The following is a 282,733-nucleotide window of genomic DNA, read 5'->3' as shown; positions in this document are numbered from 1 at the left end:
AGAGTGCACATGTGCATGGGGTAGGGGAAGAGAGAGACAGGAAGGAGAGAGAGAATTCCAGGCAGGCTGCTCACTGACTCATCCCCTTTAAAAACTGTATTTCAGGGGCACCTGGGTGGCTCAGTCAGTTGAGCGTCCGACTCCTGTTTGTGGCTCAGCTCATAATCCCACGGTCGTGGGATGGACCCCCTCATCGGGAGATGGGTGTGCAGCCTGCTTATGATTCTCTCTCCCTCTCCCTCTGCCCTTCCCCCATTTGTGCGAATGAGCTCTCAAAAAATTTAAAAAAATAAAAATAAAACACACCAAAAAACCTGTATGTGATTCCTTGTAACCCCTAGTGTAACTACCCCTAGGGAAAACCAACTAAACCAACAAACAGTTGCACACCAGTGAGAATGCCAATAAAAAGGATTTACCAACTGTGTTTGTCCAGCTTAGGGATGACTAAAGCTGACTCAGCTCAGGCCCTGAGGAAGTACTGATTTTCTTTGTAGAATCAAAACCTCTAATCAGCTGAAGACCTTCTGTGCTGTTTTAGAAAAGTGGTGTGTGCGTTATCAGCTCTGTTTACCGAACTTGACAAGCCTCGACTGGATCACACGCACAAGGAAGCCGCCGCCCAGCCTTGCCTCCCAGTTCTGGGTACAGACCCTGAGTACCCAGCGGTGTGGGCCACCCCTGCCCCTTCGCACAGAGCCTCTCCACGGCCGTGCCTGCGGTTTCCCAGGGCAGGGAGACCCTTGGCAACGGGGCTGACTGCCTGTCTTTCAACAAGCTCTCAGGTGGAGTACTCCGTTCCCCACAGTGTTTTCATTCACAAACAGGCTTGCCAATGGCCCCGAGGCAATGAAAAACATACGCCCCACACCCTGAACACATGTAATTATTTTAGTCCCCCTCCCCCGCCTCTAAACCGGGAAATTCTAATGGCAACGGGAGAGAACAGTGGGGGCCGGCTGGGGTGAAATGGCTCTCATCAGCAGTGAATCCTTCGGAGCCTGCCATTTTCCAGACTAGTATCTTCCCGGCGGTGGGCTTAACCTCAGGCGGGTAGGAATGAGCACGGATCGCGGGGTGCCCTCTTGTGGGGAAGTGCATCGAGGTCGGGGGGGCCACCTACCTACATCCTGGTCACCGCTGACCAGGAACTTGAGGATATTGTTCATGGCGCCCATGTAGAAGATGAGCCGTAGCTGTGTGATGCACATGGTGACCAGGCTGAGCAGCAGGATGGGGCTGAACACGCTGTGCATGAAGGAGGGGGCCGCTGCGGGGAGAAGACCAGGGGTGCTCAGGAGAACCGACGTGCCTACCCGCCCCGCCCCCGGCCCACAGCCTACCCACCGTCCAGGGGAAGCCTGATTTGCTGACCAGATCACTCTATGCTGGAGGCAGGGATGGGCCCGGGGGAGGTTAAATGTGTGGGTGCTGGACTTGGGTCACCCAGGTGTGTGAAGTGAGTTGGAAGAATCCCTTCCCCATTCTGGGCCTCAGTGTGCTCATCTGTCAGCCCGGGTGCAGGGTGCCGCCTGCCCTCTGGGGATCAAGTGGGAATTAAGTGAGATGGCACCCACGAAGCCCTCAGTTGCTGCTGGCCCCGGCGAAGGGGTTTCCGGGATGGGTTGGCCGCCTCCTCCCCGCCGCCGAGGTGCGGGTTTGGGTGCAGACAGCCCCGCCGACGTCCTAGGCAGGCCCTGAAGGTGAGGTCACGAGGCGGGTACCTGCGGTGTCTGGCTGGCACTTCACCTCCAGGTCGATGGTGGACAGGCACAGCTTATGGCCCTCCTGCAGTGCCGCTTGCTCCTTGCTGCTCCTCATGGAGCTGCCCACGCTGAGGCGGCGCCCCACCGTGGTCACCTGCTTGTAGAACTGCTTCCCTGTGATCTTGTGGTCAAAGCCCAGCCAGCTGAACTTGATCTTCACCCTGGAGGCCACAGGAGAGTGTCCATCGGTGCTGCCCGGGACCCTGGCCAGGGCGGGGGTGGGGCGGACGGCACATCCACTTACGAGTAGTCCATGTCCTCCGGCCCTGGGAAAGGCTCCAGGGGCCAGTTCAAGAAGCAGTTGAGGAAAACCAATCCGGAGCAGCCGGCCCAGACCACGAGGATGATGATGAAGGAGGCACCAAAGTCGTAGATGACCTGACAGGCACAATGGGGTAGGCGCAGGGCCAGGGGGCAGAGTTAGCAGAGGGAAGCCACGGCAGGTGGCGGGCAGGGGGCATCTGTCAGCCCTGCTCTTCCTGCGCTGAGCTGCGTAAGGAGGCACGGCCCCGCCAGCCTGGGTGTCTGGTCGTCAGAGGCCCCGCATCCCAGCAATCCCAGCTTGCCCTGGCACGTCGTTAACCCCCTGTGCCTCCAACTTGGACCACATGTCACCTCCCTGGAGAGGCCTTCCCTGACTGCTTCCGTCACTGTCACCTCACAAGTTCACAGTGAACAGCCCTGGCTGAGATTACTGACTTCTTGATTACTTTCCTAGTCTGTTACTAGTCCAGCTCCTTGAGAACGGGAACCTGCTAGCCTTGTTCATGGATGTGCCTTGAAGGGTGCACGTGGCAGGTGCCCCAAGACACCCAACAAGCAGATGGATGTCTCACTTTGCTCCTGTCTGAAATGGGCATAACACTGTCCTGTAGCCTCAAGGAGCTGCAGATGTGATCCCCCAGAGTGCTCAGTACAGGGCCTGGCAGGTGGGAAGCCTGCTGAGCAAGCATATTAGCCGTTGTTGTCACTGTTACCATTTATTTCCAGCACAAGAGTTGCCAGAATCCTGGCAGACAGCTGCCCAGCTCCCCAGGGAGGGGACCAGTGGTTAGACAGCAAGAAGAGGTAGAGGAGGAACTTGTAGACTTCTCCACACTCCGGAAGGGTGAGACCGCCTAGGAGGCCACAGCATGGCTCGCTCCACACCCTCCAGGTACCTTGATTCCCCGGTGGCCAGCCCGCGTCTACGACTCCTCCTCCTTATCCATGGCCTCCCCGCCATGTATCGCAGGAAAGGGGTTTTGATTTGGTGCTGAGACCACAGGTGGGACAAGCCCCTTTTGAAGACTTGGCAGGGGCAACAGTATTTGGAGCGGGTGCCGGGGCTGACAGACTGTGAGGTGTTTGCTTCCTCCTGACCCTGTGTGACTTCCATGGGCTCAGAATCCTGCCTGGGAGGGAAACAGCTGAACCAACTTAGCCAAGAGCAGCGCTCTGGCTAATGAGGAGTAACAGCCCAACAACAACAGACCTGGGGGTGGGGTGACCTGGGACAAACCCACCCATCCCTCTTCTCTACCCCAGCCCAGAAATGCAAAGGCGGCCTGCGGTAACACCCTGTGTGATATGCTTGAATTTTCCGTCTCCCATGGCTCAGTGGTTTTCTTTTCTTACTCTTGTGGTGGCCAGGTGCATCCTCCCAGGTGTGGGTGGTGGGGAGGGGCGAACCCCAGAACCCACAATTACTTCCCTCTTCAGAGGAGGCTGAAAGAGCCTTGGGAGAGGGCTCTGCTCAGACATTAGGACAAGAGGGTGAGGCTGGTCACACCCTCACCTTGATTCCTGGGAAGGTGACTGCTGAGGAGGCATAGGATCCAATCATCAAGGCAATAAACGTGGACCGAAGGTCACCAAACATGTTGGGTAGCTGAAAGACAAGAAGCAAGGGAGACCTGCTGAGGGAATGGGCAGCGGACTGGTGGGGGAGGCGTGGGGGAAGGAATCAAGGTATCCTCAGGTTCCATTTCTTATCAGCTCTCCTTCCTGTGTCATTGAGGGGGTGGTGTGGGGAGTGGGTAATTACGGCTTTTCATCTGGGACTTAGTTTGATAAGGGGAGGGGAGATTAATGCAGAACTCGGAGACCGGGTCAGACTCTGAGCTGTTGGACTTCCTGGCTGGTGGGTGTCCCTCCTCTTTGCTCATGCCAGGGGCCTCTGCGTCTTTGCAGGGTTTCATTGAGATGCCAGCGAGCAAAGTCGGGAGCCTCAGGCATCCCTCAAAGGGAGCAAGCCTGTTAAAAATAAGAATCTATTTGGGGATGAGAGTGTCACTGTATACATAAAAATATCAGTGTCCCAGAAGGACCAGATGTCAGCAAAAGCTGCTTTTGGTTCTAAGACAGTAAGCTTCTGGAAGGTGCCAATCTGAATTCTACAGTTCCTCAGGGCTGACAGGGGAGCCAGCCTAGTCTGGGATTCCTGCTTCTGGTTTTTAAGTGCAAGGAGAGCCCTCCCTCTCCATCTCACATTTTACCCCAGTGATGGGCATCGGAGGAGACCGATGGCAAGAAAGACTCAGTCTCTTGTCCCAGCGAGGTCGCTCACACATCTCCTATCAGCTCATTCTGGGCCTACCACCACAACTTCAAAGCTAAGACCCACCCAGCCCGCGATTCTACACAAATCCAGGCACAGTAAATGTGACAACACAGTCACCGAGGCAAACAGACCTAGGGCAAAGTACATCCTCCCAAACAGCCAGTTTGTATCTCCTCTCCCTTGCCTCCAAAGAGACGGAACTGCCATGCTGTGAAGCTCTCCTGTCCCACGTCCACAGTGTCCAGAGCATCAAGATCACTCTCTGTGTAGCTATCCAACCTGCTTCACTGAATTCAGGCTGTTCATATGGACCTAATCTATGACCCCCTCTCCCATTTGTCCGGAATCACATTGGGGTTTTCTTAAACACGGAACACTGCTGCCTGGGAGCCAATCCATTGTTGCTGAGTGCAGGCAGTTTGAACTGGCCTTTCCTGCCCCTCATCATTTCTGCCTGTTTTGCCCACAATTAAAAATGAGGAAGGGACATCACCAAAATTAAAAGCTTTTGTGCTTCAAAGGGCATCATCAAGGGGCTCCTGGGTGGCTCAGCTGGTTGAGCACGCGCCTTCGGCTCAGGTCATGATCTCACGGTTTGTGAGTTCGGGCCCTGCGTCGGGCTCTGTGCTGACAGCTCAGAGCCTGGAGCCTGCTTCGGATGTTGTGTCTCCCTCTCTCTCTGCCCGTTCCCTGCTTGCACTCTGTGTCTCTCTCTCAAAAATCAATAAACATTAAAAAAATTAAAAAAAAAAAAAAGGCACCACGAAGAAAGGGAAAAGACAATGCACAAAAGAGAGAAAACATCTGCAAATCATACATCTGATAAGGGACATGTGTCTATACACTATGTATATATAAAAGACTCCTAAAATTCAATAATAAAAAAATAACCTATTTTTTATTTATTTATTTATTATTTTTTAATTTTATTTTATTTTTTAACGTTTATTTATTTTTGAGACAGAGAGAGACAGAGCATGAACGGGGGAGGGTCAGAGAGAGGGAGACACAGAATCTGAAACAGGCTCCAGGCTCTGAGCTGTCAGCACAGAGCCCGACGCAGGGCTCGAACTCACGGACCGCGAGATCATGACCTGAGCCGAAGTCGGCCGCTTAACTGACTGAGCCATCCAGGCGCCCCTAACCTATTTTTTAAATGGGCAGAAGATCTGAACAGACATTTCTCCAAAGAAGATCTACAAATGGCCAATAAGCATATGAAAATCCACTCAGTATTATTCATCTTAGGGAAATGCAAGTTGAAACCACAATGAGATATCGCTTCATGCCCCCTAGGGTGGCTATAGTAAAAAATCAAATAATAACAAATGTTGATGATATATATAGGAAATCAGAACCCCGATCCACTGCTAGTGGAAATATAAGATGGTACACAGGCACTTTGGATAAGTCTGGCAGTTGCTCAAACAGTTAAACACAGAGTTACCATATGACTTAGAAACTTCACTCCTAGGTATATACCAAAAGAAATGAAAACAAAATGGACTCACAAAATTGTGGCAGCATTCAAAAAAAAAAAAAAAAAAAAAAAAATTGGGAGGCACCTGAGTGGCTCAGTCAGTTAAGTGTCCGACTTCGGCTCAGGTCATGATCTTGCAGTCCATGAGTTCGAGCCCCGTGCCGGGCTCTGTGCTGACATAGCTCAGAGCCTGGAGCCTGCTTTGGATTCTGTGTCCCCCTCCCCCCTCCCCCTCCCCCACTCGTGCTCTGTCTCACTCTGTCTTTCAAAAATAAATAAATGTTAAAAAAAAATTGTGGCAGCATTCTTCACAATAACAAAGAAGGGCAAACAAGGCCAATGTCCATCAGTAGATGAATGGGTAAACAAAATGTGGTCTATTTATGCAATGGAATGTTATTGAGCCACAAGAGGAAATCAAGTACTGATACCTACTACAACATGGATGAACCCTGAGAATATTATGAGAGATGAAAAAAACAAGTTACAAAAGACCGCATATCGTATGACTCCATTTACACGAAATGTCTAGAATGGGCAGATCCATAGAGACAAAAAATAGATTAGTGGTTGCCCAGGACTGGGGTAGAGGAAGCTGGGAGTGAATAGGGAGGAAATGCCAATGGGTACAGGGTTTCTATTTGGGGTGATATAATTGATTACAGTGATGGCTGCACAACTCTGAATGTACTAAAAACACTCGATTGTACACTTTAGGTGAATTGTATGGTATGTAAATTTGTCTCAACATCACTGTTAAAAAATACATGAGTAAGATACATAAGATGATTTGGGGTCCCAGGATTAAAAAGGAAAATGAATAAATCTATAGTGTATGGCCAATAAGCCATTCTATGGCATAGGGCCAAGGTGGCCATCTAGGCTCCCCTAAGAATTCCAAGCACACAAAGAGCTCTTCTTCCAGCCTTGACATAGAGTGGACCCTCTGTCCACTCAGGCTTCTCAGATAGGATCAAAGGGGGATAGAGAGCATATTGAAATTCCCCCCAGCAGGAAACAGAGGCAATGTGAACGCTCATGTGTGCCCGGGAACACCTAGGTGACTACTAAAAGTGCCTAATCTTACTCTTTGCACACCTGCTTCCCAGGTATGCTGCGGTTCAGAGGACATGCCTCTGTTCCTGAGCTCACATATTCGGGCTGCTCTGTGCTGGCTCACCCAGCAAGGCAACCTTGCAGCGGAGGCATTTCTGGGGTCATATCCGCCCCAGGGAGAATCCAAAGATTTGTTCTGCTTATATGGAAGGAAGGAACTGTTCCAACCTGGGATGCCACTCCAGCCATGGGAAATAAAGGAAGAAAGGGATCAAAGAGGCCTTGGAACTGAACCAGAAGAGCGCATGGAGGCCAAGCGCCCGGTACAGGAAAGGCTACTTGGTACAAAGTCAAGCCAGAAAAACACTCTTGTTGCCTGTAGTCACCTTGAAGCACAAAAAGGTATCTCCCAACTTTTCAACAGGGCTGGGAACACTCTTAAAAAGGAGACAGCTTGCTAGCTAGCCTTTTTCCTTCTTAAGCTCAAGTTTGCCTTAATCCTAACCTAGGCTAGAGGCCAACAGAACAATGGACTCGGGCTAGCATACACCCCTGGCCTGATCTTCTGGAGTCTTCTCCCCAGAAAATATCCAGCCAGGGCAGGGAAGAACAGGAAGCTGAGAAAGAGGACTGACTTCCCATCTGCCCATGGATGAGGCCCTTGCCCTCATACCTAGACAAGGACAGTGGCTTTTTAGCTGTCCAACTTCTCCCTGCCTAGAACACTCTTAGCGACACCAAGAAAATTTGCCCCAACATGTTATTTTGGTCAGTAGGGCGATTCTTAGGGGGAGTATAGCCTCAGGTCAAACTGTACTACACAGTGTTCTCACCAACACCTATATCCTTTATTTTAAATTAGGGTTATTTTTTTCTGATTACAAAAGTAATGTATGTTCATTGTAAAACATTTGGAACAAAGTATACATAAAGAAAGCTTAAAATAAAAATCCCCCTGATATACCCATTAACTATTTTTTATATATTTCCCATTAACCTTTGTCTTATAAATAACTTATAAATAGCTTTTAAACAAAACTGGGATCATATGCTACATGTCGTTCTACAATTTTTCCCTTTTACTTGATATATTATGTTTTCTTTCCTTTTAAGTTTATTTAAGATTTTTAATTTTTTTGTTATTATTTTTTTAATTTTTAAGTAATCTCTACACCCAACATGGGGCTCGAACTCACAACTCTGAGATCAAAAATTGCGTGCTCCACTGACTGAGCCAGCCAGGCACCCCTATAAACGCTTTCTAACTTAGTATTCACCTTCAACATAATTTGTAATGACTGTCTGGTATTTCCTTATCTGGATGGTCTATAATTTATGCAACCACTTCTCTGATGTTGGAATTCAAGTCCTTTTTAATTAACATTCTTAAAGATAAGCCTATGTGCACATAGCTATTATTCCCTTAAGGTAAATTCCCAAAAGTAGAATCATTAGGCAAAAGGGAATACACATTCTTAAGTTTTTGTGATATCCTGTGCCAAACTGCCCTCCAGAAAGTTACACCAATTGATAACTCCCACCAGAAGTACAGTAGAGTGTCTATTTCACTGTATCCACTCTGGCATTTCGTGTTATTTTTAATATTTGCCACTTTACCAACATCCTTGTTTTAAAATCCATTTCTTTGTGTATATGGATGAAATGAATGAGTAATATTTGCTTCAAAATAGTCTGGATGGTGGGTAGAGACAGGAACAAAGCAAGGCTGGTTGTGAGTTGATAATTGTTGAAGTTCAAGATGGGCACATGGGATCATTATACTATTCTAATACCATGTATATATTTAAATTTTTCCATGACTAAAAAATGAAACTAAAAAATTTACATTTATTGGTTACTAATGACTTTCAACATTTTCTATAATTTTTAAAATCAGCCATTTGTATTCCTCACTTGTCCTTTTCTCCTATGAGGATGTTAATCTTTTTATATTGATTTCATATAGGCTCTTTATATATTAAAGACAGTTACGGTTTGTCCATAGAGTGCAGGTATATTTTCCTAGTTTGTCATTTAACTTCTTAGTTACTTTACCTTCTTCTTAGTTCATGGTGTTCTTTTGATCAACAGAAGTATTTAAATAGGTAGTCAAAGTGTGTGTCAGCTTTTAGGGCCTACGTAGAATTTCTGTCAGATGAAATCTCTCTGAAAGAACATCAAGGGTGACCTTGACCAATGAACCCCAAACTACAAACATCCTGACAATGTCAATGTGTGGTCACAAAAGAATAGCAAGCACAGGAGAAGAGAGGGTTTCCCTAAGGACGCTAATTATTTTTTAAGTGTTAATACTAATTGTGTTTTTCCTTTAAGCCACTTCCTTCCCTTCCTCCTAAAGCTGTCATGCCTGCCAGGAGATTTTCCCCATTTGCCATGCCCAGAAGCAGCTTGATTAGATGATTTTTCTTATTATTAAGTAATAATATATAATAATATGGCATAATTATATTAGCATAATAGCATATAATAATAAGACAATAGCATTATCATAATAATAGCAACCATTTTTAATACCTACTGTAGGTATTATCTTAAAAACCCTCAAAACAACCTTCCAAGGTAGGTTCCAAGGGTCACTTTTTACACTCACTTGTTGGGTATAAAACTCTAGGATTAGAAAAGTCGAGGGACACCCTCAAACTGGTAAGGGTCAAATTTGGGATTCAAAGCAGGTCAAGCTTCCGTGCATAGCCACTGGACTACTCTGCCTCTTGGAAATCTGAGTTTGGTCCCCAGGGCAATTACCATCACCTCTCAAGCTTCTATTTGCTCCTTATTAAGCACTCTGTCTGCTCTCCCCACTAGAGTTTTTTTTACGTCCCTTCCAATGCTCCTTTTGGACCTACCTGCCCCTTCCCTCCTCTTGACCTCCCCGTGGTCCAGGGCCACACCTTCAAGTAGACTTGCACTTGCCCTTGGACTTTCTCCTATTTCCTCCTCATGTCTGTCTCCTCCCATTCTGGTCTCCTCCCTCCCACCCTCTCCCTCCTTCTGGCTCCAAATGACCTCATCTGCACATAATGGCTACTCAGAAGCCCTGATGATGGAGTGATGGCTGGGCACTGAGCAGAGTGCCTTAGTGCGGGCCTCAAGCGCTAGGTGGAGAGGGAAGAACGAGCTCTTCTGCCAAGTAGGAAGCTGGAGCCAGGCTACGATGACAGACGACAGGGGAAAACACTCAGCAGGAGGGGTTTCCTGATTCTGGATTCACAACTGCACTCACATGGGGGGAAGGCAGGCCCCCTCCCCACGCTCTGGGTGCTTCCCGTAGCCACTTCTGCTGTCTCTGCAAGGGCTGGGGCTGGAATAGCTCGCGGGGCAGAACCCACGGCCTAGCTCACTCTAGCTCACTCGGGGATACCAGTGGTGACTCATTCTCAGCCCCGTGGCTGCACTGTAAACAGGCCCTGGCTCTGTGACCTTCCCAGAGGGGAAAACAGCAGCTGCAGGCAGCCCTCCCCTGGAGTTCTGGCCACAGAACATGGCTACTGGACAAGAGGACCCAGAGCCCTAGGCTCCGTGATGGTGAGGACTGGCTAGCGTCCTTGCAGGACCTTAAGATGCCTCTCTACTCAGGGGCCCCAAAGACAGGCCTTGGCTGGCAGGCAGGGACAGAAGGACCACCGTATAGCCCCTCGAACTGACTTTCCAAATCCATGGTCCCCCAAGCCCACCAGCTAAGGGTGCACCCTGGCCCTCAGGGAAAAGACACAAGGCCCCTTCCAGAGGTGGCTGGTGTACACACCCAGAGCCCTGTACAACTTGTATAGGCCGGGATCCAGGTACCAGTCTGGACAAGCAGACTCAGCAAAGCTAGGCTATTTCCTAACCCCAAACAACCGGGCAGCTCCAAGCACACACTGCCAGGAAAAGGTCCTTGTGGTCACCTTTCCGCTTCACTGCTGTAGGGGTGGGGAGGAGGAGTTCCACTCCCGAAACCACCTCATTTGCCTTCCCAGCCAGGGCCAGCCCTGCCGATGCCTCCACTACACCTTCTGTTCACCCCCGAACATGTCACATGGTGAACAAATTCATAAGGCAGAACTCTCGGATGGGTGAATTTTTCCCAGGTCGGTGGCGATCAGCTGGTTAGTGGGCTCTCAAGGCCCGGGATAGAAGCTAAAAGACAGCTGGCTCCAGGCACTGAAAGTCCTGCTCACCTGGCACTTTGGCCTCCCAAAGTGGGCTCCCAGAGAGCTGGCTGGGGTGCTGTGGGGATTTTCTCCTGGTGGTAGAAATGGGCCAGCTGAGCAGCAACGCCGAATTCCCATCCCCCCACCAGGGGGCACATGCTTCACTGCTGTGCCCGATTCCTTTGCCTCACCTCTTCTTGGTATTTAAAGAGGGATATTTATTCTGTTCTCCTCAAACTCTAGTCCCAACTCCCATGGGATCATTTCTTCCTCAGATTTAAAGTCAGACTTCAATGAATCAAATAGGAAAAGCCCACAGAGAAATTTTTCATTAAGGAGCCTGACAACAGTTTGGAACCACTTTGCTGCAAGGTTTCCAGCTCAGAACCCACTCCCGCCGACAGGGACAGGGGGCAGAGTAATGAAGTGGAAAAGATATGTTCACAATGTTGGTCGCATCTGCTCCCATCTCTAAGCAACCCCGGGCCCTGGATCGCAGGGTGGCAACCCAAAGATGCAGCCTCAGCCGCCGGCCGGTATTTACACTCCAGCCAATGAAGCGAGTTAAAGGGTTGTACAAACGCTAGACATTGGGCAAACAGACCAAAGTGTTCTGTCCAGATGTCCAGCGGGAAGGCTGGGCTCTGCACCTCGGGGAGTGCTCTGTTCCCATGGAATGACCTCACCCTCCCCTGAGGATGTCACGAGGTTCAGGCCCTCTGCTGTGGGGACCCAGGAAAGTCAGTTCTGGTTGTCGGCAGCCCACGGGCATGGGATTTCAGTCTTGCCCTTTGGAGCCTCCGCTCTGGAAGGAAGGATCACCCAGGAGTACAGGCCTCTCAGGCACTATTGACCATCTCGCCCTGGCCTGTGGGGAAAAGGCATTTTGCCAACTTTGGGGCCTCTTCTCCACCAATAGGGTGACCGCTCACAGCCCCTGGTCATTTTTATTTACACCACAGCCCATACTACACAAAACTTCTTAGAACTCAGAAAGTCCCCAAATTAGCATTTCTATGGCAACACATTCCCCCAAATTCCCAGGTTATCACAGAGTGATTATCCACGGCCCCAAAGAAGTGATAGGAGATTTGATTTAGGAAGTTCCTAAAGGCGACCCTAAAGACTCCTTTGTCCCCCAAATTAGAACATGGGTGGGAGACAAAACAGAAAGTGCCGTTGTGCTGCTAGCTTGGCATCTTTGGGGGGCAATCTTGGCAGTTCTGCTTTTTAAAGGCCTGGGCTGTGTCAGAAAGAGATTGAGCTCTGCTCAGCAGAAGCCTCGGCCAGCCCTAAAACATTGCCCAAGAGCTCTGGCTCTGTCCTCACTGACCTGCTTCTCATTCCCCTTTTGGGGTCTATTCTGGAAAGGACAGCCACAAGAGCCCCCATCTGAGACCACATGGGACAAGAGAATGCCCACTGAGATCCCTCGGGCCAGGGGCAGTGGTGGAGGCGGGGAATGACTTAGAAAGTGCTTAGGGAGTTGGCCCATGTACCTAGGAGGGGGATCAGTAGGATGGGGGTGAGGGGATGAGGGGGTGAGGGCAGCACCTGCCTTCTGACAAGGAATAGTAACTGAGCAGCTTCTTGGCGCCCTGCACCAAAGCTTGTAAAGCGCCCGACAGTATATATTTTAGGTTTTGCAGGCCATATAGTCTCTGTACAACTCCCTCACTCTGCCCCTACAGCACAAAGGCAGCCACGGACAATAGTAAACAAGTGGGCACAGCTATGTTCCAATAAAAACTTTGTTTACAATCTGCACCCCACACTGTAGAGGCCTCTTTTAGGCAGCAGGCTTGAGCAATGGAAACCTGAGTAAGGGAAAAGGGCGCACGGTGACCACTGGGCTGAGTACAAACAGGCCCATTAGGTGACCCACCTCAAAATAGCCATAACTCCCAGCTGACCAATGGGCCACTTACAACTGGGCACAGGTGCCGAAGAAGGAGCATACATTCCCATAACTCCTCACTCCCCACCTTAACTACAGCCCCCCACCACTGCCTCCTGGCAGATGTCTCTCCTTGGCTGTTCACCCACCGCTCCCTTGCAGTGTATTCAATAAACTCCCATCTCCTTTGTTCTGCCTTGGGTGAATTCTTTCACTGCCCTCGCCTCCGGCTTCCACCTGGCCTCTACCTGATCGGTTGCCCCACACCCACCAGTGGTCTGGATTTGGCCTAGGGGCAGCAGTGTGCTAACCCCTGCTCTAGACACAAGAATGGAGACCTTAGGAGACAAGCCACCAGCCTCCCTTAAACAGACAGCTGCTAACCAAACGCTTTAAGTAACAATCAGATGGTTTTCTTGCCTGGTCACTATGTATCCTATGTACCTTTGACCTCCCAGTGGGCGGGTGAGGAGCCAATGGGAGTGCTCCCGCTACAGTGCTTTTGGACTGTGAGTGCTTTTGGTCTGTGTTAACACACAGACCTGTTAGAGGCTGATGAGGGCAACAGACCCTCCCGCAGAGAAGCGCACACACAATTTGCTTGCATACAACTTTAAGGGGGTGTACAGTCCTCCTTAAGTTTATTCATGATCACCCAGAGGCCTCAAAACCCTAGGGGAAGATCCCTTGCTCACTCCAAAAAGAGAGCTAATTTTTTTTATATACAAAAGAGCTCTTACAAAACACTTAAAAAAGATCAACAACCCTGTAGAAAAACAGACAAATCGCACAAAGAAGCAATTCACAGAATACAAAAGACCACAAAAAAAGAGGTGGAAAGATGTTCTGCCTCGTAAACAATTAAAGGCAAATTAAAAAAAATCATGGTATATCATTTTCACCAGATCAGACTGGCTAATGTTTAAAAGACTAATAACAGGGCACAGGAAGGGGTGTGGAGAAAGGGCCACTCTTACTCCTGGTGGTCCACCAGAACCAGTATGGGGAAGACCAGCAATCCCACTTCTGGGAGTTTATTTTACAGAAATATACGTACGGGGGTGTGCACCTTAGCATCATCATAAATCAGGAAGACTGGGGACCTGGGGCGCCTGGGTGGCTCTGTCGGTTAAGCATCCGACTTTGGCTCAGGTCATGATCTCGCGGTTTGTGAGTTTGAGCCCCGCGTCGGGCTCTGTGCTGACAGCTCGGAGCCTGGAGCCTGCTTCGGATTCTGTGTCTCCCTCTCGAGCTCTGTCTCTCTCCCTCTCTCTCTCTCTCTCTCAAAAATAAATAACAACATTAAAAAAAAAAAAAAGTTTAGAAATACTGGGGACCAACCCAAGTGTCCATTAGCAGGAAACTGGTTAAATAAATCATGGTACATCTATATTACACAATAATATAGCACTATTTCACAATGAGTAGATCTCTAAAGTTTAAAACAATAAGGCAGATTTCTAAGTGCCAGCAGAAAAACATGTGAAAGATATATTAACTGAAAAAGGCAAGCTGTACCAGCCTTTTTAAAAAAATAACACGGGTATATACAGATTTGTTTGTTTATCTATAAGAGAGCGCGTGCGCAAGCAGGGGAGGGGCAGAGACAGAGAGAGAATCTCAAGCAGGCTCCATGCTCAGTGCTGAGCCGGAGGCAGGACTCGATCGCACAACTCTGGGATCATGATCTGAGCCAAAACAGAGTTGGATGCTCAACCAGTTGAGCCACCCAGGCACAGATTTTTTTAAAATACTGAAAAGATATAGTCTAAGCTGATGAAGGTGTACTTAGAGAATTTTACAGTATATATTTCCAAAATATTGACTTAAAAAAATTTTTTTTAATGTTTATTTTTTTTTTGGGGGGGGGGGGAGATTGAGCACAAGTGGGGGAGGGGCAGAAAGAGAGGAAGACACAGGATCCGAAGCAGGCTCCAGGCTCCAAGCTGTCAGCACAGAGCCTGACTCAGGGCTTGAACTCACGAACCACGAGATCATGACCTGAGCCAAAGTCGATGCTCAACCAACTGAACCATCCAGGTGCCCTTAAAATATTGACTTGTTAACATAAAAACATTTTTGTTTATAATCATAAAAAACATTCAGAAAATAAATCCTTATAAGCCTACTAGCCTCCCCTAAATGTTCCTTGATAACAACCACAAGCTCATTTTAAAGGTTTTTCTTTTTTTTTTGTTTTAAGTAATCTCTACCCCCAACCTGGGGCTCAAACTAATGACCCCGAGATCAAGAGTCACATGCTCTACCAACTGAGCCAGCCAGGTGCCCCTAAAGGCTTTCTTAAAGGTGATTCATGGTGTGGTCGTCTTTATCCATGTGTCTTATGCTTGATTACAATAGAGCACCCTTCTCTGTCTCAGAGCATAAACTACTGATGTTCAAGGCCCATCTTTTGTTTTTATCCCAAAACTCAGAACTGCCATAACATAGGCACAGCCTGACTTAAGTAATGGAGATGATGCCAGGTTTTTAATTTTCATGTTGATAAAAAAAAGTTGGTCATTTTCACTCTGTCAAAGAACAAACAGAACCATGACTCTTGTTTCACAATTTACACAACTTAGTGGGACTTGTGTACTTTGGACACTTTTGATATATTTCTTATAGTTTTGGTATCTATTTTCCCCTGAGAATTTGAGAGAAAGAGGGATATATCCATTAAAAACAAAAAAATCTACCTGGTTAAAAAAAAACAGAAATAAAAATGCACAAAAGAGTACAGAGTAAATCTCCCTCCTGTCACAGACGGCAAGGCAAGCAGAGTTCCCAGATTTGTGCCTGTCACCCACACCCGAGTTGTCACCCACACCCTGAGCATCCCACATACACAGCCCTGTGCTGTGCCCTTCTCACACAACACAGATCTCTCTGAACTCCCCATTTCCATGTGCCTCCACCAGACGGTTACCCCTTCCCACCAGGACAAAGTTAATAAGGCAAAGTGAACAGGATAGGCCCTGGGCTGGGCCTGGCCATGGGCTCACAGCCTGCAGGTAGAGGGGTCATGGAGATGCCAGCTACCTATTTAAGCTCCTTCCAAGAAGACCAGCAGTCCCAGGGCCCCTCAATAGCATGACTCGACTCACTAGTAGAAAGGGAAATCAGAAACCAGAGTGCCCTGCGAATGGCAACAGTAGATATTACATCATATAAGTTTTTCAAGGGGAAACTAAGGCAAGCCAGACTTTGCTGTCGGGTGGAAATCTCTCTGAGAAACGTAGTATTCTCACTTCTTTCCCATCACCCAGCTCTGAAGGGCAAGCCTGCAGAAAGCTCCCTTCGTCTTCCTGGGGAAGACATTTTTGGCCTTCTTTGACTCTCTTTCTTTCAACCTGGACCTTCCTGCAACCACTCTCACCTCAAAAAGAAACACATTCTGTGGTGTTCTACTGCTATAGGTAAGGTAGGTGCTCAAGCATCCCAAGAAAACATCTCCCTCCTCAGGTCGGCTCGCTGTGCCCTGGCATGTAGAAAACCAAGAAGAGACGCAGCCGGGTACTCCCCTGAGCTTTCCATTCCAGTCTGGACAAAGGCAATGGTGAAGGGCGAGGAGATTCCAAGGGAGGATTGTTTCTAGAGTGCACTATTAGCCAGAGTTGCCATGGAAAAGGAGAGGAAAGAAAGTGGGCAGCAGCTTTTTTCCCTCCTGCTCCTGTCTTCTCTGGGTACGTGGCTAGTGAGGTGGCTTCCTGGGTACCTAAGCCAAGATCAAAAGGCAGGGGATGGGCTCACTCCGAGAGCCGTGCTCTGCTGCCTTGGGGCCCGCCTCCGGAACCTCCCAGCCCGGGAGGCCATGACTGGCTTTGCTGCTAGGCCGCTTCATCACCAGCAGCCTCTCCTGCTTGGGATGTCCAGGCGCAGGTAGGCCAACGGAAAGCAGGGCAACTGAAGCCAACAAAAGCTGCCTCAGATTCACAAGGAGATGACCAAACGAGAGAGCTTTAAAAAATCAATACTTACTGTTAACGAGGTGAAAGTCATGCACATCCCACCAAAGCCATTCAGAGACAGGGCGATGAAGATGAGCACAGACAGAGCTGGAAGGAAACAGAAGGCTCATCAGCCGGGAACCACGGCTGAGCTTCAGGGAGGCCTGGCCCGCTGCCTCGCAGAGAGCAAGCAGAATGGACGACGGGCCATCGGGGGCTAGCGCCAGACACCCGGGGAGGGGGAGCTGGAACAGCCTCTTCCTCCTCACCACCCTCCTCTTTGATTTTACAGGACTTGGACTCCTGCTAAAGGTCTGACGCCACCCCCTCCTTTCTCCATTAACCTTAGAGCAAGCCAGAGGCCCAAAGAAGCTGCTTCACCGAAACCAAAAATACGGGTCTTCAAAAATCAGTAGATGAGCCCAGCTAAGATTTTGATGAAACCCAAGTTCTATTTTGGTGTTTGTTCTGAAAGTCTTTGAAGCAACAGCTCCACCTAAACAGGGTTGGGGACCAGTTGGATTCTAAGCCATTTTTTAAAAATGTAGGCTCTATGCCCAACATGAGGCTTGAACTCACTACCTGAGATCAAGAGTTGCACGCTCTTCTGACTGAGCCAGTCAGGTGTCCCAGCTTCTTTTTTTTTTTTTTTAATTTTTTTTTTTTAATTGAGAGAAAGACAGGCAGAGTGCGAGCAGGGGAGGGGCAGAGAGAGAGGGAGACACAGAATCCAAAGCAGGCTCCAGGATCTGAGCTGTCAGCACCCAGCCTGAAGCAGGGCTCGAACCCAAGAACCATGAGATGGTGACTTGAGCCAAAGTCGGACGCTTAACCGACCGAGCCACCCAGGCGCCCCCTAGATGCCCCAGCTTTTAAGCCAACTTCACAGTGCTGGCCTAGGCTGCCTCAGGGGACTCAGCTCCCAACTTCTGGACACACCCCTCAGCTAGCCTGGTTCTTAGAACTTGTCTGGGGTTGGCATCAATGAGGCCATCAGGGACTGGCTTGGCTTGTGATGAGATGGGAGCACGGTACACCCCAGGAGCTTCTCTCAGACGTCTGTCTGGGGGACTGCTGTCTTACCCAGCCACCCGTTTGAGATAAGTAACTGCGTGAAGGCCTAACAGGCATCCCCTCTAATTTGAGCAGTAAGGCCTGGCATGGCTTCCTAGAGCAGATGGACCTGTGAGCACCTCTGGGCACTCTCTCCCCAGTCCCTGACCAAAGAGTAGAGGAAAAGCATACTCACAGTTTGGGTTACTTGCTCCATATGCAATCAGCAAGCAGGAGACAGCAAAGCAGGCACTAAAACCAAGCAGAAATAGTACGTTATTTATTATTGTTGTAAATAGTGTTATTTGGAAGTATTTACTGTAGGTCAGATGTTTTCAGAAAATGCATATACATTCTCTCATTTAATTTAACATTTCTAAGGAGTATAATTGGCTCCGTTTTACTCATGAAGAAAACTAAACAAAAAGAAAGAAATAAACAAACTACATTCTCAAAAGTCTCATAGCTAGGAGGTGTCTTAAACTGCAATTCAAGGCCCGAAGGCAGATCTGGTAAATACCACTGTCCCCTGTGCCTTCCCCTCCCATCCTCAGACTGGAGAGGCCAAAGCTCTGAAGTGAGAGAGAGCACAATCCATTCTCCAGGTTCCTCTGCCCGTTGCGCCAGGGGAGGAACAGAACCGCACTGAGCATGAGGGAGATAATGGCAGTTTCTGAGTCCTGGCTGCCTGGCTCCATCCTGGGGACAGAGGCCTCTCAAGCTCCAAAGAATGAGTGAAACTGATCCCCTACCCATGCCCTTCACGGTCACAGGCCTCACCCGTTGCAAACCACTGCCCTGCATGTGATCGTTGTCAGTGGTCCTGGTCTGGGGAGGATGCTGGCCTGAGAGGGCTAGCTTCTTGGTGGACTGACCCTGAGTCTGGCAGACTGGAGCTTTACGGACCATATCAGGAAGTGCACAAGATGAACCACTGCGGTGCTGGGGGGTGATGGAAACAGGAGGACTTCTGCTTTATCGCTTTTTTTTTTTTTTTTTCAAAATTTTTTTAAATTTCAATTTTAGCTAGCTAACATACAGTGCAATACTGGTTTCAGGACTGGAATTCAGTGATTTTTTTTTTTTTTTTTTGCAATTTTTAAAAAAAGAAACTATTTTATTATTTTTAATCTTAGCCACTTTAATTGACACTTTTTGTACATGCATCATAAAGCACATAAAACATTAAAAATGGCATATGTGTATATAATTGATAATTCCATGCTTATATTGGACGTACACGTTCAAAATCTTTTTTTCTAATGGGAGAGGCCAAAAAGATGGTAGAAACCAGTGTTCTTAATGATAAGCAACTCCAAACCTTCCCAGGCGGGCCTGGGGCCCTGATCCTTTTTTATGCAGTACTGGCATGTCTCAAGGATCACAGGACCTACTGATTTGGTGGTGGAATGAGTAGGAAGCCCACTCCGGGTGGGCATTTAGGGAGGTCCACCGTGCATCTGATAGCAGGTACAAGGATTCCCTACAGTGGGGACCTCAGCCCCAGGAGTCCCACCTGCCCACCCCCAACTCCTGCACTGACCTGCCCAGCAGCCTGAGCTTCCTCGGGCCATACTTGTCCATGACGATGCCTAGAGGTAGGGTGATGGCGCTGAGCAGGAAGGAGCCTACGGTGAAGGCTAAATTTAGCATCTCATCCTGGGCCTTGCAGCTGAGCCAGCCATTCATCCAGCTGACCTCCTCGTGCTCCAGCTCTTCCGTGTCCCCCACTGTGCCGTTGGTGACATTCTCTGTGTGTGCAGAAGGAGGGAAACTTGACCACAGGGTTGAGGCCAGGATTCCCAAAGATCAGAGGGCAAACGCACATTCAGACCCCACTGGAAATGTCAGGGCTGGCTCTGGCTCCCCCACAGCAGGTGTAGCTGTCCATCTGGCCCAAGCCCCCTGGAGCGATAAGGTGGAGGCCCTGGTCTTTTGTGGAGGGCACAAACCCTTTGGAGAATCCAACGGAGGAGGCTCTACTCCTGCTCCTCAGAAAATGCATGTGAAGTCTTGTCCACAGTTTGAGGAGTTTTATGTGTCCCTTGAAACACACAAGCCCCAGCTTGGGAGTCCCATTCTAGAGTAACCTATGCTCTGGAAGAATAGGCCTCAGGACCCAGTGTAGGCTGTGGGGCCGCAGGTGGGCTAAAACCTCCTCAGCAGCTCTGTCCCTGGAAACGGACAGCAGCCAGTATGTAGGCGGTCGATCCTAGATCACTTGGCAAGCACAGGCTGCTGGTCTCACCGCAACACTCCGGTTCTCCTCGGTCAACCAAAGGGAAGAGTGAGCGGGTCTCCTTTACTGCTAAGTACAGGAGACTTCTCATACCTACACCTGCTACCTCCCCCGGGTATTTTCACAGCATCGACCACCACACATACTGTGTCACAGAATCCCTGGGAAAGGTTTTTTTTATTTTTTCAATTAAAAAAAACATATGTGTTAATGTTTATTCATTTTTGAGAGACAGAGAAAGACAGAGAGTGAGCAGAGGAGGGTCAGAGAGAGAGGGAGACACAGAATCTAAAGCAGGCTCCATGCTCTGAGCTGTCGGCACAGAGCCTGATGCGGGGCTCAAACCCCCAAACCGTGAGATGATGACCTGAGCCGAAGTCGAACGCTTAACTGACTGAGCCACCCAGGCACCCCAGGAAAGATTTTTTTTTTAATTTTTTTTTTTATATATTTATTTATTTCTGAGACAGAGACAGAGCATGAGCAGGGGAGGGACAGAGAGAGAGGGAGACACAGAATCAGAAGCAGGCTCCAGGCTCTGAGCTGTCAGCACAGAGCCCAACGCGGGACTCGAACTCACAAACCGTGAGATCATGACCTGAGCCGAAGTCGGTCGCTCAACCGACTGAGCCACCCAGGCACCCCAGGAAAGATTTTTTTAAAACAGTCCCAAGTTACTTGCTTTCACTCGTTGAGGTTCACCTTTCTTATTTTTCTTGCTGGGGTCAAGTGTTGCTGTCCCCTGTGGCCACAATCTTGAGCTGCAATCTCAGCCCTTAACCGCCTCTCCAAAATCCACCCAGCACCAAGACAACAAAAACTAGGGAGGAAGAAGCAATGGAGCAGCTGAGGGCTGGAGGGTGGAGTGCAGGCCGGAAGGCGGCACAAAAGCCCTCCCTCCCTGACTGCTAGTTAAGAGATGCTGACTAATCCCACGAGGAGCAGCCTCTGATTAGCTGCGAGGTCACACCGGGAGAGTCAAGGAAACACCTCTCTCCAGATAACTGCCTGACTCCGGATTGCGGCCCTCTGGCGCCAGGGCTATAAAGCTGAGGGCTGCAAAGGCCTGCCCAGGCCTCTCAGGGCTGCCCCAGAGTCACGGAAAAGGATGCACTTAAGGTGAATCATGCTATATGCCAACCTCCTAACCAACAAGCCCTGCTGGGGGCACACTGGTTGAGGGTGAGGTGCTACAACCTGGCCTCTGGGTTCCAATTTTGTGTCTCTACTTCCTACTTGTATAACCTCAGAAAACTGACTTAATCTCACTCTATCTCAGTTTCTTTATGTGTAAAATGGCATAACGTAATAGCAGTATCTACCCCCTAGAGTCTGTCCGGGAGATAAATGAGAAAATCCAGATAACGCTCTGGGGCTCACATGGCCGTAGAAAGTACTCAATGAACAATAGTTATGAGTTATTATTATTACTATCATGGGAGTCCTGGGAGGGTGCACCTGGGTGGCGGCAGAGCCAGACAAAGTAACTGGGTGCAGGGTCCCATAACTGTGTGCGCGTAGCATGAATGTGCATCTAGTCGCCTGTTAGGCTGGGGGCCGTGTCCCCAGCACCTCACCCAGATCCTGGTATACGGTAGCTATTTACTGAATGAATGAAAACAACGGAATCAGATCACAACAGCCAAAAGGCCCCAGAGAGAAGAAAGGAACTAGGACATACGGAACCATGAAAATAGAGGGGACGTACGGAGATGACAGGCACATTGCTAACCTCCTAAAGCCACAGAAACAAGACCCAGCACGCCAGATTCTCCCCCCACCCCCAATCTCTGCCACTTCCAGTTTTCCAAAAGAGGCCCCACCACGTTGACAGCCCAAACACAGGACAAACAGGATCATCTGAGTCCATCAGCATCCGGGTCAGAACCACCACACACCCTGCCTTAGCCAGCGGGCCCGAGCCGCTCATCCACTGTGGGATAGCCTCTGCAGAGCCGGGGCTGCCTCACAGGCTGGCACTGGTTTCTGGTGACAGCTCAGCCAGCAGCAACAGGAAGCGGGAGGACGGGGGTTCCCACGTTGGTGTGCAGATAGGGGCAAAGCAGCACACGTGTGACAGGCTGGATGGGTGCAGAAGGCCCCTCAGGGCCCAGGATCATTGGCTGGCGAACCCTGATTGCGGCCATGCAGGGTCTGGAGCCCATGACGGCACTGAAGGACACAAAATGGCCTGGATGGCTCAGTCGGCTGAGCGTCCGACTTCGGCTCAGGTCGTGACCTCACAGTTCAGTTAGTGAGTTCAAACTCCGCATCGGGCTCGCTGCTGGCAGAGCCCTCTTCAGATCCTCTGTCCCGTCTCTCTCTGACCCTCCCCTGATCACACATGTGCGCGCCCTCTCTCTCTCTCACAAATAAATAAACATTAAAAATAAATAAATAAATAAATGACACAAAATAACTCAGGACTCGGGAGCACGGCAGGATCTGCTGCTACCGGCAGGGAGCCAGAGCTGGACCGGGAACTGATGGAGCCAGGCAGCACCATCTCTGGGTAGAGGCCCCAGGGTGTCCACCCTCAGTTTCCCCAGAGCTGGACTCCTAAATCCATGATGATACTCACCAACAGAGAGAAGATAAATCCCAAGGCAATGTACCCAAAGCAGTCTCCCTGATTTGCCATAAGTGGGGATGTCCACGGAAACATCTCGAATTATTTAGAGATAGCGAGACAGAGAAGCTCATAAGGAGAAAGGCAACACCAGGGGGAAGGATATCTGTCCCCCGTCTTTCATCTTATAGTCACTGCACACAGGAGCAGGGACCTTACACACCTTGGGCCACCGGCTTTCTCTCCTTAAAAAATTCCCTGCCAACAGGGCTGCCTGGCCCTCTGCCCTCCTGCCTCTAGGCAGGGATGTCCAGCAACAGATCAGCCTGGGGTGGGGGGTCCCAGTGGCCTCTCTTCGTCTGCTCATGAAGCAATTTAAAAGTGTCCCTTGCTCCTAGAGGGGGCTAAATCTTCGGTGAGCCCACAAGCTTTGTTGGCAGTAAACAGTCCACGTGAATAGTCACAGATCCAGGAGATGCCCAAACACAGCCACACCCAAGCTGTTCCTCTCCCTCTGCTCTCACCTGGGCCACCGTGGGCCAGGAAAGACACAAACAGATAAGCACAGAGGAAGTGTCAAGCCCTGGGGTGCCCCTCTGCTCCCAGCCTAGAGCTCAGGCCTCACTCCAAACCGGCCTGCTCTGCACCTCACTTGCACCTGTTTATCAAACAGATGTCTGTCTCTGCAGTGGGCGGCCAGGGTGGCCTGGCCCAGCCCAGCCGGGAAAGGTGAATCAAGAGGACAGGCAAGGAATTGGTGTGGCCCGAGTGTGCTGAGAAAATAGCTTCGAGGCTGCTTAGGGGCAGGGAAGAGAGAACAATGCCTGCACTGTTCAGCCCTCCTCCCAGAAGACTCGCACACAATCTGCACAGTGAAAGTAGGGGACAAAAGGGGGTGCTATGACCCCACTCAGGTTCCCCTGACATCTCTGGGTCAAAGAGGGAGCTCCCCCCGCCCCAGAGAAACAAAGGGAATGAGGAACAGAACAGCTGGCTGCATGATGCTTAAGGGAGCGAGGGACACGGGGCTGGAGACCCCTCCAAATTTCTGAGCAGCCCCCTTCTCTGACTGGCTGTTCACTGGGCCCTCCACCCAGGATGCAGGCCCCTGGACCTCCCTGCTGATGGTCCCTGCCCCAGGATCTCCTGTCTGTCTCCCAAATCCTTAGTCTATCCGGCAACAGGAAGCAGCATCTCAGTCCAACAGGGGGATGTAGGTGAGAGGTCAGTCTCAGACACAGAGCAAACAAAAGGCAGGACACAGACAGTCAGAGGGCCATCGTGGGGAGGCCAGGGCCTAGCCCCTTGCTGCGGTCCCGGACTGCCTGTGTATGCTGGCTGCTGTATTCAGTGGTATTCGTTCTGTTTCACTCAGTGCCCTCTCACCCCCACCCAGACGCCACACGAGGCCACCAGCAAGTTGCTTGCCCAAGGTCTCCCAGACAGTACATTATGGGGAAGCTGAACTTGAATCCAGGCTGCCAGACCCCAAAGTTCCTGCTTTTAACCTTCAGGCTGTGCTGATGCTGTACCACCTGAGTTAGAGGCATTTCAGAGAAAATATGCTGAGGGAATGGAGACAGCCCAAGGCTGTCACAGTGTCGGGGACAGCACCAGGTGGCTCTTAATGACACCTAGTGTGAATGGGACCGTCCCCAAGATCCTCCCTGAAAGACAACCCAAGCTGAACAGAACCTTAATGCAACACCACGACGGCAGGTGGGGCCAGCGGATGTGGGGGAGGGAAACTGGGTCACGAAATGGACAGGAGGAAGGCAGGGGTGGTAGGAAGGGACGCTGAGGGTGCCAGCTCCTTTCTGTGATGCATCCTGAGGCCGAGGGCACCAGCCTTTAGACCTTACCCGTTGCTACAGAATACTTTTTTTTTTTTTTAATCCAAAATACACTGGGTGGGGGTGGGAGGGATGGAAACAGTCACATTCACAGCAATACAAGTAAAAGGGTGGGTTTTCAAAAGCTATCAAAGGCCAGCAGCCTTTGAGTGAGGCAGAGACCGTTAAAAGAGGGTCTCTAAGCAACAGGGAATGTCTCTTGTCCACATCTACAGCTTCAGCCCACCTGCAGGGGACCAGTCCTGGCTCTGCTTCCCTGCTGTGACAGCACCACCTCTGCCCCTTCAGGGCCCAGCTTTGTTTCGTGAGGGGTTCGGCTCCCCTGCCACCACAGGCAGAGAGACTGCAGTGGTCAAGAGCACAGAACTGGGATCTGCCTCGGTATCCACGGAGGAGCTGCACTGAGACTTCCTCAGGCAGAGGCCGCGGCTCCACCGCCCCCTCCCCCCCCCACCCCACGCCCAGAATGTGGCAAGACCTCAACAATTTTTAAGAATCTAATAGGTGAACGTGATGGTCACCCTCTTCTGCCTCTGTCCCTTCTTCCTGCCTTGAGAATAAAATCCAACTTCCCGGGGCGCCTGGGTGGCTCAGTCGGTTGAGCGTCCGACTTCGGCTCAGGTCAGAATCTCACGGTTCATGGGTTTGAGCTCCACATCAGGCTCTGTGCTGACAGCTCAGAGCCTGGAGCCTGCTTAGGATTCTGTGTCTCCCCCTCTCTCTCTGTCCCTCCCCTGCTCATGCTCTGTCTCTGTCTCAAAAATAAAATATAAAAACATTAAAAAAAATTTTTTTTAAATAATTAATTAATTAAATAAAATCCAACTTCCCCAAGTGGCCTCCTAGGCCCAATGGGCCTTGGCTCCTTCCCACTCTCCTTGCCCCCTCCTCTCCCAACTCACCCCTCTTGGCCCTCTAAACATCAGAGAGGCCCTGACACCCAAGTTGAAGCAGGTGCCCTCTGTGGCTCTCCTTCCTGGCACCTTGCTCTCCACTGGAGTTCTGACCCCCTCTTGGAATTATATGGTCTGTGTGTTTAATGCTGGCAGACTACAGACTCCCTCGGGACTGCTCTACACCCCCAGCACAGCACCTCAATTAAATGTTTACTGAGCGTGGAGGTTAGATGAAGAGGAGATTAACAGCCCCCTGATCTGACCCTGTCCAAGAGGGCCATCAGATGACAGAGAGAACGAAGAAAGAGGTCAAGAGTGGGTAGGTACGACAGCCATCCGGAGGCCAGAAGGATCCGGTTCTGGAAAAGCCCTGTTCTTCCTGGGCTGGGAAGCCAGTCAGCTTCCTATCCACACCAGGAGGCAAAGCCCAAAGGCCCACCCCCAGTCCTTATCAATCCTGTCTGGTGGGCAAGGCAAAAAGAGCTGAGAGGCAACAGAGAAACGCTCATTTTCTTTCCTTCTCCCACCTCACTATGCTGGAACCCAACACCGTGTCTGTGGTGAGATTCTGGCTGGAGTCCCAAGAACCTTTCAACAGGTTCAGGCAAATTTTCTTTAGAGAACAAACCAAATCAAAGGTCCTAAAAGCAACCAAAAGCTGACAAATTTGCATCTCAATCAGATGTAGACCAGTATGTTTTTCACAGTCTAATTCAATAAATGGCCCAAACGCTTCTCTGTAGTTCAGCCACCTACCAAGTTTGAAAATATTAGGCCTAAGCAGAAACCTTGACCCTAAATCCTCCAGACACTCCCAGTTAGGCATGGAGGAGACTCCTGGCCCCCAAGGGCAACAGGCTACTTGGACTCCAAGAAGCAAGGAGCAGCGAGGCCAGAGATAAGCTAAGTGGAACCGGCAGGCCTGTCCGTCAAGGATGCTGGGTCAGCAGGTTTGCCAGGTAGGCAGAAAAAACAAAATCAAAGGCAGGAGCAAAGGCACGGGATAAGAAGTTGATGTTCAACCTACAACCTGACCCTTCACCTTCACTTTGCTTTATAGAAGGGACGGGTCAAGCCTCTCTAGGGCTTAAACACCAACTCAGCACTGTGTCGGCACAATCTCCAGGACTCCTCCCATTTTAACGAAGGAAGAAGCCAAGGTCGAGGCAGGAATGAAATGACCAGCCTCGATGCTGCCAATACCATAAAATAATTAAGCAGTGGACAATCTGGGGGATAAAACCCTAGAATCGGACCTTCCACAAGAGGTCCAAAAAAAAAAAAAAAAAATCGACCACAACAGTCCCTCAGTCTGGACGAGACGCTAAAAGCTTCATCTGGGGATGATGATGTTTCTTGCTGTTCTTAAAACCCTCGCTGTACCTTGAAAGAATCCATCAAAGAGGCAAGCAGGAAGGGTCATGATCTAAAGCAGGAGGGCGGGGGAGGAGCCAAACACTCCAACCTGCTCCTTCCAGATAGTCCTTAATCTGCTAACATCTCTTGGGCAAAGCAGAAAGCTCGTTCAAGGAACAAGGTCTGAATGACTCTCCCATCTCCCAAGATTTCTTGCTGATGTGGGGAAAGTTCTGCCAAGAACCTTTAGGCTATTGGAAATATTTCTGAGTAGCTAAAGGCTAAAGGTTATAAATGACATACTCTCTGTCCTCTCTCCCAGGTGGCCTCTACATCTCCTCCATTTCTCCTGCTCTAAACTTGTCCCGCAAAGCTTGCCTAGAGACTGAAACACTTGGGGATCTCCTGGGACTGTCAGGAGAGGGAAACAAGGAGGTTTCTACATGGGGTTCCAGGCAGCGTGAGCTGGTCCAAAGTTTTCTCTCCCCCCCAATTTAGAACTCTAGGAAGAAAAGGCATGCCAGCGGTGTGATTCAGAGGGACAGACTTAAGCTATCTCCCTCTAAGGGGACTCGCACAGGGGTTGGCTGACAAAGGACCTGGGAAGAGATATTCCGGAGTTCAACTATTAGATAGCCCCTGTTGGGGACAACAGGAGGGCAGAGGGAAACATTTCCTATCAAGGTTACCTAAGAAAGGGGATCCAGGGTAGAGGTGGGGACTTGGGTCCCACTTCTTGGCTTAATCTACTGGCCTATAGCAATTAGGATCCTTAAACGGGGTCAGGGGGCATGTGAGGGTAGGAGTGGGGGTTACACTCCTTGTAGACAAGCATCCTCAACCTGCGTCAGCAACACCAATGATGCAGCAAAGGGAGAGGACAGAACTAGTGTTATATCCTTAAATACTCCCCTTGCCTTCCCCTACCATGATAGGCAGATAGAAGGCCACAGAGACATTCTCATGGCCTGTGGGAGAAATGTCCTTTGGAAAATCATAAAGCAGCAAAAACAGACAAGAAATTGTAGCTGACATGCCCTTAAGAGACTCCATAATGGCCTAAAAAACATCTAGATTCTAGATGAAACTTCGATGGGGTGGAGGCCAAGCCACTTCCTCTCTCTCTTGCTGCACCCCAACCATTGAGTCAGGAGTTCCTCTTTCTCACAGTCAGAGAGCAACATATTTAGTTCAAGTCAAGTGATACGCCAGACACGAGGAGGAGAGAAATCCAGCAAGGTTCCTAGGTGGCAGAAAGAACATCCCGGACCTGGAGGTTCTGGAACTACCAGAGTCCTCAACTGTGTGGCCTTGGACAAGTCAGCAGATCTGTCTGAGCCTCAGTTTCTTCACCCACAAAACAGGGACAATGATATGTACCCAGCTGAGCTGGCTGACGATCAAATGGGGCTTCTGCTAAATGGGAGGCGCTGCGCAGCGAGGCGGTATTGCGGGCCGGGTCCTCACTGCCATCTCGCCCTCTCCCAAAGCTCCCACTCCGGGAACCACCCCGAGCCCGAGACGCCCGTCTCACCTGGCTCAGTACACAGGTATGAGTAGAAGCCCTCCGACTTGAGCATGATGAGCAGAGAGCCCCAGCCCAGGAGGACTGCCGAGAAGAGGAGGTTTTCCAACACGGCTGTGCAGGCCATCCACCAGCGGCGCCGATGGGCAGTGGCCAGGGTGGGCGCCATGGCGCGGCGCGGCGGCCCTGCTCCGGCTCTGCAGCCACCTGCACACAGACCCCAGTCAGCGTCAGCGTCAGCGCCCGGCCCTGCCCAGCCTGTGTGGCCAACCCGGGCCGCTGCCGCAGCGCGCGCAGCTTGTCACCCCTCCGCGGCCCGGACCGTGGGTGCGCACAGCGAAGGAAGCCCCAGCCCTGCCTGGGTCCCAGGCCAACCTGTCCGCGGCTGGCTCGTACGTCTGCCCTCAGCTACGGGACAGCGGCCCCGGCCAGGCAGGGAGACCTCTCCCTTGGCTCATCCCGAGGAAACCTGAAGCATGAAAACAGGAGGGACTAACGCATGCTCAGGGACGTGGAATTAATCCTGGCTCTCCGCAGGACTGACATAGCTTGGGGACTGTCAGGGGAGGCACCTTCGGGTCCGGATACCTGGGCAGGGCCATACCTGAGGACTGCCACTCCCTGGGACCCTGACAGGCGCCCTCCCGCCCGCACTCGAGACCCTTCCCCAGAGCTGGTTCCTTCAACCACAAGATCAGCGCAGGGAATCCGGAACGGCCCGCCCCCGGCCCGCTCATAGGCTGGACGGCTAGGAACTGCTGCGCCATTGGCCGCTGTCTAGGTCGCTAGGCGCTGCGGCCACGCGAACCCCGCATGGGAGAGGCGAAGCCGGTTCAAACCGGCGGCGCGAGCCACCTGCACGACCCCCATTCCGGCTGCTTCCGCGCCATTTAGTCTGTTCCCATGGAAGCGGACCCCCCTCCCTCCATCTCCGAGCTGCCTCCTCCATTCGTCATCTCTTCCCTGGCAGACCTTCATCCAATCTGTTTCCTCTCATAGTTATACATCTTCTCCCTATGCCCCTATTCGTGCGCTTTCTGTCCCCCTAGCACCTTCTCCCAGATCCCCAAGATCCAGCTCACCCGGCTTCTACTGGCGTGTATCGGGCCCGGCCGGCGCCTTTTCTGCCTCCTTTTATTCCAGAGCTTTTATTTCGACCCCAAGACGAAAACACTGTCGCACGCTGATTGGCTGAGTGGGGGCTGGAAACAGGCATTGGCCAATCAGCAGCTACCCGCCCGCCCGGCGGCGAGCAGAAGCCGGTTCCGGCCGGACTTGAGAGACAAACAAGAGAGCTGGGGGGGTGGGGGGGGTTGCCGGGGGCAGCGGTGGGTTGCCTCTACCGCTACTGCTGCCTTAAACTGGAGTAACAGCCGGGCTGGGAATTCCCCGGGGCATTGCCCCAGCGTCTCTCTAGAGCCTTACTCCGAAGCTCTGACCCTGGGTTCGGTCCCCTCTGTGGATGTTCTGGTGGACTGCATGCCTGCCTCCCTCGCACACCCAGCTGGGCTCTTACACTCCGTTCTACTCCAGCCCGCTACATAGTCCCCAGCTTCCCCTCTGTCCTGGGCGCCACGTCCCGATGCCCTGGCTCCGTGTGGGTCGTTCGCTCCTGCCGTCTCCATTGCCTCTCCCACGCAACGCTGCCATCCCCGGCTGCCTCGGGCTTTGTGTTCTGATTTCTCGCTCTCCTGTCCCCAGTGTTCTCCATCCAGGCGCTGTCTGCACATCCCGGATCCCCGGACTCCTGTGCAGGCGTGCTATGCCTCTTCCCTGCTCTCCTGATTCATCGACCCTTCTGGGTGCCATCTGCCCGATCCCTAGAATATGCTCTTGGGGGATCCCTAGGTGGGAGTTTGGGGCTTGTCTATACCCTAGGACGGTTTTCTCCCATCCACTGATCCCTCGCCCACCCGTTCCTGCTGTCCTTGGTCCCCTTGGGGACCCCTACCCAGAGTTGCCCATCCCATCCCCATTGTCCTGCGCCGCCACCACCCCCTTACGCCCCATTCCCGGACGTCTCCTTTAAGGGCCCTCTCTGGTGACGGGCCCTCTCTGGTGACGCGGCGGGCAGCGCCTCGGGGAAAGCGCGTGGAGTGGGGAGGACTCTGGGCTTTCAGTCTGATCAGAGCTGGACCTGTCCCCAGGACTGCTAGGGCAGGGGGATGGAGCCCCGGCACTGGGGAGGTTCAGCAGCCCAGATGAGTTTTCCGGATCGGAGTTGCCAGCCCGATCTCTGAGGACCCTCGGGCTCCCCCAGATTCAGCTTGGTCTCCCTCGGCTCGCTTTGGGAGCTGGCTTATTCCAGGGCTCTGGGAGCCTCAACAGCCTCCCCTTTCATGTCCTTGAATCCGAGTGCGCCCCCTGCCGCCATGAACCCACCGCTGGCAACCTTGCTCACACCACGCCTGGCGCTGTGGGCTTGGGGGAGATACTGGCTGGTTACCTATCAGGCTACCCACCCTCACAGAATCTCACCCACTCACTCCTCACGTGCGACTGTCATTTGATAAACTTCAGTCCTTCTCTCCTACTTCCACCTGCCTAAGGGACGTCTTCAGGCAGCTGTTCGATAGACATCTCTGAACTGTTTCAAAAACCATCAAAAATGATTCACCCTCTACCCCCAAAACTGTCCCTCCCATTCTTTCTCAGATAATAGCACCACTACCATAAAACCATCTTTTCAACAAATATTTATTGGGCAACTGCTGTTATTCTCCCTCTCCTTCACCCCATCCCCACCCCACCAATACAGCCGTATCTCCTAAATATTTATCATCTGTGTACTGGCACAAGAACAGACACTCAGATCAATGGAATAGAATAGAGAACCCAGAAATGGACCCACAAACGTATGGCCAACTAATCTTTGACAAAGCAGGAAAGAATATCCAATGGAATAAAGGCAGTCTCTTCAGCAAGTGGTGCTGGGAAAACTGGACAGCGACATGCAGAAAAATGAACCTGGATCACTTTCTTACACCATATACAAAAATAAAAAATGTAAGACAGAAAGCCATCAAAATCCTCAAGGAGAAAGCAGGCAAAAACCCCTTTGATCTTGGCTGCAGCAACTTCTTAACACATCTCCAGAGGCAAGGGAAACGAAAGTAAAAATGAACTACTGGGACCTCATCAAAATGAAAAGCTTCTGCACAGCAAAGGAAACAATCAGCAAAACTAAAAGGCAACCGACAGAATGGGAGAAGATATTTGCAAATGACATATCAGATAAAGGGTTAGTATCCAAAATATACAAAGAACTTATCAAAATCAACACCCAAAACCCAAATAATCCAGTGAAGAAATGGGCAAAAGACATGAATAGACACTTCTCCAAAGAAGACATCCAGATGGCCAACCGACACATGAAAACATGCTCAACATCACTCATCCTCAGGGAAATACAAATCGAAACCACAATGAGATACCACCTCACACCTGTCAGAATGGCTAACTTTAACAACTCAGGCAACAACAAATGTTGGCGAGGATGTGGAGAAAAAGGATCTCTTTTGCGTTGTTGGTGGGAGTGCAAGCTGGTGCAGCCACTCTGGAAAACAGTATGGAGGTTCCTCAAGAAACTAAAAATAGATCTACCCCATGACCCAGCAATTGCACTACTAGGCATTTATCCACAGGATACAGGTGTGCTGTTTTGAAGGGACACATGCACCCCCATGTTTATAGCAGCACCATCAACAATAGCCAAAGTGTGGAAAGAGCCCAAATGTCCATCGATGGATGACTGGATAAAGAAGATGTGGTATACATATACGATGGAGTATTACTCGGCAATCAAAAAGGATGAAATCTTGCCATTTGCAACTACGTGGATGGAACTGGAGGGTATTATGCTAAGTGAAATTAATCAGTCAGAGAAAGACAAAGATCTTATGACTTCACTCATATGAGGACTTTAAGGGACAAAACAGATGAACCTAAGGGAAGGGAAACAAAAATAATATAAAAACAGGGAGGGGGACAAAACCTAAGAGACTTAAATATGGAGAACAGAGGGTTACTGGAGGGGTTATGGGAGGGGGGATGGGCTAAAAGGGTAAGGGGCACTAAGGAATCTACTCCTGAAATCATTGCTTCACTATATGCTAATTTGGATGTAAATTTTAAAAAATAAAAAATAAAGTTAAAAAAATAAATATTTATATATGATATTTGAAAAAAAAAAAAAATCATCTGTGTCCGAAGGATTGCAACTGCTGTTCATCCAGCCTCCAATCTCAGCCCCTCAAATCCATTTCTTTACCCAACCCCATCCCAGTGAGCTGTGGGAAATGTAAATCTAACTTTAGTAAATGTGACTTCTGCTAAAATCCTTCAGAAACTCTACCATTTGTCCTGTAGGGTAAAGTTCAAGTTCTTTAGCCTGACCCACAGACTCCTCCCCACCAGTCTTCCACCCCCTAGAGGCCAGTTGATGCTTCAATCACAGGGAATTGCTTGTAGTTCCTGCACGTGCTGTTCTCTCACCACCTCTGGCCCTCAAACATACCCTCTTCTTGGATAGCACCTCCTTCAGGAAGCCTTCCCTAACCACTCCCAAAAATATTCACTATCTTAGTCTACTGACTGCACTGTTTTATAACCATCAGCTCATCTGTTTGTCTCTCCCTTTCCCCACTGACTATGAACTATTTAGGTCTTACTCAACTTCAAATCACCACCCCCCTTAACACGGAAGCATGAAGCAGATGCACAATACTGTGACTGAGTGAAAACGTGAACAAATGAAAAGGGTCGGAAGGTACATGCTTCTAGGGACAAAGGATTCAAAGCTGGGAGAATGATGGTAATGACTATAATAATTACCCTTCATTGAGAATTAAAAATTTACTAGATGCTTTAGTTTGTGGCATTTAATCCCCTCTGTAACTCTGGGAGATGGCCATTAACCCCATTCCAAAGTCACAAAACAAGTATATCAGAACTGAGATTTGAATCCATAGCTATTTGAATGAAATTCTGGGTTTGTTTGTTTTTTTTTTCAGTCTTTTTAATGTTTATTTATTTATTTATTTAAAAAAAATTTTTTTTTACGTTTATTTTTGAGACAGAGAGAGACAGAGCATGAACGGGGGAGGGGCAGAGAGAGAGGGAGACACAGAATCGGAAGCAGGCTCCAGGCTCTGAGCCATCAGCCCAGAGCCCGACGCGGGGCTCGAACTCACGGACCACGAGATCGTGACCTGAGCTGATGTCGGACGCTTAACCGACTGAGCCACCCAGGCACCCCAATGTTTATTTATTTTTGAGAGAGAGAGTGCGAGCTTACAGAGGGGGAAGGGCAGAGAGAGAGAGAGACAGAGGATCCTCCCTGACAGGAGACAGCCTGTTACGGGACTTGATCATGACCTGAGCCAAAGTCAGACACTCAACCGACTGAGCCACCCAGGTGCCCCTTTTTCCAGTCTTTTTATCAAGGATGTTAAAACTCCAAAACCAGCACTGCTGGCAAATCATAAAGAAATAAAATCACTTAAAGTACTAGAAGAAAATGCAGATGATTGTTTCACTAGTTTTAGGGTAGAGAAGACCTTTCCACTAAAAATGACATGAAACTCATAAGACAAAAAGACTGTCTAAGTTAAAATTTTAAATTTCTAGGGCACTGGGGCACTTGGGTGGCTCAGTCAGTTGAACAGCTGATTTCGGCTCAGGTCATGATCTCTTGGTTCACAAGTTTGAGCCTTGGATCGGGCTTTGTGCTGACAGCTCAGAGCCTTGAGCCTGCATCAGATTCTGTCTCCCTCTCTCTCTGCCCTTCCCTGCTTGCATTCTGCTCTCTCTCTCTAAAATAAACATTAAAAAAAAATTTTTTTTTAATTTCTGGGGTGCCTGGGTGGCTAAGTTGATTAAGCATCCAACTTTGGCTCAGGTCATGATTTCACAGCCCCACATCGTGCTCTGTGCTGACAGCTCAGAGCCTGGATCCTGCTTTGGATTCTGTGTGTGTGTGTGTCTCTCTCTCTGCCCCTCCCCTGCTCGTGTTCTGTCTCTATTTCTCAAAAATAAATAAACGTTAAAAAATTTTTTTTAAGGGGGCGCCTGGGTGGCTCAGTCGGCTAAGCGTCCGACTTCAGCTCAGGTCACGATCTCGCGGTCCGTGGGTTCGGGCCCCGCGTCGGGCTCTGGGCTGATGGTTCAGAGCCTGGAGCCTGCTTCCGATTCTGTGTCTCCCTCTCTCTGCCCCTCCCCTGTTCATGCTCTGTCTCTGTCTCAAAAATAAATAAACGTTAAAAAAAAAAAAATTTTTTTTTTAAACTTTAAATTTCTACAGAGGGAAAAAAAAAAAACTATAAACACCATTAACCGACCAATCACAAATTGGGCAAAGAATTCATATCCTTAATACACATAAAGGCAATTATAAATCAGTGAGGAAAAGAGAAACACCTCACCTGAAAACTGAGGAAAGAGGGGCACCCAGGTGGCTCAGTAGGTTAGGCATCTGACATCAGCTCAGGTCATGATCCCACTGTTTGTGGGTTCAGGCCCCTAATCAGGCTCTCTGCTGTCAGAGCCTGGAGCCTGGTTTGAATCCCCTGTCTCCCTCTCTCTCTGCCCCTGCCCCACTCACACTCTCTCCCTCAAAAATAAACATCTAAAAAAATATGGGGCGCCTGGGTGGCTCAGTCAGTTGAGCGTCCGACTTCGGCTCAGGTCATGATTTCACAGTCTGTGAGTTCGATCCCTGCATCAGGCTCTGTGCTGACAGCTCGGAGCCTGGAGCCTGCTTCAGATTCTGTGTCTCCCTCTCTCTGCCCCTCGCCTGTTCATGCTCTGTCTCAAAAATAAAAACATTAAAAAAATAAAATAATAAAATAAAATAGTGGAAAGAATATAATCAGATAGCTCATAGGAAAAAATACAAGTAATTATTAAAGATACAAGAAGCAGCTCAACCTTAGAATAATCATAGAAATTTACATTTTAATGATATAATTTTTGATGGCTAAAAAGACAAATGCAAAAAAAAACTTTTATCTGTACAAAGATGTTAACTTTTTAAGAAGCTTTAGCATGTTATCACGTTATTATTTTTATTGTGCTAAAATAATGAGACACCTGGGAATGTAAGCTGGTGCAGCCACTCTGGAAAACAGTATGGAGTTTCCTCGAAAAACTAAAAATAGAACTACACTACGACCCAGCAATTGCACTACCAGGCATTTATCCAAGGGATACAGGTGTGCTATTTCGAAGGGACACGTGCACCCCCATGTTTATAGCAGCACTGTCAACAATAGCCAAAGTATGGAAAGAGCCCAAATGTCCGTCGATGGATGGATGGATAAAGAAAAAGTGGTATATATATACAATGGAGTTGTTACTCGACAATCAAAAAGAATGAAATCTTGCCATTTGCAACTACGTGGATGGAACTGGAGGGTATTATGCTAAGTGAAATTAGTCAGTCAGAGAAAGACAAATATCATATGACTTCCTTCATATGAGGATTTTAAGAGACAAAACAGATGAACATAAGGGAAGGGAAACAAAAATAATACAAAAACAGGGAGGGGGACAAAACAGAAGAGACTCATAAATATGGAGAACAAACTGAGGGTTATTAGAGGGGGTGTGGGAGGGGGAATGGGGTAAATGGGTAAGGGGCATTAAGGAAACTACTCCTGAAATCATTGTTGGAGTATATGCTAATTTGGATGTAAATTTAAAAAAATAAAATTAATAATAATAATAATAATAATAATAATGAGACACCATTTCAACCTATTAGACTGGGTGTGGGAACACAGTTCCTATCATCATTTGCGAGAATGCAAAACCACATAACTTTTTTGGACGGTAATTTGGAGTAAGTACCCAAATGGTTACTTTTTTTTTTTAATGTTTATTCATTTTTACGAGAGAGAGAGAGAGAGAGAGAGAGAGAGAGAGAGAGAACAAGGCGGGGAAGGGCAGAGAGAGAAGGAGACACAGAATCGGAAGCAGGCTCCAGGCTCTGAGTTGTCAGCACAGAGCCCGACAAGGGGCCGGAACTCACAAGCTGTGAAATCACAACCTGAGCCAAAGTCGGACGCCTAAGTGACTGAGCCACCCAGGCACCCCAGTACTCAATTGTTTAATGTTCTTACCCTATAACCCAGCAATTCTACCTGTAGGAATCTCTTCTACAGAAAAAACTTCCATGAGTGCAAAAAGAAATACGGACAAAGTTGTACACCGAATCATTTATTGTATCAAAACAATTAGAAATGACCCAACTTCCCATGGGTAGGGGATGGTTTAAATAACCTGTGTTAGTTCCACATGATGGAATCCCATGCAGCCATTTTTAAATAAAAAGAGGTAGCTTTATAATTACTGACATCAGAAGATATCTAGAGCATATTTAAGTAAAAAACCAAATTCTACAACGATATGTGCACAGGAAAACCTCTAAAAGGAAGGATCTAAGCTGTCTGCAAGATTCTCTGAGCTCTGGGATGGAAGAGGGAGCTGCTGTTTCTGTCCTGACTCGGTAATTCAAGTATGTGAGAAAAGAATTCAGAACCAAAAGGCATTCAATGACAAGTAAGTCTGGCCCCTCCCCTGTCCCTCAGACTCCTCTGGGGAAAGGGGGAATCTCCTTTCTACTCTATACATATCTGTAATGTTAGTACTTTTTTATTTTTAACAACATTGTTTTTTTATATTTTTTTTGTAAAAAAAAATTAAATCTAGGGAGAAAAGTAAAAAGAATGTTCACTATAGAACATTTACAAATTATACAGAAGTTTACGACGGAAGAAAATAAATATCAGCCACTATCTCACCTCCCAGAAAAAAAATGCCACTTGATGCTGTTCCCCGAATCTTTTCTATGCATATACAAAAAAAAAAAAAAAAGAGTTTGCAAAACAATCACAAAACACACACAAAACGGAAGGATTCTAAACATGTATCGTGAAGGAAAAGGAAATGAAATTTATAAGAAGAAAATGTACTTTTTTACACTTAACAGTAAAGCATAAACAGTCTCCCATATTTCCCATATTAAATCTTCTTGCACAACATGATTTTTCATGGTTGTTTAGGAAAGTATCATAAGCAATCTTGCTTTAGCCAGTCTTCTATCATTGAATATTTAGGTTGTTTCCCATTTCAGAAAAATGTTCTCCAAATGAAGAAAAGAATAGCCTTTGGGGGCAAACAGAGTCCAGGACAACAGAGAAAAAGTCCCCACGGTCATCTCTTTCCCCTTCCTGACCACACCCAATGGGGGTCGCTGCCCAGGCCTTCGAGACCACTCCCAGAGCACTGCCAGGGCCCAGAGCCAACTGGCCTCCAACTCTGACGTTTCCCCACGAAAGGGCAGAGGCTCTGGTATGTCTTTCCTGGCCCTGGGATCTTTTTCCAGCAAAACACAATCTGAGCCAGGGGCAGTTCGTATGCCTACCCTCCATCCATAGTCTTCCTTCTCCCCCAATTCAAGGTTCTCAGGGTGCTGGTGGCCCAGAGATGGGTGCAACATTCTCATACTGGGGCTCCTCCTGCCCCTCCTCATCAGACAGCTTCTGGGGATCCTGTTCCTGGGGGCCACCCTCAGGGGTCAGCTCCTGGGCCCTCCCCGAGTTCTTGGTGCCATCACCTAGTCCCCCGGCCACTTCCTCTGGTCCAGTTCCCGCAGACTCTAAGGCCCTAGTGAGCTCATGGTTCGGGGCTAAGTTGGGGCTCTGACTGGCAGTGCCGGAGGCCAGCCCGGGGCTGTCCTTATTTCGACTCAGGGCCCGGCGTGGCGGCTTGGGGATGGCACTCTTGACCTTGGGCTCTGCCTGGCCTTTCTGGAAGCTACCAAAACGACGGAGAACAGACCGGACGGGGCCCTCAGATACCTGGGGTGTCCCTGCCAGCATGTAGATCGTGGTCACGGAGCCTGAGCCCTCTGAGACACTGCCTTCAATGGCTTCCACACGCTCAGCCACTGTCCGGCCACCAAGTGGGAGCCGGCGGCGGCCAATGGCTGGATCCCTGGGGCTGGCAGCACCAGGAAGGGTCTCATCCGTTTCTGCTTTCTCCGGGCCCGAGGACTCCTCAGCCTCCTGGCTTTCCGGACTCAGCGGGGCCCCACGGGAGACCCTCTTGGGCTTTCGGAGAGGACTGGAGAGCTCCCCTGAGCTTTGGCGACTCTGTGGTGCAAACTTGGTGCCTTCAGCAAAGGAGACTGATGGCCGCTTGGCCCGTGCGAGGCTGGAAGTGCGTGGGATAGGGAATGGTGTGGAGGCGTCCTCAGGGGGAGGGATGGGACCTCCAGCCAGGCTGGCCTCTGGAAACTCTCCGTGGGCCACAGTGGCCATCCCTGGCAGAGGAGACAGAAGAGCTTGGCCAAAACTGGGCTGGCCACCCCAGTCCGTCCTGTTTACTCAGTTTAGCATCTGCTGGGGATCCTCATCAGTGGGGCAAGGAAGAGGGCGAGGGTACAGAGACAGGAGAAGAGCCTACTCCTTCTACACACTTTTCTCCCCACCCCTTCCCACTTTGAACTAATGCCACACTCTAACCAAGCTAACATTCTTTCAGTGCCACACAGTCATGTCCCTCTCACCTTGGACCTTCACGTGCATTGTTCCGTCCTCCTGAAACACCATTCCCGTCCCTCCTCAACTTGCACTTTGTTGACTCCTGACTCCCGAGTCTAGCAGGCTCAGTTCCAATATCACGAACACGGCGACATCTTCCCTGCCCCTAATCACCCCTGACATGGCTGGATTATGAGTCCCTACGTGTATGTCCCCCCATCAAAGTGTGCATCACCCGGTCCTACACGTGTCTGATTCCTGCCCACCACACTAGAAGGTTGGTGAGGATGGGAATCCGTGTTGTTCTTTACTATCTCCCCCAGCCAGCAACAGTGACCTGCACTTGAATGGGCAGCTGATACACGTTTGCTGAAGGAATAAAGAAGTAGTGGGCAGGGCTGCTCGGGGCCAAGCGGGCTGTTGAGGGGTTGGTTACCTTCTTGGGGTGGCACGCAGTAGGCAGGGCCCTCGTCCTCCTCGCCAGACTCAGGATCAGAAGAGAAGGAGTCGTCCGAGGCCCAGCCGGCGGAGGGCGGCTCAATGAAGCTGTGATTGAAGGGGATCTCCGGGTCGTGGTGTGAGACTGCAGGGGGCTCTGGGTCAGGCACGGAGCTCCATGGAAGACCTTGTCCCGTCCCAGCCCCTGACTTGCAGCACCCACACTCACCTGTCACCCAGGGAAGCTTGTGGCTGCTGAGGGAACCACAGGGTAGCGCTGAGCCCAGGCTGGTCAGCGCCCCCCAGACCTGCATCTTCACCCTGGACACGGTGGCTTCATCTTTTGCTGGCCTGAGGGGAAAGGAGGGCAGTCAGTGCACAAGACCACCGGTTGGGGCAGCGTGGGGGCAGGAGAGAACGATGTGAGAGAGGCAGGCCGACACAGCGACTGTCTACCTCGGCGGTGCCCTTTGACGACAGAGTAAAACCCAAACCATTGAGCCTGAGATTTGGGCCTGTCAGAGAGGGCAGCATAGCTCAAACAGAACTGGGTAGCAACTCTGGTTCCGGCTTTCCCCTCTCCGGGCCTCAGTTTCCTCATCTGTAAAGTGGGGACAACTCCTAGCTCTGAGACTCTTTTTCAGGACCCAGTATAGCTCCAGGCACCTGCTGAGGTTCCCCAAAATGCAGCTTTGTGTTATCATCTGGCTGAGTCACCAGCTCAGCTATGTTTCTGGAAGTGGCACCACCTCCAGGAAGCCTGTCCTTGACCCCATCCCCAAGCTGCTTCATTGTTACCAACCCTCTGACGGCCTTTGTCATTCCCGGCCTCAGGTGAGTGGCTTCTTCCCCACCCCCAGGGGAGGGGCTATTGGGTCTGCTCATCTGTGAATCCCCCATAGCACAGAGGAGGACGTGCTCAAGGCTCAGTGCACGAAGTAATAAGAGAGCACCAGACAGAGAATCCAGAACAACAGAGCAGGGGCTTTGTGCGTGCTAGTGACAGGCTGGGTCACCTTGGGCCTCCATGTCCTCCTCTGTGAATTGAGAACGCTAATCCTCCTGCCCCCACATTCCCTGCTTTAAACCTTGCTGCTGTGAGTCTCCAAGGGATTTTGTAAAGGAACAAAGCCCTGTGCAAGCAACATTCCCCTGCAGCAGGCCCCCGCAAGCCCAAATCCTTCCTATTATCTCCTTTTCTCAGGAAGCTACTCTGCTAAACCACTGCTCAGACTTCTGTTGAACTCTGCTTCTGTTGAACTTCTGTTTATCTCTGCTAAACCACTGCTCAGACTTCTGTACTCTCCTTCGAGGGTGGTGGAGGGTGTTGAGGCCTCCTCTCTTCCCCTCCTTGCCCAGAGCTGCCCTGCTGCTTCTGCCTTCCCCTCATTCCCCCTCTGGTCCCTAAACCCTCGGCCTCCTGCTGCAGGTTTGAGATTTGCCATCCTGGTGCCCAGCGCCCACTGCGCACACGCATGCAACTCGGACACTCGCAGGGAAGGCGGGCAGCCGACCTGGTGTCTCCAGGCCATGGCCACTGCCAACTACCTCATGCCCTCTAAATGCGCGACAAGACCAGCCCTTCCCCGCCGCTGAAAGGAAACCAGATGCTACCTTGCTCCCACCCTGTGGCCTGAGCTGGGGGTGGGGAAGGGGTGAGCCGGCATTCACCTGTCCTTGGGGTCCAACCGGGCGGCCCAGCAGCAGCAGGCACAGAAGGCGATGCCCAGGAGCAGCAGCAGCAGAGGCACAAGGATGCCCGCGATGAGGGCGGCATCCTGACCGTGAGGCCCTGGGGAGAGCGGGGGATGGCCGAAAGTTCAGGGCTTTCCTGTCTTCCACACATCGCATCTCATCTCCAGCTCTGAGTTGCCTCCCCCCCGGAATGTTCCACCTGTGGGTCCCTCCCCTTCTTCTGAGAGAGACAGGCTCTGCTCAGCCTGGAGGCCCTCTCCCCAAGGCAGCCTCTCTGCTACCCTGTCCCCTCTTCATGGCCCATGTCCCACAAGCTCTTGCTCCCAACTGTCACGCCTGATACACATCCCGGTGTCCAGACCTGCCTGCTCACGGATGCCAGCCCTGGATGCGAGCCTGGTGTCTCAGCAGACAAGGGCCGAATCATATCTTCAGGGGTCTCCAGAGCATCCATACAGATTTCAAGTATAGGGAATGTCTCTGAAGTGAGCCCAGCCTCCCTGGCAAGTGATACGTCCCTGAAGCCATATAAAGGGCCCATTTTCCCTGGTCACTGCACCCCACACCCGCCTTTTCAGCTTACCCAGCTGGCAGGCCCCAGAGACAGGGTGGCAGGATCCCTCTGGGCATTCACAGGGAATAGAGCAGTTGTTGCCATGGAAGCCAGATGGGCATGAAGTGTTGCAGCTATGGGGTGACAAGAGAAACAGGCTGAAGGCTTGGTGAGAAGGGATAGGGGTGGGCAGGGGACAGGGGAAGGTGGATTTCTGGGCACTGCTCCCCAACCCCTGCCAAGCAGACTTCCCTGGAGGATGCCCAAGCAGACTCCTCCGACCTCTGAGGACATTCTAAGTACCCCTGGCCATGTCTGGGAGAATCCCCTAGCCCCTAAGCCCATCTTCCAGAGAGGCCACCCCACAAACTGTCCCTTGGTCCCCAGCCCCCCAGGGTATACCCCAGAGTATAGGGCAAGATCCACCCCTCATGATGCTCGTCCCTAGCCCATCCAACACTAATGTGAAATAAGCAAGATGCCAACGGCATCCAGAGAAACGTCCTCAGGGTCTGGAGGTCTGAGTCCGGCCCTGCCCCAAACTCTCTGGGCCTTGGTCCTCTCTTCTATGAGATGAGGTCTCTTCCATCTGATACTACATTCTGTCCTAGAGGCGGAAAACCTGACATTGGAGACATTGACCTTGATTATGTTTCACCACATGAAGGCCTCACGGGAACAACAATGGAGTTGGGAGTCCCACCCCTAAATAACTTCCCCGGCCTAGTTCCACAGCCAGGTCTTTGAGATTAAGATTAGATCACTCTGACCCTTCTTCAGAAGGTGCAGACCTCACAACAGGAGGACAACTTCTTCATTAAGAGCTTGCTGGGTGGGTATCCGGGAGGCAGGCGGAGAAGCCCCGAGAAGGGAAGTTTAGGAAACAGATTGCACTGACGCCTGACCGAGGCCCGTGCCTCCCTGCCAGGGCCCCAGTTCTCACCTGGGTCCCCAGTAGCCAACGTCACAGACACATTCCCCAGTCACAGCATCACAGGCCCCCTGAACACAGGTGGGGCAGGTAGAGGTGCAGCCTTCCCCAAAGGTGCCAAGCGGGCAGGGGTCTTCACATCTGAGGTGAGGCGAGACTCGGAAGAGGAGGGCAGGGCAGGTCTGGCAGGGCAGACCCCCCCCCCAAAAAAAAAAGGTGCTACCCGTCTTCCCCCATGCTTCTGGACTCAGGGCCCCAACTGTCTATGCCTCAGCAATGAAGCTCAGGTGTTAACAGGGCCTTGAACCTGGGGCCAAATCCCATAGGTGACAAGATTACAGATCCCTGGAGGGGGAAGAGAGCAGGATACCTGAGCGGTGAGGGAGCTGGAAGAGAAGCCTGCCCGGGGCCTCATCAGCACCCCTCTCTCTTCCGTCAGTCTTGGCCAGGAGGCAGGCCCCCAGTGGGGGAGGGGCCAGCTATCCCAGGGCTGGAATGAGGACCCTGAAGGAGGGGGGCCCCCCACCCCGAGCAGGCTGGCCCCCTCACCTGGGCCCCAGCCACCCAGGGTCACAGCGCTGACAGTGCCCAGTGTCTGCCTGACAGGCCTCCCCAAGCCGGCAGTGGGGGCACTGCTTCCGGCAGCTCTCGCCAAAGGTGCCGGGTGGGCAGGGCTGGTGGCACTGGGTTCCATTCCAGCCCGGCTCGCAGGACTCACAGCTGCCTGTATCTGCAGAGCATGGCTTGTTCTGCTTGCAGTGGCCGCAGCTGGGAAGAGAAGGAGTCATGGGAGCACTGAGGAGCCCATGGATGGAATGCCCACCCAGGCCTCCAGGGACACTGGAGAGCATCCAGGACACTCAGGCAGGTCTCAGCCTCAGTTTCCCCACGTTGTACAACAAAAAGGCCGGACAGATGATCTCCGTAGGATTCCAGCCCTCTCCTTCCAACTTCCCATTCCAGGACCCATCCTTCCCAGGGTCCCAGGATTAGCCCAGGCAGAGCAGCCAAGATACCTTGTCCAACCTTCTCCCTCCTATCTTTTCTCCTCTCTTCCTCCTACCCACGCCATCTCTGAGGTCTGGTATGAATGTGACTCTTCTATCTCATAACATAAAGATCCATAAAAATTAAAACATGTCTGTTTTCATCACTATAATTTCAAGTTTATCTTATGTTTGAAAAAAAAATGCTGGGGCACCTGGGTGGCTCAGGGAGTTAAGTCTCAGACTCTTGATCTCAGCTCAGGTCATGATCTCACAGTTTGTGAGTTCGAGCCCCCCATCGGGGTCTGGGCTGACAGTGCAGAGCCTGCTTGGGAGTCTCTCTCCCCTCTCTCTCTGCCCCTATTCCTCTCTCTCTCTCTCTCTCTCTCTCTCTCAAAATAAATAACTTAATAAATATATTAAAAAATGCTTTCCCCAGTTTTTTGGAGATATAACTGACACTATACAACTTAAAAAAAATTTTTTTTTAATGTTTATTTATTTTTGAGACAGAGAGAGACAGAGCATGAACGGGGGAGGGTCAGAGAGAGGGAGACACAGGACCTGAAATAGGCTCCAGGTTCTGAGCTGTCAGCACAAAGCCCGATGCGGGGCTCGAACTCACGGACCGCGAGATCACGACCTGAGCCGAAGTCGGACACTTTACCGACTGAGCCACCCAGGCGCCCCAACGGTGTGCAACTTTAAAGTGCACAGCATAATGACTTGACTTACATATAGTGTGAAATGATTACCACAGTAGGTTTAGTTAATATCCCTCATCTCATATAGGTACAAAAAAAGGGAAAACAATGGCTTTTTTCTTTGTGATGCAAACTCTTAGGATCTACTCTCTTAGCAACTTTTCCAACAAGGTTTACCTTATTCTAATTTCTTATTGATTCTTAACAGTTTCTTGACAAGGTTCCCCCCAGATAATTATTTGGAGTCATATGCTTGGATCAGACTCATTTGTTCATAAAATCAACTTAGCAGACCAGCATCAAAAAAAGAAAAATAAAAACATTACAGTATATATACACATATGTGTGTATCTATACACACATATATGTATCTATACACACATATGTAATATATATTATATATATGAAGCAAAGATAAGTATATGTTGTTAAGCTTTTACCACAGGGGGGTGTGAATGAGATAGGGGGGATGTAACACGCATTTCTTTTTGTTGTTGTTTTGCTCGTTTTATTTGTTTTTGAGTAAGCGCCATCCCCAGCGCCCAACATGGGGCTTGAACTCACAACCCCCAGATCAAGAGCCAAATGCTCTACCTACGAGCCGGCCAGGCACTCCTAAAACCCATTTCTTATTGTGGGTGGGGCCGCCCAAAGTTTGAAAGCCACGAGGTCTAAAAGGGACCCTGCACTCGTTTCGTCACGTGGTTCATCTTTTATCTGCTTCTAAGTAGAGCTTGCTGGTACTCCTATTGTCCGTTTAACAGTAACCGGACGTAGGGTGGGCGAGGCCGGACCTAGGGGCGTCGGGGGTCTTTTTCCCCCTTTCATCCCGTCCCTGTATGTTTTTGCCGAGGGCACCGCGCGACGCTCCCCCTGCGCCCCCGCCCCTGCCGGGCCCATCCCCTTTCTCTCCCGTTCCCTTCAGTTCCTTCGCCCGCCCTCCCCGCGCTCTGTCCTCACCCCCACCGCCGGCGGCCCGTCCCTCTGCCCGGCTCCTGCGTGAGCCGCGTCAGCACCCGCCCCCCGCACGCCCGCCCCGCAGCCTAGCCGCAGCCCCGCGGCCCCCGCTCACCTGTCGCGGCAGTGCGGCCCGTAGCTGCCGGCGGGGCAGGGCAGCTCGCAGCGCGCGCCGCGGAAGCCGGGCGGGCAGGCGCACAGGCCGGAGACGGCGTTGCAGCGGCCGCGCACGCACTCGCACTCATACCGGCACTCGGGACCCCACCGGCCCGGCCGGCAGACGCAGCGGCCGGTCTCCTGCGCGCACGGCGAGCCGTGGCAGGCGCAGCGGAAGCTGCAGCGGCGGCCCCACCAGCCCGGCTCGCAGCGGCAGGAGCCGTTGGTCTGATCGCAGCGCGCCACCGCCGGGTTGCACTGGCACGGACGGCGGCAAGTGGGTGACCACCAGCCGGGCTCGCAGCGGCACGCGCCCGTCGCGGCGTCGCAACGCCCGTGGGGGCTGCAGTCGCACTGGAACTCGCAACGGCTGCCCCAGCGTTCCGCCTGGCAGTGGCACACGCCCGTGGCCGGCTCGCACTGGCCGTGCGGGTGGCAGGCGCAGGTCTCACGGCAATCTGGGCCCCAGTACTGACTCGGGCAGCCTGCAGGAGTCGGGTGGGGAACATAAAGGGGTCAGTGGGCTCAGGGCCAGGCACGGATCTCCGCCCCGCGCGCCCTTCCACAAGGAAGAGAGGCGCCAGGCCCACCCTCCAAGAGCCGGAGACAGACCCTTGAACATCTGGCAGCCTAACCTCTTGGGGCACAGCTCACTTCCTGCCTCAGACTCACGAACTACAGAAAGCCTTTGGAGTGGCCCAGACTCCCACTTCATACTCCAGAACACACTTAAAGTTCCTGAGTGGGAAAGGTTTGCCCAGAGTCACACAGCAGTAGGATTTCATTCACGTCCCTTCCTCTCTCTCATGCCCATCCCCCCTCCCGCCACCCCCACCCCACTAGAGATGACAGAGCGTCCCAGTGTCCACCCCTGCCTGGATACTGACCATGAGGGTCACAAGAGAAGCCACATTTCCCCCCTTGCGTCTCCTCTCAGCCCTGATTCCTGGTGGCTGCTCTCTGGCCATCCTGCCCACCAGGACAGGGCAGAGCCCTGCCGGATATCTCCTTCCACCCTCCACACATGTATAAAGTGCACACGAGGGAGACGGAGAACGTGTCCATTTTGTGATCAACAGGGATAACCACCATCTTTTTTGAGAAGTTGTGGATGGTGAAGGGCCCAGAACTGAAAGTGTGGGTAGGGCTTTGTGGATATGGGTAAAAACCAGATGACTCAGGGCATCTTCCAGGAATGCGTCACTTCCTGACTGTGGGCCTCAATTTCCTCAGTGAGGCTTGGAGGGATTCTGGCTCTGCCGTTTTAAGATCACATTTCTACCCGCTTTGCCTCCCCACTCCCCTCCCTGGTTCTGCCTGGCAACTTCACCCTCCAGATGAAACTCAGGACTCACGGGAGTTGCACTGGGCCCCAAAGAATCCAGGTTTGCAACGACAGAGGCCTGGTTTCACGCACACTTCATCTTCCCGGCAAGCATCCAGCCCCTCACAGATGGCTGAAAAACACCCCACCCAGGTGGGAAGGACGGTGGCATGGCACCACCAGGGGACACTCTGCCCCTCTCACTGGCTCCCAGCGCCCTGCCCCGTCAAGAGCCATTCCCTCAGGGCAGGGTAGGGGGGGGCTGTCAGGATGGACCCTAGCTCTAGGGCTCAGAAGGGGAAATAGGAGGCCCCAAGAGGGGAGGCAGGAAGGGTCACTGGACTATGTTCTCCTTTCTTCTCAGGTGGGGATCCGTTCTGGCTACTCACGGATAGTGCATTCTTGGTCTTTCTGCCTCCAGCCTGGGCAGCACTGGAGCTCAGCAGAGGGGCTGTGGGGCAGAGAGGGGTCAGCCGGGGGACAGACAGACTGGCTCCGCGGGTGGATCACTGTCTCTGGCTGAGATGTGGGAGGCTGCCTCAGCCCCATCAGGCAGGCCTAGCCAAGAGTCACAGCCACAGTGTCCCCAATTCCTTCCCTTTCCTTCCCTGGCCTTCCCACCTTCTGTCTTGACTACCCACCACCTTCTAGGCTGTCCCCAAGCCCCCCTCCCTTCAGCCCATGACCTCTTCCCTCATGTCCTCCTTCCCTGCAATGCCGCAATACCAGTTCAGGCACCCCCCCGCCCCCATCAGATTCCTACAAAGACCCACCTGCCGGCCGTGCAGACATGCCGCCCGTTGGGGTCCAGGTTGGACCCCTGGGTCCCCTGTGTCCAGAGCAGCAACAGTGAGACCAGCAGCCTCAGCCCCATGGCGGCCAGTCCAGCGGGAGGGCTTGGGTTAGTCTGGCCCCCACGGCTCCCAACCCCCTCCCTGCTTCCTTCCAAGGCCTTTCCTGAGGAAACCAGTGCCGAGAGGCGGGCTGCCATGAGGCACCTCCCTGAGAGGGCGGGCGGGTGGGTGCTGGGAAGACCAGACGCCAGAGAAATGAAAAGGAAAGCCGAGGGCAAAGGCTGAGTCGGGGCTTTAAGGGGCTGGTCTCAGTGTGGAGGGGGCAGGAAGATGAAGCTGCAAATCCCAGGGTACTGGGGACAGGCGAGGGTGTGGGGTGCGAGTGGGAGCCACATCTTTCCATTAGGTCATGCTACCCAACTGAGGCCCTAGCTGGGTGACTCCTCCCCACCCACTAACAACCAACAAGACCCTGTGAGGAAACCTCAGCCTGCCTTTGGTCCTGGCAGAGTCAGGCGGGGGCAGACCAGTCACACACAGACATGAAGCAGTTTCTGGGTATCGTGGGCAGTGGCTTTATTACATTGGCTTAGGCCGTTCGCATAGACCCTTGGGAGGTAGGTAGCCTGCTCTCCATTTTACGAATGGGAAAACGGAGACTCAGGGAGGAAGCGCTTTCATGTGACCCCGGAGGCTTGGCACAGAGATACAGGGAAGGAAGGTAGGCTGAGCTCTTCATCATCCCCTGGCTCAGGCCAGGATCGCGAAAGAGCCTGGGGAGGGCTGAGAAGGAGGAAGCCCTGTCCTCATTTGAGGCCACACATCTACCCATAGCCAGATTCCAAAGTCAGGTCTCTGGGGCAGCTGAGACAAAGATGTTCATCGAGTGCAGAGCACGGCTGGTCAGGAGTTGAGGACTGTGGGGCTGCCCACAGGCTCCAAGTGGGGTGGCTGTGGGGTCTCCTCTTCTCCCCCTAGCTTACTGGGGGCCATGCTGCTGGTCTGGGCTTCAGGGGCCTCTGTTTCACCCCGATAGGACAGGCCAAAGCTGGGGGGAGAATCAAGAGGCAAGCTGAGCTTGGATGCCAGAGAGGTCAACGATATGGGCTGAGGGCAGGGGCTGGTGAGAAAAGGAATACAACAGGAAGAAAGGGCAGTGTGAGGTATTGAGGGGGCAAAGGGGCCGGGACCAGGGCCAATGTGGGGCGGCATGCTCAGAGCTCAGGGCAGCAAAACGAATATCAGTGGAGCAGGATAGGGGGAAAGAACAAAGGTGGGGCCCCTCCTTCACCCCCACAACCTTTCCCCTTCCTCTTCTCCCAACATACAAACTCTGTATTCGGGACTCAGTGGGTGGAGGGTGGGCTCCCTTATCACTGGAGAGTAGGAGCCATGAGCTGTCTTCATCGTCACTGAGGCAAAGAGGAGAGAGGAGATGCAGGGGTCATTAATCAAGGCCCTAGGGGACACCAGGAGTCCAGCTATGTTCAGGCCTCTGCACAGCGCCCAGGAATGGCCAAGGGAGGACAGAGTGACCCTGGGCCCCTCAAGGCTGGAGAGAAGGTGGTGCTGGGGAGATAAAGGACATCTTGAGGCTTTTACTTTACAGCCTGACGGCCGGCCCTGACATAGCTGGAACTACAGTCTGAAACTTCTGAGAACAAACAGATCCAGCCAAGACAGGAAACTGAAAAATTCATGTGAAGAAGCAGCATTACCAGGTTTCTTTGCCAGGAGGTACAGTGAGCACGGCACGTGGGTGCAGTGCAATCCAGAGAGAAGGGTGGCAGGCTAGGGTGTACCCAGGCCAGAATGGAAGGCCCAACAGGACAGGCTGGACGGCAGGTCCAGGGGGTGACCAGGCCAGAGTGGTAGGTTCAGCAGAACAGACAGGACAGCAGGCTCAGGGGGTAACCAGGCCAGGTTAGCAGGTTTAAGCTGTAACTAGGTGACAGGCTCAGGGAGTAAGGCTAAGGTGGTAAGCTCAAGGGGTGACTAGGCTGGGTTAGAGCATGACCAGGCTGAGACATCAGGCTCAACAGAAAGAGGAAGGGAGAGCTGGCTCAGTGGGAATGGAGGCAGGGACTTACCTGCTCTCTGTTTCCTCTGGAATCCCTAACATCTTGGCCTTGATCTTCTTCCGCTGCTTCTTGACAGCCACCTTCATGGCTTCAACCAGAAGCCCAGGGACCCGGTGGTCCGTGAGCAGCTCCCTGCAGAGGAGGGAGAGGGGCCGAGTAAGCAGTGGGAATGCCAACAGTAGGTCTCATCCCAAGTACCTGTGCATGTTGCCCCCCCCTTTTTAAAACACTCCGCCTTGCTAACACCCCTCAGACCTTAGCTTAGTTGTTGCCCTTTCCTAGGAGTACTTCTTTGACCACTGCTGTGACTCTTTGTACCACCTCCTCCCTCATTTGGAAGAAGTTCCTGGAGGGCAGGTGCTGTGTCCTCCCAGTGTCCCGCACAGTGCCTGGCACATGTCACTGTGGATATATCAGTGAGCCAAAAAATGAAGCTGGTGACTTGAGACTTGGGAACGGGTGTGAGTGGAGCGCCCCCATCCCCAGCTTCCCAGACCCCGCCCACCGCCCACCGCCCTCACCTCTGGAAGTAGGCCAACTCCTCCTTCAGCAGGAACACGTTGGCTTTGAGTTCATTCCTCTCCTGAAGGATCTGCTCAAGTTCCTCTCGACTGAAGCTGCACTGTCCTACCTTGGAGGGGCGCCCTGGCTGAAGGACGGGTTTGGTCGATGGGGTACCTCTGCTGGCGTTCCCCTGCCCCCCCGGGGCCATCCCAGGAATGCTAGAGCAAGTGACTGGCAGGGAGACTTGGGAGGCGAGGGCGCTGCAACAGATGACAGACCAGTGCTCTGGCTGAGAGTGAGAGCAGAGGCCGGCTGGGAGGGGGGGGCGCACACTTGTATGCCACCTTCCAATTTCCCGGTGGACCTGCTAACGCCGCACAGCAAACCTTTCCCGAGTGCCCACCAAGTACCTGACCTGCGAATACTACGACGGGCACTCACCGGGTCCTCAGGGGTCCCTGGGGCTCCCGCCTCAGCGGTTGCCCGCTCGGGCTCCTGCCTCTGCTCGTACCCGGCCCCCCTGGCCTGGTCCTGCGCCGGCTCCTGAGCCAGCTCCACTGCCCCCTGGCGCTGTAGCTCCCGCTCGCCCTCGCGGTCCCTCGCGGCACGCAGCTGGGTTTGCACCGCTGCCAGTTTGTGCCGCAGCTCTGAATTCACCAGCAGGAGGCGCTGCAGCTGCTCCTGCAGCTGGGGGCGGGGCAAAAGAGAAGGTAGGCGGGGTGTCGGTGGGCGAGGTGGAGAGCCCCGCCCCTCGCCCCTCGCCCCGCCCCGCCCTCACCGCCTCCGTCTCCTGGCTGCGCTGCTGCAGGTCGCGGTTGTGCGCCCGGAGCTCGTCTCGCTGGCGGTCGGTCACCTCCTTGAGCTGCCGCAGAAGAGCGCGCTCCTCTGAGGAAGGGGCGAACTTAGCAGCGGCTTGGGGTGGGGGCCCTGAGCCGGCCCACCCCACACCCTGGTCGTGCCCGCACTCACCGTGTGGCCCAGAGTGCAGCTGTCTGCGGAGGTGCTCGTTCTCCTCGCGCAGCCGCCGCAGCTCTAGTTCGGCCTGCTGCGCTGACACCTGCAGCTGGGGAGTCCAGGCTGTGAGGGCTACGCTCCCACCAGCCCTGCGGGTGGCGAGGGGAGGGGGCGGTGACTCACTGAGTCCGGGTCGGGCCCCACGGCAGCCTTTTCCAGGAGCTCCAGCGCCCGAACCACGAGCGGCACTAGCCTGGCCGCCGCCTCCGGCCCGAAGCGGCGCGCCAGCTCCTTCAGCTCCGTGCCCAGGGCCCCTGCTAGATGGTACACGAGCTCCGCGGCCGTCCCTGACCCGGCGGCCACTCGAGGCCCGCAGCCAGGCACCCCGGGTATCGTCCCCCTGGGCTCCATGGTTCCACAAGGCCAAAGGCTGCGACACCCCCCTCCAACCCTAACTAGGGCAGGAAAAAGCCAAACAGTTTCGGCCCAGGAAGCAGTTTAGGGCAGTAGAGGGCGGGGAAGAGGCGACAGAGGAGGAGCGATTAAGGGAAAAGGCGTGGGGAAGGAGGTAGTGCACTGGGTCCCCTGGGCCCTGTCCCCCAAGGTCACAGGAAGCAGGACTGCCTGCTTCCAGCCAGGCGTCCCAGGGCTGAGGCTCAGGGCTCTAAGTGGTCACTTTCGTCAATCCCTCCCCACAGCCTCCAGTCCAGGCTCCACCCCAGTGTCTGGTGTCATGAGGCTCCACTTGGCAGCCAAGCACTACAGGCAAGAGGTGAGAGGTAGGAGGGTTGTCCCTGGTCTCAGAGACAGTCATCTGTGAAGCCGCGTGCCTATTTCCCCAACCAGGAGTGACACAAAGCTTAAGGGGCTAGGCTGGGCACCACAGTTGGAGGGGCAAATCCACAAGCTTCCAGACTCAGAAAATGGCAGCAACTGTTCCAAAGGATGTTGAATAGGAGTGATTTGGAGACAGAGAGAGAGAGAGAGAGAGAGAGAGAGAGAACGAATACGAGCGCACACACATGCAAGAGCAGGGATAGGCAGAAAGAGAAAAAGAGAATCTTAAGCAGGTCCAGACCCAGCGCAGAGAGCTTGATCTCACAGCTATGAGATCATGACCTGAGCCAAAATCAAGAGTCGGGACACTTAACTGACTGAGTCACCCAGGTGCCCCGGTTTGCAAATATTTTGAAGGGATGTTGACAAATGTGGTCAAGCAGTAAGGGTGTGAAAGCCCAACCCCACCTCCGTTCCCGGAATCTAAGGGATACTTACTTGGTCCCACAGCCCATGAAAAGGAGGCTCATGCCCCTTTAAGGTTGAGGCCAGCATGGTGCTATGAACAAGTCCAGCCTCCCTACATCCAGAATTTGAGCTCAGGAGGAAAACAACAACAACTCAAAAACTCTTATTTATACAAAATTTATTATTACACTTTACTCAGGACTACAAGCCACCAGAGATCAATAACACAAGAAGCACAAAGACAGGAAAATGGGGCCAAGCTGCTGAATGTCACCAGCTTGTCTTTGGGGGTAGAAGACTCCAGCCTGTGGAGCGTCTGAAGCAGGGGGAGGTGAGGATACAACTAGGCATAGAGGTCCTCTCGATCCGCGGAGTAGACCTCGCCCTCTTGCAGGAGAGCGAAGTTGAGGAAGTGGGAAGGTCTGTGCACCTCGTGGTAGAACTCTTTGGGGTTTGCCAGCTGCAACTCATACTTCATGTTGGGATCATGCCGCACACCTTGGGGTAGAAGGAATGGTCTAGTGTTAACAAGGTGCACCTACCTGCCTCACCCAGCCTGGACCCTGGCCACCTCCAAACCAGAGTCAAGCCCCAAGTGCTAAGGGGGATGGCCTACCCCAGCCCCACTTCCCCATGCTGAACTTACCCATAAAGTTGTAGTTCCATGAGGACTGGGCAGGGACCATAAAAAAGCCAAGGAAGCGGTCTGACAGCAGCATCTGGACCCTTTCATAATGCGAGGGTAGATAGCCCTTGGGATTGTTGCCCTTGTCTGTGTTCTGGCGACCCCATTCATAGCCACTGGGGGTCAGCTTATAGGCTGTCAGTGTGCAGGAGCCTGGTGTGAAACTGACAGAGCGATGAAGACAGAGTCAGAGCTCAGGCCACCGTTCTGGGCCCTGTGCTGCAATGCCTGCCGCACCCCATTTCCTCCCAAAGGGGCCCAAGTCTACCTGCAGGTGATGATAATGGTCTTCTCACCATCCCAAGATGGGTTGTCAGCCATGATCTTAGCATGGGTGGTGACATCCTGGGGTGACAGCTGGGGGGACTCATTGGGCTGAGTGTGGATCCATCCTAAGGGTTCCATTTCCTATAGGCAAAGAGAGGTGAAAAGTTATCTGGAGCCTCATCTGCAGACGGGAATCACCCCATGAGAACAACATGGCTGCCTTCCTTCCACCACTCTCACAGAAGAAAGCTCCCATTCTCCCACACCCCCACTGACCTTGAGGTACTCATGCTGGGGCAGTTGGCCAGGCAGATGCACGGTTTGGTGAGTGCCCCACTGCGGTACCATCACGATGCAGCGGATCTCCTTCACCTGGGGGTTATCCGGTGGGCTGACCCCATACAGGTATCCTGCAATCTGGAAACAAAGGGGTCAAGAACCAAAACGATTCTTAGTACCATTCCAGACTCTGGGCTATCAGCCCTGTGTTTCATTCCCTTCCCCAAGAACAAAGGAGAGCTTCTTAAAACGTGGTCAGAATCTCTTGCATCACAGTAGCCTAGGGTGCTTGTTCGAAATGTTAAACATGGCCCTCATCTCGGACTTATCACATCAGAACCTCAAGTGGGGTCCAAGAATCTGCATTGCTCACACACTCCCCAATTGATTAAGCAGTATCCATAAATAAATGAGCACAGCAACACACAGCTCATGAATTTTCACAAGATGAACACATCTTTAAGTCCACCACTAGGTGGTATTTTGAATTTTACACGGCCATCGACAAAGAGGACCTGTGTCCTATAAACCCACCCACAATCTTCTATTAACAATCTTCTCAAATTCACCAACCTGAGGCCACAAATTGGGTATTGTATACAATATGAATTACCTGATTACTAGTAAGGCTAAACATCTTTTCAAGGTAGTTTGTTTATTTTTGAGAGAGAAACGGAGTGTGAGCATAAGCAGGGAAGAGGCAGAGAGAAAGGGAGAGAGAGAGAGAAAATCCCAAGCAGGCTCCGCACTGTCAGTACAGAGCCCGACATGGGGCTCAAACTCACAAACTGTGAGATCATGACCTGAGCTGAAATCGAGACTGAGCCACCCAGGCACCCCCCTAATCATCTTTTCATATGACATTTGCCATTTGTAGTTCCATTTCTGAACTACCTTCATATTCTTTGCCTATTCTTCTGGTTATTTTTTTATTTTATTAATTTTTATTTTAGACAGAGAAGCTCCGTACTGAGTGTGGAGCCCCATGCAGGGCTCAATCTCACAACCCTGGGATCATGACCTGAGCTGTAATCAAGAGTTGGATGCTCAACTGACTGAGCCACCCATGCGCCCCTACAATTACTTTTAAAAATCAACTTCCCTGTTCTAGATTCTAATCCACCTTATTTTAGAATTATGCAAAATTTTCTTCCTGTTTTTAGTGTGTCTTTTGCAGCACCCTTTGTCACACACAAGCTATTGATTTTGATTACGGTTTGGTGTCCTTTTTAAAAAATTTTTAATGTTTGGTTTTGAGACAGACAGTGAGCAGGGGAGGGACAGAGACAGAGAGAGACACAGAAGCCAAAGCAGGCTCCAGGCTCCAAGCTGTCAGCACAGAGCCTGATACAGCGCTTAAACCCATGAACCATGAGATCATGACCTGAGCCAAAGTTAGATGCTCAACCAACTTGAGCCACCCAGGTGCCCCATGGTTTTGTATCTTAAGAAGGCTATCTTGGGGCTGCCTGGGTGGCTCCGTTGGTTAAGCGTCTGACTCTTAGTTTTAGCTGAGGTCATGATCTTATGGTTTCTTGAGTTCGAGCCCCACGTTGGGCTCTGGGCTTGGGATCCTTTCTCTCTCTGCCCCTCCCCAATTCAGGCTGTCTTTGTCTCTCTCAAAATAAATAAATAAACTTTTAAAAAAAAAGGCGATCTCAGCATTACAATAATAGATATTTTCTTCTAATACTCTACAGCTTAGTATTTTATATTCAGGTCTTTACTCTACCTGCATTTTTTAAGTGCTGTGAGGCAGTGTTCTGACTGTTCCAATGCCACAGAGCATCCTTAATCCTACAGATCTGATACACATTTATTATGTACACAGGAATCCCTTTCTGACTATATGCTATACTCTTCCAAAAACTTTTGGAACTCTTAACTGCCATAGCTTTATAACGTTTTAATATTTGGTGGGAGCCAAAACCCTCCTTGCCGTTTCGGCCACTCTTATGTACCTTGCGTTCCAGGCAGTCTCAGGTGAGTTTTAGGCATGTAAAATGCCAGGCACACACTATGGCTTAGTTGAGCACACTTACTCACTTGGGCCCGCAGGTCAGATATGCAGATGAACTTCTTAAGCACATTCTTGGGAAGGATATAGGTATAACCAGTCTCCTTGATGTCATCAGATGAAACATAGATATGATTGGTCCTCAGGTGAAGGTTGGCAGCAGAGATGGCCCTACAAATGGTGAGGAATGTAAGCATTTCTCAGGCCGAGCACCACAGGCAGCATCAGTAGGCTTTGCCACCCCTACCTCTTCCCCTTACAGTACCTAACCCGCCATTCAGTCTTAGAGGAGAAAGTCTGCGTCTCATAGTTGCTGGTGGTAGAAGTAATGATCTCATCACCATGCTTGTTGACAGTACGAGTCTGTGTTGCTGTCAGCTGCGACTGTTCCTTGGTCTGCTTCTCGATCTCTGCTATCTGCTGCCGCTGCTGTGATGGTGCTGAGATCTCCATACCCAGGATGATGTCTCGAATTTCCGATTGTGTCAGTGATGCCACGTTCACGCTGCGGGGACAGCATGGGTCACACCACAAGATCCCTTCCCTTGGTCATATGCCTCAATGGCAAGAGTGTAACTTGGTAAGACAAGGGACTCCATACCCTTACCCCAGACAATCCTAAGTGTATAGTGGAGATGTCCCAATACCGGTTAAGATTTATCACAGCCCAGGATGGCCCTGAGCATGTACACCCTTTCAGCAACACTCAAACCTGCTCAGTAGCCATACCTCCCTCTTTTCCTTGACAAGAAGTGCCCTGGTTTATAGAACAATTCTCAAAAACAGAAACCCTTAGAACACGTTCTCAATCATTGCTGGTACTGTCAGTCACCTCAGTCATCCTGGGTCGGGGGGGGGGGGGGGGGGTACCTGGACATCTATGGACATTTTTCTTCTTGGTTGCCAAAATGACAGGAAGAGGGAAGGAAGGGGTGTGTGTGCTGTTAGCAGTGGTACCTGGGGATGTGGATGTTAAAACTGCCTGTAACATGAACGGTAAAGAAATGCCCTGCTCAAAATGGCAACATGAAACAATGCCCAAGAATCAGATGGAAACCCTGAAACACTGACATTTTCTACATTATCTGAAGACACTATCTTTTTTCTGTAGGCATCTATCTCCAGGACAATTCCTTGAGAAATTTCTGAGCCTTAAATGTTTCAAAAAACCCAGAAACCACATACCGAACCATTCATTTCACCCTTTTAGGATGTCTCCCACCCACCAGCGCTCACTTGTTTTTCTTGCCATAGTCGGCCAAGATCAGATCTTTGAGCTGCACTTCCACCTTGATCCACTCCTCGTCAGTCAGAGTGGGCCAGATATGGTGTGGCTCTGTAATAGTCGTCTTGTCTGGCTTCAGGATCACCTTCGCCCGGTCATTGTTCACGTGCAGGGCACGCAGAATCAAGATGAGGCGGGAGAAAGCCTGAGAAGAGGTATGGCAACAAAGGGCGGGGGGGTCAGACACTGAGGTCCTCCCTGTTTCCTCGATTCTGTTCTTTCAGGGAACCCAGAAATTGATTTCAAACTCTAAGGTAGAGCCTCCACCGCTCTCCCAGTCAACTTTTTATGCAGAGCACAGAATTGCTGTCTCATCCACAGGCTGAAGATGTGAAAATGGCCCCATAGGGGACCTGGGGAAAACTTAAGGAAGGCACAGGATTGTCTTATGACCCCCAACCCACTCCTCTTAGAGTGACCTTCTTTGTCAGGCAGTTTCATACCGTATAAGATGAGATAGTCTTGAGCCAGTCATCATAGAGATTAAAAAGAACCATCTGGGGTTCAGTGGCTTTAAGGATGAGGTCCCCAAACTTTTCCACCTTGAGACAAGCCTGGAAAGGGAGCTGGAGCTCCGATCCTTTGATCACAATATTGGGGAAGTCCAGCAAGTGCACCTGAGACAAGATCAAGTCCAAGATTAGAAATAGCCTATACGTCTCAGCCCTCCTTTCTTCTACCTCATCCACCTCTCACCTCCAATGGGTCCAGCATGCCCTTCCTAGTGACAATGATCTGCTTGGGCTGCTCCTCCACAGGCAGAGATCGGATCAGGGCAGCCACTTCCTCAGCCGTCTTCCACTTGGCCAGCTAAAAAGGAAGAGGGGAGGAAGTGGAAATTGAGTGTCTATCACCACAGGTCAACTAGAACAAAACAGCCTAGGTCTTGAGATAATCAACCTATGTTTCTGTTGCACACCGCTACTGAATGTTAGGTACTTTGGAGGTGCAAAAGAAGTGTCAGATGGCTTTGCCCAAAAGGGTTTTTCAACCTAGCTGGCCAGACAAAACTCACACAAGATATACCACAAGCCGGTATTTGATTATATAATACCAAGTGTCTGGGACAAAATAAATTAAGGCTAAAACTGATAAAAAGCTATACAAAGAAACAGGTCCTAAGGGATAAGAAAGACTTGATTAACAGAGTAAAGGGGAGAGATCATTCTAGAAAGAAAGATACATGAGCAAAGCCACAGAAGTGGAAATGGATGTCAGAGTTTGGGGATACTAGGAGGAAGCAGGTTTTATTTATTTTTTTATTTTTTATTAAAAAAAAATTTTTTTAAATGTTTTATTTATTTTTGAGAGAGAGAGAGAGAGACAGAGCATGAGCAGGGGAGGGGCAGAGAGGGAGACACAGAATCCGAAACAGGCTCCAGGCTCTGAGCTGTCAGCACAGAGCCCGACGCGGGGCTTGAACTCACAGACCGCGAGATCATGACCTGAGCTGAAGTCGTACGCTCAACCAACTGAGCCACCCAGGTGCCCCAGGAAGCAGGTTTTAAAGGAAGAGAAACCATGGGTGGACAGGTGGTAGCTCAGCCAAATTATCAAGTGTCTAGGAAGCCAGAAAAGAGTTAATTCAGCAAAAAAAGAGTTAGATAGATAGAGGTAGAGATTTGGCAAAAATGAGGTCTTAAGCATACTTGGTTCCCTTTAGAAAGATGATTCTTGGTAGTCTTGTTCAAGGTAGGTTAGAGATGGGAGATGCAAGAAACAGAGAGAACAACTGGTAGGTAATGAAGGACCTCACATACTGCTGGGCCCCCTGTAGAGTACTCCCCAAGTTAAGTAATTTGGAGCAAAGGTTCAAATGAGACACAATCTCTCACAGAGAGAAACAGGAGGATGTGCCCTGGCTCCCTGCTCCCCAGAGAAAAAGGGGCAGCAAGGTTCCACAGCCTGTCTACCTTTTAACCAGCTCACCTGCCCCAGACGCTTCTGTCCAGCCCACACAGATGTGTGGATTATCTTGAGGAACAGCTGCCCTGTGCGTGGATTGAAGATGAAGATGGCCCCATTGATAGGTTTGGTTGTCAAATTCCCTTCAAAGGTCTAAAGAATGAGATCATCAGTTAGTGTGGCCTAGACACAACCACCCTACCTTCCCATATGCACACATTTGCCTCATCACCCTCTCACAGGCATATATAGTCCCACATCCCTAGGTTGTTTCTAATTCTCACCTTGTGAATAGTCACTCTGTAGACATTAGTGTCATCCACAAACCAGATAATTTGGTTGGAGAAGAGCTCACCATAGTTCTGAGAGGACAGATAGGGCTCAGTGGGCTCAGATGAATAGAGCTGCAGCCCCTTGCGGATCCGTTCACGTAACACATACAAGGCAGGGTTTGCCTTCATGATCTTGGCCATGGCCTGCTGTATGAGAGGCTTGCTGCCTGGGAACCAGTTTCCATAGGCACTATGAGAATAGAAGAGGCAAGAAGAGTGAAGACCAGGCTGACAAGTGTCTGCCCATGTACACAGAGGCAAGAAGAAAAGGTCAATGACCCAGAAGAGGAAAGGGCCACACAGGCAAACTAAAAAAACGTGTACATTAAAGTATGGGGCCGACTGGGGTGCCTGGCTGGTGCAGTCAGTAGAACATGTGACTCTTGATCTCAGAGTTGTTGAGTTTGAGCTCCAGACTGGCCACAGAGTTTACTTAAAAAAAAAAAATTTAAAAATAAAGTATGGGGCTGACATTACATACATGCTTCTGAACACCAACTTACCTATGCAGGTTATAGGCCAGGTCAATGGCAATGAGCACACCAGTGGGTGAAGGATAGATACTCATGTTGTCTGTGGTGTAGTCCAGGAACTTGGCCCGGGCATAGCGTTCAATGTCATGGGAGTCATAGTCCCCCCAGCGCAACTGGATATCAATCCAATACTTCTGAGTGGTGGTACTGTCCATCACATCCCTGAGGGTGGAGAGAGGTTAGGAATCCAGGCGTTAGGAAGCCACTGACACAACCAATGTCCAACAACTACATGAACTCTCAATCGCTACATCTAACTCTCAAAAAAGAAAGGAAAGTTTCCAAAGTAGCACAGGTAGAACAGTAAGCAAGCTTCTTGGATAACAAGGGCTGGGTTATAATGCACTTACTTGGAGTCTGCCAGCAATGAGGGCCGGGAGACATTCCACTTATAGGAGGCAAAAAGCAGGATATCTGCACAGGAAGAATTCATCTTATAGGACTTTCGGGGGTGAATTGTCTCCTTTTGTACTGTCTCAATTTCTAGTGCATCCAGTTCCTGATCAAATACCTGAAGGCAAAGGTAGAAAGGTTATGACTGCTTATGGGAGCCCACTCAGAACGAGACTTGTAGGAGTCCAGGTAATGTGGCACCTGGCACCACAATGCAGGTCTCCTCCTTGGTGCTTCCAGGGTGGACTTCCCATACCAAGAGTGAGCTTTTTCATTTCTTTTCCTTTCTTTCTTTCTTTTTTTTTAAAAGTAGGCGTCATATCCAGCATGGAGCGCAATGCAGGGCTTGCACTCATGACTCTGAAATCATGACCTGAGATCAAGAGTCCTTAACTGACTGAGCCATCCAGGCACCCCAAATACAGTTTTCCTTTTTTTCTTTTCTCTTTAAGTAGGCTCCGTACCCAGCACAGAGCCCAAGGTGGAGCTTGAACTCACAACCGTGACTCAAGACCTGGGCCAAGACCAAGAGTCAAATGTTTAACTGACTGAGCCCGAGCTGACCTGACTTCTCATGGTACCCTCTCCCCTCACTTCTGGCCTACCTGACACAAGTCCATCACAATGCTCTCATGGATCTTCTGCCATAAGTGAGCTCGGAAGATCTGGATGAGAGAGATCTTCAGTGTGGGGATCTTGCCATGCATGAAGATACCTGTCAGGTCCAGCTGCACCTGAAAGCCTACATATACCTGACGGGAAAAAGAGACTGAAAGTGAACCCAGACATCAAGACACTTGTTTTCAGGATACAATGAAGGAAACAGAAACTCTTGTTTTTAGCTTCCTGTCTTCCAGGTCTAGCAATCACACTCACATTGGCTCGGTTGATGGTCGGGGACCACCAGAGGGTGAATCTACGATTGGGAATCTGGTTCAATCCCGATCGCTGAGCATTGGTTAGCTTCTTCCACTTCATAGACTCCTCAAAACCACTGGCCTTCTCCCTGGGGAAAAGAGACCAGGTAAAGTGATACCCTGCCATCTCCCAGAGCACTGGTCTCTGGTAAACGCCACAGAACACAAAGGCACAATAGAGATGAGCTCAGAGGGTTATGACAGGTAAGGGGAGAAGAGAATCCTCACCAGAAAAGCCCCTCCCAGGTAGGGAAGTAAGTGCCCTTGAAGAGTGTGTGTTCCAGAATGCCTTCCACACCGCCCAGGGCCTGGATCATGTCTGTACGGTAGTTGTTCAGGTTCCAGAGCTTCCCATCATGCCGCTGATGTGTCCACCAGAAAGGGTTCTGCTTCAAGACCTAGATGGCAAAGCAAGCACCATCAAGCTTCTGGGAGCCTACTGCCCCAGCCAGATTCCTGGCACAGCCGTGGGTTCCTCTAATGCAGGGGAAATCTCTGTACTATCCCCTCCATGTACCTGGTACTGCTTAAAGTCAGTTCGAACACGCCAGCCTTTATCATACGCCAACGTGTGCCGGTCCTTCTGGAAAAGGGTGTTGATTCGAGGAATGCCACGATCCCATGAATCCTCTAGATCTTCTAAGGTCAGTCGTCTGTCAAAAAAACACTGAAGTCAAATATGTGCTCACACAAAGTTTATTTAGCATTCCTTCCTGGCCAAGGACCGATGGGTCAGATGTAGAACCTACTTCCCTGGTCTCCATTAAAACACAGCACGCTCTGTTCCTGACCTCCACGCAAGGCTGCACACCCCTGACAGGACTGCTATGCCTTCCTGGATGTGTACCTGTTCTGAGCAATGGCCTCTTGTCTCTTCAGTGCATACTCAGCCCAGACCCTCTGAGAATCAATGAACTCGCTCTCCCATGGTTGTATGTAGCGGTACAAGTTGGGAATCAGCTGGTCTTCTTCATGGCTCATTCCTGAACGAAAGTGTGTGATACCTACATCTGTCTGCTTGGACCACCTGTTTGGGGGCACAACCAAGATTAGAGAAAAAAATAAAACCTAAAAGTAAAGAAACATCCCCTTCCCTCAGGATCTAGAAGGTTTTCAAGCAAGTCCTACCTGAGGTCAGACTGGGGGATGAGTACATGGCCCATTGAGAGCATGCCAAGTCCACCCAACTCCTTAGGGGTATAGAACACAACAGGAGGGAAACGACTCGGCATCTTGGAATTGAGGCCAATCTTGATACGTGTCTGGATCTTGTTCTCACACTTCACTAGCAAGTCCAGGAGCTCCTGGGTGTTCACTACAGCTTCCCGAAAATATGTCATAAGGCCAATAAGAGCAGTGTTCCACTTATTCACAATCTGAAAACAGTGGGGAGAAGGTAAATTATAGGTGAGCCATGGGAGGGGACAAGTGGTGGGGACTACTTGGTCCAGCTGATTACACTCTCCTAGTTCTCAAGGAAGACTTGAGCTCAGTGTCATTAGGGAAGTATACACAAGTCAAAACCACTGTGAGAATCTGTTTAACACCCACAGGAATGGCTACAGAACAATGACAACTGTTAGCAAGAATGTGAAGAAAATGGAACACTCCTCTACTATTGCTGGTGGGAATGTGTACTGGTGCAATCACTTTGAAAAACAACCTGGTAGCTTAAAAGGTTAAACAGAATTACTGTGTGATCCAGTAATTCTACTCTTGAGTATATAACCAAGAGAAATGAAAACATCTGCACAAAAATCTGTACCAAATGTTCATGAAAACATTATTCGTAACAGCCAAAAAGTAGAAAAAACTCAAATGTCCACCAACTGACAAAGATAAACAAAATACGGTATATCCATATAACAGAATATTATTCACCTGTGAAAAGGATTCTTCAAGTATTAATACATGCCACAATGTAGATGAATCTTGAAAACATGTTAGGTGAAAGAAACCAGACCAAAAAAGGTCACATATTGTACAATTCCACTTGTATGAAATATCCAGAACAGGCAAATCCATATAGACAGAAAGTACACTCATGCTTGCCAGGAGCTGAATGGTGGGGAGCAATGGGGAGCAAATGACTGCTAATGGATACAGGGTTTCTTTCTGGGGTAATGAAAATATTCTAGAATTAGACAGTGGGGACAGGTGCACAATTTTATGAATATACCGAAAACCAAAGAATTGTACATTTCATTATTTTAATTTTTATTAAAAAAATTTTTAACGTTTATTTATTTTTGAGAGAGAGGGTGTGTGAACAAGAGAGGGCCACAAAGCAAAGAGGGAGACAGAGGATCTGAAGCAGACTTCGTCCTGTGAGCACAAAAGCCCAACGTGGGGCTCAAACTCATGAACTTTGAGATCCTGACCTGAGCCGAAGTCAAGAGTCAGACGCTTAACCGACTGAGCCACCAGGTGTCCCGGAACTGTACTTTTTTTTTTTTTTACAATGTGAATTTCATCTCAATAAAAAAATCAACTAAGGCAATATAAACACTCAAGAGCAAATATAGTAAGTAATCCTGGGGTGGGTGGGGGAGAAAAAGGGATGAGAAAAACTACTAAAAATTAATAGAGGGAATAAAAACTAATGGGGCCACAGAAATTGCCTTCTACTATAAACAACTAGAAAACTGAACAAAAGATATAAAACAGTATCTTCAGACAACTGACAAATAGACAACATAGGCCTAAGGGCCATGACCCTTGAGGAAAAGGAAACAAATGAAGTAAACTCCACGACTGTCCCCCACAACTTACTGCCGAGTTTCTAAGCTGCAGCATACACATAGAGGAGTAACAGAAACAGGGCCCAATAGTCTCGCTCAATTGAAGAGATCAAGATTAGAATTCAGGAGGCCAAGGCAGCTACAATTTGTGGGGCAGAGGTACTGGAGAGAAGCAAGGTCTCCAAAAGAGATTTCTGGAGATCCATGAAGGGATTCCCCATGATTTTGGATGAGTACCAATGTGTATGGAGTAAAACTCCAAGAACACCCGAGATCAGAAAGCTGAGCAAGTCCCACGGGTCATATAAGGTTGGCAGCAGTTTGTGTTCCCACCAGCCAACTAGAGAGAACCTGTAATACATGGGAATTGGGTAGAGTCCCCAGAAGGTTATCAACCCAGCAGCAGAGGTTCATTAGCCCCAGAACAAAGGGTGCTATAGAGTTGCCATAACTACACTTAAAAGCAAGCCTTAAAAGGACCAAACTAACCCACAAGTTACTGAACTGCACACCAGAACACAACTCAATGCTCTTTAACAAAACATAACAAAACCTAGAAATAATGTAAAATTCAAAATTTCTAGCATGTAATAAAAATGATCATTCATGCAAAAAGAATGAATTATCCATAACCAGAAGAAAAATCAATCAATAGAAACAGACCTAGCAATAACACAGGTGATGAAATTAGTAACCAAGGACTATAAAACAGCATTTAAAAAATCTTATAATTACACTGGAGTATATAAAGGAAAATATGAACATAATAAGGAGAGAAGATACTAAACACCTCGATGGAACTTTCCAGAGATGAAAATTATAATATCTGAAATAAAAAAAATACACCGATGGAATGACTCTGTAAAACTGCAAAAGAAAACAATGATTTACATTAACAGAAATTAGACAAAATAAACACTTTCCCAGACAGACAAAAGCAGAATGCCTTCACTGCCAATAGATCATTACTATAAGAAATGTTAAAGGAAATTCTTTAAGCACCATGAAAACAACACCAGATGGAAATCTGGATCTACATCAAGTAACAGAGAATACCAGAAAAAGTATGTGAGTAAAATGTAAAAGATATTTTTGCTCATTTTGTAGTTTCTGTAAAAAAATAAAGTCTGTTTAGAACAAAATTAGCAACAAAGTAGTGTATTTATAATACAGGTAAAGTTAAAACATATGACAAAAATACTACAAAGAATGAAGGGAAAATGGAAGTGTAATGTGTGGTTCTTACACTATACGTAAAGTGATCTTAGAAGACTAATGGTGACAGTAGACCATGGTAAGTCAGTGATGTACAGAGCAACCAATTAAAAAAAAAAGAAAAAGAAAAAGTGTAGGGGCGCCTGGCTGGCTCAGTCATTACAGCATGCAACCCCTGGTCTCGGGGTTGTAAGTTTGAGCTTCATGTTGGGTGTAGAGATTCCTTAAAAATAAATCTTAAAAAAAAAAAAAAAATGTAGTTACTAAGCAAAGAGTGAAATAAACAAGCCCACTCAGGGTGCCTGGCTGGCTCAGATGGTGGAGCATGAAGCATGCCACTCTTGACCTTAGGGTTAGGAGTTCAAGCCCTACGTTGGGTGTAGAGATTACTTAAGAAAAACAAAATCTGGGGTGCCTGGGTGGCTCAGTCAGTTGGGCATCCGACTGCGGCTCAGGTCACGATCTCACGTTTGTGAGTTCGAGCCCCACGTCAGGCTCTGTGCTGATAGGTTGGAGCCTGGAGCATGCTTCAGGTTCTGTGTATCCCTCTCTCTCTGCCCTTCCCCCGCTCGTACTCTCTCTCTCTCAAAAATGAATAAATGTAAAAAATATGTATTTTTTTTTTAAATAAAAAAAAGCTTAAAGATGAAAAAAGACACCCATGCAAACACAAAGTCTGAGTAGCACTACTATCAGACAAAGTAGACTTTAGGACAGAAAATATTACCATGAATTAAGAAGAATATTTCATAATGATAAGAAAGTCAATTAAGAAGATATAATAATTCTTGGGGCACCTGGATGGCTCCGTCAGTTAAGCATCCAACTCTTGGTTTTGGCTCAGGTCATCATCTCATGGTTTGTGGGTTTGAGCCCAACAGTGGGCTCTGCGCTGACAGTGTGGAGACAGCTTGGGATTCTCTCTCTCCCCCTCTTCCCCCCCACCCCCACCAAAATGTTTGAAGAATGTTAAAAAAAATATGTATATGTATATATGTTAACCCTAAATACATTTCATACCTAATTACAGAGCTTCTAAACTGTTTATATAAAGTAAAAACAGGTGGATGTTGAAGCAGAAAACTCAAAAATAATCATGAACACTACATATTCCTTTCAGGGGTATCAACAGAGTTGCTTGTATGTACAGAAGTATCTATGTGTTTCCACTGTAAGGCCCAATTCTGATTTCAGCTGTCTCTTTAGGTACATGACAACACTCCATCTGGCACACTCCCCTGGTCATCATTTGTATGCAGGTTCAATGTTCCTTGGACAAAAGGTCTGTCAGTTTGCATTTTGATATCAATGCAATGGCTCCCCTCTCCCCTAAGCCTAATATCTTAGATGAATTCCTTGTTGGTTTTCCATCTGCAAGCCAATACATTTTGCCCACCTTTCAATTATGTTCAACAAAACGTCCTGATCATTTGCCTTTTTATACAATTACAACCTATGTGAGTAATTTTGTTCTAAGTATTTTAAGAATTCCAGATTTCTGAACTTCAGAAATTCTTCATGCTCAAAAAATATACAATTTTCTTGAAAAATATCACGTGGCTTTATGCTAAAAGTTTGGATGTCTCTAATAAAGTTAACTGTGTCTCTGAATAACCCCTTCCACAAACAAAACAAAAAAACTCCAACCACAAAAAAAATGGACCTGAAAGAGGAAATAAATAAATCCGCAATTATAGTTGGAGATTTCCAAGACTCTTCTCTCAGTAATTGACAGTAGACAAAAAAGTCATTACAAATATACAAAGACTTGAACAACACAATCATTCAACCTACTGGACCTAACTAACATTTATAAAACACTCTACCCAAAAGCAGAATACAGATTCTTTTCAAGTTCACAACCATAAAACAAGTATTAAGACATCTGGAAAAATGAAGACCATAAAAAGTATGTTTTCTGACTATAACAATTACTAGCAACTAATAACAAAAATATCTGGAAAGCCCTCAAATATTTTAAAATTAAACAGCATACTTCTATTTTTTTTTTTAAGTTTTTAATGTTTGTTTATTTTTGAGAGAGAGACAGAGCACAAGCAGGGGAAGGGCAGAGGGAGAGGGAGACAGAATCTGAAGGAAGCTCCAGGCTCTGAGCTGTCAGCACAGAGCCCCACACGGGGTTCAAAACCACAAACCACAAGATCATGACCTGAGCTCAAGACAGACACTTAACTAACTGAGCCACCCAGGCACCCCTCAACAGCATACTTCTAAATAACATATGGGTAAAATAAAAACTCTCAAGGGAAATTAGAAAATATTTTTAACTGAATGAAAATAACCCAACTTAATCAAAATTTGAGGGATGCAGCTTGAAGTAGTACTAAGAGGGAAATTTACAGCAGTGAATGCTTATATTTAAAAAGATCCCAAATTGATCTAACTTTTTACCTTAAACCAGAAAACTTTAAAGCAAATTACACCCAACAAAAGGAAAAATACTATAAGAGCATTTTGAAAACAAACAGGACAGAGAAAAATCAATGAAACCAAAGCTGGTTCTTTAAGATTAAAAAAAAAAAAAAAAAAAAAAAAAAAGGCAAACTACAAAATACCAAATGATATAATCAAGATTTTAAGGTAAGGACTATGTTTTCTAGACAATTACTGAAGTGCAAGATCACACTGGCTGGAGTAACCATGGAAATTAGTCTCGAGCAAACAGCCGTCTTCAGATAGGCAAGATAAAAGGGACTTTCTAGAGTTAGGTAACAGCGTGAACCAAATCACAAAAGCTACACTGAGCATCTAGCTTGTACTCAAGATGAACCAACGAAGACAACAGACGAACAGAAAGGAAGGCCATGGGCCAGAATGGGCTGGATCTGGGAGTAAAGTCAAACAGACTTGAGTAGGACAACTGTGAGGCTCAGTAAGCTCTTTGACTGTAATTGGCTCTAGGAACTGCCAGCTGCATGGTTTTTATCACAAAACACACCAGTTGTATTCTGCAGTTACCAGTGCTTTATTCCTGGAGGGGAGTAAGTCTGAATTCCCAAGAAGTACTACAGTCCTTTACGAATAACAGGAGTATTCTACATTCCTTTACAATAGCAGGTCCCTGGGCGGCTCAGTCGGTTAAGCATCCAACTCTTGATTTCAGCTCAGGTAATAATCTCACAGTTTGTGAGCTGGAGCCCCATGTCACACTCCACACTTGGAGCTTGGAATTCAATCTCCGCCCCCCAATCCCTGTTCTCTTTCTCTCTCAAAATCAGTAAATAAAACATAAAAAACAAACAAAAAAGCCTTAAAAAAAAAAAAAAAAAAAAAGAATAGCCAGAGTTGCTGGGGATTCAGGGAGGCAGGAAAGAAAATGCATCAGTGACTACATGTGCTAGGTACCAAGGTTAAGAACTTTACACTCATTATGCCTTTAAGTCTTCATAAAAGAAACAAATTCAACTTCTACAACTTGCTCAACACACCTCATGACCCGAAACGAATGTGGAAAAATAAAAACTGATGTTAGGACAACAGGATTCTAGATATTTTCTAGGTCTTGTTAGTATTTTTACGGTAGCAAAAACACTCTGTATGTTTTAATAATCGATTATGTCATTATACATTTATCCAAACCCACAGAATATATATCACCAAGATGGAACCCGAAAGTATACTATGGCTTTTGGATGATCATGATGCGTTAGTGTAGGTTTATTCTTGGTAAAAAACATACCACTCTGGTGCGTGATGTTAATAGGGGAAGCTTGCATGTACGGGGACAGGGAGTTCATGAAAAGTCTGTCCCTCCCTCTCAATTTCACTATAAAACTAAAATTGTTTTAGTTTAAAAAATTTTTTTTAATTTAACATTTATTTATTTTTGAGAGAGACAGAGGCATGGAGAGAGGGAGACATAGATTCTGAAGCAGGCTCCAGGCTCCGAGCTGTCAGCACAGAGCCCAACATGGGGCTCAAACTCATGAATCGTGAGATCATGACCCGAGTCGAAGTCAGACACTTTACTGACTGAGCCACCCAGGTGCCCTTTTTTGAATTGTTTTAAAAAATTAAGTCTCAAAATAAATAATGTGAAATAGAAGTCAGAACGAAACTCAAAAAAAAAGAACAGAGAAATACATCTCCTGCCAGGCAAAGATGTTCTCTTGAGGTCTTTGCCTCAGGCTTTAGACTTCAAGTCATCCGGACATGGTGAAAGGGACACCTTGGTGAGGCAAACAGGGCCTGCCGTGTTGGGAAGGCAGTGAAAGAGGCAGGAAGGCAGCAGTAAGGCCCTTCGGAACCTGAAGCTAAGTAGGCTGCACCTTGTAAGTCAGACTATCTATGCCCATCTCTGTTTTCCCGGTTATGCCTGGCCCTTATGAAAGCCCTGCTTAAATGTTCTAGCCTTATTTTCTAGCTCCCACTGGGACCGAAGAGAAGGGTCCCTGCCTGCACGCTTGGGCTAGTGTGCTGCACACACCCGAAAGCAAGGATGGTGAGAGCACCTAAAGTGGCAGTGGTGGCAATGACTGCAAGAGTCCAATTTTAGAGGACAAGAACAGGGCCACAAGGTCCAGCCACCTCTCACCCTAATGGATACTTCCCTTCTATTATCAACCTTGGAAGTGTTACAAGAACTATTTTACCTTAACACACCTCAGGAAACAAATTCCAATATTCTACTACCTGATCAAAACCCGGATCCCTCTACTTGATGAGAGCAAACATTTACTGAACAATTTACTGAATAATTTAACTTATTACATTTGCTATTTCATTCTCACAATAAGCCCTCAAAGCTAGGTAATACATCAGTATTCCTGTTTTTTGTTTTTTCTTTCACATTTATTTATTTTTGAGAGACAGAGCACAAGGCGGGGAGGAGCAGAGATAGAAGGAGACACAGAATCCAAAGCAGGGTCCAGGCTCTAAACTATCAGCACAGAGCCCGATGCGGGGCTCAAACCCACAAACTGTGAGATCATGGCCTGAGCTGAAGTCGGACGCTTAACTGACTGAGCCACCCAGGTGCCCCAGTATTCTTGGTTTAATTTACTTTTTTGAAATGTTATTTAAACCCAAGTTAACATATAGTATAATAATGGTTTCAGGACAATTTAGTGATTCATCACTTACACAGAACACCCAGTGCCCACCCCCATTTAGCACATCTCCCCACCCAACACCCCTCCAAAATTCTCAGTTTGTTCTCTGTTTTTTAGAGTCTCTTATGGTTTGCCTCCCATTTTTTTTAAAAAGTGTATTTACTTACGTAATCTCTACACCCAACATGGGACTCAAACTCACAACCCCGAGATCAAGAATTCCATGTTCTACCGAGCCAGCCAGGCACCCCATCATTGGTATCCCCATTCTATAGAGAGAACTGAGGCCCAAAGTGGGTGACTTATCCAAGATCTCAACTAGTCATGTGACAGAGCTATGATCTGAACTCCAATCTGACTTCTAACCACTATAGTAAATCGCCTCCCTAATCTGACATTACTCAGGCTCTCACCTCTCACACATCTACTCCCTTGATCCCTACAACTCAAGACCACTGGCCTCTTCTAGTCTCTTCCTACTCACTCCCCGCTACCCCCAATAATCCAGGATCCCAATAGGGGCCAGCACTCTTGATTCTCCTGCATTCAATCCCTTACCACTCCACAAGAGTCCTACAGCAAAACCCCAAAACCTGAACTACCAATAGAATATATCCACTTTGCCCATCCTGTCACTGAGTAGCTGAGTGCTTCTGGGAAGAACTCACACTCACAGCTGTCTTCTATTTTCTTGAAACCCACCTGGAGCACACAGTTTCTTCAAAAACTGTATCACACCCTCACCACTGTGACCAACCCAGGCAAAGCTGAAAAATTCAGTATTTGTTATAACTTCCCACTCAACCTTACATTCACATATATCCAGACCTCTTTTCTTTTAGGTTTAGAGGAGGGTTCCCTCTGCTTCCCCTTTACTCTGCCCCCACTCAACTCTGGGGAACGCTGCTCCATCACTTACTACACTGGTCTACTGCACCCTGAACTGCTCCTGGCTCCTTCTTAATCAGAACATTCTTCACTCAACACCATTTAAAAATACTGCCTTGACCTATATCTCCCTCTAGGTGGCATCTCATGCCCTTCCTCTTTTTCTAGCTCTGGCAATTTGACGGTCCTTGCTGTCTCCACTCCCCCACTTCCCATAAAGCCTCACCCACTGCAATCTGGCTTCTATCCCCACTATTTCTGAAACAGCTCTTGCTAAGGTCACCAATGACGTCCTGACTGCCAAATCCAATGGATACTTTTCAGGCCTTATCTAACTGAAAGACTCTTAGGCAACTGACACTGTTAAATGCCCGCCCCAATTCCTGACATCCTTGGCTCCCATGACCCAGCACTCTCCCAGTCTGGCCATGCTGTTGCTCAGTGTATCCTATGGTTCCAAACCTGTCCCTCTGCTCTTCTCATTCCTTACCCTGTGAAATCTTGCTCGCTCTTGAGTTTTAAACCACCTCCTAAACCACCAGACTCCTAAACCTACATCTTCAACCCAGATATCTTCTCCAAGCTTCAGACTGCAAAATATCTCCACTTGGACATCCTACAGGAGCCTCGAAGTTATCCCTGACTGCTCTCATTTTCTCACTTCATTTCTCTCTCTGAAGCTTCAAGCTCAAAGTATTTTACAGCAAATCTAAGAGATTATCAATTTAATAGGCATCACTAGGGTGGAAAAAACACACACGTGTGTGTGTATACATTTGTATATATACATACATATACATATATACACACACATACACACACACTCATCTTGGAATTGAAAACAGAGGATATAAGAAGTGCCTGCCAAACAGCTCCATCTGGATATTCTTAGGAACCTCAAACTTTTTACATCCTGAACGAAATCCATTTATCTTCCCTCCTAAACCTGCTCTTCTTCCTGTACTCTTCCAGTTGGCAGTGCCGATATCCACCTAGTCAGCCATGCCAAAAACTGAGTGTTATTTTCCTTTCCCTCTGGCGTCCCACCAAAATGAGGCTGCTGATTTCACCTGCTAACTACTTCTCAGATCTACTCCTGTCTCCTCACTGCTCTCATCTCTATCATCAGGACTTCAGCAGAAATCCCCAAACTTGATCTCCCACCCAATTTCTCTAAACCCATCTTCCCCACAGCTACAAGAGTGAAGGACCTAACACAGAAAGCTGGGAAAATCATTCCCATGCTTAAGAACCTCATAGGATTCTTTAAACACCTGGAAGGCTCAGTTGGTTAAGCATCTGACTCTTGATTTTGGCTCAAGTCATGATCTCACAGTTCATGAGATCGAGCCCCACATCAGGCTCTGTGCTGACAGCACAGAACCACTTGAGATTCTCTCCCCCCTTCTCTCTCAGCCCCTCTCCCGCTCACACGGGTGCAAGTGCTCTCTTTCAAAATAAATAAACATTAAAAAAAAAAAAAAAAACCCTCACAGGATTCTTAACAAGCCATGCAATCCCCTCCATGATCTGGCTCTTGATCTGTCTCGCCCCCATCTCCTAACAGTCCCTACTCCATAACTATACTCCAGTAAACCCTGAATTTGCACAGCTCCACACATTTCATGCTAGTTACCTCTCCATACCTAAGGCTGAAGGAAGGCCCTCCCTCATCTACCTCATCACACATTACTTCTTTCAGGAAGACTCTCCTCTCCTTCTCCCAGACTGGGCTAGTCATTAACTTGAGTGTTCTCACAGATTCCCAAATAACACCATAGCTTTATAAACACTACATCCTAGTATAGTTCTCTTGTCTATGGATCTTGTCTCTCCAACTAGGTAGGTGAGCTCGAAGGTACATGCAGTGTGCACAGAGCCTTGAACGCAGTAGTTATCAATAAACACCAATGGAATGAATGAGTTACGGAATTCTTGTTACCTGACCCTTAGAGAGACCTGAAAAGGTAAACTCTCCCCTTGTACTATACTCAAAATGTGTAAGAAATTTTAAGAAATACTAAGGGGCTCATGGTTGACCTAGCCAGAAGAGCATGCGACTCTTGATCTCAAGGTGAACAGTCTGAGCCCCAAGTTGGGTATAGAGACTACTTACATAAAACATAAAAACTAAGATACAGAAATGTATCCTTAAAAGCGCTGTTTGGAGCACAGCCTAGTAAGAACCTGAATTTCTCTTTTTGGCATTATTGATGTTCTTGAGAGCATCAGCCAAGACATTATGTGCACCTTTACGACACCAAGGAAAGACAGCAGGAAGAACAAGGTGACGTTGTAAACCTCGCAGAAGCTTAGGTATGCACTGTTAACAAATCTCCAGATTATTTTTTCTTAACTCCAGCTGCCTTCAGGTGGGTGTCTGGAAGCAACTGAAGGGGAAAATGAATACTAGTTATACTTGCTTTTTAACATACACAGTTACTGGTTAAAAAATGAGCTATATGAATAGACAATAAGCCCCCTGGGAAGATGTAAAAAACGTCAAGTTTTGTCCCAATTAAAGAATCCCACTTCTACTCTTACCTTAACTCAGTCATCACACGGACAATCCCTACAGGGTATTCTCAGAAAGGAACTGAGTTGATCTGACACTCTAAGGTTCTATATCATAAAGCATAGAAACTGGTACACTGAGCCAAGCTGGGAAAAAAGGAGAGCAAACCAAGGGAAGAGTTCAAAAGGATAGGAGATGGATAGAGGACGTGAAGGAGGTTGGGGCTGACTGACTTATATACCTTGGTGAAGGTGGTGGAGCCAGAGGCCATCAGAATCTGACGCACGCGGTTGTGGAAACGCTGCATTGACTCATCATCCACTCGCAGGAAACACTGAGCTGTCCGCTCTTTAGTAACCTAAATCACAAGGTCGAGGTTAATTTGTCTCTGATACTGTTACGGGAGCAAGGACCAACTCTGACACCACAACCCCTCACTAAGCCCTACCACCCAACAAAGCTCAAATGACTGATAACGAAAAGGTGTGATGTTCCTCACCCTATGTATCCCGAAGGTACGGGGGTGAAAATGCTACTTCTAGCCCCTTTCCGGACTGTACCTCATTCTGTAGGTTCCAGACCCCATCCTTGTGAGTGAACTCCTCATAGCTGGTGCGGCATTTAGGCAGGATGCGGCACTCAAAGCCACACATGTTGAACAGCAGGTTGGGGTTGTCCTTACTGTACACAGATACGAAGCTGTTCTCCCACTGAACTGTAGTCACTGATCGTGGCAGACGGTTCTTGATGTCCCAGAACACTGCCCGACCCCTGCTCACAGGGAACATATGGTCACATTAGTTTCCTGGAACTTGAAGGAATTTCCCTCAGAAGGCCAGACTGACAATATCCTAACAGAGTACACTCCTCCCACACAGGACACAAAGTCATAAATTCCCTGTTTTCTGGGTCCCTCAGACCAATGTCCTTCCAGCTTCCACAGCCCCCAACTTAAACTCACAAGTTGACATCGTGCTTCATGAGGCGCATGCGGGCATCTCGGGGCCAGCACTTCTTGTTATTATAGCCAACGATATTTTCATTGTTGGGATCAGGATGCTCTGTCAGGTAACGCTGGATCAGGTCCCGAGCCTCATCTGCTGTGAACCTATACCAGCAAGATGCGTGGCTGAGACCCAAATAAACTGGAACCTCATGAGACCTACAGCTTTGTAGAGCCCACCTCCAACCCCCACCCTACTCACGGGACTTCATTCCATTTTAGAGCCCCGATCCAGCAGCAGGAACCTTAGTTCCTCAACTAAGGAACAAAAGCTGTGTCCAGAGGCTGGGCATATGTCTTGATGCCCTGCAAAGATAAGACTCCAGGCAAGGTCCTCACCTGAAGAAAATATGTATGCGATCGATGTATCTGCAGAAGAGACGGATGGGGTGGGCAGCCTCGGTGGCTATATCCTGGAAACTGAGAAAGTCATTTGGCATCTGAGGGGGCCCAGCCATCTCACTGGCCCGATGTAATCCCAACACAAGCAAATCCATCACCAGGCCATAGTACTGCACAATGAATGAGGCAAACTGCAGGCCTCTGATGATCCCGTAAGAATTTGTATGGTTCATGTCCTAGAAAGAAAAGATTTACAAACTCTTGGCAATTCTTAACCCAAGGCCATGTCTGAAGCCTCTCTGGGGGCTTATCCTCTTTTGTCCTCCCTTCAGCAAATCCTACCTCAGGGAGCCAGACACACCCCTTCCCCAATTCCTTGCTACCCTGCCCCTAAGACATACCTTATAGTTGATGACCACGTTGTTCTTGGCAGTCATGTAGTCGGCTATGTTGTGGTCTACGATGAGTCGCAGCAGCCTATTAAGCAGGGTCAAGTCGATCTTTTCATACATCTTCTCAAAGCGCGATTCCAGCATGACATTGCACTCACCCTCACTTGTCTCCCACACATCCTGCAGATTATTGATGCCTGAGAAGTAGTCAAGACAGGTGTCCAGCAGGTTAGAAATTCCCATCCCGTGGTAGCTACCACAGTCCATAACCTCATCACACTGCCCTCCATTCACACGTGTGGACTGATAGGAGTGCCAGCGGTGCTCAGTTTCACGTCAATACTATTTCCTTGGCACTACGCAGCAAGAGTCAGCTACACTGCCTGGATGAGAACTTTAATGCAGAACTTAATTCACCTCAAATCAACCCAGCTCACCTCAATTCCCAAGGGCAAACCCAGAAAAACTTTACCTTGGCACCACTTGTAAACAAGCAGAGGGGGTGGTTCTGTGTCAGCAGGCTTGATCCACGGTGGGAAAAGGCGGCGCTTGTCAGCTTCATACCACAGGTACTGGTCCAGGTAGGCGTCAGTGATCTTCTCCAGTGGCTCCACATCATAAACCGGCACCAAGTGGCTATAGAGATCCATGAACTCAATGCCCACCTGCAGAACAGGGAAGCTGGCTTACACGGATCCACCAATCACTTACTACTACTCTTGGTAGCGACCCACTACTCTTGGTGCCATGAACGAACAGCAATAGACAACCTGGGGGGGGGGGGTGGGAAGCATCTTACTCACTTCTTTAAAGGCTCTCTGAGTGAGGAGGTGACGTTTGATGCGGGACAATGCCTCATGGGGGTTGTCATAGGCTTGCTCGATCAGACCTAGCTCCTCCCTCTGAGACTGGTTTAACCGAGACTTCACACTGATAAGGAAACAGGAAAGATGAATGGAAAAACCAAGAAGGAAACCAAAACCAGAAACCACGGAAGCTAAACCTTCTTTCTTTGGACTGTGACAATGATGCTGTCCTTCCTGCTCTCACCTTCCCAAAGGAATCCACTCTCTACTCTTTACCTGTACGCTTCTTTGAGCCGCTCCAAGGCCAAGATGAGCAACTTGGTATCATGCTTGTAGGAGAGTGGGGGGAACGGGATGGGTGAGAACCTCCGGCTCTCCAGCCAGTGCACAGTGGTGGTATACACTGCCACCGCCTCCTCTGCTGTGATGTACGGCCCATCCTGCAAAGGAGACATGATAATTAGCCCCCCAGTGTAGCCTAATCCCCACAGGACAAGGCATAGTCCCAATTCTGCGGTCTATTCTCCTGCCCACTCCCCACGCCCAGCCCAGCCTAAGCTGCCCAACCTTCAGGTAGTTGTGCTGCCGCTCCTGTTCTGCCTTCAGGTAGAGCCGAGTGAGGCGGCCCAGGTTCTTTTTGCAAACAGTCTTGTCCACAGTGGCTCCACGGCGGATCCGTTCTCGGTTGTAGTGGGCAGTGTTAGTCCACCAATCAGCCTTGGCCTTCACATATCGAAGGATCATATTCTCTATGGGTGTTGGCAGCCCAGGTACCTGAAAGTGCAAAAGGCACAGTGAGAAAGTGACAGGAGCCACAAAGCTCCCAAAGGGAGTCTGAGAATGATAATCTTTTTTTTTTTTTTTTAACATTTATTTATTTTTGAGACAGAAAGAGTGTGAGCGGGCGAGGGGCAAAGAGAAGGGAAGACACAGAAACTGAAGCAGGCTCCAGGCTCTGAGCTGTCAGCACAGAGCCTGAGGCAGGACTTGAACACACAGACTGTGAGATCATGACCTAAGCTGATGTCAGACACTCAACCAACTAAGCAACCCAGGCACCGCCCCCCCCCAAAGTTTTTTTTTTTCTTTTAAAAGAGAGAAAGAGACAGACAGACAGAGAGTGGAAGAGGGAGACAGAGAAGCCCAATGCAGGGCTCCATCCCACAACCCTGGTTCATGACTGGAGCTGAAATCAAGAGTCGGATGCTCAATCGAGCTCACCAGGTGTCCCTGGGAGCGGTAACCCTAACCCTAAGAAAATGACGTTCCTGCCTTCTCAGAGTTGGGGTGACAACCCACCTTCCAGGGAATGTTGGCCTTCCAGCAGCGCCAGGCTTCACTGAGGTGCTGCAGGATCGTCCGGGCCTTGTTCTGTTTAATTCCCTCAGGCATCATGTCCAGAATGTCATGCATCACAGCTGCCCGAAGCTCAAGGTCAAAATGTGACTCCACTCGCTGCTTTGTTACAGTCTTTGCCACCCCCTTAGAGTGTCGGCCTAGAAGTGAATTGATTAAAGGCAAGATTCATTGCTCTCAGTGAGTCTCTACCATCATGTCCCCTCATTAACCATGGGTACACTGAAATCAACAAGTATAAACAAAGTGTCCACACACCCAGCACATGCAAAAAAGACAAGCTACCTCAGATAGTCACAACAATGCTTCTGAGGAATTTCCATCCTACAAATCCAAGATAGCCTCAAGGCCCCGGAGAGAAGCCCAAGAAACACAGTGCCAAGTCAGAATCACTGAAGAGCGGGACTTAGAGGCAATCCAGCAGGAAGGGATTCTCAGTCTCAAACAAGGGGAGGGGACAGAATGGGAACATATGATCTACCCTTGAAGGGATTTAAAAAAAAAAAAAAAAAAAAAAAATGTTGGACACAGAGAAAACCACTCACCTTCAAACTGTCGGGCCAGGAGGTTGCCTAGCCACCGCTCCAACAAAGGGGTGATGCCACGCATGAAAAACAGCCAGACCCGCCAGCCTGCAGCCCAGAAGCCACAGCCAGGGCCCTTCCCTACAGGGCCCTGTGGCCCCAAGCAGAAATCAAGAAAGTAAGTTAGCAATTCTTTTAGAGAGCAATTGAAAACTGGGCACAGGTAGGGTCATGGGAAACATATCAAAGACAATAAAAGGAAAAGAAGCAAAACTCCTGGACTTCAACATCTAAAATAGAATAGGTGAGAAATTCTAAGGTACAAACCAGTAACTGAAATTCCCTATTGAAAGGTGGACTTTTAGGGGAAGTGTTAAAGTACACACAGTGAGGGCAAGTAAGGACATACTTAAGGCCTCTCTCCAAACAGGTCCCTGGAAAAAGCCCTGACTAGACATAAAAATTAAAATGGATCGGAGAAAGTAAGTGCGTGAGGGCAGGGTCCCACCGTGTTGAAGCGGTAATAGATGAGATGTTTCAGGTCCTTGCACATGCGAATCTGCCGCATCAGCTTGTACTTGTAGCGGTACATGCCCGTCAGCTGCCCCACATGGGCAAAGATATACTGCAACCCATCTGCCAGCTGCAACACAATTACCCCATCAGGCTTTAAGCTAGAGTCAGTTCCATGATGAGATCAGGCTTCACTGAGCTTCCCCCCTGGGGCAGGGATCAAGGATACCTAGCCTCACCTGGAAGGCATCCACATTGCCCAAACGATACTGCACATGACTGTCTACCACCAGCTTAGTTAAACGCAGAACTTCTCGACAGAGATGGAAAGCATTCCCAAAACGAGATTTCTTTCTTTCCTGGAGAAGATACCAAAAATAGAAAAAACATTAATTAGCAATGGTCCAAACTAGATGTACTCCTTCCCCAGAGGACAGAGCAAAACGAGTAACATCCCTCAAACCCAGAAGACCCTTAAGGTGAAATGCAGACACCTTGGTGGTGAGGGTCTTGACAGGCTTAAGATTGAAGTTGTAATCCAGGTGCAGATAGTTGAGGTTTTTACGGTGAATGAGAAGGTTGAGCATGTTGTAGCCCTGGCGGCAAACCTGTAGCCCCACCTCCACCCAGTCCAGCTTCGTGGACTGAAAGAATTTGGTGGCTTTGAAGGAACGGAACAGGTATCTGGGGTGGGAATAAGAGGGAGAGTGAGAGTTAGCTCCTGATTATGTTTGGAACAAAAGAAGTCTGAGCAATGACCCTCAGGCACCTTACCTCTTCTTTTGGGCTTTAGGGGGCCGGTGCTTCAGGGCATTCAGCACATAGTACTTAAGCAGTTTCTGGTAGGAGACTCTCACTTTCACAGGCTGCCCAGCAGGACAATGCTCTCGATACCTGGGAAAACAAGCCAAGCAGAGTTAGCCCATCTCTCCTTCCAGTCCCTCTGGTAAAGGCTGCAATCCCACCCAGTTGTAGTGTTCTCTCCAATACATCCATTACCATCTCCCCAGATAGAAACCTTACCAGTTCTTGACAAGGGGGATATCCAGGGCCCGGCGGGTGCGACCAGAGCGTAGGTTGAAGGGCCGTGGGGCCCAGAGGAGGGCAATGCCATTGGCTGTATTGTCTGTGTAGAGGGGTGTGTCCTTCAGGAAGGGCTCCACAAACTCTGGGAGCTCAAACTCCTCATCATCATCAGGCAACGGTTCCTGGCTCTGAAACGAGAATGCCCAAGGGTTCAGCTCCCACTGAACTTGGAAGAGAATTGGGATGAGAAGAAAACTCTCTGGGGCCAAGCACAGTGGCTACATCTGCCATGGAAACTAGGCTGCCAGACAAGAAAAGCCCTAAAGAGCCAGGGCAAAGGGGGCCAAGGGAGCAGAGAACAAGCTAGGGCCAATCAGGAAAGCAAGCATCACTCCTCACACCCCAAATGGCTCATCACCAAGGGCCTCCCAAGGAGCCCCAGTACCTTACACAATGCAATCACCTCCTGCCCAAGCTCCAAAACCTGAGCTGGGGGAAGGAGGTCTGTTAACACTATGGAACATGGGTAAACATCAAAAACATTATTTCAAGTATAAAAGGTCAATCACAAAAGATCACATACTGGAAGATTCCATTTATATGAAATCTCCAAAATAGGCAAATCTACAGAAAGATTAGTAGGTGCCTAGGCAAGGGAGGTTCAACAGAAATAGAGTGACTACTAATGGTGCAGGAATTTCTGGGATGATGAAAATGTCCTAAAATTGTCTGTACAGATGGCTGAACTACTCAGAATACACTAAAAACCACTGAATTGTACACTTTAAATAGGTGAGTTACATGGTATGTGAACTCTATCTTAATAAAAGGATTCCAAAAAAAGCCATAATGCAAACGGACCAGAAGAGACTATACAGAAAGCCCCAATCACAGAAACACAAATTAAACACCAATAACTTGGTTTGAGCCAAGTGCCAAAGTGTCAAATCAGCTTCAAGCTCAAGGGGAACACTAAAGCAGATGACAGACATGTCTCCCTCTAGCTGATTTCCATCTAGTAACACTTAAGCCACAGTCATGAAATTTCTCTTGCAAGAACTAAGGTCAAATGTTCCCTCTTCTCACCTTGACAGAGTGCCTATGAGAAATTGGGTTGATTAAAGGATCAAAGTAGAAAGCTGGCAGATCAGGATCTTCAGTTTTGATGAACACAACGTTAGGAGTATGGTACCTAAAATGGAAGAACAATCAGCTCAAGTTCTCCTGACTCTCCAGCCTTCTCTTTTCCCCAACATGTATTCTAGCTCTCACCAGGTGAGGTGGACATGGTGTGGAAGATTGTTGTACAGATACGGGAAAGCAATCTTGTATTCAGTGCGGATAGGCTGCCGGATGATGATCTTGTTAATATCATTGAATTCATTCCAGTCTTCATCCCTAGGGTACAAAATCAAGGATGAGCAGACCAGCTGGGGAATTTGGAAACTACAAACGTTTCTCAAGGATCAAGATTAGATCTTATTCAACCCATCAACCCAAAGTGCCTAAAATCCCCACTCTCTTCAACTTACTGGAGGTTGATGTCTCGAACAAGAGGTTCAAATTTGGGGCCTCCAGGAATGGCCATATTGAGTGCCTTGGAGGTAAAGAAGGCCTTCAAATCAAACAGATAGAAATAGTTGTCATCTACTAAGTCTGTCAGGAGCTGATTGGCCAGGCGATAAAGAGTGGACATCATGGGCAGTGTGAACTGCCAGCGCTGGTAAGTGGAGCCATTCACATACCTAGGAAAAAAAGGCCTCTGTCAGTTAGGTATACCAGCTAGCCAAGCCATTCTACCTATTGCTCTCCCAGGACTCCTGGAATTCCAAAACTCTCACAGGAGCAGTAACTTAACCATCACTCACTTCCGGCTGTCCCTCAGTGGCTGGTGGTCATAGAACCAATCCAATACAGGGGCATCCTCTTCAGGGTCCAGCTCTAGCTGAATGGCCTCCAGTGGCTCGACATCTAGGATGTTGTCAGCATAATCCAAAGGTGGCTCTTCATCATCAAAAGGGGGGAAACGCATCCTCTTGAAATGCCTCCTGTCTCTTTTTTCACGGCGCATCATAATCCACATTGACCTACAAGCCAAAAATGTCATACTATGGTTTCTGTTCACTGTCCCCAAACCACCCTCCCCCCATTCCAGCCCTTCTTACCCCCACTGGGAGATGTAGACAGGCTCAATGACCCAGGGAATCTCATTGACAAAAGAAATGGCTCCAGTGATGTGGTACAGCACAGGCACATCTCGAATCTGCTCCCAAGGCATAGGCATGTTCTCCAGGAGTTTCAGTACTGCATGGGGCATATACTTTAGGGCACTGCAACATTAGGGAGAAAGACGATTGCAAGTGACAAGGTGTTCTGCTACCTGTGCCATGCAGAGAAGCCACATGCTATCAGAGTACAGCATTCCACAGAAAAGCCTGCCTTACAGTCCAAACTCCCAAACTTAGCACACAGGCCTTCCTTGACCAGGAGCCCTGCCTCCTCCTCTCCAATTGTGCCACTCTTCCTCTTAAACTTCACAGTCCTACAGTATTGGGTTTCTTTTCCTCTAGAGATAGTTTTCGGGCTGTCACACATTCTACGTTCTCTGTACCTTCCCATAAATAATAATAAGAGGCGCCTGAGTGGCTCAGTTGAGCGTCCAACTCTTGATTTCAGCTCAGATCATGATCCTAGGGTCACTGGATTGAGCCCCATGTCAGGCTCTGTGCTGAGATTCTCTCTCTCTACCCCTTTCCCCCGCTTGCAGTCTATTGCTCCCAAATTAAAAACATAAATAAAAGAAACCAATATTAAATAAAATTAGTCATCTTAAAAAAATAATAAAATATTTGTCGTACTTTATTGTAACCATCTGTCTCATATCGGCCATGCCACTAGACTAGAAGATCCAGAAAGGCCATTACTTCCTATGCACTGCTCTATCCCTAGCACACTTCTCAAAAAATACTTTTTATAGATAAACAAAACATATGGCCCTCTTTTTTTTAGATGGCCACCTTAGACCATTAAGTGGCTAACATTTTTGTGTCCAAATAGAAAGGAGATTTGCTAAGACACTTATACCTGTAATTACTCAGCTTGGGAGCAGAGAAAAACAAGAGTATAGAGGTTTCAGGAGTTAAATATCCTGAACCTCAGGATTCTGGTCATTGAGGAGTTACTAACAATAAGAAAGCAGTGTCCTGTTCTGGGTTTCAACCCCTTCAAATATAGGGACATCTTAACATAGCTTCAACAGGACGAATTAGAGGCAGATCAAGAAAAGAAATCAGGGCAATCAAGGGAATAACTGCAAGAGGCGCCTGGGTGGCTCAGTTGGTTAAGCGTCCGACTTTGGCTCAGGTCATGATCTCGCGGTCTGTGGGTTCGAGCCCCGCGTCTCAGAGCCTGGAGCCTGTTTCAGATTCTGTGTCTCCCTCTTTCTCTGACCCTCCCCTGTTCATGCTCTCTCTCTCTGTCTCAAAAATAAATAAATGTTAAAAAAAATTTTTTTTAAGAGAATAACTGCAAGATCTGAAAATTATCACAGAATCCTAGTTTTCTCCCTTTGCTTATAACCACCAAGATGGGCTGTCATTGAGGATTCCTGTCCCCAAATGAGAGCTGCTATCCAGGACTACAACCTATGGGACAGGAACAAAGGAGAGGGGCCAAACTGTAAATGACATAATTCCAAGAGGTTCCTTACCCCAAGTAGACCCTTTTGTCATGGCGGAACTTCCTGTTGGTCATGTCTCCATGGTCTCGAATGATCTTCCTAACGTGTTCTGGGGGCATGTCTTCCTTCTGAGCATCCACAAATCCAAACTTCCGCTTTTCTGCATAGCGCTTGGCCTGTAATTGCTGCCATTTTCGGGCTACAAAGACAACTCAGTTTAAAGACCTACACACCCTCAGCCTAATCATCCCCACCTCTTGCCCCAGGGTAAGCTCCTGTCAGGATGTATGAAGAAGGGGCAGGCATACAGTAGATGCACTCCTTGCCAATTCTCTTACCTCACTCTGCTTTATTTTTTCCTTTATCTCCTTCATCACATTTATGACTGTCTGACATTCCTGTTACACATGTTTAAGTTTTTTATTGTCTACCTCACTCATTGCAACTTAACCCTTATCAGAGTAGGGCTTTTTTTTTTTCATTGCAATTGTATCCCCATTGGATCAGTGCCTGCAAATAACAGATACCTTTAACTACCCTATTAGATTAAAAAACAAATGGGGTTATAAGTGAGCTGACACCTCATGCCGAGTTAACAAAACGGGGAAAAGAAGCAAACCCGCTGCGCGCACGCGCACACCCGCCCTAAGCCTCCCGGCCCGCAGGCGCCGTTCCCGCACGCGTTCTTCACCTTTCTCCTGCAGCTTCTCCTCCGACATGTAGTCTGGCAACGGGGCTAGAGGGCCGGGCACCGGGTTACCCGGCCCTCGGTAAGGAAATACTCCGGCCATTCCCGGAGGATCTGGGGGGGGCAAAGAAAGAAAAACTGTATAGAGCAATAGGGCCCGGGCCCAGCAGGAACGCGTCAACACCCCCGACCTGCAGTTCCTCCTTGCTCAGAGTATGCCCAGCCCGGCCCAGCCCAACCCTCAGGCCTTTCAGCCCGACCCCCTCACACCTCCCGCAACACAGCCCTTAAAGCCCGCCACGAACCCCCAAAGGCCCCCACACAGGTAGCCGCTTTCTTCGCAACACAATGGCGGCAAGCCTACGTCCGCTGTGCGTTCCCAACGCCGGGAAGTACGCAACTCTCGTTCAGCAGTCGACCCAATAGGCGCCCAAGTGCCCAGACGGATTAGAGAGCTCACCAATTAGAGTTGCACATAGGACCAGAGGGGGCGGTCCATAGGCGGAAATATTAAAACGCAAGAGGGTGTGGTCGGGTAGGCGCAAGCCCCGCCTCCCTCCTTTTTCGGGCTGCTTTTGGGACCTGGGGTATACGGATCTAGACTTTAATCTGCGATTGGGGTCCATCAGACTACGACAGACCTTAGTTTTGAAAAATAAATTTGTAACAATCTGCACGTTATACTGTGTCTAGTTTCATAAATGTAGGTTTGAGGTCCGCTAGCTCGGAGTCCATCCTTCTTTTGTTCATGCATGCATTCATTCACTAAGCCATCTATTGAGTGCTCAATATGTATCAGAGGTTGGAAACAGCAGGGGGGAGGGGAAGCCAACCTCATGGAACTCACAGGGTAGCGGCCAAAGGATCCAGGATCTTACAATGCAATGTGATGGGAATTCAGGGGCAGGACATTTTAACCCTGCCAGTGAAGTCAAGGAGTTAGTCAATGCACCTAGAACAATAAAGAGGCCATGGAGATCAACACTGCTGGGTGACCTTTCCCCTCCTTCTCCTTTCTTTCTTTCTCTCTCTCTCTCTCTCTCTGTCTCTGGCAATGATCACACTGTGTAATATAGTGTATTATATACCACTGAGTATATACTGGACATAAATGCTTCTTGATTCCCTCAGGCTCTGCCTATGTCTTGCTACTTGGATTGCTCTCCATCTCCTGCCATCCTGGTTTCACTTTCTATCTCTCTTATTGCATCCTAACAACCTTAAATCTGACTTAGTCAACAGGTAAGTTTGTTTGAACTCACACAGTTTACTGTGGAGTATGCAGAGGAATTGTAACCCATACAACCTCTCAAACTGGTTGAAAATGTAGGACTCAAAGGTGAAATGATTAGAGAAAAATGCAAAGGAGAGTCCAGACAAGTAAAGATTAGTAAAGATTTGATGGAAATGGGTAGATGTGAGGGATTTGATGGGGGTAAAGAAAGAGGAAGGAGAAAGAAATCCCAGGTGGTGGAAACTGCTAGAGTTGAAGTTTAGAAAGGGGAACCAGGGGCGCCTGGGTGGCTTGGTCGGTTGAGCGTCCGACTTCGGCTCAGGTCATGATCTCACGGCCTGTGAGTTCGAGCCCCACGTCGGGCTCTGTGCTGACTGCTCAGAGCCTGCAGCCTGTTTCAGATTCCGTGTCTCCCTCTCTCTCTGCCCCTCCCCTGTTCATGCTCTGTCTCTCTCTGTCTCAAAAATAAATAAAAACGTTGAAAAAAAAATTTAAAAGAAAGGGGAACCAATAGGGGTGCCTGGTGGCTCAGTCGGTTAAGCATCTGGCTCTTGGCTTTGGCTCAGGTCATGATCTCACAGTTTGTGGGTTTGAGACCCACATCAGGCTCTGCCTGCTTGCGATTCTCTCTCTTTCTGCCTCTCCCCAGATAATGTGCACTCGCTCTCTCTCTCTCAAAATAAATAAATAAACTTTAAAAAAAAAAAAGAGGAACCAATATGGCATGCTCTGAAAACAGCCAATCAATCTGGCAGCAGTAGAAATTCCACTCTTGTCATTATTATGTTCATCATTGTCATTGTTGTGGAGTCCTTCCACCTGCATAAGGTTGGGTGGGAGGTATTGTTCTAAACCCTGGTAATATCCTAGTGTTATGGAAACTGGTCTGGATCACCTGACAGAAGAACCAAGTGGCACTTGGAGAGGTTAGAAGGCAGGAGGCTTATTTTACACCGGTGGGCTCAGAGGAGATCATTCTCCAGAGGTCTGAGCCCAGAACATCAATAGAGGGGACAAGTTATAATCTGTTACTTCTGCATTCCTCATTAGTAGTAATTTGGAGCCTGAGGCAAGCAGGGTGGAAGAAGAACCCAGAAGGGAAGTCTTCAGGCAGGGACTGAAATTCCCTTATCAGTACTGTCAGCCATCATATAACAGACTTTTCCCAATCACTAGTATTGTCTATAGTTTTGTCAATAGTACCAATGTCAACTTCTGGTTTCAGTTGTTCTGCTATTGTCATGTAAGAAGTTTGCTACTGGGTGAAAGGTAGCAAGCTACTGGGAATTCCCTGTACTATTTCTTTATTAAAAAAAAAAAAAAGATTTTATTTTTACGTAATCTACATCCAACTGGGGCTTAAACTAATAACCTCAAGATCAAGAGTCATGTTCTCCATCAACTGACCAAGCCAGGAGCCCCTGTACTATTTCTTTAAAAAAAATTTTTTTTAAACATTTATTTATTTTTGAGACAGAGAGAGACACAGCATGAACGGGGGAGGGGCAGAGAGAGAGGGAAACACAGAATCAGAAGCAGGCTCCAGGCTCTGAGCCATCAGCCCAGAGCCCGACGCAGAGCTCGAACTCGCGGACTGCCAGATCGTGACCTGAGCCGAAGTCGGACACTTAACCGACTGAGCCACCCAGGTGCCCCCCCTGTACTATTTCTAAACAGCATTATTAAGATATAATTTGCATTCCATAAAGTTCACCTCTTGAAAGTGTACAATCCAATGACTTTGGGCATATTTATAGAGTCATGAAATTATCATTACTATCTAGTTCCAGAACATTTTCATCATCCCCAAAACAAACCTCATAGCCATTAGCACTCACTGCCCATTTCCTCCTACCTCCTACCCCTCAGCCCTAGGCAACCACTAATTTATTTTCTGTGTCTATAGTTTTTTGCCTGATCTAGACATTTCTCATCATTAGTATCATAGAATAGTGATCCTTTGTGACTGGCTTCTTTTACTTAGCATGTTTTTGAGGTTCGTCCTCAAAATATACACATACATACATACACACACACATATGTATACCTATACATACATATACATATATACAAAATCTTCTTTGGAGAAATGTCTATTCAGATCCTTTGCCCATATTGAAATTGAGTTGTCTTTTTATTATTGTGTTCTGGAAGTTCTTTATCCTAGATATAAGTCCTTTACATGATTTGCAAAAATTTTCTTTCATTCTTAGGGTTATCTTTTCATTTTCTTCATGGTGTTCTTTGAAGAACAAAGGTTTTTAATTTGGATAAAGTTCAACTTATCAAATCTTCTATTGCTTATGATTTTGGCATCAAATCTTGGAGAAATTATTGCCTAATTAGGGGCACATGTGTGGCCCAGTCAGTTAAACATCAGACTCTTGATTTTGGTTCATGTCATGATCTCACGATTCATGAGTTCAAGCTCTGAGTTGGGCTCCTCACTGACAGCGCATTGTCTCACTCCACAGAGCCTGCTTAGGATTCTCTCTGTCCCTCTCTCTCTGCCCCTCCCCTCTCCAGTGCATGCTCTCACACGGGTATATGTGAGCTCACGTGCGTGCTCTCTCGCTCTCTAAATAAACCTAAAAAAACCTGAACAATATTGAAAAAAAAATGAAAGAAATTATTGCCTAATCCAACTCACAAACATGAACTCCTATGTTTTTTCCTAAGAGTTGTATAGTTTTAGCTCTTACATGTAGGTCTACGATTCACACTGAGTCACTGAGTTCATTTTTACGTGTGGTGAGAGATAGGAGTCCAAATGCATTCTTTTGCATGTGGATATCCAGTTGTCCCAGGACCATTTGTTAAAAAGACTATTCTTTCCCCTTTGAATTGTCTTGGCTCCCTTGACAAAAATCGGTTGACCATTTGTTCGTTCCTTGACTCTCAGTTTTATTCCATTGATCTATCTGTTTCTCTTTATGCGCTCTCTGTGCTATTTTTGCAAATTTCATGTGAGCCTAACATTATTTTTTAAGTTAATAAATAAATAAGCGACTTTAATCCTCAAAAGAACCTTACAAGATAGATGTTATTATTATCCCTATTTTAATGATGAGAAACCCAAGCTCAGAATGGTCGAGTAATCTGTCTTGGGTTACATGGCTAATTACATGAAGTATGTGTAGGTTCTAACAACTTTATATGCATTAGTTCACCTGATTGTCACAATAATCCAACAGGGTAGTTACTCTTATTAGCCTCATTTGTAGATAAAGAAACTGACAACTTGCTCACAGACAGTAAATAATGTCCCCAGAGAGAGTAAATAATGAAGCCTCCGTCTCACCCTAAGCGACTGGATCCAGAGCTTACAGGCTTTTTGTTTGTTTGTTTTTTAAGTAAACTCTACCCGCAACATGGGGCTCAAACTCTCGACCCTGAGATTAAGAGTTGCACGCTCTACCGACTGAACCAGCCAGGTGCCCAGGGGGCTTATGTTCTTGACCATACAGCTACATCAACTTCTATGGTCATGCCAAGAAGCATACTGTTGGATGGGAAAATTTGGGCTAAGTTGTAGCTGGTCTTGAATTCCAGAGCTCAGGCAGCACTTGGACTTTTTACCAATGATTCGATCTATTTGCCAATGTTTTCCAAGCTTTTTCTTTTAAAGCTGGAAAACATTTGTGCAAATTAAGTAATTTACACTAAGTGGGCAAGAGGCATTAGGAGGATGCTTGTTGGGATGAATACAGGGTACATCCTTACATGTAATTGATGAATCACGAAATTCTATTTCTAAAAACATTAAAAAATAAAAATAAAATATTAAAAAAAGAAATAATTTACAAATGAAGAAACTTTAAGACTTAAAGAATTAAGAACTTCTCTTAAGTTCTCTTCACTGGTCAAACATAGCTTGAGTTAGTCTGATGGAGCTCAGTTGAGTAGCAAAGTGACAAAGCCGGGAACAGATCTGAAGGGACAATATTGGCTGCCATTATTATGGACCCATTCATTGCAGCCAAACCAGTCTCCTCATTGTTTAAGGAGTTTAAAACTGGACTTGAAGGTGACTGTGGGTCATATAAATGAAGGAGTCCTCTGGCTAGAAATACACAAGTGTGAAGTCTAGGAGCTCAGACCAGACAGACCAAAGCTGATAGATAGTAAAGCCATGAAAAGAATAACAGAAAAGCAGATGAGAAAGCCTGGACACACGGTCTGGAACAGGAGGATGCCAGAAAAAGCTGGGGAAGTAATAGCTGGAAAGATTGGGAGAGGCCCACAGGAAGGAAGAGCTTCAAGAAAAGGAAGCCCTCTACCATGTTAGATGATGCAAGTAGAGGAAGACTAAGAAAAGTCATGATCTTGGCAAGAAAGAATTCTCTGACCTCGGAGAGCAGTTTCAGAAAAATTATGGGACAATAAGGTTGCCGGTTGCCAAGGAGGTTCCTACGGAGACAAATAGGGGGGAATCTACGGTTCATTTGAAAATTTGGGCATAAAAGAAAGACAAGAATTTGGACTGTAGCAAGAGGGTTAAGAAAAACCGAGATAAAGGGCTCCTGGGTGGCTCAGTTGGTTAAGCGTCTGACTTCGGCTCAGGTCATGATCTCGCGGTCTGTGAGTTCGAGTCCCGCGTCGGGCTCTGTGCTGCCAGCTCAGAGCCTGGAGCCTGCTTCAGATTCTGTGTTTCCCTCTCTCTCTGACCCTTCCCTGTTCATGCTCTGTCTCTCTTTGTCTCAAAAATAAATAAGCGTTTAAAAAAGAGGGAGAGAGAGAAACTGAGATAAGAGGCAAGGTAGATTAAAATCATAGAATTGGCAGAGACATCAGAGATCATCTTGTCCAAACTCCTATTCAATCCAGTAAGTCTTTCCAAAGCATACCTGCCCTTAAAGATTTATTTCTACAAAAGTTGAATACACACCTCCAGGTGCTGGCTTTGCCAGGGTGCCAGGGTACAGAAGACAGCCAACCAGACCCAGGCCGTGCCTGCTCAGAGCTTGCCTGCGGATATTAAACAGCTAGTTATACGATGAATGTTTGTAGTTTCAGTTTTTACAAAGTTATATAGTCTCATAGAATCTGTGACAAAGAACAGCTGCCTATGCTTCCCCTGCCCATTTCTCCTTTCCCAGCTATCAATTTTAGCTGATTAATTTGGCATTTATTCTCATATCTCCAAACAAGTGTGTATTGCTACTTTTTGACTTTTTGCTTTTATTTTTTTTAAGTCTATTTAATCATTTTGAGGGGCGCCTGGGTGACTCAGTCGGTTAAGCATCTGACTTTGGCTCAGGTCATGATCTCATGACTCGTGAGTTCGAGCCCCGGGTCAGGCTCTGTGCTGACGGCTCAGAGCCTGGAGCCTGCTTCGGATTCTGTGTCTCCCTCTCTCTCTGTTCCTCTTCAGCTCACTCTCTATCTCTCTCTCAAAAAAAAAAAAAATTTTTTTTTAAGTTTTTAAATTTATTTTGACATAGAGAGAACCAGTGGGGAAGCGGCAGAGACGGGAACAGAGAATCCAAAGCAGGCTCTGCACTGACAGCAGAGAGTCTGATGTGGGGCTGAAACTCATGTACCATGAGATCATGACCTGAGCCAAAGTCACACACTTAACCAACTGAGCCACCCAGGTGCCCCAATTTTATTTTATTTTTTTAGAGAGAGAGAGAGAGCACGTGCATGCACCAGTAGGGGGAGGGGCAGAGGGAAAGGGAGAGAGAATCTTAAGAGAATCTTAACACCCAACGCAGATCCCAAAGCAGGGCTTGATCCCACAACCCTGAGATCATGACTTGAGCCAAAACCAAGAATCGGTTGCTCAACCAACTGAGCCACTTGACTTTTTGCTTTTAGAGATTATCCACTCACTTCCCACTGTAGAAAATGGAGATCCAACTCCCCCTAGCCTCCCATACATATGCATGCCCTTCCCACCACCTCATCCTCCCCGCCTGCTTATATTATAATTTTGGCAACATTAACAAGCAAGCTTATGTAATTGTGCATGCAATATCAATAGCACTACATAGCATGTAGTCTGTGTTAGACCCTTGTCTAAGCACACTGCACATGTCAATTCATTTAATTCTCATGATAATCCTATTACTGTCATTCCATTGCACAGATGAAGATACTGGGACTCAGAAAAATAGGGGGGAATCTATACCTCCCCTGAACCTTCCCTGTAAGTTATTACCCCTCCTATCCCCCCGTTTAGTGCACTCACCTCCAGCTGCCATTTGTGTGTCTATCATCAGTAATTTACACACGGTTTTAATGTAAAACAAAACAAAATAAAAATAAAACCCACCAAACAAGAAAACTTTATTGTGCCTGTCTGTGCAAATGGTACCCATGGATCTGCGGCTCATTCATGTAATAAAGTGTGATTGCATTTCCTTTCCTAAGCAACTGTTCATTTTGTCTATAATTGACAGATGCATTTGCTCAATTTTCTATAGATTCTCGCAATGTTTCCCCTGGCTCCTCATTAGTTTTTAAATCTCTTCCCAAATATTCAGACATATAAGATAGTCTCCCAAAAAAGTATCTTCTGGAGATTTATGACCCGCTGTAGAATGCACCTGTTTCCCTCTCTACTGGCTTACCATACAGCTCTCTTCCTAGGATCCCCATTCAACATTATCCTGCGAAGTCCGTTCTTCTCTTTTATGTTGAATCTCCTGTTTTCATTATCCGTGTATTCTTCTTTCTTGTTTAACTCCCTCTTTTTGGTGGAGTGTATCTTCCAGTAGCTTTTTCTGAATGGTGCATGGAAAATAAATTTTGGAGGACAACCTTATCACCCAATTGGTAGTTTGGCTTGGTATCAAATCCTAGTTTGAAATAATTTTCCTTCAGATTTTTGGTGACATCACTCCATTACTGTTTAGTTCCCATGTGCTGTTTAGATGTCCAAAGTCTTTTTTTTTTTTAATGTTTATTTGTTGGGAAGCCTGGGTGGCTCCATTGGTCGAGTGTCTGACTTCAGCTCAGGTCAGGATCTAGCAGTTCATGAGTTTGATCCCTACATTGGGCTCCGTTTCTGTCAGCTCACAGCCCACTTCATAACCTCTGTCCCTCTCTCTCTCTGTCCCTCCCCTGCTCACGCTCTCTCTGTCTCAAAAATAAATAAATATTAAAAAATTAAAATAAAATGTTTACTTATTTATTTTGAGGGAGAGAGTACGCAGATGCATGAGACAGGGAGGGGCAGAGGGAGAGGGAGAAAAAGAATCCATGCTGAGCATGGAGCCCAACACAGGGTTTGGTCTCATGAATGGTGAAATGATCTGAGCTGAAATCAAGAGTCGGACAGTCAACAGACTGAGCCACCCAGCCTGGTGTTTGTATATAACTTTTCCCTCCCCACTGGAACATTAATCTCAATGTCCTGAAATTTACCTATAATGTTGCTTGATGTGAATCTATTTTCTTTCACTGGTCCACGGACCCATCAGTATGTAGTACCTGCAACACGTGTTCTTTGGTTTTGAGGAATTTTCTTTTATTACTTCATTGATGATTGTCTTTCTTTCCTCAGTTCTCTCTTTCTGGGATTCCCATTATTATTACTATTTCTCTTTTAATTATAGAATTAGAGAGCGAGAGAGCATGAGTGGGGGAGAGGAGCAGAGGGAGGGAGAGAGAGAGAATCTTTTTTAAGAATCTTTTGAGAGACAGCAAGAATAAGTGAGGGGCAGAGAGAGAGAGGGAGAGAGGGAGGGAGAGAGAGAGAATTCCATGCAAGCTCCACACTCCCAGCGCAGGGCTCAAAGTGGGGCTCAAACTCACAAACCATGAGATCATGACCTGAGCCGAAGTCAGATGCTTAACTGACTGCGCTACCCAGGCACCCTAAGAGAGAGAGAATCTTAAGCAGGCTCTACACTCAGCACGGAACCTAACGTGGGGTTCAATCCCATGACCCTGGGATCGTGACCTGAACCAAAATCAAGTGTCAGATGCTCAACTGACGGAGCCACTCAGGCGCCCCTATTATTTTTTTAAGTAAACTCGATGCCCAACATGGGATTTGAACTCATGACCTTGAGATCAAGAGTCACAGGCTCTACTGACTGAGCCAGCCAGGCGCCGCTTTCCATTATTTTGATGTTGGATCTCCTGGACTGGTCCCATGATTGTCTCATCTTTTCTGTCCTAATTCTGGGAGATTCACTCAACTTTATCTTCCAACTCCTCCATAAATTTTTCATTTCCAGTATCACATTTTTTTAAGTTTATTTATTTATTTTAAGAGAGAGAGAGAGAGAGGAGTTTATTTATTTATTTTATAATTTATTTAATATATATTTAAATATATATTAATATTATTAACATTATTAAATATATAATATAAGTTTATTTATTTATTTATTTTAAGAGAGAGAGAGAATAGGGGAGAGGAAGATAGAGGGAGACACGGAATCCGAAACAGAGAGCCTGATGCGGGGCTCAGACTCCTGAACCATGAGATCGTGACCTGAGCCGAGATCAAGAGTTAGAAGCCCAAACAACTGTGCCACCCAGGAGCCCCTCCGGTGTCACAGTTTTAATTTCAAAATATTCTTTTTGGTTTTCTCTGAATGCTTTTCTTTCTTTCTTTTTTGCTAGTATGTTCTTATGTCTTGGTTGCAATATATTCTCTTGTCTATCTGAGGAAAACAATTAAGAGCTTTTCTGAAGTTTTATTCTCCATGCAGTCTTTGCTTTTTGCGTGTTTTCCCTTTCCTTTTTCTACATGTATCATGTTAGAGGCTTTCCTCAAATGAGCACGATCGGTTCTTCAATTAAACTTGTAATAAGTGCTTCCAGTGAAAAGTACAGAGAGATTTGACCTAATTATAGGGGAGGGTCATGGAACTTTCCTCGGAAAAAGACATGTTGGAAATGAGCACTGAAAAGTAAGAATGTAAAAAAAAAAGAGAGAGAGAGAGGGAGAGAGAGAGAGAGAGAAAGAAAGAAAAGAGAGTGTATAAGATACAGAGGGTGCAGCAGGAGGGCAGCCAGAAAGACAGGAGCAGGGGATAATGGGAAGCCTACCAGGCATTGGCCATTGTGCAAGGTCCTGAGAAAGAAGCATGAGACAAAGAGTCAAACAGAAAGTCCCAAGAGTCCAGAGAGTAGACAAGGGGAGATTATGCAGAACACGATAGGACAGCCTCTGAGTCATGCCTTTATCTTTATGTATGTATGTATGTATGTATGTATGTTTATTTCTTTTTTGAGGGAGGGGGAGGGGCAGAAAGAGAAGGAGACACAGTATCCGAAGCAGGCTCCAGGCTCCAAGCTGTCAGCACAGAGCCCGACCATGGGCTTGCACTCACAAATCATGAGATCATGACCTGAGCTCACAAAGTCGGACACTTAACTGACTGAGCCACCCAGGTGCCCGGAGTCATGCCTTTATCTTAAAAAGAAGGAGGAGCACCTGGATGGTATGAAGCAGGGGAATGACAGGATCAGCTCTGCATTTTAACAATCCCAGGCTGGCTGCTACGTGGAGGATAGTTATGAAGTCATCGTCATGTCACCCAGGCTAGAGATGGCGGTGACTTTGACCAGGGTGGGAAAGCAGGAAATAAAAAGGAATGAATGGATGTGGGATCCATGCCCAACTGAGTGATAATCAGATACGTATGTATGGGGTGGACATGGGGTGGCATGCTTGAGGACGATTTTAAATTCCTGACTTCTACAGTGAGTTGATGGCGGTGCCATGCACGGGGAGACTGGGAGACTGGGAGAACACTGGGAAGGATGCAGGTCTGGGAAGAAAGATCCCGAGTTAGGTTCTGGACAACCCCTCGGATGTCAGAATGCAACAATCCCAACCTCCCGGTACATCGTTTGTTTATTCTCAGTCTCACGGTGATCTGTTTCTACAGTTCTTACCCCTGGTCTCCCTCCGCCGGATGATTCTTTCTTTCCCAATTTCCCACTTTAACAAAATCCTGGTTGCAGGCTTCCCCTAGCCTGCGAGAGATATGGCTTGTTTACTCAATGTTATACTTTATAAGTTCTTGTTGAAAGGAGAAATAAAGAAACAGTGAAGCATGCCATTGATTGTTGGAGCCACAGAATAAAATGGCACATCTCCAGGGCACCTGGGTGGCTCAGTCGGTTAGGCACCTGACTCTTGGTTTAGGGTCATGATCTCATGGTTCATGGTTTCAAGCCCCACATCAGGTCCCACACCAACAGCACGGAGCCTGCTTGGGATTCTCTCTCTTCCTCTCTCTCTGCCCCTCCCCCACCCAATCATTTCTTTTTCTCTCTCTCTTTCTCAAAATAAATAAAATAAACTTTAAAAACGATGGCAGGGGCGCCTGGGTGGCGCAGTCGGTTAAGCGTCTGACTTCAGCCAGGTCACGATCTCGCGGTCCGTGAGTTTGAGCCCCGCGTCGGGCTCTGGGCTGATGGCTCGGAGCCTGGAGCCTGTTTCCGACTCTGTGTCTCCCTCTCTCTCTGCCCCTCCCCCGTTCATGCTCTGTCTCTCTCTGTCCCAAAAATAAAAAAAAAAATAAAAACGATGGCAATCCTCCTGGATGGTAAAACCGACAATTTCACTTGACATTTTGTAAAAATTTTTAAAATCACGGACCATAACCCCTAAGTAATTGCAAATGGTATTTTATATTAAAACGGATATGAATAGACCTTGAAGCAGGATGCAAAGTTCACCTGAATGTCTAAAATTTAATACACGTCAAGGCAGTGCTGCTGTAGCTGCCCTCCCTGGGCAGTGCCCCCTGTGTCCCTGCCCCCCGTTTCTGTCATCTCCCTGGCTCCTCACCGTTGTTTGCTGTCCGGGAATCCTTTGGACTTTGTGAAGAGTTAGGGTTAGGGAACAACAGCAGAGTAGCAGCAGGAATTTGTGGCAGCCCAGTGCTTCAGGCCCCTCGGTCCTCCTGCAGCCATGCCCCAACCTGAGATCTGTGGCACACACCGCGTCAGTCTCTCAGCTCCCAGGATTGCACAATGCCAACCAGTGAAGTTCAAGGAGGCGAAGGGGTCCTTTGGAAGGTCAGATACTACCCCAGAGTGGGGAGTTGGGGGGTGGGCGGTGGTAGGCAGGGAGCCGTTTGCAGGGACCCTCCCGTAGCACTGCACAAACGAATTCCCATTCTTCTCCCCGCCCCCCAAAGGTCACGTGGCCTGCATCCTCAGTTGAACTCACTCGGTCTAAGAATCACTTCCGCGATAATAAGGGTTATTTGCATAAGGTCTGCTATGCAGACTTTATTAAATCTTTTATTCAACCTCCGGTGTGATAAGAGTGTCTCTGGTGATTAGGAGTCATTCTCCCCTTCCTGATAAAAGATGTGGGGGGTGGGCGCCGGGCGGGGTGGACACCTTCACACCTTCACAAAGGGAAATTTACAGGGCGCCTGGGTGGCTCAGTCGGTTGGGCGTCTGACTTTGGCTCAGGTCATGATCTCGCGGTCCGTGGGTTCGAGCCCCGCGTCCGGCTCGGTGCTGACAGCTCAGAGCCTGGAGCCTGTTTCGGATTCTGTGTGTCTCTCTCTCTCTGACCCTCCCCCGTCTCAAAAATAAATAAATTAAAAAAAAAAAAAAAAAGGGAAATTTACATTCTGCCTCTAGGCAGAGATGGAGAGGACAGAGAACTTTTCCTGTATCTGTTTCTCAATTGACTTCAGCTCAGAATAATCCTTATGGCACAATGGCGTGTCTAATAACCTTTCACCTGTGTCAAACCTACACATTCCTGCAGAATGTTCCTGCAGAAGATGTGGCAAGAAGGGCGGTTTCCCACCCGGTTAGAGGTGGGGAAAGAATATGCTCACACCATGGAGTTAAGTGGTGTCCTTATTTGCAGGGGAAAGCTGAAATGGACCTCTGAGAGGCAGTTGCTACATTCCTGAAAAGCACAGGGATCAATACCTGGTGAATATAAAAGTCTGGCTTTCAAACCGAAGCATTCTGACTTAGAAACAGCCACTCCAGAGGCAATTTATCTGATCTGATAGATCTTCAGTTGTCAGCTGCCTCCTATCTTTTTACCTTGATGTTTCTCCCTTCCTCGGCCTTTCTATAAAGAAAAAGACAACATAGTGTGTAACAACGAGGCCTGAACCAAAGCAGAGACCTGGATTCTAAGTCTGGCCGTGCCACAAACCGGCTGGGTGTACTTGGATGGGTCACTTAACTTTTCTAGGTTTCAATTTCCTGCAAATCGAAGTAGGAAGACTGAATAGTCTTGAAGGTGATGTATTAACAAAGACTCACTGTTACGAGTGAAAAAACAAAACAAAACTCAATTCATACTCACTTAAGCAAATCAGGAGTTTTTTGGCTTGTGTAACTGAATTGTCCAGGAGAAAAGTTCTGGCTTCAGGCAGAGCTTGATCTAGACACTCAGATGATGTTAGAGATCTCCACCTCTGACCCCTCTTTTTTGTGGTGCCTTCATGTTCAGGGATGCTCCCTCACATCCTACTGGCTTAGCAATGTTAGCACACATAGTGCATGTAGCTAAAAGGTCGAGCAGAAGTCAAGGTGCTGAGGCTCATAAGCTCTGCTTATGTGTTAAGCATTCATTTCAGGGAAAGAGGATATGGTGTTTTGATGGGCTAGGCTTAGGTCACATGCCCATTGAGAGGGGAGTGAGAGAGGAGGGTTTTCTAAGGAAAATCTCTACACTGCTAGGCAGGCAAAAATAGCAGATGTTGACCACAGGTGGGATCATAGAAAAAAAATGGGTTCGAGTCCAGACCCTGCCACTAGCTAGCTAGTTAAACCTGAGCAAATTATTCAACCTCTCTGAGCCTTTGTTTTCTCAACTAAATAATGGGATTCATCTCTGTTGAGTGGGGTTAGATAGGATAAAGCATAAAAGGTGACTGATGACATGACGTGGTGGAGGCATGGCAAATGTTTAGTTTGGGAAGGTGTGACTTTAAGTTAGTGATTCTAATAAACATTTCAATGTAAGTGCAACTCTTTAAAGAATAACTTCCCCTGGGGTGCCTGGGTGGCTCAGTCTGTTCAGCATCTGACTTCCGATCAGGTCGTGATCTTGCAGTTCTTGGGTTCAAGCTCCCTTGTCAGGCTCTGTGCTGACAGCTCAGAGCCTGAAGCCTGCTTCAAATTCTGTCTCCCTCTCTCTCTGCCCCTCCCCCACTCGTGCTCTTTCTCTCTCTTAAAAATAAACATAAAAAAAAAAGAGTAACTTCCCTTATATAATTTCCTGTCTAGTGAGGGCTCCTAATTTTCAGCCTGAGAAATCCAGATTTTATATACGATAAAGCCTTGACAATTCAGTTATAGAGATTTCTGTTAATTTTCTTGTTAACTCAAGATTAATCTGGCTAAAAGATTCTTTTGGTTTCAAACCTTGGCATTGACAAATCACTCTAAATTGTCTGATTCCATTCTCTTGCTCTAAGCCCATTCTATTGAATAAATTGGGGGTTTTTTTAAATTTTTTTTTTTTAACGTTTATTTATTTTTGAGACAGAGCAGGAACAGGGGAGGGTCAGAGAGAGAGGGAGACACAGAATCTGAAACAGGCTCCAGGCTCTGAGCTGTCAGCACAGAGCCCGATGCGGGGCCTGAACGCACGGACTGCGAGATCATGACCTGAGCCAAAGTCGGATGCTCAACCGACTGAGCGACCCAGGCGCCCCGGGGTTGTTTTTTTTTTTTTAACATTTATTTATTTTTGCGAGGCAGAGAGAGAGAGACAGAGAGACAGAGCACGAGTGGGGGAGGGGCAGAGGGAGGGAGACATAGAATCCGAAGCAGGCGCCAGGCTCTGAGCTCTCAGCACAGAGCCCAATGCAGGGCTCAAACTCACCAACCGTGAGATCACGACCTGAGCCCAAGTCGACGCTTAGCAGAGTGAGCCATCCAGGTGCTCTGGGTTTGCTTCTTGACAGTAGAGGATCTTCCAACACTTTAGGGCTTTGTAGGTCAAAAAGTTGGTGCCAAGACGAGACCTTCCCAAGGCAAAGCTTCCACAGTCCAGCATTTCATTATAAATCAGACCGCCATTGGAACCAAGAAAACATGACTCAAAGAAACCGCATTCATAAAAGACTGCAATTATGTGCATAGCAATTTATTAATTTATGATCAGGATAGTGTTTCAAGACTATAAAATATCAATGTCTCCCATCCCGGAAGCCACTCCCTTGTGCCAGAGGACAAATAATTCATCAGCCAATAGCTTGGTAGGCATGGAGTCAGTCTTGAGGGCCACTTCACTAGGCCATGGTGAGGTCTGACAGGTCACTGCCACGGTGACCCAACTCATTGTACCAAATGCAGCATTTGCCAACCTCTGCATTTTTGAGTTTCTCTTTTCTAGGGACCCAACTGACCATGCCTCTCCAATTCCCATCATCTATATCTGGTCCACACCATCTATAACTGGTCTCTACTTAATTAAGATATCTACTTAATCAATTACAATCATAATGCAGTCTTGCCTTCCTGAAGTTTCACTGGGTCACTGTGATGAAAATTTGTCTGATCCCAAATTCTTCAGGTGTTTGCTTATGTCCTACCCCTACCTAGTAGCTAATCTTACCCTTCCTGTACAAGTTTTACTAGTTAACCCACAGGAACAGCTATATTTCCATAATGGTCAAGGTCTTGGCATCTCTCACAAGATACTATCAATTAGTCACTTGAGGGGTACTCGCTTGAACCATAAACTTGTGTCGGCGGCACAAGAAAACATGCAGGGCTTGGAACAAATCAATATTGACCTCAACACATACTTAGAGAACGGATTTCTTCCGTGAGTTTGTCACATTTCTTTTGCTTTGAAAACTCAAGATAGTGTTTTTGTTAATGAAGGTATTCAGATAAGATGGCGAATTGAGTTTTGAAGATACTACTTCTATCAAGGACAACCTCTCTGACACAACTCTGTTTTGTTTCTCTGTCTCAACTTCTATACCTTTGCCTCTCTGGCTTTTGTCTGATTACATTTGATGTCTCTGCTCTTATTGTCTGCCTGTGTTTGCTTCCAACTGAGGCAATTTCTTCTCAGCCTCTATGTGTTGTTCTTTCCCTTTGTGCTTTTTGGAAATTTTTAAGATTTTCAAATTTTGGGGGTGCCTGGGTGGCTCAGTCAGTTAGGCGTCCAACTCTTGATTTTGGCTCAGGTCACGATCTTGTGGTTCGTGAGTTTGAGCTGCTGACAGTGCAGAGCCTGCTTAGGAGCCTCTCTTTCCCTCTCTCTGTTTGTCCCCCAAATAAATAAATACATACATAAACTTAGAGATGTAAATACATAAACTTTTTTTTTTTTTAATTTTTTTTTTTTTCAACGTTTTTTATTTATTTTTGGGACAGAGAGAGACAGAGCATGAACGGGGGAGGGGCAGAGAGAGAGGGAGACACAGAATCGGAAACAGGCTCCAGGCTCTGAGCCATCAGCCCAGAGCCCGACGCGGGGCTCAAACTCACGGACCGCGAGATCGTGACCTGGCTGAAGTCAGACGCTTAACCGACTGCGCCACCCAGGCGCCCCGTAAATACATAAACTTTTTAAAAAAAGATGTTTTAATTTTGTAAAGTAATCTCTAGTCCCAACATGGGGTTCAAACTCTCAACCCCGAGGGGCACCTGGATGACTCTGTCAGGTAAGCATCCAAGTTTGGCTCAGGTCATGATCTCGCGATTTGGGAGTTCGAGCCCTGCGTAGGGCTCTGTGCTGACAGCTCAGAACCTGGAGCCTGCTTCAGATTCTGTGTCTCCCTCTCCCTCTCTGCTCCTCCCCTGCTTGTGCTCTGTCCCTCTCTCTCAAAATAAATAAACATTAAAAAAACCCCAAAAAACAAAAACCTCTTGGCCCTGAGGTCAAGGGTTGAATCCTCTTCCAACAGAGCCAGCCAGGTGCCCCGCCCACTTTGTGCTTTAATGATCTCTGATGGGTATCTGTCACTATCCCTCCTTCCTTTTTTCCCTATCTCTATTCTTTCTTTCTTTCTTTCTTTCTTTCTTTCTTTCTTTCTTTCTTTCTTTCTTCATCTGTTCCCTCCTCCTTGATTTTTCCTTTGGATGTTTTGTTGGTTTGGTTTGGGGCATTTTTGTTTGTTTTAGATTTTATTTATTTTTTAATTTTTTTTAAATTTACTTTTGAGAGGGGGGAGAGAGAGAGAGAGAGAGAGAGAGCAAGTGGGGTAGGGGCAGAGAGAGGGGGACAAAGAATCCAAAGCAGGCTGTGTGCTGACAGCAGAGACCCTGATGTGGGGCTCAAACCCACAAACCCTGGGACCACGACCTGAACTGAAGTTGGACGCTTAACCAACTGAGCCACCCAGGCACGCCTAGATTTTTTTTTTTTTTTAAGTAATATCTACACCCAGCGTGGGGCTCGAACTCACAACTCTGAGATCACGCATCCTCCATCAACTGAGCCAGCCAGGTGCCCCTTCCTTTGGATGTTTATTTACTCAGTCTGCTCCCCTCTCCACCCACCCCTCCCCCTTCTTTCACCCTCTGTGGTTCTCCTCAGTCCCTTTGCCTATTCTTCTATGTCAATTTACATCCCTGATTCTTATTTTTCCTCATCTTCCTACCAGTCTCTGCCTAACAGTTCCTGGCAGTCTCTGGCTTTGTGTTATACAGTGTAGCCGTTTGTCCTTTGTCTTTCTGTCCCCAACGCCACATATTTCCTACTTTCTTTTTCTGCCAGTGAATCTTCCCATTGAGTGCCTCTCCACCTTCTGTTCTTTTGCTTCTCAGCTCCCCTGACGAATCCCCCTCAGCCTCTATCTCCACCTCTCTCTTCTCTCGCTCTGCTAACCTCTCTAAAGGCTTCTGTTACCTCCATCTCTCCTGAGTCGGGTCGTTCCTCCTTGTCACTCACTCTATTTCTCTGTCTAAACCATCTGTGCCTTGCACCCTTGGGGGCCCTTCCTGTCAGCTTTTATACTGATTTTCCTCGTCCTTGTCCTCTTTGCTTATGACCATTTTACCAGTTCTGTGACTGCTTCCTGTCAGCAACCATGAGGGTCTTTCTCAACGTTTCCGCCAAAGATTCCCTGTCTTGCCTTCCATCTGTCTTCACCTCTGTCTCTTCCATACAGGTGATCCTTTTATTTGTCCCTTGATCTATGTATGTCCACTTCTCCTATCCCTTTTGTCTTTCTCTAGCTCAGCTTTGGGGCAGGATTTTTTTGTTTGAATTTTCCTGTCTCTTGCTTCTGCTCATGTATTTTTTTCTGTGGATGATTAAGGGTCATCTCTTTCTGTCCATTGCTTTGTAGAATAGTAAACTTAATCCCCTCTACACTTCCCATAACCTGGCTGTTCTGCCTGAAGAAAAGAGATTTTGTGTGGTGAAAAACAAAAGCGCAGCAGAAGTGTTAGGGGAGAAAGGAGAGGGAGAGCTCGCAAAGGAATCCTGGAAGGGAGTCAGATACACCTTAGTCCCTCTGCAGCCAAGTGGAAGCCTTCCCTCATCTACTTCTGCCTCTGCCCTCATTCTTCCATGAAAGACAGGGCCTGGGAAAACCCTATAGTCGGCACCCAGATCAGGTGTTTGAGTCCCTGCCGTGGCTCTGGGCTTTAGTGCTGTCCTAAGAAGACAGACCTGGTGGGCACCTGGGTGGCTCAGTCAGTTAAGCATCTGACTTTGGCTCAGGTCATGATCTCGCGGTTCTTGAGTTCGAGCCCTGTGTGGGGCTCTGTGGGGACAGCTCACAGCCAGGAGCCTGCGTTGGATTCTGTGTCTCCCTCTCTCTCTGCTCCTCCCCTGCTCACACTCTCTTTCTCTCAAAACTAAATAAACATTTAAAAAAATTAAAAAAGAAGAATCTGCATTTTCTTTGAAAAGATCAGAAGATACTAAGAAAATTTAAAAGGAAGATGCTGGACTTTTTAAAAATTATGAAGGCAGGGGCACCTGGTGGCTCAGTGCGTTGAGCATCTAATTCTTGATTTTGGCTCAGGTCATGATCCTAGGGTCGTGAGATTGAGCCCTGAGTTGGGCTCTACACTGAGTACAGAGCCTGCTTAAGATTCTCTCTCTCTCTCTCTCTCTCTCTCTCTCTCTCTCTCTCTCTCTCTCTCTCTTTCTCTCTCTCAGTGCCTGGGTGGCTCAGTCAGCTAAGCGTCGGACTCTTGGATTTCAGCTCTGCTTGTGATCTCACGGTTTGTGAGATGGAGGCTTACATCAGGCTCTGTGCTGGCAGCACGGAACCTGCTTGAGATCCTCTCTCTCTCCTTCTCTCTCTGCCCCTCCCCTGCTTGCATGCACTCTCTCAAAATACAGAAACATTACAAAAATATTCTCTCTCTGTGCCCCTCCCCCACACTCTCTCTCTCTCTTAAGAAAAAAATTTTTTTAAAGCAGTAGAACTAACATTAAGTACAAACACAGTAGTGTGGCTTTGAGAACCAGAAATATCAGCAGCAATTGTAGTGGCCCAGTTCTTCTGTCTCTTGGTGACTATTATGTCCACCCCCACTGGCTACTGATAGCACCTGTGTGGCCTCCTCCCATTGCTAGAATTTGGTCACAGTTGAGGTCTTTCTTCCTCTGACCCCACCCCCTCTATGCCAGATCTCTCTGATCCTAACAGGACCTCACCTTTCTTCACCTGTTCCCATGCTAAAGCAAAGGATTTCATTGGTAGTTTCATTTAGCTTCATGCCTCCTGCCACCTCTTATTGGTAGAACTGGCTGTACCTCTTGAGTTAGTCTGCTGGACGAAGCGGTCATCTGATGATGGGATTCAGTGAACAATAGCCCAGGATCCCGGTTTCCCACCCATCATGAGCATCAGCATTTCTTCTTAGATCATAGGAATGGGGAGGGGTGTGAGTTAGCCGGAAAAGGAATTGAGATACTGAAAATTCCTTTCGGTCCTTACCCCATCGAGGGACAGTGCACTGTAGACCACCATGTCCTTGTCCTGGCCATGTCTCCCCCAGGACTGGCCGGAGAGGAGCCTGACGCTTCTCTCTAGTCTTTCAGGCTGAGAATGGAACCATCCCTGGTGACAAGCTCACCATCACAACATCTCCTTGTGTCCCTGGTTTCCTTGTGCCCAGGGATGGGCGGGTGGTGCCGAGACCGTAGGACATCACTGACCAAAATACGGACACCCAGTATGACGCTCATGGCACCCACAGTCACCAATCCAGTTCCACCAAGGATGACCAGAGCAGGAGGCACCTGGTGTTGCTGCCGGATCAGCCACAGACTTATCCACCCCAGAGGCACCAGGCGGAAGAGGGCCAGGGTGGCCAGGGTGGCCCAGCTGGCCATGCTGAAGGCCAGGGATGGGGCCTGGTGGGAAAGCAGCAGCAATTTTCGTAGGTGCAGGCAGGCAGAGTTCAGCTCCAGGAGCAAAGACACCATAGAGAGGCCTACATAGTGGCTGGACAGAATGGCGGTGCTGAGGCAGCTCACTACCTAGGGAACAGGGGTCAGAGGTCAGAGGACCTTCCAGGAACTGCTGACCATCATTGCCAACATCTCAGTCCCTAAGACAGGGGCTCCTAAGCATTTTGTGGTATGCTATCAAAAACCTGCCCTTTAGGCTTACCCGTACGTTGGGGGCCTAAATGGCATTAAAATAACTCTTCCATAATAACCCTCGGCCCAGAGGTTGTCTCCCCTGGGGCAGCAGCAGCGTCTGCACAGTATACCCCCACCCCGCCCCGATTTCCAATCCTGGGTTTTGATGCCCCATCCCCACTCCCTGTACTGGGACTCCCCCTTCTCAGAAAATCTCCCTATTCAACATTTCTGCAATCTATGAGCCACCTGAGGGAATCCAAGCTACCTAGGCAGTGCTCAGACTCCAGCTGTGGCTAGCAGTCAATCCTCTCCCCCCAAACCAGCCCAAAGTTGGGAGGATCAAGCCCCAACAGGGTCAGAGACTCTGGAAAGTCACTGGACAGAAACCTGAAGAGAGATTGGGGGCCCCCACCCCGAGCATACCACCCTTTCTGTCTCCCTTTCCCCAAGTCTCACCACCAAATGATGACAGAGAAGTTCCCAGGCCTGGCCCAAGGTCTGGTTGTACAGCATGTCAGCTCCATCCGCCAAGAAATAACCTATGGGCATGGTATGAGGGGGAGGACCATTAGGCCTCCCCAAGTTGTTGTACCTCCTGGAGAGGAATCTTCATCCCCTCCTTTTTCCAGGTCTTTAGTTTCCTTCAGCAAAGCTGCCAGAAACATTTGACCCCTGGGGACCTGGAATTACCATCGGAAGGTTGTTCCCCACCAAGCCTGCCCAACCTTCCCTGCAGACTCACCCACGGACACAGCCACCAGCACCAGGGCCCAGAACGGGTGGCCGTGAATCGGGTCGGCAGCCATCTGAGGGTACAGCGAGAGCCTGTAGGAGATGGGGGACCATAGTCGGCATCGTGCAGACTCAGACCCCATTCTCCCGCTGTGCACGCTCACCCACCCATTCACAGCCCCCACCCAGTGTCAGACTTTCAAGGTCCCGCTTCGAGGGAGTGAAGCCTACTTGGAAAGAAAAGAAAAGGAAAGAGAAGAGAAGAGAAGAGAAGAGAAGAGAAGAAGGAGAAGAAAAAGGAAAAGGAAAAGGAAAAGGAAAAGGAAAAGGAAAAGGAAAAGGAAAAGGAAAAAGGGTTGTGTAAGGTCCTGCTTCGATTCTTGAAGGTGCCCGTATGGGTCTTTTAATCTCAACTTTCGACCGCTCCCCCTCACCCCGGTGCCTCCCGAACCTCTAAGCCCCGCACCCGAGCAGCGCCCCGACCCCTGTGAGCAGGCTGTGCACCAGGGAGACACAGATGTTCCGCCACTTCCAACGGTCCTGGGCAGCAGATCCCGGCGTGGGCAGCAGCTGCAGCGCCCAGTGCAGCCCCCGGAAGGCGGCGAAGGAGGCGCCGGTCACAAGGAGCCCCCACATGGCCTGGCAGGTCCGATTTAGTCCCTTGGGCGCCGGCGCTCTCAGCTGGGACGCACCCAATGTCAGCTGCGGGGGCTGCGAGTTGGTTTTCGCGCAAGAACGGGTCTTTGACTTCCCCAGCCCACCGCGCCTTTGGAATCCGCTTTAACTTTTCTAGGCTTCGACCACGCCCCCATCACTCGGCTAGGTGGTGATTGGAGCAGCCGGGGAGCCACGCCCCGGAGCTACAGCCAACAGATCCTGTCCCGCCCTAGGGTGGGTGGCGGGTTGGGGGCTCCTGGGGACCACGCCTTGCAACGGAGCTCAGGGGGACTTCCAGGCTGTCGACAGGGTTCTTCCCCAACTCCTGTGTCCCAAACCCTTCGGAACTCCCGAAATAGGTCGCTAAACTCACCTGACACCCCCAGAGGCCCCGCCCCATTGTCTTTCACCTCCTCTTCCCTATACTAACCTTTCACCTGCTGGTCATCCCACTCTTGGCACGCTCACCGACCTGAGGGTAGAGGCCAGCGCACACCCACTCCCACTTGCTTAAACATCACCGCACTGCCCCACATCACCCCCAACCCGTCTCAGCTGTGGGGGTACCTCATTTCCTTCGAGCCACCCTTTCCACTTTGCGAGGTTTCCAGACCTTTAACACATCATGGCAACCCTATTAATCCCAATAGTCCTGTCCCCTTACACAGTGCCTTCAAATGGAACAACAGCTCCCATTTTGGAGAAGCGACCCGCTGGGGACTCCTCCCCCCAACCGCTTTTGGGGGCCCTACAGACGACCCTTGCTATTAGGAGGGGAGGGAAAAAGAGACCACTTAGCGCTCAAGTCTTGAAAAGCACCCCTCCCCCCAGGGCTTGGTACAAGTTAGGTGAATAGAATTCTCTCTTCCAATCTGAGGTGGCAAGGAGAGGTCACGCAGGGTCACCTCCAGGTTGGGGCAGAATCAAAGAGAAAATCAAAGACTGATAGGATTCTAGAACCTTTCAGCCTGGAGATAAAATCTTCCCCGACGCCCCCACCTTCCATCTCCTGAAGAGTGACAGGTTTTTACTGTTTTCCTTACTCCACACCACACCTCTTCAGCTGGCTGAAAGCCAGCAATTCAGAGAGCTGTTTCTCGTAGGTGGAGAGGGTAGATTCCAGCTACTTACTCCTGGAGAATGAAGTTCTTCACATTCTCACAACCCCTTTTCTTCACCAAAACCCCGTTTCGTCCAAAGGGTTAGGGGCATCCCTTCATTCCTCCACACCCACCTCTCCAAGTTTTTAAAACAATTACACTGATTCTTTCAAATTTTATTTATTATATGAGAACCATACACAATGTAGAAAATTTTAAAATAGAAAAGCCAAAGAGGAAAATCACAATGATTTTGTTCCACCATCCAAAGATAATCACTATCATTAACATTTAAGAGTTATGTCCTTAGTCTTTATCTGTTTTATATATACAAGAATATACCCATATTAAAAAAAATTGAGATCACATAATAGACACTATTTTCATAACCTTTTTAATATTCAAAGAGCATTTTTCTTTCCAGTCAAATGTTCTTCTACATGACTTCTAATGGCTGTGCAGTACTCCACCATCTGGATGGATATACAATGATTTACTTAAGCAATCCCCCATTGCAAATTTTCATTACAGCAAAGAAGAAGTGAATTCCCAATCAGACAACTGCTTCTCATTTTTTCTATTGCAATGCTGGGGTGAGCATCTTGTAACTGAATCTTTAATGGTTTTCTTAGGATAAATTCCCAAGTGTAGAATCACTAGGTCAAAGGCGATGGACACTTTTAGAGTGTTTGACACATACTACCAAACTGACATCCAGGAAGGCTATACCAATTCGCACCCCCATATGCAAGGTATGGGAGTGTTATTTTAGTGCTCCTTTGCCGATACTGGGTCTTCCTTTTTTTATTTTTTAAAATATAGTTTGCCGAGGGAAAAATGCTTTCAGCTATGCTTGTCTTTCTTTAATTACTAATGAAGCACACATTGTTTTTCATGGTTTTATCCATTTGAATTTCTTCTATGAATTCCCTACATATGTCCTTTCACAGCTGGTTCTTGCTCCTTGAGGCTGCTTTATATCACTCTATAGGGTAGGGAGTAGAAGTAAGAGGATGAAGCGACAGGACATTTTAACACAGTCTCATATCTCAGGGAGGTAGTGACACTGGAGAGAAATAGTGAATGAAGCCAGTGGCCGGGAGCTTGTTCTTGATGGAGGCTGGCCGTCCTCCCTCCTCCTGGGGTGCTCCTGGCCTTTATGGGTCCCCTCTGCGGGGTGCCCAGACAGGACCCTGTGCTCTCCGGGCCTGGTCCTTCACTGGTCTTCTGCCTGCCTCTGTGTTCCCAGGCTGCTCTTCCTCATCTCTGCTCCATGACGGGTGAGGATGGCAGAGCCACAGACCCAGGGCTGGAGGGAGACACTGTGGCCAGTGAAGCGGAGAGGGGAAGAAAGGACGGAAGCAATGTCCAGGGACAGAACAATCTTTGTTGCAGCCTATGAGTGGACCCAGTCTACCCACCCCCTCCGCCGCAGTCCCACACACATCCAGCCTAGGCTGCAGAAGGGTGGGTTCAATGATCTACTCTCCCCTAAATCTCTCTCATAAATGGAGAAAAGGACCCAGCTACCTGTACATCTTGTGCCCCACAGCGGGACAGCTTTCTGCAGCCCCTGAATTTGCCCACCTTCAGGCAGGGAGGCTGGGCCACGGTTGAACCACACCAGAGCCTGAGCCCCAAGAGTTACACGGCATCAGGAGCCAGGGGTGCTAGGTTTACACAGCTTGATTCCCCAGAGGGGGTCACATCTCACAACCCATCTCGCCTGGTTGCTGGAGAGAATTTCCTGCCTCGTAAGCCTGAGCTGAGTCTCACAAATTATCCTGGAAGGTAAAGTGAGAGAAGAAACAGAGGAACAGCAGTTGGAACCCCATCAGGGGCTGCAGTTCTGTTTTGGGTGGCAGAGGAAACCTGGGGCCACCTTTGCATGGTGGGAAGTCAATGTAGAGACTGAGCTCCTCCAGCCCCTAGCCCTGGTCTAACTCTAGCCCCCTCCCTCTAATCCTCCCCCCACCCCCAGCTCCTGGGGTTGTGTTGGTTAGGGATGGGGGGAGGGGCAACAGCTTATATGAAAAGCTGTTTTGTTCCCACCCACAGGGAGAGGAGAGCCCGGGCTCTGAGTCTGCACAGTAGGCTTCTGATTCCCTCCTGCACATTCAACTGTATGATTCTGCATCTCACAGGTGTTGAAGCTGAGACAAGAGGCCCAAGGGTCCCACATATAGGTGATTTATCCCTGTAACTGGAGTCCAGGCCAGTCTGAGGAAATACAGGGAAAGCTAAGAGCATGGGGTTGACTACTCAGACGGGAGTTTCAGTATGAGCTCTTCCCTGAAGATGAAATTTACTTTGGACCTCACCTGGAAAGGCAGTAGGAAAGAAAGGGAGACAGGAAGGAGGGTCAAGAAAGACATCTGAGTACAGGTGTTGCCAGTTTTCTTTGCTCCCATTGTCTTCCCTTTGTCACACACTCATGTAGACCAACTAACCTTGGGTAGTCACAGCCATCTAGTCCCCAACCCAACGAGGGTCTCTAATCTACAACTGTTCTCTCTTGCTGGGCCAATCTGGCTGAAGGGTCTCCAACTGAACAAGGTTCCCTTTTCCAAAAGGCATCACCACTCCCGCTGTTCTGACCTTCCCAGCCCCAGTTCCGTCACCTTCCAGATGAGGGGGAAAGCAGCTCCTTCTCCTCTTCCTCCTCCTCCTTGAAGCCAGGGGCAGAGGGCAACAGTTCTTCAACTGGCAGCTTTAGCTGGGTCAGGACATAAAGCTTGCCACTGAAGAACTACTGCGGCTCAGCCAGTTGAGGATGTGGGAGGGACAGGCTCCTAAAAGGAAAGGGAAGAAAAATGGGAAGGATCTGAGCAGGGCCATGTCACAGGGACACTGTCCCACTGGCATCAAAGTCCAGCTCCAACAGATGCTCAACCTTGTAACAAAGGGTTCTTGGCTTTGACTTGGGCCTGCAGGAGCGGTTAACTTCAGTGAGAAGCAAGAGGCAGCTCTAAACATACCTCCTTGCACCTCTTTCCAGAACTGAAGGCTGTAGAGACCCAGGCCTGCTCTCACCCCACCCCCCACCCCTTGCCTCAGCTACCCACGGAGGGCCCCTCCTCTTCAGCATTCAGAGAGGGCAGGACTTAGAACCTTGGACACGTCCCACCAATCTCCCAGGTACTTGGTGAGAAGTTGTACCTTAGGTCCAAAAATGTGAGTTCAGTGCTCAGCCCAACTGACTTGTTCCCAAAGAGTTCAGCTAGAAGAGTTTTGGGGGCCTACATCTGGGGAAGAGTAAGGAAGTGTTTGGAAGGCCAGCAGAGGCTCCAGGGACTGTGAGGAGAGGACAGGGGACCAAAGGCTGGAGGGGAGGGAGGTATGGGCAGGGTGGATGGGCAGCTTCCCCAAGACTCTCAAATGCCAGGCATTCCGCTTGCGCATTCCGGGTACATCTGGTATGAATTCCAGGCTGTCTGCCGGCCCCTCCATGTCTGAACTTTGTTCCAAGTTCCAAGCCCCGCCCCCACAGTTCCAACGCATGAATCAGCAGGAAAAGCCGGGCCCTGCAGCATGGCCCAGGGAGGGGGCTGGGGGCGTGGCAGGCTAGAGGGCTGTGAGCTGGGGAGGGCGGGTCTGTGCTGACACTCAGTCCAAGGGCATGGCCCATGCCAGTGTGAGCGGCCAAGGCGGTCTTGCTTTCAGACTTCTATACTCAGAGGATAAGAAAGACTAGGGTGGGGGTGGGAGGTTTTCAAATTACAAAACCCTCTTGGGAGACATGAACTTTGTGGTATCTTCCTTCCCCCAGGTGACCAGTCCAACTCCTTCCCACTCTCCTCTGTCTGAGCCAGCTCTGTTCAGCCCATAGGACTCAGCGGCTGCTCAGAGTCTGTGCCAAGCAGGTGCCCTTGGCTGCAGGGCGGGGTGGGCCCAGGGCACTGACCCTCTGACCAGCTGCTCCATCAACCCTTTGGCACCCTGACAATTCCTAGCCCAGTCTGACAGCCAGGATGACAGGCCAAATGAGTTGGAGGCTGTAACTAGGGCCGGAGGGAGGTGGGGGCGATAGCCTAGCGAGAGGCCATAGGGAGGGGCCAAGAGTTGGCCGAGAGGTGGGGAGAGAGGGAGCCCAGTGATGACTAACCCAGGCGCCCCACCCAGTCAGCCGGCTTCCCAGGCGGTCAGGGCCAGGCCTGGGCTAGGGGCCCCACAACCGGACATGCTGGGGGGAGGTGCAGAGGTGACCTTCTCTGGGCCCAAGACGGCCAGTTAGGCTGGGGAGGGGGGGTTAGAGTTTCCAGGTCCTCCTCCAGCCCGCTTCCCCCACCAACCGCGGTGAAACCCTAACCTTTGGGTTGCATAAGGCCCCCGCACCGCCGCCCCCTACTCCTCTCCCCTCCCCCCTTACATAACATCCCCTGGAGGGAACGAGAGGAGGGGCCGGCCCGCCCAGAGACCCCTTCCCTGCCAGGGCGCTCAATTGGCCCTGACCCACTGACTGCCAGTAAAGGAAAACTACCTCCTCACTACCCGCCGCGTCCAAACCCTCCGCAAGCTAGAAGGCCAGTTCTCATATCCTTTGACCAGGGGGCGCCCAGGTTAGCTGCCCCCAGCCCTCCAGCCCCTCGTCTCCCTTTTAGCCACTCTGCAAAACCTTCCGCCACTACTGCTGTCCTGGCTCCTTCTTTAAACCTCCTGCCACACTACTCCAGTCAGTTCAGGCCCCTCTGCCCCAAAGCTCCCCTACCCCCGCCGCCCCCTCTCCCCTCCCCCGGAAGGGCAGGGTGTGGCCACCAGGACCCTACTTTCCCCCGTTACCCTGTTAGCACGGTTCCCTCCTGTGCGGCGGAGACCCCAGCTCACACCCACCTGGTGCTGGGTGGGGGGGCTGCTGAGGGTAGGGGAGCAAATCAGTGCGTCCGTCCCCCACGGCCGGCGGCGCTGTGTCTTCCCTGCGCCCAGCACACACCGGCTCCAGGCTCCGATCAGCTGGCGGCGTCGTGACGCACAAGCTGCGATTGCACCGCCCAGGGCCAATCACCGCCCACTGCTGGGCAGCGTGACCACACCCACTCTGGGGCGCCAGCACTTCGCCCAGGTCCCGCCCCTCCGGCCGTCTTAGCTCTGATTGGCAAGGAGGCCACCCCTTTGCCTGGGTGAGCTGCGCTAGGCCACGCCCACCAACTCACGAGCTCACCAATAGGTGAAAGGGTGTGGCTGAGCCATAAGCCTAAGGCAGCTTGCTTTGAGGAGCGCTACGTCAAACCAGAGTCCTAAAGAGCAAAAGGAAGTAAAGGCGTGTGTGTTTGCGTTGCACCCTGGTCAATGTAGTTCTCGGTCTGGCACCTCGTTCCCAGAATCCAGCGCGCTCTGTGAGTTGGCATTTTTAAACTCCTCTCCGAATCCATCCTGGCGAAGTCCTTAAAGGGCTACAGCCCCTCCTTTTTTGGGCCGTGCGTGCTTGTTTTACACTACCCCAAAATGGATTCGCTGACCTCTGCGTATGAGGCGATAGTTCTTTAGGGAAAGGTGGAGCAGGCGAAGCAGGAGTGGGTAGAACTGAAGGTGGAAATCAGCCTCCCGGGCAGCAGACTCTTCCTTTGGATGAGGACTCTTGAGGGCTTTTGGGGGAGGGAAAACTGTCCACCTCTCCTGGTCCCAGCTTTCACTGGAGAGATCTAGTCCTCCTCTCCTGGCGGGCTCTTACTAACCAGGAGATTTTTCTTGTAGAGTAGGTCTCGTCCCAGTCGCATAGAGGCAGAGCCTCTCAAGCAGCAGCTTCCTAACAAAAGATTCATAGTACAGTCCTCACTTGAGGGTAGAAGCAAGACTGGTGGTGGGAAACTAGGGGATGGGTCTTGCCAGAGTGTCAACTGGTAAGTAACCCCATCCTCCGCCTAATACCCCTATTCTGTCCCGCCCTCCAGAAGCCTTTCACTGACTCGGGCCTACTTAGGAAGAGATTTCAAAGGTAGAGACCAATGGGGAGGCTGCCCCTTTCCCCAGGGGCCAATCAGAGCCTAGGGGGGCGGGGGATGGGCAAAACGAAGAGGAACCCAATGACTTGGCAAAAGCTGCTAAACCGCTTTTTTAAAGGGCCAAGTCTGGGACGCATCGCAATTTATCACCCCCACCCCCGCCCCGTTCCAAAAAAGAGGAACGTGTAGACAGGATCCGTGACTTTTCCATAGACTCCCAGTTGAGTATGAGGATACCGAAAAGGATCAGCCTGGGGTGAGAGACAGTTCCTCTGTATCAAATACAGGCTCCACCAAGTAATTGCTGTGGTTCCTAGGAACTCCAGAATTCCCAGCCTGTGTTCAGAACAATGTGCCTTTAAGGAAACTTCCTGCCTTCCACCCCAGTAACAGCTGATTGCTGGAAAGTGTGACCTCAGGGGACGAATCAGCTGTTACCACATCCTCCTCCTGGCCTGCCCTCCTCCATCCCCTTATCCCCACCCCACCCCCCACTCTACCTCCGCCCCAACCCTCCTGGGTCTTCAGGAAAGACAGGAGATGGAACCCCAAATATGGGGGACCTGCTTGTATGTTCTTTCCTCTTTCACTCCAAGACTATCTCCCCCCCTCCAACCCCCCATCTGCTGTTCAGCTCTTCAGAGGTTTGAGCTTGGAACGAGCGGTATTTCCTGTCTGCACAGCCAGTTCACACTCAGCTCATACCCGCCTTCCCAGGTCTAGAAGGAGGCCAGTATTGGGGAGGCTCAGAATGGTGGCTGGCTGGGTGTGTGGGTGCTCCAGGAATGGTACTGGGAAAGGTCCAGCGAAGCTGCAAACCAAACCTAGAGGAGAGGAATAGCCATGGAAAGAACGCTTCCTGGGGCCAGAAACCTGCTCCGCAGGCCATTTGCCCCCTACTCCCTACTCAAGTTGCCTTATTCCTTCCCACACTGGGACTAGCTAATGGGACTCTCTTGGCTTCACCCATTCACTCCACTTATAACTTAGATGCCACCTGGCCCTTTTTTTATTTACACTCTCACCCTCCACAGCAGGCGTGCTAATGTGGAGCCTCCCAGAGACTGCAAGTGGAATGCACTGATCCCAGAAACCAGAGGCTTTGGCTGGGAAGTCCTGCAGGAAGACCCAGGTAAATATTTTTACCCCAGCCCTGAGCAGGGAGTCAGGGTCATTCCAGGACAAGCTTAGTGTTAAGTCCCAGGACTGACTTGGCAAGGTTGGGAGAAACTGAGCAGGGCCTTGGCCAAGCTTGGAAGAAAGAGGAACCTCACCAGCTGCCCCCATTATCCATTATCCTTACAGTGGAAGTCTCATTCCCTTCTTATCCAAGACCCTCGGAGTAGGCCCATGTCCATTTTGTTCTGCTAACTCTCCATTCCCCCTCACCCCTCCCACCCCATTGGGCAAAAGCACAGGCTTTGAGTCCAGGGTTTCTCAACCTCAGCAGTATTGACATTTTGGGCTAGATAATTTCTTGTTGTGGGGGCTGTCGTTTGTAGCATATTTTAGCAGCATCCCTGGTCCACTAGATGGAATTAGCAACACCCCCACCCTGCAGTTATGACAACCGTGAATGTCTCAGGACATTACCAGATGTCCCCTGGGGGCCAAAATCTCCCCCAGTTGAGAACTACCGAAATCAACAAACTTGGATTCAAATTCCAGCTCTTACCAGCTCTGAACTTGAAGATGCTCAACATCTCTGCACCTCAATTTCCTCATCCACAAAATAGAGTGAATAATAAATTCAGAGTTTATTGTAGGGATCAAAAAAGGATTATGTTGTTTTTATTAAAAATTTTTAAAATGTTTATTTTTGAGAGAGAGAGAGAGAGAGAGAGCACATGAGGGGGGAGGAGCAGAAAGAGAGGAGACAGAGGATCTGAAGCAGGCTCTGTGTTGACAGCAGAGAGCCCAGTGAGGGGCTCGAACTCATGAATGGTGAGATCATGACCTGAGCTGAAGTCAAATGCTTAAACCTACTGAACCACCCAGGTGCCCCGAAAAGGATTATGTTCGAAAACACCTAGCACAGTACCTGGCCCACTGGCCCACAGTTGGCACACTAAATGTTAGCTTCCTTCACTTTTCTCCCTGCCAGATCAGCAAAAACTAACCTCACTCAGCATGGGCTGACTGCCGGGGCAGCTGCAACTTCCCTCTTTGACTATCCAAGCCATGACCTCCAGGAAACTCAATATTGAAGTTGGCGAAAGGGAGTGGCTAATTTGGTCCCAGATTCTCCAAAGCCCAAGGGTGCTTGGGTTGGGATTCCAGGGAAATTTGGGAATTGAGCTGTTACAGAGCATTGTATCAAAATGTGGCCTGCAGATTGCCTGCATCAGAATTAACTGGGGTGCTTGTTAACAATTCGGGTCCCTGGGTCTCATTCCGGACTACTGAATCAGAAGTACATCATAAAGTTTGAAAACCACTGTTTTAGGCCTCAGGTTGGGGAAGGTGTCAGTGCCCCAGAAATCTTAGTGCCCAGCATTGTAAGGACATCCTATTCAAAGGAAGAAAAGAATTCTTAAGGTTAGTTACACTCAAGGTCATCGTTGTATTGCAAGCCAAAACCACTAGAGGGCAGGACATACACGAACTTACAGAAAGAAAAAGTAGTGCCTATTCAGACTAGGTAAACAAACCCGAGCAAAGACCAGGTGGACCCAATTTTATTGGTACTAAGAAGCAGGCACTACCCACTGACCATCAAAACCCGTTCTCTGGCCTCAGGTACTCAGACCAAACTTCGGGATGCGAGACTGTCAAAGAACGCCTAATTTCTCAGGTGAAAAAATAAAACTTCATGGCCAAGGAGCACAGTGAACATTGGTTTTAGAATGAGATAGTTTGGGTTTGAAATTTGGCTCTACCAACTCTTAGCAGTGTGACCTTGGGCAAGTTGCTTAAGGTAGTCAGCTTCCTCATCCTAAATGGTTATAAAAATAACTCCTTAAACAAAACAAGATATGCAAAGTGTTAGCAGGGTGCCTGGCTCCTAATCAGTGCTCCATGAATGATGGTTGTAAGTTATAACTGCCCAAGGCCATGTGAACAAGCACATCCGGGGCTCCCACTGTGTCTTCAAGAGGATGCAGATGGAATCAGATGATAGCTGAACCATTTGTTTCCTCTCTAATTAGGACTGTAGTTTTTCTTTTTTTTTTTTAATTAAAAAACTGTTTTTAAGTTTTATTTATTTACTTTTGAAAGAGAGAGAGAGCATGAGCAAGGGAGAGGCAGAGAGAGGGAGAGAGAGAATCCCAAGCAGACTCAGTGCAGCACAGAGCCCAATGTGGGGCTCGAACCCATGAACCATGAGATCATGACCCGAGCCGAAATGGAGATGGATGCTTAACCGCCTGAGCCACCCAGGAGCCCCGGGACAGTAGTTTTTCTTGAGTGCCTTTATGGATTCCTCCCTCTACACCAAACTCCTACTTGAGGCAAAATCTGCTAGGAGTGAGACTCAAAAAAACAGAGCCAGTGGTTTTGCTACAATGTCTTCAAATGGGTCAGAACCAAGACCCCCCGGATAGTTTTGGCACCAGCTGTCTGGTTTCTGCTCCCTGTCCTGTGCTGCACCGTTCCCCTAGCCAAGGTAGCAATTGCAAGGCTCTGACCACAGCAGGCAGGCTCTGGCACCTCAGAGGCAGATCTTCAACGGGAAGTCTTGGGGGTAACCTTTCCTCCCAAGAACTACAGGCCTCTGGGCCTGGGCCACTTTTCTCCCTCTCAGATGGCTCAGAATTTGAAAGAGAGAAAGAAAGAGCCCTGAGAGGGCTGGCGGGGGTGGGGGGGGGGGGGTACTGTAGGACAGAAAGTGTGTGCACCAGCTTCTAAGTTGCCATTCTGCCACTTGGGCAAGTCTCTTTGGCGGCTCTTGGTTATGACTTGTGAAATATAAAGAGTATTAACTGTCTTCTGTATTTTAGGGGTGTTGTAAAAGCCAAATGGAATGCTACTGATTAAATGTATTGGAAAATTAAAAGCTCCTTCTCTTGGTAGGCAGCATGGAGGCGCTGAAGGGACTTAATGTCAAAAGCCCGGCTCTGCCATCGGTTTCTTATCTGTAAAACCAGAGGGGCGGTGGTATCAGCCCGCTAAAGGCTGGGATCTCCGGCAAAATCCTTCCTAAATCCACGTCCTGGTGCGTGCAGGAGGAAGCAGGGAGGGAAATCTCATGGGCTGTTCAGCATCCCCCTCTCCTGCACCCCGAGAGAGCGAAGCCACAACTGCACTGGGAGGGAGGGCACCGAGGCCTGCCAGGCGGTGGCGCCGGCGGGAGGCGCGGTCCGACCGGCCCATTTGAGCCACGTGCGGTTGTTTCCGTGCCGGGGCGATCACGTGAGCCAAGTCAGCTGACCGGTCACGGCAGAGCCAGGCTCGGGCGCCCCACAGCCCCTGCCCGGCTGTGCCCGGAGCGCAGGACCCTGCAGTGGGGTAAGAGCGTCCCCGCCCTCCCCTCCTCTGTCCCCGGCCCCTCCGCCCCCGCCTCTGCCTCAGCCCGGGTCCCTCGCCCGTCCCTACCCGCCCGGCCTGGCACCCCGGAAGCCGTCGCGGGAAGGGCCGTGGCCGGGCTCAGCCCCGCGCTGCCCCCAGGCGGCCAGGAGGGGATGGCCCGGGGAGCAGGGGGCGGGAAGTCGCTCTTACCAACGGGGCCGAAGGCTGGTCCCCGCCCCCAAGCCCCGACATGGAGGAGCTGCTCCAGAGCGTGGAGAGGGACCTGAACATCGATGCCCGGCAGCTGGCTGCGGCCCCGGGGGGCACCCACGTGGTGGCCTTAGTGCCCGCGCGCTGGCTGGCCAGCCTCCGCGAGCGCCGGCTGCCCCTGGGACCCTGCCCCCGGGCAGAGGGCCTGAGCGAGGCGGAAGTGAGGACTCTTCTGCAACGCTCCGTGCAGAAGCTGCCCCCCGGCTGGACGCGCGTGGAGGTGCACGGGCTGCGGAAGCGGAGGCTGTCCTACCCGCTCCGTGGCGGCTTGCCTTTCGAGGAAGGGTCCAGCAGCCCTGAGACCCTCACTCGCTTCATGCAGGATGTGGCTGCCCAGAATTATCGCAACCTGTGGCGCCATGCTTATCGTACTTATGGGCAGCCGTATAGTCATAGCCCTGCCCCTTCAGCTGTCCCTGCCCTGGACTTAGTACGACAGGCTCTGCAAAGGGTCTATGGTTGTTCCTTCCTGTCAGTGGGTGAATTTACCCAGTGCCCATCATATACAAGAGATGGTCCCTGTCCCCCTCGGGGCAGTTTGGCCTGTCCCAGTCTTTTGCGAGCTGAGGCCCTGCTGGAGTCGCCAGAGATGCTGTACGTGGTGCACCCTTATGTGCAGTTTTCCCTGCACGATGTGGTCACCTTCAGCCCTGCCAAGCTGACCAACAGCCAAGCCAAGGTGCTCTTCATTCTCTTCCGTGTGCTGAGGGCTATGGATGCCTGTCACCGCCAGGGACTGGCCTGCGGGGCCCTAACTTTGCACCACATCGCTGTGGATGAGAAGCTTTGCAGCGAGCTCCGGCTGGACCTGAGTGCTTACGAGAGGCCCAGGGAGGAAGAGAATGAGGAGACCCCTGTATCGAGGGCTGGGCCAGGCACTGAACTTGGAGAGGAGGGAGGTGGGGGGGCTGGGTGTCCCACCTGCCGGGAGGAACTTAGAGGCCTTGTGTTGGATTGGGTCCATGGCCGCATCAGCAACTTTCACTACCTCATGCAGCTAAATAGGCTGGCAGGTCGGCGGCAGGGGGATCCCAACTACCACCCAGTGCTGCCCTGGGTGGTGGACTTCACCACACCCCACGGGCGCTTTCGAGACCTGCGCAAGTCCAAGTTCCGCCTCAACAAGGGGGATAAGCAGCTGGACTTCACATACGAGATGACGCGGCAGGCATTTGTAGCAGGTGGTGCGGGTGGCGGGGAGCCACCTCACGTTCCTCACCACATCTCGGACGTGCTTTCCGACATCACATATTATGTGTACAAGGCTCGGAGGACACCCCGGTCGGTGCTCTGTGGACATGTGCGGGCGCAGTGGGAGCCCCATGAGTATCCCGCCAGCATGGAACGTATGCAGAACTGGACACCCGACGAGTGCATTCCTGAGTTCTACACCGATCCCTCTATCTTCTGTTCCATCCACCCTGACATGCCTGACCTAGATGTGCCAGCCTGGTGTGGCTCCAGTCAGGAGTTCGTGTCTGCACACCGGGCACTGTTGGAGAGCCGAGAGGTGTCCCAGGACCTGCACCACTGGATTGACCTCACATTTGGCTACAAACTCCAGGGCAAGGAGGCTGTGAAAGAGAAGAATGTGTGCCTGCACCTGGTGGATGCCCACACACACCTGACCAGCTATGGCGTGGTGCAGCTCTTCGATCAGCCACACCCCCAACGCCTGGCTGGGGCTCCTGCCCTGGCCCCTGAGCCTCCACTCATCCCCAGAGTGTTGTTCCAGACCATCCAGGAGAGCATAGGCCGGGAGGACTTACCAGGACAGCTTACAAATGGGGTGGGCAGGCTGGTTTTGGAGGCCACTCCCTGTGAGGCTGGCTGGGCCAGGGAGAGGCCCGTGGCAGGGGAAGATGACTTGGAACAGGCCACAGAAGCTCTGGATTCTATCTCCCTCGCAGGGAAAGCAGGTGACCAGCTGGGCTCTTCCTCATCTTCCTCCAGTCAAGCTTCCCCAGGCCTCTTGTCTTTCTCAGTGGCCTCGGCCTCTCGAGCAGGCCGCAGGAACAAAGCTGCTGGGGCCGACCCTGGGGAAGGTGAGGAGGGGAAGATTCTTCTTCCCGAGGGTTTCAATCCTGTGCAGGCTCTGGAAGGGCTGGAGAAACTAGGCAACTTCCTGACCAAAGGCCTAGGGGGCCAATTGGAGGTGCCTGAGCATGCCCAGGTCCAGCCACCCGTGCAGCTGCAGGACCTCTTCCATCGGGACATGCAGGCGCTGGGTGTCCTGTTGGCTGAGATGGTGTTTGCCACCAGGGTCCGGACACTGCAGCCTGACGCGCCTTTGTGGGTACGCTTCGAGGCCGTTCGGGGCCTCTGCACACGCCACCCCAAGGAGATCCCCGTGTCTCTACAGCCCGTGCTGGACATGCTCCTGCAGCTCAGTGGACCCGAAGGCCCTGTGACAGCAGGGAGGGGCAAGCTGGCCCCACTCTTTGAGTACAGGCCCATCTCCCGGGGATTGCCTCCACCCTGTCCGGCCCAGCTCCTCAGCCCCTTCAGCTCCGTGGTTCCCTTCCCTCCGTACTTCCCGGCGCTGCACAAGTTCATCCTCCTGTATCAGGCGAGACGCGTGGAGGACGAGGCCCAGGGGCGGGAGCTGGTGTTTGCTCTGTGGCAGCAACTGGGTGCGGTGCTGAGTGACATCACCCCGGAGGGCCTGGAGATCCTGCTGCCCTTCGTGCTGTCACTCATGTCTGAGGAGCACACGGCTGTGTACACAGCCTGGTACCTATTTGAACCTGTCGCTAAGGCCCTGGGCCCCAAAAATGCCAATAAGTACCTACTGAAGCCTCTCATTGGTGCCTATGAGAGCCCCTGCCGGTTACACGGCCGCTTCTACTTGTACACTGACTGCTTTGTGGCCCAGCTGATGGTGCGGCTGGGCCTGCAGGCCTTTCTCATCCACCTGCTGCCCCACGTCCTCCAGGTGCTGGCTGGTGTGGAGGCCTCCCAGGAGGAAAGCAAGGGCCTGGTGGGGGCCACTGAGGATGAGGAGAGTGAGCTCCCAGGGGCTAGGCCCAGCCCCTGTGCTTTTGGGGAGGAAATTCAGATGGATGGTGAGCCTGCTGCTTCCTCGGGCCTGGGGCTCCCGGACTACACGTCTGGTGTCAGCTTCCATGACCAGGCCTACCTCCCTGAGACCGAAGACTTCCAAGCTGGGCTCTATGTGGCTGAGTCCCCACAGCCCCAGGAAGCTGAGGCTGTGAGCCTAGGCCGGCTGAGCGATAAGAGCAGCACCAGTGAGACCTCCCTGGGCGAGGAACGGGCTGCAGATGAGGGGGGTGCTCCTGTGGACAAGAGCAGCCTCAGGTCAGGTGACAGCAGCCAGGACTTGAAGCAAAGCGAAGGCTCAGAGGAGGAAGAGGAGGAGGAGGAAGGCTGTGTGGTGTTGGAGGAGGAGGAGGGAGAGGGGGAGCAAGACGACATCACCAGGGCGTCTGAGCTCACTCTCTCTGACACGGTGCTGTCCATGGATACTGTCGTGGCCCGTGGTGGCGACACAGATGGGGAGGAAGAGGAGGAACCACTAACTGAGCAGTCGGAGGGCAAAGAACAGAAGATCCTTCTTGGTGAGTTCTCAGGCCTCGAGGTGTTGTAAAACAGTCCTCTGGTTTGTTTTGTCTTTTTATCTTATCGTATTATTTATTTATTTGCATAATGTCTACACCCAAACGTGGGACTTAAACTCATGACCCTGAGATCAAGTCGCATGTTCTCACTGAGCCAGCCAGGTGCCTCAGGGTTCTGTTTTGTCTTTTGATTCCAATATAGTTAACATACAGTGTTCCATTAGTTTCAGGGGTACAATGTAGTGATTCAACAATTCTGTACATTGCTCAGTGCTCGTCACAGCAAGTGCACTTTAATCCCCATCACCTATTTCACTCATTTCCCCATCCACCTCCCCTCTGGTAATCGTCAGTTCTCTATAGGTAAGAGTCTGTTTCTTGGTTTCTTCCTCTCACTCTTTTTCTCTCCCCCTTTTTCCTTGCTTGTTTGTTTTGTTTCTTAAATTCCACACATGAGTGAAATCATGTGGAATTTGTCTCTGACTTGTTTTGCGTAGCATAATACTCTCTAGCGCCGTCCATGTTGTTGCAAATGGCGAGATACCATTCGTTTTTATGGCTGAGTAATATTCCGTTGTACATGTGTACCACATCTTCTTTATCCATTCATCTGTTGATGGACACTTGGGCTGCACATAGTTTGGCTCTTGTAAATAATGCTGCAGTAAATATAGGGGTGTGTGTGTCCCTTGGAAATAGTGTTTACATATTTTGGGAGTAACTACCAGTAGTCCAATTACTGGATCAGAGGGTGGTTTTATTTTTAACTTTTTGAAGTACCTCCCAAGCACCTTCCACAGTGGTTGCACCAGTTTGCATTCCCTCCAGCACTGCACATTTCTCCACATCTTCGCCAACACTTAACTGTTTTTTGTGTTGTTGATTTTAGCCATTCTGACGGGTGTGAGGTGGTATCTCATTGTAGTTTTGATTTGCATTTCCCTGATGATGAGTGATGTGGAGCATCTTTTCATGTGTCTGTTGGCCATCTGGATGTCTTCTTTGGAGAGATGTCTGTTCATGTCTTCTGCCTTTTTTTAAATTGGATTATTTGGTTTTTTTGGCTGTTGAGTTGTATCAGTTCTTAATATATTTTGGATACTAAGCCTTTATCGGATATGTCATTTGCAAATATCTTCTCCCATTCAGAAGGTTGCCTTTTAGTTTTGTTGATCATTTCCTTAGCTATGCAGAACCTTTTTATTTTGATGTAGTCCCAAAAGTTTATTTTTGCCTTTGTTTCCCTTGCCTCAGGAGACATAGCTAGAAAGATGTTGCTATGGCTGATGTCAGAAAAATACTGCCTATGCTCTCTTCTAGGATTTTTATGGTTTCAGGTCTCATGTTTAGGACTTTAATCCATTTTGAGTTTCTTTTTGCGTATGGTGTAAGAAAGTGGTCCAGTATGATTCTTTTGCATGTAGCTGTCCAGTTTTTCCAATACCATTTGCTGAAGAGACTTTTTCCAGTTGTATATTCTTTCTTTTGTCAAAGATTAATTGACCATGTAATTGTGGGCTTTTTTTCTGGGTTTTCTGTTCTGTTCCATTGATGTGCTTATTTTTGTGCCAGTACCATACTGTTTTGATTACTACAGCTTTGTAATTAATATAACTTGAGGTATGGAATTGTGATACCTCCACTTTTTCTTTTTCAAGATTGCTTTGGCTATTCAGGGTCTTTTGTGGTTCCATACAAATTTTAGGATTGTTTGTTCTAATTCTGTGAAGAATGCTGTTGGTATTTTGATAGGGGTTGCATTAAATGTGTAGATTGTTTTGGCTAGTATAGACATTCCAACAATATCCATTCTTCCAATCCATGGAAGAACCTTCCATCCCTTTGTGTCATCTTCAATTTCTTTTATCCATGTTTTATAGTTTTCAGGGTACAGGTTTTTCACCTCTTTGTTTCATTTTATTCCTGGGTATTTTACTGTTTTTGGTGCAATTGTAAATGGGATTGTTTTCTTAATTTCTCTTTTTGCTGTTTAATTCTTAGTGTATAGAAATGCAACAGATTTCTGTACATTGATTTTGTATCCTGTGACTTCACTGAATTCATGTGTCCGTTCTAGTAGTTTTTTGGCGGAGTCTTTAGGGTTTTCTATAAATAGTATCATGTCATCGGCAAATAATGGAAGTTTTACTTCCTTTACCAGTTTGGATGATTTTTATTTCTTTTTGTTGTCTGATTGCTGTGGCTAAGACTTCCAGTGGTGAGAGTGGAAATATTTGTCTTGTTTCTGACCTTGGGGAAAAGCTCCTAGTTCTTCCCCATTGAGGATGACATTTGCTGTGGGTTTTTCATATATGGCCTTTATTATATTGAGGTATGTTTCCTCTGGACCTACTTTGTTGAGGGTTTTATGAATGCACATTGTACTTTGTCAGGTGCTTTTTATGCATCTGTTGGAATGATCATATGGCTTTTATCCTTTCTTTTATTGATGTGATGTATCATGATGATTGATTTGTGACTATTGAACCACCCTTGCATCCCAAGGAGTAAATCCCACTTGATCACGGTGAATGATTTTCTTAATGTATTGTTGGATTCAGTTGGCTAGCATTTTGTTGAGGATATTGCATCTATGTGCAACAGAGATAATGGCCTGTTGTTCTCTTTGTGTCTTTATCTGGTTTTGGTATCAGGATAACGCTGCCTCATAGAATGAATTTGGAAGTTGTCCTTCCTCTTTTATTTTTTGGAATAGTTTCAGAAGAATAGGTATTAGCTTTTCGTCACTCTGGCTTTCATTCAACATTTCTGAGTACCTAGTCTTTGCTAAGCAGTGGGTGCAGCAGATTCACACACAGCACAGATGTGGGCCTGCCCTCCTGGAGCTCACCTGTAGCCGAGGAGATGCCACACTGTAGACAGTGTCATGTAAATGTCATGTTAGTGCTGTAAAGAACAGGACTGGCTGCTATGAGGGAATATCAATGGGGCTTAGATCAAGTTTTCAGGGTCCCATGAACGTAGGGCTGGTTGAGGTCCAATGAATAGGAGATAGCAAGCAAAATGGTAGGGTTTACAGTGGGAAGAGCATACCAGGCAGTGGGAACAGCATGTGTGAGGCTCTAAGGTTGTCATGGTTCCATTGAAGAATCAGGGACTGAATTCTGCTCCTGAACCCAATATTGTACTGTATTTTTTAAAAAAAATTTTTAACGTTTATTTATTATTGAGAGACAGAGAGACACAGAGCATGAGCAGAGGAGGGGTAGAGAGAGGGGGAGACATAGAATCTGAAGCAGACTCTGGGCTCTGAGCTGTCAGCACAGAGCCCGACGCGGGGCTCAAACTCACAGACTGCGAGATCATGACCTGAGCCGAAGTCGGTCGCTTAACCAACTGAGCCACCCAGGCGGCCTTATCGTACTGTATTTTAACTAACTAGAATTTAAATAAAAGTTTGAAGGAAAAAAAAGAATCAGTGCAAACCTAGGAAGTTTAGACAGAGAGAGTGGAAGGAAGAAGAAGGAACACAGGCCGTAGGGTGAGGGAGCCAGGGCCTGGCCAGGCCTCATTTAGCAGCTTAGGAAGATTCGCTGAAAGGATAACCTTCCTGCAAGGTGTGCTGAAGGAGAGGAGCCTGGAGTAGCCCCAAAGCCAGGGCCACGTGGGGGCAGTCCCAAAGCCACAGGCCACCTCTGCCACTGCTAAATAGAGGATGGTGGTGTGGGGCACCCGGCTTTGACTGGGCCCCTCGGCAGGTCTGCAGCCAGGATAGGCCAGGAGAGGTGCCCTGGGGTGGGGTGGGAGGCGTGGCAAGTCACCATTATCTGATGAGCTCAGGGCCCGTTCCTGCCCTGCAGATACAGCCTGCAAGATGGTCCGCTGGCTATCTGCCAAGCTTGGTCCCACAGTGGCCTCTCGCTACGTGGCCCGGAACCTGCTCCGCCTGCTGACATCTTGTTACGTTGGTAAGGCCTGTGGTTGGTGCTGGAGATGGGGCTTCGTCCCAGCCCCTCTGTCTATCTTCAGCCCCCTGCAGGGGATCCTTCCTACTTCCACCTCCCAGGCAGGTCCTGGGACCCCATCTGTAAGCTACTTCCTTCCTTGGGTAGGGCGTGGGGTGGCCCCCAGGCTAGGGTGACGAGGATTGGCTACCACAGTTCCTGGAAGGCCGCCCTGCCTCCTGCCTGCTGTTAGCTACTCAAGGCTGCTGGTTCTTCCTCGGCAGGGCCCACTCGGCAACAGTTCACCGTGAGCAGTGGTGAGAGTCCCCCGCTGAGTGCTGGCAACATCTATCAGAAGAGACCGGTGCTGGGTGATATAGTGTCGGGGCCCGTGCTCAGCTGCCTCCTCCACATTGCTCATCTGTATGGGGAGCCTGTCCTCACCTACCAGTACCTGCCCTACATCAGCTACCTGGTCAGTTACTGACTGGCAGTCCCAGGGGAGGTCAAGGAGCTTGAGGGTGGACCTGGGATCCCTGGGGGCCCCACGGGGTCCGTGGACAGCCTGGCCCTCACCTTCTCTATGGCCCTAGGTGGCCCCAGGTGGCACCTCAGGCCCCAGTCGACTGAACAGCCGTAAGGAGGCGGGGCTGCTGGCTGCGGTGACTCTGACCCAGAAGATCATCGTGTACCTCTCGGACACCACCCTCATGGACATCCTGCCCCGAATCAGCCACGAGGTCTTGCTGCCCGTGCTCAGCTTCCTCACTTCCCTCGTCACTGGGTAGGCTCCTGCCCCACCCCTGTGGGAGTGGGAGTAGCTCAGCTGAGGGAGCTACCCAGGAGGGGCTGGGAAGCTTGGGGACGAGACCGGACTGGGTGTCAGGAGTCTTGGTTATCAGGATTCCTGGTTCTGATCCAGCTGTGTGACCCTGAACAAGCCACATCTTCTTTCTGTGCTTCCGGTTCCTCTCGTCTGGTTTGGATCAAATTTGTCTTGTAGTTCTTTTCACTTAAAGCTTTTCATAGATTCTGGGCAAGTCCCGCAGAGTTGTGGAGAGGTGGGGGGTGCTGGAGCTCATGAACTCTCTTTCCAGGTTCCCGAGTGGGGCCCAGGCCCGGACTGTCCTGTGCGTGAAAACCATCAGCCTCATTGCCCTCATATGCCTGCGCATTGGGCAGGAGATGGTCCAGCAGCACCTGAGTGAACCTGTGGCCACCTTCTTTCAAGTCTTCTCTCAGCTGCATGAGCTTCGGCACCAGGTAGGCAGACCTGCCCCCCTTACCTGGCTGGGTTGGGCTGGGCAGGGGCCGTGAACTCGGCTGACTCCCTGGGCCTCCCTGCCCACAGGAGCTGAAGCTGGATCCCGTGGGCCGCAGTGAGGGCCAGCTGCCAGAGGTGGCCTTCTCCGATGGGCGGCAGCGGCTGGTGGACCCTACCCTGCTGGACGAGCTGCAGAAGGTGTTCACCTTGGAGATGGCGTACACAATCTACGTGCCCTTCTCCTGCCTGTTGGGTACTGCCCCATCACGTTCCCTCGCAAAGCCTCTGTGGCCATGTCTTTTCTCTGGGGAGGGCCCCATGCTCCCCTTGCCCCCAGAATCAGTAACGAGCATTCAGTGTTCTGGGTCAGAGCAAAGGGATTTGGCCTTGGACCTCAGAGTTCCAAGGTGCTGTATAAACAGGGACTGAGCATTAGCCAGCAAGGAGGCACAGGAGCTGGCCTAGAGTATCCCTGGGGACGGCAGGGCCACCAGGCTGACGTACTGACATCTCCCGGAGTTGTCTGAGAGGAATTAGCTGCCCACCATTTCTGTAGCCTCCCGTATGGGCCCGGCACTGCCGAGCAATTATGTGTGTCATCATCTTAAATAGGATGGGCAGCCCTGTGGTTAGATATGTCATCGTCCCTCTACTGAAATCTAAGCCCTGGGAGGGAAAGCACCCCCTGGCTTTTACCATTCTATTTCTGATGCCCTGCGTAACACCCGGCACACATAGAAGATGTTCGTGTGAATGGATCTACCTTTTTCTGTGGAAGAAAATAGGCTCGGAGATGAAGAGTTACTTGCCCAGAGTTGCACAGCCAGGACCTGCCCTGTTTTCTGTGGTTCCCAAGCCTTGGATGGGTGGTGGCAGCGGCCCTCCATCTTCCCTAATCTGAGGACCTCTCCCACTCCCATCCAGGTGACATCATCCGGAAAATCATCCCCAACCACGAGCTGGTTGGGGAGCTGGCGGGGCTGTATTTGGAGACCATCAGTCCGAGCAGTCGCAGCCCTGCCGGCGTGGAGCCCACGGTGCCCAGCGCCGGCCCTGAGTGGGACCCCCAGAGTGGGGGCTGCTCCCGGGACGACGGCCACTCGGGGACCTTTGGGAGCGTGCTGGTCGGGAACCGCATCCAGATTCCCGATGACTCTCAGCCTGAGAGCCCCGGCTTGCTGGGCCCCATCCCTGGCGCTGGCAGTGGGGGCCCCAGCAGCGAGGAGGACAACGCGCTGAAGCGGGAGCTGCCGCGGAGCGCCCACGGGCTAAGCGGGAACTGGCTGGCGTACTGGCAGTACGAGATCGGCGTGAGCCAGCAGGATGCCCACTTCCACTTCCATCAGATCCGCCTGCAGAGCTTCCCGGGCCACTCGGGGGCTGTCAAGTGCGTGGCGCCCCTGAGCAGTGAGGACTTCTTCCTGAGTGGCAGCAAGGACCGCACGGTGCGCCTCTGGCCACTCTACAACTCTGGGGATGGCACCAGCGAGATGGCCCCACGCCTCGTCTACGCCCAGCACCGCAAGAGCGTCTTCTTTGTGGGCCAGCTCGAGGCCCCGCAGTATGTGGTGAGCTGTGACGGGGCTGTGCACGTCTGGGACCCCTTCACAGGTGAGCGGGCCCAGGTGAGGCCTGTTCTGTTGCTGCCATGCCGTGCCCTGCCAGGCCAGGCCTCTGGGTGCGGGGACCCAGGGTTGGGCGGTTGGGGTGTCTTGGTGTATGGTGTGGGACAACCCAGCGAGGCTGCACAGAGGAGCAGTTAGACCTGAGTTGGAATCCATTAGCCTTAAGTTTGAATTGGTTCTGCCAACTTATTTGTGGAGTTACCTTGCTCAAGTCACTTTGATGCTGGAAGCGTTAGTGCTCCCCATCTGCAAAATGGGAATCAGAACTGGTTTAGAAGATAATGCACATAGGGGTTTGGCTTAACACATAACATGTCATACAAGTTTGGCAGAGAGTTGCTTGATGATTTTTTGGCATCGTGTTAGGGAGAAATAAGGTTAATAAGGTTTTTAAAGGGGGAGGGGATGGAGTAGCATCGAGGTAGACCGAGGAGAGGTAGCATTTGGTCAGGGGGTGCTGTGTGAAGAGTTTGGGGACAGGAGCCTGGCCTGGTCATGGATGCAGGAAGGTGGGGGGGGTCAAAAAATCATCGTTAGTATTTTCTTAGGTCCCCTGGGAGATAAGAGGCAGTTACAGGGTATGTCAGGGAGATAGGAAGGGTTGGGGTTCTTCCATCTGCTACTGGGACCCTAGATCCACTGTGCCTTTCCTTCCCAGGGAAGACCCTTCGCGTAATAGAGCCATGGGACAGCCGGGTGCCCCTGACTGCTGTGGCTGTCATGCCTGCCCCCCATACCAGCATCACCATGGCCAGCTCTGACTCGACCCTGCGCTTTGTGGACTGCAGGAAGCCCGGCCTGCAGGTCAGGGGCGTTCGGTTCCCTGAGCCCTGGCTTGGATGCCCAGCAGGGAGGAAAGACCCTGAAGAGAGAAGCAGGGTGTAGTTTCTCTTTGGAGACAAATCACCCACAGCAGCAAATGCTGGGGGGTGGGACTCTGATCTGGGATGAAGGGGTGCCCTCCCCTCGATGGGGGATAGAGGCTCAGGCCTTTCAGCCGTGTGGGCTTGGGGTGAACAGGACCTCAGGGAGAAACGGGTTGGAGTGGGTGGCAGTGCTTTAGCTCATCTCCCTCTGTCTGCAGCATGAGTTCCGCCTGGGTGGCGGGCTGAACCCGGGGCTTGTCCGCTCCTTGGCCGTCAGCCCCAGTGGCCGTAGCGTCGTGGCTGGCTTCTCCTCGGGCTTCATGGTGCTCCTGGACACCCGTACAGGCCTGGTTTTGCGTGGCTGGCCAGCCCATGAGGGGGACATCCTGCAGATCAAGGTGACTGACGTGGTCCCCTTTCCCTCCTCACTGCCCAGCCCAGCCCCTGCTCCAGGCCCTCTTAGGGCCCACCCAGGACCGGCTCCCTCGTACATGCCCCATGGCTGATGAGCGGAGAGGGTTAGGAGCCAGCTCTTCTGCAGGGGGCCCTGGCGGCAGGCAGGCCACGGGGGCGGGAACCAGGGGGCGAGCTGACCCTGCTGTTCCCTGGGGATGTTCTAATGAGTAACCCTTGTCCATATTTGTCTTGCTTGGAGGATCAGGGGTCAGGTCCTGTCCGTGACCCAGTCAGGTTAAATAAAGCTCAGCTGGGAGGGTGTTTACTGCCCCCGACCACTGAGCAGAGTCCATGGCCCGTGCTGGGCTGCCCTGGTGGGGGTAGGGACACCCGGGCATGGGGATCCTGCCCCTACCCCCGCCCATTCTCAGTCACAGACCTTGGGGAACTGCCCAGGGAGGGACCAGGAGGAGGAACAGGACTGTATGTGGGAGGATTTTTCCAGGCAACTGGCACTCCCTCCCTATCCTGACTGGAGCCAGGGGACATGCACTGCCAATACTAAGGGCAGGCTGCCCCCAACTCTGTCCGGGGCCCCAGGGCTTCAGGCACCTCTAAGTTCTGACTTTCCAAGGAAGGCTTTGGGGTCAACCTGGGTATTACCTGGCAATGCCACTTACTGGCTCTGTGACCTTGGTAGGATTACTTAACTTTTCTTAGCCTCATGTTTTTTCTCTATAAAATGGGAACAACAGCATCTACGTCATAGAGTTGTTATAAAAATTAAATGTGGTAATATGGCATGCCTAACAAAATGCCTAGATACAGTAAGTGCTCAAATGATAGTGATGACTAGGTTAAAGACACTTTAACATATTAACTAGTGTTAATGTAATGTGGCGGGGGTGGGCAGCTGGTCCCCTGCCCAGGATCCCCTGTCTTCCTGGGAGATAAGCTGCGAGTAAACAGAAGACCTTGGAGCTCAGTGGGCACATGGGAGGGCCCAGGCCCTGCTGAGGCTCTCTTCTCCCTGAGCAGGCGGTGGAGGGCAGTGTCCTGGTCAGCTCCTCCTCTGACCACTCCTTGACTGTGTGGAAGGAGCTGGAACAGAAGCCCACGCACCACTACAAATCAGCATCTGACCCCATCCACACCTTCGACCTGTACGGCAGCGAGGTGGTCACCGGCACCGTGGCCAACAAGATCGGCGTCTGCTCCCTGCTTGAGCCGCCCTCCCAGGCCACCACGAAGCTCAGCTCTGAGAACTTCCGAGGCACGCTCACCAGCCTGGCCTTGCTGCCCACTAAACGCCACCTCTTGCTGGGCTCGGACAATGGGGTCATCCGCCTCCTGGCCTAGGCCAAGGTGGGGCTGGCCAATGAGGGTGGGCAGACATCCCCAGGGAGTCCATCCCTTACCCTTGTCTCCCCAGCAGCTCCCTCTGGGCAGGCCTCAGGCCCCACACTCTGTGCCCACATGGCCTGCCAGCCACAGTGAGGCAGGGGTCCAGGTTCCTGAACCGCCAGAGCCACCAGTGCTGCCAGAAGGGATCTCATTTGTGGCTTGGGGAGATGCTGCCCCGAGTCAGCAGGAAGCAAGAGAGGGAGCACAGGAAAGCATCGCTGCCCTCTCTTCTCCCAAGCTCTGCCCCCTGGGTCCACATGGGGACAGGGAAGCTCTGAGAAGGGGAAGGGAGACTGGCCCTGTCCAGCCAGTGTCCAGCCAAGGACGCCCCCCCACCCACCTCCCCTTGTGAGCCCTCTGTGCCCCTATCTCACAAGGGCAGGGAAGCCGCTCCAGTCCAGGACACTGATGGTGCTTGGACTCCAGCCTCTAAGGAGGGCTGGTCCTGGTCCAGGAGTTAGGGGCCTTGGGGTGGGGTTTAAGTGTCCACCCAGCCAGGCCCTGCCCAGTATGGGACCAGTAGGGGAAGAAAGAGGGCAGGACCAGGGGAGGGAAGATGGACTGGTCCAGCTGGTGCCTGCCAGGAGTGACCCCATGCCTTGCCTGCCCATCCCTAACCACAGTGTTTGTGCCTTGAACTGAAGAGGCAGCCCCTGGGCCCAGAACCCTTGGGGAGTGGTCCAACACCCTGAGAGAAGGGGCAGGAATGATCTCTGCATCTCAGGTCTCTCCCAGGGGACAGGAAGACCCAGGCATCCCCGGACCCTCACATTCTGGAGCAGAGATGAGGTCTGAGCCTGGGCCCTTACTGCCTCTTCACTATTTGCAATAGATGTAAATATGACCAATAAATCTTTTGGAAGAGCCATGGAACTGAGTGAGGCTTTTCTTGATGATGGTTATCAGGGTGGGGAAAAATTGAGACCCAGCAGCTTCCAGGGCAGTGAGGAGAGTGAGAAGTAGGGCGGGAGGAAGGTGGGAGACAGCCTGATCATTGCTCTTGGGCACCACGGGGTACAGGGCTTCTGGTTCATGCAGCCCCAGGTCAGTTTCCTGAACCCTCAGCTTGGGGGAAGGTAAGGAGGCTTTGATCTTGCTGAGGGAGGATGCTGGCAGAGGCCATGGCCCTGTCTCTTCTCTCCACCCCTTCCAAACCCAGACTGAAGGCAGCCAATCAGGATCCTGGGCTTGTAGGGATTGGGGATGGGCATCTTATCTTGGGTTCCCCACATAGGCTCCCATAGCTTCCCCTTCCTTACCCTTAGGACGGGGGAGAGAAAAGGACATTGGAAGTGAGAAGCTGGAGGTGGCTCTGAGCCCAGCTGTGTCCTTGGGCATGTCGCATAGACTCTCTGAGCCTCACTAAAATGGGGATGAACCCCCACCTCATGGGGTTGGGGGGAGGCCCTTCCTGGATCTGCCCTACAGATGAGGACAGTCTCCTCAACCGTTTCCTGAACCTCCTTTCTTCAGACTCAGGTGGGACTCAAATCCATGAGGGCTCCAGGTAGCTATCTCAGGGTTAGATGCCCTGGTGGGAATGGGGCTTCCGGCCCCAATATCAATGTTTAACCGGATGTGCAGGTCAATATTTACCAGAAGAGAAAGCAATTTGAACCAGGGTTGGCTGAGAGCAAAGGTCCTCCTGGTGGGAGGGGAGGGCTCAGCTGGGCTGGCTGGAGCCTGGGCAGAGTGTGGGGAGCACCCAAGTGGGGCCAGAGGGACAGTGTGTGCAGCAGCGAGGAGCCTGCAGAGGTACGAGGGGAGGGGTGGCTCGGCCTGCTCTTTGGGCAGGAGAGGAGGTAAGAGCTGCCTACCTGGCTGAGGGGGTCTGGGGTGAATTTATTCAGGTTTCTTATTTCCCAGCCTCCTGGGTGATGAAGACCCAAGGTGGGGGTTCTGGCAGGAGTCTCCCTGGGACTTCAAAAACTAGAGGTCCTTTCTTGCCAGGAAGTTTCAAAAGCCCAGGTTGGAGATCAGAGCCCTGGCCAAGGGTCCTTGTGCGTGATGGGGGGTGGGGCCAGGGGTGATAGAAGGACTGGTCCTGAGATGGGGGTGGGGTTGGAGTGTGTGGGACCCGCTCTGGGACAGATCTAGACCTGCCCATCCCCACCCGCCAGCCTGGCTTCCCGGAGCTGACCTGGACAGAGTGGGGGGCGAGGCCTGTGCTTCCCGTAAGTCCAAAGGTGGCTCTGTTGGGAGCCATTCATTGGGCTCAGTTGCTGGGTCAACAACGTGGCTCTCCAGCCCATCTCACCAACGCTGCTGAGACCTCAGGGCCTCACGGGCCTGTCCACGTTGGTGGTCAAGACCAGACGAGCCAGAAAAGGTGGGCCACTGGACAGCAGGTTGGATAGGAGCTCTGGGAAAGGGGCCCCAGTATGGAGGAGGCTTCGGGGCAGGCTTCCCAGAAGAGGGGCCCTGGGCTAGGCCGACAGCAGCCATGTGACTGAGTGCCAGGCATTGTAATCAGGACTCACAAAGACGGTCTTATTTTGGTCCTCACAATAAACAGTGGGAGGAGGTAGGGACTTCTGCTACCATTTGACAAGAAAAGGCAAAGCCCAGAGGGGTAAGGGAGATCTATCTCGGGTCCTCTGAGAAGAGGCAGGATGTGGATTCTAAACCAGGGCTGACTCACAACATGGGGCCTTGAAGAATGAGGACTGCTCTTGTTTCGATATTTCCCCTATAAACCTGAACATTTTCAGTGCACGAAATGGGAAAAACCGGAAAGTAAGAAGGGGTTAAAAGCAATTAGGGGGAGCTCCCCACCCCTGAGAGATGGAAACCAGGGCGAGTGTGTTTTCGGGTGGGTGTGCAGGCGCTTGCTGGGTTGACCCTCAGCGTAGAGGCTCAGGAGTTGCCAGGCCAGGCAACGTGTGGGTGGGATCCCGCGCGGGAACGTGGGCGAGCTGGGGACGCAGGCTCCCTGTCCCGCACAGGAACATGGCGCTGCTGCTCCGGGGGCTCCTGCTGCTCGGCTTGTCCTGCCTGCAAGGCCCCTGCCTGGTGGTGAGCCTGGGCCTCGGTCAGGGTGGGGCGGGGAGGCAGGGGGGGCCACGCCGGGGGTCGGGTGTGTGTGTGTGTGTGGGGGGGGTCTGGGCGGGAAGAGGAGGGGGCTGAGTCGAGGGAGGCTTTGGCTCTGAGGGCGTTCCCTCTCCTCTCCTCATCCCTTTCTCGACAGTTCTCCGCGGCGAGTGCCATGGAGCCCTTGGACCAGCAGGTACTGGGGAGTGAGGGGCGAGAGGGGGAGGAAGGCCTTGAGGGGCCTCACCTGTGGCTCTTGCAGGGTGGGGGACGTGTGGGAAGGGTCCCGCTCCATTCGCTTCCTCCCTTCTTCAGCTAATGAGCGGGCCGGCCCAGGAGAAGCTGCCCCCGCTTATCCTCCTCAAGTTGGGCAACCAGGTACAACCAGGTGGGGCTGGGGGAAGAGTGGGCGGGGTCCGAGGGAGGAGGGCCAATCAGCAGGGGCGAGGGACCCGGGGGCGTGGTCATGAGGCTGAGACCTAAAGGGAGAGGGTGGGAGGGAGGGACGAAAGGAAAGGACGGGGTCCCCAGAAGGCTATTGCCCACGTGACTCTCCCTCTCTTGTCAGGACTGGGACGAAGCCCTGCTGTTCCCAGGCACAGGGCTTATGAAAGGGATCTTGCAACACAGAGCAGACCCCTTGGCCCTACTGACCCTCTGATCTGTCCCTGTAGGAGCCCAGTGGCCATTTTGCCCTGAAGAAGGCCCCAAGAGACTGCAAGGGAGCCCCAACCCCGGAGGAGACCCGCAAGTTGGCCCAGGCCATGATGGCCTTCACCACAGATCTGTTCTCCCTGGTGGCCCAAAGGGGCACCAGCCCCAACCTCATCCTGTCGCCTCTGAGTGTGGCCCTGGCATTGTCTCACCTGGCACTAGGTACTGTGACCTTTCCAGGCCAGCAGAGCTGGGAGGCCAGTAGGAACTCCATACTCCAGAGTTTACTAGTGGGTGCTTCTTCCATCAGGGTCACTTGGATGTTTGGTAAAAATGCAGATTCCTTGGCACACCTCCAGTCTCTGTGAATCAGATTCCCAGGGATTGGGCCTAAGGATATGCTTCTGGTGATTTTTATGCAAGGGTTTGAGAGCTACGATGTCTTCACTGGACTGGATGCTCTCATGGTGGGAAACTGAGGTTCAGAGAGGGAAAACAACTTGGATGAGGTGAGGTCACCCAGACCGCCAGCAGCAGAGATGAAAGTAAAACTTAGGGAGTACTGTCATTCAGACCAGTTTAGTGGATATGGGAGGAGAATGTGATGCCGTGGGCGTGCTCACCATGGGGGTTTAACAGGGGCTAGAGTGGGCAGCAAGCAGGGCGGGAAAGAACCCCGGCCCTGGGCCACAGCTGATGTGGTCCTCTCCAGGGGCTCAGAACCAAACGCTGCAGAAGTTACTACAGGTGCTGCACGCAGACTCAGGGCCCTGCCTCCCCCACCTGCTGAGCCACCTTTGCCAGGACCTGGGCCCTGGGGCATTCCGACTGGCTGCTAGAATGTACCTGCAGAAAGGTAGGTGCTGGTGGTTTGGAGCTCCCTAGGTAGTGCCCTGGGCTGAACGGGGTTGATGGAGATGGGCTTGGCCTAGGTTAGGGTTAGGAACAGCTTGTGGCCCCTCCTGTGTAGGATTTCCCATCAAAGAAGACTTCCTGGAACAATCAGAACAGCTCTTTGGCGCAAAGCCCGTGAGCCTGACAGGAAGGAAGAGGGATGATCTGGTGAACATCAACCAATGGGTGAAGGAGGCCACAGAGGGGAAGATTGAGGATTTCCTTTCAGAGCTGCCAGATGACACAGTGTTGCTTCTCCTCAATGCCATCCACTTCCAGGGTGCGTTTGTCCTCTCCTCGGGTCCCCCACCCCTCAGCTGGTACCCCTGCCCTGTAGGCTGAGCTGGGCTGCGAAACCTTTGTCCTCAGGGTTTTTCTCCTCAGGGCTGGGCCAGGAGGCAGGGAGATCTCTGGGTTGTGGCTTGGGGGAGGGTGGGAAACAGGTGATGGTTTGCCAAAGAGGGGGCCAGGAACTGGATAGGGCTGTTGTGCCCTCGCAGGAAACTGAGTCTGAAAGGATCGGCCAGGTGGGGGTGGGGGGGCAGGTGGGACGCTCCTGGGAGCATGGCAGGGCATGGGAAGAATGCAAGTCCAGATTTCCAAAATGCTACAGGGAAGACACCTTAGATCAGCTGGGTATGCACTGGCACAGTGTCCCTTGGGGGTTTGACTCTACCTTTTGTCCCTTGAACGGGTTCTGGGTGGAATAGGGAAGAGGCTGGTGGTGTCCCAGTCTATGTGGCCCCTGCCCTCTGCTGGATATAGGTTTCTGGAGGAGCAAGTTCGACCCGAGCCTCACCCAGAGAGACAGTTTCCACCTGAATGAGGAGTTCACGGTGCCAGTGGACATGATGCAAGCCCGCACGTATCCCCTGCGCTGGTTCCTGCTGGAGCAGCCTGAGATACAGGTCACCTTTGATCACCCACCCAGGCTGGGCCTGACTGCTGGGAGGCGGGGAAAGGAGGGGGCGGGGCTGTGGAGCAGGCACAGGGGTAGAGGGAGCTGTGGCCCATCTTCCTTGCAGTCCTGTCGCTGAGACAGGCGGCTCTGGAAGGTCTCACTGTGCCCCGACCCAGTGGGGACTGAGGTTCCAGTCTCTTCGAAGTTCATTAATTTGGCAAAAGTATGTGGGGGCATGTGCTGCATGCCAGATCCTGTTCTAGGCTCCGGGAGCACAAGGGGGATCTGGTCCCCGCTCTCGGGAGGGAAGACACAGAGTACACGAACAAACATAGTTTCAGAGAGTGGTGAGTGCTGCGAAGGAAAAAAAAAAAGTGATTGATCGGTGGCTGGGGAAGATATTTTAGATACAGTGGTCAGGGAGCGTTCTTTGAGGAGGGACCTTGGGTCGAAACCCAGGTGATCTTTGGTGATAAGGGTTTATTACAAAGGCCCATGGGTTGTTGGGCAGCACAGGGGCCACTCAACAGCTGTAGAGCCACTCGGCCTCAGCATCCCCAAGCCTGGGCGATGTGACCTGGCTGTCACAGTGCTCCTTAAGAGAAAGGAGGGTCTGGTTGGAATGGATTTGTCAGTATCCTGCTGGAACATTCTGATCGCATGGAGTGCAATGCCAAGCTGTCTCAGGTGAGGCCTCCCTTGCTTCTGGCCCAAATGTGGTCCTCTTGGCTTGAGCGTGGATCCCAGGGCCCGTGAGCTGTGGCAGAGACGGCAGTGTTGGTTAGTTTCACAAGACGGCCCGGCACAGACCTCAGCTGCTTCTGTTAGCCCTCCTGAGAGGGGCTGTGGGCCTGTGGTTGAGGCGGACCCTTGGAGCAGCGTCCCGCTTCTCCCTTCCACCCTGACAGGTAGACCGTCTTGTTCACCTCCCCACCTGTGCCCTTTGTGCTGTTCCTGCTCTCTAGGCTGTGTCCTGCCCCTCCTCCTTTACCCTCTGCCTCTGTTCCTGGCCCTCGGGCCTCCTCTTCCTCATGCACTCTGCAGGTAGGCCCTGGGCAGCCAGAGGTGGGGCTGCCCCCGCCCCCCCACCAGGGCTCCTGCTCCCTGGCTGCTCTGCCTGGAGCCTGAGGGGGTCACAGCTGCCAGGGGCCATCGAGCCCAGTGCTTTCCACACTTGCGTAGCTGCAGAAACCCCACTGACATGAAATCTTACCTCAAACCACATACACACCCGGGCAGTCACTGTTGAAGGTTGGGGGGTGGGGAGGGAACCACCCTTTGCGGTGGCTCCTCTACAGAACCCAGGGTGGTTTGGACATGAACAACGCAGGCCATTGTACACATGGAGAAACTGAGAGGCCGACACGGGGGCCTTTCTCAACCCAAGTCACTGGTAGCAGGTGAAGAGAGAGAAAGTCACCATTTATTGAGCACTGCCTGTGTGCTGATACTCTGTTAGAAGCTTTAAATGTTTATTTATGTTTGAGGAAGAGAGTGCTAGCAGGGGAGGGGCAGAGACAGAGGGGGACAGGGATCCGAAGTGGGCTCTGCGCGGACAGCAGAGAGCCCGATGCGGGGCTTGAACTCACAAACCGTGAGATCATGACCTGAGCCCAAGTCGGACGCCTAACTGATTGAGCCACCCAAGTGCCCCTCTGCTAGAAGCTTTAAAAGGCTCTCTCTCTCTCCTCTCTGTGTGTGTCACACATCACCCTGCAATGTGGGCAGGTAGTATTATTCCACTTCACAAGTGAGGAAATGGAGGCTCAGGGAGGCCGAACACAACCTGAGAAGAATAGCCTGGAACCCCTGGTCCATCTGTCTCAGCAGCATGTGCTGGCCCAGACCCCATCGGGTCTGGGCGCTTACTGGTCCTCACGTTGTCGCCTTTCCTTTTCCGTAGGTGGCTCATTTCCCCTTTAAGAACAACATGAGCTTTGTGGTCATTATGCCGACCCACTTTGAGTGGAACGTGTCCCAGGTGCTGGCCAACCTGAGCTGGGACATCCTGCACCAGCCCTTACTGCGAGAGAAACCCACCAAGGTCCAGCTGCCTAAGCTGCATCTGAAATACCAGCTGGACCTGGTGGCCACCCTCAGCCAGCTGGGTAAGGAGGCTGGGCATGGGACAGCTCCCCCAGGTCAGGCTAGGGCATGGGACAGCCCCCCTTAAGTCAGGCTAGGGCATGGGACAGCCAGAGTGGGTGAGGAGGAACCCCCACCCCCACCCCAAGCTGGCAGTGGGGCACCCTAGCTTTGGGTCCCAGCCTTTTCTGGGGCTTCGGGAGGCAAGAGCATTTCCTAAGAGCCCCTGGACCATCTGTCCTGGGGTGGGCTGGGGTGGCCCAGGGAATGAGGACCTGTTCCATCCAAGACTGAGCATTGCAGAGAATCCCCGCTAGAGAGCCTGGGTGGCATGTGAGCCTTTCTGGCTGTCCTGCAAGGGGCACTGTACTAGGCACTGGGAGCCCACCGTGTACCAAGAGCTCCGTCAGATGGAGTGGACAGATAAGGAATCAGGTACTTACAATTCAGTATGAGTGAAAAGAGGGAGGGGCTTCTCTCCAGTTCACTGGATTTGGGGGCAGGGGATCAGGGAGGGCTTCCTGGAGGAAGGGACTTTTAAGCTGATACTTGGAGGTTAAATAAGAGTTAACCGGGGACCTGTGGGTTGGAGGTGTTCCCTGGCCAGGATGACAGACACCCTCCGGGGTGCCCAGGCGGCCTGGGGGGCAGCAGGCAGCTCTGAGCAGCAATCCCCTGCCCTGGGCAGGCCTGCAGGAACTGTTCCAGGCCCCAGACCTACGCGGGATCTCTGACCAGAGGCTGGTGGTGTCCAGCGTGCAGCATCAGTCCACTCTGGAGCTCAGCGAGGCTGGCGTGGAGGCGGCCGCGGCAACCGGCACTGCCATGTCCCGCATGTCTCTCTCCTCCTTCATCGTGAACCGCCCCTTTGTCTTCTTCATCCTCGAGGACACAACAAGCATGCCCCTCTTCGTGGGCAGCGTGAGGAACCCCAACCCCAGCGCGCAGTGGGAGCGCAAGGAACAGCAGGATTCCCCGGACGACAGGGACTCCTTCCTGAACCAGAAAGCCTTCCCCCGTGGAGACAAGCCCTTTGGCCCTGACTTGAAACTTGCGCCCCCCTCAGAGGAGGATTACCCCCAGCCTAATAGCCCCAAGTGAGAGGCCAGCTGCCAGCATCCTGAGTCCCTGCCTGGACCAACTTCTCAACTCCTGAGACTCTTTCCAAACAGCTTCGTGGATTAGGGCAGGGGTCTGGGTGGGCGGTCTGGGAGCGGAGAGGAGTTGTTTTCTCCCCGCTCCTCTCCTCTCTCGGGGAGTTTGGGGTGGGTGGGGCCAGGATGTGGGCGGGCGCCAGGGAATCATGGGCCTGGATCCCACATCATTTCTTCCAAAGCGGCTAGGAGGCTGTCCCTGTTTGGGGCTTGGGCAGAGGGGCAGGTAGAGAGATCCACTTTTGTCAGGAAGGGAGAGAGGTTATTCCCTAAGTTGGCGGTGGCACTTCCACATTTGTTTACCAGAGGGGGGGTGGGGACAGGAGGGAATGGATGCCTTGGCTGGGGAGAGAACTGACAGACCCTGGGGGTGGAGCCTTGTCCCACTGTGTGTGGGTGGGAGTTGAGCCTTCCAGTCCCTGCTTCGCTCTTAACCTCCCCAAGGCCCTCAGCCCTCCGCCCACCCTGATGTTGTGTCACCTCAGTCCCCCCACCGCTCCTTGGACATACCCACATTGCCAGGACTCTCCTTCCCTCCGCTCCCTCCTCTACCCAGGTGTCTCAGGGGCTGCAGTGGGAGAGGAGGGGGATAGTTCCCTAAGGCTCTTTTGTAAAGTTTTTGTAATGATTTTTATGCCACGCGAATAAAGAATGAATGGCCCTGGCTGCTTTGCTGTCACTATTCTGGGCGTGAGTGGGAGCAGGAGGGCGGAGGAAGGTGGGAGGAGGCCACAGGCTGCACTGAGCACCCGGCTGGTGCCTGAGGGCAGGCAGCCCTCTCTGCCACGTTTGTCCTCTGACCACTCGCCCGCCCTTCTCCGCGCAGTCCCCTCTGACCTCGCCAGCCGTCTCCAGGGCCGCCTCCACGCCAGCCTGGCTCTGCTCTCAGCCTCTTCCCCTCTAGGGACCTCCAGCAGCTGGCAACAAGGGCGGCTCAGAAATAGCGCCGGCCTCCCAGTTTGGGAGAACTGGCAATTAGGGAGCTTCTGGAGTTTCTAATTACATGCGGGTCCTTCTGCCAGGAGCAGGCGCCCGCCAGCCGGGGGGCAGGCTGCAGGAAGCGCTGGCTCCAGCTGGAGGCTGTCAGCGCCCCAGATCTGGGGGGAGTGATTGGGCGCACCGCGGCACCGGCACCCGGCTGGGGGCAGCGCGGGTGTCCACGTGGGTGGGCCCTTGTCTGTGAGCCCAGGGTGTCTGTGCAGTGGCCGCCTGCAACCCTGAAGAACACTGGTTAAGAGCAAGTGCCTGGGGTAGACTCTTGCTTCTAACAAACCGGCAGTGTGGGGAGACAGGTAGTAAATAAAACAAGTGAAATAGATGGTGTGTCAGAGGCTGACAAGGGCTATGGGGAGAAAGGAAGCAGGGAAGGCCTCCCCTATAGGTGGTGTGGGAGCAGAGACTGGAAGCAGGGGAGGGCAGGCACCATGGAAATCTTGGGGAGGAGCTTCCCCGGCAGAGGAGGAGCAAGGGCAGAAGTGGGAGCATGCTCAGAAGGTTCAGGATGAGCAGGAGATCCATAAGGCTGGGGCGGGGTGGGGGTGGGGAGGGGTCAGAGGGGAACTGGAGACCGATGGCGTTAAGGCTTTAAGGTCGATGGCGTTAAGGCTTTAAGGTCGCTGTAGAGAGTGTTGTTTTTATCTTTGGAGTAAGAAGTAATTGGAAAGTTAAATCAGCAGTCTACCAACTTAATTTCACCTTCTAAATCCTTCTCTGCTCTCTCCTCCTCTCCATTCTGGCTTTAGCCACGGTTTGGATCTGGTCATCACTCCCACGGGTCACCTGCCCTCACCTCCTAGGTTCTCCCTGCTGCTGGTCTGACTGTATCCCCCTACACGTCCTTGTCAGAGCCTGTGTGTCCAGCAGTGAGTCAAGCTCTGGGGAGACAGCAGTGAGCCAGCAGACAAGATCCCTACCCACCGGAGCCTAAATCCGGTGGTGGAGTGATCTAGACAATAAACAAGTGAAAATCTGGTGTTGAAATATGGTATGCAAAGTGCACAAGTCTCAACTGTACATGAGCTTAATGAATTTTCTCATGAACCCAATACCCCTGTGCAACCAGCACCTGCATCAAGAAATGGTACTCACTCTCCTGACATCCAGGAACAGATTCGTCTTTCCTGGTTTTGAACTTCATATGAAGGAATTATAGGGTCTGCTCTGTTGGGTCTAGCTTCTTTTGTTCAACCTTCTGTTTGTGACATTCGTCTGTGTTGTTGTGGATGGCAATAATCCACTCACTGTGGAAGGCTTTTAAGTGAGGGGTGCCGTGGTCTGATGTTGAGTTCTAGAAAGCTCTCTTTGCCTGCTGTGGGGAGAACGGAATGTAGAGGGACAAGCGTGGGTTAGCAGGCAAGAGACACAGGGGGTGCGGGTATTTTGCAGATAGATGCTGTAGATTCTGTGGATAGATTGTATGGGACATGATGGAAAGGAAAGGCTCAATGATGGTGGGGTTCATAGTTCAGATTCCTGGATTTCTGTTTTGAGAAAATGGGTTTCACGGAGATGGGAATCAGAGTAAGGGACAGATTTTAGCATAGATCGGAGGTTTCTCCCTTTCCTTCTTTCCTTCCTTCCTTCTTTCTTTCTTTCCTTTTTTTTTTTTTAATTTATTTTTAAGTAATCTCTACACCTGACGTGTGGCTTGAACCCACAACCCCGCAATCAAGAGTTGCACACTCCACCGACTGAGCCAGCCAGGCGCCCGACTGGAGATTTCTAGTTTGAACATGTTGGGACTGAACTACCACATTAATGTAGACTAACATCGTCTACCGGGGACAGTTCAGGTTATGTCTGTGGTTCTACTTTTGTTCTGAGGAGTGTTTGGATGGTAAATTATATGTTCATCCTACCTACTCGGCATCCAAGTGGATTTGTCAAATAGGCTATTGGGTATCTTGGTCAGGAATACACACTTGGAAGTATCTGGGAGCATACAGATGCATTGAAAGTCACGGAACTAGGGGAAATCACCTAAGAGGAGATGTCGATGGTGAGGAAAAGGGGTCCCTGGATCGAGCCAGCTAAGGAGACAGAAAAGATGCAGTGTGTGAGGCAGGGGTGGCAGGGGGTTGGTGGGGAGTGGAGTGGCAAATGGGGGTGTGTGGAGAGGCAGAGTTTCAAGAAGGAGGAACCATCTGCTCTGCTGCCTGTTGTCAAGGGAAGAGACGTCACTTTGGTGGTCAACATGAAGGTCACCCGTGAACTTGGCTACAGCTGTTTTGAAAGAGAGGTGGGCACAGAAGCAAGTTTGAAACTGAGGAGGGAATGGAGTGGGGCACCTCTCACGGTAATCGGAGGAGAGAGAAATCTTTCTTCGTGAGTTATCATGAAATCATTGGGACAGACAAAAGGTGTAATGAATTGCATAATGCCATTAAAATATTCTCAATATAGCGACAGCTTTACAAGTCCTTCCACGATCCCTCCTCTACTCCCATAACTGTCATCCTGAATTTGGTTTCTATTATTTTCATGTATTTCTTTTACTGTGATCACACGAATTTTTTTTTATCCTTGGGCAGTATATAGTGTGTGTTTTTAAGCCTTATGTAACTGTGTCGTGCAGTTTGCATGTTTCTGCAACTTGTATCACTTCACCCTCTGAGACAGGTCTGTGTTGATACAAATGACTTCCCTTCACTTTCTCAGGGCTGGAAGACTTTTCCATCTCTAGTCTCCTGTTGATGGACATGCATCTAGTTTTTTTTTTTTTTTTTTTTAATTTTTTTCTTTAACGTTTATTTATTTTTGAGAGACAGAGACAGAGCACAAGCAGGGGAAGGGCAGAGAGAGAGGGAGACACAGAATCCGAAGCAGGCTCCAGGCTCTGAGCTGTCAGCACAGAGCTGGTTCGGGGCTGGAACCCATGAACCTTGAGATCATGATCTGAGCCACCTAGGCATCCCATTAGTTTGTTTCTTTTTGTCACTATAAATAGTCCTGCTATAACATTCTTGACCATACATACTTCCTTGTGCACACATGTGGAATCTTGCCAACTTGCATGTTTAGGATTGGAATTGCTGAGTTGCAGATTGGGTCTCCCCATCTTTAACTGCCAGGGCTGCCCCCTATGGTTATGCACAGCTTTGCCATTTGTTGCCACATTGTTCTTAGAAGTGGTTGTATCAATTTACATTCTCACATTCTCAGCTGCAGGGCATTAAGAGATCCTGGTTGTCCACATCCTCACCAACACTGGGTCTTGTCAGATGTTTAAATTTTGCTGATCTGGGGGCGCCTGGGTGGCTCAGTCGGTTAAGCGGCCGACTTCGGCTCAGGTCACGATCTCGCGGTCCGTGAGTTCGAGCCCCGCGTCGGGCTCTGTGCTGACAGCTCGGAGCCTGGAGCCTGTTTCAGATTCTGTGTCTCCCTCTCTCTGACCCTCCCCTGTTCATGCTCTGTCTCTCCCTGTCTCAAAAATAAATAAATATATAAATAAATCGTTAAAAAAAATAAATTTTGCTGATCTGATGATGAGTGTGAAACACACTCATCAAATTACGGTTTCAATTTGCATTCCCCTGATTACTGGTGAGAATAAACCATCTTTTTCATCAGTTTAGTGGCCACTTTGGATTCTCCCGTGAATTACTTGGGTCTATGGTTCTGTTGAGTTTTTAATTTTTTGTATTAATATGTAGCTGTCTCTATATTACCGTTAGTAATCTTTTGGGCTTTTTTTTTTTTTTTTTTTGGTTTTTTGTCAGTTACCTGTGTAACAATTATGTTCTCCCAGTGTGAGCCTTTTGTTTTCATTTTGTTTTATGGTATCTTCTCATGTTTTCAGTTTTAGTGTTAAATTTACCAATCTTTTATAATTTGTTCTTCTTTTGGTGTCTTGTTTAAAAAAAAATCCTTTCTACCCAGAGATCACAAAGAGATCCATTCATACCTTTCCCTTTTTTTTTTTTTTAAAGTTTATTTATTTATTTTGAGAGAGAGAGAGAGAGAAAGACAGTGCACGAGCAGGGGAGGGTCAGAGAGAGAGGGAGAGAGAGAGAATCCCAAGTAGGTTCCACACTGTCAGTACAGAGCCTGATGCAGGGCTCAAACTCACAAACCATAAGATCATGACCTGAGCCGAAGTCGGACACTTAACAAGACAAGCCACCCAGGCGACCCTGTATTTGCTTTTGAAAGCATTAAAAGTATGTCTGAAAGGATACATAGGAAAGAGATTAACAGAGGTTTCCAGGGAGTGGAATGAGGTGACTGGAGATCAGATCACTGTGTACCTTTTGTTGCTTTTGGGTTTTGAAACTTGTGAAAAAAATGCTAATTTTTCTTTAATGTTTACTTATTTTTGACAAAGAGAGCATGAGCAGGGGAGGGGCAGAGAGAGAAGGAAACAGAAGATCTGAAACTGGCTCTGTGTTGGCATCAGAGAGCCTGATGCAGGGCTCGAACACATGAACCGTGAGATCATGACATGAGCTGAAGTCAGACACTTAACCAACTAATGCCTATTCTTAATTAAAAAAATTTTTTTAAATGTTTATTTATTTTTGAGAGTGGCAGGGGTGGGGGGGAGCAGAGAGAGAGGGAGACACAGAATCTGGAGCAGGCTCCAGGCGCTGAGTTGTGAGCACAGGGCCCGATGCAGCGCTCGAACTCACAGACCCGTGAAATCATGACCTGAGCCGAAGTCGAATGCTCAATTGACTGAGCCACCCAGGTGCCCCCTATTCTTAAATAATTTAAATAAAAAATCATTAAGAAAGTTTCTTCAGGGGCGCCTGGGTGGCTCAGTCAGTGGAGTGTCCGACTCCAGCTCAGGTCATGATCTCGTGGTCCGTGAGTTCGAGCCCTGCGTCGGGCTCTGTGCTGACAGCTCAGAGCCTGGAGCCTGCTTCAGATTCTGTGTCCCCCCTCTCTCTCTGCCCCTCCCCTGCTCATGCTCTCTCTCTGTCAAAAATAAAATAAATATTAAAAAAATTTTTTTTAAAAAAAGAAAGTTTCTTCAAAAACAGAAATTGTTTTTCACATTTAATCCCTAATGTAGCTAGAGCTACTTTTTGTGAATGGTGTGAGATAGGGATCCAGTTTTAACTTGTCCACATGGATACTTGCACCCTTCCTGCGTTTCCATGCTTAGCTCCTTCTTATTCACCCTTTAAGACAGCTTAGATTCATATATTCCAACCACATTGCCACAATACCCTTCAGAACAGTGCTGTCCGATAGAAATACAATGCAAACTACATACGTAATTTAAGATTTTATAGTAGCCACATTAAAAAAGAAATTGGTGAAATTAATTTTAGTAATATATTGCATTTAACCCAATACATATAATCAGTGTAAAAACTACTGAGATACTTTACAGTATTTTTTTTCATACGAAATATCCACAATCTGCTGTGTATATTACACTTATAGGATATCAGACTAGCCACATTTCAAGTGCTCTGTGGCCACATGGTTAGTGACTATTGTACTGGACGGCGGGGTTGTAGAGCCTGCTATCACAGAATGTGCCACGTTATGGTGGAATAATCTGTTCTCGTACCAGCCTCTTACTATTAGCCAGTAAGTTTCTGGAGTGTGGCACTGAGCCTTATTCATCTATATCCTTCTCCTCCTCTGCATACCTAGCCAGCGACTTGCATAGAGGTACTCAACTTTTTTTGTTGAAAGGCTTGAACTCTGACTGTTGAGAGAGTTTTCTTACATAAAGCTGAACCCATTGGAAAGTTCTACCCAGGGGCTCTAGTTCTGCTCCCTGGAGCCTCACAGGAGGTGATGGTGTTTTCTGGAATTTTCTCTTCCTCCAGCTAAATATTCCAGGGCGTTCCCTGTTCCTTCCCTGATCTCTTCTCTGGAATTTTCTCTTCCTCCAGCTAAATATTCCAGGCGTTCCCCGTTCCTTCCCTGATCTCTTCTCCGGATGACCACTGGGCTCTCAGCCAGCACTCATACCTGCCTGGAAAGCGTTTTGTTACGTTATTTCCCATGTCAGTATTTTAGGTTCACAACCACATTGCAAGGTCCTAAACATCCCAGCTGAGCAGGGCCCAGGTGTTCCCCCATCTAGAGGACCTGTATTGTGCCTAGCAGGTGCCCAGCACACTCTTGGCCTCCCCTCAGGACTAACGGTTCTAGCACAGCCCAGTTCTTCCTCTGGTCAGATATTTCCCCCACTGCCCTTTCGGATCTTTAGAAATCACAGAATTCCAGGGCTGAAAAAGCAGAGACATCCCAGTTCCATTTCTCCATTTTTCAGCCAAGGCAAGGCAGGAGCTGGGAGAGTTGTCTTGCCCCAAATCGCAGCTAGTGCCAGAGCCAAGGACCAGGAAAAACCTAGAGTCCTAGCACTGGGCAGGGTTGTTTTTTTTTTTTTTTTTTTCCCCTCTCTGCTCCAGCCTGCCTCCCGGGCCTCCTCCTGCAAGTCTCTTCCTTCCTCAGGCGTGTCTCCCACCCGAGTTGGCCAGGGTGCCCTCTGGGGGTGGGACCGCAGGCAGGAGGAAGGCCAGGGTCCCAGAGGACGGTCTGGTGGAGTCGGTGTGGGAATGTGTGCGTGCGTGTTGGGGGTGTGTGGTGGAAGGGCAGCAGTGGGTTAAAGTTAACACCAGGCAGTGATGCAATCACAGAATCCAAACTGAGTGCAGGTCGCTTTAAGAAAGGAGTAGCTGTAATCTGAAGCTTGCTGGGCGCTGGGTCGGGAGGCGGCTGCAATAGCTCTTGTGCTTGCTGGAGCCCCTCGGTGTGCAGAGGCTGGCACGGAGCTGCGGTGCACCCACAGGTAAAGCAGCTCCCTGGCTGGTGCGAGTGTCAGGGGAAGACTGGAGAGGCTCCCCGGGGTTGAGACAGGCAGGGAGCAGAAAAGAGGGGTGCGAGGGAGAGGAGGTGGGGAGCCAAGAGCTCCTGCAGCTTGGGCACCGGGGTGAGAGGATAAGAGAGGGCAGAGGGGGTTGGGGGCAGAAGGCCAGGGCCCAGTTATCCCCAAACCCTACTGCACCACTGGAAGAAGAGGCTGGAAAGACTTTTGAATGAAGTGGGTGGGAAGCAATGGAGGAGGGCGGTAGTGGGAAGAAACAGGGCTCAGCTGCTGGGCCGGGTCTGAGCAGCACCTCCAAGGGGCTCCGCAGACCTAAGGGAAGGAGGCTGTCCCGGACCACTGCTTCCCTCAGGGTATTTACGAGGCAGACCCCCCCCCCCCCTCCAGCCCAGCCTTGGCTTGGGCTCAGCTCCCTGCTGCTTTTTCAAAATCAATTGGTGCCGATTTCAGAGGCAACTTCCTACACTGCCAAGCAGCTGACCTGTTGAGCCCTACAGAAGACTGGGACGAGGGACGGCTGGGTCCTTCTATCCAGTCGCCATCCTTCCTCTTTGGCCAAATTAGCTTCCAGTAAAGGCTGGGATGGGAGACCAGTGGGGCTTTGGCCTCTCGCAAACAATGACCACTCTTTAGTCCAGCCAGCGTATGGGGTCTGGAGAGATTGGCTGCCCGCATCCTTTCTGCTCTCTGGGGTACACCACAGCAAGGAGCGGGTCTGGGCCAAACAAAAGCCGCAGGCTTCCCAGAAATCCCATCACTGTCTGGCCCATGCCTGTCACCAGGAGTTCAGGGTGGGAGGGGAAGGGGGCCAGACAGTTCTGCTTCTAGGGCTGGCCCTTCTGGGGCGTGGGGAGGTGAAACTCATGGGCACTGTGGCCCCACTCATTCAGGCTCCCAGGCTTCAGAAGGAAGGCTTCCCGGGGACTGGCAGGGTCCCCATGGGTGGAATGGGCCTGGAGGGGACCCTCGGAACCTCTCTCCCAGGAGAGAGGGTGGTGCCCTTCCCTGTGCTGCCCAGGAGGTCCACTGCCATGTGGCTTTAGGCTGTGTGGTGCTGGAAGGAGGAGGGATGGTGTTTGTCTCACAGCTGGATTTAATCTGAAACACATGTATTGGCTCAAATTTATCCTCCCAGCTTGAAGGCAAGATCACAAAATCCCAGTTCCTTGTGTCTCTTGATTTGAGTAAATGTGGCAGCAAGGAAGGCCTGACCTTGGCCCAACGGGGAGCGTATCTACCTCCTCCCCATGCCCTCCCCTTCCTGGTATGACAGGAGTCTGGCTTGGATACTGCCCTTTGGACAGGATGGCATCATTGTCCCTGTGCCCCTGGCCAGGCAGCGGCTGCCTGCCCTCAGCCCACAGAACAATCACCTTGGAGAGGGCAGTGAGTGGGCTCAGAGGGCCCCCCAACCCCACGCAGACTCTTTCTCCCTGCTCTCTCAGTGCCCTTGTAGGGGGCTCTCAATAATCTCTCCTCTTCCCTCATCCCCAGGGCTTGAGATAGAAGATTCAGAGGTGCCATTAATAGTACATGTCCCAGCGACTGGCTCTGGGCCAGCTGGGGACCCATGTGCCTTTCACTGCCAGGGTCCCTCACTTCTCTTCAGCCCACCCACATGGGGACAGTGATCACATGACTCCGGGGCTTAGGCTGACTCTGTAGGGACTCCTGTGGGGAAGGTCTGACCTTCAAGTGCATTTGAACTGTAAACTTAGCTTCCTTAGACACTATGCCAGGATGCCCCCCACCTCCCCCGGCCAGAGGGACTAGAGCTAACGGCTTATCCTTTAGCCTTGCTGCCTGTGAATCTCCTGGAATTTTGGGTCTCTGATAAACCAGTCTGCTGAGGCTCAGGCGAGAAGGCTTTGCCAGCTCTGGGGTGGGGCTGGCGGGTGGAGAGAGCAGCTGTGAGCCTGGATGGTGTTAAAGGTTTCAATCTGGTACCACGGAAAGCTTTTCCTGTTGCCTCAACGGAAGATTTCTCCCTGAGCGCCAGCCGCAGCTGTATAGGAGGGCAGCTGGCTGTGGGGCTCACCCTGGGACGCAGCTCCCTATCAGAGTTTGGGAAGACAGCCAGGCTCGCTCCCACCCGCAGTCCAGCCATGAGCTGGGCAGACTCTGGAGGCGGCGTCTTTCATTGCTTTTCATCTCTACGGTGTTGTCTGGTGGATTATCTGGCTTGATTCTAAGGACTTTGGCCAAAAATCACACACCGCACTCCCGACTTTCCTATTTGTTCTGAGAAGTCAGGAAAGTATGTGTGTTGTGCGTGTGGGAGGGTATTTCTGGGTATATGAGAGGATGACAAGGAAAGTGCTCAAGACCCTTGGCCTGTGCGTGTGTCAGGGAGGTGAGGGGCAGGGAAGGCAGATTATAAATGGTTGACTTGGCAGTGTGGACAGAGGGAGGTCACGGACCAACCAAAGGTCCTAGCTTCTGAGGCCTTCCCCCACTTTTTATTTTTTATTAAAAAATTTTTTTAATGTTTATTTATTTTTGAGAGAGAGACCCAGACAGAGAGTGCAAGGGGAAGGGACAGAGAGAGAGGGAGACACAGAATCTGAAGCAAGCTCCAGACTCCGAGCGGTCAGCACAGAGCCCGACGCAGGGCTTGAAACCATAAACGGTGAGATCATGACCTGAGCTGAAGTCGACACCTAACCAACTGAGCCACCCAGGCGCCCCCCTTCTCCCACTTTTTAAAGAGGGCCTCTTAGAAGATCCTACCCGTGAAGCCCCCTTAGCTGCCTTCCGCCCCTCCCACCCCACACCTAGACTCCCAGGGGTGAGCTCACGGATGCAGCAAGTGCAGGAGGGTGAGGGATGGTGGCACGCATACAGCTCTGGACCCAGATTTCCCGTTTCCCTCATGGTCCAGGGGCCAGAGAGAGTGGGTCCAGGGGAGGCCACTGCTGGGGAGGTGAATGGACTTGGGGGGCCCTACTAAGAAACCGGTTGTTTAACCTGAAGCAAAGAAAGCCCTGAGGGTGTAAGAGCTATTTTTGAGCTGGTGGCTGGAAGAGGACCTGTCTCCCTAGGATGGAGGGGCGCCCTGGGGTTCCGGGTGTAGGGAGACCCACTTCAGCTCAGGGATTGCTGGAGAGCTCACCTGCCTTTGCCCTGTTCAGGTCTATGGAGACATTATCCAATTTAATCATCATCACAATAGGTAAGAACTATTTGATCTCCATTTCACAAGAGAAGACACTGTGATTTAGAGAGGTGTTAAGACAAACTGAGATTTGTACCCAGCTGTCTGACCCTAGGGCCAGTGCTCCTAACTAGGAGACTAAGAGCTCTCAACAGAGAACTGGGAAGGGAATGAGTCCCTTATGCGGCCACGGGTTCTAGACCAGAGGAATTCAAGGGGAGAGTCTGAGAACTTCCCTGGGGAAAGCAGGGGCTCAACCAGATGCCTCCATTCTCTGTATTCTGTCATTCTACATATGGGACCTCGGTTCTGCTCCCTTCTGACATTACCCCAAATCCTATGTAATGAGCTGGCCGGGTGCCTCCAGGGAAATGCCTTGCTGTGCATTTGTGCTAAGCCATATCCACACAGAGGGGCCCACGACTCGATCTCCATGGCCCTGGAGCTTTGGGTCCAAAGGTAGGTCTCCTGACACAGCGGAGGAAAGCGCAGGTTCACCCTGGGACGGCAGGTAGGCCGTGAGGCAGGTGGAGGAGAGGGGAGGTGATGAGAGGGAGGGACCGTCAGGTTGAGGGGCCACTTCCAGCCTGGGGAAGTCAGAGGCGAGGTGGCTGGTCCTATCGAGCTCCTGGTCCCTGTCCAGGGTGGCTGGTGGAGCAGGGCAGTGGGTGAGGGAAACAGCTCACTGCCCCTTGCTTTCTTGCAGGCCCCGGGATGCAGGCCCTCATGCTACTCCTCTGGGCTGGAGCCCTCCTCGGGCCAGGCAGCTGCCAGGACAATGCGGGCAGCCTGGAGGTCAGTGGGGGTGGGGTGAGGTGGGGACATCAGCAATCCCAGCCCCTCCTTAGCAGGCAGCATGGGAGACGGGACAGACACCCAGGTTCTAGGCCAGGCTCTGGCCTTTACATATAGACATCAGCAAAACAGACAGAAAGCATCTTGCCCTGCCTTTCAGAGAACCTAGCGGAGACAGAAATAAGATCCCAGAAGGCGAAAGGTGAAGGCAGTCTAACAAACCCCAGGGACCAGGGTGGTCCCTTTGGTGAAGGCCTTTTCTCGTTACCTTGTGGGACTGTGGGTCTCACTGACTGGGTGAGTTCCTGGATATTTGTGCAGATACCGACCAGGGTGCGGCAGAGATATGAGTGTGGAAGGCCTGAGACTGCAAAGGCAGATGCTGAGAAGCTAATACTGCGTGACAGTGAGGGACCAGGGCTGCACGGGCATAATGACCGAAGCCCTGGACTTCATTGTGAGTTCTGAGTTTGAGTTCTGGCTCTACCTCTCATTTAGCTTGGTTACCTTTTTCGTTCGTTTGTTCTTTCTTTCTCTCTAAAAATTTTTTTTAATATTTATTTGTTTTTGGGAGACAGAATGCAAGCAGGGGAGGGGCAGAGAGAGAGGGAGACACAGAATCCAAAGCAGGCTCCAAGCTCTGAGCTGTCGGCACAGAGCCCGACGTGGGGCTCGAACCCGTGAAGCACGGCATCATGACCTCACTGAAATCAGATGCTTAACCCACTGAGCCTCCCAGGTGCCCCTAGCTTGGTTACCTTAGACAAGTCACTGTCACCTGAGTCTGTCTCTTTCTTATTGATAAAGTGGGTTTAAAAACACCTACCCTTACAGGGCCATTGTGGTCAGTCACTCACTTTCTACCTACTGAATACCTGCTCTGTAGGGGCTGGGGATGGGCGGAAACATCAAAGACTCAGTTCTTGCCTTCAAGGCACTCGGTCTTTTGAGGCATGGAATACATCAATAAGCAAGAAATAAAGTACCTCAAATGAAAAGAACTAGCACAGAGCCCAATACATGGTAGGTGGTTCATATGTAAGTGGTAGCTGACTCTGTAAAAAGTTCAGAAAACCAAAAAGCGCCTTCACTTTGGGGCAACGAGGGAAAGTCTGTGGTGGAGGAGATGATATGTGATCAAGGCCGTGAAAGGCAAGGAGGGTCCAGGTAGAGACCTGGGAGCAGTAAGCAAGGGGGGGACAGACAGGTAGCTTTTGCTCTGGCCTGAGAACAGAGTTCCTTGGAAGGCAGGAGGCTCTTCTTTCTCTCTTTTTTAAAATTATTATAGGCCTGAGGCTCACAGGTCACCAGTGTTTATATGTGGTCAACTGATTTCCATTTGGCGCTGTCTGTCCCCAGCAGAGAGCTCCTGCATGATCAGGGAGCACAGACACATTCCAAAGTTAGGCTACATGAACGGTCCTCAGGCGGGATGGCTGTAAGGGGCCAGAATGACAATCCCACTCAAAGCAACGAGACCAGTCATCCACGGCTCGTCTCTAATGGCCCTTTTTACTCAAATCCAGGACTCCCCAGCTCCTGACACCACAGGGGTGCCGGTGGAGGAGGAGGACCCCTTCTTCAAGGTCCCCGTGAACAAGCTGGCAGCGGCCATCTCCAACTTCGGCTATGATCTGTACCGTGTGAGGTCCAGCCTGAGCCCCACTGCCAATGTGCTGCTGTCTCCACTCAGCGTGGCCACTGCTCTCTCTGCCCTGTCACTGGGTGAGTTCTCAGACGCAGACGGCCCCAGAATCCTCTGCGTGTACATGCCTAAGTCCTAGAGACTCTTCCCCTCAGGAAGGGGCGAAGAGGTGCTTGAGAGACTGGCCCCGCTGGGGTCCCCTGCATGTGCACGTACAATCCCTGCCTCGCTCCCCGGAGGCGCTGAGCACTGCTGACTCAGGGGTGAGGCCTCGGGACCACTCATAGACAGGGTGACTTCAACACTCATTCATTCCTTCAAGAAGCTTCTGCATACCAGCCGTCCGGCTAGATTATGGGGGTTCAACCGCACACAAGCAGGCGTGGTCTCTGCCCGCCCTCGGCTCACAGCTGAGTTCATATTAGCTGAGCTAATGAGTCTCTATTAGCTAAGACTAATAAACAGGTAACCACAAAATGTTCTGGTAACAGCTGTGATGGAGATGCACAGGGGCTTGTACCCCTCAGTCCTACCCTTATTGCGCTCTCTAGGCCTGATGACCTTAGCCTGCATTAGAAAAAAACATTTTTCTTCCATTGCCTTCAAATTTCTTGCCAGTCTAAGATGTTTACAGTATGAGCAGTAAAAGACTAGAGTGTGGTGGCCTGTCCTGGGATCTGGCCTGATCTGGGCCCCGGTGGGCAGTTAGTGAGGCTCCCACCCATGTCTCTCTGGCAGGAGCAGAACAGAGGACAGAATCCACCATTCACCGGGCTCTCTACTATGACCTGATCAGCAACCCGGACATCCACGGCACCTATAAGGAGCTCCTTGCTGCCGTCACTGCCCCCCAGAAGAACTTCAAGAGTGCTTCCCGGATCATCTTTGAGAGGAGTGAGTCACCTTGCTAGCTAGGGATGCCCGAGGAATATGGAGCTCTCTCCTCCACATGGGGGCTTCATTCTAAACACCAGATCACATCTGCCGAGGCTGGGCCTGGCACTGGTGGGCAGGAAGGGGCCCGTGAGCTCAAAGAGGATCAGAAAGAGGAAGTGGCCTGAGGGAGACAGCGGGAGGGTTGGGGGAGGGCGGTAACGCAAAGAGAAATGGCAATGAGAGAAATTCGTTGTTCCCTGTCCAGCGCCTGGGGAAGCTGGCACAAAGTCCCGGCAAGTCACGGGAAGTCACTAGGCAGGAAGTCGGGGCCTGCTGAGTGGTAAACCAGAACCTGAGCCTGGCATGCTCTCAAACAGCGGGTGCCGGTTAGCTCTCAGAGCACATTCTCTCTCCATGTCTCCCCAGAGCTGCGGATAAAATCCAGCTTTGTCGCGCCACTGGAAAAGTCCTACGGCACCAGGCCCAGAATCCTGACCGGCAACTCTCGCTTGGACCTTCAGGAAGTTAACAACTGGGTGCAGGCCCAGATGAAAGGGAAAATTGCTAGGTCCACACGGGAGATACCCAGTGAAATCAGCATTCTCCTTCTCGGTGTGGCTTACTTCAAGGGTGAGGGCTCCTCCACCTCTTGTTTGGCCAAGGGTGGATGGTGGGTGTCCGAGGGGCTGGGGAAGGGCGGGACGTCAGAGATGGAGCTCAGCATGAACCCAGAGGCGAACAGCCAGAGGATGACCCGGGAAACACCCTTGCCTGAGAGCTCTGTGCTCGTCACCTAATCCCAGGCAAATGTGGGGAGTGCCTACAAAGCGAAGAGGCTTATGCAGAAAGACGAGCCCAGACAAGAGAGCGCTACCACTCTTGTGCCTGTTTGGGGCGGGCACCGTTAGATTTGGGCTGGAGTCACAGGAGGGTCAAAGCCCAGCTCGGCCTTTCCCGGCTGCAGAGCCCTGCGCAGGCCTCACAGCCTTCCCGGGCCTATTCCCTCACCTCTAACATGTGATGACACACGTCAGAGGCCCTCTGTCTGTATCGTCTCCTATCTTCACATCGACCAGTGCACTGTGCCCAGGACACGGCAAGTATTCGACAAACCGTTGTTCACCATGCGAGGCTGGCCCCATTCAGATAAGACTTGGGTGGGATTTGGACAACCTCCGATGCTTTACAACCAACTCTCGGGCAGTAGCAACAGTGGACCCCTAACCTTGAGAAAAGCCCTCCTTGAAGCACTGATCTCCAGAAGGTCACGTCAGACTAAGGGAGCTTGGTTATCACATCGCTGTACTGGCAAGTGCCTTCACCCCTCTGGGCTTCGGCGCTTTTTCAGATGTGAGTGGGTGATGCTGAGGTCCCTTACAGCTCTGACCTCCTTCGATGCTGTCTCCCAGATACCTCACTGCAGAAGTAGATACCAGTTTACTTTTCCCCCTGGGCTATCACAGGAGGATATTATTGTATAATCCAGACCATCAAATCACTAAAATCAATGTATTTCTTTCCTCCTGAGTCTATATACGGAAGGTGTTCAGATCCTAGACATATTGTGGTCCAGCCTGCACATTCTGGAGCGGTTGCTTTAGCCAGGCAGCTTCCCACAATATGCTTTGGTCTCACACCATGGTCCCAATGCCTGTCTGGTCTCCCGGGGCTCAGGGCACCCCATTTGTCTCATTCCAGGGCAGTGGGTAACAAAGTTTGACCCCAGAAAGACTTCCCTTGAAGATTTCCATTTGGATGAGGAGAGGACCGTGAGAGTCCCCATGATGTCAGACCCCAAGGCCATTTTACGCTACGGCTTGGACTCTGATCTCAGTTGCAAGGTCTGTAGGGGGTAGGGTGAGTGGTGGGTGCCGGGGGGACTGAGACAGGCAGGATGGTATAGTGGAAATAAGATGACCTTTGAGATGTGATAGCTGTCTAAATTCTGTGGGACTTTCAGCAAGTCAACAGCTTCTCTGAGCCTTTCTTCTTAAAATGAAGAAGGACAGGTATTGAAACTTATCCTCTCAGGGTTTGTTGTAAGGTTGAATAGATAATGGGAGGGCCGCCTGGCTGACTCAGTAGGTAAAGCTGTCGACTCTTGATCTCAGGGTCGTGAGTTGAGCCTCACGTTGGGCATGGAGTCTACTTTAAAAAAAAAAAAAAAAAAAAAAAAAAAAAAAGAGAAGATAATGTGAAATGGGCCAAGAGTGGACAACTCAAATGTTGGTGTTTTCTTGTCTTTTTCCTCCCATCTTCCTCTCTCTTTCTCCTTTCCTCTCTTTGGGGAGATCTTTTATTTCTAGAATTCAAAGCAAAACTTTAAAAAACTGTCACAAACTCAGGCGCCTAGGTGGCTCAGTTGGTTAAGTGCCCCACTTCAGCTCAGGTCATGATCTTGCACCCTGTTGAGTTTGAGCCCCGCATCGAGCTCTGTGCTGACGGCTCAGAGCCTGGAGCCTGCTTCAGATTCTCTCCCTCTACCCCTTCCGTGCTCTCTCTCTCTCTCTCAAAAGTAACTAAACATTAAAAAATTAAAAAACAAACTGCCACAAACTCTGAATTGCTGGCATTCTAAATCTTTCACATATACCAGACATCTTTTAATTCTAAATCAGTAGTTCTTAAACCTTTTTCTTTGGGTATCTGACAGAACGCCCAAAACACTGGAGAGAAAAGCCACGTATACCCATGCACACATTTCTGTATGTGGTTTCAGGGGCTGTTAGGACTCCTGATGCTGTTTGTCCCATGGACCTTAGGTTCACAACCTCTGCTCAAAAGACTCATTTTATTACTGCTTCTGTGTTGCTGTGCTCAACGCCCCCACCTTCTAGTCCAGGGCTCTGTACATAACAGATGATCAGTAACTATTGGCAGACAATCCTCAGGAGAAAATACGGACCTGGGATTCAATCCTAGCTCCTTAGAACCACAGGAGAAAATTCTTTCAGCCCATAACTTTAGTTGGTATTAGGCTGAGGTAAGAAAAGACAAGAGTCTACTCTTTGGAAGGAACCAGAGTAGATATCTTGCTGCCAGAAAGCAGTGGCTTAGAGGGACAATTGTTAAATAGATTAGGGGCCGGGGAAGGCATGGCCAGGGACCCAAACAGGAGAGGAGAAGGCAGCCTGGAGTGTGTGTCTAGCCCTGGGCTCTTGGGCTCCAAAGCACTAACCCCTGTGCTCCTTCTCTGTTGTTGCAGATTGCCCAGCTGCCCTTGACCGGCAGCATGAGCATCATCTTTTTCCTGCCTTTGAAAGTAACCCAGAACCTGACCATGATAGAAGAGAGCCTCACCTCCGAATTCATTCATGACATAGACCGAGAGCTGAAGACTATTCAAGCCGTCCTGACCATCCCCAAGCTGAAGCTGAGTTATGAAGGCGAAGTCACTAAGTCCCTGCAGGAGATGAGTATGTCTGCAAGACCCCCTTGCTCTTGGGGTGCATGGGGTTGAGCCTTGGAGCCTTCCACCTTGATAAGCAGAACTCAAGGGCTCCATGGCCCTTGAGTAGGGAAGCCAGGGATGACTGGGGAAGACTGAACTGCCTTCCTTATCAGACACATTCCTCAGCCCCAGAAGCATGCATCTTTTAATAGAACACTGCGTCTCAAGACAGGTCTGTTGAGCTGGTTTCTAATCTTAAACTCGCTTGCTGTGTGCTCTTGGGCAAGTCACTTACTCCCTACCCAGCCCAGAGGTCTGTGTACATACCTCACAGAATGTCCAAAGCGGTGTTCTACTCCCAGCTTGCCTGCCTTCTTGAGAATCAGGACTTAAGAATCAGGAGCATATTCTTCCTCGGGGTGTTGGGTAAGGCAGGGTTTTAACGGAAATCTCTCTCAATCTCTGCAGAACTACAATCCTTGTTTGATTCGCCAGACTTTACCAAGATCACAGGCAAACCTATTAAACTTACTCAAGTGGAACATCGAGGTGGCTTCGAGTGGAATGAGGATGGGGCCAGCACTGCCCCCAGCACAGGGCTCCAGCCTGCCCGCCTCACCTTTCCCCTGGACTATCACCTTAACCAACCTTTCATTTTCGTACTGAGAGACACAGACACAGGGGCCCTTCTCTTCATAGGCAAAATTCTGGACCCCAGGGGCATTTAATGCTCCAGTTTCAAGTTCAAATATCGCAGAAGAAGAAAAGCCTAGGGGGTGGCTGATTACATATTACACGAAGGCTGCCCCTATCATGTTTCAATGTATACTTTGCAATAAACGTGCTTTATCCTTAACTATTGTTGCCCTGTTCCTCCTATTTTGAGCTATGTTAAGTTTAATATTAAGATAAATAGCCCTTTAGTAATTTTCTGGTACTATAGTTATAGCCTGGGTCTGTCTAAACTCTGCAGAAAGTCACCATTAAAAAAAAAATTTTTTTTTAATGTTTACTTATTTTTGAGAGAAAGAGAGAGCAAGCAAGCAGGGGAGGTGCAGAGAGAGAGGGAGACACAGAATCCAAAGAGGCTCCAGGCTCTGAGCTGTCAGCACAGAGCCCAATGCAGGGCTCAAACCCATGAATCATGAGATCATGACCTGAGCTGAAGTCGAACGCCTAACTGACTGGGCCACCCAGGCGCCCCAGAAGTCACAGTTTATAAGAGTATAACTTATACTCAGTGGGGCATGCTCTTAAATAAACCAAACTTTAGGTTTTAATGCAAACACAGATAGTCCCCAGTCAAGCTAGTATCACCTGACAACACAGGATAACACAGACAGATAAGGGAGGTAATTTGTAACTTCAGGAAATATTTCATAAAGCATTTAAAGAGAGCTCCCAAGTACACCTAAAATGGGACCTGATATGTGAAAAATTCTAAATGTATTCTTTTTCGGGGGGTATGTCTATTTTACACAGTATAACAGGACCTTTTTTTAGGAACATGAGACATGTCAAGTGTTTGGAACAGAATACAGAACTGTCTTCAGGACTAAATTTTCAAGAAGAAAAATTTATCTCTATGAAACAAACAAACAAACAAACAACAACAAAAACCTAACTGGCCACTGTCTTGCCACAGTGAATTAGTAGAAAGAATTTGGATAAATGAGATTCTGCCCGACCTTCATTCAAATGTTTGAATGCAAACTGTGTTCTAAACACTCAGTTTCCTGGGGTGCCTGGGTGGCTCAATTAGTTAAGTGTCCAACTTCAGCTTAGGTCACGATCTCATGGTTCATGAGTTCAAGACCTGCATCGGGCTCTGTGCTGACAGCTCAGAGGCTGGAGCCTGCTTCAGATTCTGTGTCTCCCTCTCTCTCTGACTCTTGCCCACTCATGTTCTGTCTCTCTCTCTCTCTAAAATAAATAAACATTAAAAAAATTAAAAAAAAATTTAAACACTCAGCTTCCTGAAAAGCTACTGCCAGACATCTTCAGGGCTAATCGTTTCCTGATTATAATGCTGAGGCAAGCAATGGACACTTCCTGGTCATGGCCAGGGTGGGCAAGCTCTCAAAGCACTGTGGACCTGACATTCTTTTCCACTAACTCATCGAAACCACTTGGTCACCGATGGTGCTAGATAGCAACCAGGGCTCAGAACAGAGTCTCCTAGCCTCCCGAACAGGATGGAATCTAGACTATTGCTACCTATCCAGGTAGAAAAGAGCCATCATCCCTACCTTTTGTCCCTCAAGTTTGAAGCCACAAGCAGCAACGCCTGTACCCTCAGCATCATTTGAAGCCCCCCCCCCCAATGCCTCAGTACATATGCAGTCTGTATTTACCAGCTTGGGGAGGTCTGGTAGAAAGGAGTCTCTTTTCAGGCTTGCTAATAAACACAACTGAGAACGGAGGCGCGCATGTCATTACTATAAGCTCGATTTTATTAGTGTTTGGTCAGTGAGTCTGCCATGAGCATAGAATGAGAGGCAGATAATAAGGACAGGAAGAAACTGATCAACAGTAAAGTGGCCCCATATTTATTTCTCTATTCACAATTTACACTGTACCGGTTTTAACAAACGATTCGAGAAAGCTAGATATCATACATGAAATGGTGACTCTAGATAGAGGTAAGGAGCCTCGGTGATTTCTTGGTTTATAATTATTTTTCAATTACAATACAACTACCAACTACCAAGAGCTTAAGTTCCCACTGGAGTGGTACATAACATTTCATTACTACTAGAAACCATAGGAATGTTCCAGGGAAACAGACTATCAGCACTTAGTGAGGTGGAGTCTAGCCAAAACCCCAGGCTAACTTCCAGATGCCTGCAGATGAGCTAAAATCCTTTTAAAGGGCTCAGACTCTCCAGACACTAGTTTTCAGTCTTTTCTGGGAACTGGGAGTTTTTATGGGAGGGTAGTTAACTATCGGAAGAAAACATTTGGACCCTGCACAGAAGGCCCTGCAGGGATGGGTGGTAAGTCCAATAAGCAAGATTTCATCTTTTGTAGCTCCTGGATCTCATCATTCCAAGGGCCATAGTGCACCATCAGAACCTTTTCTGCCTTTTGTATTGTATTCAGCGCCTCTGGTATTGCAAACCTGAACCACGGGAGGTAAAAGGAGTAAATCCACCCATTCAACCAAGCAAACTTTAATCAAGGGTCTACTCGCACCCTGTGAAAAATACAAAGTTATAGAAGGTCAATTTGTCCTCAAGGATCTTACAGTCTGGAGGGGTTGGCGAGAGACTTTCACGAACACACGGCAAGGCAGAGATTGAAAACAAAGTTATCAGAAAAAGCATGAAGGTTCCAAGGTCCTGAGAAATGGGAAAATCTCAAAGTGTTAATCTGGTGTTTATGCCACGGTTTACTCAGGAGCCTTCGTCTCCAGGTAACCAAGTCCATCCCTGACCTGCCTCTGCAGCCCTGTTCTCTCTTTCTCTCTCTCTCTGACCAAATAAATGGGTGACCTCTGTGTCTTGGGTATCAGATCCACAAACCATTCGTAATCTTAGGATCAAGCTTCAAACACTGCCTCAGCCAGGGTGCACTGATGGCAGCTTTAGCAAGGCTGGAAGTAAGTATTCCATCTAGAAACAGGGCCTCCCAGTGATCTCAGCCGCAAAGGTAGATGACATCAACCCTACTGTTCCTTCTGTGAAACCTCCAAAGCAGGGTTTCTCGACCTTGACACTATCGGCATTTTGGGCCGGACAATTCTTAGCTGTGGTAACAGCATCTCTGGTCTCTACCCTGAATCGTGACAACCAACTGTCTCCAGACATTGCCAGACATCTCCCGGGGGCAAAATTACTCCTGGTTGAGAAGAGCTGCTTTAAGAGGAACAGGATACGGAGGAGGAAGAGCTCCTGGACTTGAAGTTGCGAGAGTGAGGGCAGTGAGAGAGGTGTGAGGAACCCAAGGACTGAGAAGAGGCGCCACATGCAGGTGGCGGGACTGCTTGGCAACTTCTCCCTCGGAATCTCCTTTCAGAGCTAAGAGCTTTCCCCATATCTCTCAGGAGGAGATTCTAAAGCTTCCACTTTTCCATAAAACAGAAGGAAAGGATCTCTCCTAAAGGGGAAACGAAGAAGTTTCAACATGCACCACAGAAAAAAGGTAAAGGACAGAAGAACCTAATGAAAGACAGGGAGTGGCCTGGAAAGTGTCAGGAAAAAAGAGAAAGACTTACCCGTTGAAGAAGAGTTGGGCCAGTTTGAAGAGCTCATGGCCCATTTCGACACTGGACGGCCCATGGCGAACCTCAACCACTCGGAGACTCTTCTGTAGATGGGTAGCTGACTTTTGCCAGTCCCCTGCAGAGACACAAAAATCTGGTTCCAGGAGAGAATCACAGTCAACTGTGGATGAATGTTTTCAGGGTGTGGAAAGCTCAGTAGGAGGGAGAACAGCTTTAGCCGAAGGCTAAGAGGTAGGCTAGGGTCATGACCAAACACACAAGGCAAACTTGTTCCTCAGAGCAGAAAATGAAGACACAAGTCATACCTAAGGCGGCATAGGCCTGGGCCAGGTCATCCTCCATTTCTCCCACCAGACTGTGTTCTCCTGACAGGAAGCTCTGGGCGTCACGCTGGCACCCCAACAATAGCTGAATGGCTCGCTCTATCAATGCAAAGGAAAGTGGCCTCATTACCACACAAACCCAGTCCTGGAAATGTGAACCCAGCTCTTAAGTTCCATATTGGCTGGGTTGAATGTGGAAACCCTACTTTGTCTCCTTGGGTTGTGACCAACCCACGATGTTTGTTCCAGTAAAGCTGTTGTTCTCTTATGTTTTCTCTTTCGATAGAAAAAGGTGCTAGGTGAGGCCTCTCCCCATTTACTCTGGGTTTCCAACTTCAGTGGCCTAGATTCCACTTAGGACCATGATTTCTCTTGACACTGAAATCTAGGTTAAAGGTCAGCTTTCACAAAGTTCAGTAAATAAATTCCTATGACATCAAGTTCGAAGGCAGAGTTTGCAAGGGTGATGTGGAATTCTACAACTGTCTCTCTGAAGAAAGCAGGATACTTCCATCCATTGGACACACGCTCCACTACTCTCTACAAGAGATGAGGCTCTGATGAGAGCAAAGAATCTCTTTAGAAAATTAAGTCATTAGGCCCTGGAATTAAAAATAAATCCACTGAACTTCTGGATATGCACAAAGATCATCGGTGTCAGAGATAACCCTTTAGTTATCATGGGGGTATTTTAACTTAGCTCTCTGATGCACAAGAGAACAACAGCTTAACTCCTCTGGCCCTTTTTCAAGGACACCACACAAATTCAGCTGGTTAGGGTTTGGTCTCATTGGCCTGCATAGCCATCTTGTGGCTGGCATGGGGATAATTAAATGTAATTCTTCCATCATCACTGAGTCTCCTTGAGTCCAAGGTGATCTCAGAATGAATAAAAAGGACGGGGCTGGAGGACCAAAGCAGGGAGCTAGTCTCACCTGGTTTATCATTTCTGAGAAGCTTCCGGGCCATCCCAACCTGCTGCTGAAGGTCCTGTAACCGAGAGATGAGGTGATCTCTGCTGACTGACTCCGTACAGGACGTGCTGCCACAGATCAGTACATCGTCTCCCTGTGGAAGTCAGTTTTGTCTTCATTCCTGTACCACGGTCGGTTAGCAACATTGCATGTGCCTTACATTATAGGGTCACTCCACAGCTTCTGACCCCAAAGAGATGCCGGCAATAATACACCATGACCAAAGCCTGACTCACTTCGGTTTGACAGCAGCAACTCTACTGAAAGCAGTAGATGATCCCACCCTAAGATTTAATTTTTGCAACCAAAATTAAACTGGTATTACAATTCACAGTTTCTTTCCATCTCTAGACTCCTTTCTTATCTCTCTTTAGGGTCAGAGCTTTGGATGACAGACACATTCCTAGTGGTTACGAAAAGGCCATATGAGTACAGAGTTGTTGGGGGCATCTGGGTGGCTCAGCTGGTTAAGCATCGGACTCTCGATCTCAGCTGAAGTCTTGATCTCAGGGTTGTGAGTTCAAGCCCCATGTGGGGCTCAGTGCTGGGCATGAAGCCTATTTTTTTTTTTTAAAGGGGGTGTCTGAGTGGTTCAGTCAGTTGAGTGTCTGACTCTTGATTTTGGCTTAGGTCATGTTCCAACAACCCAGGGTCATGGGATGAATCAAGCCCTGCACTGGGCTCTGCGCTGAGTGTGGAGTCTGCTTGGGATTCTCTTTCTCTCCCTCTGCCCCTCTCCCCGGCTCTTTCTCTCTCAAATTAAAAAATAAAATAAAAAGAGTACAGAGTTGTTGAATCACTTTGTTGTGCATCTGAAATTAACGTGACATTGTGTGTCAACTATACTTCAATTTAAAAAAAGCAAAAGCCATAAGAAAACCAAAGGAAGAGGTGCCAGGCGAGGCCTCCCCACATTTGACCTTGGGTTTGTAACTTCAGCTTTCCAACACAACCAGCTCTACATTACACTTATGGTTCCCCTAAGAATACTGTGTCCTCTGGCAGAGGAGAAAATCTCTGAGGTGAACATTTGCTGGTTTTTTAATGCCAGTATCGGCGCCCCTGGGTGGCTTAGTCGGTTAAGCGTCCGACTTCAGCTCAGGTCATGATCTCGCGGTTCATGGGTTCGAGCCCCGCGTTGGGCTCTGTGCTGACAGCTCAGGGCTTGGAGTCTGCTTTAGATCTGTCTCCCTCTCTCTCTCTGCCCCTCCCCTGCTCGTGCTCTGTCTCTGTCTCTCTCTCTCTCTCTCGCTCAAAAATAAACATTAATTTTTTTTAATTAAAAAAAAATAAATGCCAGTATCTACACCCTCATTTGGCAATAGCAACGTGATTTCTCCTGAGGATCCTCTCCTACCCTCCCCCACTCAGGACCCCGTGGCTGAGGGGGTGGTCATGTGGCTCCAATCTGACCCATTCCTCTGGGCCAAATGGCTGGAGGAAAACTATGTGACTGATTTTCCACCAGCCACAGGGATCGGGCCAATGAAATGAAGCACAATTTTGGCCTATACTGCTGTGAGAGGAGCGCATTTTTTTAATCCTCCCGGACCAGGAGGATGTGAGGCTGGAACTGCCGGTAGCTATCTCGCCACCACCACCAGAGGGAAGTCTGTCCGAGGATCGCCTCGCTGAGAAAGTGGAGCTGAGGGAAGGAGGGAGGGAGAGAGAGAAATCGGTCTCGGTGACATTATCTGAGTCCCTGGATCCAGTTGTTATCTGAAGTGCCCCCATCCTGGGACCTTTTAGTGATTTATTGAGCAAATACATGCCCAGTCTTTTTTTCCCCCCTTCCCTCTCCCTCACACCAGTTTAGGTGGGATTTTCTGTTATTTGCAAGAGACAGATTACTAAATCCAACGTTTCCTGTGGTTCCTGTGGAGGGGTAACCAGTGTGCGGGGAAGATGAGCTGAAGGGGAAGAGACTTGCTTTCAGCCTCCCCTGAGAAGCCTCCAGGCTTCTCCTGAAGATTTATGGCCTCTGGGCTGGATGACTGACCTCCAGCCAAAGTAGAGAAGCAAGAAGAGAGATTTACCTGCATGAGCGCCCCGCAGCTCCTACAGCAGAACGCCTCCCACCGGGGCCCTGTGGCGGCTGAGTGCTTCTCGTTCTGACAAGCTGCGCAACTGCAGTCAAAGAAATACTGTGATCTCAGCTTCTGTTGCCTTTCGGCAGCACGCATCCTGCTCTGGTGAGGCCCTGCAGAGAGACCACATGTGGCCAATAGTGAAGGCAAGAGGGAGTCAAGCACTAAACTTAAAAAACTTCAGTTTAGGGGCGTCTGAGTGGCTCAGTCGGTTAAGCATCTGACTCTTGATCTCGGCTCAGGTCATGATCTCATGGGTTTGTGAGTTCAAGCGCCGCACTGGGCTCTGCACTGACAGTGCAGCACGGAGCCTGCTTGGGATTCTGTCTCTCCCTCTCTCTGCCCCTTTCCTGCTTGCACTCTCTCGTTCTCTCAAAATAAATGAACAAACTTTAAAATAAAATAAAAATGCAAAAAAAAACCCAAAAAACCCTTCAGCTTAGCAGAGGATCTGGTCAATTATTCATCATGTGCCAGGTGCCTTTTACTCAAACATTTGTGGAACTAGATATAGAAATAAGCTTCTGGGGTGCCTGGGTGGCTCAGTCAGTGGAGTGTCTGACTTCAGCTCAGGTCATGATCTCACAGTTCGTGGGTTCGAGCCCCGAGTCGGGCTCTGTGTGGAAAGCTCAGACAGAGCCTGGAGCCTGCTTCAGATTCTTTCTCCTCTCTCTGTCCCTCCCCCGCTTGCATGCATTCTGTCTCTCAAAAATAAATAAATGTTAAAAAATATTTAATTAAAAAAAGAAAGAAAGAAAGAAGCTTCCAAGTTGGAAGGATAGGAAGGAAAAAAACCCAAAAAGTTATTCTGAGCCCATTTTTGGCAGAGGAAGTTTATGGGATTAAGCAGTGAGATACGTAATAGCTTAGACACAACAGGGCCAAGGAAGGAGGCCAGGAGGCCTTTTCTTTTTCTGGCCCAAGTATGCACTGCCTTCACCTGTCCATTGGTTTGCCCATTCTGATTCACCCTGTTCTTTCCTGCCAGAGAAACGTGGACAGTGGCGAGGCAGGGAGGGCTCACCATAGCAGTGGAGGATCTCTTGCCCTTTTTCAATCTGCTGTGATGCCCGAACGGTGGCGACGGTGCTAATGAAGGACACGCTGGTGTTGGGGCTGCAGGAATGGTTCAGGAGGCTGATGACAGGGAAGATGCCCGTGGCAAGGCGGACCTGCCTGCTGTTGGTCACACTGTTCTCTTTAGATCCTGAAAGAGCAAGAGGAAAGGAAAAATGTGTCAGGACAGTAGTCTTGGCCTCACTGTCGATTCCTCAGAAGATGAGCTGGGCAACTGGGCCTGAAGCCCCGTCTGAGTCATAGTTCCATAGCCGGATCTGATACATATCAGATGAAACATGACTCACAGCAAACTCTCGTCCTCAGGAAGCAAAGCAAACGAACACATGAAAAGTCCACTGAATCCCGGAACCCAACCATTGCGTCTCGATACCAGAAAAATCCAAAGATTAGAACTTATGTTTTTTTTTAATGTTTATTTTTGACAGAGAGAGAGGGAGAGACAGAGCATGAGCAGGGGAGGGGCAGAGAGAGGGGGAGACACAGAATCTGAAGCAGGCTCCAGGCTCCGAGCTGTCAGCACAGAGTGCGATGCGGGGCTCAAACTCACAGACCGCAAGATCATGACCTGAGCCGAAGTCAGACGCTCAACTGACTGAGCCACCCAGGCGCCCCCAAAGATTAGAACTTATTAAAAAAAAAAAAAAGAAGAATAAAAAAGGAATTATCAGCCGGGAGCCTTCTAGGTAGACAGTTTCATAATGTTCACCAGGACACAGAAACCAGAGTGCCTGGTGAGGTGATTTCCCAAAGACTTTTATAGTCGATGCCGCTTTTGTTTAACCGGTCTCTGGTTAGTTAATAGAACAAGTCACCCGATCACTATCCCAAACTAGACAGGCTGATAATATATTTTAAAAAATCATGTTCCTTATGCTTACCTATTCGTTCTGCCCTCTGTCCCAACTTTATGGGAAATCAGTCATTGAAAAAAAAACCTCTCTGGAAAAGCTCTAATTCAAGACAGCCACATGTCCCACACGATCTCTTCTTTGAAACACAATTAGCCAGCAATTTAACTACGTGATTGAAAATTAGGAAGGAAGGGAAAGGCCTCTAAGCAGGGAGGCTAGTTCTGCACCAAAGCTCGCGACTGATACTCATAGATGAGTTCTTTATGGTCTCATGTGGTCCTATTTGCTCTTGTTTTAGCCACATTTTTGGCTGCCTTAGTTATTCAGTTTCTCAGCCCACAGCAGCCCAGAAACAGAGAACTAATAAGAGGCAGGTTTTATGACAATGGCAAAGGAGACAGGTGACAGACAGGAGAGGGAGGTAGAAAACTTATATAAGAATAACAGCCCGAGGGCAAACAAAAACACTAGTACCATTCAAGTTTTACTACCGGTGTAACACTTCCCTTAACCAGAGGTTCCTAGACCGACGGCGTACCTACATGGGTTTTGTAATGGCCATGCACGGCTCGGGAATATGTGTGCAAAGGCAGATAACCCTGGGCATCCAGAAAGGCTTAAATTGTGTTCAGTGGCCTTGGTGTAAGCGTGAGGAAATCGTATTCCCAACGAAACCGGCTGAAATATGAAAGCTGCCGGTACTTCAAGGGAAACCTTCAGTTTTCTGGAAACCTGAAAAACCATCGGCTAATTGCGGTATCATGGCCTATGCCAGGAATCCCAACACACCAGTTGCCGAAGAAATGAAGCGGTCTAGGTGCAAATGTGATGAATAAAGAAAATATCATGATCCATCATGTGAAAATGTCTTAGAAAGGAAAACGTTAAATATAGGAATAATGTTGTCTCTCTGCAGACAATCCTATTATCTGTTGCTATGGAGGGCAAGAAAAGAACAAGTAAATAAAATTCGCAGGGAATCCAAATGACTCAATTTTAGTCACCAGTTCTACAAATTGTATTGAAATCTTTCATCAGAGCTTGTCTTCAGTATTTAGCAGATTTTAGTTTCCCTTCCTTTTCCCCCTGGCCAATGCCTACCTTCTGGTGTATGTGCTAATGAGCAGTAAAAATGCTAAAGGGTAGGCAGCGAGAAGGAGCAGTACAGGGCACGAACAGTTTGTTTTCTGAATAATCAGCCTCTGCATAATTAAAAGTTGACTTGCATTCCCAACTACTGATAACTGGCAGGCTATATTAGCACAGTTGTTAAAATTTTCCCAGAAAAAATTATCACAATACGGTGAGTAATGGCAGCTTTGTGAATTATTTATAGATTATCCTCTAACATAAGTAGGTCCAGGAACTGAGTGGGGTGAATATTTATGTCGGAGTTGAGTCTCCCTCTAATTATTTCTAAAAATGAAGTATTGATTTTAAAAAATTACCCAATATTTTACATTAGTCATCTGCTAGGAGAGATAATGGAAAGTGAGAATATATATGTACCTTATCAACCAAATTTAATATGTGACATTTGTGCATAAAACGAAAACGAAAACGAAAACAAAAGAGGGAGTGATTCTTTATTTTACCAAAAGTGTACCTTAGTAATATCCCTAGTGCATTTACAATGGGGTTCAAGTACAGAAAAAGAGATTTGTTCCAGACTTCCAGACTATACCTATTCCAGTAGGTATTTTATAACAAAAGAAATTTGTGTGTATAGCACACAGATAATCAAGGATCCAAACTGGAGGTAGATTCCTTGGTTGTTGAAGAGTGAAAGCAAAGGGCAGTGAATTAATCTGAACCTGCATGGAACCTCGTTAAGCCTTGTGATGAATCCAGATACCTCTGGAATCTGCCATTCCCACTGAGATAGAACCACACATATCAGGGTCTAGAATATCATCTGTGGCCAGTTCTGTGCCTTAAGATAAGTACCAAAGAGAGGTTTCTGATGAACTTTGATTAAATAGGATTGATACAAAGATAATAACATACTTTTTCATAGGTTTTGGTCAAAGTCTATCCTAGTTAACACTTTAATCCTTCTGTGCTACTGATGAAAGAGCTGCTAATGAAATTCAACGAGAACACTAAACTGAGAGGTGTCAGAACCCCAAAGAAATAATAAAAAGGGATATAACAAGATTAGAAATATGAGCAGACTAAAACAAAATCAGTTGGATTCAAAAATGAAAGTGAACATCACTGGTAGGCCGGTAACTGGTACAACTCTCCTGGAGGGCAAATTCCCAATATATATCAAGTGCCTTAAAAATGTTCATACGGGGCGCCTGGGTGGCTCAGTCCCTTAAGTGTCTGACTCTTGATTTTGGCTCAGGTCTCGGGCTCTGCACCAACAGCACGGAGGCTGCTTGGGATTCCTCCTCTCTCTCTCTCTCTCTCTGCCCTTCTCCCACTTGAGTTCTGTCTCTCAAAATCAGAGAGACAAATGCTCATACAAGTAAAGTTCCCATTGTTTGAATTATTTTTGTTATTTAGAAAACTAATCAACATTACAAAAGGAACACATGGTAGTCAGAAAGAAATTACAAAGTGAAAATTGTAGAGAAAATAAATCATCTATAAGCCTACCAGGCAGAGGCATTTTCTTGTAGTCCTCTTTCTAGCCTCATGCATGAAATTTTTCGTGTCATTGGCCACGTGGTACACATAGCGATTTATCGGCTACTTCTTTTCACTTAACATTATCATGGCCATTTCTTTATACTCTAACCTAAAATCCTTAACACAGTTAAAACAAACAAACAAACAAACAAACAAACAAACCCCCCAAACCCAACAAAGCAACTTTGCCAATCTGACAGGGAAAAAATGGTATCCAGTTTTAATTACAATAGAGACATGGATTTATTTTTATTATTTTATTATTTATTTTTTAATGTATATTTATTAGAAAATGTTTATTTATTTCTGAGAGAGAAAGAGAGAGCATGCACAAGCAGGGGAGGGGCAGAGAGAGAGAGAATTTCAAGCAGGCTCCTGTCAGTGCAGAGCCTGGCTCAGGACTCAAGCTCACGAACCGTGAAATCATGACCTGAGCAGAAATCAAGAGTCAGAAGCTTAACTGAGTCACCCAGGCGTCCCACCGCTATGCATATTTTTAAAGACTGATTGCTAAAGATTTGATTTTAAGATTTGCACAGTTGTTAGAAACATTCTCTCATTTTGTCATGCACATTTTAGTTTTGTTTATGTTTTTTTTTTTTTCCTTCCTGGGGGTGGTTTGCTGTTAAAATAACTATTTCATTTGCTTATAGTGCTGTGTGCCAGCAACTTTGCCCAGAGTTTACCTGAACACTTTTTTCTGCTGGTCTTGCCCCGGATTACTCACATGATTGCATTCGTCTGGCACATAGTCTTTTACCCTCAAGAAGGCTAGCCTGGGCTTGTTTATGTGGCTACACAATTATTCCAAGAAAATGACACGGAAGCTACAAGGCACCTTAAAGCTTAGACTCAAAAGTCACATAATGTCACTTCTACTGCATCCCATGGGTCAAAGTAAGTTACAGGGCTGGCCCAGATTCAAGGGCACAGGAAACAGACTCTACCTCTTGATTGGAGAAAAACTAATGTCAAGTGGCAAAGGGGCAAACATAGGGATGGGCAAAATTGTTGGGGTCATCTTTGCAAACAGTCCTCCCCAGAGGCCTGGAGGTTCACCCAGCCCTCTCAGTATCCATATAAGAATACTGAGTGAGGGGCGCCTGGGTGGCTCAGTTGGTTAAGCGTCTGACTTCAGCTGAGGTCATGATCTCGCGGTTCCTGAGTTCGAGCCCTGTGTCGGGCTCTTCGCTGACAGCTCGGAGCCTGGAGCCTGCTTCAGATTCTGTCTGTCTGTCTGTCTGTCTCTCTGTCCCTCCCCTGCTTGTGCTCTCTCTTTCAAAAGTAAATAAACATTAAAAAAAAAAAACAAGAATACTGGGTGAAATTTCTCTGACATATCTTTCTAGATATGTCTCCTGAGGTAAGGGGATCAAAAGCAAAATAAAAAGCTTTTGCACAACAAAAGAAAACAACCAACAAAACTAAAAGGCAACCCACTGAATGGGAGCAGATATCTGCAAATGACAGATCTGATAAGGGTTAGTATCCAAAATATATAAAGAACTGATATAACTCAACACCCCAAACAAAAAATCCAAGTAAAAAATGGGGAGAAGAATAGAGATTTCTCTAAAGAAGACATATGGAAGGCTAACCGACACATGAAAAGATGCTCAACATCACTCGTCATTGAGGGAAATGCAAATCAAAACCTTACACCTGCCACAATGGCTAAAATGAAAAACTCAAGGATCAACAAGTGTTGGTGAGGTTGTGGAGAAAAAGGAATCCTCGTGCACTGTTGGGGGGAATGCAAACTGGTGCAACCACTGTGCAAGACAGTTGGGAGGTTCCTCAAAAAGTTAAAAATAGAACTATCCTATGATCCAGTAATTGTACTACCCAAGGAATATGAAAGCACTAAGTCGGGGCGTCTGGATGGCTCAGTTGGCTAAGTGTACCCGACTCTTGATCTCAGCTCAGGTCACAATCTCATGGTTCGTGGGATTGAGCCCCACGTCAGGCTCTGTGCTGACAAGAGGAGCCAGCTTGGGATTCTCTCTCTCTCCCTGTCTCTGTCCCTCCCCCATTCTCTTTCTCTCTCTCTCTCTCTCTCTCTTTCTCTCTCTCAAATTAATAAACTTTAAAAAAATTTTTTTAAGGTTTATTCATTTTTTAGAGACAGAGACAGAGCATGAGTTGGAGAGGGGTAGAAAGCGAGGGAGACACAGAATCCGAAACAGGCTCCAGGCTCTGAGCTGTCAGCACAGAGCCCGATGAGGGGCTTGAATCCATGAACTGTGAGATCATGACCTGAGCTGAAGTCAACCAACTGAGCCACCCAGGAGCCCCTCATTAATAAACTTTTTAAAAAAAGTTTAAAAAAGGTTTTTAAAAACAGAAAACATGAATTCGAAGGGATATATGCACCCCTATGTTTATTGCAACATTATTTGTAATAGCCAAACTATGGAAGCAGTCCAAGTGTCTATGGATAGATGAATGGATAAAGAAGTGGTGTGTATGTGTACACACACACACAATGGAATACTATTCAGCCATAAAAAAGAATGATGTCTTGCCATACCCAACAACATAGATGGAGCTAGAAAGTATAATGCTAAGCGAAGTATGCCAGTCAGAGAAAGAAAAATGTATGATTTCACTCGCCTGTGGAATTTAAGAAACAGAATAAATGTGAGGAGCCTGGGCAGCTCAGTTGGTTAAGCGTCCAACTCTTGGTTTTGGCTCAGATTTGTGGGTCTGAGCCCTGCGTCAGGCTCTGTGCCTCAGTGCGGATCCTGCTTGGGATTCTCTTTCTCTCTCTCTCTCTCCCCCTCTCTCTCTGGCCCTCCCCTGTTTATACTCTCTCTCTCTCTCTCTCAAAATAAATAAATAACCTTTAAAAAGAGATTTAAAAAAAAGAAAAACAAAACAAATGGACAAAGGAAAAAAAAGAGACAAACCAAGAAACCAACTTTTAACTATACAGAACTGATAGTTACCTGAAGGGAGGTGGGTGGGGGGATGGGGGAAATAGGTGATGGGGATTAGATTAAGAGTGCACCTGTCTTCATGAGCATTGAGTAACGTGTACAATTGTTGAATCACTCTGTTGTACACCTGAGATGAATACAGAACTGTGTGTTAACTACACTGGAATTAAAAAAATAATAATACTGAGTGAGACACAGGTTAAATAATCTAAGTTCATATGGAAAGTTAGTGGTTAGATTCAGCAGAATGGAAACTCAGGTCTGTTGCCTCCAGTCCCATATTTTCATCCCTTCAAGGACCTCTTTTACCTCCATTCTCTATCTTCTTTATTGATTCTGGTGTTTTTGATATTTGGTATTTAGGTTAAATCTAGCTATCTTTTAATTATCAAAATTGGATACCAATGCTTTAAAAAGCTTCTCTCACCCCAAGACCATATAAGTGTTCACTTGTCTTTTCTGAGATATTTTATGGTTTAATGCTTCACTGTTTAAACTTAATGATTCAGAGAAAGAATTTAATACTTTTTTAGGGGGGCTATCATATCAGTACCAAGCCCTTTCAGTATGTATGTATATATGTATGTATGTATGTATGTATGTATGTATGCATTCTTCTTCTTAAGAGTTCAGATTTTATTAAACAGGTTACAGAAGAGGTTTAGTCAAAAAAGACCAACTACATCCACATGATCATCAGACTCTTCTGATTCTTCTTTTTTTTAAATGTTGATTTATTTTTGAGAGAGAGAAAGAGAGCGAGAGCGAGAGTGAGAGCGAGAGTGAGAGTGAATGAGTGGGGGAGGGGCAGAGAGAGAGGGGGACAGAGGATCTGAACCCGAGCCAAAGTCAGACACTTAATCAACTGAGCCACCCAGGCGCCCCCAGTCTCCTCAGGCTCTTCTTTCTTTGCTTCCACCTCCTTCTCTTCAGATGGGCAGCAGTGGTGGCGGGGCAGGACCTCCTGCGGGTGCAACGCCAGCTGCTGGGGCGGGTCCATCAGCTCCAACTTCTCAAAGGACATTTACACCCTCTGCTCTAATGGGGGCATTGACCTTAGCCTTCCTGACCGCCGCCAGGTCAGGTCATACAGGCTGAGGGCAGGGGAGATGCAGGCCAGCTCGGACACCAAGGTCCTGGGAGGGCCAGAGTGCCAAGCAGACGCTGCAGGGCGTGCTGCTCTGTGCAGGAAGGGAGGGCCTCACCCCAGCTGCTGCCTTAGCTTGCTCGGAAGGACCCAGTAAAAGAGTTCGGTACTCTTACAAAAAGGCCATTCTCATCGCTTATTCGAGATGAACTTTAGAATCACTGTCAAATTCCAGGAAAAATCCAATTGTAATTTTGTGTGAAATTGCATTACGCTGATTTGGGGAATGTGGGGGAACTGCCATGTTTAGTTTTCAGTCTTTCCATCTAAGGATATGGCCTGTCTCTGCATTTACACAAGCCTTCTTGTACATCCCTCTAAATTAAAATATCCTTGCATTTCTGGAAGAAAGCCTACTTGGTCTTATAGTAGTGTTCCGTCAGTAAACTACTGGATGTGATATGGCAGTGATTTTTTTTCAGGGTTCTAACAGCTATATTCACAAGTGAGACTAGTCTATAGTTTTTCTTCTTGGCTTTACAAAATGAGTGGGAAAGGGTTCCAGATTCCCCCATGCCCTGGAACACTTTATAGTGTATAAAAATGATCTTTTCCTTAGAAGATCATTTTTTCTTTGCTTTCTTTATTAAAAAAAAAAAATCGTGGCTAGGGGTGACTGGCTGGCTCAGTCGACTGAGTGTGCCAGTCTTGATTTCGGCTCAGGTCACGATCCCAAGGTGGTGGGATCCAGCCCCCTCTTGGGCTCTGTGCTGAGCGTGGAGCCTGCTTAAGATTTTCTCTTTCTCTCTCTCTCTCTCTCTCTCTCCCCCCAACCTTCCTCCACAGCCCGCGCACACACTCTCTAAAATTAAAAAAAAAAAAAAAAAAAAAAAAAAGTGGCCTAAATATGGTCCTTAAAAATTTTAAAGAACTTATCCGGAAAAGAGTTGGTCTGGCTTGTTTTTATGGAAATATTTTCATAATCTTTTTCAATTTCTTCCACAATCACTGGACTTTTGAAGTGTTCTCCTCCTCAGAAAATCGAGGGAATTTATATTTTCTACAAAGTATTTCCTTCCTTTTATTTTGTAAGTAGGCTCCACACCAAACGCAGAGCCCAATGCAGGGCTTGACATCACGACCATGATATCAAGACCTGAGCTGAGATCAAGAGTTAGAGGCCGCCCAGGCAACCCTACAAAGTTTTCTACTTAATGTTTTCAAGTTTAATAGTCTAAAATCATATTAAATATTTGTTTAAAGTTAAAAAAATTATATTATTGGCTATATTCACTGTTCCTAATTTTGTGGGCTTTTTCTTTTCTTTTATTTTTTTAATGTTTATTTATTTTTGAGACAGATAGAGAGAGAATGGGAGGAGGGGAGCGGCAGAGAGGAAGAGACACACAGAATCTGAACCAGGCTCCAGGCTCTGAGCTGTCAGCACAGAGCCTGATGGGAGGCTCGAACTCAGGAACCGTGAGATCATGCCCTGAGCATTAGCTGGATGCTTAACTGACTGAACCAACTGGGCACCCCCCAGGCTTTTTTTTTTTTTCTAAATAGATTTCGTTATTACATTTGTCAACTCTTTGTTTATATCAGGAGTCTGTAAACTATAACCTGTGGGTCATATCCTGCCTGCTGCTTGCTTTTATGCAGACTGTGGTCTGAGAACTGTCTTCACCTTTTTAAGTGGTTGGAAAAAAATGAAAAGGATAACGCTCATGTTGTGAAACATTATAAGAAATACAAATTTCAGAGTCCATTATAAAGTTTTATTGGAACCCAGCCATACTCATTCAGATGTGCATTGTCATTTGTTGCTTTGGTGCTACAATGACAGAGCTGTGTGGCTGCAAAGGAGACATGATGGCCTGCAAAGCCTAAAATATTTACTATTTGCCCCTTTACAGGAAAAGTTTGCTGAGCCCTGAGATAAGGAGAACAAAGGCAAAAGAAATGTAGATAAAATTACATTTCCTTACAACTTGCAGCTCATTGACAGGCAGAGTAGGACAATCCTCAAGGAGCCCACAACTGCCTAAAGGTAATGCTTTGCTAGAGGCAAAAAGCAGCCTTAGCGTGATAATAGCCAGACCTCCAGGATTCTGTAAATTTCCTTTAACATTGGAAAATCCTGTCGGAAACTTCCTTTATCTCTAACTTAAAAGTATACAATCAATTTAAAAGTAGTATATAATCAATCCCTCCTCACAATCCCAGTGTAGTTCTTTCAGCCCATGGGTCCTATCCCATGCTTTAATTAAAAACAAAAACAGGGGCGCCTGGGTGGCGCAGTCGGTTAAGCGTCCGACTTCAGCCAGGTCACGATCTCGCGGTCCGTGAGTTCGAGCCCCGCGTCAGGCTCTGGGCTGATGGCTCGGAGCCTGGAGCCTGTTTCCGATTCTGTGTCTCCCTCTCTCTCTGCCCCTCCCCCGTTCATGCTCTGTCTCTCTCTGTCCCAAAAATAAATAAAAAACGTTGAAAAAAAATTTTTTAAAAACAAGAACACACCTTTTTGTGCTGAAAATGTCTCAATTCTTTTTTGACCATTGGTTCCTGGCCCACATCACATCACCCTGGTCTATAGGACACAAGTTTTGATGGATATTATGTACTGAATCCCCTAGTACATTAGTTATCTTGGCTTCTAGATCCTTATTATTTTATTGTATTAAAAAATTTTTGTTTAACATTTATTCAATTTGGAAAGATGAAGAGAGACAGAGCATGAACAGGGGTGGGCAGAGAGGGAGCCACAGAATCTGAAGCAGGTTCCAGATTCTGAGCTGTCAGCACAGAGCCCGACGCGGGGCTTGAACTCACAAAACACGAGATCATGACCTCAGCCGAAGTCAGACGCTTGACTGACTGAGCCACCCAGATGCCCCTAAATTATTTTTACTCATTTTGAAAGATTCGTTTAGAGTTTAGCCCATTTATAATTACTTAAAAACTCATTTTATCATCTTTATCATCTTTTTGCTCAGTTAACTTGTTTTTAAAAAATCTCCTGGAGAATAATAAGGAAGTATACAATCCATTTTAAATTTACTAGAATAACGTTACTACTGTGTGAATCAGTGTTTTTAATTTTAAAAATATAGAAAAACTTCATGGGTGCCTAGGTGAATCTCAGCTCAGGTCTTGATCTCAGGGTATGAGTTCAAGCCCCGTGTTGGTAGGCATGAAGCCTACATAGGGAAAAACAAACAAACAAACAAACAAACAAACAAAAAACCCATATAATCTTTATACACACACACACACACACACACACACACACATAAAGAAGTTCAAAGAAGAAAGTAGCAATCACCCATATTTCCACTTTCAGAATTGATTACTGTTAAGATTTTGGAATTTTTTGCATTTAGTCTTTTTTTTTTCTTTTTTTTTTTTTTTAATTTTTTTTTTTTTTAACGTTTATTTATTTTTGAGACAGAGAGAGACAGAGCATGAACGGGGGAGGGGCAGAGAGAGAGGGAGACACAGAACTGGAAGCAGGCTCCAGGCTCCGAGCCATCAGCCCAGAGCCTGGCGCGGGGCTCGAACTCACGGTCCGTGAGATCGTGACCTGAGCTGAAGTCGGACACTCAACCGACTGAGCCACGCAGGCGCCCCTTTTTTTTCTATTTTTAAACATCATGTAAATAAGAATAAATTATGCATAAAATATAGAACCTCATAGATAGGGGCGCCTGGGTGGCTCAATTAGTTGCTACCCAAAAGTTTATTCTGAACTTATGAAAATTTTTACCCCAAACTTGCTATACAAATAAAAGCCTGACTATAATGAGATGTCACGCACATGGAGCAAAACATTTGGGCTAAGATTGTTTGATGGTGCGGAACAGGCCATGGAGGGAAGCGGATGGAAAACTCCTCTACCGTTCTGGTTCCGGGAGTCAGTCTGCTATTGTCTACCCAGGCAAGAGTTTCTACAGTTCTTAGAGCTACTGACATTTCTACCTTTTTTGTCTGTTCTATTAAGTACTTTAGGAGCATGACACAATAAAATCAGGAGTTGGTAACTTTCTGCCATTATAATCTGGAAGCCCCCTATACTATATTTTTATATTCGCAAAAACAGAACTCAATGAAAATAGTATTTTTTAAAATGCCAGGGAATGTACCCAAGGGAAAACAAAATTCTGGAAAAACACTTAACAGATGTATTTTAGAAGGTAGCAATGGCTCAAAGAAGCAAAAGAAAGCAGAGAAGAAAACAGAGACTAGCTTGCAATAGGATTTCCTAGTATTATGGGATGAATCCAGTGCTATTTTTGGATGTTCCATGTGCTTCAGGATGGGGAAGAGAGTCTTCCTCCAAAACACCTCTACTGAAATGCCTATACATCATAACACTTGGCAGCTGAATTAAAATTTAAGATAAAAACATGCATACAAAAGGTTGACAAAATTCTAGATTACCTAATATGAGAAGATCAAAAGAATTGAATTGAAAGACAGTATCTGTTAAAATGGAGATCGTACAATAGAAACGCTGGAAACACCATCTCTTTTCTAATAGTATCTGTTGTCAGTACAGTGTCACTGTGATGCTGGGCACATCCAGTCTCTCCATCTGCCTTAAACAGCTTTATCTATAGGGCATGTTTCAGGCAAGCAGGGTGAGGCTGGTCTGTGTCTAGGGGTGGCCCCTAGATTATTGGCCATGCACCAAAGGATCAACAGTTCATGGTAGTGTTGTGTGAAAAGTTGTGCTTGGCCAGATGGCTCTCTTGGAAATTTAAAACAGAAGATTGGGGGAAATCTGTCAATTGGAAAGGGAAGCGATCGAGTGGCTGAGTCACATGAATAAGACTTTGATATGCTAACTCAACCATAGACCTTCTTTCTGCAGTCTTCTTTGATTACTATTTCATAATAAACTCCCCCTTAGCAATTGGGTTTTTAAGGTATTTTTACAAACTACAAAGGTATTCTTCACAACTCAGTAAAATTAGGTGGGATTAAACTAACCATTTTAGTGGGGTGTCTGGGTGGCTCAGTCGGTTAAGCGTCTGACTCTGGATTTCGGCTCAGGTCATGCTCTCATGATTTTTCAGTTTGAGTCCTGTGTCTGTCTCTGCCCCTCCCCTGCTCGTGCTTACTCTCTCTCTTTTTCAAATGAATAAATAAACTTAAAAAAAAAAAAACCCATAAACTACCCATTTTAGCGATGAGAAAACCGAGGCAGAGTGGAATCAAATAATTTGTTAAGGCCACGTGGCTTCTCAGTGCCATAATCACGACAACACGAGGTAGCCAGCGGTGTTTTCCCATCAGACCGCTGATTTGAAGGCTGCCGTTTCCACTCACAGTTCTTTCTCCCCAGATATTAGCTACATCAAGGACAGTACCGTAAGGCAAGAACAGCTTCCCTCCTACCTGTGTGCTGAATGGTGGTGATCGCCTGAGCGTTACACTGCAGCTGCAGCACGTGTTTCAGCATGGCCACTCCCCAGACATCCAACTCTGAACCCGACCCAGGAGGCACTGCCGCCGCTGGCTTGTAGCAACTGGCTGCTTCAAGTCGCCTGCACAGTGCAGAGACACTTAGAGCACAGAGAAATCTGTGCTCCGGGCTATGGTTTCCAGTATGTGGCAGGAGGTGGAAGACGGCATTGTAATTACTTTCATATTTCCCATTCAGATCACATCCTGGAACTGGGGGCTCGAGCATTTTGCCTTTGTTCTCACTCTCCCCTCCCAGGTCACAAGTGAGTGTTTGCACCAGAGTCTCTCTTTCAGGTGAACATGTGTCTTTGTTCCTAATCTCACCACAAAGCTTCCTTATGACGTTGCTTGCATCCTCAAATCTAGCTACGAGAGTGGACCTCAGGGCGATGTGGCAGAAGACACCCAGTGTGAGAAGCAGCCCCCCTAGAGAACACTCCACACTATGGTACAGGTCCCAGGCCTGCTGCATACAGTCATGGCTGCAGTATTTGGCATAGCTGCACCCATCACAGGGAACTGTGGCCAAAGTGTGGTCCAAACATCGGTGACAGTAGAGGTCCCCGTTGGTAACCCTGGTATCCCACTTGCTCTCTAGGTGACGTAGCGGTGGCATCTCTCCCGGGTGAAGGACGCTCACAAAAGCGTCCTCCTTCACCAAGAGCTCTCCTGGGAGAATATCTTTTGTGGCAACCAAATAGCGGCCTCTTAAGGGGTCTGTGCGTAAGCTGACAGATGACGATGCGCTGGGGACTTGTCCATTCTCTCCCTTTAGGTCCATATCCTCCAAGGCTTTGGTTAGAGCTGCCGGGAAGGTTTCTGTGAGACTCTCCTTTTCTTGTGCCTTCATTTTCAGACGACAGAGGTTTGTCTGCAGAATCTGAAACTGGGCAGCTGCGAGGGTTGGTTTGGCAGCAAAGCTACTTTCAAGATCACTGATGGTCTGGCTCGCCTCCTGTCGTCTCCCCAGGGTCACCAGACATTCAGCCTTACGCAACATCATCTTGGGTTGCAGTCTCTCTGGATACCCGTGCATCTGCGCTCTCATGATGTCTTTAAGACACATCTGCAAACAGAAAGGAGATCCCCAAATGACCCTTGGTCCCTACTTTCAGTGTCTATTGCAAATCGTAACAAAAATCTACAGGAAACTTACGAGATTATTACAGATGCAGCAACTATAACCACGTGCTAATTTCTTTAAATCATATTCTACCGTGTGATGTTTTGAGTGATTAAGTAATACTTGCCAAGGATATTGTGTTTGTCTTATTGAATATTCCTGTTTTGAGGAAGAAAAGTCTTACACACAGAAGTCAGACAGATCCGCATTCCACTATTGACTGCCTCTTACGAGCTGTGGGACCCTGTGTAAGGAACTTCATTTCTAAGTGTCTTGGTGTTCTCATCTGAAAAATAGGGACAACCTCACAGGGTTGTTTTAAGGATGAAATAAGGTAATACACCTAAGGTTGAAAAGAATGCGTGGGGCATCGTATGTGTTCAATGTATGATGATCACTGCTGCAAGAAGGGAATAGAAATAACCAATATAGGGAAAGTTATGAAGGGTTACATATTACACAAGTTCTTGCAATTGTTGTCCTCAATTGTCCAGGACTTTTTTGCTCAGGGTCTGGAGTTAAATTCTTGCTTGTCTCTTTTAGTTCAAAGGGCAATAGGTATGAACTTGTGAGTATTCAAAAAGTTCTTAAAAAAAAATTTTTTTTTTTAATGTTTACTTATTTTTAAGAGTGAGAGAGAGAGAGTGAGCAGGGGAGGGCCAGAGAGAGACAGAGACACCGAATCCAAAGCAGGCTCCAGGCTCTGTGCTGCCAGCACAGAACGTGACACCGGGCTCGAACTTATGAGCCGCGAGATCATGACCTGCACCGAAGTCAGAAGCTCAATTGACTGAGCCACCCAGGCGCCCCCAAAAAGTTCTTAATTGTAGGGAATATTTTACATTTCTGTGGTATTCCAAAAAAGGACATGCCAAAATGACGTTTGAGAGCTTATCCTTAGACCTCAACTAGGGAATGACAAGAAAGTCGCCCATATAAAGCCCACTTCCTTCCTCATAGGCATACACAGGCATTTCAGCGCAACTTGGACTTGCCCTTTCAAAAGGCATATTGAGGGTGAGCTGCATTATTGAAGGGATAATCTTGAACATGCTCTACTCATTAAAAACAAACAAACAAACAAACAAGTAAATTGTTTGCAAACACTTGGAACCCGAAGTATTATTAGCAACATATCTCACTGCTGATCTCAACACTGAGAACTGCTGACCCACTGGATATAGTCCATGGCCCTGTGCCACGTGCCATGACTCTTTCTTGTCAACCAATACTGTCCCACATAATCACCTGTGATAGGTAAAATGAATCAGGAGAGAAAAAAATGAATCGGGGAAGAATAAATTTTGGAGGATACCAATTTTCTTCCAATTCAACTGACTGCAGCATGGCCTAGGTTTAGTGCTCTAAGGTAGGAGCAGAGAAGGCAGTCTAGTCTTCCAGGGTACCCCCTCCAGATCCTCTCCAATCACACCATGCACCCTGATACTCACTTCATGCTGACCCAGGTGGAAGAGGGCTGCAGAGCGATTGGCATAACACAGTGAAATGTCTGCAGTGTGAGGCCTTGAATGTGATATTCCCTGCAAAACAATGAACCGGTTAAAAGTATAAATGGGAAATAGCATTAAAAAAAAAATCTCTACACCCAATGTGGGGTTCCAACACACGACTCCGAGATCAAGAGTCATGTGCTATACCAACTGAGCCAGCCAGGCACCCAGAAAACAAGCATTTCTAAAGGTTTTGGGTTTTTTTTCTTTGTTCCAGATAAGGGCTCTGCTATGAAAGACGGTATGAAATTCGGAAAGTTACTGGATCTTTTTGTGCTTCAGCTTCATTTTTAATTATCTCAGAGCAAAGCTGGTGAAGATCGAGTGAGGAAATAAATACTCAAAGCACTTTGAAGATAGCAGCATCAAACACCACTTCAGCCACAAACAATCCTAAAGGTAAATGAAAATGGAGGAAAATATTGCAAGCACAATCCTGCACACAACAAAGGGTGAGTGGCACAAATAGAAATTCACAAAAGAAGAAACACTAATGATACTTATTTCTTAGAAAACAAATAGTTAATTTATTTGTGGATAGTAAAATATATGCAAATGAAAGCACACAGGGCTCCTTTCCTTCTACCACCAAATTGGCAAGGATTAAGAATTATCATAAAGGTAGCATCTCAAATCACTGGAGAAAAAAAAAGGGATTATTCAATAAAAGTATTGTGACAAGTAGGAAGAGAAATAAAGTTGGCCCTCTATTTATGATAAACCTTTAATTAGGACAAATTCTCAATGGATCAAAATCTTAATGTAAAAAATGAAACTCTCAGAGCACTAGAAGAAACTATAGGAAAAATCTAAAGCAATGTTGAAGTGAGGAATCCCTTTGTAACTATGACACAAAACCCAGAAGTCACAAAAGGTTAATAAATTTGAGTACATAAAATATTTCTTGAGGCACCTGGGTGGCTCAGTCAGTTAAGTATCTGACTTTGGTTCAGGTCATGATCTCACCATTTGTGAGTTCAAGCCCCACATCAGGTTCTCTGCTGTTAACGTGGAGCCTGCTTGGGATCCTCTGTCCCCCTCTCTCCCCCCCCCCAAAATAAATACACATTAAACAACTATTAAAAAAAACACATTTCTTTACAGCAAACCAATAAAAGCAGTATCAAAAGGCAAACATTGAACCGGAAAAAATATCTGTAACTCATGTCACAGGCAAAGGGCTCATTTCTTTACTTTATGATAGTTCTTGCAGATCAATAAGATGATGACCAATAATTCAACAGGAAAATAAGCAAATGATATGAATAGAGAGTTCTAATGGGAAATAGAAATGGCTCATAAACATATGAAAAAACGCTCAGCCTCATTCATAATCAGCAAAATGCAAATTAAAACTCTACTGGACCTTGAAAACATTATGCTAAGCGAAATAAGCCAGAAACAAAAGGACAAATATTGTATGATTCCATTTACATGAGGTACCTGGAATAGGCAATATCATAGAGACAGAAACAGAACAGCGATTGTCTGGGGTGAGGGGGAGGGAGGTATGGAGAGTTACTGTTTAAAGGGCACAGAGTTGGTTTTGGTTGATGAGAAAGTTCTGGAAATGTATGATGATGGTTGTGATGTGGGAAAGAAAGGCAAAAGGAAAAAAATTAAAATTTCCTTACTACTTACTGCCCATTGACATGTCCTGGAGACAGGCCGAGCAACCCTCCTCTAGGAACTCAACTGCCTGGATGCTAATACTTTGCTAAGGGCAAAAGGCTTAGCTTAGCATTAGCCCGACCTCCAGGATCCTGTAAGTCTTCTTTAACATATAAAAATTCCTTTGGAAACTTCCTTTCTCTCTAACACCCCGAGATATATGTTGGCAATCATCCTCCAAGCTTATGGCCCACTGATACACATCTGAAGGACCTCAAGACTGAGTTTTTACTAAACAATAATAAATTACCTTCTCCTAACAAGAGCTAGCCCCCTCAAGGTCCTGGAAACCTTGCTTCCACATTCCTTAGAGACTTACTCTACCCCTCACCCCCTCCCAACTTGAAGATACATAGTCAAGTGCTCTTCACAACCCTAGTGCAGCTCTTTCTGCCCACGTGTCCTGTCCCTGTGCTTTAATAAAAACCACCCTTATTGCCCTCAAGATGCTTCAATTCTTTCTTGACCATTTGCCGCAAACCCCAACATTTCCACATCAGTTAAACAGCACTGTAAGTGTACTTAACGCCACTGCGTTGTATACTTAAAAATGGTTACAATGGAACATTTTATGTAATGTATATTTTACCAGAGTAAAAAAAGTTTCCATCTGATAAATTGGAAAAAAAAAAAAAAAACAACTATACTGAGAAACCATTTTTTAGCTATCAGATTGGCAAAGATAAATAAAGCCGATAGCACATGGAGTCATCAAAGGAGTGGGAAAATGAGCATTCTCATATGTTGCCAGTGGGAGTATAAGTTGGTCTCATGATTATGAAGGGCAAGTTAGCAACATATATATGTATTTAATATATATATCTATATCATTTATATCTCCATTAAACCAGCAACTCCTCTTCTAGGAGTTTATCCTACAGATATAATCTTTTACCCCAGTGCTTAACCGACTGAGCCAACCAGGAGCCTCTCTTTTACCCCAATGATAGGTACAAAATAACCTACATGCAAAGTTTCTCAGCATAGAGTTGTTTGAAATAGCCAAAGATAAGGAACAACTTAGATCAATTACATATTGATCTATAAGATGCTGGCTAAATAAATTACTATACATCCATATTAGGTAATACCATGCAGCTGTAAGAATGAGGAAGCTCTTAATGTTCTGAGGTGGAATGATCTTCAAGATATTATTAAGTGAAAAAAGCAGGGGGCTGAACAGTGTATATTTATGTAAAAAGTGTATGTGTGTGGGGGCTCCTGGGTGGCTCAGTTGGTTAAGCGTCCAACTCTTGATTTCGGCTCAGGTCATGATCTAGAGGTTCATGGTATCCAGCCTGGAGTAGGGCTCTGTGCTGACAGTGTGGAGCCTGCTTGGGATTCTCTCTCTCCCTCTCTCTCTGCTCCTCCCCCGCTTGTATGTGCGTACGCTCTCTCTCTCTCAAAATACATAAACATTTTTAACAAATAAAAATAATTTTTTTTTAAAGTGTATGTGCGTGCAGGAATGGGAGATTGTTTGTATTTATTTATATATGCTAAATACCTCTGGAAGACACATTTAACAGTGCTGGGTTCTGGTGTTAGGTAAAGTGGTGGCCAGGAGACAGAAGAAATAGACTACACTGTGTATATATTCTTGTACCTTTTGAATTTTAACTATGTAAACACATTTCATATTAAAAATAAATAGCTAAAATAATAAAATCTTAAAAACTAGTATTGCTGAGGATACAGAGAAATGAACATTCCCATATTCTACTAGAAGGGTTATTAACTAGTTTTTTCCTAGAGAACAATCCAGCACCAAGTACCAAAGGCTTAGAATAATACATTTAAATTGACCCAGCAAATTCTCTTCTAGGAATTTATCCTAAGGAAGTAATCAGATGCGTAAAAATATTTACATAGAAAGACACTCCTTGTAGCCTTGTGATACCAAGCAATCTGTCAACATTAGGAGATGTTAAATCAAGCATAGTTCTCTGTAATGGAACACTAAACTAGCCATAAAAAAATCATGTGCTAGTGGAAAATTTAATAACACGAGAAAATGGTCACAATAAATTGTTGAGGGAAAAAAGCAGATTACAAAACAGTAAGTGCAGCATTATCCCAATTTTGTAAAAGAAAAACATATTTTCAGAGGAAAAAGCGTCTGGATGGATATAAGCAAAAATGTTAACAGTGCCTATCCCTGACTATGTGACTTTTTTACTCCTTATGCTTCTCTATATTTTCCAAGTAACTTACAAAACATAGTACTTTTATAATCAGATAGAAACAACAAATATTACTTAAAAAAAGAGAAAATAGCAGGTTTGTAGAAAATTGCAAAGTACCATAATCCCCAAAATACTAGCTTCATGAAATAGGAAGGCTCATCTCCCTTCACATACAGAGCAAACCTTAATTTTTTGTCTGATTTCCCTTTTTATTTTACTTGTTTTCCTTGAACAACTTCCCATATGATCACATTTCTGATGCACATGCATAAACTTGAAGAGATTAGCTCTGTAAAAAGGAACTATTAAGCCACTTGTCAGTGGATCGTTACTTAATTCTTCAGGAATCACGAATTCACATTATTCAACTAAATACTTTATAACATTACAATTTAGGGCTCTTATCAGTTATAGAGGCTATTGTTAGAAGTCTGAGAGTTGTTGGAAAACTAATTCCAAATGTTAAGCTTAGCCCTGTTAAAGATTCAGAGTAAAGGTGTTTACCCTTCAAATTTACACTCATTCTTTTATTAAAAAAAAAAAAATTTAATGTTTATTTATTTTTGAGAGACAGAGTGTGAGTGGAGGAGGGGCAGAGAGAGAGAGAAAGACACAGAATCTGAAAAGGCTCCAGGCTCTGAGCTGTCGGCACAGAGCCCAACACGGGCCTTGAACTCACAAGCCGTGAGATCATGGCCTGAGCTGAAGTCAGATGCTTAACCGACTGAGCCACCCAGGTGCCCCTACACTCATTCTTTTAAATATAAAAGATCACAGACGTGGTGAGAGGATTGGTACATTCCTGCTTTAAGCCCATGTTTATCTCTTAAAAATTATGGACGGAAGTCTCTCAGGGATCTTGTTTCAGTTTCCATGATGGAAGCAGGACAGTAAAAGCCTCAGATTGTTAAAAGCCACTCTTCCTGATCAAAATCTAGCTCAGTGATGCTTAGTTTTTATTTTATTTTATTTCATTTCATTTCATTTCATTTCATTTCATTTTTTAAAGTTTATTTATTTCGGGCGCCTGGGTGGCTCAGTTGGTTAAGCATCCAACTTCGGCTCAGGTCATGATCTCATGGTTTGTGAGTCTGAGTCCTGAGTCAGGCTCTGTACTGACAGCTCAGGGCCTGGAGCCTGTTTCAGATTCTGTGTCTCCCTCTTCTCTCTGCCCCTCCCCGACTCATGTTCTCTCTCTCTCTCAAATAAATATTAAAAAATAAATATAGGCATACCTCATTTTAATGTGCTTCACACACATGGCGTTTTTTTTTTTTTTTATTACAAATTAAAGGTTTGTGGCAATCCTGCATTGAGCATGTCTATCAGCACCATTTAATAGCCTTTGCTCACATTGTTCATTGTGTCTCTGTGTTACATTTTGGCAATTCTTGCCATATTTCAAACTTTCATCATTATATTCATTACGATGAGCTGTGATCAGTGATCACGACTTGCTGAAAGCTCAGCTGACAGTTAGCTTTTTTTTTTAGCAATAGAGTACTTTTAATTTAAGGTATGCACATTTTTTTGATATAATGCTATGGCACACTTAGTAGACAATAAATAGTTTAGTGTGAACATAACTGGGAAGCCAAGAAATTCATTTGGCTAGCTTTATTGAGATATTTGCTTCATCGTGGTAGTCATCTCCTAGGTACTGCTGTATCTGTTGACAACCTTCAAAATGGGATTTAAGTAGGCTGTGGCAGTTGGGCTTATTTTCCTTTCCAAGTTAACCTAAGTCATACCAGTTGTAAGCAAACACTGCGACTGACCAAACACCTAGCTGGCCTCTAAATTGGGACTATCAAACCAACAGCCTCATCAGTCATTCTGATACAAAGGGCACACAATTCAGTGACAGCTGACAGACCCGGGCAAGGCAGAGCCATGGGTCCAATAAGCCTATTGCTACAGGGTATCTGAGGGAATTTAGGAATAGAAGTTTCTTGATGGAATTCAGGACGCGCATATGCCTTTGTTTTGGCATATAACCAACGGCAGAATTCTGCCAGTTTTCTTTTTCAAATTCAGTTCACAAATTGTAAACAAGGGAACCACTGGCTACACAAGTCAGCAGTAAGGTTCTGTGACCTGAAGAACTACGCATCGCGGAATCGTTGGTAGCCCCTCCTGCTGAGATGCGGTGCCTTACCTTAGAGTACAGCACTGTGGCTCCCATATAATCCTTCTGCTGAAATTTTTTGTTTCCTTCTTCTCTGTAGAAAAGGGGAGCGTTGGGGTCCTTTTCCACCAGGTAGCCTCTAGACAGATTTTGTAAAAACATCTCATCCTCGGGTCTTCATGAAGAAAGAAACAAAACAAAAAAAGCACACATTTGTTATTTCAAGGGAAGTACCTTAACCACTGCACTTGAAACGTCGTGAGTACCTACCTGCAAAACACTGGGACACATGAGGTTGTCTGTATCGTGTAATGTGAATGGGGGGGGGGGGGGAATCTTATGGCCTCAGAGGCATAGATACCAGAATTTCTATTTAGAGGACAGAATGCTAATTATTTATTTTATAATTACCACCCCTACGATAATGTATCATAAAAAAGCTTAGGTGTGGAGAATAACATAATACATGGTTTTGTATTTGCAGAGTATTCTCCACTTAAACTGTGTTGAAAATACTTGAGTGAATGGCTGACAGAAGGAGGAAAGAGAGGCGAAGAGGGAGGGAGAGGTAGGGAAAGAGAAAGAGAAAATGAAAATGAATCATAAAGTAAATGTAGTAAAGTATTAACATTTGGGGAATCTGAAAGAAGATACTGAAAAGAAAGTCACAGGCCCCAAATGGTATCACTTGTTAAGGACCCAAGTCATGGGGCGCCTGGGTGGCGCAGTCGGTTAAGCGTCCGACTTCAGCCAGGTCACGATCTCGCGGTCCGTGAGTTCGAGCCCCGCATCAGGCTCTGGGCTGATGGCTCGGAGCCTGGAGCCTGTTTCCGATTCTGTGTCTCCCTCTCTCTCTGCCCCTCCCCCGTTCATGCTCTGTCTCTCTCTGTCCCAAAAAAAAAAAAAAAAAAAAAAAAATTAAAAAAAAAAAAAAAAAAAAAAAGGACCCAAGTCAGTAAACCAAGACTTAATACCTAAGCTGACTGCAGTTGCAAGACCCCAGAAATGTAACCTTTAACCTCCAGATAGGAATTTACTGGTCAGCACTAGTAAGTTTACTGACAGACCCCTTCCATTCGCCTTAGGAGGGTGACCTTGCCTAAAACAATGGATTCTTTGCTAATAATTTCCTTTTTCTCCACACTGTCTCTACCTTTATTATTTTTATTATTATTTTTTTAACGTTTATTTATTTTTGAGACAGAGAGAGACAGAGCATGAACAGGGGAGGGTCAGAGAGAGGGAGACACAGAATCTGAAACAGGCTCCAGGCTCTGAGCTGTCAGCACAGAGCCCGACGCGGGGCTTGAACTCACGGACCGCGAGATCATGACCTGAGCCGAAGTCGGCCGCTTAACCGACTGAGCCACCCAGGCGCCCCTCTACCTTTATTTTTTTAAGTTTATTTATTTATTTTTAAATATTTATTTATTTGAGAGAGAGAGAGGGAGAGAGGAACAGAGAAAGAGGGAGACAGAGAATCCCAAACAGGCTCCCGCCATCAGTGAAGAGCCCCACAAGGGGCTAGAAACCACAAACTGTGAGATCACCACCTGAACCAAAACCAAAAGTCAGGCGCCCAACCAAGCCACCCAGGCATCCCTAAATGTTTGTTTATTTTAAGACAGAGAGATAGGGGGGGAGAGAGAGAGAGAGAGAGAGAGAGAGGGAGAATGAATGAGGATCTCAAGCAGGCTCCAAGCTGTCAGCAAGGAGCCCGATGAGGGCTCAGATCTCACGACTGTGAGATCAGGACCATGATATGATGACCCTGAGATCATGACCTGAGCTGAAATCAAGAGTGGGGCACTCAACTGACTGAGCCACCCAGGCACCCACATCCTCCCTACTTTGAGCTGTCAGTGCAGAACTGGGCGAGAGGGTCAAACCCAGGAACTGTGAGATCATGACCTGAGCCAAAGTCGGAGGCTTAGCTGACTGAGCCACCCAGGCGTCCCTCTACTTTTAAAAACCTTCCCTTTTCCATAGCCCTTTAGAGCTCCCTTCTACTTGCTAGTTGGGATGCTGCTCAATTCATGAATCAATTAACAAAGCCAACTGGATCATTAAAATTTAGTTAGTTGAGGGGTATTTGACTTAGGCTCAGGTCATGATATCGAAGTCTATGAGTTTGAGACCCACATCGGTTTCTCTGCTGTCAGAGTGGAGCCTGTTTGGGATCCTGTCTCTCCCTCAATCTGCTCCTCCCCCATGCTCGTGTGTGCATGTGCGCTCTCTCTCTCTCAAAAATAAACATTAAAATTGTTTAAAAATAATAAAATAAAATAAAATAAAATAAAATAAAATAAAATAAAATAAAATAAAATAAAATTTTCTTGGTTGGGGCATCTGGGTGACTCAGTCGGTTAAGTGTCTGACTCCTGATTTTGGCTCAGGTCATGATCTCACAGTTTGTGAGTTTGAGCCCTGCATGGGCTCTGTGCTGTCAGCTAGGAGCCTGCTTGGTATTCTTTCTCTCAACCTCTCTCTTGCTCTCTCTCTCATAAATACATAAATAAACTTAAAAAAATTTACTTGATTGAATTTTTGTTACTTAACAAAGTATATTACTTTGTTATACTTAATATACTTAACAAAGTATATACTTCTTAAAGGTATATACTTTTTAAAATATACTTAACAAAGTATATTACACAGCGATTATTTGTACTATTTTTACAAATTTTATTGTAAAAATTACTATTACTATTGTAAAATTACTATTTTACAAATAATTCTGAAATTATTTCAACCTGAAAAGGCTAAGTGTCTAACTCTTGGTTTAGGCAGGGGTCGTGATCTCATGGTCTGTGAGTTTGAACACTGCATTTGGCTCTGTGTTGACAATGCGAAGCCTGCTTGAGATTCTTTCTCTCTTTCTTGTTCTGCTCCTCTCCTGCTCTCTCTCTCAAAAATAAATTAATAAACATAAAAAAACCCACAAATAAACACACACACTGGCAACGGAGAATACACCATTCTGCCAACAAGGAGAAACAGAATACCCTAGACTCTCTCTTTAACTGTAAAGAAAGTAAAATATGCATAATGTGAAAAATAAAAATTCCCTTTTTAAAAAATTCTTTAGGGGTGACTATGTGGCTCAGTGGGTTAAGCGTCCAACTTTGGCTCGGGTCATCATCTCACGGTTCATGGATTTGAGCCGTGTCAGGCTCTGTGCTGACAGCTCAGAGCCTGGAGCCTGCTTCAGATTCCGTGTCTCCCTCTCTCTCTGCTCCACCCCCCCCCCTTGCTTCTGCTCTCTCTTTCTCTCTCAAAAATAAACATTAAAAAAAGTTTTTGTTTATTTTTGGGAGACAAAGACACAGAGTGGGAGAGGGGCAGAGAGAGAGAGAGACACACACAGAATCTGAAGCAGGCTCCAGGCTCTGAGCCGTCAGCACAGAGCCTGACATGGGGCTCGAACCCACAAAGCGTGGGATCATGACCTGGGCTGAAGTCAGACGCTCAACCAACTGAGCCACCCAGGTGCCCCCAATTTTGTTTAATTTTTAAAATATGTATTTATTTGAGTGAGTAAGCAAGCAAGCATGAGTGGGGGAGGGGCAGAGATAGCAGGAGAGAGAGAATCCCAAGCAAGCTCTGTGCTGTCAGTGCAGAGCCTGACACAGGGCTCAATCTCACAAATCGTGAGATCATGACCTGAGCCCAGTCAGAAGCTTAACTGACTAAGCCACCCAGGTGCCCTGAAAACTAAAAATTCTCTTAAGCATCTCTTCTCAAAGAAATTGAGATCAGAAGTGTAGAATGTTTTTCAAATTTTTGTTTACAAAGACCCATAATAAGAGATATCTTTTACACCGTGATTCAGTCTGATGTGTCTATGTACACATGTATTGAAATTTCACAAAACATTATCTTTACTATGTATGAGTTAACATCAAATATTTTATTAGTATTTAGATACAATATAGAAAAATATCAAAATAAATAATATAAAAAGGAAAATTAGAAATTTTAATTAAAAAATTTTAATTTAAAAGGTGTGCTTGCCTGTTCTAAGTTTATTCCAGTCTAAAAACAATACGAGGATAATACCCTATGCATATCTGGTGAACCATAGAGTCTGTTGTGTTTTTTTTTTCCTGTTTGTTTTTGTTTTGTTTCAAATTAGGGTAAATCTGAAAATCCTAGTTCAAGCAAAAAAGATTGTGGTGAATAGTAATTATAGCAAAACTCTTCTTGCCTAACAATGGATACTCTTTTATCTTAATCCAAAATGATGATAAATTCAGTGTTGTGTAATTGTTCTTTAGTGCAATTAAGAACTAAGCTGCAATAATTCATCCTTTTCTTCAGGCACCAAGTTAACTCAGTAATTGATTCAAAGTTTTGAAAAGCAAATGGATGTTCTTTTTCTTTTTCATATTCCAAATTTTCTTCTGGAATAGTATGATAAAAAATTTGAAGAAGTGATATAAAACAATTTTTCTTTCTTAAAAAATATATTTATATATATATATATATATTTTGAAGATTAAAAAAAATTTTTTAATGTTTATTTATTCTTTGAGAGACAGAGTGTGAGTGGGGGAAGAACAGAGAGAGAGAGAGAGAGAGAAAGAGAGAGAGACAGAGAATCTGAAGTAGGCTCCAGGCTCTGAGCTGTCAGCACAGAGCCTGATGTAGGGCTTGAACTCACAAACCGTGAGATCATGACCTGAGCTGAAGTCAGACGCTTAACCCACTGAGCCACCTGGGCACCCCTATTGTTTTTGTTTTTGTTTTTGTCTTTTTGAGAGAGAGTGTTAGAGGGAGAGAGAGAATCTCAAGCAGGCTTCACACCCAGCATGATCCCACAATCCTGAGATCATGACCTGAGGTGAAATCAAGAGTTGGACACTAAACCGACTGAGTCACCCAGGTGCCCCAAACCAAATAATTTTTTTTTTTTACATTTATTTATTTTTGAGAGACAGAGCACAAGTGGGGGAGGGGCAGAGAGAATGAGAATCTGAAGCAGGCTCTAGGCTCTGAACTGTCAGCGCAGGGCTCGAACTCATAAACCGTGAGATCATGACCTGAGCTCAAGTCAGATGCTCAACCAACTGAGCCACCCAGGTACCCCAAAACAATTTTTCTAATTATTTTTACTGTGGTAAAATACACAGGACAAAATTGACACTTTAACTATTTTTAAGTATACAGTTCAGTGGCATTAAGTACATTAACAATATTATGCAATTGTCACCACTATCCATTTCCATAACTTTGTAACCATCCCAAACTGAAAACTCTGTCCTCATTGAAAAATAACTCCTCAGGGGTGCCTGGGCGGCTTAGTGGGTAAAGCATCTGACTTCGGCTCAGGTCATGATCTCATGGTTCGTAAGTTCAAATTCAATGTCAGGCACCCTGCTGTCAGCACAGAGCCTGCTTTGGGTCCTCTGTCCCCCCCCCCTCCCCCCGCCCCTCTCCTGCTTGTGCTCTGTGTGTCTCTAAAAATAAATAAACTTAAAAAAAATAATAATTTGATAACTCCCCATTCCTTCCTCTTCCTAGCCTCTGCTAACCTCTATTCTATGTTCTGTCTCTATGAATGTCTACTCTAGGTAACTCAGATAAGTGGAATCATATAATATTTATCCTTTTTATGCCTAGCTAATTTCACTTAGCATACTGTTCCCAGATTCATCCATGTTGTAGCATGTACCAGAATTTCATTTCCTCTTATGGATGAATAATACTCTATTGTATGTAGATACCACATTTTGTTTATCCATTCATCCGTGGATGGACAACATTTGGGCTGTTTCCATTTCTGGCTATTATGAAAAATACTGCCATGAACACTGGTGTGCAAATATCTGTTCGAGTTCTGTTTTCAATTCTCTGGGGTATCCATGCAGAAGTAGGGTTGCTGGACCATATATTAATTCTAGTTTTAATTTTTGAGGAATGACACTGGTTTCCATAGTAGCTACACTATTTTACATTCCCACTAGCAGTGCACAAGGCCTCCAGGTTCTCCGCATCCTCACCAACATGAGCTATTTTCTGTTTGTTTTTTCCTAGTAACCATCCTAATGAATGTGAGGTGGTATCTCACTGCAGTTTGGATTTGCATTTCCCTAGTTATTAGTGATGTTAAGAGCACCTCTCCAGGGGTGCCGGGGTGGCTCAGTCAGTTAAGCGGCTGACTTTGGCTCAGGTCATGATCTCGCGGTTCATGGGTTCGAGCCCCACATCAGGCTCTGTGTTGACGGCTCGGAGCCTGGAGACTGGTTCAGATTCTGTGTCTCCCTCTCTCTCTGCCCCTGCCCCACTCATGTCTGTCTCTCTCTCTCAGAAATAAATAAACATAAAAAACAAAAAAAAGAGAGCACCTCTCCATGTGCTTGTTGGCTATTGATATATCCTTTTTGGAGAAATCTCTATTCAAATCCTTTGCCCATTTTTAAAATCAGGTTGTTCTCTTGTTGTTGAGTTTTAGGAGTTCTCCTTATCAGGTACGTGATTTGCTAATATTTCCTCCCATTATGTGGCTTGCCTTTTTAAATAAAAATCTTTTATTTTTATTTTTTTAAGTAATCTCTCCACCTAACGTAGGGCTCAAACTCACGACACAAGATCAAGAGTCACATGTCCTCTCTACCCACTGAGCCAGCCAGGTGCCCTTCTGTGGGTTGCCTTTTTTACTCTGTTGATATTGTCTTTTTATGCACAAACTGTTTTAATTTTCAAAAGTGTCTACTTTTGTTGCCAGTGTCTTTGTTGTTATAGCCTAGAAATCATTGCCAGCCAATATCATAAGCTTCTACCTTAGGTTTTCTTCTAAAAGTTTTATAATTTTAGCTCTGAAGTTTAGGTCCTTGGGCTATTTCGAGTTAGCTGTTATATATGGTATAAGGTGAAAAGTCTAACTCTGTTTTTTTCATGTGGATGCTAATTAGGGAGCAGACAGAACTGAGTTCCTTCTTCCAGTCTTGTCTTCTGTCTCTGGAGCCCTACTGAGGGCCTCTCATGGAGTCAACTGGCCATGCATCAAGTTCCACAGAGTACAGAGGATTGGGAATGGAGCTGAGACACAATAGTGTGTTAACTCCCACACATCTGTATATACATGTTTTTTCTGAGCCATTTGAAGTAGGTACAGTCATCATAGAAGTTCACCTCTATGCATTTCAGCAGACCTCTGCTAAGAAAAAGAACATTCTATACCTAAAAAAGTTTTTTGGGGGGTGCCTGGGTGGCTCAGTCGGTTGAGCGTCCAACTTTGGCTCAGGTCATGATCTTGCGGTGAGTTGGAGCCCCGCATCAGGTTCTGTGCTGACAGCTCAGAGGCTGGAGCCTGCCTTGGATTCTGTGTCTCCCCCTCTCTCTCTGCCCCTCTCCCACTCACACTCTGTCTCTCTCTCTCTCAAAAATAAACATTAAAAAAAAAAAATTCAAGACCTATTTACGATATAGACAACTTCCTTAAATTAAAAATGGGTATGTACTATAAACCTATGGCAAATGTCCTAAATGGCTGTTACTATTCAATACTGCACTGGAGGTCTAACTAATGTTATAATCAAAAGATAAAATGAGAGGTAAAAATATTGGAAAGGAGGATTACTATTTGCAGATATAGCTACTTACCTAAAAATTCCAAGTGAATTGGCATAAAAACAATAAAATATTGTGAAAATACAGTTAGGCAGCTGTAGGATTCAAAAATTCCTAGCCTTTATACACCAATCGTCAGAGAATGTAATTGGGCGAAAAAAAAGTCTTATTCACGATAACAATAATCTTACAATAGGAAGAAAAAATCTAAGAGGGAATGTGCAAGACCTATACAAAGAAAATGATAGAACTTTACTTAAGGATATGAAGGAAGCCCTAAGCAAATGGCAAGACATACCTTTTACTTGGAGGAGGAAATTTAACATTGTAAAGGTGTCAAGTCTCCCTAAATGAATCTGTAAATTCAACACAATCTGCATCAAACATCCAACAACATTTTTTAGAAAGTATTTATTTATTTTCGAGAGAGAGAGAGAGAGCACGTGTGCAAGTGCAGGGGGAGGGGCAGAGAGAGAGAGGGGGACAGAGGATTCGAAGCAGGCTCTTTGACGACAGCACAGAGCCCGACGTGGGGCTCGAACTCACCAACTGTGAGATCACGACCTGAGCTGGAGTCGGACGCCTAACTGACTAGGCCACCCAGGCGCCCCTAGCCAAGACATTCTTGAAAAAGAAGAAGTATATGAGTGTCTGGGAACTTGGCCTACCAGACAGCAAAGCCACATCTATACGAGCCTTCCATGGTTTCTAGTGTTCCTTCCTTCCACTTCTGGTAATAAAATCTCAGGGAGGAAACCATTTCTTGTGGCTGAAGTAGGGAAGACGCCAATGTGGCAATAGGTTGAGCATCGTGCTATAGCCCTGGCCAATCAGAAAGGCCTCACACTTGTGGTTGAAAGGATGCATCAGGCAGTCAAAATTAGGTTGACTGGAGTCCAAAATTAGGTTGATCTAGACCTTTTCTGCCCAAACTCTCAGGAAAGATGGCCTCTTTTCTTGTGGTTGTTAAGCTTGCAGGACGTGTCCAAGGCTACCAGTGTTGATTATGCCCACCAGGTGTGCAGTTTGTCTGCGAGATGAAGAGCTACAGTCTGATGACATCTGAGCCCCTGGACACAACTCTGCTTGCAAACAGATCTGCCTTGGACATCCTAGTTTCATAGTGCATAAATTTCCTAATGTGAGCTGGGTTTCTGTCACTTGAAACTGAAAGAATTCTAGTATGATACTATAAAGTCACAGTAAAAACCCTTTGGTTTTGACATAGAAATAGAGTCTAGGAACAAATTTGTGGCAAGTGGGAATTCAATTTTTAACGAATATGGCGTTTTGAGGCACTAAGGATATCACGGACTATTCAATAAATGCCTAGGAAAAATCATCTGGAAAAAAGTTAGCACATTCTCTTACATCACATACAAAAATAAATTCCAGTGCTCGCTTCGGCAGCACATATACTAGAATTGGAACAAAAATAAATTCCAGATGGAGTTTTGAGTGAAAACTAAAACACAAAACTACAAAAGAAGTTAGAAGAAAATAAAGACTATTTGCAAGACACATAACTCAGAAACCAGGAAAAAAAAAAGATATAGGTGTATAGAAGTTAAAGCACGCACAATTTATATACAATGCAAAACTCTGCAAGTAAAGATAAACAATCGGTTGGGGGAAAATTAGTCACAAATATAGCAAAGAATTATAGGACCAGATTTTTGAAGATCTCTTATAAATTCATAAGAGAAAGACAGACAACCTAGAGGGAAAATAGGCAAAAGACACAAATGAACAGTTTGCATAAGAAATATAAACGGGTTGTAACATCAGAAATAATGCATTCTTTCACTAGTAATTAGAAAAATGCAAAAAAACAAAACAAAACAAAAACAAAATATTTTTGTCCTGAAGTTTGGCAGAATTAAAGACTACTGCTTTCTAGTGCTGGTGTGGATATAGGAAAGTACCGGTAATGTTTTTTTGGAAGACAATTTGTTAGTATTTACCACATTTTAAAATGCCCTGGGTGGCTCTGCCGGTTGAATGTCCAACTTCAGCTCAGATCATGATCTCATGGTTCATGGGTTCGAGCCCTGTATCGGGCTCTGCACTGACAGCTCAGAGGCTGGAGCCTGCTTCAGATTCTGTGTCTCCCTCTCTCTCTGTCCCTACCCCACTTGCTCTGTCTCTCTCTCTCACAAAAATAAATAAGCATTAAAAACAATAATAAAAAAATAAATAAAATGCTCGTAATGACTGATACAGCTATTTATCTTCTAAGAATATATACGTGTACAAAAACATACAAAAAAGTTGCTTACTGCAGCATTGTTTGTAACAGTAAAAATGCAACAACTTGGAAATAATGTAATTGCCCCTCAACAGGGAAAAGAATAACTACATTGTGGTATAACTACATAAGCAATATCATGCGGTTGCTAGAAAGATTAAGGTGTGACATCGGAGAAAACCTCCTAGAACAAAGCACATAATATGACAGAATAAAGAAAAAGAAATGTAGATATATCTACAATTGTATGAGAATACACAAAAAGGACCAGAAAATTCCAATAAACTGTGGCTGTTTCTGTAGAATTGAATGAAGAGACGGTAAAGGGGAAACCTTCCCGTTAAACTTCATTAAATATCATTTCAAACACGATGAGAATGAATTTGCATCTTGTCAGCATTTATCATAAAGAAAAACAAGTATCAAAAAAAAAAACACCCCAAAACAAGTAAAACGCTAATTGTACCTGGTTAGTACCTGAACTGGCAAGGCTCAACACTGCACTCATCATTTCATTCAACTAAAATCTGAGTGCCCGCTATGTGCCAGACTATCGGCAGTTGTTGGCACAAAGATAAAGACATTAACATTGAACGTGAAAGGTATGTGTTTATGTATCTACATGTATATGAGGCTCTCATGTATGAGTCCTATTGAGCATAAATACGTGCCAGTTGGTGAAGAGCTTTAGACATATTTCCAGATTGACATTCAATCAGTATTTATTAAATGCCTTTTTTGTTTTGTTTTGTTTTGACACAGCACTGCTCTTGTCTACACAAAGACAAACACAGACAACATCTTTGCCCTCATGGAGTTTATAGTCTATAGTGAAGACAGACGTCAATCAAATGATTACATGAACCTGGAAAGGAAAGCTACGTGACGTTGTTAATATATACTAAGCTGGGACTCAGGAGGCTTTCTTGAGGAAAGATCTGGCTGACCCTGAAGGATAAGTAGAACTTAATTAGGGTGCGGAGGAGTAGAGAGAAGCCAGGGAAAGCATTTCAGGCAGAAGAGATACAGGAAGTAAAGGCCACGTGACAAGAAGCACAGTGTACATTAAGAACTGAAAGAAGGTCATGGGGTGCCTGGGTGGCTCAGTCGGTTGAGCGTCCGACTTCAGCTCAGGTCACGATCTCGAGGTCCGTGAGTTCCAGCCCCGCCTCGGGCTCTGGGCTGATGGCTCGGAGCCTGGAGCCTGCTTCCGATTCTGTGTCTCCCTCTCTCTCTGCCCCTCCCCCGTTCATGCTCTGCCTCTCTCTGTCTCAAAGATAAACGAACGTTGAAAAAAAAAATTAAGAAAAAAAAAACTGAAAGAAGGTCAACAATATGCAGGAAATAGGAGTGTGGTAAGAGGAGGCCACGGGCAATGTGCAGACTGCAATGTCTTACTGGCTACATTAGGTTGAGAATTTTAGTCTTTATTGTTAAGAGCGAAAGAAACTCCTGAAAGATTTTAAGTGAGAGCAATATAATCTGATTTGTGTTTTGAAAAAGGATTTCTGTTGTGGTGTAGGAAATAGTTTGGAGGGAGGCAAGTATGCATGTGGGGAACCAGTTGGTAGTATTCTAGCTACTGATAGTAATTTGAATTAGGGAGGTAAAGGGAACGTGTTGGTTTTTGTCACTGCTGTAACAAATTCCTACAAAATTAGTGGCTTGATACAAACAAAAATGTGTTCTCTTACAGTTCCGACATGGGTCTCAGTAGGCTAAAATCAAGGTGTTGGTAAAGACATGTTGGTTTCTGGCTCCAGGGGAGACTCTGTGGCCTCACCTTTTCCAGTTTCTAGAAGCTGCCTACATTCTTTGGCTCGTGGCTCTCTTTCTTTACCTTCAAAACCGGCAATCCTGCATCTCTCTTGACAATTCTTTCATAGTTATATCTCCCTCGGACTCTTCTGCTTCCTTTCTCCACTTTCAAGGATTCTTGTGATTACACTGGGCTAATGGGTAATCCAGGCTACTCTGCCTATCTTAAAACTGGCTCGTTAGCAACCTTAATTCCATCTGCAAACTTAATTTCTCCTTACCATGTAACCTAACACATTCACAAATTCCAGGAACTAGGATGCAGACAACTTTGGGATGTATTATGTAGTATTATATATACCACACAGGAAAAGAGGGAGATTATCAGTTTTTTGTTTTTTTGAGAGAGGGAGAGCGCATGAGCGGGGGGGGGAAGAGAGAGAGAGAGAGAGAGAGAGAGAGAGAGAGAGAGAGAGAGAATCCCAAGCAGACTCTAAGCTCAGCATGGAGCCCAGTGCAGGGCTCGATCCCATGACCCTGGGATCATGACCTGAGATGAAATTAAGAGTCAGAAGTTAAATCAACTGAGCCACCCAGGCACCTCTTATTATAAATGTTTAAATATTTGTTTTGTGGTTATCTTGGAGATTAAAAAATGAATCCCTGAGTTATTTACTATCTTCAGTTAGTACTTTTGCCATTTCCCAAACAATAGAAGAACCTTACAACAATTTACCTCCATTTGCCCATCTTTCCATTTGTACTACTATCATGTGATCATGAGTTCTTATTTTATATTTAATTTAATTATTTTTTAAAACCTTATTTATTATTATTTTTTAGTAATCTCTACACCCAATGTAGGTCTTGAATTCACAACCCTGGGATCAAGAGTTGCATGCTCTACTGACTGAGCCAGCAAGACACCCCTCATGAGCTATTTTTTTGTTTGTTTTTTTTAAGATTTTGTTTTTATTTATGTATTTATTTTTTTAAAGATTTTATTTTTAAGTAAATCTACATCCAACATGGGGCTCAAACTTACAACCCCAAGATCAAGAGTCACATGTTCTACCAGCTGAGCCAGCCAGGAGCCCTGTGAGTTGTATTTATCTATTTAAAAAAACAATTTTTTAAAGTTTTTATTTTTTTATTAAAAAAAATTTTTTTAAACGTTTATTTATTTTTGAGACAGAGAGAGACAGAGCATGAACAGGGGAGGGGCAGAGAGAGAGGGAGACACAGAATCGGAAGCAGGCTCCAGGCTCTGAGCCATCAGCCCAGAGCCCGAGGCGGGGCTCGAACTCACGGACCGCGAGATCATGACCTGAGCTGAAGTCAGACGCTTAACCGACTGAGCCACCCAGGCGCCCCCATAAAGTTTTTATTTTTAATTAATCACTATACCCAACACGGGGCTCAAACTCACAACCCCGAGATTAAGATTTGCAGGTTGCACCAACTGAACCAGCCAGATGCCCCTCCCTGCCATGAGTTATTTTTAAATATAGAATGGTTCATAGGTTCTTAGCTCTAAGAACTGAAATAAGGTAGTGCAATTCACTAAGATAGGGACCACTGGAAGGGACTGTGAGTTTGATTTTGAATATGTTGAATTTTTTTTTTCAGCGAGAGAGAGAAAAAGAGTCGGGGGGGGGGGCGGGGAGAGAAAGGCAGAGAGAGAATCCCAAGCAGGCTCCATGCTTAGTGTGGAGACCCACATGGGGCTTGAACTCACAAACCCATGAGATTATGACCTGAGCCAAAATCAAGAGTCAACCAACTGAGCCACCCAGGTGCCCCTGGATATGTTCAATTTTAAGTATCTTTAGGACTTTTAAGTAGTCAGCTGGATTTAGAGATTTGAGTCTCAGAAGGGAGGTGAGGGCTGGACATAAAATTTTAAGGATAATCAACATACAGAGGAGGTAACTGATGTCATGGGTGTACATGAGACTGTATCAGTTGAGGATACAGAGTGGAAAGGAAAAAGAGCCTAGGTTGGAGTCTTGAGGAACTCCAATAGTAAATGACCAAGCAAACCCTCTTCATTTATATTCCTTTCCATGCACCAAAACTTCAAATGATTCTTGTGGATTAGGACATCTTGGTGTTAGTAAGCCATATCCAACTACCTTGGGATAACTCTGCTACCATTACTATTCTCATCAATAGTTGTCTATCATTTTTAGAAATTCTGTAAAAGGAATCCACAGATCCCATAGAGATTTAGACAGTATTTTTCAAACTGTAGGTCATGACTCAGTGGGTCATGAAATCAGTTTAGTGGGTCTTGATAGTATTTTTTAAATGAGATAAATAGAAAGGAAAATATCAAGGTACATCATACGCAGTAAGCATTTATACTCTCTACCATGGTGAACTTACCCAGTCTGCAGCTCAAAATACCATGTATGACTCCCATATTTCTATCTCCAGCCCAGCGCTTTCTCCTAAATGTCGTGCTGACTTAGACACCTCCACCTGGATGTCTACTAGACATCTCAAACTGAACTAGGAACCCCTGATCTTCTTTTCCAAAACTGTTCCAAAGCAGTCTTTCCAGGTGATGGTAATTTCATCTTTCTTAGGCCTAAATCCCTAGAGTCACTTTTTACTTCTCTCATCCTCTAATATATCACATTCCATCTTTCAAGGAATGCTATGAAGTCTACTTTCAGAATCCAACCATTTCTCGTCAACCCCACCACCACCACCCTGGTCCAAATTATCGTCACCTCATTTTTCACCTGGATTAATGCGACAGCCTCCCAACAGGTTTCTCTAATTCCACCCTTGCTTGTCCTATAGTCTATCCTCAACACTGTGGTCAGAGTAATCCCTTGAAACAGGAGTTAGCAAACTTTGTGGAGAGTCTGAGAGTAAATATTTAGGTTTTGTGGGCCAAGAGGTAAAATTGAGGCTCTTACAGAGGTAGTTCTATAAGAAAAGAGAAAACAAATTTCTATAAAATTTTTATTGATACAACTTAAAAAATAATTGAGTATAATGTCTTGTAATACCAGTCTACTTTTTTTTTAAGTTGGTTCCCCCCCATCCTCTGGTTGCCCTTCCCAACATCAAGAGTCACAAGTTCTTCTGACTGAGCAGGCCAGGCACCCTGCGTAATATAGGTCTACTAATGAGAATGGATTTTTTTTTTAATGAATTTTACTTAATTGGGATTCAAAGCCAGTGTTCCCAAATCATCAAATCAACTGTAAATGCTTATCTGTAAAAACCATTCTTAGTTGATTGTCATATAAAAACAGGCAGCAGGACGGATTTACCCTGCAGGCTGTAGTTTGCTGACCCCTGCTTTAAAATACAATCAAATCATATCGTTCTCTCAAAACCCTGGGAATTAGTTTTCTACTGTTGGGTAACAAATTACCACAACTCAGCAGCTTAGAACACCCGTTTATTATCCTCACAGTCTGTTGATCAGAAGTGCAGGTGAGTCTGGCTGAGTTCTCTGAATAGGGTTTCACAAGGCTGAAATCAAGCCAGTTCTTTCCAGTTGTAAGTCTGAGGTCCTCACTTCCTTGCTGGCTATCAGCCAGGAACTACTCTTAGCTTGAAGAGGCTGCCTGCATTCCTTGTCATGTGGTCCCCCTCCATCTTTAAAGTCATTAAAAGCACATGCGTATCTCATGGTTTGAATCTTTTTGATGTTCCTTTATGCTACCAGCTGGGAAAAACGCTCTGCTTTTAGAGGGGTCACCTGATTAGGTCAGACCCACTCAGATTAATTGTGTATCAAGGTCAACTGACTTGGGAGTGTTGGGGAGGGGGCATCATCTTTAGAAGTCTGCCTACCACGCCTTGCAATAATTTCCTACTCAGAATAAAAAGAGAAAAGGCACATAGGAGGGCCAACATGACTTGTACCACTTGCTGTCCCCCAACCCCCATGCATGTCTCATGCATATTATTTCCTGCTCCTCCCCCTCTGGTTTACTCTGTTCATGCACACTAGTCTTCTTGCTGTTGCTTAAACATGCCAGACACATCCCACCTTGGGATCTCTGTCTGGAGTACTCTTCTCTCAAATATCTAATTTGTTAACTCCTGTATCTCCAAGACTTTGCTCAACTTCCACTTTTTCAATGAGACCATATCTGATCACACTATTCAGAGGTGTTTTTTTTTTTTAAGTTTATTCATTTATTTTTGAAAGAGAGAAAGAGTGAGCACAAATGGGGGAGGGTCAGAGAGAGACAGGATCCCAAGCAGGTTCCGCACTGTCAGCACAGAGCCTGATGAGAGGCTCGAACTCATAAACAGTGAGATCATGACCTGAGCCAAAGTCGGACACTTAACTGACTTAGTCACCCAGGTGCCCCTGATCACACTGTTTATTTATTTATTTATTTATTTATTTATTTTTTAAAATCTTTTTCAACGTTTTTTATTTATTTTTGGGACAGAGAGAGACAGAGCATGAACGGGGGAGGGGCAGAGAGAGAGGGAGACACAGAATCGGAAACAGGCTCCAGGCTCCGAGCCATCAGCCCAGAGCCTGACGCGGGGCTCGAACTCACGGACCGCGAGATCGTGACCTGGCTGAAGTCGGACGCTTAACCGACTGCGCCACCCAGGCGCCCCTGATCACACTGTTTAATACCACAACCTGCACTCTCACTCCTGGCACTGCCTATTTCCCTTATCTTGTTCTATTTTTGTTTTTTTTTTCTACTATACTTAGCACCTTTAACATACTATATCCTTATATGTGCTTATTTATGTTTATTGTCTGTCTCTCCTTGCCACAATTATGCTCCTCAAGGGTAAGACTCTGTGTCTATTTTGGATTCACTAATGTATTTTTCTTTCTTTCTTTTTAAGTGGTAAGGTTCTTTTCTTTTTTTTCTTTATTTATTTATTTTGAGAGAGAGTGAGCATGTGCACGTGGTGGGGGGGCAGAGAGGGAGAGAGAATTCCAAGCAGCCTCTGCACAATCAAGAGTCTGTTGCCTACCTGACTGAGCCACCCAGGCACCCCCCTTTTTAAATTTTATTTATTTAGGGGCGCCTGGGTGGCACCTCAGTCAGTTAAGCATCCTACTTCAGCTCAAGTCATGATCTCGCGCTCTGGGAGTTCGAGCCCCGCATCGGGCTCTGTGCTGACAGCTCAGAGCCTGGAGCCTGTTTCAGATTCTGTGTCTCCCTCTTTCTCTCTCCTCCCCTGCTCATGCTCTGTCTCTCTCTTCTCAAAGATAAATAACCATTAAAAATTATTTTTAAATAAATAAAATTTATTAAAAAAATTTTTTTTAACGGTTATTTATTTTTGAGAGAGAGAGAGAGAGAGAGAGAGATAGAACATAAACAGGGGAGGGGCAGAGAGAGAGGGAGACACAGAGTCCAAAGCAGGCTCCAGGCTCTGAGCTGTCAGCACAGAGCCCAGTGCAGGGCTTGAACTCACAAACGGTGAGATCATGACCTGAGCTGAAGTCGGATGCTCAACCGACTGAGCCACCCAGGCCCGCACACCACCCCCCCTCCTCCTTTTTTAAAGTAAGCTCTACTGCCCAATGTGGAGCTTGAATGACCTTGAGATTAAGAGTCACATGCTCTACTGACTGAGCCAGCCAGGCACCCCTCATTGATGTATTTTTTGTTCACTAAGCATATAGCAGTGTCTGACACAAAACAGGTGATCAATAAAAATTCACTGAATGAAGTTTTGGGAAACTCTTGTTGTAATTTTCTGTATACGTATGTATGTACTAGGTTATGATATAAAATAGAATTTCTTATTGAGGATGGTAGTCAAGAGAGTTTGAATATATGACTCCTAAAGTCCTTTCTAAATGTGAGCGCTTATAAATTTCTATATGCAGCTAGTAAATCTCCACTATATCTTTTGGGAGATGGCAAAGTTCACAGCCTACTTTCCACAGCACGGCATTGCTTACTGAAACCAAAACACCAAAAAAGCTATCTTGTCTGTTCTATAACAGTAGGTGAGGGAAAACTGGAAATAGCAAGAACTGCTGAATGCTCCAAAATGTAAAAAATCTGAACTTAATCCTTCCATGAAAAAGAGACAGAAATTGAGAGAAAATGGCAAAAGAGAACATTTTCGAGGCCAACATTTCCCTGGTTAAAGCTTTCATTCACTTACTGAAGAAGCAAAGAGGAGTGAAGAAAGATATCGCTCAAAGTCTCTGCGGTAGAGATTGTGACCTGAATGGACTTCGGGAGCAAAGACCACTTCTGAAATACATATGATTTCCACTCATCCACAGGCAGATCCATCCTACTTTAGGTCTATAAAATGAATAAGAAAATAAAGAATTCAGATTTCTACAAATGCACAATCCTAGAAAAATCAAGATTTCACTCAAGCAAATGGGAAACAACCAAATCAATTCTTGTGGTCTTTTTCTGTACTTTACATGCTGAGGATCTATATTCTCTCACACTGAACATCCTTTTATTCAGAAATATTTATTGAAGGCCTACTTTGTTCCACAAAGGACGCTTGCCTCTTAGACCTCCATCTCCTAAGATGCTCAAGTCAGAAACTGAGACATCCCAGGTTTTTCTCTCTCCTCAGCAACTATTAAATTAACAAATGTTTCTATGTATAGTTCAGTTTTTTTCTTTCAATCCCCAGGTCATTCCTTTAGTTCAAGTCCTCACCATCTCTTGTCTGGCGTAACTAGTTTCCATGCCCTCAGTCCCCTACCCGGCTTTCTAAATTCAATTCATCCTTCATATTGAGACAGATGTCCATCCTCTGCCTTAAATTAATCAATGCTCCTCCAAGCATTTAGGGAAGCCCAGTACAAATCCTTCACTATTTGACCTGGGGCTTGTTTTCTTCCTTTTTTTCAAAATTTATTTATTTTGAAAGAGCGAGGAGGCGAGGGGCAGAGACTCCCAAGCAGGTTCAATACTGTCAGCGAGGCGCTTGACAAACGGCTTGAACTCACCAACTGTGAGATAGATAGATCATGACCTGGGCCAAAATCAAGAGTCAGATGCTTAACTGACTGAGCCACCCAGGCACCCCTACCCCTGGCTCATTTTCTAATGCCTAAGTCATCTTCCTCTGTAACCCACTATCCTGAGCTACTTAAAGCTATCCCCAGCTTGCCAGGCTATTCACCTCTCTAGTTTGTGCATAGGCTTCGCATTCATCCAGGCGCATCCTTATCCTCACTTACAGTCCACCTGACAAACCTGCACACACCCTTCAGGGCTCAGTTTGAATGGCACCTCCTTTGGGAAGCCTTCCCTGATTTTCCATCTGTGATCGCAGCACACTTTGTGTCTCTCCTGAGGCCCATATCATGTCTACTTGGAGTGAGGACCCCTCACTGTGGTAACTCCCTGGACAGACCATACTCTCCTCTGAGGGCAGGGACTGGATTCTATTTACCTTCAGAGATCCCCACTGTGCCAAGCTCAAGGTCTAGCACCGGCGGGAGCTCCGCCCTGGGTTGAGAAAGTAGTCAAGTTACTGCTTGACTATGGCCAGCAGCAGGGTTATCAGGGAACAGCTCTCTCTTCCAGTCGGCCCGCCAAAGGCCGAGCCAGGCTTTCCACCGAGAAGCCTCTCGGCAAGCTTCCGGAACTGCACCTCGCGCCCTTGGTTAGCGCTCGCGTCATCCTCCGCGCGCCCCGCGGCCCAGGCCCCGCCCCTAGGCCGCTTGGGAGACTAGGTCCTGAACCAGTGCTCAGGCGTGTCACGTGGGCTGCTCGCAGCTCCTCGGCCAACGCGGTGGCTGCTCCGCCCTTAAGCCCGCCTCCGTGCCCTGCGCATGTCGGAAAGCGGGGGTGGTGCCTGTAGCTCCTTGGCCCAATAGCTTTGGAGCGCGCGGGGCCCCGGGAGTGAAACAGGGGCTGCGGAGGATCCGGAGCGCGGGAGTTGGTGCGGCGGAGGCATGGTGGGCCACCTGAGCGAGGGGGCCATTGCGGTGAGGAGACGCCTGCGTGCCAGCGGGCCCCGGGGTAGCTGTGGGCCCTGGCCGTGTCGGGGTGGAGAAGGCGAGAGAGGCTGGAGGCTATGGGGAGAGAACGCGGGAGAAGATAACGGGGGTGGGACAGGAAACCGTCGGGTGACTCCCTAAAATCATCACTTTCTCCTCGAAGGAGTTTTCCTGTCCTCTTTTAAATATGCCCGTGTTTTTTGTACTTAAGAAAACGAAGCAAAATGAACTTGTTTGTCCCCCATCTCCCTCCTTTGGCTAGTCTCTGTCTCCTTCCCTCCCCTTGTCCACAGCAAACTTCTCGAGAGTTGTCGTTTCAGCACACCTCGGGTTAACCCATTAACAGACTCCAATCCATCGTTCCCTTCGATCGCTATAGAAAGAACGCTGGCTGAAGTTAACAGTGCCTCCTAGTCGTTAAATTTAACAGCCACTTTTCAGTTTTCAACTTAACCAACAGAGTTCTCAGCAGCGTTTGAGTGTGTTGAGCATTACTTCTTAACTTAATGTTTTGGCATTTTTGGCTTGGCTTGCCCGATCTTTCCTCGTCTTGTTTGCAGGTCCCTCATTGTAGGTTGTTTACTCAAGGTTATGTTCTAGGCCCTCTTCTACCAAGACATACCATTACCATCTATATGTCAGTTGCACACAAGTGTCTTTGTCCGGAACCACCTTTTAAAACTTTTTGTTTATTTATTTTTGAGAGACAGAACGCTAGCGGGAGAGGGGCAGAGAGGGAGAGAGACAGAGAATCCCAAGTAGGCTCTGGGCTGTCAGCACAGAGCCCGAGGCAGGGCTCATGCGGGGCCTGGACTCACAAGTTGTGAGTTGTGACTTAACGAAGAGTAAGTTGCCTAACAGAGCCACCCAGGCACCTCTGGAGCCACCTTTATCTGAAAGACAAACCTCTATTTTTTGTCTGCCCACCCGATACCTCAAAGAGATTTTAAATTCAACATATCCCAAAGTAGATCCATTATTTTAGTAAGTTGGGGCCTCTTGGTGTTCCCTAAAGGGATGAATGGCACCATTATCCACTAAGGTATGCTAGCCCGAAATTGTGGAATCATTCTTCTTGCAGACTCCCATCACTTTAGATGTCCAGTCCATCACCGAATTTGGTTTTACCTCCACACATTTCTCTTAAATACATCTACTTCTCTTTCATCCACCCTGGCATCATCATTTCTTGCCTGGACTACTCACTTCTACCCAGTGTACCCCCCCCCCCTCCATTCCCATCATTGCATATTCCCTCTTGTTCTTGCTTCCTTTCCAGCTTTTAAAAAGTTTTTTTTTTTATTTTAATTCTAGTGTAGTGAACATACTTCTATTAGTTTTAGGTGTACAATATAGTGATTCAACAATTCTATACATTACTCAGTGCTCATCATGATAAGTGCACTCTTAATCCCCATCACCTATTTCCCCCATCCCCCCCACCTCCTCTCTGGTAACTGTCAGTTCTCTATAATTAAGAGCCTGTTTCTTGGTTTGTCTGTCTCTCTCTCTCTCTCTGTCTCTCTCTCTCTCTTTCTCTTTCTCTTTGTTTCATTTGCTCATTTGTTTTGTTTCTTAAGTTCTACATGAGTGAAATCGTATGGTATTTGTCTTTCTCTGACTGACTTATTTCGCCTAGCATTATACCGTCTAGCTCCATCCATGTTGTTGCAGATGGCAAGATTTCATTCTTTTTTTATGGCTGAATAATATTCCATCATATATATACGTACCGTATCTTCTTTATCCATTCATTTACCAATGGACACTTGGGCTGTTTCCATAATTTGACCATTGTAAATAATGCTGCAGTAAACATGGGGTTCATATATCCTTTTGAATTAGTGTTTTCATATTTTTTGGGTAACTACCCAGTAGTGCCATTACTGGATCCTAAGGTAGTTCTATTTTAACTTTCATACTGTTTTCCATAGTGGCTGCAGCAGTTTGCATTCCCACCAACAGTGCATGAGGATTCCTTTCTCACCTTATCCTCATCCAGGTGTGAGGTGCTATCTCATTGTGGTTTTAATTTGCATTAACCTGATGATGAGTAATACTAAGCATTTTTGCACGTTGGCCATCTGTATGTCTTCCTTGGAGAAACGTCTGTCCATATCTTCTGCCCATTTTTTAATTGGATTATTTGGGTTTTGGTGTTGAGTTGTATCAGTTTTTTATATACTTTGGATACTAAGCCTTTGTTGGATGTCATTTGCAAATATCTTCTCCAATTCAGTAGGTTGCCTTTTAGTTTTGTTGTTTCCTTAGCTGGGCAGGAACTTTTTGTTTTGATGTAGTCCCAATAGTTTATTTTTGCTTTTCTTTCTCTTGCCTCATGAGACATAGCCAGCAAGATGTTGCTATGGCCTATGTCAGAGAAAATATTATTATTTTAAAGTACCTGTGGGTTTTTTTAAAGTTTATTTTGAGAGAGATAGGGAGAACGAGCGGGGGAGGGGAAGAGAGAGAGAGGGGGACAGAGGATATGAAGTCTCTGAGCTGACAGCAGAGAGCCCAACGTGGGGCTTGAACTCATAGACCAGGAGATCATGACCTGAGCCGAAGTTGGACCCTTGACCGACTGAGGCACCCAGGTGCCCCTATTTATTTACTTTTGAGAGGGAGGGAGGGAGATAGATAGAACCAGTGGGGGCGGGGGAGATGGGGCAGGGGACACAGAAGATCTGAAGTGGGCTCTATGCCGACAGCAGAGAGCCTGATGCAGGGCTCAAACTCACAGACCATGAGATCATGACCTGAGCTGAAGTCAGATGCTTAACCAACTGAGCCACCCAGATGCCCCAAGAAGAAAAATTTTTTTATTTCAGTTTCTTAACTTACTTGTTTATTTATTTAGAGAGAGTGTGCACTTATGTATGAACTGGAGAGGGGCAGAGAGATCGGGAGAGAGAATACCAAGCAGGCTCCCTGCTATCAGTGCAGAGCCTGATGTAGGACTTGAACTCACAAACTGAGATCATGACCTAAGCTGAAATCAAGAGTCAGACGCTTAACTGACTGAGCCACCCAGGTAACCCGACAAAATTTTTGTGTTTGTGGTGACTGAGTGTGGAGCACCTTTGCCAACTCTGATTATCAGCTAAAGCAAGTAGTATCATTTTAGTTCAAAAGACACCGGCCCAAAGGGTATGCAACTGACACATAAATAGGAGAGACATTTGGGGCAAGAGCTAACATCATAAAAGAAGAGATTATGCATGTAACTACTGTGGTAAACAGGATAAATAGCGTTTGTATTTTAAGTTACTGGGTAATATAAGGAAAGGAGAAGGGAACTAATATTTTTGCCATTTCCATTGTGCCAGATACTTTATGTATAATACTCAGTACTTACAGTAACCCCATAAGGTAGATTTTTATAATTACCTGCATCTGCACTGAAATTAAAGTGCAGAGAGGTTAAATAATTTGTCAGTGGGGTGAAGATTTGGATGGATGTGCCCTTGACTACTACATTCTGTTGCTTTGTATTTTTTAAAATTTATGTACAATTGACACACAGTATTCTATTAGTTTTAGGTGTTCATCATAGTGATTTGGTATTTTTATAGGTTAGGAAATGATCCCTATGATAAATCTGGTTACTGTCTGTCACCATACAAAGTTATTACATTGTTACTAAATTCCCTGTGTTGTATATTACATCCCCATGACCCTTTTTTCTTTTTTTAAATCTGGAAGCCTGAACCTCTTAATCCTCTTCACAAATTTCACCCACAGCCCCAATCATTCCTCACTCTTGTAATCAGTAGTTTGTTCCCTGTATCTGTCTGTTTCTATTTTGTATTTTATAGATTCAGCATGTAAGTGACATCATGTTATTTGTCTTCTCTGTCAGGCTTATTTCATTTAGCATAATACTGTCTAGGTCTATCCATGTTGTCACAATGGCAAAATTTCTTTTTTATGGTTGAGTAATATTCCTCTGTGTGTGTGTGTGTGTGTGTGTGTGTGTGTGTGTGTGTGTGTCTATGTTTATGTCTGTGTCTTTGTTCATCTGTTTATGGACATGTGGTTTCCTTATCTTTGCTATTGTAAATAATGCTTTTTGAACATAATGGTGCATATGTCTTTTTGAATTGGTATTTTTATTTTCTTCAGGTACCTACCCAGAAGTGGAATTGCTGGGTCATATGGTAGTTTGATTTTTATTTTTTTGATGGGCCTCCACACTGTTTTCTGTTGTGACTGCACCAATTTACATTCCCCACCAACAGTGTACCAGAGTTCCCTTTAGTCCACATCTTTGCCAACACTTCATATTTTTTGTCTTTTTGATAGTAGCCAATCTGTGATTTTGATTTGCATTCCCATGATGATTAGTGATGTTGAGGATCCTATGTATCTGTTGGCCATCTCTACGTCTTTGGGAAAATGTCTATTCTAAAGTCTTTTGCCCATTTTTTAATTGGGTTGTTGCTTTGTATTTTTTTAAATATTTTAAAAATTTATTTTGAGAGACACAGACACACAGACACACACAGCAGGAGGGTGGGGGGTTGGGTGGAGAGAGAATCCCAAGCAAGCTCCAACCCAGCATGGAGCCCAGTGTGAGGTTGGATCCTACAAACCTCGAGATCATGACCTGAGCCAGAATCAAAGAGTTGGATGCTCAACATACTGAGCCAAGGTGTCCCGAGGCAATTTTATTTTAAATGTACATATCATGTTATATGTCCCAGAAGATTTAATCTTATATGCACTATTTATGATGACACAAACAGTAATAAGTTAATATATGCATGTGGTTTTTATTATTTTTTAAAATTTACACCCAAGTTAGCATATAGTGCAATCATGATTTCAGGAGTAGATTACAGGGATTCATCCCCTATGTATAACACCCAGTGCTCATCTCAACAAGTGTCTTCCTTAATGCCCCTTGCCCATTTAGCCCATCCCCCAACCCCTCCAGCAACCTTTAGTTTGTTCATTGTATTTAAGAGTCTCTTATGTTTTGTCCCCCTTCTTGTTTTTATATTATTTTTGCTTCCCTTCCCTTATGTTCATCTGTTGTTTTTTTTTTTAATGTTTATTTATATTCAAGAGAGAGACAGAGTGAGAGTGGGGGAGGGATGGAGAGAGAGGGAGACACAGAATCCAAAGCAGGCTCCAGGCTCCAAGCTCCAAGCTCCAAGCTCCAAGCTCCAAGCTCCAAGCTGTCAGCACAGGGCCTGATGCAGCGCTCGAACTCACAAACTGTGAGATCATGACCTGAGCTGAAGTTGGACGCTTAACCGACCGAGCCACCCGGGTGCCCCTCATCTGTTTTGTATCTTAAATTCCATATGAATGAAGTCATGATATTTGTCTTTTTCTGACTAATTTTGCTTAGCACAATACCCTCTCGTTCCATCCACATAGTTGCAAATGGCAAGATTTTGTTCTTTTTGATTGCTGAGTAATACTCCATTGTATATATATATCACATCATCTTTATCAAAATTCTTCTGTCGATGGACATTGGGCTCTTTCCATACTTTGTTGTCAATTGCACTACTATAAACATTGGGGTGCATGTGCCCCTTCAAAACAGCATACCTGTATCCCTGGGATAAATACCTAGTAGTGCAATTGCTGGGTCGTGGGGTAATTCTATTTTTAAATTTTTGAGGCACCTCCATACTGTTTTCCAGAGTGACTGCACCAGTTTGCATTCCCACCAGCAGTGGAAAAGAGATCCTCTTTCTCTGCATCCTTGCCAACATCTGTTGTTGCCTGAGTTGTTAATGTGAACCATTCTGACAGGTGTGAGGTGGTATCTTATTGCGGTTTTAATTTGTATTTCCCTCATAATGAGTGATATTGAGCCTTTTTTCATGTGTTAGGCATCTGGATGTCTTCTTTGGAGAAGTGTCTATTCATGTCTTTTGCCCATATCTTCACTGGATTATATGTGTTTTGGGTGTTGAGTTTGATAAGTTCTTTATAGGTTCTGGATACTAACCCTTTATCTGATATGTCGTTTGCAAATATCTTCTCCTATTCTGTTGGTTGCCTTTTAGTTTTGCTGATTGTTTCCTTCGCTGTGCAGAAGCTTTTTATTTTGATGAGGTCCCAGTAGTTCATTTTTGCTTTTGTTTCCCTCGCCTCTGGAGACGTGTTGAGTAAGAAGTTGCTGTGGCCAAGATCAAAGAGGTTTTTGCCTGCTTTTTCCTCGAGGATTTTGATGGCTTCCTGTCTTACATTTGTCTTTCATCTATTTTGAGTTTATTTTTGTGTATGGTTTAAGAAAGTGGTCCAGGTTCATTTTTCTGCATGTTGCTGTCCAGTTTTCCCAGCACCATTTGCTGAAGAGACTGTATTCCATTGTATATTCTTCCCTGTTTTGTCAAAGATCAGTTAGCCATACATTTGTGGGTCCATTTCTGGGTTCTGTATTCTGTTCTATTGATCTGAGTGTCTGTTTTTGTGCCAGTTCCATACTGTCTTGATGATTACAGCTTTGTAATACATCTTGAAGTCTGGGATTATGATGCCTCCAGCTTTGGTTTTCTTTTTCAGGATTGATTTGGCTATTTGGGGTCTTTTTCGGTTCTGTACAAATTTTAGGATTGTTTGTTCTAGCTCTGTGAAGAATGCTGGTGTTATTTTGATAGCGATTGCATTGAATATGTACATTGCTTTGGGCAGTATCGACATTTTAACAATATTTTTTCTTCCAATCAGTGAGCATGAAATATTTTCCATTTTTTGTATCTTCAATTTCTTTCATAAGCTTTCTATAGTTTTCAGTGTATAGATTTTTCTCCTCTTTGGTTAGGTTTACTCCTAGGTATTTTTGTGGTTTTTGGTGTAATTGTACATGGGATCAATTCCTTGATTTCTCTTTCTGCTGCTTCATTATTAGTGTATAGAAATGCAACCGATTTCTCTGCATTGATTTTATATCCTGCAACTTTGCTGAATTCATGGATCAGTTCTGGCAATTTTTTGGTGGAATCTTTGGGTTTTCCACATAGGGTATCATGTGTTCTGTGAAGGTGAAAGTTTGACTTCCTCCTGGCCGATTTGGATGCCTTTTATTTCTTTGTGTTGTCTGACTCCTGAGGCCAGGACTTCGAATACTGTGTTGAATAACAGTGGCAAGAGTGGACATCCCTGTCATGTTCCTGACCTTAGGGGGAAAGCTCTCAGTTTTTCCCTATGGAGGATAATATTAGCGGTGGGTCTTTTGTATATGGCTTTTATGATCTTGAGGTATGAATCTTCTATCCCTACTTTCTTACGGGTTTTTATTAAGAAAGGATGCTGTATTTTGTCAAATGCTTTCTCTTTATCTACTGAGAGGATCATGTGGTTCCTGTCCTTTCTTTTATTAATGTGATGTATCACATTGATTGATTTGCAGATACTGAACCAGCCCTGCGTCCCAGGTATAAATCCCACTTGATCGTGGTGAATAATTCTTTTAATGTGTTGTTGGATCCGGTTGGCTAGTACCTTGTTGAGGATTTTTGCATCCCTGTTCATCAGGGAAATTTATCTGTAGTTCTCCTTTTTAGTGGGGTCTTTGTCTGGTTTTGGAATCAGGTAATGCTGGCCTCATGGAATGAGTTTGGAAGTTTTCCTTCCATTTCTATTTTTTGGAGCAGCTTCAAAAGAATAGGTCTTACCTTTCTTTACATGGTTGATGGAATTCCCCTGGAAAGCTATCTGGCCCTGGACTCTTGTTTATTTGGGAGATTTTTGATTACTAATTCAGTTTCTTTACCGGCTATGGGTCTGTTCAGATTTGCGATTTCTTCCTGTTTCAGTTTTGGTAGTTTATATGTTTCTAGGAATTTGTCCATTTCTTCCAGATTGCTCAATTTATTGGCATATAATTGCTTATAATATTCTCATATTATTGTCTTTCTGCCATGTTGTGATCTCTCCTCTTTAATTCTTTATTTTATTTATTTGGGTCCTTTCCTTTTTCTTTTTGATCAAACTGGCTAGGGTTTATCAATTTTGTTAATTCTTTCAAAGAACCAGCTCCTGGTTTCATTGATCTATTCTATATTTTTGGTTTTGATATCATTGATTTCTGCTCTAATCTTTACTATTTCCTGTCTTCTGCTGGCTTTGGGTTTTATTTGCTGTTCTTTTTCCAGCTCTTTAAGATGTAAAAGTAGGTTGTATACCTGAGACCTTTATTCTTTTTTAGGAAGGCCTGGATTGCTGTATACCTCCCTCTTATGACTGCCTTTGCTGCATCCCAGAGGTTTTGGGCTGCGGTGTTACCATTTTCATTGTCTTCCATGTACTTCTTAATTTCCTCTTTAACTTCTTGGCTAACCCATTCATTATTTAGTAGGATGTTCTTTAATCTCCAAGTATTTGTTGTCTTTCCGAATTTTTTATTGTGGTTGATTTTGAGTTTCATAGCATTGTGGTCTGAAAATATGCATGGTATGATCTCAATCTTTTTGTACTTGTTAAGGGCTGATTTGTGTCCCAGTATGTGATCTGTTCTGGAGAATATTCCGTGTGCACTCAAGAAAAATGAGTATTCTACTGCTTTAGGATGAAATGTTCTGAATATATCTGTTAAGTCCATCTGGTCCGGTGTGTCATTCAGAGCCATTGTTTCCTTGTTGATTTTCTGCTTATATGATCTGTCCATTGCTATAAGTGGGGTGTTGAAGTCCGCTATTATTATGGTATTATTGTCAATGAGTTTCTTTATGTTTCTGATTCATTGATTTATATATTTGGGAGTTCCATGTTGGGGGCATAAATGTTTGTAGTTGTTAGATCTTCTTGGTGGATGGACTCCTTAATTATAATGTAATGCCCTTCTTCATCTCTTGTTACAGTCTTTATTTTAAAATCTAGATTGTCTGATACAAGTATGGCTATTTGGCTTTCTTTTGGTGACCATTAGTATGATAGATGGTTCTCCATCTGAAGATACTTTCTTTTTTTTTTTTTTCTTTTTTTCTTTTAATTTTATTTTTTATTTTTTTAAAATTTACATCCAAATTCGTTAGCATGTAGTGCAACAGTGATTTCAAGAGTAGATTCCTTAGTGCCCCTTTGAAGATACTTTCAATCTGGAGGTGTCTTTAGGTCTAAAATGGGTTTCTTGTAAACAATATAGAGATGGATCTTGTTTTCTTATCCATTCTGTTACTTTTGATTGGAGCATTTAGTGCATTGGCATTTACAGTGAGTACTGGAAGATATGAATTTGCTGCCATTGTGTTGCCTGTGGAGTTGGGAGTTTCTGGTGGTGTTCTCTGGTCCTTTCTAGTCTTTGTTGCTTTTGGTCCTTTTTGTTTTGTTTCATCTTTTCTCCCCTCAGAGAGTCCCCCTGGAAATTTCTTGCAGAGCTGGTTTAGTGATCACAAACTCCTTTAGTGTTTGTTTGTCTGGGAAACTCTTTATCTCTCCTATTTTGAATGACAGCCTTGCTGGATAGAGAATTCTTGGCTGCATATTTTTCCAATTCAGCACGTTGAATATATCCTGCCACTCCTTTCTGGCCTGCCAACTTTCTGTGGATAGGTCTGCTGCGAACCTGATCTGTCTTCCCTTATAGGTTAAGGACTTTTTTTCCCTTGCCACTTTCGTAATTCTTTCCTTGCCTGTGTGTTTTGTGAATTTGACTATGATATGCCTTGTTGATGGTTGGTTTTGTTGAATCTAAATGATAGTTCTCTGTATCTCCTGGATTTTGATGTCTGTGTCTTTCCCCAGGTTGGGAAAGTTTTCTGCTATGATTTCATGCATGTGGTTTTTAAATGAAATAGAACAGGAAGGTGTTTGATGAAATTATTGATGTTTGGCCACACCCTGCCCCAGTTCCGTTCCCTAGAAACTTTTAAAAATTCATACTGTATTGAAATTCAGTGTGATTTACACACCATAAAACTGTGATATGTATAATAAATATATATAACAAAGCTCAAGATGTGTGCAGTTTGACAAGCTTTGGCAAATTCCCCATCCCGTAATGCCAACCTAGACAAACCAGTTTTAACTTCTGTTTTTTATCTTTATAGGTTAGTTTTAACTATCCTAAAAAAATTTTTTTTAGTGTTTGTTTTTGAGAGAGAGAGACAGAGTGTGAGCAGGGGAGGGGCAGAGAGAGAGGGAGTCACAGAATCCAAAGCAGGCTGCAGGCTCTGAACTGTCAGCACAGAGCCTGATGCAGGGCTCAAACTCGTGAGCTGTGAGATCATGACCTGAGCTGAAGTCGGACGCTTAACCAACTGAGCCACCCAGGCACCCCTAGTTTTAACTGTTCTATTTTTTTTTAAAGTTTATTCATTTTTGAGAGAGACAGAGCAAGCAGGGAAGGGGCAGAGAGAGAGAATCTCAAGCAGGCTCTGCACTGTCAGCACAGAGCCCAATGCGGGGATCAAACCCATGAAACGCAAGACCATGACCTGACCCAAAACCAAGAGTCGGACGCCTAACTGAGCCACCCAGGTGCCCCTTGACTATTCTAAAATTTCATATAAACTTGTGTCTGGCTTCTTTGTCTAGCAAAATGTTTTTTGAGATTTATCCATGTTGTTTCAGTAGTTTGAGCCTTTTTTTGCCTTTTATTGTGAATAATCAATTTGTTTAATTTACCTATTGTTAAACATTTGGGTTATTTTCATTTTTTGGCCATTACAAACGAAGATGCTGTGAACATTCACATACAAATCTTTTTGTAGAAATATATTTTTATTTCTCTGGGATAAATACTTAGGAATGTAATTGCTGAGTTACATGTTCAGTGAATGTTCATAAGAAATTGCTAGACTGTTTTCTAAATCGATTGTGAGAATTCTAGTTGCTTCATATCTTTGCCAACACTTAATTTTGTCAGTCTTTTTAAGTTTAACCATCCTAGTGAATGTGTAGTTTTATTTTGTAGTGGAATATAGATCTGTGTTTTTTCTCTTAGAACGACTTTGTTTTTTTCTGTCTGGTAAAACTAATGACATCATAAAATGAGTTCAAAAGTGTTCTCTTCTATTTCTTGACAGTTTATGCAAGATTAGTATTTTTTTTCTTTATTAAAAAAATATATTTATTTATTTTGAGAGAGAGAGAGCACACGAGCAGGGGAGGGGCAGAGAGAGAGAGAGAGAGAGAGAGAGAGAGAATCCCAAGCAGGTTCTGCGCTGTCAGCCCAGAGTCTGATGTGGGGCTCGATCTCATGAACCATGAGATCATGACCTGAGCCAAAATCAAGAGCTTGGTGCTTAACTGACTGAGCCACCCAGGAAACCTCCCCCCACTTTTTTTTTAGTAGGCTCTATGCCAAACATGGGGTTTCAGCTCATGACCCTGAGATCAAGACCAGAGCTGAGATCAAATTGGATGCTTAACCCACTGAACTACCCATACGCCCCCTCTGTTGGAATATTTTAAATTATAAAATCAGGTGTTTTTGTTTGTTTGTTTGTTTGTTTGTTTGTTTGTTTTCCAACGTTTTTTATTTATTTTTGGGACAGAGAGAGACAGAGCATGAACAGGGGAGGGGCAGAGAGAGAGGGAGACACAGAATTGGAAACAGGCTCCAGGCTCCGAGCCATCAGCCCAGAGCCTGACGCGGGGCTCGAACTCACGGACCGCAAGATCGTGACCTGGCTGAAGTCGGACGCTTAACCGACTGCGCCACCCAGGCGCCCCTAAAATCAGGTTTTTTTAATGGATATGGTACTGTCTAGATTCTCTGCATTTTGTATGTCAGTTTTGATAATTTGTGTTTTTCAAGGGACTTAGCCATTTTATCTTTTTCATAAAGTTGTTCCTAATATTCCATTATCTCTTGTATATATAATCTAACGTATATGATATATAGTGATGCATTTTTCATTTCTGATATTGAGAATATTTGTTTCTTTTTCTTGGCCAGACTAGCTAGAGTTTTATCAATTTTATTGATATTTTCAAAGAACCAGCTTTTAGTTCAATTGTTTTTTCCTGTTGTTTATCCATTTTCTATTTTGTTGATTTTTTGCTCTTTTATTATTTCCTTCCTTCTGTATGCTTGAGTTTAGCTTATTCTTTTCTGGCTTCTTCTGGTAGAAGGTTATATAATTGATTTTGGATTTTTTTCTTCTCTAAGGATTAAAGCTGTATTTTTCCCTTGAAGCATTGCTCTAGCAAATCCTATAAGTTTAGATAGATTGTATTTTCATTTTCATTCTGTTAATAATACTTTCTAATTTCTCTTGTGATTTCTTTCTCAATAGATGGGTTATTAAAGAAGTTTACTGTTCACGGGGCACCTGGCTGGCTCAGTAGGTAGAGCATGTGACTCTTGATCTTGGGGTTGTGAGTTTGAGCCCCATGTTGGGTTTAAAAAAAATAGAAGTTTACTGCTTAGTTCCCAAGTATTTGGAAATTTTGTAGATATCCTATTGTTAGGATTTTTAGTTTCATTCCAGTGTGGTCAGATAACGTGCTCTCTGAATTCAGTCTTTTAACATTCATTGAGACTTGTTATATTGCCCAACTTATGGAACCTTGATGAAAATGTTCCAGGGGCACTTAAAAGAATGTTTATTCTGCAATTGTTAGATGATCTAATTAGGTCAAGTTGGTTAATAGTTAAATCTTTTATGTTCTTCTACATATTTTTTTTTTTATCTCTGCTTTTTCCATCCTGAGGGAAGGAAGTTGAGACCACCAATTATGATGATGGACTTGTCTATTTCTCTTAACTCTGTAGAGTTTTGCTTCATGTCTTTTGAAACTTTGTTATTAGGTGTATATATTTATCATTGTTGTGCCTTCTTCAGGAATCAACCCCATTATTAGGAAATGTCCTTTTTTATCCCTGGTATTATTCTTTGTCCTGAAGCCTTCTTTGCCTGCCAGTAATGATGCAGCTTTTTCCAGTGTTTAATTTTTAACCTTTGTCTTTGTATTTGAAGTGCAGTTCTTGTAGACAGCAGATAGTTGGATCTTATTCATTTTGACAATTTTTGCCTTTTACTTGGAGTACTTGAACCGTTTGTACTTAGTATAGTTACATGTTTGGGTGCAAGTTTTTTGTTTTGTTACTTGTTTTCTCTTTGTCCCATCTGTTGGTTGTTGTTGTTTTGTGGTTTAGCTTTTCCTGACTTGTGGATTATTTGAGTATTTTTTATGATTTGAATTGATTTCCACTATTGATTTATGAGCTATACTTTTTTTTAAGGAGTGCTTTAGAGCAGTTCATCTTAGTTTGGACAACCATTACAAAACACTTTTTTTTTTCTTCAAGTTTTGTTGTTCTAAGTATTTGCCTCACCAAATGTGGGGCTTGAACTCACAACACCCCTATCAAGAGTCACATGCTCTTCCAACTGAGTCAGTCAGGTGCCCCTATTACAAAATACTTTAGACTGGATGGTGTAGAGAACAGATTGATTTCTCACAACTCCAGAAGTTGGGAAACCCAAGATTGAGGTGTCAGCAGATTCATTTCTGGGTGAGGGCTGTGTTTCTGGCTTGTAGCTACCATTATCTCACCATGTGCCCACATGACTTCTTCTTTGTATATGGGAAGAGAGAGCTCTGGTGTCTCTCTCCTTTTTTTTTTTTTTTTAATGTCTGTTTATTTTGAGAGAGAGAGAGAGAACATGTGTGTGCATGCAAGCTGGGGAGAGGCAGAGAGAGAGGGAGAGAAACCCAAGCAGGCTCTATGCTGACACCCCTGCTGCCATGCCCAAATGACTGAGCCACCCAGGTGCCCCAAGGTGTCTCTTCTTCTAAGGGCATGAATTCCAATGTGGGGGCTCCACCTTCATGACCTTATTAAAACAAATTACCTCCAAAGGCCCCACCTTCTAATGTCATCACATTGGGGGTTTGGGCTTCAACATATGAATTTGGGGAGGTGGGACACAAATAGTCTAAAACATGGTGGTTCTCTTCTTGTTTTTTTATAATTTATTTTTTATTTTTTCATTTTATTTATTTTGAGAAACAGAGACAGAGCACAAGTAGGGGAGGGGCAGAGAGAGGGAGAGAATCCCAAGCGGGCTCTGCAGTATCATCACAGAGCCCTATGAGGGATTCGATCCCACAAACGTTGAGATCGTGACCTCAGCCAAAATCGAGAGTCAGATGCTTAACTGACTGAGCCACCCAGGAGCCCCTCTCTCTCTTTTTTAATTGAAGTATGGTTGATACACAATGTTACATTAATGTTTTAGGTGTACAGCACAGCAATTGGACAAGTCTACATGTTATGCTGTACTCACCATTGAATGTTTTGATCTTAGAATACTTGTCTTTGATATTTTAATGTTTAGCGTGCACAAGCACGACGGGAGGGTGGGGGGCAGAGAGAGGAGGGGACGGAGGATCTGAAGTGGGCTCCTGCAGGGCTCTAACTCAGTGAACTGCGAGATCATGACCTGAGCAGAAGTCAGATGCATAACTGACTGAGCCACCTAAGTGCCCGTCACTTTATTTTTTGAGAAAAGATTTACTCAGTTCCAAAGTTTGAATAACCAGTTTGTCATTTGGCCTTTCAAGTAAAAATGATGTTCCGTGAAAAAAGTGGCTAGTTCAACTCACAGCTCAAACAGTTGCACAAGTGGTGACAGCCAGTACTCCAGTATGTGGCAGAAGTACTTTTTGCCTACTTCCCATGTTGTTCCACAGAATATTTAAATTTTTCTATAAAGAATATGGAGTTGTTTTGGCAAATTGTTGATTCATTGACTTACAAATCAGCTGATCCCTTGGAGATTGGAATGGGTCCAGAATAGCTTTTACTTTGGGTCTAGTTTAGTCCTGTTTCTGAAGCATGACCTTTCTGGGGTTTCTACTGAAAGCAGCAGGTGTTTATTGAGTTTTCTGCACTCAGGCTGGTGAGAGCTCAGCTGTGTTCTAGCCTGTGTGAGCTCCACTCATTTTTCAGTTTATAGCTAATAATCTTTGGCCGTGTGGAGTCTCATTTTGTGTATCCACAACTTAGAAGTCAGCCAGAGACTCCTGGGAACCCCTGTGTGGGTTATTGAGGCTCTAACTCTGTGTAGCTTGTCATCTCTGGTATTCTGCATCCACGAAATCCAACTAAGTTGCCTCCCTGAACTCTGTGCTCAGTAGGACTGCCACGTTCTTCTTGGGTTCCCTCTCCACGCTGTGATCCAAGAGTGCCTCTGTGCAGAAAGCCAGGAGGATTGTAGTGTTCCCCTCATTCGTTTCTCTTTTTTCAGGGACCACAGTCTTGCTCTGCCTGTTGTCCAGTATTTGAAAAGTTTATGTATTTTTGTCCAGTTTTTTCGTTGGTGGTGCTGTTTATTTCAGCATGGGCAAGAGCAGAGGTCAGAGAACCAGTATTCACTGCTGTTGTTTTTTTTCTGATGATTACCTTTATTTATTTTTTTAAATTTCTTAAACGGATTTTTTACTTTTTTATTTATAAGTAGGCTCCAGGGCCAATGTGGGGCTCAAACTCACGACCCTGAGATCAAGAGTTGCATGTTCCACCGACTGAGCCAGCCAGGGACCCCTCTGATGGTTACCTTTAAATGGTGGCTTTTTAAAAACAAACTAAAAACCTGATTGGTGGTCTGTTTTTTGTAGATACTATTTTCATAATTGCTAATAGAGACATGAGATTTAAAATCCAAACGGTTTTGGGTGCTTAGGTGGCTCAGTCAGTTGAGCGTCCGACTCTTGATCTTAGCTTAGGTCTTGATCTCAGGATTGTGAATTCAAGTCCCCCATTGGGCTCTGTGCTGGGCGTGAAGCTTACTTTAAAAAAAAAAAATGCAAAAGATATAAAAATTGGATTCAGTGTGAGGTCTCCCTCCCACCTACAGCCCTACTCGCCAGTTCTCTCAAAAGAGGCAACCAATGTTACATACACATCTCTTTAAGGCTGCATAATATTATTTTAAAGATTTCCCATACTTACCTAATTATTTTTTTTTTATTTTTACATTTATTTATTTATTTTTGAGAGACAGAGAGGGAAGTGGGGGATGGGCAAAGAGAGAAGGAGACACAGAATCCGAAGCAGGCTCCAGGCTATCAGCACAGAGCCCGACACAGGGCTCGAACTCACAAACCGCGAGATCACGACCTGAGCTGAAGTCAGATGTGCACTCAGGTGCCCCTCTAATTGTCTGTTAATGGGCCCTATAGGCAAATTAATGTGCTGTTCTGAATAATGAGCACACATGTGATGCCTGTATTTTGGATGCAGTAATTGTATTCTTGTTAAGCCAAGTATTGCACTTTTATGCTTTTATGATTTTATCCAAGTGATAAAACTTTACTAGATTTTCAGATGACATGCTCCGAAAAGTCTCTTTAATAATGTTATCTGTGGTTTATTACAAATACCAAACTGTAAAAATATGTCAGATTTGGTCATAATTTGAATGTAGATCTCATTCTGTGTTTACTTTCAGGCCATAATGCAACAGGGAGACACTTCCATAAAACCTGTCCTCCAGGTCATTGTGAGTACCTGTGTATGTTTTATGTCAAGCATTTTAAAAACTTCTATGTAATTATACATTACATTTGATGAAGCACATGTCGATTTCATGTCCATTTTGGGAAATTCTCTCCCTCATCACAAAAAATAGGCCTGTCCTGTTGTAACTGCAGGAGAGGAGCTAGGGCTGGGTTTTTTTCTTCTTCAATATAAGTTAGCCAGAGTTAGACTTGGGGATTTAGATTTGAGCCTTCGCCTTTCTATTCTTGCCACAATTGATGGAGGCTGTAGTGCTGCACATCATTAGTATTGCCTCCTTACTTTTTTCTTCCTGCCCTGAGGTTTGTCTTTCTTAAATCTGCCTTATATGGGCCTACAATGAATGTGTCTGCTTAAAATTCTTCATTAACCCTATCATTCATTTAAAATTAAAAAAAAACTTTTTTTAATGTTTGTTTATTTTTGAAAGAGAGAGACAGAGTGTGAGTGGTGGGGGAGGGGCAGAGAGAGAGGGAGACAGAATCTGAAGCAGGCTCCAGGCTCTGAGCTGTCAGCACAGAGCCCGATGCGGAGCTCAGCCATGAGATCGATCATGACCTGAGCCAAAGTCGGACACTCAACCGACTGAGCCACCCAGGCGCTCCCATTTAAGGGTTTTCCAAAAATTTTTTTTAAGTTTATTTATTTATTTTTGAGAGAGGGAGACAGAATGAGCAGGGGAGGGGCAGAGAGAGAGGGAGAGAATCCCAAGCAGGCTGCGCACTCTCAGCATGGAGCCCGATGCAGGGCTTGAACCCACAAACTGTGAGATCATGACCTGAGCCAAAGCCAAGAGTTGGATGCTTGACCGACTGAGCCACCCAAGTACTCCAAAGGTGTTTCAAATTTTAGTGGGAATTTAAAAAATGAATAGAAGCAGGATCCTGGATCATTCTGTGGATTCTGAGTCAGTAGGCCTGGTGATCTCCTTGTGACTCCCAGACTCGCTGCTGGTCATCATAAGGCCCCGTTTCTGTATTTCACTTCCTGTGGAGAGCAGCTTCTGATTTCCTGTAAGTTGTGATAAATGCCTTGGCTGTGCCCCCATGTCATGTGCACACATCTCTTATATCTCTTTGCCTCTGTCTCCACCACACTTGTAAGCCCCATCAGGGCAAGGATTTTTTGTTTTTTTTGTTTTGTATTTTTAACATGTTTTCTACACAGCACCTTGCATTGTTAGGTACCTTATCATTCTTTTTTTTTTTTTTTTTTAATTGATTTTCAATTAAATTTGAGCTGGGGAGAGAGAACACGAGTATTGGCAACTCATTTTATTCTCATCTATGTTGTGCTTAATAATGTTAGAGAGAAGCTGGTGGGAAAATCATCATATCCAAGTTTCTTTTGCTTGGACGTAGGTGTCAGGAGAATGGGCAAGCAGTTCATTGTTTGCTGAAATAATGACAGACCCACTCTCCTGCCACTTACATGTAATTATCTCTGGGGACTGGGGAGACAGTCTGTCTAATGAATCATGTTTTCTATCTTAGAACATCCGTCCCATCACTACAGGGAATAGTCCACCCCGTTATCGACTGCTTATGAGTGATGGATTGAACACTCTATCCTGTGAGTATGATGTATAAATCCAGGAATTTGTATTTAAATAATAAAATCACATCCAGCACTTTGATTGCAATAATTTGGGGCATTTCAGAAGTGTACATTTGCCTGACCGTGCACTTCATTCAGACAGAATTGCAGCTGGCAGAGAGCATTCTAACAATAGACTGGATCTAGTGGAAAGCTGCCACTTGGCTTAATTAATTTTCTCTAACTGGTGCTCTGTTTTCTTTGATTAATTTCCCTCAGGATGATATTGACATTTAGTGAATATAATGGGTTAGCTGTCCTATACTTGCCTTTTTAGGCTTTTATTTCAGTGTTGGAAACTTCACAAGCAAGAAAGACAGTTTTCAGAATATGTGCTTGCTGTCTCTAGTCACAAGGTGAAGAACGTAGAAAAGATTTTTTTAGTCTTCATCATGAAACCTGAATGATGGAAAAAATGATTCTGGGCAATTTAAGAAATACTTACATTTCAGAGTAGCAGCAGATGTTTAATGCATAGTAAATCATACTGTTTTTCACTGTGCAGAATCTGAATAGTTTTAGTTTCAGAAACATTCAAGGCATTGTTTTTCTTTGCTAGTCCACGTGTGATCAGTGCTAGTTCAGATTGTTATGACTGAAATGTTGTGGGAACTAAAGACATCTTTGTGCTTTTCAGCTTTCATGTTGGCAACACAGTTGAACCATCTCGTTGAGGGAGAACAATTGTCTAGCAACTGTATTTGCCAGATTAACCGATTTATTGTTAACACTCTGAAAGATGGAAGGTATGTGGTGGGTTATTTTTGCTTTTTAGAATTTTCTTTGGTTTTATTGTGTTTTGGAATGGGGACTAATTTTTGAACAGAGAAGTCCTTTGGATACCAAAATTCACTTAGGAATTTCAAAAACAATGATGAGCTTCCAGCTAAGAGTTTACAGCTATTGAGATTTGAACTCGGATGACTAAAACATGGCACCAAAGGGAGAGAAATATGGAAACAAATTGGAAATTTCAAAGCAGGAGATTAAAGCCAAACACAGAACTCTTATTTCTAATCTCTTCAAAAGCACTGTTTTTAGCATTCTCTTTTAAAGCATCTTTTAATGAAAAGGGGTCACTTATAAAGAGCAAAAGAGGTGTATTTAATTATGTAACACTGCTCCTTTTCTACAACCTTGAATCTTTCATCGTAAATTATTCAGCCAATACAGAGCATGGTGAGGGCTTACAGATGCTACACGCTAGAGGTGCAGCGGTGAGCACACTGTTAACCGTTGCTAAAATAGGACCTTTTTGTTGGGGAGAGGCTTTTAAGGTCTTTATTTTCAGTCACAGAACACATGAGAAACAAATATGGCAAGCATTCCCATCTTAAGGGTATGTCAGTGTATGTTACAGTAGTATTAACTGTACATTTCCAAGTAACTTTTGCTTTATATTTGTTTGCTATATCATTGTCCTTCTTTTAACTTTCAACTTCTGTTCTTTTTTTTTTTTCTCATATATGAAATTTATTGTCAAATTGGTTTCCATACAACACCCAGTGCTCATCCCAAAAGGTGCCCTCCTCAATACCCATCACCCACCCTCCCCTCCCTCCCACCCCCCATCAGCCCTCAGTTTGTTCTCAGTTTTTAACAGTCTCTTATGCTTTGGCTCTCTCCCACTCTAACCTCTTTTTTTTTTTTTTTTCCCTTCCCCTCCCCCATGGGTTTCTGTTATGTTTCTCAGGATCCACACCATGTGGTATCTGTCTTTCTCTGTATGGCTTATTTCACTTACCATCACACTCTCCAGTTCCATCCACGTTGCTACAAAAGGCCATATTTCATTTTTTCTCATTGCCACGTAGTATTCCATTGTGTATATAAACCACAATTTCTTTATCCATTCATCAGTTGATGGACATTTAGGCTCTTTCCATAATTTGGCTATTGTTGAGAGTGCTGCTATAAACATTGGGGTACAAGTGCCCCTATGCATCAGTACTCCTGTATCCCTTGGATAAATTCCTAGCAGTGCTATTGCTGGGTCATAGGGTAGGTCTATTTTTAATTTTCTGAGGAACCTCCACACTGCTTTCCAGAGCGGCTGCACCAATTTGCATTCCCACCAACAGTGCAAGAGGGTTCCCGTTTCTCCACATCCTCTCCAGCATCTATAGTCTCCTGATTTGTTCATTTGGGTCACTCTGACTGGCGTGAGGTGATATCTGAGTGTGGTTTTGATTTGTATTTCCCTGATAAGGAGCGACGTTGAACATCTTTTCATGTGCCTGTTGGCCATCCGGATGTCTTCTTTAGAGAAGTGTCTATTCATGTTTTCTGCCCATTTCTTCACTGGGTTATTTGTTTTTCGGGTGTGGAGTTTGGTGAGCTCTTTATAGATTTTGGATACTAGCCCTTTGTCCGATATGTCATTTGCAAATATCTTTTCCCATTCCGTTGGTTGCCTTTTAGTTTTGTTGGTTGTTTCCTTTGCTGTGCAGAAGCTTTTTATCTTCATAAGGTCCCAGTAATTCACTTTTGCTTTTAATTCCCTTGCCTTTGGGGATGTGTCGAGTAAGAGATTGCTACGGCTGAGGTCAGAGAGGTCTTTTCCTGCTTTCTCCTCTAGGGTTTTGATGGTTTCCTGTCTCACATTCAGGTCCTTTATCCATTTTGAGTTTATTTTTGTGAATGGTGTGAGAAAGTGGTCTAGTTTCAACCTTCTGCATGTTGCTGTCCAGTTCTCCCAGCACCATTTGTTAAAGAGACTGTCTCTTTTCCATTGGATGTTCTTTCCAACTTTGTCAAAGATGAGTTGGCCATATGTTTGTGGGTCTATTTCTGGGGTTTCTATTCTATTCCATTGGTCTATGTGTCTGTTTTTGTGCCACAACTTCTGTTCTTAATCTTGGGTGTCTTTTATAAATAGTGTATACTTTTATTTATTTATTTTTTAATTTTTATTAAAAAATATTTTTTAAATGTTTAATTACTTATTTTGAGAGAGAGAGAGAGTATGCACAAGCAGGGGAGGGGCAGGGAGAAGGAGAGACAGAATCCCAAGCAGGCTCTGTGCCCTCAGCACAGAGCCTGATGTGGGGCTCGAATTCATGAACTGTGAGATCATGACTGCGCTGAGATCAAGAGTCGGACACTTAACCGACTGCACCACCCAGGTGCCCCAGCAGCATACAGTTTTAGAAATCATTTTTTTTTTAATTTTTTTTTAATGTTTTATTTATTTTTGAGACAGAGAGAGACAGAGCATGAACGGGGGAGGGTCAGAGAGAGAGGGAGACACAGAATCCGAAGCAGGCTCCAGGCTCTGAGCCGTCAGCCCAGAGCCTGACGCGGGGCTCGAACTCACGGACTGCGAGATCATGACCTGAGCCGAAGTTGGACGCTCAACCTACTGAGCCACCCAGGCGCCCCTAGAAATCATTTTGAGATTTAGTGGGTGAGTTTATTCTGCTTAACTTATTATTGATGTTTTCTAATTTTTGTGTTTTTACCATGTTTTTTGCTTTATTTTTTTCTTGCCTTGGATTGATTGGATTTTTCCTTAATCCTCTTTTTTGCCTCTGCTGGTTTGAGAGACATTCTATTTGTGCTGTGTTTTTGTTTGTTTGGTTTGTTTGTTTTTTGTGGGTACTCTCACATTTAAAAAAAATCCTGGGGGCACCTGGGTGGCTCAGTCAGTTGAGTGTCCGACTTCAGGTCATGATCTCATGGTTCATGTGTTCAAGCCCCGCGTCCGGCTCTGTGCTGACAGCCTCCTCGGAGCCTGGAGCCTGCTTTGGATTCTGTGTCTCCTTCTCTCTCTGCCCCTCCCCCGCTCACACTTTGTCTCTCAAAAATAAATGTAAAAAAAAAATTTTTTTTAATCCATATGTAAATTAACAGAAATTCTAAAATAGGTCAGTATTTTTACCATCCTCTCAAATAAAACAAAGGTCTCAAAATGATCTGTGTTTAGTGTTCAATTTTGTTTTTATTTCTTCTGATTAGCATTCTCTACACAGACAGCCGTTACTTATATTTGCCCATAGTTTGTTAGCTCCCATTTGTCTCCTTCATCACACTCCTTCCTTTTTAGTTCAGTTCTCATTTTCCTGAAGAATATCTTTGAGCAGCTCTTATGGAGAAAGTTTGTGAATGATAAAAATCTGTCATCTAAAAATGTCTGTTGCTGGACTCCTGGCTGGCTCACTCAGTAGAATGTGTGACTCTTGATCTCAGGGTTATGAGTTTGAACCCCACTTTGAGTGTAGGGATTACTTAAACAAAGAAATAAAATTTAAAAAATAAAAATGTCTGTTTCACTCTCGGTTTAACTAAGTATAGAATTCTAGGTTGACAGTTAACTTAGTTGCGGTTACTATTTTCATCCTGATAGAATTTTGTGTTCTTGTCCTGGTGCTTTGAAAAAAAAAATTTTTTTTTAATGTTTATATTTATTTTTGAGACAGAGAGAGACAGAGCATGAGCAGGGGAGGGGCAGAGAGAGAGGGAGACACAGAATCCGAAGCAGGCTCCAGGCTCTGAGCTATCATCTCAGAGCCTGACACGGGGCTCAAACCCATGAACCATGAGATCATGACCTGAGCCGAAGTCGAACGCTCAACTGACTGAGCCACCCAGGCGCCCCTTGTCCTGGTGCTTTGTAAAAAAGACTTTTGTCATACGTACATTATAAAATTCACATAAATAAAAATAACTGTAATCCCACTGCCTAGAAGTAACTATTAGTAACATTTTGTTGTAATCCTTCCAGAATTTTTCTGTAAACATGAGTACTTATAAATTTGTATTTTCCTTAAAAAAAACTTCATAATATAGTTTTATAAAATTCTTTTTTAAGTTTATGGTTGTTGTTTTACATGTTCCTAGATAAACCTCTATGTCATATATTACTTAGCATGTCATTGTATAAGTTAACTTTAATTTAGTTAACATTTAATATTACACAGTATTTCACTATTTAAAGTTTTTCACCAGTGTTCCTTAGAATATGTTTGTAGCTCTTTGTGTATTCAGATTTTTAGAGAAGATGATCATTTTAATAAAAACAACACACAGAATCACCAATTCAAGCAATGCAAAACAAGGTACAAAGAAGGGGAAAAAATGGTCTAAAATTGATACAACCTAGAAATAACCATATTATGATTTAATGAGCATCATTCCAAAAATCTCACCATGCATATTTATCAATAATTGGTGAATCGGTGGAAATCATCTTGGTAGTGGAATGACAATATAAACACTGTTACTGCTCTCTTCCTTCCTGTATAATTGGGTCCAAAGCCATTAGGTGGGGTCAAGCAAGGTAGGTGTTTACAGGGGAGGGGTGGTGGTGGTGGTGGTCTGGAACCAGGTATTAGCCCAAACAAAGTGAGGAGGGGGTCTTTGTGGGCTGGACAGGGTGCTGGAGCCCCAGCAGGTAAGGAGAACACACACGAGGGGAGAATGGCTGCGGCCCAGGATGGGTTGTTGGAGCCTGAGTAGGGTGAGGCAAGAATCTGTGTGGCCGTTGGATCCTGAGCAAGGGATGAAGCCATCTGGGAGTGTGGGGGTCAGGTGACAGCAGCATGTTGTTGGAGACTGGGTGGGATAAGGAGGGAGGCCAAGCAGAATAAGGAGGGGGTCTGCAAGAAGTGGTGATAGCCCAGCATGAGTGTCAGAACCAATGGGGAGAGGAGGGTGCTTGTTTGTAATGGGATGGTGGTGATCTTAGAACTAGGTATGGAATTTGAGCATCGGGAGGAGGATGTCCGTGGGTGCAGCAGTGGCAGGTGGTGACGTATGAGGGGAATTGATTTAATAAATATGTTGAGGGCAGTGAGAGCTAGCCAAGGGAGAAATCTGTGATTCTGGATTGGAACTGGAGGTTTCAGAGTGAACTCAACGTTTTTGATAGGTAGATGTAGATACAGATATAGATAATTAGTTTGGGGTTTTAAAGTTCTATTTTATTGGGTCGCCTGGGTGGCTCAGTTGGTTAAGCATCCAACTTTGGCTCAGGGCATGATCTCACAGTCTGTGAGTTTGAGCCCCGCTTTGGGCTCTGTGCTGACAGCTCAGAGCCTGGAGCCTGCTTCAGATTCTGTTCTCCCTTTCTCTCTGCTCCTCCCCCACTCATACTCTATCTGTCTCTCAAAAATAAAATAAAAACAGGGGCACCTGGGTGGCTCGGTCGGTTAAACGGCCGACTTCGGCTCAGGTCATGATCTCGCGGTCCGTGAGTTCGAGCCCCGCGTCGGGCTCTGTGCTGACAGCTCGGAGCCCGGAGCCTGTTTCCGATTCTGTGTCTCCCTCTCTCTCTCTGACCCTCCCCCATTCATGCTCTGTCTCTCTCTGTCTCAAAAATAAATAAACTTAGAAAAAAAAAAACAACCCTCAAGGGGTAGGTGTTAAAAAAATAAATAAATAAATAAATAAATAAAAACATAAAAAAAATTGATAAAAAATAAAGTTCTATTTTATTTTATTTTTATTTTATTGTTATTCAATTTATTTAAACTAAAAACAAAAACAGTTCTCCCATTTCTCCCACCCCCTTCCCCTTGCCTCTAACAACCACCAATCAGTTTGTTCTTTGTATCTATGAGCTTATTTATTTCCACATATGAGAGATCATATGGTAATTGCCTTTCTTTGTCTGACTTAGCATAATGCCTTGGAAGCCCATCCATGTTTTCACAAATGGCAAGATCCCCCTTTTCTTTAAATGGCTGAATAATAGAGAGAGAGAGAGAGAGTGTGTGTGTGTGTGTGTGTGTGTGTACCACAGTTTGTTTATGCATTCATCTATTCGTGGACACTTAGGTTGTTTCCATATCTTGGCTATTATAAATAGTGCTGCAGTGAACATGGGGGTGTAGTTACCTTTTCAAGTTACTACTTTTGTTTTCTTTGGATAAATGCCCGTAAGTGGAATTGCTGGATCATATGGTAGTTCTAGTTTTAATTTTTTGAGGAGCTTCCATACCGTTTTCCATAGTGGCTGCACCAATTTACATTTTCACCAACAGCTGTACGAGGGTTCCCTTTTCTCCATATTCTCGCCAACACTTGTTATTTCTAGTCTTTTTGATAATTGCCATTCCGACAGATATGAATGAGGTGATGTCTTATTGTGGTTTTGATTTATATTTCCCTGATTCATGAAGTAGAGTATCTTTTCCTGTACCTCTTGTCTAGGTATGTCTTCTTTTGAAAACTGTCTCTTCACATCTGGTTGGTGTAGGAGTATACATATATTGTGCAGTGTGTGTGTGTGTGTGTGTGTGTGTGTGTGTGTGTGTCTGTCTGTCTGTCTGTCTTGCCTAGGTCTGTCTACCAAGAAAGCTTTGGAGCAGCGACAGCGCAATAGCTGTGAGCCCACTTAGCACATCTTGGTTTCTGAATGCCAAAAAGAACCAAGGCTCCTTGGAGGATGGCTTGTTATGGGCTTGGAAATTATAAGTCGAGCCTGGACTATCTTAATGTGTCAGTTGGTAAGGAAGTGCTCAAAGGGAGAGGGGACCCTGTCAAAAGGCTGGCAGAAATCTTACACTTGCCAATCTAAGATAATTTATAAACCACAATAAAAATGCAAACAGATTACAACCTGTTGAATAAAATAGGAGTTCGTAAGTCTGTACTGAATAAATGAATACATGGGGGGAAGATAAAGGTTCTTCTTAACATAGAATGCCATCTAATAAATGTAGAAGGAATGATGGAATAGAAATTTGCCATTTGGTAATCATCACAATATTAGTTCATGCAGGAAACATCAATGGGTGCTTTGACTGCTCTAACAAATTAACACAAACTTAGTGGTTGAAAACAACAGAAATTATTTCCCCTGGAGGTTGGAAGTTGAAATCAGTTTCACTGGGCTGAGATCCTGGTGTTGACAGGGGCATGCTCCCTCTGGAAGCTGTCTGGAAGAATCCATTCTTTCCCTCTTCCAGCTTCTGGTGGTTGTTAGAATTCCTTGGCTTTTTGGTGCATCAGCCCAGTCTCTGCCTCCATGGTCACATTGCCTTCTGTCTGTTTCAGATCTGCCTCCCTCTTAAAGGATACATGTCATTCCTTTTAGGGCTCATCTGAGGATTCAGGAATAATCTTGCCATTTCAGTCATTAACTTCATCACATTTGCAAAGTCCTTTGTTGTCCCGCTCACAGGTTTTAGGGGTTAGGACGTGGATATCTTTTGGTGTGGGGGATTCAGTCTACCGCAGATGCTGAAACAAGTGGTGAAAGTTTGCAGAGTGACAAGTTTTTTTATGGGGTTAAAGTACTTCCCCACAACATAATTACTAATTGTAAATGGAACAGAGGTAACTTCATAGTGGAGGAACCTGGCAGACAGTACCTTATTCCAGTGATTAAGGTTAACATTACCAGTAATGGGACAAATAGAAATCGTGTATTACCTGATAAGATGCAATGAGAATAACACAGCATCACTAATAGTATATTTTTGCGAAAGATACATAATCTATATCTAATCATGAAGAAACCTCAGGTAAATTAAGGGATATTCTACAAAATAAGGGACCTCTGATTTTCAAATCTCAAGCATGAAAGTAAAAAAATTGTGTACACTGAAAGACTGTTCCAGATTGAAGGAGTCTTAAGAGATTTGATAATTAAATATAACAAGTGATCCTGGTCTGGATTATTAAGGACATCGTTTAGACAGTTGATAAAACTTAAAGAGGTTCTGTGGATTATGGAAAAATTCTTTCATTATGTTTCAAGTTCAGTGACTTAACCAGGCTATGTCTTTTTTTTTTAATGTTTATTTTTGAAAGAGCAGAAACAGAGCATGAGTGGGGAGGGTCAGAGAGAGGGAGATACAGAACTTGAAGCAGGCTGCAGGCTCCAAGCTGTCAGCACAGAGCCTGATGTGGGACTGGAACTCAAAAACTGTGAGATGACCCGAGCTGAAGTAGGATGCTTAACCTCTTAACTGACTGAGCCATCCATGTGCCCTTTAACCAGGCTGTGTCTTAATGTCCATTGTTCTTCCTTTTTTTTTTTCTGGTCCATGGTATGCCCTTTCAGTCTGCAGATTTATTTCTTTTCAATTAAATCTTTCTGTGTGTTATTCCTTAATGCTGTTTTCTATTTCATTTGGTTCTAGTTTTTATTTACATTGTGGATAACTGTCTTCCCTTTGTGTCTTCAGTTTGTTTTAGTTTATTTTCTAATGCATATGTTGGATTAAGTCAAGATTTTCCAACATACAAGTAGTTCAGTTTTTAGCTTTCTCCTTGCTGTCTCTTGGTGTTTATAATCTTTAAGTGTTAGATGTATAATGGTATTACTTTTGTTCTGTTTTTGTCTTAAGTTCCTTTTTCTTCTCAATCTCTCATCTCATCTTTTGAGTTTTATTTTATTGAATAGTCTTATTTTCCAAATCTCTCTTGGGAAGTATTATTCCCTTTCTTGGCTTATGCTTTCTTCTAGATTGGATTCTCTAACTGTCTCTGCCTTTTTTGTTCCTCGTATTTTTATACGTTTTTGCATGTTGCATTGTTGCCATGTCATTTCTTCTTATCTTTTTCATGCTTAATGTGGATGGTTCTGTCAGACTTCATATTTGCTCCGACATAGTTTAAGCTGGATACATCTCTTTGCCAACCTTCCCACTTGGGATCTATTATCTTCCACTCCAGGCTACCTTTGAGTGCTTGAGTGGTGCTTTTTATCCACTTTTCTGTCCTCTGGGGTATGGTTATGGGAGAAGATGGAGTGCTGTGCTGGGGTTATGTGCAACAACTTAGGCTTGGTTCTCTACCATCAGGGATAGAGTTTCAGTCCCACGGGCTTTGCTTCATTCTACCATCTCAGGATGGTGGCATGTCTTGTACTCTTTCCTGCCTCTGTTGACAATCTGTGTCCATACATCCCAGCTTATTTACCCCTTATTTTTTGATGGACATTTAGCTTTATTCCAAACTGGGCTTTAGCAATCATCCTTGCAAGTTTATCTTTATGTGTTCGTGCTATTACTTCTGAAGAGCAGATTGCTTGAGTTAGTGTTGTGGGGGTCAAACATGTCTCTTAACAGAAAATATACCAATTAATACACCCAGTAACTTTGTGTAAGAGTGCTTCTGAATAAACAAATCCAAGGAAACAAATTAGTGGTTCTGCACGGGTGGGGAAATGGAGTGGTGTGTGAATGATATCTCAAAAACCTGTTACGAAAGAAAGAAAGAAAGAAAGAAAGAAAGAAAGAAAGAAAGAAAGAAAGAAAGAAAGAAAGAAAGAAAGAAAGATCCCCTTAACCTTGTCAACATATTGGATACTACTAATTTTTTTTAAATGTTTATTTTTGAAAGAGAGACACAGTGCGAGTGGGGGAGGGACAGAGAGACAGACAGAGACAGAATCCAAAGCAGGCTCCAGGCTCTGAGCTGTCAGCACAGAGCCTGACGTGGGGCCCAAATTCACAAGCTGTGAGATCATGACCTGAGCCCAAGTCAGATACTTAACCAACTGAGCCACCCAGGTGCCTGTATGCTACTAATTTTTAAAAATAATTATTAATTATCATTACTTTAATTTACATTTCCATATTCTTGAGCTCAAATGTCTTTTCAGGTACTTGTTTATTCTTTGTAGTTCTTTTCTGAATAGCTTTTTATATATGTACTTTGTGCATGTTTTTGTTTTGTGGGAGATCTTTGTAAACCAGGGATATCAACTATTTTTTAGCTGTTTCAAATATTTTATCCCACTTTATCATAACTTGCTTATGGTGTCTTGTGATACAGCATTTAAAACTATTTTTAATTTTTCTAATTTTTAAAAATTTTAGAGCAGGGAAGGGGCAGAGGGAGAGGGAGAGAGAGAATCTCAAGCAGTCTCCACGCCTGGCACAAAGCCTTACACGAGGCTTGAACTCGTGAACCATGGGATCATGACCTGAGCTGAAATCAAGAGTGGGACACTTAACCAGCTGAGCCACCCAGGTGCCCCAGTAAATAAACTTTACAAAAAAAAAAAGAAATGGTATTTGAGATGAGAGCAAAAAATGAGTACTAGCTGACGGCAGAATGAGAGAAGGTCATCACAGTCAGTGAGCAGCATATACAAAGGCTTTGTGGCAGGAGAGAGGGTGGCAAGTGAAAACATGGCATATACCAGGAATTGAAAGCAAACAGAACTGCTGGAGAGCAGTGTTTCTGGGAAGCGGTATGAGATGAACTAGAAAGAGATTAGCAAGACCAGATCCCACAGAGCCTGTAGGGCGTGTGAAAGGTTTTAGTTTTGGGCTAAGGTTCTTGGGAAGTTTTTGAAAGGTTTTAATTAGAGTTAAAGATAGGTAAAAGAACTATAAATTCTTAGATCATAATTACATTAAAAAATAGCTACAGTTGTAATGGTTTTCGCTGGGAAAAGGTAATTGTTTAGATGGGTATATGTTTCTGAAAACAGATCATCTGTTGTTGTGCCATACATTATTGTGTTTAATCTAAATTCTGATTGTGTCATTTACTCCTTGATGGTATGGTTTGTGGTAAGGGCACTGCATTTTAATTAAAGGACTAGATGGAAAATGAAAATCCTGCAATCATAAAAAGCCTTGATAATGATACAGTGAAAGATTAAGGGAAATATTTACATAGGAATTGATATCATATATTTCTCACGTTATTCAGTAATGAAAACCTGTTGACAAACGGAAATAGTTTTATCAAAATGATTATTGGGGGAGAGCTTTTTAAGTAGCTTGTCATTTGAAGGGTTCTGAATTGATTTTTTCTAACTTGTTTCTATTTCTTTGCGTTTGTAGGAGAGTAATTATTTTGATGGAGTTAGACATTTTGAAATCAGCTGAAGCAGTTGGATTAAAGATTGGCAATCCCGTGCCCTATAATGAAGGTAAAAGGCTTTTTTATAGGTTGTAGCACTTGATAGAATACCTCTTTATAGATCCAGAATTCTACCTTTTGGTTTCAGTTTGATTTGTTAGTCTTACTAAAAACTCATGATTTGGAGGTTTAGGAACCAGGTTATTCTTTCAGGTTTTTTAGTACGGAAGAAATGATGGTAGGACTCCAAAAGGAAAACTCTCTCTGTTTTTCTCAACACACAACTTCCTTCATACTTCTGGCTTGTCTGTTACCAAAAGTGTGGGGTTTGTCTCACACTAAGCAATTCTCTAATTCTCTGTGGACGAGAGCCGGTTGTCCTACAGTTCCAGTTGAGTTCTGATACTACCTATCCAAAGTTAGCTTCAGATTCCATAGATAAAGACAGAGTCCTGCAAGGCTGCCTCCGCACCCCTCCACCACCGCCAAACCCCAGTTCAGATGCCAGTCAAAAGTCTAGGTAGTTCCCTCTGCTTCTGACCAACTGGCTGTAATTGAAGGTTCCCACAATCCCCTCCTCAGGTTCCATTAGATTAATGAGCTAGAGTGGTTCATAGAACTCAGAGAACAGCCAGATGGGAGAGGTGCATTGGACAAGGTGTGTGGGAGGGGTACAGAGCTTCCGTACTCTCTCGGGGTGCACTGTCCTCCCCGTGCCTCCATGTGTTCACCAACAGAAGTGCCCCAAACCCCATCCTTTTGGGTTTTCATGGAGGCCTCCATAGACATGTTGGATTACATCATTGGTTGTTGGGTGATTGGTTCCACCTCCAACCTCTCTCCTTTCCCCAGAGGTGGGGAGTGGGTGCTAAAAGTTCCAACTCTCATCACATGGTTGGTTCCCCTGGCAACCATCCCCATTGTTAGGAGCTTTACAGAAGTCACTGTGTTGATACTTAGTGTGGTTGAAATGGGCTTTTTATAAATAAGATACCCTTAATTCCTCTTATTACTTAGGAAGTTGTAAGGGTTTTGAGAGCTCTGTGCCAGGAACCATGAATGAAGGTCAAAAAAATATTTCTTATGTATCACAATATCACAAGCTTGCATTAGGAAAAGAGGGAAAATGAAAGAATAGAAAAAAGTCCCACTTACAATAGATTAAAAATAACAAATACATTGAAGTGTTAATGAGAAATGTGCTTTCTTTTTTTTTTTTAATTTTTAAAAAAGTGTTTTATTTAGTTTTGAGAGAGAGACAAACAGGAAGAGTTGGGGGGTGGGCAGAGAGAAGGAGACACATTCTGAAGCAGGCTCCAGGCCCCAAGCTGTCAGCACAGAGCCCTGTGTGGGGCTCAAACTCAACAAACCATGAGATCATGACCTGAACTGCAGACGAAAGCTCAACCGACTGAGCCACCCAGGTGCCCTGACAGATGTACTTTCTTAAGATCATTCTTATGCACATTTTTGGTTTTATTTTATTTTTGTTTTTAAAAAATGTAAAGCAGGGGCACCTGGCTGTCGGTAGAACAATCAACTCTTGATCTCGAGGTTGTGAGTTTGAGCCCTACGTTGGGTGTAGACGTTATTAAAAATAAAATCTTCAGGGGTACCTGGGTGGCTCAGTCGGTTAAGTGCCTGCCTTCAGCTCAGGTCATGATCTCACAGTTCATGAGTTCAACCCCCACATTGGCCTCCACTGTCAGTGAAGAGCTCGCTCTAGGTCCTCTGTCCCCCTATCCCTCTCTCTGCCCCTGCCCTGCTCATGCACTGTCACTCTCTCGCTCACTCTCTCAAAAAAAAAAGTAAAAAATAAAATCTTTAAAAATAAATAAAAAATGTAAAGCGTGTAATCGGTACTCTTTTGATAGCTCACCACACCCAGTAGTTTTTAAAATAATTTCTGTGTTTATTGCCAGGCCATGAATAAACTCCCTGAAGGTGCAGACCATATTTTGTTCTTTGTTGTGTCCCTCATGCCTAACTTTTATTTTTCTTTATTTTTCATTTTTATTAAATAAAATGCAAAACAGTGGCCACCCACCTTTTTGCACCTCTGTGATCAGAGGCAACTTTCAGAGCACAGATCCCCAGTATTTGGAGGACAGGGTCCTTTTTGCCTACCTCGTTTCTCCAAAACTGTGTGCACAATGCTTTAGGAAAATGTGCACAGGGGCTCCTGGGTGGCTCAGTCAGTTAAGCATCCGACTTTGGCTCAGGTCATGATCTCACGGTTTGTGAATTCAAACCCTGCATTGGGCTCTGTGCTGACAGCTCAGAGCCTGGAGCCTGCTTCGGATTCTGTGTCTCCTTTTCTCTCTGCCCTTCTGCTCATGCTCTGTCTCCCTCTCAAAAATAAATAAACATGGGGGAGAAAAAAAGGAAAAGGTGCACAGCTAGCTGCCTGCCATTTAGCTGAGGGCCCAGAGGTAGGTAGCTGTTACTGTGCTAAAAGCTGAAATTGACTGTAATTTGCCATCCAGATCTTCTCCTGGAAGTTGCAAGCCTTCAGGAGACTCCCAAATTCCAAAATAGTTGTATCAGACAGATTCCGCCAGTGCAATTATAGTTTAGGTTAAGAGATAGATTCCTGGTACTTCCTAAACAGTGATTATCTGTTGATAATGAGTTTTATTTTCTTGTGAAAATATATAGAAAAGCACAGTGAAATCAGAATGATTTAATTACTTTAAACGAGAGACAATGATAATTCTAGAAAAAGACAAAGAATTGTAAATCACTGACCCTGTTAAAGGAAATGGCTCATCTGTCCCTCTACCAAGTCTAATAAAAAAATAAAATTAAAAATAATTAGTTAAATAAAAAGGGGTGCCTGGCTGGCTCAGTCGGTAGAGCATGTGACTCTTGATTTCAGGATCATGAGTTTGAGCCCTATGCAGGGCATAGAACCTACTTTAGGAAAAAAAAAAAAAAAAAGTAAAGCCTCACTGTTCACCAAAATAAATTTCCAGATTTGTTTTAAAAATTAGAAAATAAGGGTGCCTGGGTGGCTCAGTTGGTTAAGCGTCTCGCAGTTTATGACTTCAAGCCTCGCATCAGGCTCTGTGCTGACAACTCAGAGCCTACAGCCTGCTTTGCATTCTGTGTCTCCCTGTCTCTCTGCCCCTCCCCTCCTCACACTCTGTCTCTGTCTCTCTCTCTCTCTCTCTCAAAAATAAACATTTAAAAAAGAAAATGAAACCATCAAAAATAATAAAGAGGATGGGGCTGAATACGGATTGGGATAATTCACAATGAATACATGATTACATTGAAATAAGATTTCATATGGTAAAAGTAGGAAGGTATGTAAACTTAAACTAGGATAAAATACTTATGGAAGATAAGACTGATAGAGGCACCTGGCTGGCTCAGTCAGTAGAGTATGTGATTCTTGATCTCAGGATCATGAATTTGAGCCTCACATTGGAGGTAGAGTTTACTTAAAAACAAAACAAAACAAAAAACAAATAGCCAATACGTAACAAAAAATATTTAGCCTTACTGGTTGTTTTTGTCTTGTTCCTGGTCTTAGGGAGATAGCATTGTCTTTTTCCATTAAGTATTATGTTAGCTGTAGGTTTTCATATATATATATATTTTTTTATCATTATGAAGATGTTTACTTTTAATTCCTAGTTTGCTGAGGGTTTTTATCAGGAATAGGATGGTGAATATTTTGTCCAGTGTATTTTTCGGTGTCTATTGATGATTGTATGGTTTTTCTTTTTTATTGGTTAATATGGTGAGTTACATTCAATGATTTTTGAATGCTAAACCAATTTGTGGTTTCCGGGATATGTTATGTCATCATGATCTATTAATAACTTTTTATATATTGTTGGATCTCATTTTCTGAATTTGCTTGATTTAACAAACCAACTTGATTTTGTGTAGAATTTTTACATCTATATTATGAGGGACATTTGTCTATTATTTTCTTGTGATACCTTTTGTCTAATTTTGTTGTCATAGTAATCCTGGCCTTACAGAATGAATTAGAAAGTGTTCCCTCTTAAATTTTCTACAGTAGTTCATGTGGAATTATTACTTTTTACTTAAATGTTCGGTAGAGTTTACCAGTGAAGCCATCTGGGACTGATATATTTTTTAGAAAGGTTTTTAAACTACAAATGCAATTTCTTTAACAGATACATACAGGGTTATCCAGATAATCTATTCCCTTTTGAGTGAGCTGTAGTAGATTGTGTTTTAAGGAATTTGACCATGTCATTTAAGTTGTTGGGTTTATTGGCCTCTATAAAAGTAAATAGTCTTGGGGTACCTGACTGGCTCAGTCAGTAGAGCATGTGACTCTTGATCTCGGGGTTATAAATTCGAGACCCACTTTGGGTGTAGAGATTACTTAAAAATAAAGTCTTTTAAATAAATAAATAACGGTAAGTAGCCTAAAAACCCCAATTAAGTGGCAGAAATTATCAGATTGAATCAAATAAATGTAGTATTAGCCTTTTGGTGTCTGTGAAAGGCTGTAGTGATGTCATTTCTCTCATACTTGATATTCATAATTTGTATTCTTTTTTTTCCCCATGATCAGTCTGGCTAGATGATTTATCAATTTTGTTAATCTTTCCAAAGAACCACCTTTTGGTTTCATTGATTTTTTTCCTCTTTCTATATTTTCTATATTACTTTGATTTAAAAAACATTTTTTTTTTTAAGTTCATTTATTTATTTTTGAGAGAGCACAAGCTGGGGAGGGGCAGAGAGAGAGGGAGAATCCTAAGCAGGCTGCACGCTGTCAGATGACCTGGGGCTCCATTTCATGAAACTGTGAGATCATGACCTGAGCTGAAGTCAAGATTCAGTGCTTAATGGTCTGAGCCACCCAGGTGCCCCTATGCATTGATCTTTAATGTTTCCTTTCCTCTGTTTATTTTGGGCTTAATATGTTCTTTCTCACCATTTCTTTACATGAATGCTGGCTCATTGATTATGACCTTTCTTCTTTTCTGAAATTAGAGGCATTTGGTGTTACGAATTTACCCCTAAGCACTGCTTTAACAATGTCAAACACATTCTGGTGTTACAAGTTTTATTCCATTCAGAGTACTTTCTGGGGTGCCTGGGTGGCTCAGTCAGTTAGGCATCCTACTCTTGATTTTGGCTTAGGTCGTGGTCTCACCTTTCGTGAGATTGAACCCCAGGTCGGGCTCTGCTGACAGCACAGAGCCTGCTTGGGATTTTCTCTCTGTGCTTCCCCTGCATGGATGCACACGCACGCTCTCTCTCAAAATAAATAAACTTGAAAAAAAAGTCAAATGGTTTTGTGTACACTTTAAAACAAAACCAAGTAAATAACATTTCCCTGCCTTATTTTTCTTTGGCCTCTAACTCCTGTCCAAAGGCAGTCTTTTCAAATTTTAAGCTATTTCTTCCATATTTTTCCCCATATTTATTTCCATATTTTTAAATAACATTTATGCTGTTCTTTCTTGATTTTTCAGTGTAGACATTTGTTTACTGACTTCACACTATGGTGAAGTCAGTAACATATAGTTACTGTATTAACATACAGTGTTCTATTATTTTCAGGCGTACAATATAGTGATTTCAGGTGTAAAATATAGTGTACAATTCTATACATTACCCAGTGCTCATCATGATAAGTGTGCTCTTAATCCCCACCTCTTTTATCTATCTTCCCACCCACCACCCTCTGGTAACCATCAGTTTGTTCTCTATAGTTAAGAGTCTGTTTTCTGGGTTGTCCCTTTTTTTCTTGATTTGTTTTGTTTCTTAAATTCCACATATGAGTGAGATGATATTTGTCTTTCTCTGACACACTTATTTTACTTAGCCTTGTACTCTCCAGCTCAATCCATGGTGTTGCAAATGGCAAGATTTTATTTTATTTTTTTATGGCTGAATAATGCCACCTTTTCTTTATCCCTTCATCTATCAATGGACACTTGGACTGTTTCCATAATTTGGCTTTTGTAAATAATGCTGCAATAGGCATAAGGGTGCATATATCTTTTCGAATTAATGTTTTCATATTCTTTGGGTAAATGTCCAGTAGTGGAAATACAGGATCATATGGGAGTTTTATTCTGTTTTTTTTTTTTGAATTTTTAAGTTTTATTTTCTACGTGTTAACATGCTTATTAATGAACTTTATTTTTTTAGATTTTTTTTAGATTTATTTATTTTTTAGAGAGCGAGAGAGAGAGAGAGAGAGAGAGAGAGAGAATTCCAAGCAGGCTCCATGCTGTTGGTACAGAACTGGACACAGGGCTTGACCCCACAAACTGTGAGATCATGACCTGAGCCAAAATCAATAGTCAGATGCTTAACCAACTGAGCCCCTCAGGCGCCCCAGATGCAGACTTTAATCTGATAAAGTCTGCCCCTAATCAGACTGTTGATTATTTCCATTTGTAATTGGTTAAATCAGAGAAAAAAAATTAATTAATTTTTAATATATGCCATCAAAAATAAATATTCACTTAATGTGATCGTATCTGTTTTATGATATCAAAACATTTTTTCCTCCCCAAGTAAAGATTCTAAGTAAATATGAGATTTATTCTAATGAAAAAAAGTTATGCCTTATCAGCTGTGGAGCTTACAAAACAATACAGGGGATTGCTACCGGCACACTTACTGTAAGAGGAAAGTATGTCCAATGAAAAGGAAATTTAAAATATGACATTAAACTTGTATAAAAATTTTAGCAACGCCTTTACTTCATTTACTTTTAACTTTTCCGGAAATACCAGAAAAGAAATTGGACAGTTTATAATGAAACTTAGAAAAATTTCTTTTTCCATAAAGCAGACTTACTCATCGTCTTTCCCTGTGGCTCCTTCTTCCAGTCCTCCTCCACTGTGCTAAAGAGCTATTGAGTTCTTCCAGATTTTTGATTAGACAGGTGGTTTCCAAGCCGACTGGGCTTTCTAGGTACATAGTTCCTGCACGGGGTTTTCCAGTCACTTGTCCAGCTTTGAAAATATCTCGGCCCGTTCATGTTCCACATGCTTTGTTCATGGGATGGGTAGAGCTTTGAGAAGCACAGTATCCCCCAGTGTGCACTGCTGAAGAGCATTGTGAGCAGAGTAGATTTTTCACTGATTAAAATACTTTAATAAGTAGGGATCCAAAACGAGCCTGGTCACTCTCACTTTAGCTATTTTTTGCATTGTATTGCTGTTCCAGTGACCTTCCCCATTGATACTATGTGGCTTTGGTCACCTCCCAGCTCTCTTTTCTTGGCACTTGTTCTGGTAGTTCTATTTTTAATATTTTGACCCTCCCAATTGTCTTCCACAGTAGCTGCACCAGCTTTCAATCCTACCAACAATGCATGCAGATTCCTTTTTTCTCTACGTTCTCACCAACACCTGTTGTTTCTTGTGTTGTTGATTTTAGCTGTTCTGATAGGTGTGAGGTGACATCTCATTGTAATTCTGATTTGCATTTCCCTGATGATGAGTGATGTTGAGCATCTTTTCATGTCTGTTGGCCATCTGAATGTCTTCTTTGGAAATATGTCTTTTCGTGTTTGCTGCCCATTTTTAATTGGATTATTTGTTTTTCATTATCAGTTAATTTTTTAAATGTTTTTTTAATGTTTTTATTTGTTTTTGAGAGAGACAAACAGAGTGTGAGCAAGAGGGCCAGAGAGAGAGAGGGAGGCACAGACTCTAAAGTAGGCTCCATGCTCAGAGCTGTCAGCACAGAGCCTTACATGGGGCTCAAACTCGTGAACCATGAGATCATGACCTTAGCCGAAGTCAGACGCTTAACGGACTGAGCCACCCAGGTGCCCCATCAGTGAATTATTTAACTAAATCTGAAGAGATGATGATCAGTCATGAATATTTGGAAAAGAATTTCTGACACAATTTATGAGAAATACATATGTTTAAGGAAATGTATGGAATAATTTTAAGAGCTTATATAATTTATTAAGTTAATAGTTTTTATTAGCTATTTTAATTATAAACATGATGTTTAAAAATTTTAAATGGGAGTGCCTGGATGTCTCAGTTGGTTAAGTGTCCAACTTTGGCTCAGGTCATGGTCTCACGGTTTGTGAGTTCATACCCTGCATCAGGCTCTCTGCTGTCAGCATGGAGCCCACTTTGGATCTTCTGTCTCTCTCCCCTGCACCTCAAAAATAAATATACACATACAAAAATTAAAAATGACTTTTCAGCTGGTCAGTATAAAGGATGCCAAAAGTTGTATATATGACTTACCTTATTTAAAGTTTTCCATTATGTATTTCTTTCTCTTTCCCAATTGATTTCACAGTAGGAAATTAAATAGGTGTTTGGTTTTTTGTTTTTGTTTTTTTTTTAATTTAATTTTTTATTTTTTAAAATATACATCCAAATTAGTTAGCATGTAGTGAAACAATGATTTCAGGAGTAGATTCCTTAATGCCCCTTACCCATTTAGCCCATCCGCCTCCCACAACCCCTCCAGTAACCCTCAGTTCTCCATATTTATGAGTCTCTTCTGTTTTGTCCCCCTCCCTGTTTTTATATAATTTTGTGTCCCTTCCCTTAGGTTCATCTGTTTTGTCTCTTAAAGTCCTCATATGAGTGAAGTCATATGATTTTTGTCTTTATCTGACTAATTTCACTTAGCGTAATACCCTCCAGTTCCATCCACGTAGTTGCAAATGGCAAGATTTCTTTTGATTCTTTTTGATTGCTGAGTAATACTCCATTGTATACATACACCACATCTTTTTTATCCATTCATCCATCCATGGACATTTGGGCTCTTTCCATACTGTGGCTATCATTGATAGTGCTGCTATAAACATTGGGGTGCGTGTGTCCCTTCGAAAGAGCACACCTGTATCCCTTGGATAAATGCCTAGTAGTGCAATTGCTGGGTCGTAGGGTAGTTCTAGTTTTAGTTTTTTGAGGCACCTCCATACTGTTTTCCAGAGTGGCTGCACCAGCTTGCATTCCCAACAGGTGTTTGTTTTTAACTTAGAGAAATAACTGTTCTGGTTAAAATTAAACTGTTTCTGTTGGTCCTAATAAAGAAAGGTGCTTAGGTGGTTTCTACTAAAGTACACTAATTCACTGTCTAAATTTAAACTTATCAAGCATAATTCTTCAATTTATCATTAATCAAAAATTACTAGTCACGCTTTTGCTTAAGAAAGATAAATGTGATCCCAGTAATTTTTGTGCTAGAAGCAAACTGCATCCTGTCCTTGTTTTCCTATCTGGGACTCAGTTCTGGTCTTCACCTCAGTGGAGTTAATGGAAAGGAAAGGAAAGTTTGAGATGCTCAGGCCTGCTGCACAATCACAGAACGTTAAGAGATAGAAGGAACTGTTATAGAGATCAGTTTAGAGATCAGTTTATGTGTTAATCATAAGACAGAATGAAAGTGAAGGAGGTGATAAGGCCAAGATTGCAGAGCAAGTTAAAAATTACACAGCAGGTGAGTCGCTTCAACAGATGAGACTCATTATTCCTGATTTCCAGGTGAAGATGCTTTCCACTGTACCCAGACCTTCAAAGATTAACCTTCATATCAAAATTTTTGCCTATTACGAAAATTGTATTTTAGTTAATAGAGTGTGTGAGTTGAATCTATTATAGGAATGTTTCTGTGTGTATATATAATCAGAAGTAGTCTAATTCATGTTAGTATATTTGTCCATTAAAACATGTATAATTTTTTTTTTTTTAATTTATGTTGAGAGAAAGAGTGTGCCTGCACGAGTGGGGGGTGCAGAGAGGGGGGAGAGAGAGAATTCCAAGCAGGTTCCATGCTGTCAGCACAGAGCCTGATGTGGGGCTCAAACTCATGAACGATGAGATCATGACCTGAGCCAAAATCCTGAGTGGGACGCTTAACCAACTGAGCCACCCAGGTGCCCCCAAACTTGTATAATTTTAAAAATGGAAATATAATTAAGATAATCAGACATCTGTTTTTTATAAACATTAATTTCCTTGCAACTTTTGAATAGATAATTACATGTTTCCAAAGTGAAAAGTACAAAATTATATATTTAGGGAAATCTTACTGCTACCCCTGCCGCCGGCTAATGTCATGTTTGTATCCACTGCTGACCTGTATAGGTAACCAATTTTAGTAGTTTCTTTTTATCTTTTGGGTGTTTCTTTATGCAAATATATACCAAATAAAAATATTATCTATTTTTATTCTGTGCTCCAGTTGGCTTACACAAAAGGTAGGATATTGTGTATATTATCTTACCTTTTTAAAAATTTTCTATGATTAAAAACATTTTTTAATGTTTGTTTATTTTTGAGAGAGAGGGAGAGAGAGAGCACAAGGAGGGGAGGGGCAGAGAGAGAGAGAGAAGCACAGAATCTGAAGCAGGCTCCAGGCTCTGAGCTGTCAGTGCAGAGCCTGACACAGGGCTTGAACCTATGAACTGTGGGATCATGACCTGAGCCAAAGTCGGATGCTTAACCAACTGAGCCACTCAGGTGCCCCTTCCCTTTTTTGATCCTGCTTTAAAATTTTTTTTTTAGCTTAGAGATATTTCCATGTATATACACTTAGAGATCTTCCTTATTTAAAAAACAAAACAAAACAATTAAAGAGTGTTCTGTTGTGTAGCTGTTCCGTAGTGTAACCAGCCTTGTTACATTATGGCTTGTTTGCATGCTGTAGCAATGAAAACAGTACTGCAGCGAGTAACTTTGTACATACGTAGGTGTATTGACAGAGGTGGTTTGGTTGCCAGAAGTAAGATTGCCTGGATCAGTGGATAAATGCATCAGTGGTAGGTAGATATGGTAGGATTCCCCTCTGTAGCATGGTAACATTCTGCATTCCCACCAGCAGTGCATGAAAGTACTAGTTTCTTCTCAGCTGTACCAACAGAGTGCGTTATCAATCTTTTGAATTTTCACCAGTCTCATAGATGAAAGCTGACATCTCAGTGTAGTGTTTAATTTGTATTCTCAGCAAGATGAGCATCCTTTTAAATATTTGAGGGCTTTTGATTCTCTGTGAACTGTGTATCCTCCATTCTTCTTTTGGGTTGTTCGTCTTTTTCTTCTCCATTTTTAACAGTTCTTTAAAGAGTAGGGAGATTAGTCCTTTGTCTCTGATATGAGTTATAAAAAGCCTTCTTTACTTGGTTATGGTGGCTTTTTGCCACAAGCAATTTTTTTGTTGCTGTTTTTATGAGGTTAAATTTTCCAGTCTTTTTTAAATGACTTTGGAAGTTTGAACCATCATTAGAAAGGTCTTTAGGGGTTCCTAGCTGGCTCAGCTGGTAGAGCATGCAACTCTTGATCTTGGGGTTGTGAGTTCAGGCCCCAGATTGGGTATGGAGCCTACCTAAAAACAATTTTTTTTTTCATCAAAAAAAAAAACGAGGAAGGCCTTCCTTCAAAGTTATTAAAGTATTCACCTTTTTTTTTTTTTTTTTTTTTTTTACATATATTTACTTTGAGAGAGAGAGGTCGGCAGCGGGACAGAGAGAGAGAGAGGGAGAGAAAATGCCAAGCAGGCTCAGCTGTCAGCACAGAGCCCAACGAGGGGCTCTAACCCACAAACTGAGATCAGGACCTGAGCTGAAGTTGAACGCTTAACCCACTGAGCCACCCAGGGGCCACCACCAACCTTCTACCTTTTACTATGGCCATTGAATATGTTCAAATGTTACTTAAAAAAAGATTTTTTTTTTTTTAATGTTTATTTTTGAGAGCGAGAGAGACTGAACGCAAGCAGGGGAGGAGCAGAAAGAGAGGGAGAGAGAATCTGAAGCAGGCTCCAGGCTCCGAGCTGTCCGCACAGGAGCAGGATATAGGGCTTGAACTCACTAACCGTGAGATCATCACCTGAGCCCGAAGTCTGACACTTAACTAAGCCACCCACGTGCCCCCATGTTTTATTCTAGTATCTACACAATTACATTTTCTATATTTAAATCATGATTGCCACTTCTGTCTTACAATTGGTTTCTTGATTTATGGTGTTTTGAGCTTCACTTTTCATGTAATTTGGAATTGATGGGTTTTCTCTGCTCCTTCAACTCACTAAAGATGTAGTCTCTATGTGGGGTGTTTGTGTGTAGAGTATGTATTCATTCTCCTTTACGCTCTGTATGATTTTTAGAAGTGGGAAAATTTGGTTAATTGTGCTTCTTCCAAAAATGGACCCTTCTAGATTTTAATGTTTACCTATACAAAACATAGTAATTTGGTACTTTAGATTGGAGAAGGGGGCACCTGGGTTAAGTCGGTTAAGCGTCTGACTCTTGGTTTCTGCTTTGGGTTTGTGAGTTCAAGCTCCACATTGGGCTCGGTGCTGGCAGCATGGAGCCTGCCTGGGATTCTGTCTGTCCCTCTCTCTCTGCCTCTCTCTCTCTCTCTAAAAATGAATAAGTAAACTTAAAAAATAAATAAATAAATTGGAGAAGGAAAGCTGAAGCTTATGTAGGTAAAGTCCTAAAATCTTAAGTTGGAACATCACATTTGTTTTGCAGTAGTAAAGTTCTGTTAAAATGAGCACATTGGTTATCTTCTCAAGCTTTCAGGACAAAACAGTGTTTAGCATCTCTATGAAATCTTTGGATGCAGAAGGGTTGAGGGAGAGATCATTGTGCCCAACTTTATCACCTTTGTCCAGATTTCTAATGTTTTTTATGTTGTATTTAATTGAGTGGTTGCTGTGGACATTTTGTGTTTCAGGGGAAAAGTATTTGAGATAAAGCTGGAGTTGAAAGGGTTGAAAGGTAATTATCGCTTGGGGTCAGGACTATAGAACTAGCGGAAAAACTCCTTTGTCTCAATAGTCCATTCCACTCGCTCTTCTCTTTCTTCAGGGCCTGTTAAAGTGCAGAGGGATGAGGGAAGATTTTGCTGTCCAGGATTATTTGCTATTGAATTTCATTGTAACCAGATCAATAACACTTTGTTACTTGGACCATGGTGGAAATAGCTTTGTTACAGTGGCTATTGCATTGTGGTGTATTTCACACAAATGGTTTCTAATTGTCTATTGTGAAGGCAAGGAAACTGTTACTAGTGAGGAGAGAAGTAAAGTTAGATTTGTATCCTCCAAGCACTTAACCCAGAACCTGTGACATATCAGGTGAGCTGTGAAATTAATTGACTAAACCCAACTGGGAAATAGGCAGAGGAATTACAAAATGTGCATTGAAATTGTTTGGAACTAGTACCACATTAAGTACAAATACTTAACAGAATTTTCCAAACATGAGAAATAAAACTTCAAACGTAATTCATGTTTCATATAATATTGGATTGGATGATTTTAAACTCCCATATCTATCACTATATATTTTTGTCACTATGTATATTACTACTGTGTACCTACAGTGTTTATAACATTATTTTACTTAGACTTAAGTTTCTTATATGATACATAGTTACTAGCATTATTTATTATTGAAAGGTAGAAGTTGGAACTTTTTTCAGCCTTATTCCGATCGTATTAGGCCAACAGGAATTTTTAACTAATGGGTTGACTTTTTTTTCTTTTTCTGGTTGTTAAGAGGTACTTGCTAGTGGAAATTGAGTTTTTGTTACTCTGTATATTCTGTGGTTGTTAGCTAATTTTTCTCAGCTGGTGGCTCATTTACCACTATATATTTTTTAAATTTTTTTTTAATGTTTATTTACTTGAGAGAGAGCACAAGCATGAGTGGGGGAGAGACACAGAGAGGGGGAGAGAATCCCAAGCAGGCTCCGTGCTGAGTGGAGCCCAGTGTGGGGCTTGATCCCATCATCTGTGAGATCATGACCTAAGCCAAAATCAAGAGTTGGATGCTCAAATGACTGAGCCAACCAGGTGCTCCTGATATATATTTAAAAAGAAAGTTTTTTAAATAATCTCTGTACCCAATGTGGGGCTTGAACTCATGACCCTGAGATTAAGAGTAGCATGCTCCATGGGGCACCTGGGTGGCTCAGTCGGTTAAGCATCTGACTTTGGCTCAGGTCATGATCTCACAGTTCGTGGGTTCGAGCCTCATGTTCGGCTCTGTGCTGACATCTCAGAGCCTGAAGCCTGCTTTGAATTCTGTGTCTCACTCTCTCTCTCTGCCCCTTCTTCCTCACGCTCTCTCTTTCAAAAATAAACATTTTTTTAAAGTTATTAAAAAAGAGTAGCATGCTCCACCAACTAAGTCAGCCAAATGTACCATTATAATGATAATAAAAATGATAGGTGTAAGTGCAAGTAACTTGAGAAGCTAGAGTATTTCTTTCTTTTTCTTTCTTTCTTTTTTTTTTTTTTTTTTTTAATGTTTTGTTGAGAGAGAGAGAGACAGAGTGCGAGCAGGGAGAGGGCTAGAGAAAGAGGGAGACACAGAATACAGGTTCCAGGCTCTGAGCTGTCAGCACAAAGCCCGATGCGGGGCTTGAACTCACGAACTGTGAAATCATGACCTGAGCTGAAGTCAGATGCTTAACCGGACTGAACCACCCAGGCGCCCCGGTAGAGTCTTTTAATGTCCTATTTCCCCCTGGTTCAGAGACAGTGGTTAAAGCTAGCACAGAGCAAAAGAGTCTAAGAGTTAGGACCTTAATTCATCTTAGTGGGATGGTTTCATTTGCAGGTGGCACAAAACAGAAGATTAGCAGTTGATTCTCTGTATTGCTGTTTGGGGGTATAATTTCAGTTTTTAGAAAGATTTTCATTTAGTCGTGGACTAATTTCGGGTTTTGTGGTCAGCAGCTGTGTTGCAGCGCATTAAATTGAAGGGCGATTGTTGCAATTTAGAATGCACCAGGACTCTTGTCATCCATTTGGTTTCAGGACTGTCTCTTGTCTCATGTGCCAGATTTGCAAGTGTGGGCCAATGCAGGAGTTTAAGATTGCCCTAACAAGATTAGTGACTTAGATGTTTCGGTTATTAGTTATGTTCTATATAACTAGAGTTTTGGCTGCCAGAATAGGTTGCTTACAATTAAAAATTAACTGGATGGTGGTGAAGTGGGTGGATCTGGTCAGACAAACGTGGATCAGGACTGGATCGTGCCTCCTCCTAGCTCTGTGTGACTTTGGGCAAGTTACTTGCTCTCTTTAACCCAGTTTTTTCATCTGTTAAGTGAAGATAGTAATAGTGCCTTTGTCATAGTCCTGAAGATTAACCATGTACCTGGTGCATAGTAAGCACTCAAAGATTGTAGCTATTATTAATATAGCCTAATTGGTGTCTTGTTAAATACACTGTGCTTTATTGAGTCTGAGAATCCAATGATTGTAATTGACTGTACCAGTAAATTATATACTGATAAGAAATTATAACAATTAGATCACCCATTGGATTTTATCTGGGATCTGCAGTTTGCCTTTGGGATTCATCACCTTGTCGTTTTGAATCCTGACAAATCCCTTGCTTCCCACCCTTTATACTCTCCTCTGGTTCTCAACCTCATCAAGTTCAAATCAGCCATCCTTTTTAGCTCCCATGGAATTGTTTTGTATCTGCTTCCTTACTAATCTCCCTTAAAATGTAAAAAGTACATTCTGTCAATTTTTTATTAAAAGAAATATGCTTTGGGGTCACCTGGCTGGCTCAGTTGGTGGACCACGCGACTTTTGATCTTGGGGTCCTGAGTTCAAGCCCAAGCTCAAGGCCTAGAGCTTACTTGAAAAAAAGAAAAAGTGGGGTGCCTGGGTGGCTCTGTCACTTATGTGTCCAACTTTTGATTTCAGTTCAGGTCATGATCTCACGGTTCAGGGGATTGAGCTCTGTGCTGACAGAGCGGAGCCTGCTTGGGATTCTCTCTTTTCCTCCCTCTTTGCCCTTCCCAAGCTTGTGCACATGCGCTCTCTTTCCCACTCTCTCTCAAATAAATAAACTTAAAAAGAAAAAAAGCATTCGGGGCACCTGGGTGGCCCAGTCAGTTAAGCATCTGACTCTTGCTCTTGGTTCAGGTCATGATCTGAGTTTGAGCCTCAAATCAGGTTCTGTGCTGATAGCTCGGAGCCCGCTTGGGATTCTGGCTCTCTCTCTGCCCCTTCCCCGCTTGCACTCTCTCCTGCTCTCTCAAAATAAGTAAACTTAAATAAAAAGAAAAAAAAACCACTTTGATGTGCTAGCATAACTGCTGTAGCTTCATGTATACTGTAGTTCTGTGTGGCGTCAGATTTAGTACCTGTAAACACACACAAGACATTTATTACACTTTTTCTTAAATGTTTATTTATTTTTTGAGAGAGGGAGAAACAGAGTATGAGCGAGGGAAGGGCAGGGAGAGAGGGAGACACAGAATCCGAAGCAGGCTTCAGGCTCTGAGCTGTCAGCACAGAGCCCAGTGCGGGGCTCAAACCCACGAACTGTGAGATCATGACCCGAGCTGAAGTCGGCCGCTTAACCAAATGAGCCACCCAGGCAGGCGTCCTTTGGTGTTGGGGATTTTTAATAAGCAAACAAAATTACACAAAATATGGGTGCCTGGGTGGCTCAGTTGGTTAAGCGTCCGGCTCTTGGTTTTGGCTCTGGTCATGATCTGGTGGTTTATGGGTTCAAGCCCCGTGTCAGGCTCCACAGCTGGCAGCGTGGAGCCTGCTTGGAATTCTCTCTCCCCCGCCCCCACCTCTGCCCCTTCCCTGCTCATGCTGTCTCTCTCAAAATAAACAAACTTAAAAAAAACCCACAAAATACTGTTGGTTACAGTAAACCAACTAAACTAGAGTAATGGCTGCTGGAGAAACAGCTACCAGAGTACTGGGAGGGACTCAGCTGGCCTTTGTTCAGAAGCTCCCGCTGAACACACATAAAAATCCTAGTCATCCACGTTTAAATGTCTGCCAGTCTAAATTTAGATAATTAAAAAATATATGTATTTCATTTGCAGGTGCTAATAATCTATCAAATCTTCTCTCTCCCAACCCCACTTTTTACCATATGCCTTATACACTCTCCTTTCAAATACCAGTTTGGTATTTAAGTTGTTCACCCCCATTTCCAGTAAGGATAAGAAAAAAATAGAGAAATGCAAAGTATATAGCTAGACAACTTACCCAAATATAAAATATTTCCAAATAGTTGAAATAAGGGGGGAAAACATTGGACTCCCTGCTGTCAGCCCAGAGCCCACTTCAGATCCTCTGTCCTCTTCTGTCTCTTTGCCCCTCCCCCATTCATGCGCCTGCTCTCTCTCAAAAATAAACATTTTAAAAAAAGGTTTTTTTACATTTATTTTTGAGAGACAGGGCACTAGTGGGGGAGGGGCAGACACACACACACACACACACACACACACATGCACACACACACACACACACACACACAGAGGCTCCAAACTCCGAGCTGTCGCCACAGAGCCCTACATGGGGCTCAAACTCACAAACTATGAGATCATGACCTGAGCCGAAGTCGGATGCTCAACTGACTGAGCCCACCCAGCCACCCCGAAAATGAATTAACATTTTTAAAAATCCCTAGCATGAAAAAAAAAATAATGCTTTAACTCATATGTTAAAATATCTAAAAAAAATTCAACCTAGAATAGGTAAATAGGCAAGTTATATTATTGAAAATTATGGTAAAATACTCAGAAAAAAATTTACATCTTTTAAGTGCAGTTTGGTGGCATTCAGTGCATTCATAGTTGTGCAAGTATCTCACATCTCCAGAACTTTTTTTTTTTTTAACATTTTATTTTAAGTAATCTCTACACCCAGCATGGGGGCCCCATCTCACAACCCTGAGATCAAGAGTCACATGCTCCACTGACAGGACTGACTAGCCAGGCACCCCTACAGAACTTTTTCAGTCATCATCTCAAGCTGAAACTCTAACCATTAGACCATAATCCCCCATTCCCTACTCGTGCCAGTCCCTAGTAAACACTGTTGTGTTTTCTGTTGCTGTAATTTGATCACTCTAGTTACCTCATAAAGGTTAGTTATGTTGTGATAGAAATTAAGTGTTAAGAGATCAGCATGATCCCATGACCGTGTCCTATTCAGCAAGATACTTGAAGAAGCAGGCATGATACTGAAGAAGGGACTTGAGATGTGTTTGAAACAGTGGAACTAGGTGGAGTGGAGTTTGTATATTTTTATGGCTCCATCTTTAAATATTTAAATCTTTTGATTCTTTTGAATATATTTCTTGAAGCACATAAGTATAGTTTTATTTTTTCCAGTTACTTAGCCCCAATAAGTATAGTTTTATTTTTTCCAGTTATTTTTCCCTACCGATTTAAGAAACAGTTTACTTTAAAATTTCAAAGTGTTCCATCACTAGATACATTGTCAAAGAAGGGCAGTTTTCCCATGCAATTTCATATGACACTCGGTAAATTCAGAGATGATGGAAAAACTAAAAAGTATCACAAAAACTCATTATCAATAATCTAGTCTCTTGGGGAACCTGGGTGGCTCAGTCAGTTAAGCATCCAGCTCTTGATCTCAGCTCAGGTCTTGATCTCAAGGTCATGAGTTCAAGCCCTGTGTGAAGTCTACTTAAAAAAAAAAAAAAAAATCTAGGCTCTTTTTTTCTATGTAAGTAAGGTCTTTCAGAACAAAAAGAAATAAAAGGCATCCAAATTGGTAAGGAAGAAATAAAACTTTCCTAAAGACTCCACCAAAAACTACTAACATTGATACATGAATTTGGTGAAGTCACAGGATACAAAACCATTGTACAGAAATCTGTATACACTAATAATGAAGCCGTGGAAAGAGAAATTAAGAAAACAACCCCATTTACAATTGCACCAAAAATAATAAAATACCTAGGATAGACTGAATGAAAGAGGTGAAAGACCCGGATCCTGAAAACTATAAAACTCTGATGAAAGAAATTGAAGATGACACAGAGAAATAGAAAGGCATTCCATGTTCACGGATTAGGAGAACAAATATTGTTAAAATGTCTATACCACCCAAAGCAATCTACAGATTTAATGCAATCCTTGTCGAAATACCAGTAGCAATTTTCATAGAACTAGAACAAATAATCCTCAAATCTGTGTGGAATGTTTACAAAAGACTCTGAATAACTAAAGCAGTCTTGAAAGAGAAAAAACTGGAGGTATCATGATTTCAGACTTCAAGTTATACTACAAATTGTAGTAATCAAAACAGTATAGTACTGGTACAAAGATGGACACACAGATCAGTGGAACAGAAAAGAAAACCCACAAATAAACTCATAAGTATGTGATCAATTAATCTTCAACAAAGGAGGAAAGACTATACAATGGGAAAAAGACAGTCTCTCCAACAAATGGTGTTGGGAAAACTGGACCACTTTCTTACACCACACACGAAAATAAACTCAAAATGGATTAAAGACCTGTTGTGAGACCTGAAGAGAGCATAAGCAGGAATTTCTTTGACATTGGCCATAGCAACATTTTTCTAAATGTGTCTCCTGAGACAAGGGAAATAAAAACAAAAATAAACTGTTAGGACTACAGTTTATAAATAAAAAGCTTGGGCATACTGAAGGAAATAGTCAAGAAAACTAAAAAACAATCTAGGGAATGAGAGAAGATATTTGCAAATGATATACCCAAGAAAGGCATAGTATTCAAACTATATAAAGAACTGATATGTACAACTCAACAGCCAAAAAACAGGCAGAAGATATAAACAGACATTTCTCCAAAAGAGACGTACAGATGGCCAACACATGAAAAGATGCTCAACATCACTCATCGTCAGGGAAATGCAAATCAAAACTACAATGAGATATCACCTCATACCGTGTCAGAATGGCTAAAACCAACAACACAAGAAACAAGTGTTGGCAAGGATGAGGAGTAAAAGGAACCCTCTTGCCCTGTTGGTGGGAATGCAAACTGGGCAGCTACTGTGGAAAACCTTATGGCGGTTCCCTCAAGAAGTTAAAAATAGAACTACCTTGGGATCCAGTAATAGCACTACTAGGTATTATCCAAAGAAATACAAAAACACTCATTCAGAAGGATACAAGCATCCCTGTGTTTATTGCCGTATTATTTACAGTAGCCAAGTTATGGAAGCAGTCCAAGTGTCCATTGATAGATAAATGGATAAAGAAGATGTGGGGTGTGTGTGTGTGTGTGTGTGTGTGTATGCACATATTGCGATGGAATGTTATTCAGCTATAGAAAGATTGAAATCTTGTCATTCGCAACGACATGGAGTGAGCTAGAGAGTATAATGCTAAGTGAACTAAGTGAGTAGGAGAAAGACAAACACCATATTACATCATTCATGTGTAGAATTTAAGAAAGAAAAATAAAAGAAAAAAAAGAGACCAAGAAATAGAATCAACCACAGAGAACAAATTGATGGTGACCAGAGAGGAGGTGGAGGGGGGAATGAGTGAAATAGGTAATTGGGATTAAAGAAAAGAAATAAGCAAGGTCTCAATGTTTCCCTCCGTAGGAAGAACTAAAGAATAAGAAATTCTGTTTTAACCTTTTTAATTTTATGCTAAATTTATTTTACTCGAATGGCATGGTTAGCTCTTCGTTTTGTTGTACTAGTTAAGAGAATATTGGCAGAAGGAAATGAAGTCAGGGTGTAATAGGCCCGTTCGAGGTACAGACTTGGGAAGCCCAGCAGGAATAAGCCTAGTGATTGGAGAAGGCAGAGACAAGGTGGTGGGTGGGGAGCCTTTTCAGCAGTGCTCACCATGTTTGTTTGTAGGACTTTCTAGGAAATCTTTTTGAGCTGTATTTGTGTGAACAGCCTAAATTAGTGCCCACCACAAAGGCAAAATCAAATTCCATAAATCTATTATTTTTTTTACATTAGGTATATTTTGCAGTTTTAACATTTTTCAACTCCTAAAGCACTTGTAGAAAGGGTGAAGGGCAAATAAATACTCTCGTGGTATGGTATTTCTTATTTTCTGCTTGAGAGACATGTTCGTTTCCCCTCCTTTCCTTTTAATCTTCCTGTTTCCTTGACACACCTGCTTCTGAACCCCATCTCATCTCTCCCTGCTGTGACAGTTCACTAGCACTTCACGGTACCTAAGCCTCTTTCAACTCTCATTTTCCACCAACTGTCGGTTTCAAAATAAGGTGGCTTTGTTTGGGAGGGAAAGGGTAGAATCCTTTCTGAATGTCTCCTTTTCCTTTGAAGCAGGAGCACTTCAGAGACAATTGAACTGCTTTTAGGTTTTTCTTACCACCCAGCTTTTGCTTCTGATAGATCCTGCCGTGAACACAGTTCTGTTGATGACATCGATTTGTTGCTATGGAAATAGTGGTAATGTCACCGATTCAGCCCAGTGACTTGACTTCAGGTTCAGGCAGGAGAAATGGGCAAGGCCTTAGGGGAGAACCTCATTAAAACTGAAAGCTATCAATTATAAACAGGTGAAAGGTGAATGGAGCCAACCTTTCATATAATGAAAACAAAAGTGAACCCCTAGCAAATTGACTGCATGCAGTTGAATGCAACAGCATGAATTCTGACCCATGAGAGTCTTTAACGAAATAAAAAAATTACACTTTCTTGGAGTATTTCTTCTGCTTAAGTTTAAATCTTTAAAGCTGGATTATTTGCACTAAAGTTGTCTTTTTTTGGGTTCCCAGGACACGGGCAGCAGCAGGTAGTTCCTTCTCCGGCCTCAGCAGCCAACCCGCCAGCCAGCAAGCCCCAGCAACAGAATGGGAGCTCAGGGATGGGTAAGCTACTACTGTGTGAGGACACGTGCCGATTATATGTATCAGGCTTCTGAGTAGTGTTTAGAAATTTAACCTGGGACTAAAGGGAGTTTTCAAAATGTCATTCATGCTAGTTGCTTCTTGCAAAGGATAGTTCCAATTCTTACAGTAAAGTATGTGATTGAAAAAATGATTAAAGATAGCCTTTTAAAGATACTTCATATGCCTGTTTTAATCAGAATGATACACTGTTCTCTGTTAATAGTTTATCTGGTGGTTTCTCACATCTTACGTTTTGCACTCTCTTGACTTGTGAATTTACATATCTTTTAAATTTGCACCTTTTAACTGTTTGGAATCCCCTTAACTGAATTTCTCTTGTCTCTCTCCAAGTTTCCCATTTGGGGCCCTCACGGGTATTTATCTTAATGTGAAGACGGTATCATTTATACCAGTCATAGGTTCTGCTTCTCAGTCTCATGGATGAGAAATCATTTCTTCCTTTAACTCTCTGCAGTAGGTCCTGAGAGGCTATAATGGAATCATTTTGTTTACTTTCTGGCCTTCACTTTAGGAACTACTATTGAGAATGATGATGTGTGGAATTTGGTTGGATTTATTTTTAGAGGTCCTTTTTTTCTGTCACAGTGTCTCATACACCCCCTCCTTTCTTCCTCTCAACTATTAACTGCTAATTTTAAATGCTGAGATTTTAAGAAAAACAAGGTTAAGGCATCACTAAGGTGGCTGTGAAACTTTCAGGACATGGGACTTCATTGTTCTTTGATGTTTGTATCTATCTTGCAATATCTGTCAGTCTACCTTCCATCTAGCTCCCCTGTATACGTGTATCTATTTATACACAACTCTCAAATTATGTTCTGTTGAAGGAGGTAGTGGCATAGATATACTAACATGGTAAATAATGTAAAAGTCACTTCCTTAAGCCTGAAATGCAAATCGTATATTGTTCCTTTCCTTCTTCTCACAGATTTATTTTCCCAGTTGTCTGTCTTTGGCTTATATTAACATTTATTTTTAAAAGTCAGTTAATGCTTTTTAAACACACATCAACTGGGTGGTGAAAGAAAAAAAGACTGGGTGTGTATTGAGGGGAAGCATGTTTTGTATAACTATCTTCTTGATGATATTACGTATGCATATACACATGTATTCTGCGAAGTTCACTTGCTTCCTTGCATAGTCTTGATGCAATTATTACTGTTGTATGTGTAGTTCTCTCTTGACTCCTCAGTTAGAATAGGAAATTGTTAAGATCTAGGACAGTCTGTATGGTTTTTATTAAATGCTGCAAATACTGGGGCACCTGAGTCAGTTGTGACTGGGGCTCAGTCAGTTGTGTCTGTCTCTTAATTTTGGCTCAGGTCATGATCCCAGCGTTGTGGGAAGGAGCCCTTCATCGGATTCCAGGCTGAGCGTGCAGCCTGCTTAAGGTTATTTCTCTTCCCACTCCCTGGCTCATGCACATGCTCTCTCTAAAATTAAAAAAAAATTTTTTTTGTAATGCTACAAATACCTAGAATAATGTCTTACAGGTTGTACAAACTCAGTAAATAAATGCTGAATAATGGTAGGTTTACATCTCTAGCAAAATTCCATTCTAAAGAAATGTTTTGATAGAGAAGATTTGAAGTAATTGGACTAAATTACATTTTCTGAATTTGGAGGTTGAAACTTTATAGAAACTGTGCATATAAAGGAATTCCAGTGTTTATAAGCTTTAATTACCTGTTTTTTTCCAAGTGCACAGTAGCTGCTTAGGCTTGGGTAAAGAGGCAGAAGGGATCTTGGTTCCCAGCCACCTGGTTGTCTTGAACCAAAAACTGATTGTTGCCCTTTGCCCCCAACTAAACCCAGTCGCATAGACTTCAGTGTAGACCTTTCAGTCCTATAGACCAGTTGAGAACAGTGCGTTTTCTGAAGATGTTTTGAGGTAAAATATTTGTGATAGGTATTGGTGTCCTTCACCTCAGATGGTTCATCTACTGTGTCCTTCACCTCCTAACCTTTTCTTCTGCTTTTTTTTCTTAATGTTTATTTTTGAGAGAGAGACCGAGCAGAGGTGGGGCGGAAAGAGAGACACACACACGGAATCCAAAGCAACCCCAGGCTGAGCTCTCAGCACAGAGCCCAATGCGGGGCTCAGACTCATGAATGGTGAGATCATGATCTGAGCTGAAGTCGGACACTTAACTGAGTCACCCAGGCGCCCCGCTTCTGTTTTTTTTTTTTTTCTTATACATGCAGTGACTTGCCGTTGGTTTGACCAGTCAAGGATGTTGGTTGATTTTCTTTCTCTGACCCATTATGTCTCCCGTTGATACAAGAAGATAGTTTAAGAAGGATGAGTCTCAGCTCAGTCAGTTGAGCATCCAACTCTTGATTTCGATTCTTGATCTTACAGTTTGTGGGTTTGAGCCCTGTGTCGGGCTCTGCATTGGCAGTGTGGAGCCTTCTTGGGATTGTCTCCCTCCCTCCCTCCCTCCCTCCCCCCCCCCCTTTCTCCCAAAATAAATTTTTTAAAAAAGTTAAAAAGGACAGGCCTCTGAAAGAGCAGTGTCTGGACTCACTACTATTATCATCTTGACCTCAGTCATAGCTTAAGTCAGCAAATAAAGTAGTAAGCTTCTGTGTGCCCAGCCTTCATTCTCCATCTCTTTTCTAGCTGCCTGTTTTGGTCTCTGATGTCCATATCTCTTGATTGATAAAAAGGAAAAACTCGTTGCCTCTCATTTTGTATGATTTCATGAGCAACACCTCAGTAATTGAGAGTTATTACAAAACTTACATAAAATTTATGTAGACCAATGATTGCCCTTCTTTGTGTTTGTTTTTAAAGGTTCCACTGCATCTAAGACTTATGGTGCCTCAAAGATATTTGGAAAAGCTGGAGCTACCAACCTAGCAAACACAGGTTCTGGAGGAACACAGGTCAAAGTGGTACCCATCGCCAGCCTCACCCCTTACCAATCCAAGTGAGTTTTTCCATAGAGTACGTTCAGAATGTACTTACAGTATGATGCTAGGGGTTATTATGGGCTCTTGCATTATGTATATGCGAACTTCAGGGCTATCATACATAAAGTAAGTTTCATCTCTTTTTTTCCCTCCAGAGGGGGAAGAGGGTACAAATTGTGGCAACCATTAACTCTCTTATCATAAAAGAATGGCAAGAATGGGGCTCCTGGGTGGCTTAGTCGGTTAAGCGTCCGGCTTCAGCTCAGGTCATGATCTCACGCTCTGTGAGTTCAAGCCCCACATTGGGCTCTGTGCTGACAGCTCAGAGTCTGGAGCCTGCTTCAGATTCTGTATCTCCTTCTCTGTCTCTGCCTCTCCCCGGCTTACTCTTTCTCAAAAATAAATAAATGTTTAAAAAAAAAAAAAGGCAAGAAAAGCAATCTACTGTAGATTATGGAGTTTCATTAATTTTGAAAGAATTTGATTTGAAAAATATTTAATGCCTTAAATCCATTTATCATCAGGAGTAAAAAATTAATATTTGTTGTAATTCAGAAGACATTTCATCTTCTCATCATATAAATAAGTGACTTTTAGTCTAAAAATTGTTAGTATGATTTAGGTGACTAAAAAAATCTGTACTATTAGTATAACTGCATTACTATACCCTAAATGGATATTTCTTTTTTTTTTTTTAATGTGTATTTATTTTTGAAGGAGAGAGAGAGAGAGAGAGGGAGAGAGACAGCTCATGAGTGGGGGAGGGGCAGAGAGAGAGGGAGACACAGAATCCAAAGTGGGCTCCAGGCTCTGAACTGTCAGCACAGAGCCCGACACAGGGCTCGAACTCACGAACCATGAGATCATGACCTGAGTCAAAGTCAGACGCTTAACCAACTCAGCCGCTCAGGCACCCCTGGATATTTCTTATAATTCTTTTCCATTTGATTTTAGCAGTTGAGAATGAGTGAATTCTCTTTTCAGAGTTCTTTCAGCTATGTTTTTATTCATTCTTCAACTCTTTGCAGTGTAGGGGTAAGGAGTAAGGTAACTAATGTGCCCAACACGTGCCAACCAGGATAGGCACCAAGACTGGATATTGATTGAATCTTGTGCCTCCTTTTTTTAGTGGCCTCTGTCTGAGGTCATAGTACTTTGGTGTGTTTTCCTTTGGTAGCTCACCAATACCGTGTTCCATAATTTTGTATTTATATTCAGTGTGTGTTAGAATGGAGACAGAAGTTTGACACCAGTTTTATCAGTTCCCATAATTGAAAATAGTGGCAAAATATAATTGCTGGTATTACTGCATTTTCTAGCTTAGAACCTTTCATTAAGGGGATACCGTTGCCTTGGTGATGCTTTTTGGAGAAGGGAGAGGGTTTATAAATTTACTAATTTGACAGGAGAATGAGTTAGTGTTAAATCATCTCGTATGTTTTACTACTTGCTTATTCTATAAACTGTCAAACCTGTATGTCCTCTTGGGGTTTTAATTAGCTGGATTAAAATACAGCTTATATTGAAAAATGGAATATGCATAAGATAAAGACTATAGGAAGATAATAGGGCACCCTTTTAGACATTTCCCACGTAAGACTGAGCACTAACATAATCTGTTTGGTTTCTAGGTGGACTATCTGTGCTCGAGTTACCAACAAAAGTCAGATCCGTACCTGGAGTAATTCCCGGGGGGAAGGGAAGCTCTTCTCCCTAGAACTAGTTGATGAAAGTGTGAGTATTTGTCAAGTGGGGAAAGAGGAGGAGCCTAAGAAACAGAGGGCTCATCTCTGTGCAGGCCTATGAGATGAGGAACAGTAGTAGGCCAAAAATAAACATGATTGTTATTGTGGTTTTTCCTGTCTGTATTCTTTTGATGGCTCTCTGTGTGCAAAGGGTTAAAGGTCTTAAATAAAATCCTTCGTTTTATTTTACTTTATTGAAAAGCAATTTTTTAAAATTATTGTTTTTAGATAGGCTTCACACCCAACAGGGGCCTGGAATTCATGACCCTGAGATCAAGAGTCACATGCTCGGGGAACCCAGCTGACTCATTCGATGGAGCATGTGACTCTTGATCTCGGTGTAGTGAGTTTGAGCCCCACGTTGGGTGTAGAGATGAGATTACTTAAAAAAAAAAAAGAAAAAAAAAAGCCACGCGCTGTACCAAACTGAACCAACCAGGCACTTCTAAAATCCTTGATTTTAAATGAAAGCATTTGTAGAAATTTATTTGTTTGTTTGTTTGGGGGCGGAGGCAGGTGAGCAAGGGGCAGAGAGAGAGAGAAGCGGGGCTCATGCTCAACCAATGTTGGACTTGAACTCACGAACCGTGAAAACATGACCTGAGCTGAAGTCAGATGCTTAACAACTGAGCCACCCAGGGTGCCCAATAATTAGTTTTTTAAATGTATAAGCAGCCTCATGAGCAGTAGAAAGCAGAGACACTCTGTCTGACTTGCTAGCAGGCTAAGTTGAAGCCCTGAGAGGTGATGTCTGGTTATGAGCAAAGTGTTGCTTTGGGCCACAGCAGAAGGCATATAACAGCCACCTTGAAAAGTGAGTGGTTGGGGCGCCTGGGTGGCTCAGTCGGTTAAGCGGCCAACTTCGGCTCAGGTCATGATCTCGCGGTCTGGGAGTTCGAGCCCCGCGTCAGGCTCTGTGCTGACCGCTCAGAGCCTGGAGCCTGTTTGGGATTCTGTGTCTCCCTCTCTCTCTGACCCTCCTCCGTTCATGCTCGCTCGTTCTCTGTCTCAAAAATAAATGTTAAAAAAAAATTTTTTTTTTAAAAGAAAAGTGAGTGGTTTTGTGGGAGATGGATTCTGGCTGTGCAAACTCTATACTTAAACAAAACCAAAGCATGATGAAGAGACAAAACATCCAAGTTGTGGAATCTCTCGACAGTCTCGTTAGCTGTTTGTTAGTTTTATTTATAATTCCTAGTATGTACTTCACACATTGTTTTCAAGCTGCTGCCTACATCCTATTGGTTCAAACTTCTGCAAGGGCGGGGGAAAATTGGTGGTTTGTTTTGGGTTTTTAGTTTTTGGAAGATGGAGTGATATCCCAAATGTATTGACTGTGTGATGGCAGAATCAGTATCAGAACCTAATTTTTTACCAAATTATTGGTGTGATCTGTCAGTTGGCAAAAATTTGAGCCTTTTTTAAGTTTCTTATCCATCTATAGTTTGTTTTTGTTTTTTAAGTGAAGATTTTATTTTTAAATAATCTCTGCACCCAGCGTGGGGCTTAAACTCACAACCCCGAGATCAAGAGTCACGTGCTCCACCAACGAGCCAGCCGGGTGTCCCCATCTATAGTACTTTGACTGACAGAAAAGTAAAGTGAAAATCAAATCACAAGCAACTTGAAAACGTGACTTACTGTAACATTTTGACAGTGACTCCCGAATATATCCCTCGCCTGACGCCAACGTGAGGGCAGCTGGTGATTCATTTGGCTCATCACGCTTCCTTGTGGGCTTCATTCGTGTCAGTGTTCAAAATTTGTTTTTATTTCTGTTGTCAGAATATTAAAATCACTAGGTTCATCGTGGGTTTTTTTGTTTTGCCTTGTTTTTAGGGTTCTAATTTGAGGTTCATAAAGCACCGTAACAGGATCAGCTAGTTAAACCCAAGTTGTTGGCTGGGGTTAATAGCTTGAATGTGTGACCACAAAATACGTGTTTCTGGGGCATCTGTAGACCTCTCACACATCCCATTTGTGCTTGTGTTACTGCTTAAAGATGTCATTTTGACACCATGGTGTCCTGCTTTTCAGTGGTAAAACCTGATGGACACAATTCTAACCGGTTCTTGCTTGTTTCTGCAGGGTGAAATCAGAGCTACTGCTTTCAACGAGCAAGTGGACAAGTTTTTTCCCCTTATTGACATGAACAAGGTATGGTGGTGTCGCGTTGAGAACTGAAACAGTTGAGCGGCATGGGGGACTCTCGTCCTTCAGAGAACGGCGTAGTGGTGAGGAATTTGTGGTTTAATCTGATAGACTACCCACGTTCCACAGCTTGCCTCTTTTGCAGGTCTATTACATCTCTAAAGGCACCCTGAAGATTGCTAACAAACAGTTCACAGCTGTTAAAAATGACTATGAGATGACCTTCAATAATGAGACTTCCGTCGTGCCCTGTGAAGATGGTCATCACTTACCAACAGTTCAGTTTGATTTCACAGCGATTGGTGACCTGGAGAATAAGTCTAAAGATTCTCTGATAGGTAAGCCTGCAAATGAGAGCAAAGAGAGTTGGGATTATTAGTTTTTGTTTGCAACATGTAAGGGAAATGTAAGGCTTAAGTGCTCGCCATTCAACCTTGGATCATGCTGTAATGGGAGCTTTGACCGTTTTTTGCTAACACATTGTGCCTGTATTTTAGACGTAATTGGGATCTGCAAGAGCTATGAAGATGCCACCAAAATCATAGTGAAGTCTAACAACAGAGAAGTTTCGAAGAGAGACATCTATTTGATGGACATGTCGGGGAAAGTGGTGACCACTACTCTGTGGGGAGAAGATGTGAGCATTTGTACTGAGCAGTCAGAGCGTGTGCAGAAGGCAGAGATGTAAAGAGCTGGGTGGCTGTCTTGTCTTAAGAGTTGTGGGTTATGCTAAGCGAAATTAGAGAAAGAGAAATATCATATGATTTCACTCATATGGGGATTTTAAGAGACAAAACAGACGAACATAAGGGAAAGGAAACAAAAATAATATAAAAACAGGGAGGGGGACAAAACAGAAGAGACTCTTAAATATGGAAAACAGAGGGTTACTGGAGGGGTTGTGGGAGGGGGGATGGGCTAAATGGGTCAGGGGCACTAAGGAATCTACTCCTGAAATCATTGTTGCACCATATGCTAACTAATTTGGATGTAAATTAAAAAAAAAAAAAGAGTTGTGGGGCCTTGGCCATGTAGGCCCTTCCTAATGAAGGATTGAGCTGTCTAGGGAATATTTGAAATTCTTTATTTGATTTACTTTTGTGAGGTATGCTATGATTTAAGTTTTATACAGAGAGGTGATCTTTCTTCTAACCCTAGGTTAGTTTTAATGTATCTTTGAACAGATTCCTGTGAGTGAGGTTAACTTGGATAGACTCCATGTACTATTTTATTGCATTTATTCTACTATTGACTGTGTTCCTTGTTTTCTATAAACATGTTCTGTGTGTTCTTCCTGACAGTGACACCTGTTCACTGTATTTGATTGGTGTTTTTGTTGTTACCCAGGCTGATAGATTTGATGGTTCTAGACAACCTGTGATGGCTATCAAAGGAGCCAGAGTTTCTGATTTTGGTGGACGGAGCCTCTCTGTACTGTCTTCAAGCACGGTCATTGTGAATCCTGACATCCCGGAGGCCTATAAGCTTCGTGGATGGTAGGTATTTTGGGGCTAAACCAAGGGGTCATTTGAGCCCGGCCTTTGAGAAGAAGTGGCTCTTTTGGTTCTTATGATCAGTATGTGAGCTGTCTGCAGAACAGAGGGCTTTGTTACCGAATGGAGCAGTTCCTCTATTTCTCGGAGGCATTATGCCTTCTGAGAGGATGGCTTTAAAGCCCTTAAACTGACAAGCCTGTAATCCCATGACAAACCCAGAGATTCCGGAGGAGGCAGTTAGCATGGACGTGCTGCATGCTGACCTCTATCCTGCCAAAGTAGGGTGGGGCCAGGCTGTTCCAGCCGGGACCTGAGGGACCGTAAGCTAAAGCCAGTTTTCTTTCCTAGGTTTAAAGCTGTGGGCTTCTGTGGTGTGGGCGAAGAGTGTACTTCCCCGTTCTGTCCAGTTGTTGGTGCTGAGCACATCTTCCGGTGTGTTCACTGGACTCTGATAAAGTGCAGTGGAAACAGTGGGCTCTTGTTGGCACTGCCTTGTTATTCCCAGGCACTCGGATGAGAGCCTGTTAAGATTGCACTCTATCTGGCTTTTTAGGGTGTTAAAACTCTGCCTTTAAAGAGCACTTCAAACTGAAACATAGTGTGCAAGAATTGATGTGGTCAGGGAAAAACACTTTAGCTTGAGTTTAAATAATTTGTGTAGCTGTAGTCCCAGGGGATTGTATTGGTTTCCACCTATGTCTTAGGGTTTTAGTGATTAAACAATTCGCTCCTGTGACATACTTCTCACTTTTATTTTGAGTGTAATGTGAACCAGTAGTAGCACTAGTGTTTGAGTAGTTTCATGAAACATCTACTAGAGTGTTTGTGACACTTAAGCCAGCCTCCTGAGTATGGTCCACACGTATCTGTGTTTAACTATTCTGGTAGCTGGCATTGCATTATAAGGCAGGTCCCGCTCATAGTCTGACCAGAAATAACCACAGCTGTGGTCTGTCCTTCTCGCTTGATTTTCTTTCAGGCTCTAGAGCTTGACTCCAGGTTAATGGCATGCCCACATTAAGGTCTTCATATTTTACTTGTCACTAACAGTGATCCTGGTCAACATAAAAAGACACGACTGTCTCCAGAATAAAATAACCTGCCGTTGATCAAAGAGAAGTTCACTGCACACACCCCACCTAGGCATGGGTTGGAGATGTTTGATCTTGGTTGTAACAATGTGGAGGGGTTTTTGTTGTTTTCTTTTCTTTTTTCCAATGTGGAATTTTTTTATTGTAAGAAGGGCTGCTTCAGTCTTTGCTCTGCTGATTCCTGATGAGCTATCTTTGGTGGCAAATGTCTCCTTGGAGTTTTTGAAACCGTAAACTGGTGTAGATAGTGGTGAAATGGATTTATGGACCTTGCTGTGCTTCTGTGACGGATTTAGCCGCTTCCCTGACAGAATGTGAAGGCAGTTGTCTGCAGCTTAGGGCAGCACCCATTCTGTGACATGGTCCCTTTTTAAGGAGCCTGCTCTCTCTCTGGTTAGCTTTCACTTATCCTCCTTTTAGATGACATTGGCATGTTTTTAATCTCAGACTGACTCCTCCCTCCCTCAAGTATGTTTCTGAGCCGTTTTCCTTCATGTCAGCTGATATGTGTTCAGGAAATATAATCAGTTTTAATCATAATGCAACACAAATTAATGTTAATTTTAATATTGGCATAGGTAGAACCTCACTAAGATAAATCTACAAGAAAATAGATAATATCTTAAATTACTTCGGGTTACGTAATCTTTAGATTCTCTATCAGGCTTATAAGATCTTTTACCATGAAATTTTTTTTTTTTCCACAAAAAACGTGACAGTCAATATGCTGACTGTCACTTTCTATACTGATACAGTTCAGTGATGATAAAAATGTGGCTACTTGCTGAGAATGAGCATCAGTAGCCTAAAGAACTGTGTATAACAGATGCTAATTTAAGAAAAGGTTCTGTGATATTCTGGCACTGTCTTTCTTGACCACTGGGGGGCATCAGAGCAATTGAGATGAAAAGAGGTCATTCACTTCCTGCAGTTGGCTTAAGATACAAGGAGGAACATAATCATTTCAGCCCATGTGACCACGACCTATGAATGTAGGACAGGTGGGGGGGCTAGTGAATAGCCTCTAATGTCTAGAAACAAGTAGCATATTCAATAAGTATAATAAAGTACCTGTTGTTCTTTGTTTATTTTTCAGGTTTGACTCTGAAGGACAAGCCTTAGATGGTGTTTCCATCTCTGATCTAAAGAGTGGAGGAACAGGAGGTAGCAACACCAACTGGAAAACTCTATATGAGGCTAAATCAGAGAACCTAGGCCATGGTGACAAGGTAGCCCACATTCCTAACTTTCTTCACAAAAGCATATAGAGTGTGCGGAAGGATGAGTTTTCCAACCTGATTTCTGGTACCACCTGTCAGACATTCATTCAGAGCTGTGATTCTTACCTGGAGGTCTGACCAGAGCATGGCGTGACAGTTGAGAATCACCAGAGTGAGGGAGTCGTGCTTACTAATAGGCTATGTCATATCCCTCAGGTATCCTGCGGCAGAAAAACATTAGAAACTCTGACTTAGAAAAAAAAAAAAAAAGAAAGAAACTCTGACTTAGAGAGTTAATTCTTAGAGGGATCCTGATGAAGTGGTGATAACTTCGGGTCTATGTTTGTGTTTGCTGATTGTGCCTACAAGTTGAAGTGCCCACACACCAAGAAGGTGGGTTTTGAGGTTATAGCTAACACTGAGCACTAGTCAGGCTCAGGGTCAGACATCAGGCAGTTCACATGTGCCCTCACTGGCTGTACAGTATTAAACTCTCATGGGCTGAGATTTTGCCACTGTTCTCTGATGGGAATTGGCTCTGGTATTTGATTTTAGTTGCAGCTTCCTTTCAATGTTTGTATGTAATGACTCTCTTCCTGTCTTGATCTAAACCTGTATTCTGCCAGCAGTTCATTATTTAAGTCATTTATTTCTCCTTTATGCTCCCCAAAAGAGCAATTCCTACTTTTATTGTTTTCATATTATATAATACAGTTTTTATTCCTTTCCCCCTTGTTTCGCTATACTCCCTTATCCCTCATTGTCGTCAACGGCATCTGATGATGCTGTCATATGGCATCTTGAGACTTAAACATGAGACAGATAGGTATTGTCTTGTCATAGGAACAGCCACTCTTCAGGTTCTCTTTTCCCAATTTTCTTCTTAGATCTACAGGTAGACTGTGTGTAATAAATCAGGCCTGTGGGCACCTGGCTGGCTCAGTCAGAAGAGCAGGTGACTCTTGATCTTGGGTCCTACATTGGGTGTAGAGATTACTTTAAAAAAAAAGAAAGAAAGAAAAAGAAATCAGGGACGCTTGGGTGGCTCGGTCAGTTAAGCATCTGATTCTTGATATCAGCTCAGGTCATGATCTTACGGTTGTGGGATTGAGCCCACGTTGGGCTCTGCGCTCATAGCACATAACCTGCTTGGGATTCTCTCTCTCTCCTTCCCTCTCTGCCCCTCCCTCTCTCTCTGCCTCTCTCTCTGTCTGTCTCTCCCTCCCTCTGTCTGTCCCTCCCTCCCTCACAGTAAGTAAGCATTAAAAAGAAGAAGAGGAAGAAGAAAAGAAAAATCATGCCTGGAGAGTACCCATTTGTACCTAAACTTTATTTTTTTAAATTTTTTTTAATGTTTATTTTTGAGAGAGAGAGAGTGCGAGCAGGGGAGGGACAGAGAGAGAGGGAGACACAGAATCCAAAGCAGGCTCCAGGCTCTGAGCTGTCAGCACAGAGCCCGATGCGAGGCTCGAACCCACGAACCATGAGATCGTGACCTGAGCCAAAGTTAGACACTTAACTGACTGAGCCACCCAGGCTCCCCTGTACCTGTACTTTAAAGTCATGAATTGGGGCGCCTGGGTGGCTCAGTCAGTTAAGCGTCCGACTTCGGCTCAGGTCATGATCTCGCGGTCCGTGAGTTCAAGCCCCGCGTTGGGCTCTGTGCTGACTGCTCAGAGCCTGGAGTCTGTTTCAGATTCTGTGTCTCCCTCTCTCTGACCCTCCCCCGTTCATGCTCTGTCTCTCTCTGTCTCAAAAATAAATAAACGTTAAAAAAAAAAAAAATTAAAAAAATAAATAAATAAAGTCATGAATTGAATCTGGACCTTACCTAAAAATACAGAAAATTCTATAGGCATTCTCCTAGGAGACTTATTTTCTCTAGAGCCTTCTAGATAGAGGGCTCAACAAATCTCTTTAAATACCCATATTATTGAGTTTTGCCTTCTTTGTTCTAAGACATTGGGAAGCCCCAGAGATTGCTGACCTGGCTCCGAATTCAGAGTACACCCAGAGGGAACTGCTCACCCCTCAAAATTATTTACCCTGTATCCTTTCTGTGAGAGTTAAAAAGCAAAACCAGTAACAACAACATAAAAGTCCAAGCACATGACTTAGTCCTTTGCTACATTTACTTATCAGTGATTTCTCCACCCGGATGGCTTAGACCAGGGGTTGACACACAGCCGCATGTGCTCATTTGCATATTGTGTGTGGATGCTTCTGTGCCACAGCAGCAGAGTTGAGTAGCTGCAACAGGGACTCTGACCAAAAGGCTCGTAAAGCCTAAAGTATTTCCCGTCTGGCTTTCTACAGAAAACGTTTGCCACTGTGACCTAGACAAAGATGAAGGTGACTCCAGGCCCCAGAAACCACTACTATCGTTCTTAATGTGGGAGGATGGTTGAACGTCGCTGCACTAGATTTTCCTGCCTTGCGCTGTATTTCCTAGATGTTAACCTTTGGAGGGTCAGAGGAACGGGAGATACAAATCTGTGTCTCCTGACATCTTTATTTTTCATATAGTCTTTTTCTGTTTTTAATTAATTTAGTCTACTTTAGGATTCACTTTTCTCATTAAGGAATAATGTGCTTTATTATTATTATTATTATTATTATTATTATTATTATTATTTTCATGTCTAATTTTGAGAGAGAGAGTGCGAGCTGGGGAGGGCAGAGAGAGAGGGAGACACAAAATCCAAAGCAGGCCCAGGCTCTGAGCTGTCAGCACAGAGCCTGACTGCGGGGCTCAAACTCACAAACCTGGAGATTTTGACGCAATCCGAAGTCGGACTGAGCCTAGTCACCCTAGGAATAATCTGCTTTATTTTTTTTTTTTTCAACGTTTTTTATTTATTTTTGGGACAGAGAGAGACAGAGCATGAACGGGGGAGGGGCAGAGAGAGAGGGAGACACAGAATCGGAAACAGGCTCCAGGCTCCGAGCCATCAGGCCAGAGCCTGACGCGGGGCTCGAACTCACGGACCGCGAGATCGTGACCTGGCTGAAGTCGGACGCTTAACCGACTGCGCCACCCAGGCGCCCCAGGAATAATCTGCTTTAAAGCTTAGTTTATGGGGTGCCTGGGTGGCTCAGTCGGTTAAGTGTCCGACTTCAGCTCAGGTCATGATCTCGCAGTCCGTGAGTTCGAGCCCCACGTCGGGCTCTGGGTTGATGGCTCAGAGCCTGGAGCCTGCTTCCGATTCTGTGTCTCCCTCTCTCTCTGCCCCTCCCCCGTTCATGCTCTGTCTCTCTCTGTCTCAAAAATAAATAAACGTTAAAAAAAATTTAAAAAAGATAAATAAAAAAAATAAATAAATCTTAGTTTATTACCTTTGTAGGTTTTGCAGTCCGCACAAGTGATTTCAGAAACTATAGCATGAATCGTTCCCTGTAATCACATTGTGATCTTAAGGATTCATATATGTGAACACTTACCACTTATATATCAGGGCAAGCTTGGGCTGCCCCTGAGTCCCTCTTGGACGTAGGCCCTGTGTTCCAGGTCTCTCATGTCACTCTTTTCTCCTGAAGGCCGACTATTTTAGCTGTGTGGCGACAGTTGTGTTTCTTCGCAAAGAGAACTGTATGTATCAAGCCTGCCCAGCTCAGGACTGCTTTAAGAAAGTGATTGATCAACAGAATGGATTGTACCGCTGTGAGAAGTGTGATAGTGAATTTCCCAGCTTCAAGTACCGCATGATCCTGTCAGTAAGTAAAATGGGTAGTTGAGACACTGTAGTGTTTCTCGAGTCCCTACCACGTGCCCACCCGCCACGGTAGAGACGAGGGCCAAAACAAGATCTCTTGTGGTAGGAAGCCTGCAGACGAGTAAGTGCTAAAGAGCTTCTTATTCTACAAGAACAAAAGTAAGGGGCCTTTTGCTCAACTGAATAGCAGTCTGTTTTCTCCTACTAAAAGCTTTTTTTCATACCAGAGAGTTGCATTTAGATGCCCAGCTGATTTTAGTTGCTGTGCATGTAGTACAATTACAGCATTGGTGACACTCTCCTGCTAACTGTTATGAAGATAAATTAATTTGAAATGGCATTTCTGGAGAGCAGTAATTATACAGCCAATGCGTATATTTAGTTATTTTTCTTGTAGATAATCTATTCCTCTTAGCCCTCGGTAGAGCTGACTTCTCGGGAATGTGACTGTGTGCTGATGTGGGAGTGTGGCTTTTTTGCATTGTAAGAATTGTTTCTTTCGGTTTTAAAACTTTTAAAGTGAAGGGTGTGCTTTAAAAAAATGATAATACTGAATGATAATAAAGGTATAAGAAAAATAGGCATTCTCCTATTTTTCTAGAAGGTGATTTGGCAGGAACATATCAGGAGCCTTAAAAATATTTATGTTTTCTGGCACATTAAACACTTGGAGAGAATTTCTTCCAAGAAATCATCAGAGATGTTACAGTTGTGTAAAGTTATCTGTTACTCTGTTATGTTGAAAAGTTCAATACAACTTAACTTCCTTAATATTATAGTGGTTAATTCCGTTATTTTATCTGTGGAGTGGAATACCACGCAAGCATCAGAATTTGCCATTTATTTGACAGTTTTCCACAGTTAAAGTATTTGAAGATGACATGAATAAATGTTCAGGTTATTAATTGAAAATGGCAAATTTTAAATCATATGTTCGATATAGTCTTGAGGTATGTACACACACAGAAAACAGACTTGAGCGGGCAAATGCCATACTGTTGATAGAAGTTATTTCTGGTTGATTTCTAGTTTCTTCTGCATTTTCCTTTTTTTTTTTCCCCCTGCAGTGAAAACTCTTGTGATAGAAAAAAATTTTTTTTAATCTTTTCAGATAAAAAAAAAAGATTTTACTTGTCCTTTCTATATTCTAATTGCCCCTCAAAATGTTAGTTCAGCAGGAAAGTTCTACATTTAAGCTTTATATTCCTGTAAACCATAAACTCCATCGAACGAGAATGGAGAAGGTTGTCTAGATGGCTGATCAGCCTTTCTGTGAGGCTCGTAGATAGTGGAACCCCAGGGCACTGGTTTCACAAGGTGCGGACCCAGCGTGTTCCCTTCGTTGTGCCATTCTCAACCCTGTTGAGGGTGCTCTGCCTCTAGGATTCTGGCACGCGGTAAGCAGACTGTAGGTGTGAACTGGGATGAGACACATTCTCTTGTGTATGTGAGTGTTTGTAACTTTTCTTGTCCCCTTACTTTTCCATCATAACTTTGATAGTAAAGCTCCATGTATATGCCAAGTGAAAATGTAGACTCATCAAATGACACCTTAAAAAAAAAACCAAAAAAACTGTGCTTTCTTATTTCTACTAAGACTTTTACTTCAGCAAATGGATTCTTTGTGATCCACTTTCTTCCTTGACTCTCCCCTATTTAATTTTACATCATGGTCCAATTGGAGACAGTTGATCCAAGCTCATTTCTTTTGCTAGGCAAGTTTGGCCACTGGAGGAAGGCCCCTGACTCAGGCTTTTAAATAGTCTGGGGTGCTCAGCAGTGACTGAGAATTGCCTTATAGAACTAATGACTGAAGGATGTACAGCTTGAAATGCAGAGAACCTGCCCTCACTCATTGGAGGCTCATTCAGAACCTTTAGTCCAGAGGCCATTGCGGCTGGAGGGGAAGGAACTAAGTCCAGGGTGCCTGGATTCCATGTCTGCAGGAGAGTTTAGTTGGGTTGTTATCTCCACTGAGATCTGAAACCACATACCCACAGCATATCGTGTTCCTGCTGTGATCCAGACTTATATTTTAAATTCTTTCTTTGATATTTTTCACACTCTTTGGAAAGAATATAGCATATGTGGTAGTAATGGGGTTTTTTCCCCCTGGGAATTATTTTAATGAATGGAAAAAGTTAATCTTCTAGTCTCCTGAGTGTGTCTTCCTTTTATTATTTCTTTGCTAAATTAATATGTAATGTGTTTTTTAGGCAAATATTGCTGATTTTCAAGAGAATCAGTGGGTCACCTGTTTCCAGGAGTCTGCGGAGGCCATCATTGGACAAACCACTGCTTATATTGGGGAGTTAAAAGAGAAGGTTGGCCCCCTCTTTTATTATTAGTGTAACAGTTGCCAATAACACCCTTTTGCTCTTTAAGTTTTTTAAATTTCTCTTGGGTGTTATATATAGTTTCTCAGTCTGATGATTATTTGAGACTCATCTGATTCTGTCAAATTTGTCCACTTTGGGTGTACCAACAATGAGGTAATCAGGCAATGTATATAAAAGTGTTTCAAGGGTGCCTGGCTGGCTCAGCAGAGTATGCAACTCTTGATCTCAGGGTTGTGAGTTCAAGCCCCATGTTGGGTGTGGAGCCTACTTTAAAAAAAAAAAAATTAAAAAGTAAGTGCTTTAAAAGCAGCTTTTTACAAGTGTAAACCACTTACTTCTCCTGTTACTGTTAGCACACAAAAGTTGGTGTGCCCTCAGTCACTTGACATCTTCTGAAGAAACCTGAAGTACAGATGTGCCCTTTTAACATACACCATCCTGAAAAGTTGAATCAAATCCTGGTTTAAATTCAGATGGAAGGTACTTGCTACTTTAGGTCTTCAGATGGAATTTTATGGAACTTACTTTCATAAGGTAACTTTATGTTTCATTTTGATAAATGCTTATTTTCACATATTTGGTTTATTTAATGTAGGAAATAGATTACTAATTATGCTAAATGTAGGAAAGATACTTAGATAAAATGTGTAAAGATGACCAATGAAAGCTGTGTTTTCTGGGCCCTACAAATTAGCATCTATCCGTGTATTTTTCTCCGACGTCTTCCAGATTGGTTAGAATACTTGTAAAAACCACTAAGAATAAAGATTTGTCATTTGTTTTGGCACATTTTTCTCTTATTCTTTCCTATCTTCAGTTCTGTCCATTCGGCTCCCCCCTACACACCTCTTTTTTAAATTGTTTGTGAGATCTCTGAAAATAATGCCAACAAGCCCTTTTATAGAAATAACTGGAATTGACTTTAAAATATGATGGTGTCTTTTATCTGTTTTGCCTGGTTCTTTATTTTCATATCAGATTTTAAGGCTTGAGGCAGCTTTTCAGGGTTTTTTATGAGCTTATTACATTTGACTGTTTTTACTGCTGGTGAATGAGGACATATAGAAACTCTTCCCTCAGGAACCATGATGTTCTTGGAGTATGCACTCCAGCCTTTCCCTAATCTTAGAAGAATAATGACAGCTGATTTAATTTTCTTAGGATTTAACACATTGTTTTATTTACATATCTGAAGGCCCAGAGGACTGCAAATTTATTTTATGCACATTTATATGCATTAAATACTTTCTGTGATCCCTCTCTGTTTACCAGACTTTTTTTTTTTTTTTTCTTTAAATAAGTGTAATTAGTGGGCACCTGGCTGGCCCAGTCTGGTGGAGCCTGTGACTCTTGATCTTTGGGGTTGTGAGTTCAAGCCCCACACTGGGTATAGAGATTACTTTAAAAAAAGGTGGGGGGGGGGGCAGTGGTGCCTGGGCAGCTCAATTGGTTAAGAGTCCGACTTCAGCTCAGGTCATGATCTCATGGTTCATGAGTTCGAACCCCACGTTGAGCTCTGTACTGACAGCTCAGAGCATGGAGCCTGCTTCAGATTCTGTGTCCTTCCTGCCCCCCCGCCCCCAACTCATACTCTCGCTCAAAAATAAACATTAAAAAATTTTTAAAAAAACAAAAAGGGAGGGGCACCTGGGTGGCTCAGCTGGTTATGTGTCCGACCCTTGATTTCAGGTCAGGTCATGACTCATGAGATCGAGCCCGGCATCAGACTCCATGCTGTTAGCATGGAGCCTGCCTGGGATTCTCTCTCTCCCTTTCTCCGCCCACCTCCCTCCCTCCCTCCCTCCCTCTCTCTCTCTCTCAAAATAAATAAATAAAATTTTTTTAAAAGGTACAAAAGTTTAAATAGTATTTGAGGGGTAAGATAAAGAAGGAGAGAACTGTTTTTCATACTTTCCCTAGTCTTTACCCGCCCCACCTCCCTGGCTTCATTTGCTCACAAATCTCTGTAAATGTAGAGGTTTAAACCATGTATGGCAACTTGAGCTTTTTTCTTACTGTCCCCTCCCCACCATTCTTAATTTACCATGAACATGCTGAGCCTCAGATGTATTTCATCACAAACTTTTTTTTTTTTAAGTTTATTTATTTATTTTGAGGGATGGAGGGCAGAGGGAGAGAAAGAATCCCAAGCAGGCTACACACTCAGGACAGAACCTGAGGTAGGGCTCGAACCCACCAACCCTGAGATTATGACCTGAGCTGAAATCAAGAGTCAGACGCTCAATGAACTGAGCCACCCAGGTGCCCCTATTCCATCACAAACTTTTAAAGTTTAGAAGTGTGCTTTTTGGGGGGCGCCTAGGTGGTTCAGTTGGTTAAGTGTCTGACTTCTGCTCAGGTCATGATCTCTCAGTTTGTGGGTTCGAGCCCCGCGTCAGGCTCTGTGCTGACAGCTCAGAGCCTGGAGTCTGCTTCTGATTCTGTGTCTCCCTCTCTCTGCCCCTCCCCAGCTCACATTCTGTCTCTCTGTCTCTCTCTCTCTCAAAAATAAATAAACATTTAAAAAAAATTTTTAAGTGTTTTTTGGGTTTTGTTTTGTTATATTATGTTGAAATATGCATAACCTAAAATTTACCATTTTTAAGTATAAGTTCAGTGCATGCATTAAATAGTAACTCCATTTCCCCTTCCCCCAGCCCCTGGCAACCATTCTTCCTTTTTTTTTTTTTTTTTTTTTTTTTTTTTTAATGTTTATTTGTTTTTGAGGATCTGACAGAGGATCTGAAGTGGGCTCTGTGCTGACAGCAGAGAGCCTGATGTGAGGCTCAAACTCATGAGCCGTGAGATCATGACCTGAGCTGAAGTCAGACGCTTAACAGACTGAGCCACCCAGGCGTCCCCCCACTCCCTACCGGCAGCCATTCTACTTTCTGTCTCTCTTACTTTGACTACTGTAGGTAGAGTATTTTAATTGTTTTAATAAAATTCTACCCAAACAGTTTTATGTAATGAAATATCGCCTTTAGATCAGTCATTCCTATTCAAACCACTGGGGGTAATTTTTTTTTTTTTTTTTTTTTTTGAGAGAGATTTTTCTCAAAAGTCTTTTCAAAACTCTTTTTTAAAAACAAAATCCTAAAGATTTTATTTTTAAGTAATCTCTACACCTAATGTGGGGCTTGAACCTACACCCCCAAGATCAGGAGTCACACGCTCTTCCGACTGAGCCAGCCAGGCGCCCCTTCAAAAATCTTAATAGATATTTTCAAATGGTCTGGTAGCTTCCATGCCTAAAGTTTTACATTTGTTTTTGCAGAATGAGCAAGCATTTGAGGAAGTTTTCCAGAATGCCAACTTCCGAACTTTCATATTCAAGATCAGGGTGAAACTAGAGACCTACAATGTAAGTGAGGTCACCTGGGATGCTGGCGGGCTAGCAGTGGGAAGCTACTGTTTGTCACCCACAACAACAGTGCAGTGACAGCTGTCACATCATTGCTTGCTGTGTGCCAGACTCAGTACTAAGTGCCCTGCGTTTATCACTCCTCGAGTCTGCCCAGCACTGAGGTACTGTTATTATCTCCATTTTCAGAGGAATAACCTAACTTAGAGAGGTTGAGGGTTTTGTCCAGTGTCTAGCATCTGGGGAGAAAATGCTTATGGTCCTTTCAGTTAAAACCTGGGGGTTTTTGTTTGTGTATTGACAAAGAATGGTAAGGTGTTTAGTGGATTCACATCTTCCATGAGGTTTAAGCTCCAAAGTTAGTGTATGAAACAAAGAACACACATAGTTAAAATTACCTTGAAAATTCCTTTAAGTTGCCTGTAACATCATGTAATTGTATAGTCATAATATAACAGCATTTATTGGGCACTTATTATCTGCCAGGTACTGTCCTACACCTTTTACTGTATATAGCATCTCACTTGGTCCTGCCAGTAACCTGGATGTATAGGAACTATTGTTATCCCTGTTTTACCACTGAGAAACTGTAGGCTTACAGAGAACAAGTCATTTGCCCAAGTCCTGTGCCAGCACGTGGCAGAACTAAGATTCCAGCCCCCAGCTTCAGAGCTTTGTTCTTAACTCTGCTTATAAATCGGACTAGTGATTACTGAGCACACACACTAGAGCGTGTGAGCCCCTGCACTACACTGTGTATCCTTTCTGGGTATCACATCATGCTTCCTCTAAAGACACTGCACAGTCCTGATGAACGAGTGAGGAGGGAGGCTTCTGAAAACATCTCTGCTTATTTTGGGGTTTCCCCATTCTTTTTCACTATTAGACCTTAACCCTGATGGATGTATTCCGCTAACAGATGTGTTCGTTTCTATGGGCATTAAATGAGTAGGAAGGCAAATGTCTGATAGAGTGTCTGAGGTGAGATCCAGGGGCCATTTGAAGGGTCATTCAGCCTCTCATGGTATGGACGGGAAGGTGAGGCACAGAGAGGTGGTCTGTTGCAGAGCCAAGATGGGACCCAGGCCAGGTGTCCCTCCTCTGCCTCAGGTGCCTTTGCTTTCACACCGCTTGCAGAACTAACTGTGTAGCTTTAAGCGCCTCACTCATCGTCTCGGGGCTCCTGTTCCCACCTTGGCAAAGAAAATAAATCGGCCTTGACAAGCCCGCTTAGGTCCATCCCATTTGGATTCTAGGTTTCTGAGTGCTCGGGAGCATGAGGGAAGGATGAGGGAAGGAGAGGGGCTTCTCCCCACTTTCCCAGCCCCAGAATTCTGGACTTGGCTCTCACTTGTGACTTTTTCTGTATTGGAATTACTGAACACTAAATCCAGCATGCCTCTGTGTTTTCTCCTGCCGGGATCATTGAAACCTCTAAAGCAAAGGGGGTTATCACCACTGCTCCATGCCACAGGCTTTCCTTCGTTTACGAACTGCTTTTCTCTTCTCAAAGGATGAGTCTCGAATTAAGGCCACTGTGATGGACGTGAAGCCCGTGGACTACAGAGAATATGGCAGAAGGCTGATCATGAACATCAAGAGAAATGCACTGATGATGTGAGCAGAGCAGTGCTGATTGGGCGGAAGTTTGAAAAAGCAGAGTTGAAATGAAACAGACTCCTTCCCGCAGCCCCCCCCCCAACCCCCCTTGTGACAATTCCACATTAGCTCCCCAGTGCATAGAGCCTCTCTGCGGCGGACTAGGCGCTTCCTCTCTCAGGCGCATCTTGGAACCCATTGGTAGGCAAAGGACAGTGTGCTCAGGTGGCTGAGGTGTAAACTGTGTCAGACCTAGCGGGTCAGCTGGCGGGAGGTGTAGTGCCAGTCCCTCTGTCTTGAGGCTTTTGTCAGTGATATTAAGATTTCATTATCTTCAAGCAGGAATTATGTCAGAAGTAATTGACCCTAAATCTGCAGACAGTGAAATAAATTATGTAACTTGGGTTTCCGCCTCTCCAGTGGTGACACCTTCACAACTTGGGTTCCTTCTCTGGAGGGAGAGCCGAAAAGTGGCTGTGCGGAACCTGTATTTTAGTGTGTCTTTCTAGAATTCAAAGGCTTTCCTTTCTAGAGGTGCCACAGAGTTGTTAATGCTTGGAATGGCAATAGGGTAGAATTATTAATCAAAGACATGTCTTTTATATCTGAAGAATATCCTTCCTTCGGGGTTTAATAGATGAGTCAGATGGGTCTGATATTAATCAAAATTGTCTCTTCTGAGGAAGGCTGATAAGCATTGACTTGCTGTCCCCCAGGGACATCCAGGCAACTACAAAGCATTGCTTTAGTTTTTACTTCAATTAATGTTGCAGTTTGGTTGGCGAATGTATACTTTTTCTACCTGTACATATTTTTTGCATTTGTAGGTTTCATTTCTTGATTAAAGCTATGTTAAATAGAAGGGATTTTGAAGGAAGAAGCTCTTTGTTTCCCCCTGCTTTGTTTTAATAAACAGAAGCTTCTCTGTGTGTGAATCCTACTTTCTTTGAATGCAAAGGGTTCTTGTAACTGGAAAGCAATTAATTAGCCTTCATAATAAATGTTCACTTGGGGGAGATGTTAACTCATTACAGACTCACAGATTAGTCCAAAGCGTAGAGATCATTCTTCCTAATGTTTGCAACCCTAAGATGCATCTTTAAAAGAGTGAAAAAACTAGAAACAAAAAGCCATTGTACCCAGGAATGCCGATGATCTGACACTTTGGGATTTTATTGATGTTTACACAGCAGTCTAACACCAACCAGGCTTTGAAATGTGTACAGACAGTGAGCCAGTAAGAAAACAGTAATTATGCGACTGAGCTTTTCAGTCAGCGAGAGCATGCTTGCTCTGTGTGTTCCTAATCATATTAATTATCTATCCGGTTGCCGCGACCCACCACTTGGCATTTGCTGCACATCCCTCCCCGAGCACCCAGGCAGTGTTGCAGGCAGCCTGCAGCGGGAGGACCTGGTTTTTGATTCGTGCCGGTGAGGCGTATGGCGGCCCTCTGTGGAGGTGGAGAACGAGGCTGTCATGTCGGTCTCATCTTTACCTGTCCTCTTTTGGGAGGAAGCGGCCAGCTCTAGGCGAGATGACTCCTGTTCCTCAGCACAGACAGAGAGGGCCTTTCTCAGGCCCACTGACTGTTTGGACACATTCTGGTCTCAGAGGACGGTCGTCGGGCTGTACTTCCCTTTTTGGCTGGGGCCTCAACCATTTTTATGGAAGCTCTTTTCTGTCTGACCTTGCTTATAAAGCACGGACTAGAAAATTACAGTCTTCAGCACGATTCTGGATTGACAAATTGTGGGTTGGAGGTGGTCATCTAGCGTTCAGCCCAGTAACCAGTCTCCCATCTACCAGTGCCGGGCGCCCTGCCCTCTGCTCACGGGCGCTGCCCGTGAAGAGCGCTGACCTACCACCTTGCCCTGACTCAACACCATTGTATCAGTTGCCGCTCGCTCGTCTCCGTGACCACGTGATCAAACCAGCAAATCCATGGAGTTGTTCTGGGGAAGGGCAGCCTTCTGGAGGGAGGATGTTTAGCAGATTCCCCTTCTAAAAATCAGATCACCAGTAGAGGAGCATCAGAAATTGGCTCCACGGTTACGCTCTTAAGAGAAGTGGGTCCCTGAGGATTGCCTAAATAGATTCTGGCCCGCAGTTCTTGGAATTCTCTTGGATATGGTTTACCTCGAAAGGCTGTTCATGTTCTATTTCTCTTCGCTCCGAGATCAATGTTTATTTTGCGTACACCATGACATCAGCGTTAAGCAATTAGGGAAAATCTAATCATTTGCCTTCATTTTAAATGGTTCTTGGATTCCCTCCAGTATCACTGTGAGAGACAAAAAAAATAAATAAAAGGATAATAATCTGATTTCTGTCCATATTTTCAGTGTTTTATGCTTTCCATTAAAGCCTTGCTAATCTCTAGTGTGCTATTCTTTTTTGAACTGCAGGGTCAAAATTTCCCCTTTCCTGCTTTTTTTTTTTTTTTTTTTTTTTTTCCCTGAGTGGCCTGTCTTGGAAAAGTATAAATAATATTGATCGTGGTATTTAATACACTAATGAAACCCGTGGTTATTGACTACATAATTAATATACTGTCTAAAAGTGAAGTTTGGCAGCCCAGTGTATAAAGGTTTATATTGACTTGTGTTTCTTTGGCAATATGCCTTCTAAGGTTTTATTTATAGAAAATGAAACAGGTTGTTGAGTCTCCTTTCCTTTTCACTTGTTAGAAGGCCACTGCTCCCCTAGTAAATTGATTGTTTCCTTATCTCAGAGAGGATTTCTCTACCCCACCCCACCCCCACCACCTTTTTATGTGGTTTGTTAGCTCTTAGTCTTATAATCCACTCTTTATTGGTGGAGTTCTGGTTTTTTATTAAACACTTTTGGAAATAATCAGCTTTTCTCAAAAAGGTTAGAGTATAGATGTTTTATTTTCATTGAGAAAACCTCAACTAAGTATATTTGTTATTAAGCTGAGAAGTGTTGTTAATGTCTGTTGAAAAGGAAAGGAATGGGGACTCTTTGGACCATTATCTCTTATGTAAGTA

The 282,733-nt window shown here is 46.0% G+C and overlaps 10 protein-coding genes and 2 long non-coding RNA genes across 24 annotated transcripts in view; 4 read left to right on the top strand and 8 right to left on the bottom strand.

Annotated features, from left to right (window-relative positions):
* Positions 1-30,324, bottom strand: part of SLC43A2 (solute carrier family 43 member 2) — a 40,029-nt gene extending 9,705 nt beyond the window's left edge. The window contains exons 1-10 of one of the 9 annotated variants that reach the window (XM_042965673.1): positions 29,853-30,324; positions 29,419-29,538; positions 28,346-28,805; positions 19,442-19,649; positions 18,095-18,150; positions 16,877-16,953; positions 3,544-3,636; positions 2,011-2,144; positions 1,725-1,927; positions 1,124-1,270 (exon numbers count right to left, since the gene is read on the bottom strand). In XM_042965673.1, coding sequence (XP_042821607.1) covers positions 1,124-1,270; positions 1,725-1,927; positions 2,011-2,144; positions 3,544-3,636; positions 16,877-16,953; positions 18,095-18,150; positions 19,442-19,649; positions 28,346-28,505 — 1,078 coding nt within the window. In that variant the 5' untranslated portion in view covers positions 28,506-28,805; positions 29,419-29,538; positions 29,853-30,324. Of the gene's footprint in view, positions 1-1,123; positions 1,271-1,724; positions 1,928-2,010; positions 2,145-3,543; positions 3,637-9,616; positions 9,619-9,711; positions 9,839-16,876; positions 16,954-18,094; positions 18,151-19,441; positions 19,650-28,345; positions 29,296-29,418; positions 29,543-29,852 lie in introns of those variants that run through there. The other 8 variants (XM_042965672.1, XM_007076113.3, XM_042965668.1 and 5 more) reach the window with 8 other exon arrangements.
* Positions 30,325-36,537: 6,213 nt separating this feature from the next.
* Positions 36,538-47,583, bottom strand: SCARF1 (scavenger receptor class F member 1). The gene is made up of 11 exons (XM_042967087.1): positions 47,398-47,583; positions 47,014-47,075; positions 46,656-46,757; positions 45,260-45,785; positions 43,047-43,265; positions 42,510-42,638; positions 41,597-41,700; positions 40,990-41,110; positions 39,548-39,669; positions 39,317-39,463; positions 36,538-38,660 (listed from the first exon to the last, which is right to left on the bottom strand). Exons 1-11 carry the CDS (start codon positions 47,496-47,498, stop codon positions 37,801-37,803), a joined length of 2,493 nt encoding a protein of 830 aa, XP_042823021.1. The 5' UTR covers positions 47,499-47,583; the 3' UTR covers positions 36,538-37,800.
* A 64-nt stretch (positions 47,584-47,647) lies between these two features.
* On the bottom strand, positions 47,648-51,638 carry LOC102957448 (Rab interacting lysosomal protein). Its single transcript, XM_042966254.1, has 9 exons — positions 51,141-51,638; positions 50,973-51,066; positions 50,782-50,888; positions 50,445-50,690; positions 50,021-50,148; positions 49,509-49,631; positions 48,747-48,830; positions 48,380-48,466; positions 47,648-48,348 (listed from the first exon to the last, which is right to left on the bottom strand). The coding sequence occupies exons 1-9, from the start codon at positions 51,366-51,368 to the stop codon at positions 48,243-48,245; spliced, it is 1,203 nt and encodes a 400-aa protein (XP_042822188.1). The 5' UTR covers positions 51,369-51,638; the 3' UTR covers positions 47,648-48,242.
* Positions 51,639-52,363: 725 nt separating this feature from the next.
* Positions 52,364-83,987, bottom strand: PRPF8 (pre-mRNA processing factor 8). The gene is made up of 43 exons (XM_042965878.1): positions 83,881-83,987; positions 83,579-83,689; positions 82,918-83,086; positions 81,374-81,538; positions 81,077-81,295; positions 80,741-80,953; positions 80,481-80,606; positions 80,295-80,400; positions 79,206-79,396; positions 78,957-79,076; positions 78,677-78,866; positions 78,422-78,541; positions 78,178-78,312; positions 77,691-77,820; positions 77,089-77,285; positions 76,357-76,563; positions 76,066-76,229; positions 75,787-75,913; positions 75,456-75,648; positions 74,993-75,180; positions 74,589-74,827; positions 74,208-74,354; positions 73,807-74,017; positions 73,488-73,604; positions 61,944-62,191; positions 61,663-61,842; positions 61,333-61,468; positions 61,044-61,213; positions 60,775-60,904; positions 60,504-60,650; positions 59,856-60,016; positions 59,476-59,667; positions 58,925-59,162; positions 58,665-58,793; positions 57,432-57,545; positions 57,179-57,352; positions 56,687-56,880; positions 55,716-55,955; positions 55,480-55,621; positions 53,431-53,571; positions 53,156-53,295; positions 52,849-53,051; positions 52,364-52,700 (listed from the first exon to the last, which is right to left on the bottom strand). Exons 2-43 carry the CDS (start codon positions 83,676-83,678, stop codon positions 52,546-52,548), a joined length of 7,008 nt encoding a protein of 2,335 aa, XP_042821812.1. The 5' UTR covers positions 83,679-83,689; positions 83,881-83,987; the 3' UTR covers positions 52,364-52,545.
* Positions 83,988-84,433: 446 nt separating this feature from the next.
* Positions 84,434-95,891, bottom strand: LOC122233728. Its single transcript, XR_006211403.1, has 4 exons — positions 95,572-95,891; positions 91,385-91,537; positions 89,698-89,777; positions 84,434-84,527 (listed from the first exon to the last, which is right to left on the bottom strand). It is a non-coding gene; the product is annotated as an uncharacterized LOC122233728 (long non-coding RNA).
* A 7,250-nt stretch (positions 95,892-103,141) lies between these two features.
* Positions 103,142-105,771, bottom strand: TLCD2 (TLC domain containing 2). Its single transcript, XM_007076116.3, has 4 exons — positions 105,482-105,771; positions 105,026-105,108; positions 104,740-104,822; positions 103,142-104,175 (listed from the first exon to the last, which is right to left on the bottom strand). Exons 1-4 carry the CDS (start codon positions 105,649-105,651, stop codon positions 103,723-103,725), a joined length of 789 nt encoding a protein of 262 aa, XP_007076178.2. The 5' UTR covers positions 105,652-105,771; the 3' UTR covers positions 103,142-103,722.
* Positions 105,772-107,150: 1,379 nt separating this feature from the next.
* On the bottom strand, positions 107,151-112,612 carry LOC102948882. The gene is made up of 2 exons (XR_444113.3): positions 111,603-112,612; positions 107,151-109,564 (listed from the first exon to the last, which is right to left on the bottom strand). It is a non-coding gene; the product is annotated as an uncharacterized LOC102948882 (long non-coding RNA).
* Positions 112,613-116,730: 4,118 nt separating this feature from the next.
* On the top strand, positions 116,731-131,336 carry WDR81 (WD repeat domain 81). The gene is made up of 11 exons (XM_007076223.3): positions 116,731-116,761; positions 117,166-121,008; positions 124,830-124,937; positions 125,198-125,388; positions 125,507-125,697; positions 126,011-126,176; positions 126,265-126,430; positions 127,102-127,788; positions 128,461-128,606; positions 128,887-129,066; positions 130,103-131,336. The coding sequence occupies exons 1-11, from the start codon at positions 116,731-116,733 to the stop codon at positions 130,421-130,423; spliced, it is 6,030 nt and encodes a 2,009-aa protein (XP_007076285.3). The 3' UTR covers positions 130,424-131,336.
* Positions 131,337-133,081: 1,745 nt separating this feature from the next.
* Positions 133,082-139,846, top strand: SERPINF2 (serpin family F member 2). 2 transcript variants are annotated; one of them, XM_007076117.3, is made up of 10 exons: positions 133,082-133,204; positions 133,414-133,483; positions 133,656-133,694; positions 133,814-133,876; positions 134,173-134,374; positions 134,865-135,008; positions 135,123-135,326; positions 135,812-135,954; positions 137,851-138,055; positions 138,721-139,846. In XM_007076117.3, exons 1-10 carry the CDS (start codon positions 133,188-133,190, stop codon positions 139,131-139,133), a joined length of 1,500 nt encoding a protein of 499 aa, XP_007076179.2. In that variant the 5' UTR covers positions 133,082-133,187; the 3' UTR covers positions 139,134-139,846. The 2 variants fall into 2 exon arrangements, with proteins under 2 accessions (XP_007076179.2, XP_015390323.2); XM_015534837.2 differs by lacking the exon at positions 133,082-133,204 and having other exon boundaries at positions 133,229-133,483.
* A 6,895-nt stretch (positions 139,847-146,741) lies between these two features.
* On the top strand, positions 146,742-157,692 carry SERPINF1 (serpin family F member 1). The gene is made up of 8 exons (XM_007076120.3): positions 146,742-146,939; positions 150,836-150,924; positions 152,451-152,649; positions 153,308-153,463; positions 153,872-154,075; positions 155,144-155,286; positions 156,651-156,861; positions 157,305-157,692. Exons 2-8 carry the CDS (start codon positions 150,844-150,846, stop codon positions 157,562-157,564), a joined length of 1,254 nt encoding a protein of 417 aa, XP_007076182.1. The 5' UTR covers positions 146,742-146,939; positions 150,836-150,843; the 3' UTR covers positions 157,565-157,692.
* Positions 157,693-159,254: 1,562 nt separating this feature from the next.
* Positions 159,255-206,274, bottom strand: SMYD4 (SET and MYND domain containing 4). Of its 2 annotated transcripts, none has more exons than XM_007076118.3 (11): positions 206,095-206,274; positions 204,832-204,977; positions 187,155-187,299; positions 181,080-181,169; positions 178,437-179,571; positions 165,470-165,652; positions 164,395-164,558; positions 162,320-162,452; positions 161,367-161,483; positions 161,053-161,176; positions 159,255-159,957 (listed from the first exon to the last, which is right to left on the bottom strand). In XM_007076118.3, the coding sequence occupies exons 2-11, from the start codon at positions 204,963-204,965 to the stop codon at positions 159,780-159,782; spliced, it is 2,403 nt and encodes an 800-aa protein (XP_007076180.1). In that variant the 5' UTR covers positions 204,966-204,977; positions 206,095-206,274; the 3' UTR covers positions 159,255-159,779. The 2 variants fall into 2 exon arrangements, with proteins under 2 accessions (XP_007076180.1, XP_042823023.1); XM_042967089.1 differs by having other exon boundaries at positions 162,320-162,374.
* A 219-nt stretch (positions 206,275-206,493) lies between these two features.
* On the top strand, positions 206,494-280,651 carry RPA1 (replication protein A1). 3 transcript variants are annotated; one of them, XM_007076121.3, is made up of 17 exons: positions 206,494-206,632; positions 223,015-223,065; positions 224,576-224,654; positions 225,316-225,424; positions 236,429-236,517; positions 257,954-258,046; positions 260,886-261,021; positions 262,636-262,738; positions 264,838-264,906; positions 265,046-265,238; positions 265,398-265,537; positions 266,248-266,396; positions 268,584-268,716; positions 272,245-272,421; positions 274,637-274,744; positions 278,037-278,123; positions 279,637-280,651. In XM_007076121.3, exons 1-17 carry the CDS (start codon positions 206,600-206,602, stop codon positions 279,742-279,744), a joined length of 1,857 nt encoding a protein of 618 aa, XP_007076183.1. In that variant the 5' UTR covers positions 206,494-206,599; the 3' UTR covers positions 279,745-280,651. The 3 variants fall into 3 exon arrangements, with proteins under 3 accessions (XP_007076183.1, XP_042822326.1, XP_042822327.1); XM_042966392.1 differs by lacking the exon at positions 206,494-206,632 and adding an exon at positions 217,065-217,087; XM_042966393.1 differs by lacking the exons at positions 206,494-206,632; positions 223,015-223,065; positions 224,576-224,654; positions 225,316-225,424 and adding an exon at positions 227,994-228,084.
* The last annotated feature ends 2,082 nt before the right edge of the window (positions 280,652-282,733 follow it).

Source organism: Panthera tigris, chromosome E1 (assembly GCF_018350195.1).
Source record: "Panthera tigris isolate Pti1 chromosome E1, P.tigris_Pti1_mat1.1, whole genome shotgun sequence".
Lineage (NCBI taxonomy): Eukaryota > Metazoa > Chordata > Mammalia > Carnivora > Felidae > Panthera > Panthera tigris.
This window is presented reverse-complemented; position numbering and strand designations above follow the sequence as displayed.

Bases quoted from the DNA above. Each gene is read 5' to 3' on its own strand.
- WDR81 (XM_007076223.3), top strand. From the start codon at position 116,731: ATGGAGGCGCTGAAGGGACTTAATGTCAAAA. The intron at 124,938-125,197 runs GTAAGGCCTGTG...CTTCCTCGGCAG, and splicing joins GCTGACATCTTGTTACGTTG to GGCCCACTCGGCAACAGTTC. The intron at 129,067-130,102 runs GTGACTGACGTG...CTCCCTGAGCAG, and splicing joins GGGACATCCTGCAGATCAAG to GCGGTGGAGGGCAGTGTCCT.
- RPA1 (XM_007076121.3), top strand. From the start codon at position 206,600: ATGGTGGGCCACCTGAGCGAGGGGGCCATTGCG. The intron at 236,518-257,953 runs GTAAAAGGCTTT...TTGGGTTCCCAG, and splicing joins TCCCGTGCCCTATAATGAAG to GACACGGGCAGCAGCAGGTA. The intron at 266,397-268,583 runs GTAGGTATTTTG...TTTATTTTTCAG, and splicing joins GCCTATAAGCTTCGTGGATG to GTTTGACTCTGAAGGACAAG.
- SERPINF1 (XM_007076120.3), top strand. From the start codon at position 150,844: ATGCAGGCCCTCATGCTACTCCTCTGGGCTGGAGCCCTCCTCGGGCCA. The intron at 150,925-152,450 runs GTCAGTGGGGGT...ACTCAAATCCAG, and splicing joins ACAATGCGGGCAGCCTGGAG to GACTCCCCAGCTCCTGACAC. The intron at 155,287-156,650 runs GTCTGTAGGGGG...CTGTTGTTGCAG, and splicing joins ACTCTGATCTCAGTTGCAAG to ATTGCCCAGCTGCCCTTGAC.
- LOC102957448 (XM_042966254.1), bottom strand. From the start codon at position 51,368: ATGGAGCCCAGGGGGACGATACCCGGGGTGCCTGGCTGCGGGCCTCGA. The intron at 51,067-51,140 runs GTGAGTCACCGC...TGGACTCCCCAG, and splicing joins TGGGGCCCGACCCGGACTCA to CTGCAGGTGTCAGCGCAGCA. The intron at 49,632-50,020 runs GTGAGGGCGGTG...CCTCCTCTGCAG, and splicing joins GAGTTGGCCTACTTCCAGAG to GGAGCTGCTCACGGACCACC.
- SERPINF2 (XM_015534837.2), top strand. From the start codon at position 133,253: ATGGAAACCAGGGCGAGTGTGTTTTCGGGTGGGTGTGCAGGCGCTTGC. The intron at 133,695-133,813 runs GTACTGGGGAGT...TCCCTTCTTCAG, and splicing joins TGGAGCCCTTGGACCAGCAG to CTAATGAGCGGGCCGGCCCA. The intron at 138,056-138,720 runs GTAAGGAGGCTG...TGCCCTGGGCAG, and splicing joins GGCCACCCTCAGCCAGCTGG to GCCTGCAGGAACTGTTCCAG.
- PRPF8 (XM_042965878.1), bottom strand. From the start codon at position 83,678: ATGGCCGGAGTATTTCCTTACCGAGGGCCGGGTAACCCGGTGCCCGGC. The intron at 79,397-80,294 runs GTGAGAAGAGGG...TTCTCGTTTCAG, and splicing joins CTCATAGGCACTCTGTCAAG to AGCCAGGAACCGTTGCCTGA. The intron at 74,018-74,207 runs GTGAGTTTAAGT...CCCTGTGAGCAG, and splicing joins ATGAAGCACGATGTCAACTT to GGGTCGGGCAGTGTTCTGGG.
- SCARF1 (XM_042967087.1), bottom strand. From the start codon at position 47,498: ATGGGGCTGAGGCTGCTGGTCTCACTGTTGCTGCTCTGGACACAGGGG. The intron at 42,639-43,046 runs GTGAGGGGGCCA...GCCTCACCTCAG, and splicing joins CCTGGGTGGCTGGGGCCCAG to ATGTGAAGACCCCTGCCCGC. The intron at 39,464-39,547 runs GTGAGTGTGGGT...AGCCCCCTGCAG, and splicing joins CAAGCTTCCCTGGGTGACAG to TCTCACACCACGACCCGGAG.
- SMYD4 (XM_007076118.3), bottom strand. From the start codon at position 204,965: ATGGATCTGCCTGTGGATGAGTGGAAATCATATGTATTTCAGAAGTGG. The intron at 181,170-187,154 runs GTAAGGCACCGC...ATTGTTTTGCAG, and splicing joins CCACAGTGCTGTACTCTAAG to GGAATATCACATTCAAGGCC. The intron at 161,177-161,366 runs GTATGACTTGTG...GTGTCTCTGCAG, and splicing joins CCAGGCCTATGCCGCCTTAG to GGGACTGGCAAAAGTCAGCT.
- TLCD2 (XM_007076116.3), bottom strand. From the start codon at position 105,651: ATGTGGGGGCTCCTTGTGACCGGCGCCTCCTTCGCCGCCTTCCGGGGG. The intron at 104,823-105,025 runs GTGAGTCTGCAG...CCATGCCCATAG, and splicing joins GCTGGTGGCTGTGTCCGTGG to GTTATTTCTTGGCGGATGGA. The intron at 104,176-104,739 runs GTGAGACTTGGG...CCTGTTCCCTAG, and splicing joins TTCTCTGTCATCATTTGGTG to GTAGTGAGCTGCCTCAGCAC.